Genomic DNA, 259637 nt, shown 5'->3' with positions numbered 1-259637 from the left:
ATCAAAAACTTGTGTGTATGTCTTTCGGTCTCCTTCTGTGTGCTTTTATTGACAATATTCAGAAATGTTTCTCTTGAAACACCCCAGTACGTCGCCTCGAGTACTCGATGCTAAAGATTGCCCGCCTCACAACATCCTTCATGATATACAATCATATCCCCTGTTTTACAATGCTTTGTACTGCCCACGATATCATCCCACATTAGATATCATCCATGAAGGTCTCAAAAGTTCTCGCTCAATTTCAAGCCTGGCTGAAGAAGTGGAGGTTACGCTTGCTACTTGCCAGCCTTGGGCTTCGTTCGAAGTCGGCACAAGAGGCGAACGTCCAAAAAATATATGACAAGAACGCGAATCATGAGTTTGTTTTTTTGTGCATCTCACGCAATTTTTGCTGAGTATCTACGTACGGATTATTAGTCTGCTCGACCTCACTGAGCAAATAAGCAAGGAATCATCCCGATACCCTGTCGCGCAAGGCAGCTTTGGAGATGTCTGGAAGTGCATACACAAACACCCTGAAATCACGGTAGAGGCGAGCAAATCCTTCAAGTTTTCACCTGTTAATATTCGCCCATGACTGACCGTCTCTCTGTCTACCAGGTTGCGGTAAAGTGTTTGCGACTTGAGATTCCGAACGATAGTTGCAAAACACAAATTATCGAGGTTCGGGTGGCTCTGCGCGCGGGTGCCACGTGTTTATTTGCTAATGTACGACACTTCAGAGGCTGGAACATGACTTGCAGCGGAACACTCGGCTGAAACACGCCAATCTGTTACCCTTTCTGGGAATAACTCAAGGGTTCGGTCCGCTGCCTGCTATTGTCTCCCCATGGATGCACAAAGGCTCACTCACCATGCTTCTGGAACATGATTTCCAGCAACTTACTCTCACTCTCATGTTCCAAATGGTGGGTGTTTTTTTCGTGGTATGGCTTGCATCTTAGTATTTGCTGTTACAGCTCAAAGATGTTGCTTCAGCTCTCCAGTATTGTATGGACATTGAAACGTCAGTATTCGGCGCAAAGCTAATATGAATATCAGTACACTCCAAAAACATAGTACACGGTGATCTCACCAGCGTGAGTACCACGGATACCTTCTTCATCGAAGCAATTATTGACGCGACTCAGAACAACATTCTCATTGATGAGAACGGCAACGCCTTCGTGGCTGACCATGGAATTCTGATTTTTTGTGCCGAGCTCCATGGCACGTCCTATATCAGAAGCAATGTGCGATGGGCCGCACCTGAAAACTTTCAAGTCCCGGAAGATGATGAGTCAATAAGCTCGCCCCAATTGGCATCAGACATCTATTCTTTCGGATGCATCATGTTGCAGGTTTGTGAGCGGATCTTGACACCATGCAATGTGATTATTATTCTCCTTGCAGGTCTTTACAGGAAAAGTTCCGTATTCCGAATTTCGAAGTGACCATCAAGTTACCCTGCAGATACTTAGAGGCCGGAGGCCTGCTCGACCAGTGACTCCGCCTATTGCGGATGCTCTATGGGATTTCATGCAAAAGTGCTGGCTTGATGAGCCGGACCACAGGCCTTCAGCCAATGAAGTCCTGATATTTGTACGAGGACAACTGAAAATGCCATAGGAAAGCTCTTGACTCTTATGCAACTCGTGATGCTGTGACATGGCAATTTTGTATGTTGTATTTTCGTTCTGTACGATATAATGTTTGCGATATCTCACTCCTGCTACTCCCACACAGGTTTCCTCGATAGACTCGCAGATCGTAGCTATTTTTCGCAATGAATGCAGAGCATAATATGGTACACCAGCCTTGAGCTTGAATGTAGCGCTCGCCAAAAGCCTTGACTACTGTCAAGGCAACATCTCCTTTTCTTTCCATCAGTTTCCTTCATATTCCATAAGCAAGTCCTACAGTATTTAAACGCTACGTAGAATTACTGGTAGGACAGTTGATCCTTCCCCCCCCCCCTCCCCCGAATACATTTTAGTTCGGACAGTTCATTCCTCGTTCGAATCTTAAGTCTATTCTCCCTCGAAAGTCAACTTCTCTCGTGTGAACGTTCCTAGAACGCCACATTGAATGACGCACATTGATGCCGCATCAGTATTTAGTCCTACTATAGTGTACATAGTTGTAACGTCACCGCCCATTGTTCCTGACTGCAATACATCATTTCAGCACTCTCACATGGTACTCGAAGAAGGATAGGTTCCAGCGCTGTTTCATCACAGACTGCAGCAATCAATTTTCGTGGCAAGCTCCATGCAAATACGACTGGTGTAGCTGCTACTGCGGTATGTTGGCCACTGTCAGACTGTCGTAGTCGCCCTCGGTTACAAGACTCCCTCAGCTTCGCCAATTTGCATTTTTCGATGTTCACCCTGTGAAGGACGTCCACGACCTTGCTAGCTCACCCGAGATTTTCAAAAACGCATCAGAAATCTCAACTGTCGTCCCCTCCAATGTTGGGCTGCTCACTGCGGATATTCACGGCAGTGTACACATTCTAAACAAGGAGTTCGTATCGACAACGAGTTGGGTCGCACATGTGGGAGGACGAGTAATACACATGGCAGAGAGGAAGGGTGTGTTGGTGACAATTGGGGAGGAGGATACAGTACAGGGTAGTTTACTGAAGATTTGGGATCTTAGGAAGACGGAACAGAGAAACCAACTGCTAGTGTTATTGAGATCTTCCAAGATCCAGCCTAACAATAAGCCTCATCCGGTGAGTGGTCCACTACCTTCTGCTTTCGTTCGGTGAGCTTGTAATTTAGGTCTCTTGCTTTGCACTTTCTTCTGCGCTATATTTCCTTGCCATCGGATTGGCCGACGGGACGGTGCTACTTTACAGGTACTTGGACCAGTCACTTGCTCCCGCAGCGTCCCTGACTGCACTCCCTAAGACACGCACCATTCATAAATCATCCCCTGAACCTATCACAGGCCTCGATTTCTTCCGAGTCCCACTAATGCCGATGCTAAGGACAACAACTTGCATCTTTTCATTGTGACTACAAACTCGGTATACTTGTACCATGTGTCCGGAAAAGGGACTGGAGGATCTAGCGTGTTGCCAGATGATATTGGATGTGGACTGGGATGTGCGGTGATGGATTGGCGCGCCGAGAAGATCGTGCTTGCGAAAGACGAAGCAGTATATGCGTATGGTTTACAGGGGAGAGAGCCGCCATATGCATATGAGGGTAGGTGGATTAGTACGAATCTAGGTACTGGGAAGTGATGTTCTTTCACAGGCTACAAGTCGTCGATCCACACCCACCTTAACTATGTGATAGTTGTTTCACCACCCACAACAGTTGCAACGACGCGCAAGCTTGCGGCACGAGCGGCAGGTGGAGACAGTGATGCGTCGAGGGTAACCGTGTTTGACATGGAGAATAAGGTAGTTGGATGTTTGCTGGGGGTATCAGAGAGGTGATCTCGGAGTGGGGAAATATTTACGCCTTCACAAATAATGGGCAGGTGCGTCCCAACAATGTTCAGAATTATGCCAAACCCCATATACTCCACATAATCAGAATTGCAGGAGAGTCAGTACCCATGACAGAAAAACAAAAACGTGATGCGGGAAAGCGTCGAAACCAGTTATAAAGCCACTCGGAAAATGAGGTGATGAAAACATTGAGCGCAGTATTATATCATTGCGAAGGATATCTATGATATGTATGCCCCCTGTCTCGTCTTCGTTTCGACTGTTGCATATGTAGTCCACGTCATCCAACACCATGTGAAACGCTTCAAGTCACGAGTGGGTGTTTCTACACCGAAGATACTCCGCGTCCTTTCGATGGAGGCGGTAGTACTTACGGATATTGATAGTTGAGCCTCTGAGGGGTTGACCGACTCAATTGTAATTGAACTACCTGTCCCTTCAGGTCGATCTGAGTGTCAATGTTAACTGGATAATCATAGCACGCACCTTGGTAAGTAACAGAACTACTCGTCCCAACGCATGGCAGACGGAACCCAATAGGCTCGCCCGTAGTGCTCGTCTTGAGAATCGAGCCAACAAAGGCCATCTCGAAGAAGCATATTCTCCAGAGCAGCTCGAGCACGTTCTCTTGGCCATCCTCGACGGTTCTCCAGGATTGCTTCAACGATCCGCCCTCCTTCTACTTGTGCTTCCGCAATAATGACAGCCTGATCTGCATCTAGTTCCTTGACCACGCTTCTTACCATCTTCTTTCCACCACCAACGTCAAGCACCTCGTATCCAGCGCCGAGCGGTTGGAGTGTCTTGATGCTTTTTGTGACATCTTCCTCTGTAACGACGCCACTCTCGACACCACGCAGCTTGCTGACCATACGTACGAGCTCCCCCATTTCTATCACGCCCCCGTTCCTCTCCCTCGTGCTCACGCACACGTCCACTATCTGAACTCCCAGCTCATACTGCCAATCACCCATCCCAAGCATTTCTGCCCACCAGCCGCCCTTCCTTGGTCCAGCGAGCGGGTCCACGCCGATTGACGAGCACATTTGCTGAAATGCATGACGAAACGCTGGATCGCTACGAATCGAATCTCTGTGTGTCGTTGCGAAGTGCGAAAGGGCAGTTCGGAATTGTGTTAGTTGCGACTGTAGATTATCGACCTGGGTTTTCGAGAGCTCTGAAGATAGTTCTGCAAAACGCTGTGATAGTTGTTCTTTGTCAAAAGCAGCGAGACCAACGCCGCGATGCATATTGAGTTGGTTGCTTCACTGGAGAAGGTTGGGTCCTCGTGATCACATGATGATAAGAGATAAGATAAGATAGCAACTTCTACTAATTAATGCCTTGAGCACTTGAGATCTGATACTACACAAGTCCGTTATTATTTACCGCTGTTACTCTCTTGTTCAACTTTATGATCCGGGACCTAGCACATAAGTCGTCAATATGACGTATGCCAATTCCAGGTCGACGCTGACAGCGATCTTCAAGGCGTGGCTCAGCGCTCAGCCGCGACGATCCATAACACGTACCGTTGCCGTTTTCCCACACTTCTGCTCTTCGAGGAACCAACTCACAAGGGCATTGCTGGGCTCCATGGCTGATTGAACCACACCCTGAGCGGATGTGCCGGGAATGGCGCTTCCTTCCGGTACAGCAGTAGTTTGCCATCTTTGGACCAGAGTGCTTTGTTGATACGCTCTGCGACAGTTTCGTGCCGCTTGTCCCATGCATGGGAGATATTGAACATTCAACAACTCGGTGAGGGAACTGCCCAAGGCAGACCGTACAACATAGGAAGACAGTGCGAGCCCTCTTGTTGGCACTGACCGCCCGTCTCTCCTGTCGGCGATGCTAACGCTTCCGGGCGCTGACCGACCGCGACTGTGATGCACCCAGTGAACCCGAGCCAGTGATTGCTGCTACCTGCTACGACCGCCGATAACCGAAAGATGTGCGAGGTATGCGGTAGCACACAAGTTTAGGGATGTGATGTCCGATAGAGCACAGGCACAGATATCATCGAACGTGGAGAGGGGGTTGGGGGAAATGATTTGAAGGGCAAGAAGTGTACATATACTAATCAATTCATCAGTTCTAGTGAACTGAAGTCATGAACGCACCTGTAGCGTGATCGAAACCAACTGTTCATCGAATAATTCGTCTCTGACTCAGTAAAGAACCTCCTGGTTGATTTGCGCTAGGCTCCGTCCATGAGGAGTATTGTCGTAGAAGTGCCACTTGTGCCCTTGTTGCACTTGGTATGGCAATAGTGTATGCTGCTTAAGGCCGCAAGTTGCAAGGCGCCAACGATGATTTTGCAGTGCAGACCAGAACCCGATGTGCATGTCGACGCGGCCAGTCATAAACTTTCATCGCAACAATTATGCACAGCGTTGCTTCGTTGAACTCGTCTCGAGTAAGATTCTCGTCCTTCACTACGGTGGTGGGGTCTCGAACTCCTGGCTTCTGCTGGGATAAAAGAGCAAAGTCCGTCTTTATTCGGGCCCCGGGGGCAACATGACAAGAACTTCCGAGTCAGATATAAAAACGCTGTGTGGAGTCCTCGATTGGTGAGATGGCGTAGCTCACAGTACTGTCCCAACTTCATCTTTCTTGTTGCATATTACGAAAGAATGACTGAGTTGAGCTGCCATGCCATGGATATCTTTCCCTTGCGCTCTGCCACTCTGGCTTCTCCGAGCTTGGTGGCCCAACGCGCCTTAACTGTTTTGTTCGATGTGGACCATAAGACTCGTGACCAGTCTGACGTACGTCCTTTGAGAGTGGACGTAGTCACACTCGACTTGTCCGTGGTTATATAAGCCAGGCTGGTATATATCGAGCCTAGACCATACTAGTACTTTCGTTCCTTGTCATCATGTTGACAGCTTGAAATTCTTCACACTCACTGCCATGATGTGATGATGGGCTCAGCGTGAGTCAGGGTCAGTCTTGCCCAGTCATTGACTGGTGACAGAGACACTGAAAAATTGAAGTAGTCAAGGTCGGATTCAATCCTCGTGAGGGCCGTCTTTGGTCTTTTGTGCTGACTCCGAGTGCACCGTCAGACAGTTGCCCAGCCGCAAAACCAGGATTCACGACTAGATGTTCACGACAACTGGGCTCTCCATTACGACTATTTTTGCTCGTGGCTGTTCTCAGAGCAACCGAACCTGTGGATCGCTCATGCGTGCAGTACTTATTGGAGCATGAAACTTGTTATAACGCTCAAAAGGGAGCTGCGGACTTCGCATCCTTTTTTCTTCCGCTATCAACTCGCAGGCTCGAGTCATTAATACTTCTTTTTTTCCCCAGACTGCAGGCAGTCTGTCCTTTTAATCGATATGTAAATTTGCTTTCTAGAGCGTTATGTTTGCTTCAGCTAGCCTCACGACCCTTTTGTTCCTTCTGCTATCCCAGGATGCATCGGGAACACCAACAACATCAACGGCTGTCGTTGGGCGGAGCATGCCTATCCGCAGGCTTAACCCTTCTTCACAGAACCTCACACTGGTGGCTCAGCAAGCAAAAGACCAAAGAGATGTGCTTGTTGTGAAGTACGGTGGCCAGTCGCTTCAGCAGAGGGGTACTGGGTATAACCTGTATGTAAAGTCTTTCATGTCCCAAGTGTTTTATCCTCAACGCCACACGTATAGCATCGTCAATCAGGCAGCTGATGCAGCGTGCGCAGAAGAAAGCTCTGTTATCCAGCACGCTTTTACTAATCAGACATTTTCAATAGCTACTATGGAAGCATAGCAATTGGGACGCCGCCAGTGTCCTATGATGTGATTCTTGACACCGGTTCATCGTGAGTGCGATAGTGAATTTCTCGGCGCAGATCGCTTAGAACAAGTTTCTCCAGCGATCTCTGGCTGACTGGTTCTGCTTGCGGATGCGGAGCCAGCCCTACATACGATCCTGCGAAATCGTCCACTTTCCAGAATCTCTCGACACCGTTTGAGAAATATGGCTCTGCTGCATTGGCTGGTTATGTTGCTGAGGAGACTGTTCAGATGGCTGGTTTTTCGGTGGCAAAACAAGGCTTTGGTACGTTGTCATGTACACTGAGTACTTTACATACACGTGATAGAACTTGTTAGGCGTTGTCATTGCTCCTTCGTCGGCCTTCACCACGAACCCTGTATCAGGAGTAATGGGTCTTGCCTGGAGTACGCTTTCTTCCACGAAACAGACGCCCTTCTGGCAAACTCTGGCTAGCGGTGGAAGTTGGGATTCTGCGTTATTCGGGGTGCAGCTTACACGGTATGTGGAGACTGAGTGATTTCACTATGTTTTCTGACTCGTGGCTGGTAAGCTATGACAATGTGTATAATGTAACTCAAAGCGAGCCAGGAGGAGTTATTGACATGGGTGGGTATATTCCTCCCACGTTATGCTCTCCAGTTTAACGTGACCATTTGGCAGGTTACACCAACAGCAGTCTCTACACGGGATCAATTGAATACCATAACCTTGTTGGAACACCGCAATACTGGGAGATTAACATGAACAGTAAGTAGAATTCAAAATATACATGACAGCTAGCTGACGTGTTTGATAACCTAGCATTGACTGTACAGGGAAAGTCCATCGATATCGCAGGGATCTCAACTGCTATCATCGACACCGGAACCATAAACATTGCAGGCCCCGCCAGTGCTATTGCGAGCATCTACGCACAGATCCCTGGATCACAAGCAGGAACGGGCCAATTCGAAGGATATTACGCTTTTCGTAAGTGTCATTGCTGTCATGCAGTTTGTTAGCTGATAGGACAACTTCAAACCTAGCCTGCAGCACGACGGTGATTGTACAGTTTAACTTTGGTGGTAACAATTGGTCAATGAGCCCCGTGGACTTCACGCTCTTCGAGGTCAGCACCACGGAGTGCCTTGGGGCTTTCTTCGTATCCTCAATCGGCCAAGGGGGTCCTTCATGGATTATTGGCCACGTATTCCTTGTGAGTTTCCATCACTGATTCTACGGTCTCTGGACAGCGTCTGATTGATACACAGAAAAACGTTTACTCTGTCTTCAAGTACAGCCCCGCCTCAGTTGGTTTTGCTGCGCTGTCAGAGACTGCTATCGCTCAGGATGGTATCAAAGGTGCTGTACCATCCCCGACAATCGGCGCTGTGACGTTTGCCACAAACACTGGTGCTGTATCAAGTGATGTGTCAGGTGGCGTGCCAAGTAGTCCTTTGAGTATATTGCTCTGTTTCTGGCTGGCTTCTGCATCGATAGCTATTTTGTTCTGACGATTTTGTTGATACGAACATCTAACATAATTACAGGCTGTGTTAATACGGACATTTCACATGATTATCCATTCGTTGCAAGAGAACTTATGCTGGAGTCAAGCTGTCATACTGACCAGATCAACGCGATTGCCGTGAATCTTGCTGGCACGCTTGCCGCCTCCGCATCTGGTGACAGGCATGTCCGCCTCTGGCGGTTCTAGGTCGATAAACTATTGCCATATTCGACCACTCTTACCGGGTGCAAGCTTTGCGATTGGTGGCTCGCCTTGGACGACCATTTGCTAGCGAATAGAAGAGACTCGGAATCGCTTCAGCTTATTATGATATCATTGCCCAAGTCAAGGACATGGCTTCTGTTCACGACATGATGGACGTCATGTCCCTAGAAACATTGTAGTATGCATTTTAACTTTTCAAAGAATAATCAATATGAGCCACCTTCATCTGCCCCTGATACAGAGCGTCTAGTCTAGAGACTATTTATATCTGGAGTCATACGGCGGCTATAGTTTCAAGTTCGACATACATTCCATGTCCAGTAGCAAATTGAGCCACCCAATGTAAGGATAATGCAACAAAGCCCTACGCCGGTCTCATCGCATCTATCTTGCCTTACACACCTTGTATCTTCGTCCAAACATCCTGGAGGTGGGCACTCATTTGTGCCTTAAGTTCGGCCTCACTTAACTTCACAGCTTCCTTCGCAGCTATGTCAAGCGTGACGCCAAGTTGTTCAGCGTATTATATTTCATGTTCGGCTTCGAAAGGATGTTGAAGTTGTCTGTCGACTGACTCTCGGAGTCTCCTCTGGGCGAAGTTCGCACAACACGCTAAACTTGTGTGCAATTACTACTTACTGAGGCCTAGTTACTACGCACGAGCAAAACATTAAGTACCAAATGTCAAGAAGGAAAGAAGCCACTGGTGATAGTGATACCGAAGGTGACAAGAAGCGATAAGAGATGCGAATAAGGAAAGAAAAGTCTCGGAGGTCAATAACGTTAATCCTCTGGGACAGGTAACACGCGTACGTATCGAGTCAATCGTTTCGTCGCGATGCAGGTTGGAATTCACTAGTACCTCCCCTGGCCGAGAATATCACATGATGATAGAGATAAGATAAGTAGTAGTACGGGAGAAACCGGCCCGGGGTGCTGGCCAGCGCGATATGAACGCGCACGCTCTGTAACTAGAGTCTAGAGACCTCCATCCATGGGGCACCTAATAACGTTGGCTACGTGAGTACCATGTCTGCCGTATCTTTATATTTACCCATATCTTTACAGATGGTGCGTTGTAGCGATCTCGATTTCAACTAGCATCTACTAAAGCGCTAGAAAGTTCTTTGAACCAGTGGGCATTAGATTTTCAGGTAATGTTCTTCGTTATACTTTCATCACGTATCATTAAACACGTATTAGGGAAACTATGAACGTATTATCCGGAGCATCGCGATCGCAAAGGAGCGCGGTGCTACCCTGAGAGTCGGACCAGAGCTGGAAATTCCGTCAGTATTCATCCACCGTGATAGCGCATGTAATTAAGATCCTTCACAACACAGTGGATATGGCTGCTACGACCATTTCCTTGAAGGTACCAACATACATATAAACGTAGCATCCCTAATAACCTAGCACAGGGGACACCATCCTCCATTCCTGGGAGGTACTGGCCAAGATCTTGTCCAGCGACGATACCATGGGAATTGTCTGTGATATTGGAATGTACGTTGAAACCATCATCTGCCTATTCTATAGACTTCATTCAAAATATCATAGGCCCGTGGTACACAAGAATGTGATTTACAACTGCCGTGTCATTGTACACGACAGGCAGGTCCTGCTTATTCGCCCTAAGATGTGGCTCGCCAACGATGGCAACTACCGCGAAATGCGGTACTTTACTCCTTGGATGAAGCATCGACAATGGGAAGATCATTTCCTCCCAAGGATTATTCAAACCGTCACGAACCAGGTTTGTAATTGATTTCCTTCAACCTCAGTCATGTGCAACTCTTCCTTTCCAGGTCAAAGTACCTTTTGGAGACTGTGTTATAAGCACGGTGGACACCTGCATAGGTGTCGAGCTCTGTGAAGAACTCTTCACGCCAGCAAGGTATGTGTCTTATCTTACCTGAGCACGCCCATTCATACTCTCCTTCAAGTCCGCATATTTTAATGGGACTCGACGGCGTCGAAATATTCACTAATTCCAGTGGGAGCCACCATGAGTTACGAAAACTTTACACCCGCGTTGAGCTAATCAAGGAAGCGACGCTCAAGGTAACAGACATACCCTAGTATGGATTCTACCAGCTAACTCGCCTTCCAGCTTGGTGGCGTCTATCTTTATGCAAACCAACAAGGCTGCGACGGCGATCGGCTGTATTATGATGGTTGTGCCATGATCGCCATGAATGGCCACATTGTCGCCCAAGGTTCTCAGTTCTCCTTGAATGATGTTGAAGTCGTCACAGCTACGATCGACATCGAGGACGTGCGCTCACATCGCACATCCCGTAGCCGCGGGCTCCAGGCTGCCAGTTCTGAGGTGTTTCATCGGATTGAAGTGCCGTTTGCGCTTTCAAGTGGAAAGTTTGGCGATACAGATGGGGCGATGACCCTGGGTATCCAGGCCAAACTTTCTGGAGCAAGGTTTCATACTCCAGAGGAAGAGATAGCGTAGGCCTGCTACTCATGAGCAAATTCTGATGTTGATGCTCTCCACAGACTTGGTCCAGCTTGCTGGCTCTGGGACTACCTCAGGCGCTCCCGCACACAGGGATACTTTGTCCCTCTCAGCGGAGGTATCGATTCCTGTGCCACAGCCGTGATAGTATATTCCATGTGCCGTCTCGTGGTTGAGGCTGCACGCAAGGGAGGTACTGTCATCCATCTGCTAGATTTGGTGTTTTGGCCAACATGATCACTTTAATCAGACAAGCAAGTCATTGCTGATGCAAGACGAATGGTCGGAGAGCCGGAAGACTCGGTTTATATTCCTTTGGATCCGCACGAGTTCTGCAACAAGATCTTCCACACGTGTTACATGGGCACTGAGAACTCTAGCCCAGAAACGAGAAAGAGGGCCAAGGACCTCTCAGAAGCGATTGGAAGGTATGCGAACACTACATTCCTGGAAACGCTCGACTGAAAATGAATCTAGCTACCATGTAGACCTGAACATGGACACTCTTGTCACCTCCGTCCGTAACCTGTTCGCGTTCGTTACTGGTATGCGACCTCAGTTCAGAGCCCATGGTGGATCGGGCGCGGAGAATTTGGCGCTGCAGAACATCCAGGCAAGTGCCGTGAATCGGGATCTACACGGTCACTGATGATTACTGCCAGGCACGGTTGCGGATGCTCCTTGCTTATCTCTTCGCTCAGCTACTTCCTTGGGTGCGAGGCAGACAGGGTGCGCTCCTCGTCCTTGGCAGTGCGAACGTCGATGAAAGGTATGTTAACTGACCGAAGTGATGACAATCGACTGACTTAGGATTCAGTCTCCGCGGGTATCTGACGAAATACGATTGTTCATCAGGTCAGCCTGTCTCGAAAGAAATGCTGGATGAACTAACATGAATGGCAGCTGATATCAATCCTATTGGCGGCATCAGTAAAACCGACCTCAAGAAGTTCATTGCCTACGCTCGGGATGCGTTTGAAATTCCCATCTTGAACGAGTTAGTACAGCTGGGTCAATATTAGGATTGACACTCATTCCTGATGTCCTGCAGTTTTTTGAGCGCCATACCGACCGCCGAGCTAGAGCCAATTTCAGAGACATACGTCCAAGCAGATGAGGTGAAGATTCTCTCGAAAGTGTTCTCTCAATGGTGCTGATCACTCGATAGGCGGACATGGGCATGACGTATGATGAACTGTCAGTCTTTGGCCGTTTCCGCAAAGTGGAGAAATGTGGACCATACGGCATGTTCACGAAGCTGGTGCACGAGTGGGGCTCATTCCTGTCTCCCGTTCAGGTATGTCATCGTTCAAGGTTAAGTTTAATCCGCTGATTGCGCCTTCTAGATCGCAGAGAAAGTCAAGCATTTCTTCTTTGAATATGCGCGCAACCGTCATAAGATGACAACTCTGACACCGTCATACCATGCTGTGGGTATATTTGTCTTCACAAGCTGATATGATACTGACCTTGTCGTAGGAATCCTACAGCCCAGATGACAACAGTATGTTGTGCTCAAAACTTAATATCACAAGTTGCACGGACTTACATTGTTGCACAGGATTTGATCTCCGTCCTTTCCTCTATCCCTCTAGGTTCCCGTGGCAGTTTAAGAAAATAGATGAAGTAGCTGCAATCCTGCCCGATCGCTCCAACCCGGCTGCAGATAGGACTAAGACTGACTGATTAGCATAGAGATCGATCGATCAGGTCCCAATGAAACAATACTTTGTATTCCAATATGGCGGATATCATGCGAGTACAGTACAGTGTGATGGACAGCGAAACCGAAAGGAAATAAATAATAATGTGGGTCAGATCATGTCCGCAAGAAACGTGATAGTGTGCTTTGAACCGTTATCTTCTTCATGATCGTCGGTTCCGGAGCTGAAGCGGAAGAATAAGCATCGCTGTGATTAGCACAGTTGTCAGAAGGACTTACGATCAGTTAGGCCATCATCTTTTACTTTGCGCTTGATGCTATCCATTACTTCGCTGACAGCAGAACGATCGAAATCTCCTCGAACTTTCATCAGTCCTTCCACGAACGGTATACATGGCCCGTGCACTTTCGCAAAGGCCCAAAATGACAGGAAAACCATGCTTTTAGACGCTTCCAACATCGCTAAAATCAGGTCCACCACCTCGAAGTATGGTTCGAGCTCTTTGGCGGGTTTGAACCCGCTGAAGAAGGAGAACACAGTACTGATGTCCTCTTTGATGCGCTCCGTTGCTGCCGGTATGCGTAATTTCGGGCAGTTGGCGAGTGCAGTAAGATAAGTAACCAAGAAGGCGTCAAGCAGATACTCGACAAGAAGCTCGAGGAGCGATGGGTTGATATAAGATTGATCGGCCATGTAATCCCGCATCGTAAGCACGATCTGTTCCATGACACCGTCGTACCAAGTTGGCTGGAAAAGTTGCTTAGTCGCGGGCTTCAAGTCGTTGAGGATAATATCAATAAACGTCTGAATGCATTTCTTCGCAACATCCAAGTTTCCATCAATGGCGTCATTGAGCTTCTCACTAATGGGCGTTCGGTACTTCTCTGATACAAGGGGTTCGAGTCGTCCCAAAAGCGCCTCGGTGTTGTCGGCGGACTTGATTTGGTCGTTGGCAAGTGCAATGCAATACTCTGCCAGACCCCCGACGACCTCCTCCGGTTTCTCCGTCTGCTTCTTCAGCTCTGCCTCAACGACTTTGGTCCATTGATCCTGTATGCTCCTCATTACTCGATTCACCTCACCCACCACACGAGCAAGGATAGCTCCTTGACCACTTTCTGTCGCTGCGTCGATCTGTTGGTTCACCATCTGGAACAGGATAACCGCGCCCTGCGTGCCATAGAGTCCGTCGCTGTCCACCTCGGGTGGATCCGAGCGCGTAGTGAACTCCTGAATCTCCGTCTTCATTAGGTTCGCAGACCATTCATCGAGCTTCTTGACAATCAAATTCAGGTAGTCCTCGATGAGGTTCTGCTCCTCGCCGCCGAGCAGCGGTGGATCAAGGAGCTCCGGAGCTATATTCAACTCTTTCATGCTCTTCTTGTACTCCTTGATCCAGGCATGAAGGTCGAGCATGATGCTCGCATCGGGCTCCGATTCAATGATGCGCTGAAGGGTCGCATTTAGAGTACGATGGTACTCTTTGATATAGAACGCATGTATCTCGTAGCTCGGTGGAAAGCATGGCACCACGTCGCTTTCGATCCGGATGAGGTCTTGGTATATCCAAGAAAGGCCACCAAGAAAGGCGCCAGGGTCGTGCTGATGCCGCGTATATGCGTCATCAAAATTGGCCTTGATGGAGTCAGATATGGCTTTGGTAGCTTTAGAGCGGTAGTGCTTGATGATACGGGCATTTGCCTGCATGGACTTGAATTTAGATGCTGCGTCCATCTTGGCAGCTTTTTTGACGAGCCTAATAGCAATGGCCTTACACCATATCAATTTAGTTCTGGGTGAATGATGTAGTGTGTCATACCTTTTCGTCTTCCCGTGCCTCAAGCTCCGCGATCTTTATGAGCTTTACCACAACTTCCGGATATCCTGCACGAACAAGTGGCAGCACGTTGCGGGCTAACTCCATGATGTATGCCTCGAAATCTTCAATGAGCTTGTTTAACCGCTCAAACATACGCGCAAGTTTGTGGCGCGAATTGGCAGAAGCTTTCTTTGCTTGATGCATGGTCTGATTCCGGAATGCCTCCAGACGGTTGATGTGAAAGTGGATTGGAAGGAGATTAGGAGCGGGCCCAATGATGGTTCTGCTCTCCGCTTCCAATAATTCCTCTAGTACGTCGAGCTTCGAGTTAATCTCCAGTAGATTGTTGACCATCTCCTCCGTCTGTTCGAAATTCCTGTGAACCATCGACACCTGTACAACCTCAAGCTGGCGGAATATGTGAATAATAGATAACGCACCCTGCTGATCTGGTCGAATGTTGACACGACATTTTGAGGGTCAGAGCACATCCTGTCCACAGTCTGCATCTCCTCCTTTATGACCTGAACGTTGTTTCGCGTCCCAAGCAATTTCGTGAGTCCTTCCCGAGTTGCATCAAGCTGCTCCTTGACACCACTTTTGAGTCTGGCATCAATGGAGGCCTTCTCTTTCTCCAATTTCTTCCGGAATGCTGAGATTTTCAGGAGATCGTCAGGAGACTGGAGGTACTCGCCGATGGCTTGCGCAGCAGATACCTGCGGGGCAGCCATGGGAGCTACGGGCTGGCCTCCAATATTCAAATATCACTGTTACCAGGAAATGAGTCTTATGAGTGAACGATTGAATCGAGGAATAAGCGAAAGTAACCGCAGAAATGTGACGAATGTCAACACGACTTAAGGTCTATGAGTAGCCTGAGCGTAACATTGTACATAATAGGCGCTTGTTAAGCTTTCTTGGACAGGTCACACATTCAATCTCATAAATTTACAATTTATTTCATGGCCTTCTTTGCAACGTCAAGGTCATCAGCGCGTCTAGGATGTCGACGGAGGCTGTTTCTCAGATCCTTCAGTTCTGAACATGCGAGAGATAATGACATTGTGATAGTAGGAGGGGGGCCAGCAGGATTGGCTTTGGCAGCTGCCCTTGGTGCGTCGTTTTTTTGGCCCACGTCTCACTCTTATTCGAGCATTATGCGCAGCCTCGAACCCTACCGCCAAGAATTCACTCAAGATTACGCTAATAGAAGGGGGGGACTTGTCCAAAATACAGGATTGGGGCATGCCGCCCAGTGCGTACTCAAACCGCGTCAGTTCCATCACAAACACGTCTCAACATTTCTTGAACAGTGCGTGTACCTTGTAAAGGCGCTCAATGTCATAGCTAACTGTTTTCAGGGATTGGTGTCTGGGACTATATCGAACATGCACGCACGAATCCTATTCACCAGATGCAGGTGCCGTCTCTGTAGGGTGACATCGACCTTCAGTGCTCAATTGTCTCATATTAGGTGTGGGATGGAATTTCCGGTGCTCGCATCACCTTTGACGCGTCTGAAATGCCGGAGTCGAGCGAAATGGCTCGAATGACAGAAAACTTGAACCTCCAACGCGCATTGCTAAGAAAGCTTTCGGATACCCCGAGTGTCCAGGTAATTCAAAGTGTCAAAGTCGAATCTATAAAACGAGAAGCAGGTGACCGCAACGACTGGCCCCTCGTGCATCTTTCTAATGGCGCCACCCTCCGCGCAAGACTGCTAGTCGGCGCCGACGGGTTCAACTCCCCAGTAAGGTCGTTCGCTGGGATCTCATCATACGGATGGTCATATGATACGCAAGCTGTCGTCGCGACGCTAAATCATGCGCCGCGAGGACCATTCCAAGCACCCAACGATACGGCTTACCAAAGATTCCTCCCGACGGGTCCGATTGCATTCCTGCCGCTCTCCCCTTGCACATCTTCGCTTGTATGGTCGACCAAACCTCACCTGGCAGCAGCGCTGAACAAATCATCTTCAGAAGTTCTGGGGCAATTAATAAATGCCGCTTTCCGCCTTTCCGAGCCGTCTTTGCAGTACATCTACAGACGACTCCTCGAAGGCGCTCATTCCAGCGAGGAGATCAAGGAAGAAATCGCGTTCAGGGAACGCTCGGATGGCATTTCAAGCCACTCTGCATACGCATCCGCTACGTCAATGATTTCGGATGGTGGTATTCCCCCGGACGATGCGGATGCGCTTCCTCCCCTCGTGATTTCAATCCAGCAGGGCACGGTAGCAAGTTTTCCGCTGCGTTACAACCATGCTGAATCCTATCTTGGAGAGGGTGCAGGAAGCCGCACGGTATTAGTGGGAGATGCTGCACACACCGTCCATCCGCTAGCAGGACAAGGTCTAAACCTGGGCCTGGGAGACGTCGACGCTCTATCGAGGTGCATCATACAAGCTTTGACGCATGGCGGAGACATCGGTGAGACACACCTTTCCTCATCGAGAAGAGTGCCCTTCAATCATCTCCTCAGGCTCGTATACAGCTCTGATTCCCTATGCGCGGGAACGCTATTTTGAAAACCACAAGGTGATGTCAGCAATCGACAAGATGCACAAGGTCTATTCTTCTACAGCACAACCGGTGGTGTGGGCCCGATCTGTGGGGCTTGAAGTGGTTAACGAGCTTGATTCAGTGAAAGCCGCGTTGATGATGAATGCTGGAGCGAGCTCTCGGTTGCAAAACGCAAGTGGATGGGACTTGTTTGCCAAGAGCGTCGAGAGTCTAGTGGGGGCCGCTAGTACCTCAAAAATGGTCGGCGGGATGGTTGGCGCAGGAATACAGGAGTTGACTAAGAACGCCAGCCAAAGAATTTTTGGACGCCATTGAACGTGTCTACATAACAAACTTTGCCTCGTTCTTTCTGCAGATAATTAGAGTTGACCCACACCTCGTGTTCTCATTGACACTCGAGTTCTGAGCACATTATTGATTCATTGCGAATGTTGACGCACGCGAAAAGGGCGTTCATGTGGAGATTCGCATTCCCGTTCTTCGCAACGAGAATGGGACTGGTCTGTGCGGCGTGCGCGCGCACTCAAATTGTCCTCCACTTCGAAGATTCGCGTTTTGTGTTCTCTTTCTTCTTCTTCGTCCTTCCCATTTGTGCGACGCCTTGCATTTGGCACTTTTAGCTCACCCGCCCACCTCCCAAATATTTTCATACTTCAGCGCTTTTTGGTTTGGTATTGCATTCTACTTCAGACCCAACGTCTGCTCCCGATACTAAATCAGTTAGTGCTCCGAAGGGCTGTCTTTCTCCTCCCGATCCGTGTAGATTTTTGCCTCGATGCACGCGCCTTCGGGTACTCCGAGCTTCACAGACACAGAGCCCCGAGTTTCATAGACACGGAGAAAAAATATGTCTCGGTTAATGGCATCAACACTAGCCCTTCCCACACAAAAACCAAATCCTCTAGCTCATCGCTTGAGCACACGAAAATTTGTTTATTCTCTCTTAGAATTTTCATTCACCGCCATTTCAGATATTCATTCTCGCTACCCTCTATAACATCTCTATCTCTGTCATCTCTCTCGAAGATTGATCTTGTCCCTTTCCCCGACACGTCAATCTCTTTCTCTTGCTTCACCTTAACGCTAACATACGAAGGCGATGTAGTATTTAGTTTAGCCTGCTTCGTCTTCTATTCGCAGTCTGTTCCATCACAACCGAGGTGAGTTCTAGAATCACGCCTACTTAATAGACAAGTGCTAACGGTCAGTTGTCACTTGACGTACACTAGTAACCCGAACGCTGTGTTATACTACTTCACGAATCACGACGCAAACTAGCTTCGACCATGTCTGACGGGCCCTTGGTACGCTCAAGTCGACAGTCAAAAACGCCCTACGGGGAGTGTGGCAAGCCATCCCTTCTCCGATTCGGCACCCAATGCACTTGGTACACTTTGGGAAATTTATGACAACTGACTTGAGCGGACCAAGGTTGTCGTAAATTTCCTACAGAAATTTATTCCTCTGCCGATTCGACACCCAACGCACCGGGATTCCTTGCCAGCGCATTGAAGACTCTGGGGCAAGATTGACCACAGTCTCTGTTGCAGCTAGTACTCTCCCAGGGCCGACTGACGACGACAACCAAGAGATTCGGATCACGATCGTGGTCCTGGTTTGGACTTTCCAAATCTTCTCAGAAACTATGGTACATACCTTCACTTCAAATTTATTGTAGAAACATTCATCATATTATTTACTTAGGAAATCAACGCCAGCTACCGCCAGCTGCTCTGTCGGCATCTGGAGTTGAATCGTTTTTGGCGTTAATCGAGCCGTCTTCGGGAGCAGTACCCACTTTGTGGACCAACCTTGAGAATGCAAGTCCTGTTGATTTGCGACCGCAACACGTGGTGGTACTCTAGGAGTGTGCTTACACTCCTAAAGTACCACCACATGTTACCACAAATGCAAATCATCTTCGATGATCTACTAGTACTACAGCCCGCCCTACTTAGCGTCATCAATGACACTGTTCTACTTACAGTTGGACCTGAGACGTGGCTACTCCCCGTGCCGTAGTAGGAGACCGCTCACCGCGTACCCTCTTTTCTTTTCTCTGTCTTGTACCCAAAAGGAGCTCTGTGGAAAGCCAGACGCGCTCCCTTAGTGACTTAGTCAGTGTCACGCGTCCGTAATAGGTAAGAGGACTTCGTGCATCCGAGTCATCCGAGTCATCAAATTTTGGAACATTGTTCAACCCCGGGCCATACCGTAGATCTACTTCGAGTCTCCATCATTTGATTGACGATTTTCCTATGATGACTCGCGCTCACTCGCTGTGACACGGTCAGAGCGCTGATAATCGCCACTACTACTACAAGTATGTGCGTGACCTCCTGCGTGACCATCTATGTACCGAATATTGTGGTGACTTGCTCTTCATTTTTACATAAGCGTTTGGTGGCTCCGAGACGCAACTCTGCTGCTGAACTTCTCCATGAGCCTTTTGCTCAGTCGAGCAAACGCGCGCGCGCTATCTCGAATTCCTCGCGTGCCAAACTCCCTGAGACAGACCAGACTGAATTGCAGTTATCCTGTTGTCTCGCCCCTGTTCCAATTTCCTTACTAATGCTTGTTTTCTTGAGGGGCTTTCTTGCCTTCCGTCGGCCCGGGTCTTGCTGCGGCAATCGAAAATATGTTCCGCCCCGCATCAACACAAACCAGGAGCGCACGCAAATTACACATATCAGAATGATATGGCTTGGTCTGCCACTTTCAATTCTCTCACCTACAGCTTCCGAATCATCCTCGGTCGCGTTGGAAGAGCCAACGACCGAAGGAGTGTTCATCGATGAGACTTCAGCGAGGCTGGGGAGGTTACAACATCTGCCATCTGCCTGACCGTCAGACTCACTCTGTCCTTAGCTTGCGTGCATTCTTCTGGCCTCCAGCTCCATCAATGTTTCATTTGGTGGTGAATCCCGACAGTTTTGGGTAGTCCGTCGAGAATCTAGGTTGGCACGTACACATCTCAGGGATATACCTTATGTTTCTGAGACGATCCGCACGAGGCGTGAAGGTGAATTCTATTTCATGGACAGCTATCACATAAAAAGGAGGTTTCGGCGCAATGACTGGGCCTAGTCAAGACGGAGCTCTGAGGATCTATACACTGCAAAAATGTTGTCAGCAGGTTTCGAACCGACTGCGAGAGAAACAGATTTTGATTCTGTTGTGGTAACCACTTGGTTAAGACCAGTTAAGATGAGCCTCCGAGGACTCCATCCATGAGTGAATGTCAAAGTGTGTTGATAGAAAAAAACCTTGTCCGCGGCAGGTTTCGAGCTTGCGCAAGTCCGACACAAACAGATTTCGATTCTGTGGTAGTAACCATCTCAGGCGAAGTTGAAATGAACCCGCGAGGGTGAATCTTCAAGGCGTGTTCTGAGAGAAAAAACGTCGTCAGCAGGTTTTGAACCTGCACTGGTACAGTCCAAGAGACAGATTTCGATTCTGTGTTAGTAACCACTTTGGCCCAAGGCGAAGTTGAGATGAACCTCTGAAGAACTGTCCATCAGTGAATCTTCAAGGCGTGTTCGGATAAAAAAAAACTCATTGGCAGGTTTTGAACCTGCACTGGTAGTGTCAGTCCAAGAGACAGATTTCGATTCCGTTGTAGTAACCACTTGGGCCCGGGCGAAGTTGAGATGAGCCTCTGAGGAACTGTTCATCAGCGTGTTCGGATGGAAAAAACACTCATTGGCAGGTTTTGAACCTGCATTGGTAGTGTCAGTCCAAAAGACAGATTTTGATTATGTTGCAGTAACCACTTCAGTCAGGGCGAAGTTGCTCCGAGGAATCGGGCGTGTTCCGATAGAAAAAAAAAACCCTGTTGTTCGGCAGGTTTCGAACCTGCGTAGTCCAAGAGACACGGATTTTGATTCCGTTGTGGTAACCACTTTGGCGAGGACGAAGTTGAGATGCACCTCCGAGGAACTGTCCATGAGTGAATCTTCAAGGCGTGTTCCGATAGAAAAAAACCCTGGTGTTAGGCAGGTTTCGAACCTGCGAAGTACAAGAGAAACAGATTTTGATTCTGTTGGGTTAACCACTTGGGCCAGGACGCTTGCTGGCCAAGTGTAGACGAACCTCCGAAGAACTGTCCATGTCGACAGGTTTTGAATCCGCACCACAAGAGAGCAGATTTCTAATCTGTTCTGGTGCCAGACGGTTAGCTATGACTACTCAAGATGGGCCTTGAAAAATCCATCCATGAGTGAATGTTCAAGGCGTGGTAAAAGGAAAAGATTGTTTGTCTAGCAAGACTGGTCAAGATAGACTCATCCGGCTACGAGTCGAAAAAAATCATGCATTGACAGATGATTGAATCACATGGGATTAGCAATCATTTACCAAAAATGAAATAAAAGACTAGTTTGCGTTTAATTCGATGGACACAAAACATGCCACAAATAAGCGAGTCAGGGGCTGGCGTTGGCGCCGTCACGATATGACACTGTAACTGCAGGACAAAAAGCCGGACAGCCGCGCTATGCTATGGAACCACAGCTGGTTGTCGATCGCATTAATCTCTTAAGAGGTGTACGGAGTCCTCAACTTGTGACTACCATTTTTAGCCCATGTCACGGGTGGTAACAGAGCGCGGCTTTTCGAAGTATTTGTCCTTATTGAATCCTAAGGCTGCTGACGAATCACTCCTGTCACCCAAAGACCGCGAAAATGTCAATCTAAGCAGGCGGCTCACAGATCAAGGGGGCCCGATGATGTGAGGTCATCGACTGCCGATCAGTCGTTACCTTTTCAATCTTCAATTTGAATTCAAAACACCTGAACTCAGACAAAATCGAGCTTGCTCCTCTTCGGATTTTGATACTCTGCAGACAGGCGGCCTTATCAGGATATCCGGTCGAAGCAAGCCCGCCGATTGACCAACCCGACACGGAAAGTATGACTCTTCTGCGAAAGGAGCTATGATAGGGGTTCTGGAGAAATATAAAGGGCCGTCAGGAGGGAAAACCCCTTCGTCAGAACGCCCATCACTGCACACTTAAATCGAGCACATACATATTCATCATCATGTCCCTTGTTCACTTCCACTACGACCCATTCACCGAGTTCGAGCGCCTCTTCGACGACGCTTTCAGTGCCCGGTTCCGTCCCTCTGATGTCAGCCGAGCTACCGAAAGCGGGTCTCGCGTCGGGACATTCCGCCCAAAGTATGTGCATAAAAAGGGGCATCATTGCATCGTTAACTTTGACTAGGATGGATTTGGTTGAGAGCAAAGATAGTAATGAAGTCACGGCTTTCTTTGATTTCCCTGGCATGAAGGCGGAAGATATCAAACTTGACGTGCAGCAGAACCGCCTCACCATCTCAGGGGAAACGGGTGCGGAGGATCAGCGCCAAGAAGGAGATTACGCTGTGCGTGAGCGCACATACGGAAAATTCTCTCGCACCTTGCAACTGCCTGTGGGGACAAAGGTGTGTTCAGCTTACTACCTTCGTGGGTCGAAGCTCACGTCACCCGCAGCCTGAGGAGGTCCAGGCAAAGATGGAAAATGGAGTCCTGAAGGTCACTTTCCCGAAAGTTGGAAAGGATCAAGAGCCCAAGAAGATCACTATTGCATAAGTGATCACGCCGTAAAAAATGTTCCCCAAGAAACGTTGTTACCTGCCATTGTACAATAGTGATCATCAAGCGTTGTTGAGTGTCAAAAATGGCTGAGCGTGGTTTATAAGAATGATCCTAGGACATGTCACCGTCTAAGATGCGGGAGAGTGGAGTTGTTGATACCCGCCCCTCATGAAAGCCCACCACTGCGGTCCATACATGTAATATAATGCACCAAACGCCGCACCACCAAGATGAGCATAATGATCAAACATCCTGAAAGGCATTACCAACAATGTTAGGGATGTTCTCATGCACGTATGTACGTGTACCCACCTCCAGCCGCGTACGATGCCGATCACGTCAAGTATGACGAGACCACCAACTCCCGCCTGAATCGGTATCGAAACGAAAGGAGGGAAAATGAGGCTGACTTGGGCGTCTGGGAAGGCTAATGCGCTAGCTGTCACAGCTGCGTAAATGGCCCCAGACGCGCCTAAAGATGGTAAAATCTCCCGCGGAGCAGTAGTTGCAGTCTTTACAGCTGTGCTAGATATTGCAGCTGCCGCTGGGGAGTTCTTTATGACTGCAGAAGTGGTGTACTGGTTGACAAGGCGAGGGAAGAGAACTTTGCAAGCAGCAACATGGCTGACCAAACCAGAGAACAGTCCAGCTTCGAGAGATGAATAAACCAAACAGCGGAGACTGACACAACGTCCTACCGGAGATAAAGAAAGCAAGGAAATGCCACTTAGCAGTGGCTTCTTGCTGATGTTCACCATCTTTTAGTTGCTCCAGGGTAAAATAGTGCGTGGCGGCCGAGCCTTATAAATGGAAGAAGTTAGGATGACCCTCTAAAAAGCTAACTAGCGCACCAAAGCTAGCTAGGGCCATTGAATTTGCCAACAAGTGGATGAAGGATTTATGACTAAACATGCTCGTTAGCTGAGTGTATGAGCGTCCTGACAACGGGTGGTGAGTGAAAGATCGGGTCATGAACGGCGCGAGTCGCGGTATCTTCCACACGAGATATATGGCCGTGTTGACGCCGCAAATCAACCAGCACAATCTTCTGCCCTCGGGGGCATCAAGGTATGACTGTGCAGCTTGAACGTAGACGGAGAGAATGAGGTTGCGCAATGCAAGAGGCCATTCCGCCAGCGTATCTTTGATTTGATTTACTTGCGTTTGCAGATACTGAAGATAAAATGTTTCATGGAGGACTTCGGAAAAGAGTGAAACGCACCTTGCCAAGCTCTAGGTATTGAGCCTTTCTCATCTCCTCAGTAGTTGGGGGTCGCAGAGTCCATCTGTGAGAGACAGATACGAGCTGTTTTGACCAGTACTCGGTGTCGATTTCGGTTTGACTTGCGGCTATCGAATACGCGAGTAAAGATCCACCGACAAAAAACTAAGAAACCATAAGCCAGCCAGCTAAAGCATGAACAGATGGATGATGGATGAAATTTGCTAACCAACACTTGATTCCGTATTGTCGGCCGCGGAAATCGAGAGCTGAAGGATTCTACTCCAATTGAAAGGGCAACTTGGTTACGAAAAGTCGGCAGTATGCTCTGGAATGGCTTCTCCGAAGCAAACCGCCCTATTCTTGGAAAGTTACGTGGCAAAGAGTGGACAAAAGAGCGACTCGAAGGATGAATGCATGGCCGCAAATAAAGAGACGTCTTTAGGATGTCGCCGGTAGTACGAAACATGTTACTTGCGTGTTGAGTTTGCCGACAGAAGATGTCTTCGCCAAATCGGGCGACGCGTCCGCTCGGCTGGAGTCATGCATATGATCATGTTCTGTTTTCGCTCCCTACCGTACTATGGCCTTTTATATGTAGGTCTAGTACCTGAGCAGTGAACACGTCAAAATTTTGGCAAGTCGTCTCGAGCGTCTGGCCTATGTCACAGAAATATGTTCTATTACATTTCATTCTTACGGCCACCTCCCACCCAAGCCGCCTTATCTGGCGAACCCATCCTCATCACCCCTCAAATCGCCAATGATCTACGGACAGAGTATTACACAGATGTCCAAGATATATTCTATTCGTGGTTCTTGCATTCACCCACGTCAAGCACAGTAATAACAAAGCCCATGAAGCTCACGAGCTGGAGGGCATCTACGATGTACAAGGAAATACCCGTCCCACCCCCTCGAAATGTCCGCAGTGGAGAATACTGGCGCATTGTCCTTAGCTCTGGAACATCACGAAAAGATCAGGTACTTTCCCTGAACGATGAAAATCTGGGGCACCGGCCGTTCCCCGTCATATCTGATCCTATATTTTTCTCCGCTCGCTCAAGCAAGGCTGTAAAGCAAGAGCGAATTCAGAGATCATATACGTTAACTGCGACAAATAGAGACCATCCCGTGATATTTCACATCGTTGAGCAAACCTCCTTTGACCTTGACAAGGCAAGTCAGACATCAGCTTACCTCGCTGCAGACAGTTAAAATGAAGCTCCAACAGAAAATATGGGACAGTGGTATCGGCCTTAGCTCTTGGTTAATACAACTTCACTCTGGGATGGTTGCCAACACTGCCCTGGTTTCAAAGGTGAAGGATGCACTCTCCGCCTCAAAGTGCAATGTTCTCGAGCTCGGTGAGCTCTCAGCAAGGTAGTATTCCTCGCAACGCTGAACCCTGAGTAGGCGCAGGGACAGGCATAGTCGCCATCGTTCTTGGCATTTTGCGAGGCTTGCCTAATTCTCCTGTGACGTCAGGAAAAATCTTAACCACCGATTTGCGTGAGCGGCATGTGGCAGCTTAACGAATAAATTCACTAATTGTGGGGTACAGCCTCTGCTTTGCCTCTATTACAAAGCAATATTAGTTCGAGTCAATCTCTCTACCACCCTGGAAACGCACCCGAGGGCGTTGTTCTCGACTGGGATGAACCTGACATATCCACCCAGGTGGCATCATTCGTCAGTGGCATCGATGTGATTGTGTGAGTGCGTATCAACCTGCATATGTGAATGTTTTGAGCTTTCATCTAGGATGGCAGATGTTACATATAACACTGCATCGTTCCCTGCACTCGTCGGAACACTCTCCAGGCTTATCATGTTTTCAATGGGTGTCACACCAGCAAAACCTCCACTGATCATTCTTGGTTACAAAGAGCGAGATGTGGCAGAACGTACTCTTTGGGAAATGGGAGAAAAAATCGGCATCCGTTTTGAGGAGATGGCACAAATTCCTGGAGCGGGGGGCACACCTGTTGAGGTTTGGGTGGGGACGGTGTTAGTGAATACACAGTGAGCATACGATGTCATAATCGGGAGCGACATTAGTCAGATCCGCGGCGTGTTGACTAGCTGAGGTATGAAACACTCTTGCGGACAAGTACAGGTGGCTAGAATTAACAGAGAAAAATGCAATACAAGAAATGCGAGGTATGTAGTACTGAGATAGTGTTGATGATGGATATCAGATCTGTCAAAGTGGCGGAAGGGGCCTACGACAGTGGGGACAAATATTCTAAAAAGACCGATCAATATATAGTCTCATTTGTATATGTAGACGGTTACCTTGATAGCAAGCCACTAGTAGATGGAGGAAATTAGCGTCTATAATCCGACAGGGAGCAAAAAACGTACCTTCTCCAGGCACTCCGTATGCTGCTCAACAGTATGAGCGTGCCGTTTGCACATAAATGATATCAAGAACTCACAAATAGATGTTGACAAGGAGCCAGACTGTAACTTCGCCTTGCTCCAACATTTCGCAGTAATCCACCAGTAACATGCTCTAGCTGCTTCTCATCTTCGGTATGAATAGCCTCCATGCAAATAGCACAGTCCCCAAGAGATTCGTCAGGTGCTTCTGGGTCAGCGGCAGAAAGCGGTAATGCTGGATGATAGTCGTGCACTTGCGCACGAGCAAACTGCAATACTCAGCAAAAATATCTGTATGACTGAAAAACACAACCTACTCGTTTCGGAAGGAAGAACGCCGGCCCAAAACGCTGCTGAAGCAGTATAACGGCGACTTGTAAGAAGATGAATATCGCAAGATACCATATCCAACCTAGTAAAGCATAAGTCAAGTCTGGTTGATCCACGACTCTGTACCTACGGCGGGGCTCGACGTCGAGCACATTCTTTGGACATGTCAAGAAGTCTGAAAATATAAATATGTTGGACGCTAAATTGACAATAAATGTACTGGTACTCACAAAGAGCATGGAAAAGTCGGCAGAGTGATGTGCCAATCAAGTATTCGGCAGTAAGTGCACTGCTCCTGCCTTTCTTTACCGATCGAATAATCTGTGGCAGCCAGAAAAGGGAGTACATGCTCGCCACAAATACCAGCGCTAGCGAAGGAGTCACGATGACTCGGACGATGAATGTTAGGAAGAAAAACATTCCTAGCCCTGAGGAAACGTCAGACGTGGATATGAGAACAGAACACCTGGATACCTACATATCCGTGCTTGGGGATCAGAGCGAATGTGTCGGAACAATAAACTTGAGAATGTCGGGCCAGTAGATCGAGGAGGAGCTGTTATCGGTGTGGGCACAGCTTGAGAAGGCAGTGATGATTCCTGTTGTACTGGCCGGGGAGGGGGCGGCACCACCGCATCCTCTGGAGCTTGAACCTGATTAATGAGAATGGCATGTTGCTGAAAAGCCAATTCAGTCTGCGTAGTCTATCGAGTAGTGAAGGCTCACTGACTGATTCAAAAGCAAAAAGCACGCAGGCAACGAATGCTGGAGCCACAAGCGATAAGGAAGGACGCCCATTAGCAATAATGGCAAAAGTAATATGTCCAGCAAATGAGACGGAGTCCACAATGGATTGTGTAAGGAACGTCCATACGGACACACGAGACAATCCAGCAGGAGTACGGCTTCGGTCAACTTGACGAGAGAGCAGTAGTAACTGTACCAAGTACACAAAAGCTGAGATACCAGCATCTGTCAAAAAACACGAATTAATAAACTGACCGAGTCAAGACGGAACATCCTAACATGTGGCAACCTTCCGGAAGAATAACTGAGACCTTGAGACAAACACTCAGTTACGTATCTAAACAGGAAACATTGAAGCCATACCTTAATCCTTCCGCGTCATGCAAGTTGTATAAAATGCCGCATTCTCGACTCAAAAGCACACCATTGAGCTTGAGAGGCGGACGTTTCACTGTCCATCTCCCCGTTGGTTTCTGTAATTCGTCTTCAAGGTCCTCCATATCCTCTGCGGGTATCTCGGATGGCGCAATTTGCGCGTAAACGCTGAACGCACAACCCCCTTGCGATTCCCCATCTGCAAGCACAGTTAGAAGTGTGACAGACACGGGAGGTAGCTTTGGCATACTGGTCGAGTCCTGGTCGATAACACCCGCATCAATCATATCTTTCACCTTGTTAATTCTAGACATCAATTCAGGTTCTATTGTTCGAGCAGTGTCATTCTGGAAAGCTTCTGGGACAAAGGCGGGGATGTAGCGGATGTCAATATGTCGACTAACACAACATCAGTTTCTGTCGTCTGGACGTCATGGCTAAGGACACACCCGGTGGGTTCAGCAAAGCCATATATTGACCCATTTGCGAGGAAGTGCACGCCTTCAAAATCCAGCTTCATATCATCGGAAGTGGCGGGGTGACGGACATCAATTCTGCCCTGTGGGGATTCAATTTTCATGAAATGAAGTAATGAAAGCAACTCACGTGAACCATGGCGATCTTCTCGGTAACACCTTTCACGCTGATTGGAGCTCGATCCATTATACTCCATGAAATCTTGTCCGAGCCAGTCCAATTCCAAGATCCGAAGTGACCGACGAGATCTGTCATGTTAGTGTCGCCCATGAACGTCTCAGCATGTGTTCTCCAGGGATAGGTTGCGGATTCAAGGCTGGGAGGGGTGATATTGAAGAAGTCGATCTCGCCGTGTGCAAATCCGGTCACATTCGAAAAATAAGACGCCCACTGCGAATTGAGATGAGACCCAAAAGACATGAATGACCCTACAAGAGGAGAGGCAGCGGCATTCCTGTCTGGCTGCGATTCTTCAACATTCAACAGCAGCCGGAAGCAACTGAGAACGTACCATTGTAAAGTTAGACTCTGTCCCATTCAGCCAAGCAGTGAAGTTTGACAGCTGGTAGTTGAGGGATTGAAGGGCATCCTGGTAATGATTTCGAGCGAGAAATTCATCCCCAGTGTGATTCGTGAGTATGAAGAGCATAAATATTAGGAACAGAAATGATGGAACAGAACTCCTCTGCTGTGGTATTCTCGCTGGCTGCCCATCATTTTCGTCATTGCGGTCCATAGATGTCGGTGATACACATCCAAAATTCCACGACGTATTGTAGTCACTGCCAGGTCACTGGAACCTGCGCAGCATTATTGATCACGTGCCAAATGCATTAACACGTTAGACTAAGCCGCGATGAAGACAGCACCAGACAGCAAACGGTGGACCCATTTTCACTCGGCACTACAGCTTGCCATATCGCGCTCAGCGCACAAATGGACGCGAGTATCAAGGCTGCCAATATTTACGCGTGGTTCGGACTAACGGTCGCGTAGATACGAAGATTTCCAGGAATGCTTCACGCTCTGGTGCAAGGAAGAGCCACATGGTGCAGAGGGTATCTTTAACACTGTCTCAAGGCATATGGAAGATCAAATCCACGTGAGTTTCGCTTTTAAGTGTCACAGAATGCACCATTGCTGAGACGGCCTCTCAGCAAAGTTGCGAGAATCTGTTTAAGGAGTTTAATGTGAGAGATAGTATTAACATTCTCCATGCCGTCGTCTCTGAAGCGAGAGCTCGAAAACAACGTGGAGAAATACATGGCAAGGATGTATGGAGGGAAAACCTCGCGCCGCGTGCTGCTGTTCGTGCACGTACTGTCCGGGTGATGGAATCTGAAGTAGAGCGTGCACGAGCAGAATTACAGGCTGTGAGTAGCTCTCAAATGCTGTTATTTACAAGATTTTCTGATTCTATGTCAGCTTGAGGAAGAGAATGCTGCTCTGTACGCCCGATGTGAGGATAATGACGAAAATCAGCGTGCTGCAGACGCTAAGACAGTGGAGTTATTGGATATCCTTGATGATGTGCGTGATTTTTTTCATTGGGATTGTTTGAGCATTCTAACAATTGCTAGGTTTACGCAAAGTGGAGTCAGCTCCCGCAGGATGAAATAGGTGTATGGGCTCTTGAATCAGCGGAGAACGTTGGTTTCGCACAACCACCATAGATTGATGCCGTCACACCATGATATGAGTTTAGGGCGATGGTAGCAGTCCGCGTTTTTGATTGATGATTACCGCTGTACAAACTATCGATAAATGGCAAGAGGATTGTACGCTATTGATTTGCATCTCGGAAGCTCCTCATTAATCATTGACTGCGACCACAAGCAAAATCATTCTACTCAAGTTATGCAAAGAAAGTATATGGAGTGGGACCTCGCGCGTCGAGCTAGAATGAAAAAAAAATAATGAAACTTAGCAGCAACTGGTTTCGATCCAGTGACCTCAGGGTTATGAGCCCTGCACGCTTCCACTGCGTCATGCTGCTGACGATCGATCAGTCAACTCGTAGATGTTGACATGCTTGGTTCCTTTTGGGACAAATTGCAATAGTACTTATCTTCCACTACTCTCTCCATAACACCATGAGCACCGAGCGGAAGACAGCACCTAATGCACTATGGGCATATCTTCTCCAGAAGGATCTTCCGGCGTCCAGTGACGTTGCTGCTACACCCATAATTCCTGCGATGGCACCGGTCGATAGGACCAACACCTCCATGCGAATGCTCATTCACGACATGCAAGCAACCCTCGAAAAGTTCTCCACGAGAGTGGACACTTTGCTCGTTAACGTCAAGGACGCAAAGACTGAAGTGGTAAACTCTAACCGAATATCAGAGAGTGAACGTGAACGCGTGCTCGACGAGATCTCGAATACTTGTGAGTGTGCGTTTAGATTATATGCTTTCGCAAACCATTTGAAACGCCTATAAACGAGACGGTTTATATTCTCATCACTCCTTTTAGCGCAAAAAGTGCAAATTGAGTTGAAGGCTTGCATCGGTGCACCATCGCAAGCATCATCTCTCGAATTGATCCAGAAATCACAATCTTCAGCGGAAAACAGCATACAAGCTCTAGACAAGCGCATAGATGCGATTCAAACGGTACTTCATGTTTTTGCTACTAAGCCCGCTTTGTTTCTAGTACACTCGACTGACAGGCCGTGATTGCACAGCTCATTCAATCCCAGAATCATGCCATGCGAGCCATACAGGACCAGCAACATTCAATACTAACCGCGGTACTTCCACTTCTTCCGCTTGTACAATCCTTCCCTTTGCATGTGGATCAGGTCAAAACTTCTATAGCCGATAATGTCTTGTCCAGTATCTCAAGTCTGAACCGCGACATCGACAGCATGAAGTCTACTTTATCGAATCTATCCGCTCCTCCTAACAGCATACGAAGTTTTCCAGAATCAGTAGCAGTCTCGTCCTCTCTTGCTGAGAATCGTCCCACTCGCAAGCGCACCAATTCTTGTTTAAATCAAGACGACGCACATTCAGGGCGCTCACAATCCGATCGGCCCCACTCTGTCGCCCCGGCGACGGGTAGTCCTCGCATAGATCATCATAAGAAGCCGCGATTGAATAGCGTATTACCCACTGCCTCAGCTCAGCTCAGACCTCGTACGGAGAATTCTCCGGCAAAACACGCCCCGGATTTGCGCGAATCCCTAATTGCCGACGGGTTGACTTCCCCCGCGCGTAGCTCTGTTACCAGCAATGGCTACACTACAGCTCCAAGGCCTAAACACACCACAAGGACGCCTCTCGCTGACATATTGCCTCCTCTAGTCAACCACGCCACGACACGATCTCGAAAGCCCGCTGCCGAGTCTTCTTCCGGTCCTGGAGCCAATTTTCCAACGAACATTCAAAGGATGTATGCTTCCTCTCAGTCGGGCGGATATCCACTTCCATCAGCTCGAGCGCACGAAGCGATTCCCCCAGCATCAACCACTATACCAATCAGGTCGAATGTCTCTACTACGGCTCCGCAGCCTGACAACCTTGTCCTGTTAACTGCCAACCAAAATGCAAAGAAGACGCCGGAATCAGCAGTTCCGCCCATCCCTCCGCAACCGATCTCGAAAGCTATCAAGTTGGAAGAAGTTATCCGCTCGCCCCTGAGATGTTATATTTCCATTCCGTCGTCACCGCTATCGTCTTTGTCTCCGTCTCCGACCCCTGCCCCAGCCCAGTCCGTTTTGAAAACTCAGGTTCAGCATGCTGCCGGTGGGATGGCACGGCGTCAAGTCACATTCGCTACGTCGAATCAGGCATTCACCACATCCGCCAATCCTGGCCCTTCAGTACCGTCGTTACCTACGCTTGATTCCATGTCCGCACCAATGAGTTTGCGTGATCGACGCGCGCAGATGTCTATGGTGAGTGCCAGTACATGTTCACGGACGATTGGTTCAACATGTACTTCCTAGCTTGGACGTACTGCTTCCAGTGCAAAGCGCTTCATCCCTCTAGGTTCCTCCTCCGATGAAGAAGGTTGAAAATCGCATACATCTGCACTTCCCTTGTTGCTCCTTGATCCTCGTTTTCACCGGTTGCAGATAAAGAGGCTCTACGAAAACCGGGATGATGTCCATTGATACTACAAAACTCACAATTCAAATATGCCCAACAGGGCTCATCTTCGAATCATACATCTTTGACTTGCTCGTCCAGCCAATCCCACAGCGCCTTGCCAAGTTGAGGGTCTTGGGTTTCCTGCCTAGGCGGTCTGACGCGAGCCCACGGCACAAGATACTAGATACCTTTCAGTACTGCAACAGCATACAAGTTCAATCCCGAGATTCACCTTGCCATTTAAGCTAGCAGCTTCTGGGGACGTAGCAGCATATAACTGCGTAAGGGCGCCTTGCGACACATCATACAGTAGCACCTTGATCTGGCAAGCTCATTAGCATTAAAAAATTTCCTCGGGGACTCGATGAATTACTATAATCCGCTTGGCAACACTTGGAAGTTGAGCCGTAACGTGACGCGGCAGGTCCGAATTGATATTGCCAGGATTCAGCGCCGTTGAAATAATGCCCTGGCCTCCATATCGCTTTGCCAATTCAAGGGCTAACACGACATTTCCCTATACCATGTTCAGCTTTATTCCGCAACGCTAACGGAAGTGCTTTACGAATTTGCTTTGGTTGTAAAGACTGCCCCTTGAGCATTTCTTTCGAGCCGGGCCATCTTTGAAGGTGTTAAAATCGAGACCTCCGAATAAATGGGCGCAGGAAGCGAGGTTTACAATGCGGACTTTTCCTTCGGGAATAGCTTTAGCTGTCGAGGTTAGAATGGGGAGCAGGAGCTTTGTGAAGTAATAGTGGCCTGAAAAGTATCAGCCCCAGGTCATCTCGATCTGATTGTCAGGTTTCTCACCAAGGACATTCGTTCCAAATTGGAGGTCATAGCCATCTGCAGTCACTAGCTCGATCGGGGGTGCCATAACACCACTCGTGATGTTCAGTACGACGGATCTCGTCGAGGTAAAAGAAAGTTATCTCACGCATTATTTAGAAGGATATGGAGCTGTGTTTCTTTGCTGTCGAATAGCTCAAATTGAAGCTGGTAAATACTTGAGTGGCGCACCTCTCACCTCAGGAACTCTTCAGCAGACGCCTTGATTGCCTTCAGGTCGCTAAGGTCAAGTTTCAGGAATATTGCTTCGTTTCCAGTCTCCTGCTTTAGTTGACGAATAGCTTCCTCCGAAGCGGCCTGGTTGCGAGCCGCGATGTAAACTTTCGCGCCATGTGCAAGTAGAACCTTGGAGCGCACGTCAACCATAAGCCCTCAGCTTCGTTCATGAAAAGTAATTCACCCTCGCAGTCTCCTTCCCGATGCCTGTGTTGGCACCAGTCACAATAATGACTTTTCCTGTCAGGTCTGGAATTTGGTCAACGGAGAAAGTGGCCTTTGGAGGCACTGCGTCGGTGACCCAAGATAGAAAATTGCCCATTGCTTCGATCAAGCTGCTTCTGAGAAGAAATCTCGTGGAACGGGTGTCCCACCGACAGCTATTTAAACCATCCGAAACCCTCAATGCGGGGTTGCTGCCATGGTTGTGTGCAAGCGACTTTGAGGTGGTCACTAACGAATGACGCGTTATGTATAACTACATGTGACGAATATACAAGCCCGCTTAGCTCAGTGGTAGAGCGCGTCACTTGTAACGGATCAGGAGATTCGAGAGATGATGAGGTCGGTTGTTCAATCCAGCCAGTGGGCAAATATGTTTTTTGCTCATTTCGTTGTCCTTCGAATTCCTAACTTGTCTAGATTTTGCCTTACATAGTGTGAGATGTTGACTGTCATGTTTTAAGTATATCGGGTCTGGAGACTAGTGAGTCGGTAAACACCTATGATCTAGTTACTGAAGTACTAGTACTGATCCGCAAAGCACTGGAATGCAACAGGTTTCAAGAATATTCAAGAACAATTTTTGGAAAAGTTCATCCCCACACGATGCCCACAAGAATTTTAACACTTGCAAAGTCACTAAATATTGTTATATCAAGCTACTCTTGAGCGTGCACTGCCACGGCCTCCAATTCTAGCCACGGGAGGCATGGTTGCCGACCCACACATTCCCGAAACCAATAACACTCGAGACATTTGTGTCAAGTAGCTGTATTATTAATGGGAGGTGTTAGCGCGGATGACCAGTCGCTGACTGGGTGGGATGGCATGCTCTGCTGGCACTTCCACACCACCTGCTAGAATGCCCACACGCATCATGCCAAGGAGCTACATGACGTAACATGCGAAGTAAGTTGACAGCGGGCAAGGAAGGATTAGAGTCGGTCATTAACATCATTGGATAAACAAGCAGTGCCATGTGGTACGCACGTTATGCGCTGCGTGAGAGTGAGCGTAGACACCGCCAAAGAAAGACGCCGTCATGTCTTTCCCAGAGTTTCGTGTGAGTAAAACGGGTCCTCCCGGGTGGTTTTCAAGGAACATTGACACGTCGTGGATGAAACCTGAGATGAGGAGAAGGGTCCGAGACTGAGACTCATCCTGGACTATTTGCAAGGCGCGATACAAATTGATTAGCAACAATTGAACGTGTGCCAATATGGAGTCACTCACAAGTTTTCCACGAAACCACAGGAAGTTCTTGCGGAGGTACAGGCCATTCAATTGAGTCCTGGACGTCCTTGAGAGCTTTGATTTTCATCGTGAGTGCGCCCTTTTCAATTTCGTTGCTAGGGAAAACGCGGAGATGAGAGGCAAGACCGATATAGTGACAGACACTGATGAACCACTTGGTAGGGTCGTACTGATACCATCGGAATGCATTCCTGGTGAAAAGACCACGAGTTGTGTAAATGACGTTGAGAACAGCGCAATGGATGTTAACTACTACCTGTAGTCCATGGGAAATTGGTGGTGGAAGTTATGGTACCCTTCTCCCATAGTAACAATAGCGGACAAAAGATGGTCGCGGGGAGTATGCTTGTCATCATACGGCGTAGTTCCGAGATAGTGGGCAATGGAGTTGATACAAAAAGTGCACTGGTCTCAGGTCAAGTTTTGTCTTAGAAGATGAAAAATACGGAACTCACGTGATGACACGCCGTCATACGAAATGCACCAACGAAAAAGAATCCACCCTTCCAATCTCCCCACAACAAGCCGGGAATGACCATTGGAAGCAAGTACCCGAAAATAGTCAGGATGACAAAGTACCATCGATGTTGCCATTGTACGAGAGGGTCCTTGTACAAGTCAGAGATATCAGCTGGCCCGGGTTTCAAGTCTGACTCGAAAATAATCCATCCGATGTGCGTCCAGAGGAGACCTCGTTCTGAGTTGTACGGGTCAAGGTCCGTGTCGGTATGCCTGTGATGAGAACGGTGCCGGCGTGCCCACCAATAACACGAGCCTTGCACTGCGCTCGCCCCTGCAAGGATGAGGAACACCTGCAAGGGGAACGAAGCATTATATGACCTGTGTGACCACAGCCGGTGGTACCCTGGAGCGGTACGTTCTGATGATATGCCATGAAGGTTATCGCCACCACTCACCAGCAGTTATGCCTGGTGGAGCAAATTCAGCAGTCGGAAGAAGCAACTATTGCAGAACACCTACCAAGCATAGAATAAATGTAATAGAGGGTAGTGCAAACGATAGTCTTCCGAAAGATGGGAACATAAAGCAAGCCGTATAGCGAAAGAGCTGGCGTAATGACAAGGACAGAAAGGTTGAACCATCGTATGCCAGTGATGGTCGGAAAGCCCTGCATCACATTTTTAATGAACATATTGAACTGTCTCATCACCACCAGCAACGCCAGCAGAAGAAGGTGCGACCAAGAAGAACAGAAGGACCTCGTTACCAGGAGAAAGATTATATGATTTTCTCCTGCATATTATGTACCATTGAGGCATGGCATTATGAAGGCCCGGTGTGACTGATTTGATCGGGCAGCGAAGATCAGTGGATGACATGTTGTCGTGTGTAAAAGTGTAACTCAGACTCGTGGAAGACAAAGCCACTTGTGAAACTCGAATTTCTTGGGATCGATGAGCCTGTCAATGTTAGTATTACCGACATTTGATCCGAGACAATGAACAACAGCCTTGGACACTCACGCACAGGTTTCTACCAGACAGTGTATATATTGTGCATCGAGTCCGTGTTGCCTTGAGACTCTTCAAGTGGTTTCATGGTCTCAGCGAAAACAATATCATATCTAGTCTGAGTGCCAAAGTGAAAGAATATCTGGGATAGATAGTCGACGCGGCTTACACTGATTCGTCCAACATTCGTCTCCGTCAATTGGCAAAGAACAAAAGAATGACATGAATTAATTCCACTTCGGAACTATAAGTACTTAATTAACTAGGCACCTCATGCTGTGCATTCACTAGATCCGATACATGCCGACTAAGTACCGACATTACGATCTGGTTCAGACACCACGACACGCTGTTTGACCTTATTCAAAAAGGCATTTACCTGTCAAGTTCAAGTTGAGACCGACGCTGAATCATAAGATTGGTATATTATGCACTCTGTGACAAAGGTTATCGGTGAATTTCGACGGACATCAGAAGCGGAAGTCTCAGCGACTGCGCCAAAGGAAATGGTGGTGAGTCGTTGTAATCGGTTGGACCATAACAGTCATCATCGACGCATCATCTCTTCCAGATCGTCGTCTTCGGTTAAGTACTTGGGTCGCACAACCCGTGCCATGACATACAGTATGCTCATACGTGAAGACCTTGAGGTGTTGTTTCGTTGAACCAAAGTCAAGGAGAAACAGGACTAGTAGTGTGCGCAGCCCGACTTCAAGCTATGGACCAGGTCAAGCCGGGCCAGATTGATTCGATCATTCTATATGAACAGTGTAGTAGTAAAGTCGAATGATACGGTACGCACGACACAACCGACACGTCCTCCCACCAGGGTATTCTGACGTGCAGTCGAAACCAGACGCGAAAAGGGTCATCCCCCTGCACGTCAGCGCAGAGTTCAAGTCAACAAAGTAAAAAATCTATATTTTGGGTCTTGCACCTGTCCATCATTTGTACTATTGTCGACAGCTCGATCGCGCCGTTAGAAGGGCATAATGTCCAAGTCGGCTAAGACTCCTTCAAAGTTCAAGTTGACAGATGCCGGCCGTTCATCAATCATTGACTACCTCCTGGACAGTCATACTCCATGCCAAGGAGAATGGGGATCTGGTATTGGCGCTGTATCGTGCCGCTCGCGGTTGTCATGCCCTTTTCCAAGACATTTAAACAGGTGCTGGCCAGGAGGTAGGCCCGGATATTCGACTGTTGCACCTCAGTCCTTCAATGTCCTTCAGTGCGAGTGACTCAGCCTGGCTGCCCTTAAATTTGTCAGGTTCAGCGTGACTGCCAGGCCTAGGAAAGTTCTGTCTCACGCAATTTTTTGGTTTGTACAAATGTACCTGTAGGGTTGTGAGACCCTGGCCAAGCAGGGCCAAGCCTGGCCACCAGTGCAATAGTCTATGAATGATGACAAGTTGGTTGGCTGGTAGGGTTGAAGGTTATGTAACACTTGGAGTCCCTGCTAGATGCCATCGACTGAGTGGATGAGGCTAGGATGGAAATTAATGAGGTCAGGAGTGAGTAGACATCACCCTTGCTTCAATATTTAATTCTGCGAATCGTCCACTCGCACAAACAACGGCAAATCCCGAACGAGTTTCTCTCACTGTTTTCAGCATTGCTCTTCCGAAATACACGATAATTATCCAAGCCATTTATCCTGTAATTTCTAAATCATTCAAACAATCATGTCTTTCTTCTGACGAGTTGAAAATTCTGTGATGTCACTTGTTCCGTAGTGTTACATCAACGTTAACGATCCGCCATCAATTTTCGGAGTGTTCCGCGCACACAAACACAGACAAACACCGGCAAATCCCTGCGGGTGTTCCACCAGCTAACAAATATATGTAGGAGTGTTCCGTGCCATGACTGATACTTTGACGGTTAACTTCACGCGTACGCGCTACCCACTGTCGGAAATATGAGATCGATTGAACGACAATCCCTTTGAATCTGGCAGAGGACAGGTATTTAGACTTATGGTCCGTGAAGCTGCGACCAGGACCACAAGATGAGATGCTTTCGAGCAGGAAAACGATGGGTATCCACGCGAGATGGTGACAACAATTGCAAATAAAGTAAGGTTATCGCCGGCGACGGCGCCTAGTACTTGCTCATAATGCATAAATAAATAAAATACAAACGAATCACTGACCAAGTTCATGTCTATGAATGGATGACTTTGTGGCATCTCGAAAAGATTGGATCCTGATTTGTTATAATTTTTCATGCATTATGCATTATGAGCATGTCTAGTAACTGAGTAGTACGTAGTGCTTAACTTGACGTCCTATTAATAACCCCTCCATCCAGATCAACTAGCCTGATCAATCGAATCTATTATCTTGACACCTGACTTCTACTTTGTTCAACCTCTGTCTTACTATTCTTCTATCACAACAATGGCACAGCTGAACGAATCCGAGCTCAATAAACCAGGTGGTGTTGAGGGTTCCGGCCAAGCAGGGATGCAAGGAATGGAGATGTTGGATGGCACGATTGCCGAGGCTCTCAAAGAGACCGTAGAGCGCTCCAGTCCTCAACATGCTGATAATCGCAACGATGTCACCCAGGGCATTCATGGCCATTTACATCACTTTGCGTCTGGCGGCCCTGCCCATCACTTGTGGTTGAGCAAATTCGTGCCTCAGCTGCAATCCCTTGCAGCAAAGTATCACGTCGGCAACTACGTCGCGATTAGAGGCACCAATGAACGAATCTTTGAAAGCATGCCGATCTATGCACGTTTGGGCATGCATATCTTATTTTATGGGAGGGAGCAGGTCAAGCTCTTGGAAGGAAGCAAGCGCATTGAATCACTCCTGATGGAGCAGAGCAAGCGTGAGGGGCAGATCTACGACTCGCCCGAGTCTAGAAGTCACATCCCGTCATTCATACACACCTACAACATCAACACAAGCGAGCTGCTATATCCCCCCGAAAGCCCAGCATACAAGAATTTCAATCACTTCTTCTACCGGAAACTCAAGCCTGATGCCCGCCCTGTGCAGAACCCTGATCATGAATTCTGCAGCGCCGCGGACTCCCGGCTTGTCGTATACCCTGCGGTGCACGACGCGCAGACTTTTTGGATTAAAGGGAACGAGTTCACAGTTCCTGCCCTTCTAGGACTAGACAAATCCGATCCACTCTGCCGGGCGCTTGAAGGTGGCTCTCTCGCATCATTCCGCCTTGCGCCGTCAGATTATCACCGCTTCCATTCGCTTGCGGATGCCACTGTCGTTGGTGAACCAAGGGATATTCCTGGACAGTATTTTACAGGTAAGGGGCGCCACCTGCAGCACTCAACGGATGGCAATTTACCTTCTGTAGTCAACCCGCAGGCAGTCAACGAGAAAGGTCTTGATGTGCTATCTGCCAATAAGAGATCAGTTCTCCTTCTAAACCATGACGCGACGAATAAAAAGATCGCATTTGTTGCAGTCGGTGCCTTGCTCGTTGGAAGCATCCAGTGGACCGTTTCGGTGAGTCCCCGGGATATAGTTCTCTAACATGCCAAACTCACTTCCATCAGGCGGGTTCCAAGGTTCGGCGTGGAGATGAACTTGGATTCTTCGCGTACGGAGGCAGCACTATCGTTGCTATCCTTGAGCCGGGGATGGTCGAGTGGGATTCCGATCTTGTAGCCAACTCTTCGCCTCCGAAACGGGGTCAACTTGGAATCGAGACTATGATGAAAGTTGGTTGGTCTATTGGGAAGATGCCAAAGGACAAGAAGTGAACAGAAACTGCCTGTGGAAGATCACTATTTCTTAAATGTAAGCGCGCTCTATTTACCCAATCATGTATCATCACGGCTTTGAACTATTCAAATGCGTGCATAAATAAGTGAGTTTGCAAGTTATTCACGCAAGCCCATCTCACCACGGGCCAAACTTAAGAGGAGGGCAAGCCGGAATTGGGTAAAATGTGCCTTGAGTAGGTGTGCGACGCCGCCGCCGCGGCTCGGCAACTTGGTATCTTTCAAAATGGCCTCCAAACCTCGACACTGATATGCATGGCAAAATGCGAGTTCCAACGCCATGAGATGGCTGGTCGGTTGAACATTTCTCAACTAAGTACAAAACCTACTGTTATTCTGACTGCACCCTATGTCCTCGCTCGTCGCCTGCATCATGGAATAAGCAACGTGTTCTTTCGGACCTCGAGATCTGAAGGATGCGGCAATCTACTCTGTGCCTGGTGCGTGTTTTGATATAAGATTTCATCGCTAACATCTCCAAACCCTTCACTTGCATTACGATGCTTTCGCCACACCGCTGCGCTGCTACATCACAATCTCTTCCGTCATCAATCACAACAGTACTAGTTTGAAGGGACACCGTTGGACGAAGTGCAACCTTAGACGTCCGCGGCATATCCAGAGCAATATGTCCCGCACGCCACCCAGGTGCATGTCATGGTGTTGGTAGTCTCTGCGCTGAGCATGGCTCGCCGCTCGCGCACTAAGTCAGTGCCATAAGTTGGATCCACAGCTTGGTGAGTTGACTGTTACTGCGAGCTAAAGCACAGGTGTGTTTTTTCGTTCCGTTGTTGGCCAGTTCTGGGCTCACGCACTTTATAGCTGCTGCTCATCAAAATATTAATCCCCAGTTCAAACTCAGGATTCACGCCAGGGTCATGGGCATGCGATGTGCATGTACAGAATCTAGCAAAACCCCCTGATGCATGCGGATTATTCAGTTTACCCCCGTTTAGGGCTAACGGTCGCATGATCATCAATCGGAATTGATTCAAACCCTTCAAGACTGTTTTTGCTGCTGGCATTATTGCTTGTCCGCATCACGTCAGACAGTGGGGGAGCAATTTTTCCATTCTGTCTCGATCAATATTCTACCTTACCATGTACTACTATTATACATATATGACGCACCATTTGGATCAACGTCAGGTTCTTTGACAGGATGGTAGACGCTGGTTTGTTGTGCTGCACAGTTTCTCACCGCCTCCGCTTCGAGTTCAATATCATTTACTGCTTCCGATTTTTCTGAACTATTTTCTCCGTGGCAATCGCGATCCGTTCAAGTCAGAATCGCTTGTCACTTCTCCGAGATACCTCGCGGATCCTGTTTACGCGGGCAAGATGAACGACGATCTTGAGCGCTACAACTTTGTGTATAAAAATAGTTGGCAGTACAAGAATCCTGTTTAACAAGACACGGCAATAACTCGTAGGAATGAATAACTGAAAAGTTCGAGGTATGCAAGCTGGACAAATAAAGTACTTCGGTAATCGCATCAAGCTCTGCCGTTTTGAGATCCGTTTGACTCCTTCAGTGCCTCCCTACTTGCAGTCCGAAAGGCTACAAGGGCATCCCATGCACGTCCAGACGTTATGCTATTCGTCGCTAGCGCAACCCCTTCTTTGAAGTCCGAAGCTAAACCTGCAACAACCAGAAGCGCCGATGCATTCAGCAATACAAAGTGCAAAACGGGAATCAGCGACTCCGGTATGTCATTACCCGAGTTGAGCAGTGCCCTAAATGTCCCTGCATTCTCCGTCGGTGTCCCGCCAGCAACGGATGACAGTGTATGGATGCTTAGTCCGAAAAGGTCTGGGTGCAATTTGATTTCCGTAATTTTGCCATCCTCTAATTGCCACCCGTATGTGTCGCCGGCACAGCTGATCTCATCAAGTCCCTCGGCTCCACATACCACGAGGGCGCGCTCAACGCCGCCGTCACGGAGGGACTGGGCGAACGTAGGACCGAGTTCGCGGTCAGCCACGCCCAAAACCATTCCTCGTGGACGTGCAGGGTTTATAAGTGGTCCAAGGACATTAAAAAGCGTTCTGAAGGGTAAGGATTTGCGGTATGGTGCAATCATAGCGAGTGCGGGATGGTAATGAGGCGCGAGGATGAAGGTGAATGGTACTTTAGGTATGGGAAAGGGAGTACCTGATGATGAAGGGGCAGTAAATGAACAGTCAAGGGCTTGCAAAAGATCTGCCGATCCGGATGACGATGTGGAAGCCCTGCTCCCATGCTTGTTGTTTTATTTATCAGATAAATTACTGCAGCAGATGCAGAATGATCTTACCTTGATCACTCGAGCACCTGCGCCTGCGGCAACGACGGCTGCCGTGGTACTAACGTTGAACGTGTTATGACCATCTCCTCCAGTTCCAACGATATCGACAACAAAATCTGTGTCTCCGTCTTCGATGGCTGCTTGTAATGCCCGCGCCCTTAGCACTTCAGCAGCCGCAGCGAGGGATTCTGGGCGTCTTTCCACTTTTCCTATGTGGAGGGCAGCGAGGAATGCGCCTATTTGTGCGGGAAGGGTAGCATTTGGGGTAAAAAGGTGATGAAGTGCGAGTTTAAGGTCTTCCGGAGTGAAACACTCGGGAGTCTTGATGAGCTTTCCTAGCAGGATTTTGAAGGAATCGGGAGTATATTCTGTCATGACACGTCACGGTTGGATCGTTCGAGTAATCTACATACAAAGAACACACAGTGCACCCACTTGATTAAGGCCACGTTAAAGTCTGAAACAGTAAATATAAAGCCGGGCCCGGTTTCACTCTAAAGCACATATTACAACTCCATCATAAGTCACAAGTTACAACACGCTCCGGGAACCATTTGGGTCGAATACTATGACGACGGGAACCTTCACCTAACCCTCCAAGACATCTTGGCTTGTATTTCCAGACAACAAGACAGTCTTCACGCCATTCAGTATTACAATGTGTTGCAAACAACTTTAGAGGTGCACGAGAATTTTTGCGAGCTCGGTGTTTGTACAATAATTTGTAAACATGCGTGACTTTCGGTCACTGATCATTGACACATGCTGCAAAGTCTTCGGAATAAAATTTCCACTAGATGCATTGATGGTATGGTATAACACAGATATTCGTATATGTGAGATGATAGCATAGACAGAAAAGGAGGGACTGATTGATGTAAAGTAGATTTCTGTGTTTCAAGGACCGGTCATATGGTACAATAAAAGCGAGAGCGAGATACAGGATGAGTTGCGGTATTAGTAGTTTGTCCAGCTATGACAAACTACTTGGTTTTCAAAGATAGCTTCCTCGCAACTAGGATCGCAAGGTCCTGCAGACATAACGCGTGAGAGCGAACAGGTGCTGCCAAGCAAACGTACGATGATTAGAGTTGCAAAGCTTGGATGCCTGACGTGAGGTTGGGCGCCATTCTCGGCAACTTCGATGGCTTCCTGCGGATGCTGCTCTTCAGGGAGGTCAGGCTGCATTTGAAAAATGAATAAGGCTACAAGATGACAAAAAGAAAACGCGTACAAAGTTGAGAATCACCGGTCCAGCACTGTCGTCGTCTTCAACAATGTCGCTGCTGAGATTATCATTCACAGCGTGCTTCGCGACAAGAAGTGTCAAAAATAGCGCAGAAATGTTCACGGCATCGCTCACCATGATCTCATGTTGGCTTGGTTTGACTCTCGGATAAGGGTGGAAACGAAGAAGATACGACGTCCTGTAGCTCGGCAACTTCATGTTGCTCGTCGAATACTGGCTTATCACCAAAGAAAATGAGGGAAAAGGAATGTCGTTTGTCCTGCGTGAAGGCATTTGGGGTTTAAATAGCACCGGAAATTCGATGGAAGAAAAGCGAAAATAAATAAATTGAGGTGGGCGTTAGTCTAGGTTCTACAACTCCGAACTCGCAATCCCGACAGGGCTGGGTTAGTGCCGAATGCCTTGTGGGCGCGTGTCCCAGCCTGACACTAGTGTGGATCTTCAAATTTGCAAGTGTTGGTGCGACATTTGCTTCCGTGGAACCAATTCTCTAAGCCCATCTTCATGGGCGACCTCAATCCAGAATAGCCATCGATAGCACTAAACGAGAGGCATAAGACGACGCAGGAGGGACAGCATGACCATGATTGGGCATCAGGTTGCTCCATCAAAGCTATGGATCGCCGTTGCAGGACCTCCACGATATACACCACGGACTTTAACATATTCAACCCAGTCTTACGCGCTGCCTAGAGCATGATAAGAATGCTGCGCGAACCAGACGCGTCCCTGACTAGAAAAGAAGAGTCAGTACATACGAAGCAGAAGTGCGTGGACTCTCTTATGGAGAGCTCTCTGTTGTACAGGACATGATATATCTGTGATGTGCTGATCAATCATCCTGAGCAATCGTATCCCTCGACATGCCAGAAAAAAAACCTGATGCCGAGTTACTCGCCTTCAGCGAAGACAGCGTGACAGTGTGTGACACATTACGTGACCTCAAAAGGGGCATCAAAGCTACTTTGCGCACGAGCCAGGCAAGTTTCCAGCCACCATCATGAAATATGAACACGACTCAACAGCGTGCTCTCAAGCTCTCAAGATGTGTCAAGCATTGATATGAGTCAAGATAGTCACTATGGCTGCATCAAGATCGCCCCCCAAGTCTCAACTGACGCAATCGCCTCCATCAACATTAACAAGTGGCAGCCAATGCCATTGATATGCCCCAGAAACAAAACATGGTTGGAGTGAACAAGACACTCACCAGTGACTATGAGTCGGCTCAGTGCCCCCCTACATGCACCGTAAGCTGTCTCGGATTCTCCACAAATTTCCGCACTTCAAGACGCGAAGAATGTCGAACCGAATGATCCAACCTAAGAAGAAAATGCCATCAAGCTGCATAAAACATGAAGATCCCCTGCTCTATGGCTGACGAAAAAATTGGCATTTTTCACCGTCGCGGTATGCAGTTCTTGCCTTTGCCGACGCAGTTGGTAGTGTCAAGCTGTGACCGATCTAACTTGAAGTGCGACCGAGTGTCTTGCGTGCCCTCATGAGGGGAACAATACGTCGTAGGCGACTCTAATTTGCAAGGGGTCCATGGGTGCGTCAAGTGGTATCAAAGCCGCTCGTGTCGTTCTTCAAGATCAGCAATTCAAGAAATTCGGTTACGAGAAGTCCTCTTGCGTTAGCTTGAGTGGTTGAAGCTGAGCCAAATTTTGCATTGCGGGACGCCAGTGGTTTCGTGAATGGTTCCGTGTTAGGTCCACAAGCTTTGAAATCGAAGTGGCTCTGGACCCTGGGTGGACCGTGCACACAACTCCGCTCGCCAATTCCAGTCAAAGTTTCTGCAGCCTCCCTAAAGTTGGCCGATTAATCATTACTGATCTCTAAGTATTCATTTATTTTATCGGAATTGTCGTCTGGGGCTACACCACCTGCGCATGCATGAAAGTTCTGGCAAGAGGACGACTCTGTCTGAGAACAGTTCACTACGCGATGGCTCAGCGTTGCACCTGTCAAGTCTCTGCCTTGGACAAGTTGGACCTCTTAGAGTCATACATACTTCTTCCAACAGCCTTCCTTACTGACGATGCGTCCAGCAGTTTCAGGTTGCGTCTGGGCTTGAAGCACCACTGTCCTGATCTCGCTATTGGAACTGCCGAAGCATTAGTGCTCTGATTTGTGCTGTTACCCTCCCACTGCCAATGGGCAAGTCGCTGTTCCCTCTGTACAACGCTCGCTGATTTTCTTCCAGGAATATTTTGTCCTCGAGCTTTTGGTCTATATATTCTATTGCATCGCGATTCCTACATGGTGAATTCATGCTACACATGTACTACCTACATGAGCGGTCATCGGCGACTCATCGCAAGTCACTGCCTTATCTCCTGCACAACTGAGGCAAGCAAGATTCATCGGCATCGCATTTGAATGCCAGGACAGCCTACTTGCGACCTTGTAAATTTTTGTCATCTCCCTCACTGCCTGCAGTGTCTGATCGTTTGACGTCAGGTGACTCGGGTGTTACAATTTGCGAAGTTGTACAAGTCAATGCTCCATCCATTTTTCGACAACTTTTGCTGGTGGATCGTGGGTCGCAGCAATCAGTCGCAAAACATTTAAAGATTCAATGGTGAATTCTCAAAATTTCTGATAGATGATGCAATGACTTCTCTCTAATGTTGCAGTTCTGCAGATAGTTAAAAATTCCTGGCGGGCACATATTGAGAACATACTTCTGTTAGCTCGTTATCTTAGTGCATTCACTTGAATTTTATCCGCCAAGCGCGACAGAACCTTATCACACTACTGCTGTGACGTTTGCGTGACATGTGATTACCGTTGCCTATTTGACGCTTCGTGCCTATTTGAGAACCATTTTAGACGGCCGGACATCATAGGGAGCTTCCGGGAGCATATTTAATCTCTTCTTCACCCCACAATGGCAGCCCTGCTGCAAACGAACTTGCCAGACCTTCAACTTCTTTCTAGAGGAAAGGTCCGCGACGTTTATGCAACTTCGTCGCCCGATCATCTATTGTTTGTCGCAACCGACCGGATATCTGTGTACGATGTCATCCTCAACAGTGTCCGTGGATCTCTGAACTCTTTTCTGCCTGATTCCATGTGCTTTGCTTCTAGGGTATCCCAGACAAGGGCAAACTCCTCACAAGCATCTCGCTGTTCTGGTTCGAGAAGCTGAAGCATATCATTCCTAACCACCTTGTTACCGTCAATATCGATGAGATGCCGGATGAAGTCCGGCAGTACCGCGAGCAACTCGAGGGCCGCACTATGCTTGTAAGAAAGGCCAAAATAGTGCCCATAGAAGCGATCGTCAGGGGGTACATCACTGGTGAGCTGATTCGTTATCCGGATAACCTCCTGGAACCGCCGAGATGAATTTGTGAACAGGATCAGCCTGGGCAGAGTACAAAAAGTCGCAGACTGTCTGTGGTATCCCAATACTGGAGAAGATGGAAGAATCCCAAAAGTTCCCGACACCAATCTTCACTCCGTCCACCAAGGCTGAGCAAGGCGCCCATGACGAGAATATCTCGCCTGAACAAGGTGATATTGTTGTTATACCTTGTTTAAAGTCACTCATGCCCACTTTATCAGCTGCCCAACTCATCGGTCAAGATCTATTCGACCGTATCCAGGCTGCGTCTTTGCAGCTATATACGGCTGCTGCTGAATATGCAGAATCATGCGGACTTATTCTCGCAGACACGAAGTTTGAATTCGGTCTTGTTCCCTCTACTTCTGTTGGGAAAGACGAGCTCATCCTTGTGGATGAAGTCCTTACGCCCGATTCGTCGCGATACTGGCCCCGAGACCAGTATGAACCTGGCAAAGGACAGCCAAGCTTTGACAAGCAGTATGTCAGAAATGCATTGACTGCTGCTGGATACAGAAAAGGATTAGAGAGTGGACCAAACGGAAACGGCGAGGGATGGGGAATTGATGATACTGTCATCGAGGGGACTCAAAAAAGATACAAAGAAGCCGAACAAATGCTGAAGTCACTACACTCTTAGAAAATCCGTCTAAATTATTTGTGTATCTTGGTAATGCAGAACGAGTTCAAACTGATCTCATCTTCCGCGCTTCAAAACTTCATTAATCAATAACATCACGCACACGAAATCTAATCATATATTCTTCCTCATAATAGATGTCCTCGATGGTATTCCGCGAACTTCTGCAACACGTTGCTCTGATGAGGTGCAAAAGGCAAAATGGTAATCATCTTTCTGAGCAGAGTTAGTCGGAGATCTGGAGACCTCAATGTGGATCTCTCGTTTTGTCTATATAAACCGTTGCGGCAACAGGACGAAGAACGAACGGCGCTAGGGGCTCCAATGTGATATTAAAAAACAGGTCTAATGGCGGACCCGAAAGCATCATCCCCTAGTGTTGGTAACTGATTGTGCAGGTATCCATTGAGGAATTCAAGACACTCAATCTTTCTTTGGAGCCATTGGTTTGATCACGAGCCATCAATGCGTCAAGGATGGGAAGACAGACACTAGTACTAGCGCCGGCCATGGAACTGTTACCACCCGTGACATGGGCCAAAAATGGTAGTCACAAGTTGAGGACTCCGTACACCCCTAAAGAGATTAATGCGATCCACAACCTGTAGTTGACCTGTAGGTTCCATAGTATAGCGCTGCTGTCCAGCGTTTTTTCCTGCAGTTACAGTGTCATATCGTGACGGCGCCGGCGCCAGCCCCCGACTCGCTTATTCCTGCCATGTGTTGTGGCCATCGAATTAAACGCAAACTAGTCTTTTTATTGAATTTTTGGTAAATGACTGCTAATCCCATGTGATTCTACTGTCAAACTCGTAACCGAATGATTCTATCTTGACCAGTCTTGCAGCCAAACGTGACAGGACAAACAATTTTTTTTCTTTTACTACACCTTGAACATTCACTCATAGATGGATTTTTCAAGGCCTATCTCGAGTAGTCATAGTTAACCGTTTGGCACCAGAACAGATTAGAAATCTGCTCTCTTGTGGTGCGGATTCGAAACCTGTCGACATGGACAATTTCAGAGGTTCGTCTAAACTTAAGTTGGCCAGCAAGCGTCCTGGCCCAAGTGGTTAACACAACAGAATCAAAATCTGTTTCTCTTGTACTTTGCGGGTTCGAAACCTGCCTAACAACAGGGTTTTTTCTATCGGAACACGCCTTGAAGATCCACTCATGGACAGTTCCTCGGAGGTTCATCCCAACTTCGTCCTCGCCAAAGTGGTTACCACAACGGAATCAAAATCCGTTTCTCTTGGACTACGCAGGTTCGAAACCTGCCGAACAACAGGGTTTTTTTTATATCGGAACACGTCCGATTCCTCGGAGCAACTTCGCCCTAACTGAAGTGGTTACTGCAACATAATCAAAATCTGTCTTTTGGACTGTACCAGTGCAGGTTCAAAACCTGGCAATGAGTTTTTTTCCCATCCGAACACGTCTTGAAGATTCACTGATGGACAGTCCCTCAGAGGCTCACCTTAACTTCGCCCGGGCCAAAGTGGTTACTGCAACGGAATCGAAATCCGTCTCTTGGACTAACACTCCCAGTGCAGGTTCAAAACCTGCCGAAGAGGTTTTTCCTATCTGAACACGCCTTGAAGATTCACTGATGGACAGTTCCTCAGAGGTTCATCTCAACTTTGCCTTGGCCAAACTGGTTACTATCACAGAATCGAAATCTGTCTCTTGGACTGTCACAGTGCAGGTTCAAAACCTGCCGACGATTTTTTTCTCTCTCAGAACACGCCTTGAAGATTCACTGATGGACATTTCTTCGCAGGTTCATTTCAACTTCGCCTGGCCAAAGTGGCTACTACAACATAATCGAAATATGTCTGTGTCGCACTTGCGCAAGCTCGAAACCTGCCGACGACAAGGTTTTTTTCTATCGGAACACACTTTGACATTCACTCATGGATGGATTCCTCGGAGGCTCATCTTAACTGGTGTTAACCAAGTGGTTACCACAACATAATCAAAATCTGTTTCTCTTGCAGTCGGTTCGAAACCTGCTGTCAACATTTTTGCGGTGTATAGATCCTCAGAGCTCCGTCTGAACTAGGCCCAGTCATTGCGCCGAGACCTCCTTTTTGTGTGATAGTCTGTCCATGAAATAGAATTCACCTTCACGCCTCGTGCGGATCGTCTCAGAAACACAAGGTATATCCCTGAGATGTGTACGTGCCAACCTAGATTCTCGACGGACTAACCAAAACTGTCGGGATTCACCACCAACTGAAACGTTAATGGAACTGGAGGCCAGAAGAATGCAAGTAAGTTAAGGACAGAGTGAGTCTGGCGGTCAGGCAGATGATGCAACCTCCCCAGCCTCGCTGAAGTCTCATCGATGAACACTCCTTCGGTCGTTGGCTCTTCCAAAGCGACCGAGGCTGATTCGGAAGCTAAAGGTGGGAGAATTGAAAGTGGCATACCGAGCCATATCATTCTGATATGTGTAGTTTGCGTGCGCTCCTCTTTTGTGTTGATGCGGGGCGGAACATACTTTCGATTGCCGCAGCAAGACCCGGGCAACTGGACGGAGATACCAATAGAGAGGCCAACGCGAAACGGAGCAGGCTTAGATACGATGAACACAGCATAGCCTGCAAGTTGCGATCCATTGTGACCAACAAGACAGGAGGGACCAAAGCCAATGGCGAAGACAGATACCTGTCTCTTGTAATTACAATCATAATGCATTCTTCCTACAGGATCAGGTGATTGCACATGTAATGTAGCGTGTAATGTTGTGGAATGCGTACTGTCCGGCTGCAGGAAAAGTGAACCACCTGTTCATATCTTGCTGGATATCACAGCGAGAGCTGAGCTAATACCAAACACTCCCACTGAGAGCTCTCAGCCTGGACCTCTCTCAGGATATACCAATATAGATTGAGAATAGCACGACATCCGACGGAGCAACGACTGTGATTCATATCGAAACCTTAACCGTTATATTCTCGAACTGAAAGTTGCCATTTTATATTCCTGATAGATCATAATTTCTATAGTAAAACACAGCAAAGTTGTACATAGTATCTCGGACGATTCCATGGGCAGATCCACGACCGTTATGATAGCGCTAAATATTCACGACATGGGCCATGTACTTGGAGACCTTGCTGTTGGCATCAGCTCTGGCCCGCGATCCTGAACTCTATGAGCATTGTATCTACAAGATCATAAACCTGGGTGAGTGCTAGACCAGCGGCGGCCCTGTCCACCATCATTAGTCGATCATCGAATAGATCTATAAGGAACTTACCCAATGATCTCCAGCTCTTCCAAGGTTCGTTCCTTGCTATTGAAAATGAGCCACATAGTCAAGTCTGTTTGGTACGTGTTGTGACTGCCTGCCCCGAAGTTCGGCAACATGGGTTCAGGGGCCTTGGGGATCATGAATTCAGAAATACGTCAGGCTGCACTCTGAGACTCACGACGTTCAATCCATTGGTTCCTACACTAGGTCTTTGCAATGTGTGAAAGATCACGCAATCGTCTAGCACGAGATAATGGTTTTGGAGTAAATACCACATTGAACCGCAGATAGCACTCACGGATTAGCACTCGGCTGTTTGGTCCCATTGCCTTGCGAATGTTACGGAGGATCGTCGTTGCCTCAGCGTCCGGCCAATTGTGGAGAATGTGCCTCAACTACGCAATAAGACCATCAAATTACCGGCGACGAATAGAAACGAAATTAAGCACCTACATAGTAGACATCTTTCCCAACAACAGGTGCGTCCTCGAGAAAATTAATTGGGATGAACTCCACGCGGCCGTCAAGCAATGTCTCAGGAGCATTCTTCTCCCATGCCTAATCAGATATCAACGATGTGCCCGCTGGAATACCTATGTGTACTGGATATCTGAACTCACATTTTGTGCTTGTGCCATGACTTTCGGGAGATCTTGATTGATTATTCTAAGGTGAGGGAACATTTTCGCTAGAGGAGTGGAAAATGTTCCAATGCCAGATCCGACATCCACCACACGATATATCGTTCCAAGGATAGTCTTACGACCTGCCTCTCAGACATGTTAATGATTCGAAAATTGCGATGGCTTACGGTGTAGCACTGCAGAAGCGCCCAACACCTCACTCTGGCCAAGCATGGCTTTGTGGAACACCTATAAATAGCATCATGAGCCATCACTCGAGGTCCGAGGATGACTATACACACATCACGTTTCTCTTGCTGAAATGTGTCAAGGTACCGAAGGGGTAGTGTGATGACGAAAACTCACATTATTCTCCATCGCTTCGTAGTAGGGATCCTTCATGCCCTCCTTTCTGAAGGCACATACCCGGGGCGCTTTGTCGAGCTCATGCGATCTTGAAAATTCTTCGTCGATCATAGTTTCATACACAACTCCGGCAAATTTCGGACCATCCTGGCTATGAAGTTTCGTATAACACCCAACGTTGTTCGCTGACTTGAGTATGAGGGATAGTCGGTTGTTTGCGAAAATGTCTCGCTCGACTGTTTGACGCACTACCTGTTTCAGAGACAATCCTCAACCAACAGTATGAATATAACCTTCTTTAAAGCAGCCCATGAGGGTCAAAGCTCGTAAGACGCGTGCAGTCTTGACCTTGTCGAGGTTGACCGCTTCAGCCAGCTTATCCACGCTAAGGCCTTCCGGATGTTGGTCCAGAACATCTGCAAGACGCGCTCGGAAGGCAACGCCTGTGCACGCCCAGTTGTAATTGAAAACAAGCTAAGGAAATTAACAACAGAGCGGAGATCGTTTGCACACGACACTCACATTCATCACCGTGTGCTGGGGGGGTGCTAGTATTGAGCTCAGTTGATGGTATGCACCTTCGAGCAGCCTGATCGCCTTTTTGAGGGCAAGTGTATCTGTCGTCAGGTCGAGGGGGTGGAAGGTTGTTGCATCAGCACTGGGGACCCCATGTCCGGTCTTCTTGTACTCTGCGATTGCCTGGTGCGCGGAGGAGTTGATGATGTCCGAAAGAGCTTCAAGCTTAGCCTCCGGCTCGTTGGAGTCCGTCATATTTCCAGGGGTGATGATACTACGGGGAAATAATATTTGTTATCACAATATATATACTTACACAGTTCATGGTCATTTGGATCTCAAGCTCGGTTCTTTCGAACAACTGAGCAAACAAATCCAAACCTCCGTGCTGCGAAATGACCCCAGCCTACTGAGTCAACATGTCCGCGCGATCGCTTCAGCTTGATCAAGTTGCGGCCATCCCTGGCCATCCCCGCTGTGGAGTGTACTAGTGCCATCAGTGGCTATTAATACTTCTCAGTAAGCATATTTCCCCTCGCCGCCCATCGACGAGCTACCCGAACAATACTCGATATCGACATCCTCGATTCAAATTCTGTGTGATTGATAGTAGACGGTGACTACGACTTCAAATTCTGAGGGATTGATAGTCGACGGTGATTACGTGCACGTGGCACTACCACTTCGACCGGCACAAATTAAGGTGCACGAAGTCCTCTTACCTATTACGGACGTGTGACACTGACTAAGGGAGCGCGGCTGTCTGGCTTTCCATACTTCACGTTGGCTCTCCGTGAGCTCACAGAATCCACACATATATCTACCTTATGTTTGTCGATCTTCACTCGAACAGGTTAAGAAGTATCACAACTCCATTATAACTCGCTCCAGGAACCATTCCTTCATTGCTGGGTCGAATGTGACGACGGGAACCTTCACATGACCCACTGCCGTGATGTTCATCTGCTCGCATTTCTGCCTGTGATATTCTGCAAAGGTGCCTTTGTCCACGATACGGATGGTAGGCCTTCTTGACTTGCCTTGCCAGACAACGAGGCGATAATCATCGCTTGCTGAGATGAGATTTTCAAAAATTTGCCTTGTCGCCATTCTTGCGTCTTGTCCTGTGAACATCAATCAGCACAGTCGCGTGAATGAGCTTTGAAGCAAGCACGAACTTAGTTCCCCTGCTAGCTCTACCAAGTACCCATAAGTAACAGGCTTGTCTCTATCATCCAGCACAATAGTGAAAGCTACAATCTGGCCGATCGATTGTTGAGCGGCAGAGACAACTGCGTCCATCAACTGCGACTCTGTACACGATGCTCCAAATGTCACTCCAAGCGAGTCACTTCCTCGGCGGGCATTTCAGCTGCTAAGCCTAAAACCGATGACATCACAACTCACTCTCGCCTGTGACGGTAATTGATGATAGGTAGGCCGTCATCTGGAGCAAAGCCTTTAACGGTGATAACATCAGCAATGCGGTATCTCCACAAGCCATTGTGAGTCGTCACGACGGGCTCGTAGTCCCCGCCAGTTACGAGTTCCCACTAAGGGGGGATGAGAACTTGAAGACAAAGATGAGATGCAGCCAATGATTCCTACAGAGGACAATACACGGTCTGAAGGCTCGTTGGAACGCACGTCCAGAAACTCAACGACCCCATCTCTGAACGTCAACTTGAAGTCAGTATTAGGATTGCCTTCATGGTATACCCTGGCGAGACCACATTCTGCAGTGCCATACCCATGAGACTTGATAGTAATGGAAGGTCCGAGGAGGTGAATAATCTTGGGTCACTGACTGTCAGTTGGATGGTAAACTTTCCGCAATTGACGTACCTTTGGAACAGAAAAAGCAGCCTGACCTCCAGTGATCCCAACGAACTGTTTCAAGTCAGGCCATACTCGGACTGCCCAGCCCTGGATGACAGGAGGCCCGATTTCGCGAAGTTCGGCAGCGCGAACAGGGTTGGGAGTAAGATGTCTCTGAGAGAACTTTGAGCTCAATGTAATGTAATATTCAACAAAAATACGACCTCTAAAGGTGCTCGCAGATCGCCTAGGTCTTCAATATCCGGGATGACACCCTTCTCGATGCATTCGACAAGTAAAGGCCATTCATCTTCCACGTACTGCAAAAATATGACGAACACATTGGCAAATAAGAAGCGGATGGTTGTCACTCGACAGTCCGCCAGTGCAAATAGCGCATTCAGAATAAATAAAGTGCGATAGTTTTTAACCAAAGATATCGCAAATGGATCCGTTTTTCCCGGAACTAAAAGTTGCCTAGAGATCAGCGCCCAGCTTGCTCAAGGAAATTGGCGCTACTAGCTTACCCCACAGATCGAGTCTATCCTTGTCATGCTCGAGATCCCAGTTCATTCCCATTCGCAGGATACCAATGCTCGTGGAGCAGACAGCCACTTCCTTGGAGCTCTGACCGTCCTCACAATCTATTTTTAAGACCTGCCAATGTCTTAAAGAGGATGGTGCTAAGGTGGTACCCTCTGACGGCGAATACCCCTGATATGAGAGTTGTTGGAAAAGGTGCGGGGGAGGCCGATACTTTGGGATCAACTTTGGTGCGTTCCTAGATGTCATGCTGGTCATGGCTAGGAAGTAGGGCAGTCCCGGGGCGAACATGTTCTTGACGTCGGCCTCCATGCATGGGCTCGTCAAAAACTTTGCTACAAACGGCCTATAAGGTTCGTAGTTTGTGATGGGAATGAATTCTCGGAAGCAGCGTAGGAAGTCAATATCATCCTTGGAGTCGCTCTGCGCGATGGCCTCGCGGAATCCCGCCAATTCGGGAGCACTCTGCGCAAATTGAGACCCAAAGTTCGGCCGTATGATCTCCAGCAGGACTTTATCTACATGATCCTTGACCCGCTGAGAGAGTTCAGCAGACAAAGAGTCCAAGAGATTCGGTTGACGATGAGACATTGTTGTCGTCACCCTGCGATCTTGTTCAACAAAGTCAATTGTAGTGTTGCGGGAAAAACAATTTGCAAGCAGTTCCGATGGCAGACCTAGCAGAACCTGGAGGAACTCTGTCCCGCCGACGTGGCATTGAAATGGCAGAATGAGTGAAAATATTTCAAATATACTAGAAGTAGTGTTGTTGACAATACTACGCCATTTCCCCGGCACCCTGATACCACTCTGATCCAGCAATTGCTGGCAAACCAGGAGGGTTCTGCAGCAAAACATGGCGCATCAGGCAGTAGCACTTAGTAGCAGTCTGGTTGCTGGGACTTGCCAAGTTTGCATACTCGAGCACTGTGATCAATGGCCCTTGTGTATTCAAGTTGCGATCGATTCCAACTTCAATTTGGGAAACGCATAAACTCTCACGTGTTGTTTGCTGAACAGCCTGAACTGTGTAACCTCCCTCTGTCATCATAGTAACGGTCTGCCAATCTGGGACATACCAGTGACAAAAGGCATCCCGATGGTCGACCACCGGTCCGGAATCAGGGTGCTACCACACGCCGTAGATCCATAGGATCTGGACATCACTACAATACACCAGTTCTATATAAGTAGTCATTTATATGAGGAATGAATAGATTCGCACCCGACTCTTTTGCAGCTCCTTTATGACACTCCAATAATCATTCCTTAATCGTTGGGTCGAATACGACGACGCGAACCTTCACCTGACCTTCCGAGACGTCTTGGATTGTATTGCCAAACAACAAGACAGTTATCGCGCTATTCAGTATTATACTTTCATACGAGTTAGGAGATGTTGGTATTGACTTCGCCATCTGACGAGGCAGATTGACAAAGGCCGAATTCTAGTCAACTCTGAATCACCTTCCTCGCAAACCTGAAACATGTGGGGGAGGGTGCTGAAGAGACAGGTTCATAGAGTCTGCATACATAAAGAAAACAAGCCACAAAGTGTCCGAGATGGATGATTGCCATATTTATATAAGTCATTATCAATGCTACGTCAATGATACGTAGCAAATTGGTATTGACTCGGGAGTCGGTACAGCATGATAATCCGGCCTTAATTGCAATGCTCTGATAGATCGTATTAGACGCTGCAAAATCCGCAGTACTCTGCCCCGTGTCTTCCTGACTACCACACCTGCGAGCTGCGCATCGCCCACCTTTCTCAAGCTAATGACACTATAACTGGCCTTCATGCGCACGTCTGACACTCAACACACTTCTCTATATACTACGTTTGGAGGCCGACTATCATTTACCTGGCCCGTAATTCCACCGCGACTTACATTGAGCACTCTTAGCAGAGCTTGATCTACCATGAGTCTGGACCAAAATCTCTTCACGCTCCATCTGACACCAAATACCTCTGACCCGAGTGGACTTGTGACAGACCTCACAGATCCTTCGGGAAACGTACACTACCGCAAGCGACGTATACCCGGACAAGTCTATAAAATCGAGGTGTATGGTGTGTACGTTGCCAATTGGGTTCAATCGTCAACTGATTAAGCTGTGGCAGACCCCATTTCAGAATCCTTGCTCGCCTCTGCTACTTCTCCGAGCGTGACGAGTAAACATAAAACGATAGAGCTATACAACCCCTCTAAGGTCATCGAGCTGAAATATACCGGCACCCTGACTTTCCGATGGTTCTTCAAATGGGAGGAGTGAGTCCTTGAACACAGCAGCTATCATGCAAACTCAGTTACACTATGGCAGACACGAATTTGAGTGGAAACGAGAGGAGTGTTTCATGATCAGAAAGCCCGACCCTCCTGTTATGGTTGCGGTGACCAAGGAACCTCCGGGTAGAATAAAGACAGCATCCGTTCAAATTCTAGATTACAATCTCAATAGGTGAGTTAAAGATCGAACATAGTCCCCGCGACGTGACTGATAAGTGTAAACAGGTTTGATATAGATGATCGAAAAGGGCTAGAAATCGTCATCCTGACTGCACTGCTCACCTTCCAAGACGTCAGCGATTCGTACCACGAGTCACCCAACGAAAGCAACACAACGTCACTACCTGCTGCAACTACTTCAGCTCTAAAAAGCTTTACAGAGAAGACTGCGCGAAAGGTGTCAGGCGGACCTACATGTTCTCCACCAGTCGTACCGCCAAAACCCAAGCCAAAAATAGGTGTCGAAAGGGTTGCCGAAATCCAGGCATCAAGAGGCCAAGTGAATGAAGTCACAATCATTGACGAGTGTTCCCCCAAGGATTATGCGCAATATTGTGCACGGATGCTGCGTGTGCGTTGGTCGTGCTCGTGATAACAGGGACAGAATAACGAGTTGGATTTTAGGACGAAGCGATGCTGTTTATATCCATACGCTCTTCAGATGGACTCCAGGCTCCCAAAGTGCTGCAAGTAGTTGAGGAGACGAAACGCATCCGGCACAAAGCAGGTGAGTTTCTAGGCTTATGGCCGCTCCATTTTCTCAAGCCATTTAGGTGATCAAGATCTATATCAATATGTTCTGTATGATACGGTCCAGATACCACGCAAGGGTCCGAAAACGATTAATCTGGACGATAATAAAGACAAAGCAAAGGGCAAGGATTATACCCCGCCGAGCAACATCGTAGTCCATCTGAGCAAAATCGATATGCCCGAGTTACGGCCAAGGAGCACTGTTCCCATCCACCCTGGAGAAGGACGATCGGGTGCATCAAAAGAGCGAACAAAGGATGGGAAGAGCAAAGACACCCGCAAGGACAAAGAAAAGAAAGTAAAAGAATCAAGCGACAAGGAACGGAATGAAAGGAAGAAGCGCGAGACAGAGCACGCCACTGCAGAGAGGGCAAAGCTCCGATCAAAATCTAGCGCGCCCGCACTCGCTTCTCCTCATTTCTCTTCACATCCGGCATCGACATCCCAGCGGCCTCACGTACATCCGCACCAAACGCATCTACACAAATCGTCGCCGTCGCAGCTCGGCCGCCCTGCCAACCATTCGGCTCCTCCACTGCCTCCCCGCATGCCAATGCACCGTGTGGCTCCGCCACCTAACCGGTACTCAACATACGGGACATACCCGGTGTCATACCACGTCCGGTATTCATCCAGCCCTCAACGCCTTGAACCCCCCGTTTCTCCACCATCGCCTTCACCTTCCCCAGCCACGCTGTTGGCTAGATTACTCGGGAGATGAACAAGTCGACCCTATCATTTTGTTGGACCCTTGCGCTCGATTACTGGTACAATCGGACGATAAATTGCAGCTCAGAATCTAACTTATAGAGGGTACGTACAGCTTTTCCAATCACGATTTCAAATCCACTGTATGGACGTTTTTAAACTTCGCTTGATACCTCACAGCCTCTCCCCGTATCCCACAATACGTATGCTGTATGTAACTTATACCACTGATACACCGCCGCCGACAATAGCAAACAAATACCACATTCAGTCTCCCGGTGGGACTAACGTCATGTTTCGCTTCCGCCCACCGCCTTCAGACTCAGTAAAGTGCCCGCGACACCCATGCCACCATTAATTGCTGAGAACACTAGCAGTCCGGATCATCATTGACACGCTACGTTCGACAGCTAGTCATTGAAGAGGTCCGACCGGTGGTAAACGTTTGGTACCTAGATCGCCAAGCGCATGTCAATAATGCTCACAGTCATTTTGATAGAGGTGTTTTAGATCAAACTCTGCTCTTATGCTACCCTGTCATGCTAGGTTGTGCTCATCGCTGACACGGGCATGCCTAGGCACAGCTGCTTTATTAGGCTTTATTGTGCCAGGGCGTACCGCCATCGGTTACGTCGATGACATCGATGGGGGCGCGTTATGTGTAGTGGGCGCATTCAGGGCACGCTAGTGTTGACTCTTCATGGCGTCGCTCTTCATGGCGACCCGCTGTCGGACATGCGGAATCTGGTCCCTGGCCGACCAACAAACCAACGGAGGAAAGTGGTGTGATTTAGACGCGCTCAGATTAGACTTTCCGAGGAGATGGTTATGAGCGTGGTAATGCTCCATGCATATACAGTACCGGTGTTACGTTCCGAAAGTGTGGACTTTTCACGCTGTCCTGACGTGAATCAGCGCTGCGGAGTCTCAGTTTCTGAGTTTAACACAGGTATTGTATCCCCGAATTGGTTCCGTGGTGGAACAATCGTGTCTTGACAACGATGTCGTACGTTGTTGATAATATCCGAAACATTTCATTTGTTGTAGACTTTGGCGTCGGTGACGGCAGCGATCAATGTTACCGTCTTCTCGTGGCTCAGGGCAATCGAGATGAGATTCCAAGCGTCGGTGGTGTTTCATGTTGAGTGATGTGCTAGTACTGATCTGACCATCACAACAGCAGCGTTGTCTCGCTTGGCATTGGAACGTGGTCCGAGCACAATCTATGAACTGATGGGCCCATGGCCCAGGCATGCAAGTGAATCAGATCTCAAACCAAGATAAATTACTCTTCAAGAGCCGTGAATCGACAACTGAAGTGTCAGGGCACAAACGATAGTATCAGAAAGCGAAGATATCGTGTGTGTATGGCTGATCGCTCGAGTGCATGTAATGACTAGAGTACAAGTGTTGAATAATGAACATGAAAGAAGTAACTGTTCAAGTGCGGTATACTAAAAGGCTGTGGGTATTCATAGATAATAAGTGATGGTGTAGATATACGCACGAAGACTGACGCATCCTATGTGCCTGCACCGCAAGATATAATATCGGAATAAGGTTTTTTCTAGGATATGCGCAGCCTGAGGTGTCATTTAGCATATGGGAGAGCCCTATGAGACACCGCCGATCTCGACGAAGCTCCGCCAATTCCATGATAGATCATCGTCTTTCAGATCGATGAAGCTTTTCAGAGGAAACCATGTGTCGACAGTGCTTCTTCTCTGTCGCTTCGGGGGATACGAGACTGAGACTGAACGAGGGAAAGTGGCTTGTTTTGGGGAAAGATGTTTGGGAGATGGGATGACCGCATCTCCCTCATCTTCGATATCTGCAAACGAGCCGAAATCCTCGACTTGAATGAAGGGAGTATTTCCCAGTGACGAAAGCACTTTAGCCTCATCATCTTCATCATCGCTCATGCTCATGAAATTTTTTCGTAGACTCGACCTCGGGATGCGGTTAGCAGCACGAGAGCGGCCCTCGAGACATGCCAGAGCATCCATGCGACTTCTTCGTTTCTGATGCGAAGCGATGGATGAGGAACGTGTGGATGACCCTTTCCCTGATGGGCTAATGGGTGATAACAGGGGTGTTGAAAAAGACGTGTTGGTCGCAGACCGAAATGGCTTTGACGGAGGGGAGAAGTTCGGGGCGCGATCAAGGGATGTTGGAGGTTCGGGTAAGGTAGATGATACCGGAGCAGGTTTAGGAGAAGGAATTTGCCTCAAAGATTCACGAGACGATCGGTGGAGCGCACATGCTGAAGGTAATGGTGGAAGACGTTCAAAGGCGGGTCTTTCGATTCGTCTTTAGACGTAAAAGGTGAGTACAAAAAGAAAATGAGGACAAAGGCTAAACTTACGACAAGTCATGAGGTGAGGTTATATCGGTTGTACAAGTCCAACTAGTGGACTTTGAGACATTTGACGGCTTGCGCCTGTGACCTGCAATCGAGCGATTGGAGTCTGCCAGGTCGAGGGAGAGGAATGACCGAAATTCAACGGTATCCCTTTGACCCATTTGCAAAGTGAAATAAAATGCCGAGGCATGATCATCAGCAGCAGCAGTTTGTGCCTTGTAGGATGTGCCCTTCGAGTTTGATGGGACGACCGGAAGGTTGGCGCTGTGTGCAGACGAGAGACCCGCCCGTCGTTCCGCTAGAAGACCTGAAGTGAAAAGTGGCGAATAGGAAGAGTGCATCAGAGAAAAAAAGGATAAGAAATCAAAGTGTGCACGAAGACGAAAGCACAAGGGCAATGAAACAAGAGCTCTGAAACGACCGCTCTTTATATAATGAAATGAAAATGAAAAGCAATGCGTCGTCACGAGCGATCGGATAGACGCTTCCCCTTCCTTTGTCACATGTTCACAATTGGAAGTACTGCCGGCACACGTTGCCGATGCAGGGTCAGCCGAAATTATTTTCACACGGTTTGCCATTACGTGCTTCGAGCTTGTACGTTACAAGGAGCTACACCACATTGTATTCTCTTCATGTTGGAGAAACTTTTAACAGAGTCGTTGAGAATTGTTGAGCGAGCCATGGCATCACGGAAAGGTGTAGAACACCGCCCGCATTTTGCTTCCGCGGGGCCAATAAGGGGACAAAAAAAGAAAGTCACCCCTGTAGACATGGGACACGTCTATATATCCTCCACGTTTTCGATGCCAAGCGGACAACAATGAAATGAATTTGAGTAGTCAAAGGCTCGCTAATCGCGACTGACATAATTCCTCGACTTGGTTTTCAAATTTTTGGGACAAACAGTTTGTGGGAAACGGTTGAAGAGTGTTGTGGTACACGATAGGCAGCCGCGGCGCTATGTATACACTCCATATGGACTCATGATAGTGCGCCGGGCCTGTATCAGATACTAGAATCCAAAATTGTCAAGTTCATTATTACACTGGCAGCATGTTCTGCCTGAATTGAATCACCCTGCATGCAGTCGTTATGGGGATCTGTTCGAGGCAGCTCCGATAACCTAGTATCTTACACGTGCAGGTTCATACATATCCAAGTATGTGATTTCATTATCACATAGCGGCGCCTAGCCCTGCCCTGCCCAGCCTCCCCTATGATAGCGGTCTGCGCAGCTGACATTAATTACGATTGCGTTTTCAAACACTCAATTGTAAATACTTGATAGCCACTAGCTCGTCGCCCGGCGGGTCACGGTACTCATTGTTCCACAAGTCTCCCACGCAGGCAGGCTTCGGAATGGTATCTAATTTGCACTTCCTGTATCCGCCTTCCTTGCAACCACACTTTCCAAATTCATTTCAACAAGTACATTGGGTAGCATGCGACAAACCGACCCGACAACTTCGCGAAGACTCATCCACATCTTAAATTTTGCCACGTCTCTTGATCAGTCAGAGTCACTCTTGTTGCAAATTATTTGCAAAGTGCGGCGTGCGACACTACTTTTACGCAAGTTCGAATCTGCCACTTTTATTCATTCGGCGTGTCATGGATGACAGCCTTGAGCAACGCTTCGCGAGCGTTCGTGTCTTTTGAAAATGATTGGCGATTTTCACCTACGGTGACCTACCCTTGGCACTTGCGCGCGAATCATGTAACCTCAGGAACAAATGAGCGCTGCGTGAACTGCCACGGAAGAAGTCGCCGCACCCGGTACACTACGTGGGAGGCGACATAGCAAGTCCTTCTCTTTTTTTGTTCGGCTTGGATCTCGCCCTCCCGTCTTTCGGAGATCTCTTCCTTGCGTCGGCTTTGTCGACTACCGATTTAGACTGTGGGTTTTGAACATTCTCTAATGCTTATGGCTGTTCCACCAGAATGACTCAGCTATCCTTCTGGCCAGCAAGACTATGTTATAATAACGATATCGTCGGAAATTTGTCGTTTCGTTTTCGTCGATCCAAAAACCTATCGCACACTACACGTGGGTTTAACTGTTTATGACAACTTGGATCAATCTTCTTCCAGCAGTCTATCCCTCGATTCACCGTTATCTCGGACGGTAAATTCAATCACGGTGGCTTGGCGATAACTTGCACATATGAATTACAGCATTCGGACATTGAGTTGCGACCCGAACGGAGAGTGAGATGAGGACCCTCCATGTCATACCCGACTATGCCGACAAATCGGCCGTCATGTCATGTATGTGTACCGGCGACTTGAGACTGGCTCCAACGCCAACTCCATTCAGTCCCAGTCCCCGCCTGACACGCGCATGTACCGTGTGAGTGCACTGCACACCAAGTTATTTTCAACATCAAGTCGAACTATGTACTTTGAGAGCTCCCTGCATCGCCCGAAATATCAATTTCACTCGCGTCATACCATGTCGGGAATCCGCGCGCTGTGATTTACGCACGCCTGCGCTCCTTCACTGGAGCCATCGTCCCCTCCTACACAGTAACCAGGCGATGACCGAATTTCACCTCAGGCTTATCATACTCCATGCTCTTCGTCACTGTGGTGTTCTGTTGTCTTGGTCACCGTGGCGCTCCAAGACGATGTCGAATTGTGAGTAAGTACTAATAACCGTCGTCGATGAACGTTTGAACATTTTATCAATGTCGCCTATAGTTTCCGATGCTGTATCAGCAAAAGTCAATGCAAATTTAACGGTTCACAAGTGTTCAGATAAGAGTGCCACGATCAAAGTTGCGGAACATCTTGATAGCATCTTGCCTATATCGTCCGTGGGCTGTACAGATGTCACAGCCGCTCACACCCCGCCGGGACTGTTGGTCGATCGAAAGTGCGTTATGAGGAAACTGTGAAATTATAAATAAGTGTGGTGCTCCAGGCTGCTCCAGAGGGGCCAGGGTGCTCTTTAACATGCGGGTTTAAGCAATGCCGAAGCCGAGATACTTGTGTATGCATTATTCTGTCGAATACTAGTTTCGTGAACCAGTCGCCTTGTCTGAGAAGGGAATGTGTGACAAGGCGACTGGTTCAGGAGACTAATCAAATACAGTTTTTGAAGCAAGAGTTCGAGCGAGCTCATCTTGGGTTCATACTCTTCGGTTTTTGTTTTTCAGGTGACGCGCTAATTCGGACTTGTGAGGAGAGTGGAGTGGTATTGGTCGTAATACAATCGTGATCTATTGTATGCCGAAAAAATAGTGGAGTGTACTAGGTAAGATAGCAAAAGGGAATAAACCAGGTAAACTAAAAACTATATACTTCCAGGGGTAAATATCTATTGTGAGTCCGCATGTCATAGTAAATTAGACGAGTAAAATAAAGAAGGGCATATTACCAGTGCAGAAAAGTGCGCAGTCTACTTGCCACCAGTGGTGCCTAGACCCATCGATGCCTTGAAGGTGTCGTAAATCCACCATTGGAAGCCTTGATAAACGAGGTTGGTTAGTGATTTCAAAATATTGTAAAATTCACGTACCAGTGAGAGTACCGATCATCAATACGCGGGTACCGAGACCCTTGGTTGCAAGTGTGACTAGGCCAGTTTCCGATGCGATAGTACCAATACTTTTGCCCTTGTTGGTAGGCTTGCCCATGAGGGAGACTACGGTGTCAGCTGGGTGGGAGACAACAGCGCAGACAACACCAGCGAGATAACCAGAAGCAAAAGTGATACCGAGCTGAGTGGTCTTCGAATACGTCTCTTTGGGCTCAGTGAAGACAGTGAGTGTAGAAGAGCTGGACGATCTTCTCATAGCAGCAGAACTTGGCCATGGTGTAGGGGATCTATTACGTCATGAGTAAAATGCAATCGGAACCAAAACGACGCAACTAACTTGACGAGACCATAGAGGAACAAGGGAGCCGAAGGGGGTAGCGGGTCTCAACCTTTGTCCTGCTCATCTCTGCAAGGGCAGCACCGAATGCAGTGGGAAATGTGCCAGTAGGGCTAGTTTGGATCTTGACCTTGGTCATCTCGAGAGGGCAGAGAGCGATATCAGCAAAGACCTCTGCCGATGCGGAACCAACGAGCCAGATAGCGGGCTTGTATTTGTTAGTGAGCTCTTCGCCAGCCAAGTTCATGTACTGGTCCTTGAACACTTCATAGAGACCGAACTTGAACATGCCTTGCAACGAGTAACCGACAAGGGTAGGACCGAAGCCTTTCCAGATACCAGCCTGACCTTCCTCACGAATGATCGTGGCAAGACCAGATATGGCGCCCTTGTATTTCGTAGGGTTGACCTGTTCACAAAAGCTATGAGACATGACGCAGCCAGGAAGAGCTAGATAAACTGACCTGCATGTTACACTTGGCCACATCAAGAGGTGTGAGGGCGGCGTGAGTGATACCGCATGCAAGAGCACCACCGAGCATGCACTTCGCATAGTATGTAGCGTCATGAGGTATGGGACCAATGTATCTTCAAACCAGACGAGGTCAAACCCAACCTCGACATAACGCGGAAATAAGATAAGAAAAATACCTTGCGTCCCATTTAGCAGTTGGTGCCAGATGCGACATCGTTTATTATATTTAAAAGTCTCTAGATGAGATGTCTATGATTGAAGGAACCCGTCCCAACAGGCGCGGGCTTCGGAGGTCGAAGCAAGAGAAACAGGTGTGCAAACTGCCACAGTGCCAGTGTCGGCCCAAAATTCATCAGGTTAAATTTAGCCGCAGTGAAGCCGGCTTTGCATCGGCTTTATTAGTAGTATCGTATTTGTGATGAAGAATCGCTAGCACTTGATTTCTAAGACTTCTCGCTAATTATAATTCGTCGGTCTCTTCTCCCCTTGCTCAACATGAGCGTTACAGAAAACTAGCGCTAAGCTTACGAACCGACAGCTTGCTCACATCCACGCCATTTGTTGACAGCACAGCAAATGTCAAATCGCGGGAAGTAAATTAACATATGTACCAAGGTGAATATTCCCTCTTATTATCCGATCACACAGCTGAACAGAGTATTTCACAGGTTTCTTTACTACAATGCCCACTGCCACGGTTCAAGACTCTGCCCCAGAGCACCACAGACTAGCTAAAACGAATGGAGCCCGCAATGGCTCCATTGGTCCTGCTTGGATACCTTCTCAAGTAGAAGGCGTCACACTGAGGAGGACCACTGAATTCTCCTTTGACTCAGTAGAGGAGGCGCTTAGCGCATTCGCTCGTGGTGTACCTGTTGTTGTTATGGACGACGAACGAAGAGAGAACGAGGGTGATATAATTATTTCTGCGAGTCAATGTTCCGTGGAAGCCATGGCATGGATAATCAAGCATACGAGGTATGAGTCATTTGCACCCATACATTCCGTCTTCATGTCTATTTTAGCGGGTATATCTGTATCTCTCTTCCCGAGGAGCGTCTCAATGAACTCGAAATTCCCATGATGGTGCCCGAAAACCAGGAGCGACACAAAACTGCATACACCATAACTGTAGACTACAAGCATGGTCTGTTTTTAACTATGTGAAGCCTATGCCACGACTAAAAAATTCTTCTAGGCACAACAACAGGCATTTCCGCTCATGATCGATCTCTCACCGTGCGGAAGTTGGTCGATCCCACTTCGACTGCGTCCGATTTTAGTCGGCCAGGGCATATGGTACCCTTACGAGCACAGAACCGTGGGGTTCTAGAACGCAGGGGTCATACGGAAACGGGTGTCGATTTATGTGCCCTCACCAATCAACCTCTAGGGGGAGTGTTATGCGAGCTTGTGAATGATGATGCGTTAGGCACCATGGCGCGGCGCGATGATTGCCGATCGTTTGCCGATCGATGGGGCCTGAAAATGATCAGCGTGGATATGTTGGTGCAGTACAGAATAGCGATCGAGAGCGGGGAGTACTGCGATACCATGACGGATGAAAAGAATACGTACCGATTAGTGTATACTTATAGAGCATTGTACACCGATGTGGCAACCAGACTCTAGACATCCCCTGAGTCAGGGATTCCATGGAAAAGCTGAGGGAACCTATTCAGGATCCTGAGATCGCCGTCTCCAAGATAAGAACACTATCTTTGACTATGATATCAAGATCGTAGCGACGGCTCGCCGTCAGTCCCCACCGGTCAATTATTTCGTTTGATTGCAAAGGCTTGTAGAAAACGTTCCACGATCTGTGCAAACATCGAGAGCGTGTTGACGAAGGTCTTTGGTGAAAAAGGCTCTGAGTACAAGAAACGCGCTGCGGAAGAGCAACTGCGGCGGTGTGGTGCTTATTGGTAGGTTATGAAATACCATATGTTACAAGGTTTTAACTACAAGTCAAATCGTATGGGCGTGTTAAAGAAGTATGCAGAAGCTGGTATACAAAACTAAAGCCTGCTAGTAGTACTGTGGATTGATACAGAACGCAACAAAAAGAATACTTGACTAAACAGTCACAAACTAAGTACATCACGACCCTGGCAGATGCTTAGATCAATAACAAGCAGTCAACTAAATGGTATCTGGCGTCCTACTGGTGCTCCTGCCAGTCTTGCGTAGCAAACACTGCTTGATTTATTTCCGACGTTTGAATGGGCTATTAGAGGTGTCCGATTCGAGTGCACTGTTACTATTGACCGGAAACTGATCCGAAGTTCGCTTTCTGGATGTGCCAACACTGGTATTGGGCCTCGGAGAGGGGAAGGGTGGTACAAGCTTCTGTTGTTGAGTGCCGGGAATCGGGACCGATGGCTGACAACCGTTTATTAGGCTGTGGGTTGAAGGTTCAAACTGAGGATGAGAGATAATTAAAAGAGGTTTCACGGAATGAAAAATAGTCAGACCTGAAGCAAAGCAATATCCTGTGCAAGTTTCTGCCCCTCGGATAAAATATCAAGACAAGACCGCAGTCCCTTCAAACACCACTGCCGTTCGAGCCAGGAAAGGAGGTAACGATTCCAGAAAACCTGGAATATATGGTTGAGAGTGTCGTCCCATGGATTTGGAGCACGCGACAGGCGAACAACCCAGTTTTGAGATGCATACTTGAGAGCGTTGGAAGAAGACCGACTTCGTTCCTGCGCCTCATTCGCAAAAGCTATAAGGAGATTCATAGCACGGATAATCTCCCTATCAGGAACTTCTGGCGATGCGGAGGTGAAATGATCTTGGGGTATCAAGGCCAGGAACATCGGAAACATCAAGAAATCTGGTAAGCTTTTGAGCCGCTGGACTACTTTGAAGGTTGGCAGTAAAGCCAATTGTGGGACAATGATGTAGTTGCTGATTGCTTCCAACGTACTCGAGAATTCTTCCATAGTCGCCCGTACCGATCCCGCAGGAGTGGATTGCCACGCTTGGCCATGGGGCGTCTGAAGCCAGTATTGCCCGCCCAGGGTCTGAAGCTAGTATTGCCCGCCCGGGGTCTGAAGCCGGTTTCGCCCACCCAGTGTCTGAAGCCAGTCTGACCCGCCCGCCGGGGTCTGGAGCCAGTCTAGCCCTCTCTGGGTCTGGAGCCAGTCTCGTCCTCCCTGGGTCTGGAGCCACCTTCGTCCTCCCCCGGTCTGCAACCAGTCTTGTCATCCCCCGGTCTGCAACCAGTCTCGACCTCTCCAGGTTTGCAGCCATTCTCGTCCTTCCTCGGTCTGCGGCCAGTCTCGTCCTCCCTCAGTCTGCAGCCAGTCCCGTCCTCCCTCGGTCTGTAGCCAGTCCCGTCCTCCTTCAGTCTGCAGCCACCAGTCTCGTCCTCTCCAAGTCTGCAACCACTCTCGTCCTCCCTCGGTCTGCAGCCAGTCTCGTCCTCTCCATGTCTGCAGCCAGTCTCGTCCTCCCTCGGTCTGCAGCCAGTCTCGTCCTCCCTCAGTCTGCAACCAGTCTCGTCCTCCCTCTGTCTGCAGCCACCAATCTCGTCCTCCCCAGGTCCGCAGCCATTCTCGTCCTGTCTGGGTCTGCAGCCAGTCTCGTCCTGCTTCGGTCTGCAGCCAGTCTCGTCCTGCTTCGGTCTGCAGCCACCTGTATCGTCTTCTCCAGGTCTGCAGCCACTCTCGTCCTGCCTCGGTCTGCAGATACCAATTTCGTCCTCGCTCGGTCTGCAGCCAGTCTCGTCCTGCCTCGGTCTGCAACCAGTCTCGTCCTTCCTCGGTCTGCAGCCAATCTCGTCCTTCCTCGGTCTGCAGCCACTCACGTCCTGCCTCGGTTTGCAGCCACTCTCGTCCTGCCTCGGTCTGTACCCTTTCACGTTCTCCCCAGGTATGCACCCACTGTCGTCCTGTTTGGGTCTGCAGCCACTCTCGTCCTCGCTCGGTCTGCAACCACCTTCGTCCTCCCCCGGTCTGCAACCAGTCTCGTCCACCCTCGGTCTGCAACCAGTCTTGACTTCTTAAGGTCTGCAGCCACCAGTCTCGTCCTGGCTCGGTCTGCAGCCACTCTCGTCCTTCCTCGGTCTGCAGCCACTCTCGTCCTCCCTCGGCCTGCAGCCAGTCCCGTCCTCTCCATGTCTGCAGCCAGTCTCGTCCACCCTCGGTCTGTAGCCAGTCTCGTCCTTCCTCAGTCAGCAGCCAGTCTCGACCTCCCTCGGTCAGCAGCCACTCTCGTCCTTCCTCGGTCAGCAGCCACTCTCGCCCTTCATCGGTCAGCAGCCAGTCTTGACCTCCCTCCGTCTGCAGCCAGTAATTTCGACCTCCCTCCGTCTGCAGCCAGTCTCGTCCTCCCTCGGTCTGCAGCTAGTCTCGACCTCCCTCGGTCCGCAGCCAGTCTCGACCTCCCTCAGTCTGCAGCCAGTGATTTCGTTCTCCCTCGGTTTGTAGCCAGTCTCGTCCTCCATCGGTCTGCAGCCAGTCTCGTCCTCCCTCTGCCTGCAGCCAGTTTTGTCCTCCCTCGGTCTGCAGCCAGCCTCGTCCTCCATCGGTCTGCAGCCAGTCTCGTCCTGTCTCAGTCTGCAGCCACTCTCGCCCATCCGTGGTCTGCACCCAGGCACGCCCGTCCACGGTCTCCAGCCAATATTGTAAATCTAAAGCACGATCTCCCCGAAGCCATAGCATACAGATGAGAACCGACAGTGGCTCTGGTGGCCGAACAAGGAAGGATAGCGAAAATTTTAATCGATGGGGGTCCTCAGGTTGCATAGCTTGGCTCTGTTTCATCAGTTCTGAGAGCACATCCAAGAGGGCCGTGCTTTCCGTAACCTCCGTCATCAAGCGGAGAGACGAATGTGCGAGTAGAGAGTGGGGTGATGTGATATCGCATACTTGAGGGAGGCCGCAGTTTGAGGGGTCAGAAACGTAGTCGCGAACGGATGAGTGATAGATATTCACGGGGAGAGTGCTGTCTGTAGGGATATCCATGACAGACCGTAGCTGTATCAACGTTGTCTGCACATCCCTGCCCAAACCAGGGCCAGGGAGTGACGAGATTTGCGAGATGGGAAGAGGGTCTGCGAGGGCGGCGACGATGGACAGGTGCATGTAAGCCCGCTTGGCGTCGGCACACGTGGAGAGGATACAATCGTATAACTTAAACACCTCCGTTCCTGGTAGCAGCTCGCTCGTTAGCTTAGGCATCAGCTGTAACCTATCGCGGGGATCATCGTCTTCATCGTCGACAATGAACTTCATCATTGTAGACGCCACGATAAAACGTCTGCCCGCTCGAATCGCCAGCTTCGCAAGATCATCCTTCGATGGCTGAGGGAAATCAGTATGGCGACCTGCCAGCTCTGCGAAGGAATGCTGGAAGAAAATATAGATGTCTTTGTCAACATCGGCGCCGTCGAGCGAGATGGTGGTAGCAATACCCTCCCCAGAAGTTTTCACGGGTATTTCGCACAACAACGGCTGCACCTCCTTGTTCTGAAAGGCTTTGCAGATATGTGATTCCGAGCGACTCGTGAGTGAAATGTGTGTCACAGGTAGATCAGGCTCACGAAGAGCCTGTGCAAGGGAAAGGATAAGATCGATAAGCTCGGGTTCGGATGTGCATTCATCAAGGGCATCGACAACAAACGTCAGAGGAGGACACCCGCGCAATCTGAGTTGAAGATTTCGGAGAAGTTTGAGGAAGAGAGCCTCCATCTGGTCGCAGAGAGACTTGTCCGGGTCCAGTAGAGCAGGATCGTCACGGATAGCTCTGTTCACATCCTTCCGGATACTGGGAAAATTGGTGGCAAGCTGATAGACAAGAGTCACGAAAAAATACCCAGTCGTGCAACGTTTCGTGTGCTTGCGCGAGAAAAAGAATGTTCCCCCGAGCCGCCTTTCGACATTAGTCTGCTCTTTCACTTTTAGACCTCTCATCCTCTCAGCTACAGTGAACGCAACGGCAGACTTTCCGACGCCTGCCGTGCCATGCAACCAAATAAGTCGATTCTTCTCTGGGTCGTCTAGTACTTCGTATATATAGGTGAGGAGATCCACCCGGGTCCCTTCCAAACATTTCGGGTGGGGCTGACGTTCTCGGGAGTTGTATGCAGCACCGTTAACAGCAACCTGGGACAGCCTTGCCCATGTTCCTTCAAACGATGGAAGAACTGTCAAAAAGGTCAGAAAGCGAGGGATGGACAAGAGTGAGAAAAACCGACATCTTTCCTCACTCATTCACGAAGATTGTGATATGCGTGATGAAATGGAAAATTGAGAGCACTAATCGAGTGCGGTTAGAAATCATCTAGGTGAAATTTATCTCCAGGGACGACGTACGAAGATTTAAAGGATCTGTTGGAGTCAAAGTAAGTTGTCAACTTAGGTTCCCAAAGCGCAATGGAGATGGGATGGGATAAGTGGATGTTTCAATCTATGGAAAGCTTGCAGGAGGTCACGAGGTTGCTGTGCATGCTGTACTAAATGATACGTCTCCAGATGTGTTGAAGTAGAAATACTAGGAGAGATATTCTTGTTCCAGGATCTAGAATTCTAGGTACTGGTTTAGCAAATTTAATTGTCCGTCCCACGAAAGCTGAAGCTTGATTCATCTGACGGTCTGGTCTTAGTCATCTTGCTAGTTTCTCCTTTTTTCTCCTCTGCCCCAGGCGTGATTGTAAAGTTTAAACTCGAGATCGTCTTTGCTCAACAATGCCAAATATTCCTATGTAAAGCAGTCAGCAAATATATGCGACGCTCTACAATACATTGCTTTATAAATAACTTTCTCATCTGTTCACCGGTTCACTGATGCGAATTCCGTTTCGACTCCCACGTCAGATTCTTACCAGCAATATAATATTCGTCTCTACTCGTTTCTTGTGTCCGGCTGACGGTTCCCAGAGTCATATTCAGCACCCTTTCACAGCAACCTAGACTCTAGCCTTTCCCAAGTTCCTCCAGACTGTAGACATACATGCGAACGGCCTTCCGGTCAACACTATACATTCAGTCGTAGAGTCTCATTGGCTTTATATGTCATTTCTGGTGTCCGGCCGACGGTTCCCAAAGTCGTATTCAGCACCCTTTCACAGCAACCTAAACTCCAGCTTCTCCCAAGGATATACACGGGAACGGCCTTCCGGTCAACGCTATCCATCCAGTCCTGTTCGTGTAGAATCTCATTGGCTTTAGCCCAACACCTTTTGGTATGCCACCAAGATCGCCCTGAGTTTAGTACGGGTAGTATCTTGATTCTTCTTACATTTGACCGGCCTATCCCACATTCCCTATTTACCTGCGCCGTAATATCAGTTGTCAGTCACCGGTACCCACCTCCGTGTCTTTCTTGACGTACGATGAGCAAACCAAATAGGATCAGCATTTAATGTGGCCACAAGAGACGAATGCATGTCCGAAAGAACCACGCTAGACTGATGGGGGAAAGCGCTGGAACACAGTACAATGCATGTATGATGACATCTCAAAGTGAGCACGTGAAAACAAGATGCTATCCTGTCCCAGACGTCGAATGTGGCACTCTTGACAGCTCAAGGCATGACTTGCAAGGGTCCGCTGTTACCAGCACAGAAAGTGGTTGTCGTGGCAGAAACATCGCGGTGATGCATTAGTGGCTAATACAAGGGATCATGGTATGAGGGTATTTCCTAGCAAGTGGTCCGTTATCAAGATTAAGCACGCGTGGACGGGTGCAATAACTCTTGCGCAAAAATGACGAAAAGATTGCGAGAGATCTGAGGAAGCAATGAGCAAAAAAGCGATAGCGTTAACTACAGGTGGACATTGCTTACGTAATTGGACCGTGATGATCAACCCTCCTGATTGTCAGAAGAGGGAAATCATTTCAGGCACATCAGCATACGAACCTGACAGAACCTTCCTTCGATCGTGGAGTCGCGGACACGTGCAACAACTTATACATATAAGTATCCGATGCCAAGCTTAAATCATGACGGTGTTAACACAACAGTCAACTAGTAAATCAAGGTGGAAAAAGGATGCCTGCAGGCTGTGGGTTTATCAATTTCTATAACTCACTACTACTAGTACTAACGCTGTGCGCCTCAGCCTCATGGCAGTGCTGCCAAGTACTCTGGTTGCATGCTTGACGCGCTAATGTCACGGATCAATCTTTTTGAACTCCGGGGTATATGACTAGGTCTTTGTGTCGCGCTTAGGACTTCAGCCAGCAGTCGCGTTCTGAACTTCTGTCACTAACTTCAAATTTGTCAAGGCATTTGCAGTGCACCTTTAGCACGTTCAAGTTGGCGTCCAGCCCAGCATCGATACGGGTAGCCATTCTATGGGCCTCAGCTACTGGGACAACCTCGCTACTCGTGAGAGCTGCTCTGCGATGTCATGTGTACAGCCGTTCTTACAGTCCCACAGAGTGTCCGTGCTCTTAAATATACCATTCTGTGATTCTAGGCCATTCCCACCTTGCAGCTCTTCCCCATGATCAGTATTCTTTGTATCATAATCCGGGCCTTCTCCTAGTATTCCTTTGCTCAGCTCCTCTCATGACGCCTCTGTTATTGGCCATCAGTTTTGTTGTTTTACTCTCCACCATATCGGAGGTGGTTGGAACACCTCAGGGGCATACATCATCTGCCGGACAATTCATACCTTTGACACGGAGGACCCAGCCTTCACGGAATGTCTCAGAGTGGGCGGAGTATGCGAAGAACCTGCGGGACGCCACAATTGCGAAGTACTCTTCACAACTTAGTCAAAAGCGGGGAACGGGCGAGAACTTGTATGCTGAACTATCTAACCCGAGTGCACTGAAACCCGACACTAATCTTTGATGAAAAGGATGGTCAACCAGGGGTTGGACACAAAGTCTGTCGTGTATTCCACCTCTGTCCAAGCGTGCTCAATTCCTGCAGCTTTTACGGATCCCTGGATGTGGGTACACCACCTTACCCATTTGATGTGATTTTAGACACTGGATCCTCGTGCGTCGTCGACTTACGCGGCAACAGACCTATCTAACATTCTCCCCAGAGATATGTGGATTGCCTCGTCCGCATGCCAATCTACGTGTGAAGGAACGGGCAATTTTGACTCGGCAAAGTCCTCTACGTTTCAAAATATGAATAAGAGCTTTAGTGTAACCTACGAGAAAGGTTACGCAGCAGGTACCATTGGGCAAGATGTTGTTCAATTCGCTGGTTTCACGATCTCCGACCAAACATTCGGTAAATTTAACTATCTATTGTCATACAATTTGATTGTCCAATACTGACGCGTAACAGGGGTGGTGACAACTACCGCGACGAACTTCTTGCAAAATCCTGTCACCGGGATCTTGGGTCTCGCATGGCAGTCGCTCGCAGCCTCTGGTGCCATGCCATTTTGGCAGGCGCTTGCAAGTAATGGCCAATGGAGCCAACCCTTGATGGCTTTCCAGTTGACTCGGTAATCATATCCTTGTCATGTTCATTTACCCCAGGGACATTTACGGTGAATGATCTAGTTTTTTAAATGACAGTCAAGCTGGCAAACTAGAACCTGGGGGATCTTTTACAATGGGTGCGAGAGCAACTCATGACATTCCTGGCGTGTCTTACCTTCGTTTCCAGGATATACAAACGAGAGTTTATACACCGGAACGATTGACTATCAGGATCTTCCCGATGGACAAGCCTCGTACTGGCTTCAAACAAATTACTTGTGAGCTTCACTGCAATCTTACTTTGTTCGTGTCGCTCAAGCACCTTGAAAGCGATGACTGTGCAAGGAAAACCCATATCTTTGCCAGATGGCAGTGCGTCTTATGCTGTCATTGATACCGGTACGACACTCGTGGCAGGGCCTGCGGCTGAGATCGCAGCCATTTACGCCCAGATCCCTGGATCTCAGCCTGGGACGGGCAGCTGGGAGGGATTCTACAGTTACCGTAAGTACAACATATTTCTTTGGATTAAGGGGACCGAAACTCTATGAAAAGCCTGTGACACTGCTGTTGTGGTGGAGATCTCGTTTGGAGGGCCCAATTGGTCAGTGAGCTCCGGTGACTTCGCGTTCGCATCTACAGGCACCTCGAATGAATGCTATGGGGCATTTTATGCAATACCTACATCTGGTGAAACCCCTTCCTGGATCATGGGCGACACGTTCTTGGTATGTTCTCTTAGCGCGCATATCCATTTCTGATAATTAATGCCACGAGATAGAAAAACGTTTATTCAGTTTTCCGATACGATCCCCCGTCTGTCGGATTCGCGGCACTGTCTGAAATCGCACTCGCGATGAACGGCAAAGTTGGAGGAATACCTTCCGCTACTCTCGGTGCCAACTCGGCAATGTTTACTTTAGAGCCAAGCGCGGCGCCCCCAACACGCACTTCTAGCGCAGTTGCATTTGTCATTTCCGCTTTCTTCGCCACCTTGGTGTCATTTATACAAGCATAATGCTGCGGTTGTAGACTACTTACTAGTGCATTTACAGCCCCATCTACGCACAGCCTTCTTGGACTAATATGCAGGGGACGCTGTGCTTAGATCGTGTTCTCTGCTAGTTATTTTTATTGGATATTATTATATGATGTAATTGTACTACGGGCACGCATTGATTACCACTAGCACATAATGATTTATTGTAGCTGTTCGCCAGACAGGCTCGTGTGTTTCCACCGACTGTCGGGGCTGTCGCCACTTTCACAGCCTTTGAGAATGTCTGACCCGATTCGTACGGTGTACGTAATAACTTTCTTAAAATATAGGTACGCGGCCGTTAGCAATGTGGGAAGCTGTAGGTAGCTGCGGATGCGCAGCGCTGAGTGTACCACCAACATGTATTTCAGGGCAATTGGCTGGGTGGTATCCTACACATTCGTTCTCATTCTCCACTGGCTTGTGGTATCCCGGCTTGAACCTTCTCTGGTAACTTAACACTTAAAGCTGAGGCCTGAGTCTTAGCATGATACCATTAATTTTTCTTGCATCCCTCCTGGCGCTACCTGTGGATACCTTTGGAGCACCGACGGACGTAATCCCCGTTTCTGGTCAGACCATCCCCTTGTAAGAAGGAACCAATCTCCTCGAGATGTCAGCGAATGGGCTGCTTTGGCGAAGAGTCAGAGGGACAATTTGCTAGCAAAGTATGGCAGCTCGAAAGCACAGAAAAGAAGCACTGGTTACAATCTGTGCGTAGTATTGTAGCGGGAAATGCGTTTACTGAGTGCAACTTTTCTTCAGGATCGTCGACCAGGAGTATGATTCTAGGTAGGCGTTAGATATGTTCTCCAGTGTCCATGGCGCCCTAATTGAAGCATTCCCACAGCTACTATGGTTCATTGGCTATTGGTACACCTGCGGTATCCTTCGATGTCATATTAGACACGGGGTCTTCGTAAGCTCCAGTGCAGTTGACGTGTTGACATAATTTAGTAATGCATTATCGCAGTGATCTCTGGGTCGCTAGTTCTTCTTGTGGAACTTCATGCGGGACAGTTGCTACATACAACCCATCATCTTCATCAACTTTCGAGAATCTCACTACACCATTCGAGATAACATACGGCTCGGGTGCTGCAGCTGGCTATGTTGCACAGGACACAGTGCAAATGGCGGGATTCTCCGTTTCCAGTCAAGGTTTTGGTCAGAATCTCCTCTTACTGATAGGCTCGCTGGCGTTTACTTACGTGCATTACAGCTGTTGTGGACGAAGTGTCAACAAATATGCTAACATCACCGGTTTCTGGCTTGCTTGGTTTGGCATGGCAACCCTTGGCAAGTTCGGGTCAGATGCCGTTATGGCAGACTTTGGCCTCCAGTAATTCTGGGACTCAGCTCTCTTTGCTGTTCAGCTCACTCGGTGACAAGATTTGCTCTCTGAAACGAAGTGTATCACTGACATGGAACAGGTATACAAATGATTCCAGCGCCCAGGTTCTTGAGCCCGGAGGAGTCCTTAATATGGGTATGAAACGTTTCAGACCATGAAACATCTGCTCAAACAAAACTGCTCTTAGGTTACACAAACAGTAGTTTGTACACCGGCTCAATTGATTACATCGATATTCCCGGAACTCCCTCATATTGGTATATACCATTGACTAGTAAGTGTTTTACCAACTCGATAAAAAATCGCTCATTTATTCCAATCCAGGCGTAACTGTGCAGGGCAATTCCGTCTCTATTACTTCAGGAACAACTGCTGCTATCGACACTGGCACGACCAATATAGCCGGTCCGGCCAGCTCAGTTGAAGCCATCTATGCACAGATTTCCGGCTCACAACCAGCCACGGGTGAATGGGAAGGATATTATAGCTACCGTAAGCAAACCTCTTGAGCATCGCGAGGTCCAGTGGCTCAACGCTCAAACAGCATGCTCGACGACCGTAAACGTAGAATTCTCGTTCGGTGGTGCCACGTGGTCGATGAGCCCAGCAGATTTTGCCTTCACACAAACCAGTTCAACGGAATGCATTGGCGCATTCTTTGAAGCAACTACTGGTACTGGCTCCCCCACTTGGATCATCGGCGATGCTTTCCTGGTATGTGGCAATGATAAACGGGCTTTGAGTTCGTACTGAGCTTTTTTCCCTTGTTCCATTAGAAAAATGTGTATTCTGTCTTCCGCTACAACCCCGCTTCGATTGGCTTCGCCAGTCTCTCAAGTGTGGCAATCGCTGAAAATGGCGCTGGAGGCGCCGTCCCTTCCGCGACCATTGGTGTGGTGTCTGCAGCAGTCACCAACACAAGCGATGCCCCACGTAGACATGCACTGAGCGCATCATTGTCTACTCTTCTTTTCCTAGCTTTCTCCGCAGTGCTCCTCCTTTAATCTTGATGCCATCTGCATTCGCCTTCCTAATGAAGGACTTATCTTTATTGGACTAACGAACGCTCACAAATTTGGATCACACTCACTTGTAATTCATGTATCCGTATGATTTGATGGATAGTTGTTACTGGCTAGTTCTTTATGAGTTGTAGGTAGTAACCTGTTATGGACGGTGACTACATTAATCTATATACTGCAATCAATACCACGTCATTGCACATTAGTTTCATCAGAAGTCGTCAATAATATTATGCAAGGTAGGAGAGCGGCGGTGCCAGTGGGTGCGCACGAACAGAACAACCTGGACTTTCAAAGAATCCATACAGCTCCAAGACCTCTACGGTCCTGATGTCCCTCATTTTGTGAACAGAAGCTAGGCTCGTGACCGGCCTGGCGTGTACTACCACGGATGCTCGAGTGCATGGCATCTCAAAAAACGCGCGTAGGCAGAATGGTTACGAATCTTAAGTTGAATAAACAGAAGCCACGTCTTTGACGTGTGCAATGACGACGCGATCCTCTTGTATTTTCCGATGCGTTGCTAGGATAGAAAAATGCTCCAAAAGGCCGTCCAATGTGAAGTCAGGCAGCTCGAGGAGCATGCACGGACAAGCAAGAATGTCTGCCGAACGGGCTTTGCCAGCGCAGTGTCTAGTCCGTGGCGACCCAAAGCCCATCTGCCTTGATTCCACACGTGAAATAAATGTTCGAGTCCTGGGCCGGGCTAATACGCCTCCGTTTAACTTCCGTGACACTATGACGGAAATTGGAATGCCGCAGTTTGGAGTTCACAACTTCACCTACTTTCAATTTTATAGTGATACAAATATCGCGAATGTCCAAGCGCTCTCCAAGGAGCTCAAGACCGGAAATTTTGTTTCCCCATTCTTCTAGCATGCGAACAACCAGTGATGCCAGCAACCAGATAATAATCTTGAAGAGCCTGGTTCAATTAACTCTATTTTTTTTCACACAGCAGTGCGCCTAGATGGAGGATCGAATTAGATTCTGTATGCTCACTAGTGTTGTTGGCAAAACTACCGAGTTTTGCCAACCGGTTCGGCAAAACTGGTTGTGCCCGGTCCTCGGCAGAACTCACGCGAAAGGGGGGTGGCAAAACTTGGTAGAACTCCAGGATATCCAAGACTCGTGGAGATGTAATTTAGCTCTCTGATAATATAGTTTGAATTCAAGAGAACACGCAAAACGACGTCCCTAAAGTAAGATGGTGCATGCTGGAGGGCGCCCCCTCATATCACTGATCAACGATAATTTCGAGTGCCTGGAACGAGTTGACAACAGCTCCCATTGTTACTACTGTAAATGCAAACATTGCGGCGACACTGACAACTTATCAAGAGCGCACATTCTGTGATCTCGGCACAACACGATCTGGATTCTGCACAGCGGTGTAATCTCTTAGTTGACACATTTGAAACACTCGGCAAAATTCATGCAAACCTTCGCACTCACATGCACATTCGTGAAGAGATTGTTGAGACTCCACAGGATCTTAAAGCATCCTTCGCATGGGCACCTCCGCTCTCGACTGAGCCTCGCAATGCAGATGACCTTCTCACTGATCTAGAGAGTATACTCAGTGAAGAAGTTCAGAGCATTATTGAAGTGCTCGTGGGAAATTTTGATTTCGACCGTCGAGTTGGATCAGGTCGAACAACCACAGACTGTTCTAGATGAGATTGAGGTGGTTAATTACAATTGCGAGGGTGACAGCTGGGACGAGGCAACATTGATATTGATGTCATCATATGTAGGAATGTCATACATACAGTCTACATAACCTAGCTAAGCGCCTAGAGTTTTGCCAAGTTTTGCCGGTTTTGCCGGTTATAACCGGCAAAACTAAAGCCAAGTAGTTTTGCCCCCCACACTAATGCTCACCGCGCTGGCATGAATGCTGAGTTTGAACTTAGAGATCAAATTTTTGATGAGTAGCAGATATACGTGTCACTGGATGAGCATAAAAATGGCGAACAACAGAAAAACAAACAGACCCGCGCTTTAGCTTGACACCAGTCATACACTCGCACTTTTTGACGGTAAGAGTCAACTCACCGACCGTAGATCCAACTTATGACACCGATGGTCTAGATGAACTTCTTCACAGCCATTCTCCTGGCATTAACAATTATCAGTCCTCTTGGCGTGCAAGCCACGTCTGACTCAGAGAGTATCAGATTATGCAATTGGGCTCCATGCGGGTACTTGTGCGGGGGAGTCACCCAGTACACCGAAAGTTGCACCGACTCGAACGGCAACCCTAACACCCAGCGCTGTTGTGAGAATGTGTAGTGGTGTGGGGGAAGCATTGTGATACAAGCGAGGGGTCTGGAGGTATCGGCGATAAAACGCTTTATCAGAACACGTCCTGGGAGCCAAGTAGATTGCGTCCTTCCGCCCGAGGTATCAGGGTCTGAAAGAACAAGTTATTCCATGATACAGGCAATGGCCGAGAATCAAATATACAGTCAGAACAACAGCAGGTTATGCATAAAGGTAGGAGAGGTTCGACCAACCAGCCATCTCATAGCGCTGGAACTTACTGTGATATTGGTGTCGAGACTCGAAGGCTACCTGAAAATACCGAGGTTCAGAGTCACAGCTGGGGCCTCACCCACCTACTCCAATACATTTTCACTCATTTCTAGCTTGCCCTCCTCTTCAGCTTTTCCCGTGGTGAGTTAGGCTTGCGTGAATTGTTTGCAAACTCACTTATGCACCAATTTGAATGGTTCAAAGGCCGAGGTGTGTCAAAAAAATCTCGTTGATCGTTTGCGGGTTGACTGCACAGGGTAAATTTACATTCTCTCAGTACTGGAGGTGACACCCTTACCTGTGTAATATTGTCCAGGAATATCACTTGGTTCACCAATAACAGTGGCATTCGCAACTGTGAGTGGAAACAGTAATTAACATAGAAGCGCAAGGCGGAATGAATACCGTGACGACAAGGCGACATAGCGACCCGCTGTTTGCCGACCTCTGGTATGGGTCGACAGGACAAGTTGCAGATGTAGTGTCCCAGTAATGTAAGCGCATCTGCAGTGTTTATACATATCACCCCGATGACGGCTAAGGAGGAGTTCGGAATCCTCGTCTATCAATATGAAGTTGTAAGTTAGTTACCGGAGCAGGCAAATATTTCCTAAGCACCATGTAAATGTGAAGCAGAATTCGAAGTGATTACAATCCAGTTGTAAGGCATAGTGACTGTCACTATAAAGTATGATGCACAAGGTGTGGTATATGATACAGGACGGTGGAAACAGATACTTACTGTACAAATTTATTACCATATGAAGTGTCTTGATTGTTCGTGATATACCTTCAGTCATCGAATTCATCCACGCCGAACCCGCTTAAGTCCATTGCCATCACGGCATCCGTCTCATCAAAATCCATCGCATCGCTCGCATCCGTGGGTGGCAGCTCTAGAGCGTTGGCCCCGCCGTGCATCCTCATCCAAAAACGCCAAGCACGTCTCTATGCACCCTCTCCATCGCAGCGGAACTGCTCCACCCACGTCTACACCAGCGATGTGACGCTCCCATGTGAATCGCTCGGCAGCGTGCCTCACGAAGAATCGGCCCTTGTGCTCCGGGTTTGCACACCCGCCCGAGCCCTGCGATGGCCTCCGGCCATGCTTTCGAGGTTTGGGAGGGATACTATTGGACTTGAAAACACCGGGCACGTTCTCCGTCAATACCTCGCGTACATTTTCTGGCACGTTCCAAACGTCGGAAAGAGGGACCCCATAATATTCGCTGAGCACAGTCCGAGAGTTGTCGTCTTTCAGTGAGCAGAGTAACTTTCGATAACAGATCTCAATCAGTGGAGGTACGCCCGGAAGAAACGTCGTCAAGGGAGATACTGTGATCGCTCTCGATGAATTCGCCGCCGACTCCCTGTATTGTGAGAATATGCGAGTCATGGACCGCCGCTGAGACAGGATGTCGCGAGAGGCGGAGGGGACGCGAGCAAAGGACGGCTCGGCTAAGAAGGGATTTGGGTTGAGCTGTAACTTCAAGAGTTTCATGTCTCGCATCTCTGATGGAATGTAGGACAGGCGGTTCAGCGAGATATTCAGCTCCCTCAAGTTGATCAAATGACATATCTCCGGGGGGATATATGTCAACTGGTTCCCGCCTATAACTTGGTAAATATATAATAATGGGAAACACGAAAGAAACGCACGCAGACTCAACACAGTCAGATTTTCTAACTTGAAAAGCTCAGGAGGAAGATCGTGAATGTTGTTTCCAAAGAGGTAGAGTTGAAGCATATGTCGTTCCTTGCCCGAGTCTATAATGGACTTTGTCCGCTCGAATGAACGCACTCGGGACTCGAAAGCTGGCTCGGTCTTGACGCGTGACAAACTGCGTCCGGAGAATAGACTTTGCTCAGATAATTCCGTCGTATTGAAAAAACCCGCGAGATCGGCGACCGACGCAGGAATAGTTTTCAATGATAGATTACTGTATGCAAGATAAGACGCGTCAGAAGAGTGAGTTCTATGAAGCTGGGAAATACGGCACCTCAGGTCTATGTGCCCGTTACCTGTATCGAAGGGTTTACGCAACGCGTCGTCCCATAATCGCTCATCGCGATCAACGTAACGCGACGTGCTCGAGTCTAGAGAGAAGAGACTTGACGTTTCGTCGTGCAAGTAGTCTTTTTCTCCCAGCGAGCGAGAATAGACTGAGCTGCGGGACAATGGCGTTGGAGTAAGTGCGGGAGGTGTACTCGGGGGAGTATCTGCCTTCTTTTCCCGCTGTGGAGGGCGTTTGTTGGCTTTTGCCGATGCCGCGAACGGATGAGAGAAACCTAGACGCGTCTGGGGTGGGGAGTCTAGTATATACGGCTCATGCTGTGGACTCGAGGGCGGAGATGAGTCCAAGGGTGCTAACAACGGCGACGATGCCGGGGATGAATCTCGAGATGACGATGAATTCGATTCAAAATCCATGTCATAGTCTGTCATTTTCAGGTTCGGTTGATGTGGGGAAATAGATGGTCGTGTGCAAGTTGTGTGTCACTGTCAAAGCTTGTTGATTGCGTTTACCTTTTATAGGCACGCGTTTTAGGTCGTACGTAAATCTAATGCTCTGCCCAGTCGGAACGTAAACAGAACAACTACATTCTCATTGCATTTTCCATGTGCACGTATGTATGTGTTATTGTCAACGCGGACTCTGCATTTGATCGAACCTACTGGATAAGTCTTCCAAACTTCCGCTGCAAAAAATAGCTTTTAGAAGGGTTACTAATAGACTTTTCCAGCGTGTAGCAAAGGAGTCTACAGTTGACTCTGATCAGCACTTGCCGTACCAGCAGCAGCAGAAGCTCTCACCAATGCAGCGATAAACTGTTTCGTCATCTTCAATTCGTTGTTCAACCTGACTGTGAACCAAGGTTCGTGAATGGGCAGTACAGTAACCAGTGACTTCTGTATGGCTGAATGCCTCGAATCCAGTCCATACAATTTTTTCTGTTTGCTGATCAATAGCAGAACTCTATATCGTAATTAAATGCTTACCTGCATGTCGGGCGCTTCAAAAGTTCGAGGACTCCTGAATATCAATCGGGGCAGATACGAACTCCAGGGCACACCTTGTGAACGCAATCTCAGATGGTGGAGAACACTGTTGATCTACCTGAGGATCAAGCATTCGCAGCGAACCTCTTCGTGCTCTGTCCACAGTTGACGACTACATCGGATTTTGCATCCAAAGGGTCGATAACATGCTTTGTAGTCTATGAATGCGGTCAAACAAATATCGCTGCACAACCTTGCGCGACGCCATTCGTATTGGGCAATCAGCTTGCATCCCACTGAGCTACCTCTGGGAGTCTGGAAGCGAGATTGGGGTTGTATCCGATGCACAAGTACCGTATAGCAGATGGAATGCGTGAGGTGACAGCTAGACGTATCTAAGATGTGTAGAAGAGAGGTGCACCAGTGAATAGTCAGCACTTGAAGAGCATACGCAAGATCGTTCAGACAGGTCGCATGGTCACATCCTGGAGTAGCGCTCCGACACGAGAAGCAGGACATGACTTGATGCAAGCCCAATAGGTGCCGATGCCATCCGACAGTTATCGAGCACTGACAGGTAGATCTGCAGAGATGCGACACAAAGGTTAAATTCGAAAAGAATGCGGTAAATGATTAGGTATTCGGCAACGCCGACCCTTGGTCAACCGAGCACTGATGACCGCACCCGATGCGCACGCCGCGAGTCTGTTCTCATTGACTTTTCTATTGTTGTCTTAGGTTGGTATTGTCAAATGTGACTAGTTAATAAGATCGATGACCACGGTCCATGCAAAGGCTCAAATCTTATCAGACAGTCCTAATACTCATTATTCAGTCTTCACAGGGATCTTATGAGTCGATCATAACATACCTCAGGGAGACTAGACCAATCTTTTTAGACAAAAGTACGCCTCGATCTGCAGGTCTATCTGTGCACTGCTGTGGATATGAGGCGAGGATGGTTATTAGATTCGTGACCAATAACCTATGAGGCAAGCTGGACTGGTAAAACTGGCTTTGAATTTGGAGGTCGAGCGGATTCGCAGGATAACGTGACCTTTAGCGAATGAAGCTGTTACTAGCATAGAAAAAATAAACAATATAGTTTTCAGTGTTCACTATTGAGTACTGAGTCTTGACGCGACGCAACGCAACCTACACTTGGAAAATCAACGGCTTGCCTCATACGTTAGGACTGGTCACGAGTCTAGATGGTTATTCTGAACAAACCCCTGGCCGATTGAATCCACGAGCAGAACACTCTTCATTTCATCATACCTGGGCTCTGCATCGATCATCTATCTGCGTTTTGTTTCCACCACGTTATACGCCGTACGGTGCGCGTGCGGTCATGTTTTGCTGCAGATCCAGTACTCAGCCATAAATATAAACTCTTGATCCTCTGTCACTGAACCCTACTATCACCTCCAAAGATGACGGAATTTACTCGATGGATGCACCTTTGACCAATCGTACCCACAAAGGTACAACGTAGGGCTGTGTATTAAGCACATATTCAACATTGGGCAGCTGTGAGTCACCATCAACATCTTCCGACCTCAGGCGATTGCTGCTTAAAAGCAGCTACTCCACCTGTTACCGAGATTGCAAAGCAGAGTCATCCACCCTGCTTTCTGTATTGATGTGTTGCAATGATATGTGAGCTAGTGATGCTGCAGTCCGGTTCTGAACTTCGGTTCGGACCTGAACCCTCCCGGACCGGACCGTGGGTTCGGTCCTAGGTTCGAAATAGTATAAGGACCGAACCGATTATTAAGTTCAGCGTTCGGCTGCTGCCTGAATACTGTGAACCCGTTCGAACCCGTCCGAACGTGTTCTCATATTCTTTGCATGATCCACCAATATATCTGCTCTGATCTTCTGGCAACCGGCATGTCGATCGATCTCGGGACAATCAACAGCGGATCGGACTTCGCAGCCAAAACACCCAACACATTTCCATTGGCGAGATCTGACTTCCCTGGTAATCTACTCGATGTTCTGGTAAGCCTAATGTTAAACAAATGTTAATCTTTATTCAGACTTCAATGGACTTTATTTTCAGAACATATTCTCAGGTTTCTCGTTCTGGTACTTCAAGCTTCAACACCAAGTAATTGCATGGCAACAGGATGTTCAAGGTGCGTCATTTTTTTGATCTCTTATCATAAAATTTGGAATAAATGAGCTACTTACTACAGGTTCAATCTTCACCCTCCTTGCTGCACAAATGTCGTGCGCACTTGGATCTGACGGCCAACTCAAGGATGCTAGTGCCATCGATTGGTACAATGATCCTGACGATGACACGCCCATGCTTCCTCCACCTCTGCCTCCTGCATCCAATGGCAAGCTAACTGCCTTTGTGTCTCGCTCAGGCCGAGCTGTTAAACCGACAGAAAAAATCCGCGATGCTGGCAACACGGCTCCAGCCAAATGAGTGGCTCCAGCGCCTCCCCAAGGACAGCCTGCACCCAAGCAAGTGCAACATGGGTCCTGTCTGGTCCGTCACCATGATGACGATGACGACGAACCCCCTGCGCTAGAGGATTGTTCAGATGATGAAGAAGAGGCCGAAGACAATGACAAAGAGGAAGCTTACGAGCGGACCAAGATATTTGGAGACAAGGACCATGAGGATCGCAAGCATAAGAAGAAAGAGGAGCGCAGTGGGGATTTGAAGGTAGTATTTACTCAGGAGAAGGGACGCATCAATCCGCACACCCAAGAACCCGAAGATGGCTGGTGGTGCAAGATATGCAGGTATGTTTTTACTTTTACTTTGAACGTCACACACATAACTAACTTTGTCAATTCAAGAGCCAATGATGTACCCACCAATCAGTGCTTTTTCAAAGGCAGTGTTTCGACTCGCCGCACCCATATCGCTCGAAATGCGAAGAGTCACTTTCCAATATACTGTGACCGCTGCAAAGAACGAGGTATCAAGATGCATGATCGGGCAATACCTCCTAACTGCAAAGCAACCGACGACTTGCAGAAAATGTTAGATGCCTCCCTCACGCCTAAAATTCCTGAATTCACCAAGACCGGTCTAATGGATTACATTGTTGAACTTATCGTGTCTGAGGACGAGGCGAGTTTTTTTTTTTGTAATCGTGACTTAGGATGTTCATGCCATAGATAGGCATTCCAACTCGTTGACAAGGGACCCTTTCGCCGGCTCCTTCAATACCTCCGGCCTTCCCTTTCAGACAGGGATATTCCTCACCGCACCAAGACTCGAGATGAAATTCTTGAACGGGCGCAGCTTGCCGTTCAACGTGTAAAGGAGAAACTTAAGCAAGTTGATAGCAAGATTTCGATCACGTTCGACTCATGGACCTCCGAACCTGGGGTACCTTTTCTCTCCGTCACTGCGCATTATATTGACTCCCCAGCTGGGAAACCTCATGAGTGGGAGTTGAAGACAGAGCAGCTTGCATTCACCATCATCAACGGCAATCACAGTGGGAGCAACATTGGAAGAATCCTGATTGAAACTATCAATAACTATGGCATCCGCACTAAGGTTGGATGGTTTACAGCTGACAATGCTACCAACAACGACACAGCAATTCAGACTGTCGCACTTGCTATCGACCCTTCCGGCAAGAAATGGATTGCTGGGGAACACTGTGTGTGGTAAGTGAACTATTTAATATTGTGATTTATATATATTGATGTCTACTATTCAGCTGTATGGAGCACGCCTTGCACTTAGCTGCGAAACACTTTGTTGAGGAGGTCACACCCACACCAGCAAGCGTGCTCCTCAAGAACATGGCCGATGAAGATGATGATGATGAAACAACTGATTTTGAGGTTGCTGACACTGCAGGAAAAGCCCTCGCACTTGTTACACAGATTCGGAAATCTCCCCAAGCACGCACTTTTTTTCAACAGTGTTGTGTCGAGGTCAATGAGCCGAAGCTTGAGCTTTTGAAATGGATTCGCACGCGATGGGCCTCACTCTTTGGTATGTTGGAGCGCACCCTTAAGCTACGCAAAGTAAGTTGGTTTCTATTACTGTGCCTATGCCCAATACTAACTCAATTTGATCTGCCGCAGGGGGTGAATAGATTCATACAACTGGCGGATGACAGTGACGAAGTCCCAAACTTGCAGGGCAAGTCATATGGAGCATTCAAGCTTTCAGCTGAAGAATGGAAGAAGTTGGAATTGATGCACGACGTGCTTCAGGTATGTGCGAGTGTCCAGTCGAGTCTCAAATGTTGTATTAACCTACTGTATAACCAGGAACCTGCCAATGCACAACAATTGTTTTCGGTGACTCGTGAACCTACTGTATGGCGCGCAATTCCAGTCCTCGAGTATCTCCAACAAACTTGGCAAAACATGGCTGGTTCTTTGAAGTTTGACGACTTTTCATCTGCAATCAACTCTGGCCTCGACAATATTCGCAAATGGTACCACAAGATTGACGAAACTGATGTTTATTTTGTTTGCCTCGGTATGTGTTTTATTTACTATGATGCCCTATCTAATGTACAATGTAGCGCTTGATCCTAACTATAAGGTGGCATATGCGAAGGGTAAATGGGAGCCTCACGACTTCGACGAGGGCATGAGAAGCTTGCGGAAGGTTTTTGACAAATATTATCATCACAACTCCTCGCCCGCTGCTGCAGAGCCATCTATTGCAGCTCCTGCCTCGCTTGCTCGCCATGGGTCATACGGCCATAGCTGGATGCGCGATGCTGTCAAAACTCGTGTCGCAAATGACACCACAAATCGAAGACCTCGCCAGGAGCTTGACGACTACCTTGCTGCCCCATTAGAGGATGTTGAGAATATAGTGGCATGGTGGGGCGTGAGTTTTTTCGCATCGCATTTCCTTGCAAGTTGACTCAATATGCCTTCAGCACCATTCCATTCAATATCCCACCATCTCACGCATTGCAAAGGATTACCTCGCTATTCAAGGCTCTGCCGTTGCATCTGAACGAGCCTTTTCGAGTGGCGGCATCACTGGGACTGCGCGCCGTAATCGTTTGTTGCCAACAACATTCGAGGCCCTTCAGCTATTGAAGAGTGGGTACCGTCAAGGCCACATTTCTGCAACGGTTCAAGCTGAGTTTGCTGCTGCTCACGAACACTATGCCATGGACGAAATTTAGCTACTCATTTACGGTTCATGTATTTCTTGCAATTTTTGTCAAATTATATGTAGCGTTCGAGCGTTCGAACGCGTTCTGAACTTGAACCGAACGCTTGTGAACGCGTTCATAAGGGTCCGGTCCAGTGTTTGCCCTCCTTGCCTGAACGTGACCAATGGTCCAGTTCGGCGTTCGCATTTAGAGGCCTAAGAACCGAACCGAACCGGACTTCGGCACCACTAATGTGAGCCCGAGAAGGCGGCGCGATGCTTGAGGTACAATTTTACATGCCTGCCTATATCCCAAGCATGCACACTCATGCATATCTATAACAATTTCCACGAGGAAGCTATGAACCTCCGTGATTTTGACTTAGTTCATGCATCTACCTCGCAATATTGAATTGATCTCTTTTGCCATATCTTATTGGCGTTATCGATCCATGTGCAAAAATAATCCCTTTTCACTTGGGCACACTATCAACCTCAAGCCTGTCTTCCGAAGAGTGTATCATGTAAAGAAAATCGGATTCAGATACTACGATACAAACTGTCGATATCTAATACTCGACATCGTACATATACAAAAATATGGAAACATTGTCAAGAGATAAATCATACATGGAAAAAATGATTCCATACTGTCAAAGAAACAAGGAGAAGCGCGTCTACAAGTCACAAAAGAACATCTGTCGAGCACATATCGATAAAAGGAAGATGTGTCCATAAGTCACAGGCAGTCCATTGTTTGCCAAGTACATACCGATAAGAGAAATACAAAGAAAAAGAAACAAATCGAGAGACAGAGAAAAGGGAACAAATTGGGAGGCATTTACAAGGTGACGAAGAAAAGAGAAGGGACTTAGGATAGATCATCGCATATGCGAGCCGCGGGCAGTGGCCTTCAACTCCAAGTCGTAGGGGACAGGAACTTGAAGGAGGCCGTTGCGTTTGCGGTTGTGTCGGGATTCTGTTGTAGGGGACATCCGATATTGAAGACTGCAGAGATAGGCTAGGCAGCGCGAAGAGATAGCTTGTGCGCGGCCGGTGGTTGCCTTCAACCTCGTGGGCAGTGAAGCTCCAGGTCGTAGGGGACAGCGAGGGAGGCCGTTGCAAGTCTTTGGGATTTGGTCGTAGGGGACCTTAGGAGTAGCGCTGTGCGTGAAGATGTCAGTCTTGAATGATTTCGATCGAGGTTCCTTGGTTGGGCGTCGCCGTCTGGTGTAGAAGCGATGGTCCAGGCGACAGCATAGAGGCGAGTCCAAGCTGCGCCATGGCAACTGCCCAACCGTCAACAAGAGCAGCTTGGTCAATGAGGAGCTCGTGATGGAGTTGTTCAAGATGATCTATATGAAATAAACAAGCGGAACAAACGTCAGCAGAAATCACTCACTGATCATAGTAGTGTGTTCCAATTGCTTGGCATGAGTACGCTTGATGCTGTCACGGACAGCGGCCAAGTGAGCCGATCTAGATTCGTGCTAACAAATGACGATGAGTGCGGTACTTGGTTTCACAATGAGAATGCACATACTTTGTGTCTGCCCGGGCGGAAATTCTGATGTTGTTTCATATCCAGGGGGTTTCAGCCGGGGGGTGACAATCTGAGGTGGGATGCTGCCGAGAGAGAGCCTCGTGGTCGTTTGAGTCAAAGCATCCACGAGAGGCTGAAATGTCAGTGGCTGCAGATGTCGTTCAGTATCTGTCCTTGAGGATGATTGACTGGAGCTGCGTCTGCTGAGAGGCTCCACTTGAGTCATCAATTGTTTTCATGCCTGGGAGTAGGTCACCACTGGAACAGTTGCTGTCGTCCTATAGAGATTCAACATTAAGTGATAAAGTTAATTAGACTGTGCGACTTCATACCTGAAGACCCACGGCTGAGAAGTCCTTCACGAAATCGTCGTTGTGGTTGATGAGGGTGGTGTCAGAATCGATTGAGAGGCGCTTGGCATTCCAATTTGGCGAAGTTGGCAGCAATGGTGTGCATAGTGTACATGTAGATGGTGAAGTGCAGTAGGAGTCATTTGCGATTTGATTCGATGAAATTGATGCTGTTAGAGAAACGTCACAAGGTTCGGTCGCAATTGGATTCAATGAAAGTGATTCTGTTGCAATAGGGAAATCGGACATTTGGTGCAGATGAGAGGTATGTTGAATTCGGCCAAGTTAAGCTTCGGAGGGAATTGGGCATCTTTACTGAGGAGTATCTGGGCGGTCTTGTGGGAAACTAGAGCTAGGACCGTGACAGATATGCAGAGTTCGGATATGACGAGGCCGGTGGTAACGTTCTCCGCTTCTTTGACGACCTTGGACAGTACGATCCACCACAGTTTCCTTGAAAAAGAACGCTCCGAGGCACCCAGCGACGGTGACATGGGCAGCACCATCGAAGATAGCGGAAATCATATTGTAAGATGAGTTGAAGTTGGCGAGTGAAGAATATAAGTCGTAAAGAAATGCACGTAAATAGAGGACGGGGAATGGGAGGGATATCTGGCGAGGCCCGTTGTATTTATACTCTGCGACGTGACCTAGGTGATAATTTGGCACTGCCACGAATACACGGACTCGATCGCGACGCGTATAGTCACGTGCCCGCAAAATCAGTTTATGTCAGCACCACCACGCAGAAAAGGGTTACATACCTTCACCTAGTTTCACCTTCATCTTGTATGTTCCAACAGGGAGGTGGAAAGGCCTGGCGGAGTCGGGAACTGGCGGGTCAGCGGCGCAGGGGGCGCTACGATCTGGTAATCGGGTTATGTAATATCCAGCAAGAGACTGATGGGTAGTTATTCATGTCGAACTTGAAGATAAAATTCTCAGCTCTGTCAGCAGTAGATAACGGTTCACTTTCTCTGCATCTAGCTCATTCCACGCTACATTACATGATGTGCAGTAATGGGTTTAGTAAATGCCAGGAACGAGGCGGTACTTGACTACCTTGGCCCAATTCTCCCACTCTGCTCTCGAAATTGACTTCACCGTCTCATCCTCGTGCCTAATCCTAAGTATGAGGCTTGCTACGACAATCATTCTCCCCGTCAGCACTACCACCGCAACCGCTTTCAATGCAGGGATATTTAAAACCCCTGAGCGTCTAACCAATGAAGACGGCGATTCGTGCAATATAAATTGACCGATGGTTAGCAGAGCGGCTCCCGCGTAGGATGGATGGCGAACGACCGCGTACGGTCCACTTGTGACAAGATGGTGCCCTTTGCGGACACTGAGCTTGAATGTGAAAAAACGACCAAGGGTGCGAAAACACCACCAGCGAATGAATCCCCCGAGGACAATGAGCGCGGTGCCGAAAAGGAAAGGAGAAGTGATAGAAACGTCTTGAACCGCTCGAAGTGAGCCAATTACCGCTTGTAACTCGCTGGGGAAGATGTTGGGATCTGTAGCGTGTGAGGCAGTGACAGCAAGTTCTGTAAGAGCAATAGCCCAGGAAATCGCCTGACAGTTTCGTTAGAGATGATCGTGGAAGACCAATGATAAGCTACCTTTGTAATTGGAAGTCCATAGTTAGCATCCTGAAGGAGAATCCACTCAATGAGGTTCTCGTGGACAATATCGTCACTCGTGGGGGTATGGGGGGGCGTGAACGCTACGTGCATCGCAATAGGGGGCGATAGAATGAGTGGTATTTTGAGAAGGGAGTCCATCTTCCTGAAGAACGCTCGACCTTCGCGAACACTTTTATTCGTGAACGCCACATCAAAGGTTGAAGCTCAGATAGTCGATCCACGCGCAATCCCAGGTGGCAGGTGCAAAGTGGGAATTTTTAGAGAGTCCAGAAGTGGAGAAGATGTGCACAAACTGATCATTACGTTGATGCTTGATTTTTTTTCCTGTAGCACGATACGGAGAACTAAATTTGAGTTCATGGTACCCTGTTATCACTCGGAACTTACTCGCAAACCCTGATAGGGTTTGACATGGGCGAGGCTTAGCCGCGGGCGAATGGTTGGGTCGGGTGGTACGGGTATGGGTACCTGCGATTGCCACTATTGGCTCACCCGCACGGGCAGGATGATCTGGATGACGAAGCTGCAGACAATCTAGATAACGAAGAAGAGGATCAATGAGGGTTCTGAAGTCCTACAGGCTACAGGACGAATGAACGGATGTAGTGATACTCCTGCTTTCAACAAGAAACATATGCCGATTTTCTGGTGGGGCGTCATTAAACTTGTGTGTACACCAAGATGAAATATTTTCTGATTGACAGGCCTAGGTGTCGTTATACTCCCAGTGTGTACACCAAGATAAATTTGCCGATATTCTAATGGACGGGTGCAGTTATACACCGAGAAAATTAGGCTGGTTTTCTGAAATATGGAATTAGTCAATGTGACTTTTCAACGAGTTGCTTCTGTCGTTGTATGAGACAATATTGAGTTGTGATAACGTACAATGAGTGCGTGAGAAGGTGAGATTGGCGATTTTAGAAACTCGAGGCCGGCTTCGAGGAATACGGTACTAGAGTTGTAAAGATGCCAAGGATGACTATAGGCTCCCACCCTGTCCACGGACAAGTCGAGTAGCGTATTATCCTGCAGGCTCAGGCGGGTCAATCTTGGAGAGATTTAGCAGGCGAACTTGAAGCACATTTGTGCCGGTCGAAGTACTGAGTAGTGCCACGTAGCCTAGTAGTCACTGTCGACTATCGAAGTCGAGGATGTCGATATCGAGCTCTATTGTTCGGGTAGCGGCTTGGCGATGGGCGCCGGCGCCGAGGGCGGTGAACGACAGGAAATCTGCTTACTGAGAAGTAATTTATTAATAGCCGCTGATGGCACTAGTACTAGCCTAGTACACTCCGCAGCGGGGATGGCCGCAACTTGATCAAGCTGAAGCGAACATGATGAGTCAGCTGCGGTCATTTCATTGCGAATACCGTCACGGAGGTCCGGATTTTGTTTGCTCAGTTGTTCGAAAGAACCGAGCTTAAGATCCGAATGACCATGAACTCTGTAAGTATATATATATCGTGACAATAAATATTATTTCCCCGTAGTATCATCACCCCTGGAAAGATGACCGACTTCAATGAACCGGAGGCTAAGCTTGAAGCTCTTTTGGATATCATCAACTCCTCCGCGCACCAAGCAATCGCAGAGTACAAGAAAACCGGACATGGCGTCCCCAGTGCTGATGCAACAACCTTCCACCCCCTCGACCTGACGACAGATACACTTGCCCTCAAAAAGGCGATCAGACTGCTCGAAGGCGCATACCATCAACTGAGCTCAATACTAGCGCCCCCCCAGCACACGGTGATGAATGTGAGTGTCGTGTGCAAATGATCTCTGCTCTGTCGTTAATTTCCTTAGTTTGTTTTCAATTACAACTGGGCGTGCACAGGCGTTGCCTTCCGAGCGCGTCTTGCAGATGTTCTGGACCAACATCCGGAAGGCCTTAGCGTGGATAAGCTGGCTGAAGCGGTCAACCTCGACAAGGTCAAGACTGCACGCGTCTTACGAGCTTTGACCCTCATGGGCTGCTTTAAAGAAGGTTATATTCATATTGTTGGTTGAGGATTGTCTCTGAAACAGGTTGTGCGTCAAACAGTCGAGCGAGACATTTTCGCAAACAACCGACTATCTCTCATACTCAAGTCAGCAAACAACGTTGGGTGTTATGCGCAACTTCATAGCCAGGATACTTCGAAATCTGCCGGAGTTGTGTATGAAACTATGATCGACGAAGAATTTTCAAGATCGCATGAGATCGACAAAGCACCCCGGGTATTTGCCTTCAGAAAGGAGGGCATGAAGGATCGCTACTACGAAGCGATGGAGAATGACGTGAGTTTTCGTCATCACACTACCCCTTCGGTACCTTGACACATTTTAGGAAGAGAAACGTGATGTGTGTATAGAGCGATCCTTCAAGCTTCAGACCTCGAGTGACGACTCACATGACACTATTTATAGGCGTTTCACAAAGCCATGCTTGGCCAGAGTGAGGTGTTGGGCGCTTCTGCAGTGCTACACCGTAAGCCATCGCAATTTTCGAATCATTAACATGTCTGAGAGGCAGGTTGTAAGACTATCCTTGGAACGATATATCGTCTGTGGTGGATGTCGGATCTGGCATTGGAACATTTTCCACTCCTCTGGCGAAAATGTTCCCTCACCTTAGAATAACCAATCAGGATCTCCCGAATGTCATGGCACAAGCACAAAATGTGAGTTCAGATATCCAGTACACATAGGTATTCCAGCGGGCACATCGTTGATATCTGATTAGGCATGGGAGAAGAATGCTCCTGAGACATTGCTTGACGGCCGCGTGGAGTTCATCCCAATTAATTTTCTCGAGGACGCACCTGTTGTTGGGAAAGATGTCTACTATGTAGGAGCCTAATTTCCTTTCCATTCGTCACCGGTAAATCGAACATCTCATTATGTAGTTGAGGCACATCCTCCACAATTGGCCGGACGCTGAGGCAACGTCGATCCTCCGTAACATTCGCAAGGCAATGGGACCAAACAGCCGAGTGCTAATCCGTGAGTGCTATCTGCGGTTCAATGTGATATTCACTCCAAAATCATTATCTCGTGCTAGACGATTGCGTGATGTTTCACACATTGCAAGGACCTGGTGTAGGAACTAAAGGATCGAGCGTTGTGAGTCTCGGAATGCAGCCTGACGTATTTCTGAATTCATGATCCCCAAGGCCCCTGAACCCATGTTGCCGAACTTCGGGGCAGGCAGTCACAACACGTACCAAACAGACCTGACTATGTGGTTCGCTTTCAATAGCAAGGAACGAACCTTGGAAGAGCTGGAGATCATTGGGCAAGTTCCTTATAGAACTATTCGATGATCGACTAATGATGGTGGACAGGGCCGCCGCTGGTCTAGCACTCACCCAGGTTTATGATCTTGTAGATACAATGCTCATAGAGTTCAGGATCGCTCAGAGCTGATTATAACAGCAAGATCTCCAAGTACATGGCCGGCCGTGGATTTTTAGCGCTATCATAACAGTCGCCGAGATACTATGTATAACTTTCTTGTATGCTACTATAGAAATTATGTTCTATCAGGAATATAAAATGGCAACTTTTAGTTCGAGAATATAACGGTTAAGGTTTCGATATGAATCACAGTCGTTGGTCCGTCGGATGTCGTGCTATTCTCAATCTGTATTGGTATGTCCTGAGAGAGGTCTAGGCTGAGAGCTCTCAGTGAGAATATTTGATATTAGCTCAGCTCTTGCTGTAATATCCATCAAGATATGAACAAATGGTTCACTTTTCCTGCAGCCGGACGGCACGCATTCCACAACATTACACGCCACATCACATGGCGTGCAATGGGAAGATGTGCACAAACCGATCATTACGTTGATGCGGCTTGATTTTTTCCCCTGTAGTACGACACGGAGAACTAAATTTGAGTTCATGGTACCCTGTCACTATCACTCGGCGATCCCTGATAGGGACACAGGCGAGGCTTACCCGGGTACCCACGCGGTCGAATCGTGGGTTGGGTGGTACGAGTACGGGTACGGGTACCTGTGATTGGCTGACCCGTACAGGCAGGTCGACCTGGATGTCGAAGTAGAGAAACAAATGAATATGGAGAGGGTCGGGTAGCATGGACCTATTGAGACTGAGTTGACGACTGCTTCTATACGTGGTTCAGGCTTACAATTTATTACCTGCTTCGGATGCACCTGCCACGTTCTCCATACATAGTGCAAGAAACGCGCCACAAAATCGACGTTCCTGTTTGGAATGTGCATTGCGTCACAACAGTGATTATTGTTGAACTTTATTTACATACGTACCAGATACTGACGAGGCTCCTGTAAGCAAGTGACGTGGATTAATTCACCAGATACAGCTTTCGAAGCAATGGGCATGGGTTCCCATCTACTAGTAGCGCCAAAGCTGAGTTAAAGATGGTCACTTTTTTTCGCATCAGATTGAGTCCTTTGGGGCCGTATACCCTATGTTGGACATGGTTCGTCATTTGCATCTTTTCCTTCACGTGCGTGTGGTTTGGTATAGGGCTATGGTGCTTGGATGAGTCGGACACATACTCCCCGCGCTATCTGGTGGGACGGCGCAAGTAAGCACAAAAGGAAGACTGCAACAAAAAGGTTAGTAGGGTGGATGTGATTTAGTGGAACTTGCGGGTGGGGTGTCTTGCGCGGTGTGTTCTACTGCGTCTCGATTCAATTTGAGTGTTCTACTAATCCTTCTGGGGTGTCGTCAGTGTCGCATTTGGGTGTGGCTCTCCTTTCGTCGTGGAGTATGGTGGTGTTGTACAGGGGTTTGAGTGGGGTGTTGATATGTGCGTGTCGGGCTATGTGCGGTTTGGTAGTATATTGACTTAAAGTTTACAGCTTACCAAAGGTTGTCTTGAGGCGTCCGGATGGCCACATTTAGTAGTGCCGCGGCCCAGCTATGGCCGACTCAGGCTCGGCATTTGCCGGACAGCCAGCAGTTCGGCCAAACAGGTGAGCCAAGTCAATGGTGAGCCATTCGGATTGGTTTGCAACGTTAGTCAGCCACGCAAGCTGGCTAAGAACCAAGAATGTACAAACAGTGGCTTACAGTGGCTTAAGTCAGCTCCAGCCAATAGCGCTAACAGCAGCCAACTCATAAAGTGTATGAAAACCTTTTCTTATTCCCTCAGGCCCTGGGACTCCATACTCTGGTGTTGATTAGATCATTGTGTACTATGAATAAAGTCCCCATTTGAGTCGACGGAAGATTTAGACTGGGAGATATCCTGGGATCTGGTTCATATGGTGTGTAACTATGTTGTTCTATGTTGATTCAGATTTAACATATGGATCTCATTTAGCTGATGTGTACCATGCACAAAACATCATAAATAATGATGTAGTTGCCATCAAGCTGGAACCTATCATTGACCATTCATCTTCTTTGCAGCATGAATACCACATCTTAAAACAACTTGAGGGCGGAGTTGGCATACCCCATGCACTTTGGTTTGTGTTAAGACCGCACTCAAGGGGTATTGGATCCGAAGGGCTTGGCCTCAGCTCGTGCGCTGTGCCCCTTACCCAAGTACGTGCCCTTAATTTCAGAATGAAGTCTGGATGGAATCCGACGAAGTCCAAAGGACTTCCAGAGACTGGCTACTCTGGTGGAGTGCTGAAGGACTTCCCATGGTAAGCTTCTTAGATGGAAACACATAGAGGAGGGACTGTGTGATGTTGTGTCATATACCATATTCCCGGGTACAGATCTGAAGATCTGGATCTCAGATCCGATCCAGATCCGATGGACATATCCGTCGTCCGGTCCACAGATCTGATCTGATCCTTATTTCATGTCCTGTTCATATAACTCTAACTATCGTTCATCTCCTTTCGGCATTCCTGTACACCGGTATACCGGTTATCCTTTACTTCCGTTATGCTTACTGATCCGCTACACTTACTGATCCGCTTTAGCTTATACTTCATTCCCCGGTTATGATTCATTATCCATCCGACTTACTGATATGCTGTACACATACTTTGCTTATACTTCGTACATAGCCTCGTGCCTTTGCTTATTGATCATTCCGTTAGTTATCCATAGTATATAAACCCTTGTACGTGCGCTGTAGTAGATCAGTTCGAATATCATCTAAGATTGCACTCATTCTGTCTGGACTCTAAGTCCCTCCGTTATCCGTCCGGACTCGAGTATGATACTCTTGTCAAACTCTGAGACTTAAGATTGATTCCTATAGTCTATATATCTGCCTCTGTCTTCGGACAGTCCTCACCTGTTAGTTTCTAGTTCGGATCTGATCCAGATTAGCCGTTACTATATACGTTCGATATCCGGAAGCCCTAACGGATCTGTTACGAGACTTATCCGTCTCAATAGACGCGATACTCTAACACTCTGAAATAAGGGGCAAGACTCGGGAAAGGGGCACAGCGCACGAGCTGAGGCTGAAGCCCTTCGGATCCGATACTACTTGAGTACGGTGAAGGATCTTCAACTCAGCTGAGGGTGCAGCTGATATAATTGTTGAAGGGAGGAAAATATGAGTGCGATATGTTCGTCCCTTAGGGGAAGCGGAGAAAGCAAATATCCACTGGTCAACTCTAGGGGGAATGCGCAAAGCACGTGATAAGGCGAAAGCGCGGGAACAAAGGCGCTATAGGCGCGCGAAGCGCGGGAAGGTCGCGCGTCGAAAAGCGGAACTGGGTGAAAGCGGTATGCGAGCGATAGTGAGATGTTAAGATGTGTACTGAGATGCTGATAAGACAACTGATGCGGATATGGCCACTAGAGCTAACTGCTACTAGGGCTTGCGATGATTCATTCAAAACATAATAAAAACTCGGAGATGGTGACTGTCTATGATGATGGTGGTCCCTGGTAATGTGTGTTGTGTAAAGTAAAAAATGTGTAATGAAAAATGTGTACCAAGTGAAAATAAACATGGTACGATGTTGAAATAAATGATAAATGGAGAAATGCATACCTGGGAACTTGGTTGAACATGGGAAAACACAGTGGGAAGTCAGGCGCCCTATAGCGCTTAGGCGCAGGAAAATTCGCCTAAAGCGCACGCAAGTCGCGCAAGTGTCGCCTATGTCGCGGAAGTGTCGCCTAAGTCGCGGAAGTGTCGCCTAAGTCGCGCGCGTCGCACGAACGTCGCGTTTATCGCGCTAGTGTCGCGTTGCATGCATAGTATTGTAGACTCGACCTACAGTGCAATATATGCCATTGTGAGGCTACTCAGGATCGAGTCTCTACAATGGTGTAGAGACTCGATCCTGGGTAGCCTCACAATGACACATATTGCAACATAGGTCGAGTCTACAGTATCATGCATGTACAGTGGCTCAAAAAACTGTCCGCATGTTTTGACATTTTTCACTATCTATGATATTGTGTGAGAATCAACAAATTCCTCAAGGACATACTTATACCACATTGTAGTATGGCTTCAGGGCTTTTATTTGAGCCCTACACCGTGGGAATCGGCGGAGATATGGTGGAGATATAAGGCTTATAAAATGATGACTCATGTGGACAGTTTTTTGAGTGTATATTAAAACTATATAAATCATTATTTATGACACCATAAAAATCATGCCACTATTATATAAATTATAAAGTGGTGTCATTATGTTATTTTATGACTATATCTAACTATATAAACCAGAATATCTCATGTATCATAGTCATAATCACCATGAAAGCCATCTCCTCTGCTCAAAGAGATAATATCCTCTCTCTGTCTTATGCTGGCCTCTCTGCTCGCCAAATTTCCTCTAGAACTGGAATATGCAAGTCCACTGTGGCCAAGTTCATCAAAGAAAGCCACCCAGACAAGGAAAACTCTTGTGGAGGACGTCCATCCAAGCTTACCTCTACTGACAAAAGGGCTATTATCCAACATATCACTACAGGAAAGGCTGATAATGCTGTCCAAGCCACCCATTATATCAATTCCACCATCACTACCCCTGTCTCTTCACAAACTGTGAGGAATGTTCTCAAGGCAGCTCATCTCAAGGCAGTAACAAAGAAGAAAAAGCCTCTTCTCTCCATCAAACATAGGCAGAGAAGACTAGCCTTTGCCTTAGCTCATCAACACTGGACTGTAGAGGACTGGAAGCATGTTATATGGTCAGATGAGACCAAAATCAATAGGATTGGGTCAGATGGGAAGGTGTATGTATGGAAAAAGAAGGGAGATGGCCTAACAGACAGAGAGGTTAATGGGACTGTCAAGTTTGGAGGAGGTTCTTTAATGGTATGGGGCTGTATGGGATGGAATGGTGTGGGAATGCTTGCTGAGGTTGAGGGGAAGATGAATGCTGAGCAGTATGTGGACATTTTAAATGACCACTTGCTGCCTAGCTTGGCAGAATCAGGGATTGATGAAGAAGATATCATTTTCCAACAGGATAATGATCCCAAGCACACATCCAGAAGAGCTAGGGAATGGTTTGAAGAACATAACATCAATGTTCTTGACTGGCCAGCACAGTCTCCTGATGTCAATGTCATTGAACATCTCTGGGGAACACTCAAGAAAAAGCTTCAAGCCTATGAAAACCCCCCTAAAGGAGTATGGGAGCTTTGGGAGAGAGTAGCAGTGGAATGGGGGAAGATCACAGCTGAGGATTGCCAGAAATTAATTGAGAGTATGCCTAGAAGGATAGAGGCAGTAATTAAAGCCAAGGGAGGTCATACAAAATACTAGAATACCTGGTTATTACTGTAAAATACTTGAGTCAAAAAACTGTCCGCATGAGTCACCATTTTGTGAGCCTTGTATCTCCACCATATCTCCACCGATTCCCACGGTGTAGGGCTCAAATGAAAGCCCTGAAGCCATACTACAATGTGGTATAAGCATGTTTTTGAGGCATTTGTTTGTTCTCACACAATATTATAGATAGTGAAAAATGCCAAAACATATGGACGGTTTTTTGAGCCACTGTAACACGACACTTGCGCGATAAACGCGACGTTCGCGACTTAGGCGACACTTCCGCGACATAGGCGACACTTGCGCGACTTGCGTGCGCTTTAGGCGAATTTTCCTGCGCCTAAGCGCTATAGGGCGCCTGACTTCCCACTGTGTTTTCCCATGTTCAACCAAGTTCCCAGGTATGCATTTCTCCATTTATCATTTATTTCAACATCGTACCATGTTTATTTTCACTTGGTACACATTTTTCATTACACATTTTTTACTTTACACAACACACATTACCAGGGACCACCATCATCATAGACAGTCACCATCTCCGAGTTTTTATTATGTTTTGAATGAATCATCGCAAGCCCTAGTAGCAGTTAGCTCTAGTGGCCATATCCGCATCAGTTGTCTTATCAGCATCTCAGTACACATCTTAACATCTCACTATCGCTCGCATACCGCTTTCACCCAGTTCCGCTTTTCGACGCGCGACCTTCCCGCGCTTCGCGCGCCTATAGCGCCTTTGTTCCCGTGCTTTCGCCTTATCACGCGCTTTGCGCATTCCCCCTAGAGTTGACCAGTGGATATTTGCTTTCTCCGCTTCCCCTAAGGGACGAACATATCGCACTCATATTTTCCTCCCTTCAACAATTATATCAGCTGCACCCTCAGCTGAGTTGAAGATCCTTCAACGGTCTTAACACGTTGACTATTTAGCTGTGAGGCTCGAAGACAATGGCACAATAGAGAAGAGTGTGTTCAAACAATGAAGACAGTTTCAAAGTATGAATTCTGGGGGTTCAAACAACACTAGTGTAACTCTACAACTAAGGACAGTATTTAAGGTCGGGGTATGTCCGACACTGGGCAAACATGGGAGAATGAAGTATAAGTACGAGGTCGGGTAACAGAGTGCTCAGCCGAGTGAGACAATGAGTGATCAGGGGGAATGATAAGTAAATGAGTGTAGTTAGGAGCATGACAGAAACAAGATGAGATAAATGCGGCAGATATTGGACGGGGGCTGTTGGACAGCGCCACCGTTACATCTCCCCCTCCAGGGAGAGCTCCATCTCCCTTCAACTTTTCCGGACGAGACATCAGTCCATCGCATCCATGTTTTCTTCGGCTGGAGTACTGGTAGTGGAGGACTCGGCAACTGTGTTCGCCACCTCAGGGTTAGTCGCTTTTCTGATCCTACCCAACCCCTTTTGCTGAGCTTCTGGTCCTGCTTCCGACCATAGTTCTTTTCCTTCCTCTGCCCCACATGTCTGGCGTCCATCCTCTCGTGCTGGTTGGACACGCTGAGGGCAGTATGCCACACCATTTTCTCGACCTGCGCCATGCGCGAAGAGGAGAGGGTAATCTCGACGTCATCCTCCTCGCCAATGATATCTGAGAGCACCAAGGCAGCGCCAGCGCTAACGACAATGCCGTTCTCGTCAACATAGGACACCGTGGAGGCCAGACCCTCGCTGTTGAAGGCATGTGCGAAGAAGTCGTAGCCCAGAGGGCTAGGGGGACAAGTGTCCAGGGTTTTGTTGTGTAGGGCATAGGAGTAGGCAACAAATAGTTTCAACTGGTCATGAGTGATCAGGTGAGAGTCCTCATTGTTCTCGGGATTTCCAACCAGCACATCTCACCCGTGGGCGCAGAAGTAGAGGAGCTGCGTGTCACTGGTGGTAATGGTCATGGCAAACAGGTGACAGGGGTTGGACAATGATGATGATGATGATGATGATGATGATGATGATGATGATGAACAGGATAACGTGGGTGAGGTTGGACGAGCAGATTCGGTAGAGAGTAGGTTGGGAGGGCAGGTTGGAGGAACGGGCGGGGTACTTATACCATTAGATCCTCCTAACGACACGACCCCAACATAATATTCCGGGTCATCTCGGGGAGGCATTCCTTGCCCATCTGTCAACTCAGATATGTTAGTGAAACCGAGTAAGTCCAGGTACTCACCTAAGGCATCCAAATGGGACACCTGATCATAGGTTAGCCAGGTCACATCTCCAGACTGCCATTCCACTTCGAAGACAGCATCCTCCCGAGGTCCACTGTGGGATAGGATGCGGTTCACCTGCCATTCAGGCTCGTGTTCTCCCTCGAACTCAAACAGCTGATTGTCCATCCGTCCAGGGAACAATCTATCATCATTTGGGAGATGAATCCATAAAAGTGATGAGTGGAAGACGGGATGGATGCCCTATTGGCGAAGTCTGCTGGGTAAGTCAACCAAAAATGAATTGTTACCATAGTCCTAAGTCCTTTAGCAAGTGGTAAGGTCCCATGAATTTTGGAGTGAGCTTGCATGCGAGTCCCTTAGGCAGGGAGAGGTTCTTTGTTGATATGTATGCCAGGTCATTCTCCTTGAACGGGCAGGGTTGGCGTTTCCTGTTAGCATTTTGCGTTTGTTTCACACGCACCTGCAGCATCGAATTGTGTGCTGCCATCGTGGCTTGCTTCCTCTTCTGCAAGTACACCCTTACACTTGGATATTCGTCCTTAGTGGGGTTGTTCCACACCATTGCTCTTGGGGTGCGGCTGGTGTTAGCCTCAAAGGGTGAGAGAGAGGTAGAGTCTGAACTAGCCGTATTTATGGCAAACTCAATAGCCGGTAAGCGCACCACCCAGTCTGTTTAGTTGGGGCTAATGACAGACCTCAGCAGCTGAACCATCGTTCTGTTGGCCCTCTCAGTGGCTCCATCCGACTCCAGGTGATACGCACTCGACATGTGCTGCTTTACACCGAGCAATCTGTTAAGGTCCGTCCAGAATGCGCTTGTGAAGACCACGTCCCTATCACTAATGATTGATCTAGGGAGCCCATGGTATTTGTATACCTCGTCAAACACTAATTCAGCCACTTCGCAGGCATTGTAGTTCACTCTGCTGGGCACAAGGTGAACCATAGAGGTGAGTCGGTCTATTATGACTGTTATTGTGTCATATTCACCATCTCTGTCCTTCAACATCGGTAGCAGTCCCACAAAATCTATCCCTATGGATTCCCAAGGCCTGGTAGGCACCGGTAGTGGGTGTAGCAGCCCATAAGGCTTTTGATTGGTGGGCTTCATTCTCTTGCAGGTTACACAGCTCGCACAGTATGCGTTCACATCGGCCACCATCGACTTCCACCATATGTGGTCTCTTAGGTAGGTCAAAGTCTTTTGTGCACCCAAGTGAGCTAACAGGGAGTGCGCCTGGGATATAATTATTTCCCGAATGCTTCTCCTGCTCATCTTCAGGTCTGGGACACAGAGTAGTGTTTGGTCCTTCAGTTTTATTTGTACCAGGCCGGCAGTCTCTTCAAAGTTCCGGTAATGACTTGGTGAGTCCAATATGTTTTGAAGAATGGATCCTCATGGTAATGATGCCTCATCCCCTTGATAAGCTCGTCCTCCTCTGGGTACCAAGCCAGGTTCGCAGGTAAGTCCTGTGTAGTCTCCTCAGAGACAACTGTCTCTTCTGGAGTAGGTGGCACTGACGTGCTTTTGCCAGCATCCTCCCCCTCCTTTCGTTCACGTGGGCCACGCAGGACGAAATGACCAGCCACACGCTTGGCAAACTCACCCGCTGTCTCAGGCCGACCAGTCTCAGCTGGGGTTGGCTCCTTGCAGTGTGACAATCATATTTCCGCTGGGCTTGTATGAAGCCACTATGCAATTTGCATCCATACCCCATGTTGTCCGACTCACCCCTAGTCATCCCCAATGCAACCTGACATCCCCGATGCAACCCAATGATCGGACCCGCTCAGATACCCTGCGGACTCATCCTACCTATGTCCAGTCCAGTTGCACTTTACCCCACTAGGTGTGCAGTCATTTATCTCCTTATTACTGATGCGGTAGACAGCGCTATTACATGTATTCCCACTGGCTGCAGCACCTCATGGCCTTTTACATATTTCATCGGACCCGATGATGTGCTACTACTTTCGCCTACAGTACTCCGGACCTTCATGTAGCTAGTTAAATAGGACTTAGTAGGTGATCGCACTTTACCACTCTGTAGATGGGAGAAATTCCCTGATACTAGGTCACCTCACTTAGTCCCTATCCCCTATACCTGCTGAATCTATCTGATTTCCACTCTTTACGCTCTGAACCTCAGTCACTCATTATTGCTAAACATTCCCTTGTGTTTCCTATCCTAAGCCCGCACTATTCCTTACTTCTCCCTCGCTTTCCCGTCCTCCCCGATCCCCGAAAACGTCGGACTCGGTATCCCCTATGTTGGACTCCATCTCCTATCATCGGACTCGACCTTTCTACATTAAGTTCATTCCTCATATAGTACTGACATATTTAGACTTAACTAGACAACAGGCCCCTTTAGGGTCGAACACTCTTGCTTGCAAGTGAAGCAGCTAGGCAGAGCTAAGACCTCATATACTGGCTAAGTACTTTTACAGGTATCTAATCAGGTTGTGATTTCCACACCGATACCCTTGTCAATGCTCAGCACTCTGAGGAAAATTTATCTTCATCCGAGTCTGATTCTTTTTCCCTCTCAGAGGACGAATAACATTATACAATGAATGGTAAAGACACCATCAGACAGAACCACTTGCAGCAACAAATCACCAACATTTTCGACATCCTTTTAAATGACTGTAGTAAACTTCACGAGAGTTTTCTTTTCCAAGATATTAGTGAACATTATCGCCAAATGTTATTTTTCTGGGACCGACAGCATCATGATATACTCTTACAATTGTGTCCAACTTGTGGAGTATACTTTGCATTTTTCAGACTCCTAGAGTAATGTTATCATTTAGCTGATCCAGAGAATAGATGGAGACAGAGGAGATAATCAAAGACGATTGTCAAACACATTTACAAGAGGATAATCAATGACGATTATCAGACACAATTACCTGTATGTCAACTGGGGACAGTTGCGATTTCATGTGCCCGGTGGATGTCATGCATGGTATGGAACTCATACCATGACATTGATAGACAGGAAGTAGCCACAAAGAGTACACTAAGGTGTACCTCATTGTATTATTATGATTGGTTCCATTTTGACAGATTTACTTGTATTTATATTTCCAGTATGATAGTTTTCACCTTTCCCCTTTCCTTTTGTAGTGATTACCAATTGGCTGACGCCAGAAAGTGCTGTTTCGATGCTTACCTCTACCACCATCAGCATCAATGCACTGCCAAGTCAGTCAGCACAGACCTCACCTCTATTTTGTCTCTAATTCTTTGTCGCTACCGACTTGTTTGACCCTTATTATTCTTCATCACCGTCGCCCCATTCTCAGTTCGCCGTCTCCAAATCTGTCAAGTTCCACTATCCCGCTCTCGTCAATTTGCCAATACCATACCCTTTTATATTGCCACTCACTCAATTGTTTCGTATGCTCTTCCCTTTAGTCTACTCTACCCTATCAGTGTTACGAACTAGGATAGTTCCGACAATAGCTACTCGATAAGAGTATTCGGCTAAGGTCGAGTCAAGGCTCCTGTGTATGCAAGAGTTCGTAAGACAAGGCAAGGAGAGTGTCCTTGACTTGAATCAAGTTCAGACGACTTGAGATTGGAGGTCTTAAGCAAAGGAAGTTCCAGGTAAAACCTAGTAAGATTAAAGTGAAGAAATACAATGTACAGAATGGGTTTATATAGTGAACAGTAACTGCTTTAGGGCAGGTATTAATGAATCAGAATGAGTCAGAGGTAAGAGACGAGTCAGAGATAAGAGATGAGTCATCTAGCGACGGCTTGATAGCGATCGTGATGTAATACAATGAGTCAGAGATAAGACAATAAGTCTAGCGACGGCTTTGATAGTGATTGTGACGTAATACAATGTAAGAAGAGAAAATGAAGTAGGGGCGTACTTAGACTGTAACATTACCCTGTTTTTACCGTTGAAGTCACCGATTTCAACAATCCAAGTTATAGTAAGCATCATAGTTGTCGTTGTCTCCCGCACATTGAGAGAAGAGCTTCTCATCTTCTTCGATGGATATCTGCTCTGCTTCAGCGTCTTTATCAGCTTCCCACCTAGAGAGGGACTCGTAGAATCCCGCGTCTGTCTAGACTAAGGGTATCACCAGTTCTCCTTTGAGGTCTTTACAAAAGGCCGATAAGTGTCCTGACAATAAGTTGCGGCATACTCGACAATGGTATGTGGGACAGTTCTTGTGGTGATGGCCCATAAGACCACAATTACGACAAAGGAAGTTGTTGGCAGGTTCAGTTTTCATGATGGTGATGGAGGAAGATGGTGGTGGTGGAGATGGGGTTTTGGAGCGTAAAGCTCAGTTTCGGTTGGTAGGGGATACGGAGTGTTCTCGCTTGACCTTGGAAGGTCGATGGGTAGGGTATCTGCGACGTGTGGTTGTTGTTGGGGCAGGTGTAATAGGAGCTGGTATGACAGGTACAGCAGGAGGAACGAGAATGCTAGTTGTATGCTCAACGGGAGTTGGTATCTCCACCGGAGGTGGAATGGGAATTGCAATATGGGGGGATGGGGGTCTGGCGACTGGGTGAAGTGCAATTCGTTCGGTGACGATGTGGATAGCCTCTCGAATAATCTCTTTAGTAGTAGCAGGCATGAGACACACTGCAGTATTGTGAATACGTATGTGAAGGTGGCGGAAGATGGTCTGGTGACGGGGGTCATTGATGAGTCTGGCAGTGCGACCAATGAGATTAGCGGCGCGGATAATGTTAATGAGAAGTGCGCTAGATAGAGCTCCTCATTCAGCGAGAAGACGATCTATATCGATGGCGTATTGCTCAGAGGTGAGAGCGGACTCGAACAGGGTATTGGTTTCTATATTGTCAAGGATATCAAAATAGTTGGAGTTCACCAATTCATCGGTTAGCGTGGTAGCAGAGAATGTTGGGGAAAGTACTGGGGAAGAAAGGTTTTGAGAGGCAGTGGTCATAGCAGCAGAGAGTTCTTGGACGCGTAAGAGAAGGAGTTGAAGTCGTTTGATTGAAGAAGGCATGATTTCAATGGGGTTCTTATAATTGATTGGTTTTCTTATAAGTAGCGAGGATAGTTGAGGCGTTGCCTAGGTTCTCTTCTGGGATCCATTCGTTGCTAGCAGAGGCATACCCTTTCCAAGATACGAGATAGCGTCTTTGTTTACCCAGTACCTTTGTGCGATAGGATCGCTTCAACTTCGTATTCTTCTTCGTTATCTATGACATCAGGTGGTGGATCGTGGAAATTCGGACCGTGGATTTCGGTTTCATGATAGGATGATAGTTCGGAAGCATGGAACGTGGGGTGAACTTTCCATTGTGCTGGGAGTTGGAGTGTGAATGTGATAGGGGAGAGTACGACTTTCACGGTAAAAGGTCCATATTGTTTTGGGGCAAGTTTTCGTGAAGGTAATTGTGTAATGAGGTTCTTTCCTGATAACCAAACTTTATCTCCAACTTTCCATGGTTGGTATTTCTTTCCGTATGATCATGCAGCCATTCGCTGCATTGCGAGATTATGACAAGAGATGGCTTCTTCGCGTATCTTCTGAAGAAGGCGGAGCCGTTCTTCTGCGGCCGGAACGGTGGAGTTGGGGAGCACATGAGGGAGAGCCTGTGGCTCGTATCCCATCATAAGGAAGAATGGGGATGCATTGCGAGAGTCATGTTTTCGGTGGTTGTGGATGAATTCGGACATAGGGAGATGCTCGACCCATTCTTCTGGGTTATTGCGGGCATAGATTCAGAGGTAGGTTTCTAGTTCTTGATTTAGATGTTCGGTCTGGCCATCCGTCTGCGGATGATAAGCGGTGGAAGCGGCGATGTCATATTTCAAAAGCTTAGCAAGGGCTTTAGAGAATTTGGATACGAACTGCGGTCCTCGATCTGAGATCACTTTCTTGTGGAGTCCGAAGTGGCGATAGACATATTTGAAAAACTTCTTTGCTATGCCTTCTGAGGTGATGGTTTTCATACAAGGAATGAGAATTACCCCCTTCATAAGCCCATGATCTACCACGACCATGATAGAATCAAAACCGTTGCATGGTGGTAAATCAGTGATGAGGTCGACGGATACTTGGGCAAAGGGAGTGGAGACTGAAGATGGAATGAGAACCAGCGGGGGGTGGTAGGATGAGTATCGGATTTCATTTGCTGACAAAGGGCGCAACCCTCAACATATTTTCAGATATAAGTGCCCATGGAGGGCCACCAAAAGTCACGTTTAACCAGTTCTTCGGTTTTAAAACGACCGGGATGTCCCGCCGTGGCGTGATCATGAGTACGTTCTAAAATAGCGTGTCGTCCGGCTGGTTGGACGTAGGCGCGATCTTTATAGAATAAGATGTCATCCTTAATCGTCCAATTGGAAAGAGCAGATTTCATGGGGGGAAGACAAAGGCTGTTCAGAGCATCAGAAGCGGCTTGGAAGATAGGGTCGGTGTCATCAGGGTCAGGGTTCACAAGAGTTGTCATGAGTTCTTGATCGAGATGTCGGACAAACATGGAATCAGGGAGCAGTGTCATATCTTCATTATCAACGATATCCGGCATATGATCAGGTCAGCGAGATAGGGCATCTGGTGCGGCGAGTTTGGTTCCTGGTACATGATGGAGTTTGATATCGTAGCATGAAAGAAGGAGTTGCCATCTGGCTTGATGATGGGTTAACTTCTGTGTGGTGTAGAGACTCGATCCTGGGTAGCCTCACAATGACACATATTGCAACATAGGTCGAGTCTACAGTATCATGCATGTAACACGACACTTGCGCGATAAACGCGACGTTCGCGCGACACGCGCGACTTAGGCGACACTTCCGCGACATAGGCGACACTTGCGCGACTTGCGCGCGCTTTAGGCGAATTTTCCCGCGCCTAAGCGCTATAGGGCGCCTGACTTCCCACTGTGTTTTCCCATGTCCAACCAAGTTCCCAGGTATGCATTTCTCCATTTATCATTTATTTCAACATCGTACCATGTTTATTTTCACTTGGTACACATTTTTCATTACACATTTTTTACTTTACACAACACACATTACCCAGGGACCACCATCATCATAGACAGTCACCATCTCCGAGTTTTTATTATGTTTTGAATGAATCATCGCAAGCCCTAGTAGCAGTTAGCTCTAGTGGCCATATCCGCATCAGTTGTCTTATCAGCATCTCAGTACACATCTTAACATCTCACTATCGCTCGCATACCGCTTTCACCCAGTTCCGCTTTTCGACGCGCGACTTTCCCACGCTTCGCGCGCCTATAGCGCCTTTGTTCCCGCGCTTTCGCCTTATCACACGCTTTGCGCATTCCCCCTAGAGTTGACCAGTGGATATTTGCTTTCTCCCGCTTCCCCCTAAGGGACGAACATATCGCACTCATATTTTCCTCCCTTCAACAATTATATCAGCTGCACCCTCAGCTGAGTTGAAGATCCTTCAGCGGTGCGGAAATAGAGGAGGTTCTTATGATCGGTGAATATGACAACCGGATGAGGATTTCCTTCTAGATAATGACGCCATTCTTGGAGAGTGCAGATTATGGCGAGAAGTTCCTGATCAAAGATCTGATAATTTTGTTCTGCAGGATTCAGGGATTGAGAAAGATAGCCACAAGGATGATATACGCCGTTTTCATCAGTCTGAAGTAGGACGGCGCCAGTGGCAACTAAGGAGGCATCAGTGGCGACTGCAAATTGTCGTGACGGGTCAGGATTACGGAGGACTGGTTGTTTCAGAAAACACTCTTTCAATGTTGCGAATGCATCTTGACAAGGAGTGGACCATAGGAATGTGTTATCTTTCTTTGTTAAATCGATAAGGGGTTGTGCGATGTCAGAATAATGGGGAATGAGGTTTCGATAGAAATTACAAAACCCAAGGAATGATCTAGTTTCCTTGACGGTAGTCAGAGTTGGCCAGTCGCGGATTCCATCAGTTTTGGCAACATCCATGGCGACGCAACCTGGACGAATTATCATACCAAGATATTTGACCTTGCATCAAAGGTGCATTTTTCCGGTTTCAAAAAGAGTTGTTCGTTACAGATCTTTGTTAAGATACGGTGGGTGTGGGCATGGTGTTCATCAATGTCGTTTGAGAAGATGAGGATATCGTCCATATAGATTACCAACCATCCTTCATTAATCTCTTGCTGGAAGGTGCAATTCATGTAAGCTTGGAACATGGCTGGAGAATTGCAAAGCCCAAAGAACATGATGTTTTGGTTCGTAGAGTCCAAATTCCGTGGTGAACGCGACTTTCCATCTATCATTGGGGTGAATACAGATATTGTTGTAACCGGAGCGAACATCCATCTTGGTGAAATACTTTGCTCCATGTAACTGTGCAACAAGGGATAAAGGAAGCGGTAGTGGATAAGCATTCTTGATTGTCCAATCATTGATGTATCAATAATCTTGGCAGGGTCATAGATCTCTGCTCTTCTTTCCTACAAAGAAGAAACCACTGGCTTGTGGCGACTTGGATTCTGAGATAAAACCTTTCTTTACGTTTTCATCAATGAACGCTTTGACAGTGGTTAGTTCAGCAATGGAGAGGGGATAAATTTTCGACGTCTTGGAAATGAATCCGGGTTTCGTTTCAATACGGTGGTCAATACTGGGTCGTTCAGGGGGTAGTTGGTTAAGACCGTCTTTAGTGAAGATGTCGGCGAAGTCATGTAGATAAGAGGGTATGAGTTCTTCGAAATTTTTCTTCTTTTGTTCTAAGCCCACAGCTAGAGCGAACTGTTGGGCTTTGTTACTGACTTTCGCGTATTCTGTAGGCCATGGCAGGGGTTTAACCATGGGTTTCTGTTCCGAGTGACTGGTTCCGTCGGAGGTCAATGGTATGTCCATAGTGGTGTTCGAAATTACCCGGAGTTCGGATGCATCAGAGGAATATTCTACCAAAAATTCGTCATCATCTAGATCGTACATAGAGACTTCTCGCACAGGTGCAGCAAAGTTCTCTTGTGTCCAGACGTCTTCCTTAGTATCAAAGGTTTCATCGTCATCATCAGGGATGGGGAGTAGATCAGGGATGGGAAGAGTGTGCGATGCTTCTTCGTCAATAATTTCTTCAATAGTCGCTTTTGGATAAACAACGGGGGTTTCAATAGCCGGTTCTTCTTTCCTAAGCTTGGATTGTTTCCAGGTTCGATCGATAGGTTCTTGTCGAAATAGAGGTGAAAGACCATTCCTCTTTCTCACTTTGTCGACTTCTTCTTCTACTTGGTCACTTTTCTCAGTGTGTGAGAGGATAAGTGTTTCCGCTGCCCAATCGATGATGGGGTTCATAGCGCGTAGCCAGGGAATTCCGAGGAGGATTTGATCTCTTCTCCCGAGGCGTGTGACGTTAAATTTTCCAATCATGGATCGTCCATCTATCTTGATGGTAAGAACACAATATCTGCGTATTGCTCCGCTTTTGGAGTAGCTTCCATCGGTAGTAGTAACCTTGAGAGGTTTACTGAGGGCGTGGGTTCGGATTCGATGCTGTTTGATGAAATTTTCGGAAATAAAAGTTCCGGCTTGCTCCGGAGTCAATGACTGCAGTGGTTTCAACGGTTTTCAGACGAGTTTTTGAGATGAGGGAAATTGGAACATGAAGTTCCTTACGTTTCTCCAACTTTTCATACAAGTCTTATAGGTACATCGGAAGATACTGACGTTGATCCAGTCTCCCATATCAAAAATCCTCGTTAAGACGACGGACTTCTGCTTCTTCTTCTTCATCATTGCTTTTCTACTTCTTTGCAACATATCAGGGTCTTTCCTTTCTTCTTGTCAGGACATTTGCGGGCAATGTGTCCGATCTGGCCGCAAGTGAAACACTTCCCTTTCCTGAAGTATTCGTTGCGTTCTTCTTCGTTCAGACAATCTACTTCCATGGCGTTTGGATCATGGTTCCGATTGAAGGATGGTTTTGGTACGTAGCACTGTCCAGATGGTTTAGTGATGTTACGGCAGTTGTTGCATATGGCTGCGCCTCGTTGCCAGTTACTGTCTAGCCGGATAGCTGCGGTTATGTATTTGTCGAAGGAATCAGGGATGGTTTCCATCTGGCATATGGAGTTTACGAGTCCCCCTTTCAATCCATCATTGAAGAACACAATCAAGACTTGGGATTCTTTGATGCTGGCTAGCGATGCTAGTGTCTTGAATTCAGCGATATAGGTCGTCAAGTCATTCCCTTGTTTCAAGGTTCTTAACTTGTTTATGGCGACTACCTTAGCATCGGCTGGAGCGAATGCTTCTTTGAAGTTCTTTTCGAAGTCGACGAAAGTTCCGTACTTCGGGATAGGATCGGAGTTGGCTTCCGCATAAAATGTTGTAGCCCATCCTCCTGCGCTGCCCTCAGTCATATAAGCGAGCACAGTAACAACTTTCTTTTCATTGGAGTTGTAGATCAAGGTGGTTAACAGTGAAGTATGCTTTCACTGAATATAACCATCTGAGAGCCTGGTCAGGGCTTCCGTTGTAGTGCGTAGGTGCACCTGCTTTCAGTTCTGAAGAGGTAGTAGTCGACATCCTAAAGCTAGGGTTGGCTGTTAGGTTTCGGGGTGGTTGTTCTACCGGGAACTCGTCGGATGAAGTCGAGGATTGGTTATCTGGTTCTGTGGTTACAGGGGACGGTGTGCGTCTCTCTCTGTTATCTTCTGTATCTGGACCTGTGGCCTCGTGATACTCTTCTGGGGAATCGGGTTCATTGGGATTGTGTTCCCACCAATACTTTCTGACCCAAGTGGTCGTCTTTGCTAATCAGCAATCTGGGCCTCTCGTGGTGGAGAGGTTTGAAGGGCACTTTAATCTTTTGTTATGAACTAGGATAGTTCCGACAATAGCTACTCGATAAGAGTATTCGGCTAAGGTCGAGTCAAGGCTCCTGTGTATGCAAGAGTTCGTAAGACAAGGCAAGGAGAGTGTCCTTGACTTGAATCAAGTTCAGACGACTTGAGATTGGAGGTCTTAAGCAAAGGAAGTTCCAGGTAAAACCTAGTAAGATTAAAGTGAAGAAATACAATGTACAGAATGGGTTTATATAGTGAACAGTAACTGCTTTAGGGCAGGTATTAATGAATCAGAATGAGTCAGAGGTAAGAGACGAGTCAGAGATAAGAGATGAGTCATCTAGCGACGGCTTGATAGCGATCGTGATGTAATACAATGAGTCAGAGATAAGACAATAAGTCTAGCGACGGCTTTGATAGTGATTGTGACGTAATACAATGTAAGAAGAGAAAATGAATAGGGGCATACTTAGACTGTACAGTCAGGCGCGACGCCACTCCCTTCAGCGCCCATCATCACATAATCAATTCGGTGTGGTGTTCAAGCTCAGGCTAGCCTCGCAGAACCCCATTTCGCCATAGGAGTCAAGCAGCCTAGAAGTCCACATCGCATCCATACACCACTTCCTTGCAAAAGTCTCGACTCACTCGACTCACCCATGTCGCACCGGTCTATGCCCGACTCGGCCAATATGGATCCGTGGTCTCAGTCTCTTGCAGAAGAGCCAGGGTTGTCTATACCATCCCTTGCTCGTCAGATCGGCCATCGTGCACTTCAGCTGACCATTCCGTCCCATCGGTACCAAATCCTCCCATGTCCTGCCCATGTCCACCTATCTCCATTGGTGCATTTTAAGCTTATTTTACCGTTACTGAACGAACAGCAGGTGTTATTACATGTATTCCCATGGCCGCAGCACTCGCGAGCCTTATTACATATTGACCCAGGTACCTCGCGTTTCGCTACTACTCTCACCTGTGCGATTCCGGACGTTCATGCAGTTAGATAAATAGGGCTCAAGTTCGTATTATCCCTCACTTCCCTTCCTCAGACATACCTGGTACTGTTGTAGGAGTCACCTTAGTTAGTCTTTGATTGTGCAATCAATCCCCCTTGCTTTTATCATCAGACGTGCCTTGACTGCTCTAAGTGCACTCTATCTAAGGTTTCTTTACCTAGGCCTTGTGAGATCCGGACCGCTACTGGTAGTCTTACGTCAGCAACCCATACCTAGTCATACCTAGACTCTCCTTACCTCGGCCTAGACTCACCTGCCACTCATTGGCATTAGACTCCTCACCTTGCATCAGTATCTTGCATTGGTGTCCTTCATTGGTATCTCGCATTGGTGTCCCTCATCAGCATCTCACATCGGGTGTACCATCGGTATCCCATACCATGTTGGACATTCTCGGACTCGGACCTTCAGTTGGTCAGAACATCTCAGGTCTTAGATCTTAGTTTCTTCCTTTCTCTTCCCTCGCACTATTAGAAGGAAGTGCTTCAATAGCAGTCCCCTTGGGTCGACGTACTGCACTTGCACCCATTAGGATTTAGTAAGTTAGTTGGTATATCTAGCTGACTACTATTTCTTTCACCACATTGGCATAGCTATACCCGACCCTTAGTATTTCGAAGTATAAAAGCAGCCCATGTACACTCACTACCACAGGCAATCATACCAGTCTCCCAGTCTCAGTCTCACACTCGTTATCTAAATTGTATCGCTATATCCATCATTTATCATCTTGCACTCGTCTCAATCATTATCGCATAACATTCGTTAACGCTAATCTATTTCTATAGCGTTTCAGCATCACACTAGCAGTCTCCACACCCCTTTGAACTCACAGCAAGAGCCACTTAGGTTCTTACATATTGGAGCCCACCGCGAGGGGCGTGTTTCAGATCTCTTGACTTATCCTAGCGCATCCCACTGTCCTTACTATCCACGCTGGCTCACATCAGAGACAACCACGCTCTCATTGGCTCTTCCATCCTTCCACCAGACCCAGTCACACCATCAAATCCCGTTCCCCGCCACATTCGCCCCAGAATCGACTCAGATGATGACAACACCGACAATGAAGATGAGAATCCGTTCACACTGGACAACCTTAGACCATCATATCCCACCGCTACTGCACCCCTACAACAACCCTCATTTAATTTTCAGCAACCGCAACCTTTCATCTTAAGACCCGCCATCTTCACTAATACCCAAGCTCGAGCCACAACCCAGCCGACTACTACCCGCCATGTCTCACGTGCATTGAGGCACAGGTGCCATGCCCAGCCCTAATTCTAGCAAAGCACTGATTTTTAACAGCGAGACATTGGAGCTGTTGGAGTTCTTCAAAGTGTTTGAAGATCTCGCCTCTACTTACGGTCTAACAAGTGCTGATAAGTGCAAAAGTCTAGTGTGCTATGTGGATTGTCAAATCAAGTGTTTTTGGATAACGCTTATGGGCTTCGAGAGTCGTGAATATGGCACCTTCAAGAAGAGCATTTTGAGCCAATATCCAGGTGCTAGCAAGGGACAGCGCTACACTGTTCGCGAGCTCGAACACATTGTCATTAATCAAGCGGACAGCGACATTAATACAGAGAAGGAGCTTATGCATTATTACAGTCAGTTTCGAGCCGTTGCCGTCTGGCTCATCAGTAATAACAAGATCTCTGGATGCAACTGTGACAAGTATTTTTGGCAAGGGCTACTGGTCCGTGCTCATTGTCAAATCCTTCAACGACTCGAGCTTAAGGACCCGTATTTCAACCACAACGAGCCAACCCATTTCGAGAAGGTCATAGAGGCAGGTCCTCATGTTTTCTCGGACGAAGCTTTCGACACCGAGTTCAATGATCCCATCACCCTTTGCATCCAGTCCATTAGAGATCGTTGTGCCCCTCCGACTACTACCAGCCATCGTCGAGTGCGAGAGAGTCCAGCATATGACTCAGATGATTCAGACGAGCCTCGTGATGCTCCTCGTGAAGTACGAACGAAGACCGTGCGCTTCATGCCCCCTCAAGCACCTGTTGAAGCACCGCAGAAGTCCAGGTCTCCACACCCCTTTGAACTCACAGCGAGAGCCACTTAGGTTCTTACACTTTTCATTTCTTTTGTGTGGTTTATTCAGCCACCAGTGAGCCACCAAGATGTGTTAGTAAGCATGTCATGTGATAGGCAATATTCTGCTTTGTAAGGATCCTGCATGGTTTGTCATGTGGCTTCCATTTGTTTCCATTTGTTTCTATTTGTTTCAGGCTCATTCAGCCACAGAATCCTTCAGTGAGCCACCAGATGTGTTTGTAAGCATGTCATGTGATAGGCAATAATCTGATTTGTAAGGATTTGTCATGATTGGTCATGCTTCGTCATACTTCATCATGATTTATCATGCTTTGTAATATTATGAACTTTATTTGTAAACTACTTTGTAAGCAGCTGATTCAGCACTGCCAAATGGCATGGTTAGTAAGCCAGTGACTTACTAATGCTGTGATGAGTGATGCTTAGTAAAATGGCCTCCCAAAAAGGTATAAAAGGAGCCCATTCTACACTGAGTAATAATAGCTTCCCACTTTCTGTTAAGACCGTACTCAAGTAGTATCGGATCCGAAGGGCTTCGGCCTCAGCTCGTGCGCTGTGCCCCTTTCCCGAGTCTTGCCCCTTATTTCAGAGAGCTAAAGTATCGCGTCTAGTGAGACGGATAAGTATCGTAACGGATAAGTCTTGTATTGCAACGGATAAGTATTGCAACGGATCCATTAAGACTTCCGGATATCGAATGTATAGAGTAATGGCTAATCCGGATCGGATCCGGACTAGAAACTAACAGGTGAGGACTGTCCGAAGACAGAGGCGGATATGTAGACTATAGGAATCTATCCTAAGTCTCGGAATAGACAAGAGTAGCGTACTCAAGTCTGGACGGGTAACGGAGGGACTTAGAGTCCAGACGGAATGAGTGCAATCTAAGATGATATTTGAACTGATCTACTACAGCGCATATACAAAGGTTTATATACTACGGATAGCTAACGGAATGATCAATAAGCAAAGGTGAGAGGCTATGTACGAAAGTATAAGCAAAGTCTAAGTGGAGCGTATTGGTAAGTCGGATGGATCACGAATCATGAACCGGGAATGAAGTACAAGTAAAAGCGGATTCGTAAGTGTAGCAGATCAGTAAGCAAAGCGGAAGTAAAGGATAACCGGTATACCGGTGTACAGGAATACCGAAAGGAGATGAACGATAGTTAGAGTTATATGAACAGGAAATGAAATAAGAATCAAAGCGAATCTGTGGACCGGACGACGGATATGTTCATTGGATCTGTAACCGGATATATGGTATATGACAGTATCCCCCCCTTAGGGCCGATCCCTAGAGGCACAAGAATCAGCGATCCGGAACGGATGGTATGAGTGCGAGACAATGGAGAAGCTGATGGGAGAAGTTGCTGAGTTCGGATTCTGACAGATATACGGATGCCAAAGCATCGCAGGGTGTTCCTTCCTTTCCCTACTTTTTCACTACCACTAGCTTATCTCAACCATGACTGATAATGGATCCGGCTCTAAGAAGACCGCTAAGCAGACTCTGGCGGATATCCAGGCCGCGCTGGCTGCTGCTGAGGCCGAGGTTCGGAAGGAGGAAGAGGCTGAAAAGCTGAAGCAACAAGCGGAAGAGGCGGAACGGAAACGCTTGGCAGGGATTAAGAAGATTGAACGGGCTGAGGTCCGAAGGGAAGCGGAGGAGGCTAGGCGCAGGGCTATAGTAGCGGAAATGGTGAGTTATGACTTGTTCTATCGGATCCGTCCCTTATCGGATCCGTAGTCTCGCGCTATCTCAGCGGATAAGGATGGGGCTTGTACCCGCTGCGCTAAGAAGGGTCGGGCCTGTCTGTGGTCCGATGCGGATAGCAATTCCTTGGTAAGTCGTCCTTGAATCTTCGGATCCGTGACTCTTAACGCTCGGATAGATCAAGGCTTGTAACGCGTGCCGGAAGGACAAGGTTCCTTGTCCCGGACGACCGGGAACCGTTATGGATTCCAAGTCTAAGAAGAGGCAGCGCGCGGCTGAGAACCCATCTCCGAGAGGCAAGGGTAAGAAGCGCCAGCAGAGTCCGACTCCAGATCCGGATATGAAGACGGTAGTAGCGGATGAGGTGGAAGTGGAGTATGATGATCAGGCCTGGGTCGCGGCCGCTAATAGCATTGTAGCGGAACTGGCTCGGACCAACGGATTGCTCCAGCAGAGCATCGGAGCGGCGGAAGGGAGTAGGGCTGCTATAGAGTGGATGAATACTAACTTGGAGGCATTTTTGGAGCAGCAGAGGGAGTTCCAGACCATCCTTCTTGAGGGGATCCGGAATGGAATCCGGATTACAGAGGCGGCTCGTTCTGAGGCCACTGACAAGGACGCTGATGAATCCAGATCCGGATCGGGTGGGGACATGGAGATGGATGGCTGAGGATTTTCGGATCTGCCTTCTCTGCTACTAATGTACTTGTATATCCGCTTTGTGTATTCATTGTAAAGCAATAGGACCGGGTTTGTCTGGATATGCAGTGTGGAAATCCGAGACTAGATCGGACGCGTTTCCGAGTTCCGTGGCTAGTAGCCATGAAGTCTCTTTGTCTGTTCCTTCGTATCCGGACCATCGGACGAGGTATAAGAGTTGGCATTGTCTTCTACGACGGTCCAGCTTAGAGTCTAGGATTTCGGATATCTCATATTCTGGTTCTCCGTCGACTTCGACCGGAGGTGGAGGAGGCTGGATCCGATTGGGAATTGTGTTCGGAACGGATGGTTCTAGCTGTGAGACATGGAAGACGGGGTGGACGGATTTCATGGATTCGGGAAGTCGGATGGTAAAGGAATGGGTACCCGGACGGGATATGACTTCAAATGGACCTAGATTCTTTTCCGAGAGTTTCTTAGATGGACGAGTGGACCGGAAGTACTTAGCCTTGACAAAGACTTGGTCTCCGATATTGATATCCAGAGCAGGTTTCCTTTTAGCGTCCGCAGGTCCTTGATATCTTTCTTGGGTGTGAGCCATCTCTTCTCTAAGGAATTGGTGAAGGTCGTCGAGGTCTATAGCATAGTCGCGAGCGTGGATGGAGGATAGATCGTGTTCCGGATGGACGGACATGTTCGGATGATAACCCTTATTAGCAAAGAAAGGCAATACTCCGGTAGTAGCACTTGGAGCGTTATTGTAGGCAAATTCTGCTAAGGGAAGTAGTTCCGACCAGTTGTCCTGTTGATAATTGCAATATATCCGAAGGTATTGTTCCAGGGTTTGGTTGGCACGCTCGGTTTGTCCATCCCCTTCCGGATGATATCCGGATGTGAAGTGGAGGACCATATCCAATGCTTTTCCTAAGGATCGGAAGAAGTGGGATACAAACTCTGTACCGCGATCCGAGGTGACATGGGACGGAACTCCATGCTTGGAAAACACATGAAGTAGGAATAGACGAGCGAGATCCGGAGAGGTAATGGTATCGTGAGTCGGAACAAATATTGCTTGTTTGGATAAACGATCTATGATAATGAGGATGGCTGTAAAGCCTGATGAGTCCGGAAGTTGCTCTATGAAATCCATGGATATGGAATTCCAAGGCTTTTCTGGTATGGGTAGTTGCTTGAGCAATCCGTAGGGTTTATGTCTCGGAACCTTGGCTCGGGCGCAGGTAGTGCAGGACCGGACGTAGTCCTTAACATAGGTGCGTATACCCGGCCATGTATACTCACGTCGGATGAGGTCTAGGGTTCGGTTTTGACCAAAGTGTCCGGATAAGGGGTGATCATGAGTATTACGGAGGACGCGAAGTCGAAGGTTATCGGATTCTGGGACATATATACGGTTGTCGCAACGGAGGAAACCCCTATCGTCCACTGTCCATCTCGGATCCGAAGGTACCGGAAGATGGTTGGTTGCAATAGGGTCATTAGGGAACGCTGTAGAGACTCGATCCTGAGTAGCCTCACAATGGCATATATTGCACTGTAGGTCGAGTCTACAATACTATGCATGCAACGCGACACTAGCGCGATAAACGCGATGTTCGCACGACGCGCGCGACATAGGCGACACTTTCGCGACATAGGCGACACTTGCGCGACTTGCGCGCGCTTTAGGCGAATTTTCCCGCGCCTAAGCGCTATAGGGCGCCTGACTTCCCACTGTGTTTTCCCATGTCCAACCAAGTTCCCAGGTATGCATTTCTCCATTTATCATTTATTTCAACATCGTACCATGTTTATTTTCACTTGGTACACATTTTTCATTACACATTTTTTACAACACAACACACATTACCACGGACCACCATCATCATAGACAGTCACCATCTCCGAGTTTTTATTATGTTTTGAATAAATCATCGCAAGCCCTAGTAGCAGTTAGCTCTAGTGGCCATATCCGCATCAGTTGTCTTATCAGCATCTCAGTACACATCTTAACATCTCACTATCGCTCGCATACCGCTTTCACCCAGTTCCGCTTTCGACGCGCGACTTTCCCGCGCTTCGCGCGCCTATAGCGCCTTTGTTCCCGCGCTTTCGCCTTATCACGCGCTTTGCGCATTCCCCCTAGAGTTGACCAGTGGATATTTGCTTTCTCCGCTTCCCCTAAGGGACGAACATATCGCACTCATATTTTCCTCCCTTCAACAATTATATCAGCTGCACCCTCAGCTGAGTTGAAGATCCTTCAACGCGGTCAGGATGTCTTTCTGAAGGTCATCAATATCCATTAGAACAGCTGCTCTAAGAACCAGAGTTGCTAAGGTTGAGGCTCGTAGGGACGAAGCTAACTGTTCGGACGTGAATACCGGATGGAAGTTATGAGGGTTAACTCGAGCGTAGTCCTTATCCCCCTCTTTGGGATAGACGTCCCAGCGTCTAGTAAGGGAATCCGGTTTAACTCCGAGTTTTCCAGGACGGAAGCGGATGACAAGATTGAACTGATGGAGGAATTCTGACCAGCGGGCCTGACGGCAAGAGAGGAGTTTGGTAGTGGCGAAGTACTCAAGGTTCTTGTGGTCCGTGACAACATCTACAGGCTCGGCCGAGCCTTCTAGATAATGTCGCCAGGTCCGGAAAGCTTTGTATATAGCTAGGAGTTCCTTATCGTGGGTGTCATAGTTAAGTTCCAGAGCGGTTAGCATCCGAGAGTAGAACGCTACCGGACGAAGCTCTGAGTCCGGACATACTATGGATAGTATTCCAGCTATAGCGTAGTCAGAGGCATCAATTTCCACAACTATAGGAACATCCGGCATCCAGTGCGTAAGCACCGGAGCCATAGTGAAGGCTTTCTTGAGTTCTTCGAAGGATTTCCGACATTCATCGGAAAAGTTCCATGGAGCATCCTTGCGTGTAAGCCATGTTAACGGAACCACAATATCCGAGTAGTTGAATATAAACCGTCTATAGAAATTTGCGAATCCGAGGAAGGATTGGATATCCTTGACTTTCCGAGGTTCCGGCCAGTCAGTAATAGCTTGGATCTTATCGGACGACATAGTTAAGCCGTCCGGAGATAGGAGATATCCGAGATATTCAATGGAAGTGGAATGGAATTCGCATTTTTCGGGTTTGACATAGAGACGATGTTTACGGAGTCGACGGAGTACTTCTCGGACGTGTTGCTTGTGGGACGCAAGGTCATGGGAATGGATGAGGATGTCGTCCAGATATACGATAACGCATACATCCAGCATATCAGCAAACACGCTATTGACAAAGTGCTGGAATGCTGCTGGAGCGTTAGTGAGACCTTCCGGCATCACCAACCATTCATAGGAGCCATAGCGCGTTCGGAAGGCAGTCTTCCATTCGTCCCCTTCCGCTATCCGGACGAGATGATAAGCAGATCGGAGGTCGATTTTGGTATAAACTTTAGCGCGGCTCGGAGAGTCTAATAGGTCGGCAATGAGGGGTAACGGATATCGGTCTTTCTTAGTGATCTGGTTGAGTCCACGGAAATCCACACAAAGGCGGAGGGATCCGTCCTTTTTCTTGACAAATAGGACCGGAGCTCCGTGAGGAGAGGATGAGGAGCGGAGGAGTCCAGAGGCAATATTTTCATCAAGAAACTTCCGGAGGGCTGCAAGCTCAACCGGGGATAGAGAATAGATAGTTCCGAGGGGAGGACTAGTTCCTTCTTCCAGATCTATGTTCAGATCATAAGGACGATGTGGAGGAAGCTGACCAGCCTTTCCCTTGTCGAAGACATCCGCAAACTCGTGATAGTCCGAAGGAATTTGGGATAGATCCGGAGGATCGGACGATAGAGAAGTGGATCGGAGATCGACACCGGACGGACGAAGGTATATACTGAACTGGACCGATCCTTCTAACTTGCAGGCCCGGCAAAAGGCAACTGCATTGATTAGGGATATATTAGGAACGGTGTTATCAGCGGAGGGTACGGATGTAGTCGGAGGAGGTATGGTTTCCGTCGGAGGAGGGATATCCGAGGATGGAAGTGACGTCGGAGGGGTCGATGGCATTCCATGAGATGTCGTCCAGAATTCAATGCTGCCCAAAACCCAGTCAATCAACGGATTGTGTCGGGTGAGCCAGCTATATCCAAGAACGATAAAACAAGATGAATCCAAAGGGGTAACGTAGAACGTATCAGAGGTGACTACACCGGACAGAAAGCGGACGGACAAATCTATAGCTTCGGAAATAGTATTATTACAAGTACCATCAAACAAGCGGAGCGGAATCGTAGGTATCAGATATGTAGGGATTTTATGTTTTCGGACGAATGCAGTATCTATGAAACAATGAGAAGAACCACAATCTACAAGAGCTGGAAATTCGGATACGGATGGAAGTAACGGAAGTGAAACATATGGACAGAGGGAAGTCGGATCCGAGAGCGCGACAGCATTGAGTCTTAACTCCTTTGTGCAGGCAGAGTCAACACGACCCTCTTCCTGCACGGAGCTAGGAGAGTCGCGGACTATTTTTTTGTCTCAGTAGAGACATCCGGTTTGACTTCCGGAGCGACTACTGCAGCGCGGCCTTTGGCAGCACGCGAAGTAGACTTGGTGCATTCCCGAGCTGTATGGCCGGGTCCGCCACAGAATAAGCAGAGTTTCTTGTCCATCCTTCTCTGCCGCTCTTCGGACGTTAACTTTCCGTCCTTACCCAGCTTGGAAGTAAGATCCGGAACCTTAGGAGCGGACGAGTTCGAGGACGCGGATGGCTTTGTAGACTTCTGGTTATTGGAGTTTCCGGATTTGTGATTTCCGGATCCGGATGTATTGGAGTTCGTCCGGTCAGAAGCGGATTGCTTAGGGGTAGTGGATGAAGTGGGTTTAGCTTCTCAAGAGATCTCTCCCTTCCGTTCCCAGTATCGGGCGTCGATAGTCTGAGCGAGGACTTTGTATTTGGAAAGAGTAGAGGGTTTACCCATGCGACTGATTTCATCCTTGATACGGGCCGGAAGTCCATTGTAGAATTGGCGTCGTAAGGCTCCGTCGCCCCAGCCATGGACCTGTGAAGCAAGACGCTGGAAATCCACAACGTACTTGTTGATGCGCTGTCCATCGCGCATGTGGAGCTGTTCGAGCTGCATTTCTGCATCACCGGATGGGTCATGAGGCCCGAAGTTGGCTTGGAGTTCAAGCATAAACGCGGAATAGTCATCCATCCAATCCGGATGATCGTCCGAATCATCGGACAGGAGATCCGGTTCAAACCATTCAAGGGCCATACCCTTAAGGTAGGATTGGGCGAAGTTGACTTTAGCCCTTCCGGTACAGAAAGCCTTAGGCTTGCTCTGGAAGTTAAGCTCACACTGGACAAAGAACGCACGGAGCTTCCGTGGTTCAGATCCGTCGAAGGTATCCGGTTCTTGGACCCTGACTCTAGAATCTTCGGATGCGGGCGCGCGACGATTATTGCGAGCAAGGTTATCGATGGCTTCTGAGAGTCGAAGCATAACGTGGTCTTGTGGGTTTAGGCCGTCGTTTTCATCGTCCTCAACATCCGGATCATCATCCGGATCACCACCGTTATCATCGGGTGGATTACCAGGGAAATCATCATCACCATCATCGGGATCATCATCATCTGGAGGTCCTACGGCAGGAGTGCGCGTTGGGGTTTCCGGGTGTCGACGATTAAGGAGTTCGGATATGGTTTGAGCGGTTCCGTGGGTGCTAACACGGCGCTGAGAGAAACTGGTGAAGGTGTTGACTATAGGTGTCGGATCACGATGGAGGGAGGTTAGTCCGACCGCGTGCAGAGTTGTTTGTGTCTGTCATATACCATATATCCGGTTACAGATCCGATGATCTGGATCTCAGATCCGATCCAGATCCGATGAACATATCCGTCGTCCGGTCCATAGATCCGCTTTGATTCTTATTTCATTTCCTGTTCATATAACTCGAACTATCGTTCATCTCCTTTCGGTATTCCTGTACACCGGTATACCGGTTATCCTTTACTTCCGCTTTGCTTACTGATCCGCTATGCTTACTGATCCGCTACACTTACGAATCCGCTTTTACTTGTACTTCATTCCCGGTTCATGATTCGTGATCCATCCAACTTACCAATACGCTCCACTTAGACTTTGCTTATACTTTCGTACATAGCCTCGCACCTTTGCTTATGGATCATTCCGTTAGCTATCCGTAGTATATAAACCTTTGTATATGCACTGTAGTAGATCAGTTCGAATATCATCTTAGATTGCACTCATTCCGTCTGGACTCTGAGTCCCTCCGTTATCCATCCGGACTTGAGTACGCTACTCTTGTCAACTCCGAGACTTAGGATAGATTCCTATAGTCTACATATCCGCCTCTGTCTTCGGACAGTCCTCACCCGTTAGTTTCTAGTCCGGATCCGATCCGGATTGGCCGTTACTCTATATACGCGATACTTTAGCTCTCTGAAATAAGGGGCAAGACTCGGGAAAGGGGCACAGCGCATGAGCTGAGGCCGAAGCCCTTCGGATCCGATACTACTTGAGTACGGTCTTAACAGTGTCTTGGTAGGAGGCATGATAGATGTTAAGTAACTCGGAAAGGTATGAGTTCGAATATACTGTTAAGACCGTACTCAAGTAGTATCGGATCCGAAGGGCTTCGGCCTCAGCTCGTGCGCTGTGCCCCTTTCCCGAGTCTTGCCCCTTATTTCAGAGAGCTAAAGTATCGCGTCTAGTGAGACGGATAAGTATCGTAACGGATAAGTCTTGTATTGCAACGGATAAGTATTGCAACGGATCCATTAAGACTTCCGGATATCGAATGTATAGAGTAATGGCTAATCCGGATCGGATCCGGACTAGAAACTAACAGGTGAGGACTGTCCGAAGACAGAGGCGGATATGTAGACTATAGGAATCTATCCTAAGTCTCGGAATAGACAAGAGTAGCGTACTCAAGTCTGGACGGGTAACGGAGGGACTTAGAGTCCAGACGGAATGAGTGCAATCTAAGATGATATTTGAACTGATCTACTACAGCGCATATACAAAGGTTTATATACTACGGATAGCTAACGGAATGATCAATAAGCAAAGGTGAGAGGCTATGTACGAAAGTATAAGCAAAGTCTAAGTGGAGCGTATTGGTAAGTCGGATGGATCACGAATCATGAACCGGGAATGAAGTACAAGTAAAAGCGGATTCGTAAGTGTAGCAGATCAGTAAGCAAAGCGGAAGTAAAGGATAACCGGTATACCGGTGTACAGGAATACCGAAAGGAGATGAACGATAGTTAGAGTTATATGAACAGGAAATGAAATAAGAATCAAAGCGAATCTGTGGACCGGACGACGGATATGTTCATCGGATCTGGATCGGATCTGAGATCTGGATCATCGGATCTGTAACCGGATATATGGTATATGACACTTTCACTCTTCTCTCAAACCATGAGAGTCTGTAAGACTTAAAGTGCAGGCCATGAGTGCCTTGAAGTAAGATAAACATTGTATCAGAGATTAGTTGTATACTACCTTACAGGGGTCGCTTATATAACAATCTATTTATATACTACTTGTTGTGTGCTACCTTTCAGGGGCTGAGTATACAACACCAGAACAGCTTTCATACTAGGCTTTACATATTTAAGACAGACTCTCTCTTTTTCAGGAAGGGAGACACGAGAACACGACAAAGTTGAGACAGACTTTCATAGGTTGAGACATGACCAACGAGATTGAAACAGATCTTACCATCAGAACATTAGGGAATCTACGAGTATTCCACCAGGGAACAACAAGAAGAGGACACATCAGTAAACCCTCCCAAGAACTCACACATTATCTACCACGAAAACTAGAAAAGTCGTAGACCGTGTACTTAAGGACTGGCAAGCAGTCTTATCCTGTATAGTTGTGTTGTCACTATACACGCATTGTACATAAGACCCTTAAGTAGCAAGACAGCGGTCGGGATTCTGAACGCATGAAGTTCATAGCAAAGGTGGATAAACTTCCTCCTGACCAGTCGCTGTCATATCCAGTGCATCTGACCATCTCCACAGCCTGCTGTGAACTGAACTGTGCCTCATTCATAGTCATCTTCATGGGGTCTATATACTCTTGAGACTGGTGAAGTAGTGATGTCACTTGTCCACTTTCAATTGCAACATACAGGTACCACGGCCACTACTTCAAAGAAGAATCTTATTTCATTGGTGGAAAGACGACTGGAGCTTGCCTTCAACTGCAGGCTGATTCGTTGTCCAGTTGTACATTCTCAGATCGGGGTGTTTCCCTTTTTTTGAATGCTTGTTTATTGTCCGGTGGGGCGAAGCCCTGTGCTGGACAGTACATACATGTGTTTATTCTAACTATGTGTATTGTGTACAGATATTACTGAAGTGATGGTCCCGGCGTGTGCGGGGACGTGAAATGCCTTCTTAAGGCATTTGGGATGTGGTGGGCGGGGGTGGGGCTGGCCTTTGGTTATCTGGCTTCTCTGCGGTCTGCAGGTGGGGTGATGTCTCTGAACGTGGATGCAAAGTGTTTGGTTTGGGCAATGATGGTAAGCAGCTGTTTGGCATGTTTTTGCTCATTGAGTAGGTTCGTGAGAGTGCAGGCGCGCGTGTCTAAGGATGCTCGCATAGCATTGCAGGGACAAGTGTGTGCTGGGTATTCTAGTATGAAATGGTATACCAATGTGAAAGAGTAATAGCGACTAGGCTGGTTAGAAACTAGCGCTATTTATCCAAACAGGCGCGAGTGTAATATTCGACCCAAGAGGACTGCTATTGAAGCAACTCCCTTCAAATATGCAAGGGTAGCGATGATGCGAAGGGCTAAATAACCTATAGCGACCTAAGACCAAAAACCAATGAGTAGCGCTGTAGCGATCAGCGACTAGTGGCAAGTGAGTTCTGACAGAGAAACATGCAGAAGTGTTTAGCGCTATGCAAGTTGTCCTATGCGATAGCGCTATGCGACGTCCGACTAGCGACAGCGAGAAGAAATCAAAAGAAGGGAAAGCGAGGGATAAGGTATGATAGTGCAAGTAGAATGCCCGATAGCGACTAGATTATAGCTCGACTACTGATAGTGATCCCGACGTTGCGAAAATCAAACTTATGAGGCAACTTTAGCGACGCGCACTTAAAGCAAGTCAAGCAACACGCGATCAGAGAGATTGGCAAGAGCGGAATCAATTGGACCAAAACTAAGATATAGCGACTAAAGTGACTCCGACACCAGCAAAGGTCCGGTGTGACAATCATACCGGCGCTAGGCGCGTATGAATGTCATAGGCATATTTTGACTTGCCTAGAAGAAAAGAGTAAGACGCTAGTCACCAGCGCTATTCAGCTCCCAAGCTATCCGCTTTGGTACCACCTTTCCCCATAGCGCGCTACCCCGGTCCGACGTCTAGGTGTGCCGCCCTCCCATGTCCTGCCTATGTCCACCTACCTCCGCTGGTGCGTTATATTTCCTTAAATGTCGCTACTCATCAGTCGCAGGTCTTATTACATTTGTCCTCATGTTCCGCAGCGCTGCATGTTCTATTACCTGTTGCTACATCGTGCCCTCACCAGTGTCGCCACTATACTCGCCTACGCATCCCGAACCCCTATGCAGTATGATAAAATGACCCATCCTACATACAGTACAGTACTTCCCTTCCCCAGTGTGAAAGAGTAATAGCGACTAGGCTGGTTAGAAACTAGCGCTATTTATCCAAACAGGCGCGAGTGTAATATTCGACCCAAGAGGACTGCTATTGAAGCAACTCCCTTCAAATATGCAAGGGTAGCGATGATGCGAAGGGCTGATAACCTATAGCGACCTAAGACCAAAAACCAATGAGTAGCGCTGTAGCGATCAGTGACTAGTGGCAAGTGAGTTCTGACAGAGAAACATGCAGAAGTGTTTAGCGCTATGCAAGTTGTCCTATGCGATAGCGCTATGTGACGTCCGACTAGCGACAGCGAGAAGAAATCAAAAGAAGGGAAAGCGAGGGATAAGGTATGATAGTGCAAGTGGAATGCCTGATAGCGACTAGATTATAGCTCGACTACCGACAGCGATCCCGACGTTGCGAAGATCAAACTTATGAAGGAACTTTAGCGACGCGCACTCGAAGCAAGTCAAGCGACACACGATCAGAGAGATTGGCAAGAGCAGAATCGATTGCACCAAAACTAGGATATAGCGACTAAAGTGACTCCGATACCAGCAAAGGTCCGGGGAAGGGAAGTACTGTACTGTATGTAGGATGGGTCATTTTATCATACTGCATAGGGGTTCGGGATGCGTAGGCGAGTATAGTGGCGACACTGGTGAGGGCACGATGTAGCAACAGGTAATAGAACATGCAGCGCTGCGGAACATGAGGACAAATGTAATAAGACCTGCGACTGATGAGTAGCGACATTTAAGGAAATATAACGCACCAGCGGAGGTAGGTGGACATAGGCAGGACATGGGAGGGCGGCACACCTAGACGTCGGACCGGGGTAGCGCGCTATGGGGAAAGGTGGTACCAAAGCGGATAGCTTGGGAGCTGAATAGCGCTGGTGACTAGCGTCTTACTCTTTTCTTCTAGGCAAGTCAAAATATGCCTATGACATTCATACGCGCCTAGCGCCAGTATGATTGTCACACCGATTCGTTCTTTTGATGGCAGGTGTTTTTTGAGTGGTATGTGGCCTGTTCTGAGCTGGAACAGTAGCGAGCTGTGTCTGTGCAGATTGGGGTGTATCACCATAGGCACATCTTCGTTCGAGGAGCTAACCGAGGCATATGTATGTCTATCTATCCACAGTGGCCAACATCCTTCCTAGCTAACGTCCATGCTAACCAGCTTCTGTTTCCAATGCCCACCATCGTTTCTCTTAAGGTCATGAACAAGATGACAATAGGTAAGCTCGCAGATTATCAGTAGCCAAATGTTGTACTCACCAATTCATGCGGCAAGGTTCGACCAATGTGTCCCGCCTCGATTCCTCCGCTTAAAGAACCTCAAGACCTTCCTCCAAAACCCCAACGGCACCTCTGCTTCTGATCTCGTTGCCTCTGGCACAGTTGCCAACTCTGGGGGAGGCCATTCGCATGCTCATGAGTATATCTGTTGGGGCTTTTGTTTGTGGCTCGCAATGCACACTAATATCTACAGATCTTTAGTGATTGCTGGATACTGCACAACAAGTACTTACAGGATCCACTGGGTCCATCTTCAATCTTCAACTTGAAGAGTGTATCAGTGGTTGTAGATCTTTTTCGATCACACAAGGGTTAAGAATATTGGATGTTGCAGGAGCGTGTGAGAACATGTGATAGTCACAGTAACACAGTGTATGCAAACTTTGCATGCACTTTGCGCAGACTTTGCGTGAATTCTGCATTCCTGTCCTTAACACTTAAAGTTTCCTCAATAGTAGCACCCAAGTGACTTTGCCTTCAGCCGCAACTTGAATATCTTCTCAATGTAAGTTTTGTAAACAATACTCAGACTGACTCAGGACCAGGTGCATATATGCGCAATCATTGCTAGCTTTCTAGTAGTCCGGTGGGTCAGGCAATTGAATACAGGTGAGTTTTTGTGATATCTGCAGCATCAGCGGTGGTACTGACTCAGATTTTCTCTCACAGGCATCTATAGGCTACAACTTGACATATCACCACAGCTTGCTATTATTTGACCATCTGGTGATACCATCAATGCCTGGGTTGTCCAATCATTGCTTCGTCTATGCATCAAGCTCATCCAACATATCCAACCACTCCTACTACTACTAGTCAATGCACAAAGCCCTCGACGCTTCAAGTTCAATCTTGTCATCACAGACTGAGCATCTCCCACCTTGCGGCTGTGCTACTAGTCGCATACTAGGCTTTTCCGCTCTCTTCGCTATATGCACATGACTTGTGGCTATGGACACCATCTGCAGGTAGGAGCAACATCCATTCTGCACCGTTATCACCTTTTACGCGTCTGAGTCATCGTCAGCCCTGCCACTCACAGCACTCCTCACATTCCCTGTTGGTATCACAGTTCCCCGCGTCGTCTGGCACATACTCAACATCTCGAAATCGGACTCTGGTCTCGCTGCAACGTTTATCCTGCTGTTGTTCACACCATCTTTGATCGCTGGTATGATGTTCTGGATGCTCAAATGGATAGACTCTGCGCAGGTGGGAGATACTATGGGTGATGTTTTGAGGGTGATGAGGATGGTGCTGGCAAGGAAGTCCCTGCTGCTGTTATGTTGATTGGGGGTTTGTCAGTCTGGTGGACGGTCACCTGTTTGCCTTGCAAATTCAAAATGCTAAGCAAGCAAGGGAGCTACACAGACTCGGAGAAAGACTAAAGTCACTCTGTTACTAGTAGGCTTTGCCAGCATATTCGGCTCTCCCTATCTCATGTTCTGATTTATCTTGCCATACACTTTGAACACGAGACCATTGTGGCTGGGGAGGTCGCTGCTTCAGCCTTGTCATTAACACCATAAGTGTAGACAAAGTGACCAAGTCCGATCTCGAACTTTCGAAATGCATATGATAAGCGCGCATCATTCTTATGTAATCAACTGACCTTCTGCTCACATGTCTTCACACTGCAAGAAGTCATACCACTCATCCATCACAACCAAGAAAATGTGGTCCCTGAGGGACCTTCCTACTCCTCCTACTCCTCCTTCTCCTCACAACAGCCCTTGCCTTCAAACCATCTGACTTCAAAAACATGCTCCCAGTCTGGTTTCTGTCACAGAGCACACGCCCCAGATGCAAAAAGGTATATCCCACATTCACTGGCACCATCAATACTGAGACTACGACCTCCGATGCACACAGGCCCCGAATCTCTCTCCCTCAACATAACCTTCCCAAATCACGCCCACATCTACGGAATCCTCCAACATGCCACGAACCTTTTGATACTAGCTCGTATCAATTCTGGTCAGTATCAGCGTGTTTGGTGAGCATAATTATCAGATTGATAAAACCTTGTAGTACCTCTGGAATCACTGAATGTGATCATTGACTTGGTGGACACACTGACATTTGACCTCGGATCTACACCAAAAGCTTATAAGTTCATTCAGACACTTTTCAGGCTAGTCACAACGTGTTCTGGTGTGTTTACAGCACGATTGGTGTCCATGTACCTGCTTATCTTTCTCAAGTACCTTTGATCCTCGCATTACACCTCCAGCCCGGCCCTCTTCTCGAACTACTGACTCAAATTTCCCTACCACTGATGCTTATGCATCTGACTGTGCATCCTCCACCAGCTGGTCCAGCAGAGAAATTCTGGGGTGTCTCCATCCCCTTCCCTGAGTGTACACATGAAAATGAATGCCTGGTTTATGACCTTGACGGAAATGGGACGAGTGCTGGTGTGTGGGTGAGCAAGGGCATGAAGGAATTCGTCGTGGGGGTCCTCATAAGGGGTGGGAGTTAGCGCGGTGTAGAAAGGACTGTCGAGGGCTGGAAAGCAGATGTCCCGTGCAAGCTGCGAGCTCTTGAAAACCTGAAAAGTATTTGGATCAGGAAAAAATCGGAGGATGTGAGCGCGAACGCTACCTTATCATGAAATCTTATACCTGACCAAACTATAGGCTCGACCAGATCCAATGCAGAATGTATCGTTCAATATAAAGCTCATGCCGTTGCAGGAAAAATTGCAAGCTCAAGTCCCCCTACCTTATGTACCCAAAGGTGGTACTCCATTTATCTATGTTTCCGAACATCATTTTAATCTTGACTTCAGGCAACCCTGTTACATCAGCTGGGGCGATTCTATGTGATCCTGATTCTGCCGATGATATCAATGATTCAGATGATCCGGATGAGGGCTTGGATATATAGCAGATCTCCATACGCGTACTACACAACATTCATGACAATGCCAGAACTGTTGTCCTGATGCAATAGTGCTTCCATGACGTCAAGAAGAAACAGAGGGAAACCGCCATGGGTCCTGTTAGCAATGCATAGTAATCCAGTCTCCTTTTTATTTCCTCTCTCGTATAAGTTAGCCTGTGACATGTCTGGCTCTCTCACTGCTGGTCTGGCCTGACCAGCACCAGTTGACCATCATGGATCGCATGACATACAATGAACTAGATGCGGATGAATTTCGGTTGTATTTTGATCCCCTGCTTTACAACCACCAAAACACTCAGTTTGACTGGAACTGCATCAAGGCCACATTCATCAGTGAACCACTACGGGATCCTCCAGTTTGTCAAATACCGCCAGGGTATTCTAGTCTAGTTACATTTGGCATAGAGCACTCGTGGGACAACCTTATATATTGAAATATAATGACCGTCATATATTTCTGTTATGTCAGCTTGAGGAGACTGGTACATGAGTACCAACCATCCTTTACTAGCTGTGGTTGTGCAGTGTGATAAATTTTGCATGAACTCCCTCATCGCAGTCTACATTTGCAGGCATTCATGGCTATATGCAGACAGCTCAAATTGTTGTAATGTAAATAGTCTGGTAGTTCAAAGCATTTGTAATGGTAAATGAGACTGCAGAAAGAGAATGAGACTACTCAACAAAGTGGGACACAATTACGCTGATGATGCGATATCTCAATCTTGCTGTAAACTCCTATGCTTATTTAGACTCAATGAATGGTGCTAATGCCACTTTCCACGACAAAGTCTTTGATAGCCCTGTAACTCAAAACACTAATAACAGAAAATGAGAATATCCAACAAGGTTAACGTAAGTACTCACTATCCCTAGCCGGGCATGATGGTCCAATGTCGTGATCTTGTCACAAACTCTTCATTGTAGTCTACATTCACAAGCATCCATGGCCATGTACCAACGACTCAAATTTCTCGCAGTATAAATAGTTATATTTAGCAGGAGCAGAATTGTATTCTTCTATAGTTCACATGGCTACAATCTCAAGGACTCGTGAATTCACTGATGATATAGGGGACAATGATAATAGATATTATCAGAACTAATACGCCTTACCATGTTATTGTTGCCTTGACCCGGTGTTTCCCGGATGAGCTGGCAACTCTCACGGGTGAGTCACATGATACGAATTTCGAATTCTGAATTTTGTATCTTGCTGTCCAAACAGGACCTTAGAATTGAGCAGCACTATTGCGAATGCCGTCACGGAGGTCGGGATTTTGTCACGGTTTGCTCAGTTGTTCGAAGGAACCGGTAGTGTTGTTGGCAGATTACTGCCGTTCTGCCATTCGCCGTGGCAGAACTTGGCAGAAGTACAAAAGGTACCGGAGGATGCGTGAGGACGAATGTATGATAAACTGTATAGTTGTCAATGCAACAACAATGCAAATCCTTTCTGTATCTACCAGTAAATGAACATTACTACCACTACATGTTTTCCATGGCTAAGTCTGGAGGGCGCCCTCTTTCCCAAGGTTGTCGAAGACAATTTTGACCGCCTCGAAGATGTCCCCAACTCATCTAATAGATCTTATTTCAAGTGTAAACACTGTCCGCTTAATTCCCCTGGCACTCATATCGAGAACCGCGACAACAACCTGCCGAAACACCTTACCGACGCCGCACAATGCCCTAACTGTCCGCCTGGAGAGCACGAAGCCGCACGTAATTTCTGCACACCCGAGATGAGCCTGATATCGACCTTGATACAGCACGTAACCTCGAAAATACATTTGCATTCGAGCCACCACTTACAATCCAAAGTAACAACATCGACGACCTGCCTGCTGGCCCGGAAGACATTTCAGTTGACGCGATTGATGCAGAATTTGATGCACTCGAGAAGCAGGATGTCGTTGAGAGTTTTGAAGATGTTGATATTGATGGACTCGAGATATTGGAAGGTAATGTGTATAACTTCGACGAACTCGCACGAGTTGAGGCCGGTATGGTGCCAAAATCTATTGATGAAGAGTTCTCGGTGATTGATCATGGTGCAAGGGCGGTTGGGGTGTTGCATCATTAATGTCAACCAATGGTTTCTTGTAGTAGTCGACAAATAATTTACCTTTGCCTAGTTTTGCCATGGCAGAACTAGGGTTCTGCCATGTTTCTGCCGGTTCTGCCAGCAGAACTGCCCGCAAATAGTTCTGCCCACAACACTAGGAACCGGGCTTAGGATCCGAATGACCATGAACTCTGTAAGTATATATATTGTGATAACAAATATTATTTCACCATAGTATCGTCACCCCCGGAAAGATGACAGACTTCAATGAGCCGGAGGCTAAGCTTGAAGCTCTTTTGGACATCATCAACTCCTCCGCGCACCAAGCAATCGCAGAGTACAAGAAAACCGGACATGGCGTCCCCAGTGCTGATGCAACAACCTTCCACTCCCTCGACCTGACGACAGATACACTTGCCCTCAAAAAGGCGATCAGACTGCTCGAAGGCGCATACCATCAACTGAGCTCAATACTAGCGCCCCCCCAGCACACGGTGATGAATGTGAGTGTCGTGTGCAAATGATCTCTGCTCTCAGGCTGTTGTTAATTTCCTTAGCTTGTTTTCAATTACAACTGGGCGTGCACAGGCGTTGCCTTCCGAGCGCGTCTTGCAGATGTTCTGCACCAACATCCGGAAGGCCTTAGCGTGGATAAGCTGGCTGAAGCGGTCAACCTCGACAAGGTCAAGACTGCACGCGTCTTACGAGCTTTGACCCTCATGGGCTGCTTTAAAGAAGGTTATATTCATACTGTTGGTTGAGGATTGTCTCTGAAACAGGTAGTGCGTCAAACAGTCGAGCGAGACATTTTCGCAAACAACCGACTATCCCTCATACTCAAGTCAGCGAACAACGTTGGGTGTTATACGAAACTTCATAGCCAGGATGGTCCGAAATTTGCCGAAGTTGTGTATGAAACTATGATCGACGAAGAATTTTCAAGATCGCATGAGCTCGACAAAGCGCCCCGGGTATGTGCCTTCAGAAAGGAGGGCATGAAGGATCCCTACTACGAAGCGATGGAGAATAATGTGAGTTTTCGTCATCACACTACCCCTTCGGTACCTTGACACATTTCAGCAAGAGAAACGTGATGTGTGTATAGTCATCCTCGGACCTCGAGTGATGGCTCATGATGCTATTTATAGGTGTTCCACAAAGCCATGCTTGGCCAGAGTGAGGTGTTGGGCGCTTCTGCAGTGCTACACCGTAAGCCATCGCAATTTTCGAATCATTAACATGTCTGAGAGGCAGGTCGTAAGACTATCCTTGGAACGATATATCGTCTGTGATGGATGTCGGATCTGGCATTGGAACATTTTCCACTCCTCTAGCGAAAATGTTCCCTCACCTTAGAATAATCAATCAAGATCTCCCGAAAGTCATGGCACAAGCACAAAATGTGAGTTCAGATATCCAGTACACATAGGTATTCCAGCGGGCACATCGTTGATATCTGATTAGGCATGGGAGAAGAATGCTCCTGAGACATTGCTTGACGGCCGCGTGGAGTTCATCCCAATTAATTTTCTCGAGGACGCACCTGTTGTTGGGAAAGATGTCTACTATGTAGGTGCCTAATTTCGTTTCTATTCGTCGCCGGTAATTTGATGGTCTTATTGCGTAGTTGAGGCACATTCTCCACAATTGGCCGGACGCTGAGGCAACGACGATCCTCCGTAACATTCGCAAGGCAATGGGACCAAACAGCCGAGTGCTAATCCGTGAGTGCTATCTGCGGTTCAATGTGATATTTACTCCAAAACCATTATGTCGTGCTAGACGATTGCGTGATGTTTCACACATTGCAAAGACCTGGTGTAGGAACTAAAGGATCGAGCGTTGTGAGTCTCGGAATGCAGCCTGACGTATTTCTGAATTCATGATCCCCAAGGCCCCTGAACCCATGTTGCCGAACTTCGGGGCAGGCAGTCACAACACGTACCAAACAGACCTGACTATGTGGTTCGCTTTCAATAGCAAGGAACGAACCTTGGAAGAGCTGGAGATCATTGGGCAAGTTCCTGATAGATCTATTCGATGATTGGCTAATGGTGGTGGACAGGGCCGCCGCTGGTCTAGCACTCACCCAGGTTTATGATCTTGTAGATACTATGCTCATAGAGTTCAGGATCGCGGGCCAGAGCTGATGCCAACAGCAAGATCTCCAAGTACATGGCCCATGTCGTGAATATCTAATCCCATCATAACAGTCGTGGATCTGCTCATGGAGTCGTCCGAGATACTATGTACAACTTTGCTGTATTACTATAGAAATTATGATCTATCAGGAATATAAAATGGCAAAATTTCATCTCGAGAATATAACGGTTAAGGTCTCAATATGAATCACAGTCATTGGTCCGTCGGATGTTGTGCTATTCTCAATCTGTATTAGTATGTCCTGAGAGAGGCCCAGGCTGAGAGCTCTCAGTGAGAATATTTGATATTAGCTCAGCTCTTGCTGTAATATCCAGCAACATATGAACAGGTGGTTCACTCTTCCTGCAGCCGGATAGCAAGCATTCCACAACATTACACGCTGGATCACATGGCGTGCAATGGGAAGATGTGCACAAACCGATCATTACGTTGATGCTTGATTTTTTTTCCCTGTAGCACGACACGGAAAACTAAATTTGAGTTCATGGTACCATGTTACTATCACTCGGCAATCCCTGATAGGGACACAGGCGAGGCTTACCCGGGTACCCACGCGGTCGAATCGTGGGTTGGGTGGTACGGGTACGGGTACGGGTACCTGTGATTGGCTGACCCGTACAGGCAGGACAACCTGCATGTCGAAGTAGAGAAACAAATGAATATGGAGAGGGTCGGGTAGCATGGACCTATTGAGACTGAGTTGATGACTGCTTCTATACGTGGTTCGGGCTTACAATTTAATGCACCTGCCGCGTTCTCCATACATAGTGCAAGAAACGCGCCGCAAAATCGACGTTCCTCTTTGGAATGCGCCACAACGGTGATTTTTGTTGAATTTTATTTACATACGTACCAGATACCCATGAGGTTCCTGTAAGCAAGTGACGTGGCTTGATACCATTTTGTTTCACCAGATACAGCTTTCGAAGCGATGGGCATGAGTTCCTATCTAGTAGCGCCAAAGCTGAGTTAACGATGGTCACATATCGATACGTACGGGCATGGCTGTCTATTCAATATGAGATTGAATATCATCCCATTTGAAAACAAGAGAAGTCGGCTCCCGCCAATGCAATATCAGCTACCTTCTAAGCGAACGAAAAGGAATGAGAGCAACACTCACGTACATCGCAAGAACGAGGAGACTAGAGTCGGTGTTTGGAGACGCCGCCCCCCCCCCCCCCCCAAAAAAAAAAAAAAAAAAAAGAAGAAAAAAAGAAAAGGAGAAGGAAAACGAGCTAGCCGGTTCGAAGGAAGCAACCACCCCTTACCATATTCGGCGTCCTACTTGAAGAAGGCCTCACAGTTCTCGCGCAGGCGAGAACCACTGTAGAACACAGACATCAAATTACGAACGAGGAACGCATAATGTAGCATCACATAGCACGTAGCGTCCAACATAGGGCATCGCCCCAACGGACAATAAACAAGGATTCAAAAAAAAACTCATTTGAAGATATTAGAACTTCGGAACTACAGTTGTCTATCCCATAACGTATAACGTCGAGGACCCACCTCACACCTATACATTATCAAAGTTATACAGAAGGACCGATGTCACACATTGTGACTAAACGTGACGAACACATGTGACACCGTTCAACAGCGTCGAAATTCAAAGGTGCTAGAGTACATATCTACTTAAAAAACGAATCTAACGTCGTCTGCCTCGCATGGAATAGCTCCTCGCGTTGTAATTGGGCACGGAAACGACGGATTTGCTTTAACAAATCAAGTGTGTGTGTTGAGTCCTGAGAATGTCCATGCTGAAGGCATGCTCCCTCGAGCCGCTGACATAGCGCTAGTGCTTCTACACGGGAAACCTCTGGGGCCGCATCATGATCTTCTTCCGAGTCGTCATCAGAATCAGCTTCAATCACCTCACCCTGGTTCTCAGCGATCTCTCGACTGACTGCAACAACAATGGCCATGTCCTCACCATTCAAGTCGAACCCAAGGGAATCCCCGATTTGTTTTTCCTCAGCCGGCTCGAGCAGCTCGTCTAAGGATAGTGGTTTACCAAAAATGTATACATGGGGTTTTCATATGATGTGTGGACAATAGCTGGCACTGACAATGGTCCCCACCTCCAAAAGTGCCGTCTGATAATGTATAATAGGCATGCGAGGTCAATACATTATACAATATACATTATGCATCGATTTTCTCACTGTCCCACAGTGGGACCATTGAAAACTCGATACAGTATTGAAAATATACACTAAGGGCATATACATTATGGCATAGACAACTGTATTGGAATCACGCTCCTAAGAGACCGCCTGTTAGGACTGAGGCGCTGGAGGCTTGCCCGCGGTCTAATTGTGGTCGGGTAGTAAGTATGGGTACGGGTACCTGCGATTGGCTCACCCCATCGGTAGGACAATCTGGATGACAAAAAAAAGGGACAAATAAATATGGAGGAGGCTTCCGAAGTGGACGTACTGCGTATCTCCGCAGACCTCCGCAGACTCGTGAGTTGATTGGGCCGGGTAGGATGGACCTATTGAGACTTAGTGCAGGCAATGCATAGGGAGAGTTGCCGTGTTTGAGTGAGTGACACTGTGTTGTCGCAAATTCCTAATTTGGATTTCAGGGCCTTGCAACGTCTAAAGTGGGAGCGGTAAGTAAACTTTAGCGCTCACTCCCTTGACCTCGTGTCCATATGAATTAATATTTATATTCAACTTGTCACCTGCGTGGTCACCTGATATTACACGCCTGCTTTCACTCCACTGTCGATCTCATCGTACGAGAATGATCACGATCAACCTGGCAGCATGTCGGTAATCTATGGACTGGTAAAGTTGCCGCGAAACTGATCTGCATCAAGCGCCCACCATTGCATCCGTTCAGCTGTTGTCCCGAACGCTTCCGTCAAATGGGCAACTTCAGATCATCCCCGCCAGTTGATACGTTCCAGCTGTATGATCTCCGTGTCGAGGTTATATGCCCGCCAGGGGAACGTATACTATGTGGAGCGAAAGAGGGTGATCATTTTATCCTCGAAGGAGAGATGCTTCATCTCCCACCTGGACAAGCATTTTCAATTTACTCGCTCAGTAAGTATCCTGATTGTTACTTCTTTCAGTTTCATTACCATTACTCACCAGAGTGTAATTAGGTGCTGTTTCTACCGCTTCTAGCAGCTAAGCAGCGCGTCACCCACCCAAATGATTGGATGAGCACGGATGCCGAAGTTGCTTGTCCCGACCCAAATTGCAAGTCTAGGTTGAGAATCTCGAGGACTGGAGTTAGGACATTCAGCCATGCTGAAGTTACAGTTCTTCCCCTCACACCCCAGGGCTACGGTCAGGCTAGCGCTGAGCCAGCGCTAGTAGCGGCCTGATGAAAGACGAAGAAAGTTCAAGAAACGGCTAGATAGCTGCACCTTTTTTGTAGGTTTATCACTGATCAGAGTTGGCTGTGGACCCTTTGCAAGTAATTGATATACACTGGGCACTAATGCGCAGGCCTGAGGATTTGCCTTGAATATTTAGATCGCTACTTTGTGCCTATGAGCTGTGTCTTTGTGACAGTCACGCGTAGACATAGATGAACATGCCACGAGTCTCCTCAAAGTCTCTCGTGCCATATCTCCAAGAAATGTAGGTCGTTACTGCTTCGAATTTGTGGGATATCTCAAGTAGTAATTGCACACTAATTTGGTGTTGTCGCGGACAAGTTTAGCGTGTTTGTGCAAACTGACAGACAACTTCAATATCCTTTCGAAGCCGAACATGAAATACGCTGAACAACTTGGCGTCACGCTTAAGTGACATAGTTGCGAAGCCTGAGGAGGCTGTGAAGTTAAGTGAGGCCGAACTTAGGGCATCAATGAGTGCCCACTCCAGAATGTTTGGACGAAGATTCAAGGTATGCAGGACGAGATAGATGAGATAAGACCGGCATAGGGCTTTGTTGCATTATCCTTACATTGGGTGGCTCAATTTGCTACTAGACATGGAATGTATGTCGAACTTGAAACCTATAGCCGCCATAAGAGAAATCCTGACAGTGGAAGACTCCAGATATAAATACTCTCTAGACGCTCTGTATCAGGGGAAGATGGAGGGAATGTCACCGAGATGCGGGGGATCGTGACTCATTAACATTCATTATTCTTGAAAAGTTGAAATGCATACTACAATGTCTCTAGGGTCATGACGTCCATCATGTCGTGAACAAAAGCCTTTTTTTGTCCTTGTTTATTGTCCTTTGGGGAACAAAAGCCCTGTCCTTGACTTGGGCAATGATATCATCATGATCCGAAGCGATTCCGATTATCTTCTAAAAACGCGCCGAATGGTCGTCTAAGGCGAGCTACCAATCGCGGAGCTTGCACCCGGTAAGAGTGATCGAATATGGCAATGGTTTATCGACCTGGGAGTCGCCAGAGGCGGGCATGCTGTCACCAGATGCGGCGGCGGCGGCAAGCGTGCCAGTAAGGTTCACGGCACTCGCGTTGATCTGGTCAGTATGACTCCAGCATAAGTTCTCTTGCAACGAATGGATAATCATGTAAAATGTCCGTATTAACACAACCTGTAATTATGTCAGATGTCCGTATCAACAAAATCACCAGGACAAAAAAGCTATCGATGCAGAGGCTAGCCAGAAACATAGCAATATACTCAAAGAACCACTTGGCACGGCTCCTGACACAGTACTTGACGCAGCACCAGTGTTTGTGGCAACCGTCACAGCGCCGATTGTCGGGGATGGTACAGCACCTTTGATACCATCCTGAGCGATAGCAGTCTCTGACAGCGCAGCAAAACCAACAGAGGCGGGACTGTACTTGAAGACAGAGTAAACGTTTTTCTGTGTATCAATCAGACGCTGTCCAGAGAACGTAGAACCAGTGATGGAAACTCACAAGGAATGCGTCGCCAATAATCCATGAAGGGCCTCCTTGGCCGATTGAGGATACGAAGAAAGCCCCAAGGCACTCCGTGGTGCTGGCCTGGGAGTGCGTGAAGTCCGCGGAGCTCATTGACCAATCGTTGCCACCAAAATTGAACTGTACATTCACCGTCGTACTGCAGGCTAGTTTTGAAGTTGTCCTGTCAACTAACAAACTGCATGACAGTTTTGACGCTTACGATAAGTGTAATATCCTTCCAATTGGCCCGTTCCTGCTTGTGATCCAGGGATCTGTGCGTAGATACTCGCAATAGCACTGGCGGGGCCTGCAATGTTGGTGGTTCCAGTGTCGATGATAGCAGTCGAGATCCCTGCGATATCAATGGACTTTCCCTGTACAGTCAATGCTAGGTTATCAAACACGTCAGTTAGCTGTAATATATATTTTGAATTCTACTTACTGTTCATGTTAATCTCCCAGTATTGCGGTGTTCCGACAAGGTTATGGTATTCAATTGATCCCGTGTAGAGACTGCTGTTGGTGTAACCTGTCAAATGGTCACGTTAGACTGGAGAGCATAACGTGGGAGGAATGTACCCACCCATGTCAATAACTCCTCCTGGCTCGTTTTGAGCTGCACCAGACACATTGCCATAGCTTACCAGCTACGAGTCAGGGAAACATAGTGAAATTAGTCAGTCTCCACATACCGTGTGAGCTGTACCCCGAATAACGCAGAATCCCAACTTCCACCGCTAGCTAGAGTTTGCCAGAAGGGCGTCTGTTGCGTGGAAGAAAGTGTACTCCAGGCAAGACCCATTATTCCTGATACAGGGTTCGTGTTGAAGGCTGACGAAAGAGCATTGACAACGCCTAACAAGTTCTGTCACATGTATGTCAAGCACTCGGTGTGCATGGCAACGTACCAAAGCCTTGTTTTGCCACCGAGAAACCAGCCATCTGAACAGTTTCCTCAGCAACATAACCAGCCACTGCGCCAGAGCCATATTGAATCTCAAATGGTGTCGAGAGATTTTGGAAAGTAGACGATTTCGCAGGATCATACGTAGGGCTAGTTCCGCAGCCTGCTCCGCAAGTAGAGCTAGTCAGCCAGAGATCGCTGGAGAAACTTGTTCTAAGCGATTTGCGCCGAGAAATTCACTATTGTACTCACGACGAACCGGTGTCGAGAATCACATCATAGGACACTGGCGGCGTCCCAATTGCTATGGTTCCGTAGTAGCTATTGAAAATGTCTGATTACAAAAGCGTGCTGGATGACAGAGCTTTCTGCGCACCCGGTATCAATTCCCTGATTGACGATGCTATACGCGTGGCGTTGAGGATGAAACACTTGGGACATGAAAGATTTTACACACAGGTTATACCCAGTACCCCTCTGCTGAAGCGACTGGCCACTATACTTCACAACAAGCACATCTCTTTGGTCTTTTGCTTGCTGAGCCACCAGTGTGAAGTTCTGTGAAGAAGGGTTAAGCCTGCGGATAGGCATGCTCCGCCCTACGACAGCCGTTGATGTTGTTGGTGCTCCCGATGCATCCTGGGATAGCAGAAGGAACAAAAGGGTCGTGAGGCTAACTGAAGCAAACATAACGCTCTAGAAAGCAAATTTACAAATCAATTAAAAAGACAGACTGCCTGCAGTCTGGGGGAGAAAAGAAGTATTAATGACTCGAGCCCGCGAGTTGATAGCGGAAGAAAAAAGGATGGGAAGCAGTGGACCTATGCAGCTCCCTTTTGAGCATTATAACAAGTTTCATGCTCCAATCAGTACTGCGCGCATGAGCGATCCACAGGTTCGGTTGCTCTGAGAACAGCCACGAGCAAAAATAGTCGTAATGGAAAGCCCAATTGTCGTGAACATCTAGTCGTGAATCCTGGTTATGCTGGGCAACTGTCTGACGGTGCACTGGGAGTCAGCACAAAAGACCAAAGACGGCCCTCACGAGGATTGAATCCGACCTTGACTACTTCAATTCTTCAGTATCTGTCACCAGTCAATGACTGGGCAAGACTGGCCCTGACTCAGGCTGGGCCCATCATCACATCATGGCAGTGAGTGTGAATAATTTCAAGCTGTCAATATGTTGTCAATGTGACAACATGATGGCAAGGAACGAAAGCAGTCCTTCGGCTACTAAGGCGATATGGTGTGTAATGGCAAAAATGTGACATCATTGATTATCATGCTAGTCTGGCATCCCGCATGCACTAGGCCCTAGGCCTTGCGATTTCTTCCTTCGAAGACGGTCTGATAGGCTCACAACAAAACAATCAGAGCCTAATGCAATAAAAATATCACAGTAGTAGAACTGTTGGATCTAATTTGCAAGAAGCGCCTCCCTCCATTTAGAGCCCCTCTTAGTGTCAGAGAAGATGGGAATCCCCTTGGCCCGCTTATCTGCCAGTTCCTCTTTCACGTCCTCAACTTCTCGCAGCATTCTTGAACGACTCCTGGCGACTGCCTTCAGAATCTTATCCCTCCGCAGATGACCAGTGAAGCGCCAGTTCTTGCTCCCCGACAAGGACGTTCGCACCAGTTCATGCCTCCTCCATCTCTTCAATGCATCTAATGCAAACTTCTCGTTCAACCATTCCATTCGTTTCTTTCTGTCCTCTGCAGCCATGTCTTCCATTGCTTCAGGATAGTAGAATGGGTCTACAAGACCGACGATGGCACGCTTGTATGTCCGGTATGATCTCGTCGCCTTTGCCCCATTATATTTGCGATATAATGGCGAGAAGTAGTTGGCAGTTCGGATGTAGGTAGTTTTAACGCCATATACGGCAGATAGATATGAGCGTACGTCGGTTTTCGTGACAGACATTGGAACTCGGAAAGTGGCTTCGTAGGGGTTATAGGGTTTTCCAGTGGGTGTGTGGTTGCGCACCATGCGGAATATAATGTTCGGGAGATAAATTCTCTGACCGACCACCTGCAATTCTTTCTCTCCATTATTGTCTGTGACCTTCAGACCGCGAAGACGCGTCCGCCGTTCGTTGAGGGCGTCAAGCCATTGAGCTTCCGTCATGTCTCTCCCTTGCTGATCCATCAGCTCGCCTTTGGCAAGGGCTCTTCTGTAGCCCGAGTATTCTGACGGGGTGAGGTCGCTGTCGGTGGGAGGTTTAAGGTAGGCCCGTTTGCGTTCGCGACGTTCACGAACGGCCATTGGAGCTGAGGCATCTCTGGCAGCGGCTGCAAGCTTTGGCAAGGCGCTGGCAGCCCTTTCTGGTGGTTGCGTCGAGTAGAGACGACGAGCTACACGACACAGAGCCTGCATTCGCGAAAAATATTGGAATGAACGGAAAAGAAACCTTCTGAGGAAACCCCCGTAATAATTTGTAGCCTAACCCCAATTATTTGCTCGATTTGGATATGTGACCCCTCATTTCCTACATTGAACACGCAGGCTCTCAGTACGACCGCTCCTGGTCAGCACCTTCATATAGGTAATTTGTTCACTAATTCTTTTAAATCCATTGACCGTGGTCGCTCACTTATCTAGAACTTGACGGGCCACAATGGCTCCGTTTTTATCTCGCGTTGGCCGATCTATGAGGGGCATATTGCTCCCCACAGCAGCTGTCATTGGCTTCTCATGCCTCCTGACATATTTCTTCGTATTATACCAGCCCACCGTCGGACCTGGGATTGCCCAGCGTCTAGGCTGGCAAGCTTGGGATGCCGTTGCCACCGTCGACTACTTCGATAAGGAACCTTCTACACCAGTAGTCACTGGTGATCCAGAGGGGGCCCAACCAATTCCGGGCAACGATGACGAGACAGACTGGTGGGAAATCGCATCCAATCAGCCCTGGGATGCTACCGATGATATAGAGAGTTACCCCCTTGACGTATGGGCTCCGCTGTTACCTCACGATACCGGTCGTACGTGTGCTTGCCAATTTTGTCAGGAACTTAATTCAATTTTATGTATAGTGTCTGAAATTGCCATCACGCGTTGTATGATGCCACCGAGTCTTGTCGGGGACCTCTGCACACCCACCACAACCGTCGAGCAGGATGCCATCAAGGGTAACTGGGTTCGAGTGGACCGGGATCTTAACAAGCAAGCTGGACTCTGGACTCTGGTATGCACGCACCACTATTTCATGTTACATATTCCGTGACTCACCAAATTTACTTCAGAACATCTACTACAGGCGGACGCGCCGTCTTGATATACCTCTCATTACCGACTTGCGCCTGCTTCCTGCCAATGAAATCCCCGAACCTCTCACAGATCCCTGGGTAAAAGTAGAACATTCCATACGTGATGGAATTATGCGTGCGGAACCATTGTACCTCTGGTACCTCCCGGGTAAAACGATGAATGAAATGAATACGGAAGAGAAAGCCAATCTCATTACCGAGGTCGACGTACTCTTCGGGGAGGACAGACCTTGGTACGGATTTGAGAAACTAGAGCCTCCCGTAACTCCGGAGAAGGAGGGGCGACTAGAGAGCGTGTATGTGATGTACCGGCGCGGCGTGCAGCGTGAGCATGAACAGCCTTTATGCCAATACTGGACTGAGTTTGGTCTGCAGCGGTCCCTCGCGCACATCCTTTACACTTCTCGCGGGACGGAAAATTCAAGGTTTTGCAAGTCGCAGACCTGCATTTCTCTGTGTCCAGGGGCGTTTGTCGGGAAACTGACCTTGATCCCTGCGTCAACTCCGATAATCTCACCAATACACTTCTCGGACACGTTCTGGACGAAGAAAAGCCAGACCTTATTGTCTTCTCCGGTGACCAGCTTAATGGGCAAGGAACGTCTTGGGATCCCAAATCTGTTCTAGCAAAGTTTGCGGTGGCAGCTACAGATCGAAAGATACCTTGGGCAGCTATCTTCGGCAATCATGACGAGGAGAACGGCGATGTGAAGCAGGAGCAATTGCGTATGATGGAGGCCCTTCCGTATTCCATGGTGCAGAGGGGTCCGAAAGATATTCACGGTGTTGGAAATTACGTTCTCAACGTCAAGAGTGCCGATGCGTGAGTAGTCCTGGTTGACGGTGTCAGAGTACAAGCTGAGCCCCTTTGATAGCTCCATGACATCACTATTGACACTGTACTTCCTGGACTCTGGATCCTACGCGAGCGGTTACTTGGACTGGCTCGGGTACTTCTTCCCAACAGAGTACGACTGGATACACGAGGTCGGTGTCCCTTGATACCATTATGTCAATTGCGCTCATATTTTTCAAGGACCAAATTAACTGGTTTTTGCAAGAATCTTCCAAGATCCAACCCATAGAGCGTCCGTTCACTCCGGATACCAGCAAGGACTTTGGTTCCATATGGACCAGACAGGCCGATCAGATCACGCCCACGACGCGCAAATTAGCCAAGCCCAATGCTATTATGTTCTTCCACATTCCTTTGTGGGTTCATTGTTACGCCGTTTTTGTCACTTGTAACATTACTTTTTCCCTAGGCAAGAGTCGTACGGTACAGCAGACAGGGACGTGCGTACTGGCCAACTGCTAGACATCGGTGTGCACGATCTGGAAGAATCCGGTGCTGCGAAGAAGAGTGATGGAATGTTCGACAAGGGTTTAAAGACAGCACTGGAGAGTGGGCACGTTACGAGTGGAGGCATACCCGAAGTGAAGGTGGTTGCAAATGGACACTGCCACGGTAAGTTTCAGCATAGTCTCCCTGATCTTGGATCTGATGTAGTGCCCTAGTCACGGAGGACTGCAAACGTGTCAATGATATATGGCTATGTTTTGGAGGTGGAGGGTAAGTGGTGCACCGTGTCTTTATCTGTCGTTGTGTTCATTTTATGACGCAGGTCGTACTCTGGGTATGGGCGGGTCGGGTGGGTTGAATATCTATGTGTCTGCGTCTTCATTTGGCTTACTCTACTCTCAGGTTTGACCGGCGGTTCCGAATATACGAAGTCTCCGATTATGGAGAAACTATCCGGACGTACAAACGCACAGAGAAAGACGAGATCCTCAATAGCTATATCCTAGCTGGACCAGGGGCACCATTATTCAACCCACGATCGTAGAATTATTGGGCAAAGGGCATGTACGATGTAAGCTATAATTAGTGGCCTGGCCATGTTCTCGTGTTCGCCACGGGTATGTACATTTGGTATGATCTTGTTCACATTTATAGCTCTTGGATTCTAAAGAACTCATACGGTGATCGGGCGTAAGAATCAGCGACTTTTAAGATAACTTGTCTTGTTCTATGTAACACCGCTCTACGCAATGAAATTTCTTTACATAAAGTATCCGTTCTCAGATCTCAGCTCAATGTTCCAGCCGTGCACCACTAGCACCACTGCATTGATCATTGATGGCGACTGAGTGGCTTAATTTGGAAATATGTTCTCATGGCAGAAAAGGGTAGCGAAAGACCTGACCTGAATACTCCTGGCTGCTTGGCATAAAGCGCCTACCTGCGCACTGACCTCCTTTGTGCTCCTAAATGTCCTCAATGAGGTCAACGCCGCCACCACAGCCCTATGCAGGGCATAGCTCACGGCGTGACCACCAGTCAGTAGCCTCTACTCATTCTTCAGGTTCATCCTCTTCACGTAGCAGTCGTTCGCACGCACATGTAAGCGCACTTATCTGCAATGTAATAAGTGTCTTACCCAGGTTGTAGCCCGCAGTCGAGTCTGCTGTCACACGCCTTCTCGTGGCTATCAAACAGCTTCTTGAATCCCTCACCCAATGGAGCACCGGCAAAATGGATGAGATCCAGGTGAGCGACGTCTACGTCCGCCTCGGGAATGACTTCAACGCCGCTGTGGCTGCGTTTGCTGCATTTAATATCGATATGTCGTGCGTGCCTTTGCCTGCAGGTATACATGACCCTCAACTGCTAAGTATAACCCAATAGAGACCTAATGTCCGTGCCCGAAGACCTACGAGAGGTCCTCGAAACCTGCCTAGCAGAGGAGGCCACACCAGACAACCTCAACGTGTATCTGCCCACAGTGCGCAAGATTATCACCAACCTCCTTCAGGGTCTCCGCGGTAAGCAGTCCATGTACCGTCGGATCGTGTCAGAGCACCAGAGCCGACATCGCTCATCCCACTCGCGGACGGACAGTCGCTCATCAAAGTCTGACAAAGCTTCACGGCGTGATGACGATTCGAGACATCGGTCGCAGCTTTCGCGTAGCGTATTGGAGGAGGAAGGAGAGGGGGATAGGGACAGTTTGACAAGACAGTCAACAAGATCGTCAGCAAGACGACAAGACCCGAGGACGCAGACGCCCCCGCCAGCATCCCCGCCACCCATATTCCGCGAACCTGACGATGAAACACCGCCTAATGAAAAGACGATCACGAACAGTGTCAATGGGCATACCAATCGAAGCTCAGCACAGCCTCAAGCACGACAATCACAAAACACGTACAAGTCCGATGGGCCTTCGCGCGACTCATCAGAAACCTTGGTCGCGCCTTCTTTAGCAGCAACTCCACATCATGTCCCGCCTAGCGAGTCGGACAAGAATTTGCCACAAACACCTCCTCAGAGTATCCCCGTGCCTGCCTCCGTCAAACGTTATTCGCTCGTCGACAGACCAGTTTCCTTGTCACCTCCGCCACTCCCTGCAGTGCTGATAGATGAGGCTCCTCCCGCTCCTGCCGAAATCCCCTCACCACAAACTCCTCCTATCGATAGTCTGCAAGCACCTGCAGTTGCCAGCTCCCTGGCTGCATTGAAGAAGAGTGACGTGCTCGAGCGGCGCGCGTCGAAGCGCTTTTCGACGTACAATATCACGAAAATGACAGGTTCACGGGAGCGGTCAGGTAACCGGCGGTCTATGGCAGCAGGGCCATTGCTGACGCCAGGGGACTTGGCGGTTCTAACAGAAGTGGATGAACAGGACGTCCAGCGTACCGGCAGCGCGCGGTCTAACAGATCGATCGCGCGAACACCCTCGCCCATAGCCGAGGTGGAGACAGCCCCTCCTGTTCCTCCACTGCCTCCACTAACAGAATCCGCACGCTCTCAACGAGCTCGTACGCTGTCTAAAGCAGACAACATGACAGACCAGCCAACGATCTTTGAAGAAATACCTGGATCTACTTCGCCGATCACGTTCTCAGTTTTCTTACAAGTCGGACGAGAAGTCAAGAAGGTCACCATCGAACCTGGTTTGTCCTTTTCGTCGTTGCGGATGTTATTCGTGGACAAGTTCTCGTATAATCCGGGCCTGGAGAATTTTCCTGCGATATACATACGCGACCCCTCTAGCGGCGTGCAGTATGAATTGGAGGATATCGAGGAGGTGAAGGAGAAATGCCTACTATCTCTCAACATCGAACGTGAGCGCGGTTTCATTTTTATGCTTTCATTCTGATATATTGTATTCAGCGCTCGATCAAATCAAGCAACACATCGACACTCAGATATCAACATTGTCTAATGATCTCAAAGAACTTCGCACCGCAATTTCAAACGACCGTCGATCGTCCCACGTGAATCCTATCATTGCCCATGACTTCGTCGAGAGCACACCTAGGGCAGATCGACCATCCGAAAGGCAACTACATAATGTCGCACGTAGGCTATCACGCATCGTGGGTGACGTGAGTTCGGGCGGCAGTCCATTCATGCTGCCTCAGATGACTGGACAGTCCCTTCAACTACAGCCACAAATGACGGGGGCCTCGGTGATGTCCGAGTACTCCAATCGAGTGGTGGATGATTTGAAGACGCAATTCGACGAGGTACAGAACCTACGACGTGATCTAGGAATCATGAGGCAGCTGTACACGGAGTTCATGAAATCGACAAAGGATTCATTGGGCGCTTTGCGGACACAGACACAGTCCGTGAAGCAGTTAGCCTCTATCAAAGTTGGCGGCGCACGGGGCTTCATAGATCAGGGGAAGACGAAGTTGGACTCTCGGAGTCAGAACGTGCTGACAAAGGTAGAGGAGTTGCAGGACACGGTGGAGGCACTGCGGGATGACGTTCTCAAGCGCCACATGACACCCAAGCCTCAACTAGTGAAGCAGATTCAAGAGGACATCGCTTCCACTGCTACAGAGCTGGCGAGTCTCAAAGAGCACATCGACACTGTTAGACCAATGTGGAAGAAGACGTGGGAAGAGGAGCTGCAGAACATTGTAGAAGAACAGGGCTTCCTCGGTCATCAAGAAGAATTCTTGACCGATCTTCTGGAAGACCACAAAGCTTTGGTGGACGTGTTTGGGCATGTTGATAAGGTCATTTCTATCCGCGGCGCCACTCCCGGACGCAATATCAGAGGCCGCGGATTCAAGCCTCTTCCAGCGGAGGAGGGGCATACTGGCCTGAATACTGTGATGATGGAGATTCGGGGCGCCGCGGTTGACCCGGAGCGACGGATGAAAGCAATCGAGGCCAACCAGAAAAACCGGGAACGAGAACTCGCGAGCCGGTCTGACGAATTTCAGGAGGAGCTGACAGGATTTGTGGGTGGCAAGAAACTGCGAATGACAGGCGGAGCGGAAGAGGTGGATAGAGTGCGGCAGAGAAGGAACGAGTTGGCGCTAAAAGCGATGTTCAACAGTGCATCCGCATCCGTTGACAACTTATCAGGTTTCCCAACTACTCCAAGCCCTAGTTGATGGCTAACACTACTAGATCAGCACTTTGACGCAGACATTTGGTAGTCGCTGACCTTGTGGAACCTGTATTCTATGCTTACTGGGACTTGATTTTTCCGTTGTTACACTTTGACTACATTAATCTTTTGGAGAGTTCACTGACATTGCATTTTGTTCCCGTCATAATATTTATGTTGATTTGATACTACATACTATCTCTTCCACTATTGACACAGCGACCCCTGTTATACACATAATTCTCATCCAAGATATCAGGTTCTGCAAAATCTAACAATACATGACTGATAGCACTCCAGATTTATCCGAAGCCCATCAGGGCGCCCAAATAGCGGGATCTCATTCATTATTCTCCAACGACCTTCTTATTGCTGAGAGGTGATTATTCCAAGGGGAAGGAATATCAGCACTAAATGTGGACGAAGCTATTCAAATTCTGTGACAAGCCAATAACACTCGGAGTCGCTCACAAATTTATAGAGCTCTGGCGCCTGACCGGCTTGATCTCTCCTGGGATCTTAATATGCCGGGGTGTCCAAAAGAAATACGACAACTTATATGTCATAGTGATGAATTCGAACGGCTCTACCAGGAGCGTTGTTAAACAGCAAGGCGTAGAATGCAACGGGCCTCGAGGACCGCCAGGCCAGAGGCGCGGTTGTGAAGAAAAGAGGGTGATTACTATGGTGCGTAAAGAAGTTGAACTTATCTGTTCATTACCTTGTATATACCGTGAATTGACCGGCTACAATGGTATGCCCGAGGGCTATGCGACGTTTAATGGTTGCTCCTAAGAACTCTCCGGGCACAGCCCACGGAGCGGATAATGACAGCTGTACAAAAGGAGATAAATCGGAAAAGGCGATTGATGTTGTCGACCTGATGCACAAGTGTATGAGATGACAAGCCGCCATGTACTTGGCGACAGAAAGAGAACTTTGAGACAATGATACTTGGTATGAGAAATACAAGTGAGACACTGCTTACCACTGAAACAAGCCTACTTGAATTCGCCGCCCATACGTAAGGGCAATAAGAAATGATTAATGAATCATAGACAGACGAAAGTACTTTATAAGTACTGACAGTATTGGAAATTGTGTTATCATCGAGAACATGTTCTAAATTTAGGCGGTTGTATCCATTCAGCCTCAACATTACTTGACAGTTTGCTACTAGGGATCCAACGGAATAACATAAGCATCCCATTGGAATCCGGCAAATCATTGACTTGCCTTCAATTTGCCTCCGAGTCTGATCAAGTCAATGTCGACGTTTCTGGTATGTCTTGGTAGCGGACTTCGCGGTAGGTTAGGAAATTCAAAAAAAAAAAAAAAACAACTTTGCAGTAACATGCTACTTCATGATCAGCCGTGTCCTGACATTCGTGTGAATAAGGAATGGGCATCAGTTACACGCTGCATGTGTTTTGATCATACGTGGAAGGAGGATCCTCTAGGCCGCAACGACGCGTACGTCCACTAAGTGTTCCGCAGCTCCTACCGCATATGACTGTCTTGGCGCGTGGGAAGTGGCCTGACGCCGTCGGCTGCCGGGAACCGCAATGACCTAGATAAACGCATGGGTTCCTTGCAGCTGTCGGCCCAAACTGCTCTAGAACATGACTGCAGAATCCGCCCCACTTGCACCACCTACCTTGGAGGGCCTTCCCGACGAGAAGAATCCTGCCATTTCAAACGAGCTCGCAACCCCAGAACACGTCGCTCTGGAAATGAAGAAAAATTCTAAAGGCATCCGAGCGTATCTCCCCTGGCCAAAGAAAGAACCCAAGACAATGGAGAGCGAAGCTGAAAACGCAAATACAGCGGACACAGTCGTCCCTGTGTCTTTCTTATCGCTATTTCGGTTAGATCATCCCACTTTTCCGACTTTGCGTGGTAGTTCATCGAAACAGGTATTCAACTCGCTTTGAAATAATATTGGACATTTGTGGTGTAATATGTGCTGTTGCTGCTGGCGCTTCGCAGGTGAGTTTTCAGATTTGCAAGCTACATCTTCTAATGTTCTATTTTAGCCTCTCATGACTTTGATATTCGGCAGACTGACTGAAGATTTCGTTACATTTGGTTTAGCAGAGAACGAGTACTATCAATCCCTACAGTCTCAAGATCCGAACGTCATTGAGCAGGCGCAGGCTGCATTGGATGCTGCTGCATCCGGCTTCCGTCAAAGCGCTAGCCAGGATGCTTCCTATCTCGTTTATATTGGTAAGTTCTTGATTCGATAAGAATGAGCCCCAGTCCACCTCAACACGTACCAGGTATCGCAATGTTTGTTACCACGTATCTGTACATGTACACCTGGGTTTATACTTCAGAGCTTAATGGGAAAAGAATACGAGAGAGGTATCTTCAGGCCATCCTTAGACAAGAAATCGCCTATTTTGATGATGTCGGCGCTGGAGAGGTTGCGACGCGAATCCAATCCGACACTCGTAAGTCGTACTGGACTTTTCAAACGTGGATGGTTGACATCACCTTGCTCTGAAATAGATTTGGTACAACTAGGCATATCCGAAAAAGTCACCCTTGCAGTCACTTTCATCAGCGCATTCGCCGTTGGTTTTATCCTTGCATATGCCCGGTCATGGCGTCTCGCTCTTGCATTGTCGTCCATCCTTCCGTGCATCATGATTATAGCCGGTGTCATGAAATCGTTTGTGTCCAAATACACGCAGTGAGTGTACTTGTTGTTGAGCTCATCCTGAAGCTCTGATCTTCCTTCAATACCAGATTGTCCTTGAAGCATGTTGCTGAGGCAGGTAGTCTTGCAGAAGAGGTCATATCCACGGTTCGCACCGCGCAGGCTTTCGGGACACAGAAAGTTTTGTCTGGAATTTACGATAAGAATATCGATGTAACTCGCGTCGTCGACTCCAAAGCGAGTATTTGGCACGGTGCTGGGTTAGGCGGCCTCTTCTTCGTGATCTACGCTGCATATGCACTGGCGTTCGATTTTGGAACTACCCTCATAAATGAGGGCGAGGGTTCGTTCATGTTTCTGTATCGTGGAACCACATTTGACATCAGTTGGCAGCTAACGCCGGACAGGTTGTGAATGTCTTCATGTCCATCTTAATCGGATCTTTCTCTCTCGCCCTCCTTGCGCCTGAATTGCAAGGTAATCTTGGACCCACTTTTGATTCGGAACCCTCATCAATCTTTTGTTTAAGCCATTACACGTGGTTGTGGTGCTGCCGCAAAAATATTCGCTACGATCGAGCGTGTTCCTGATATCGACTCTGAAAACTCAGGAGGATTAAAGCCTGCAAAAATTACTGGCGAGATTACGTTTGAGGACGTCAAATTCAACTATCCATCTCGCGCAGATGTCCCAATTCTCAAAGGTATCAACATCACCTTCCCAGCTGGCAAGACCACTGCTCTCGTCGGCGCATCTGGATCTGGTAAATCTACGATCGTATCTCTTACGGAACGCTTCTACGATCCACTCGCTGGCTCTGTTTTGCTTGACGGAACTGACCTGCGGGAGCTGAACATCAAATGGTTACGCTCTCAGATTGGTCTAGTCTCACAAGAGCCCGTACTTTTCGCGACAACCATCAGAGGCAACGTCGCACATGGTCTCATTGGCACACCATACGAGGATGCATCTGATGAGGAAAAGTTCCAGCTCATCAAAGCAGCCTGCATCAAGTCTAATGCAGATAGCTTTGTCAGCCTCTTACCACAAGGATATGACACTATGGTTGGTGAGCGAGGTTTTCTGTTATCAGGAGGGCAGAAACAGCGCATCGCCATTGCACGAGCTATCGTGTCGGATCCGCGGATTTTGCTTCTTGACGAAGCAACGAGCGCCCTTGATACTCGCTCGGAAGGGATTGTACAAGATGCTCTGGACAAGGCAGCTGCTGGTCGAACTACCATTACCATTGCTCATCGCTTGTCAACGATCAAAGATGCTGACTGCATCCTTGTAATGGGCGAGGGACTCGTACTGGAGCGAGGAACTCATGCGGAACTCCTAGCGGACGAGAACGGCGCATACTTTCGTCTCGTCACAGCTCAAACTCTCCGCGAGGGTCATGAAGCTCTGGATGCAGTGATGTCAAGTGACGAGACAGATTTGGAGAACCCTATGCCAGAAGACCTCGATATCAAGAGCACCACTCGCTCCATCAGAAGCGAAGTTGTCAGTCAATCAAAGGAGAAAGCAGGGGACCAGGCTCCAGCGGAAACTTACGGTCTATTCTATTTGATGGGACGAATTGCTGGTCTTTACCGCGAAGGGCTTCACCGATACTTCATCGGATCTTTGTTTGCCATATGTAAGTTCGCGAAGCACATATTATCAGCTGCGCTCATACGTTTCCGCAGGCAATGGTGCCGCTTATCCTGCTTCCGGTATAATCTATGGTAAGTCCTGTTGCCAAATAAACGGATGCCATTTATCCTGGTAGGTAGGACAAGCGATCTCCGGCTTTTCCGCCACCACAAATTCTGAGCGCCGCTACCAAGGTGACCGGAATGCTCTCTGGTTGAGTTTACATATTCTCTAGGAATCGTGCTGGTGCTTATCTCGAGCCAGGTTTTTCATTCTTGCCATTCTGTACGGCATATGTACTGGTTTTCAGAACTACTTTTTTGCCTCTGCTGCTGCTGTCTTGACTGCCAAGCTTCGTTCAATGAGCTTCAAAGCCATCCTCCGACAAGACAGTGAGTGCCTTGATTGCCAATTTTATTTTTTCGCTCATGGAACTAGTCGAGTACTTTGACGACGAGAAGAACAGCGTGAGTCCTACAACTCTGCAGCTCGTGCAGAACCCTCATCGGACTCTGTAAGACTGGCGCTCTGACGTCACGCTTGGGCGAAAACCCCCAGAAGATCAATGGTCTTGCTGGTGTAACTCTGGGGACGTGAGTATCACGAGTCCTCCTGAAGCAACGACATTACTGACTTTGGCTAGAATTGTCCAATCTATCACAACTATACTTGCTGGTTTGGCCGTTGGCTATGCATATGCTTGGAAGCTGGCTCTCGTTGGCATGGGTGCGTCCTATTTCCCGATTTCGTGCCTCCCTCTTATAAATTTCGTCGGTATTTAGCATGTCTCCCTGTCTCGGTGTCCACCGGCTTTATACGTTTGGTACGTGACTTGCATAATATGCTCCCGTTGTGCTAAACGTTTTCTAGCAAGTCGTTGTTCTGAAAGATCGAAAGAACAAGTTAGCGCATGAAAACTCCGCTCAGATCGCCTGCGAAGCTGCTGCGGCTATTCGCACTGTTGCGTCATTGACCCGAGAGGAACACTGCCTTCATCTTTACAGACAGAGCTTGGAAGGACCCGTTAGAAAATCCATCAGGACAGCGCTCTGGAGTAACATGCTGTTCGCACTCTCTCAAGCCATGGGGTTCTGGGTAATTGCTCTAGTTTTCTGGTATGGCGCGGATCTCGTTTCGCGGCTGGAAGTTTCCACGGAATCATTCTTCATTGCTTTGATGGTATAGTCATTTTGTCAACCTCCGGATATCCTTGAAGTGAACAAAACTTTGACAGAGTACGGTATTTGGCGCTATGCAGGCTGGTAACGTCTTTGCCTTTGTGCCTGATGTCTCACTGGCCAAAGGGGCGGCCGACGCAATCATCAGGCTCCTTGATTCAACTCCTGCGATTGATGCAGAGTCAACTGAAGGCAAAAGTGTTCCGAGCGAAACTATCAAGGGCCGCATACAGCTGGAGAACATTCATTTCAGTTATCCTACTCGCCCCGGATTCCGGGTTCTTCGTGGCCTCTCGCTTACCGTCGAACCTGGGACTTATGTTGCCCTAGTCGGCTCTAGCGGCTGCGGTAAAAGCACAGTGCAAGTCTCACCATTGTACCGTATTCGAATAGGCATCTGAAAGTTCATTTAGTGTCCAGTTACTAGAGCGTTTCTACGATCCACTTTCCGGACGGATCTCGCTCGATGGAGAGATTATCGACGAATTTAACGTCCAGGCATATCGACAGCAGTTTTCACTTGTGTCGCAAGAACCTGTGAATACGCTTGTGGTGTTAATCTTTTGGTGGAGAGCTGACTACTTGTCTTGCAGACTTTATACGCGGGACTGTCCGCTTCAATATCTTGCTCGGTGCCTCCAAACCAGAATCTGAGGTCACACAAGAAGAGATCGAGGCTGCCTGCCGTGATGCCAATATACTAGATTTTATTCAATCACTTCCAGAGTGAGACCTCAATTCTACGCACACTCGAGGCTTACTGACATTATAACAACAGTGGGTTCAATACCGAAGTCGGTGGGAAGGGATCCCAACTTTCGGGGGGGTCAAAAACGTGGGCATCATTCATTGAAGATGCTTTTCTTTGTGCTGAAATCACGATCCAGAACGTATAGCAATCGCTCGCGCACTGCTTCGGAATCCAAAGGTTCTTCTGCTCGACGAAGCTACATCAGCTCTTGATTCAAACTCGGAGAAGGTCGTGCAAGAAGCTCTTGACAAAGCTGCTAGAGGTCGTACCACCATTGCTATCGCCCACCGCCTTTCGACCATCCAGAACGCTGATCGCATGTGAGTTAATCGAGAGCTGGCACACGTGATTATTTTCTCATTACTTTTCAGATATTTCATCAAGGAAGGCAGAGTGAGCGAATCTGGAACCCACGATGAGCTTCTTGCGCGGAGAGGAGATTATTACGAGTTCGTACAGCTGCAAGCACTCAGCAAGAAGTAGTGGAAATTTAATAACGCCCGATGCCCCCACTTATTAATTAATTACGATCTCATACGAATCCCCTTCTAGAGCGAATAAATCATTCCAGCTTTCTGGAGCCTTGAAAAAGACACAGGACCTAGAGTTCAGTACTGTGAGTCTGGCGGTTCATCGACTATACAATCATGCTTGCCACAGACTCGAATGTTTGAGCGCCCGCGTCGTCATCCTATAATTCAAACACCAACTCTTGTGCCCAGAAGCTGTGTGCCTGTGCATCAGGTGACAGGTCTGAGTGATTTAACCGACCTCACTTTCCCAATGAGTAAGGGAACCTGAAAGTTCGAAAGTTCTGTCCCACCCGTCCGGCCCGTCCCGTCTGTCCCGTCCGTTCCGTCCGTCCCATCTGAATTATTCTGTCCGCATCATCCGGCAAACGATGACCACGTTGAAATGTGCCGCTGATTGTCTCGAGTTGCAGGTATCCTTGACCTAACATTAAAAGTCACATTTGAGTCAGAGCCACTGAAGTCGAGTAGAGTAAGGCTGCCTGTAAGTTGAGCGGCACCCAAAGGAATTCATATAAACTAGCAGTGAGCGAGGGAGTGCCGCCTTGGAGCTAACCATGCCTCCGGGCCTGTTGCCAGCATAGGGTAGAGCAGAAAGTCCGTTAGCATAAACAACGCCAAGTAACAACGAGCAACGAGCAAGGCGTGATACGCAACCGGCAAAGCGACACCCAATTTCCAAAGCCCAACTTCCAACGGAGAATATATTCCGAGATTTCGGAGGCGTCCCGGATAACCAAATTTAGGGTGGGACGGATGGGACGGTACGGACGGATGGGACGGATGGGACAGGACGGACGGACATTTCCAATTTTCCGGTATATTGTCGGAAATTCCTAATTTTGGTTGGCATATCTTAAAATAGCGTGCAAGGTCCCAATTTGTCAGTGGCATTGCGGTCCGGTTGCAAGGGATCCCGAAAATTATGGAAGCTGCTTGCAAGCGATACAGACATTCTTCCAAGACGGTCCCAAGACCATTCCAACGCAAGGTCACAATTTTGAAAACAACTGAAAACACCCCTCATTGGAAGGTCATTGCAAGTCACATGATATCATTCCAAGCATTTCGAGGACTTGTAAGGACGGTCTGATTCTTTTAAGGTAGCGATTTGAATTACAAGTTGTACAAATTACTAAATACCGATTTTCTGATGTTTCATACCTTCTACTGGGGCATTGCACCAGGTCAAAACCTTCAAAAGCGGCTCTAAATCCTGCAGAAGAATCATGTCAAGTACAATAAATGTGAATAGATAGACAAGCTCACCTCTAATAGACCGACATGAGACACGGGGCATTCATGGCGAGAGTGATATGCACCGTTTCAGCGTCAAGTACATAAACGGAATCGGTACCGGCTATTGATAGGACTCCCCAGTCATCCTGGTGCCGTTTGTTCGAGGAAATGGGAGTGGCAGTGGCGGAGGATGTAGATGAGAGACATCTGATGGTGAATAGTGATTCATTGCTTTGTTGATGGGCCAATGAGGCAAGCTATCAATATGCATAATGTCAGTACTAAGCTTGGCTGAAGAGTTCAACAATTCAAACGCACCTCAATGTCAGGTTCAGATGTCATGCTGATTGTTGGGTGGCTAGGGTGTCGCTACCACTGAGGAGTTTTATTAAATTGGAGAGAAGCTAGAGAGATTCTGGAGATGGAATTCTAAGACAAACGAGAGATGATTGTGGTTGAAGCGAAGTGTTGCAAGCCTAAGCGAAGACAAACTTCAACATTTGTTTGGCCTTGTATTAATATATCCATTAATGGAAGTTCCTTCTGTCATCAGACACATCGTTGAAATCACATTTGAAGTCCATACACAGTCGACAAAAGCATGTAGTTTGATAGAAAGTCTGTACTAATGTAAGCTAATTTTGGTGATAGAGCGGTGAGGATGCTTCATTTGCCCTTCCGGCCTGACCGCCTTACAACAACAGCTTCATCTTCACCCTCCGCAGTTGTCTTGCCTTTGCGCTGTGCCTTCGGTTTTGCGCATGCTTTAGTTGGAGCAGGAAGGTCAGATTCAGCAAGATCCTGATGCCTAAGATTGAGTTCATCCATTGCAGTAGTGATAGATTCTGAACTTCGAGCCATATTGATGACAGGAGGAGCTGTTACTACAGGGGGAGCTGCAATAGGGGGAGCTGCAACAGCTTGAGGGGGAGCCGAAATTGAGGGAGCTGGAATTGAGGGAGCTGAAGTATGGTGAGACACAGGTAGTAGCTCATTGACTTGGACATTACCGCTATTAGTATTGTCATTAGCATGTCGTGACGGGATTGGTGGTGTGCCGTCATCAACAACCGGTTCTTCTAGTTCATCTTCTATTGCGCGATTGAAGTCTTCTTCCCATGTGTGACCCAGTCCGTCATCATTGAGAGCAGTAGAAGGGGGAACATAAGACGAAGTTCCTGAGAAAAGGGCATCATTGAAGAATGTGATGACCTGGTGCGCCCAGGCACCTCCAGTCAGTAAACGCTGACGGTAGAAGTTGTGGTATTCGCGGTACGGAATCTTCGTAGTGTCACCAATTTCAGTGAGTTCTGCATCACCAGAGAGTAGGAAGATTGCCTTGTATGAGAATAAGTCACGACTCTAACAACCACACAAAACTGATTTGGACTCACCACGACAGCAGCAGCAGCAATCATACCTGGCGTTATAGCTCGCAATTTCCAGATCTTGGCTTTTGTCCTAGAAGACGCAGCGCCTGTAGGTGCCAATGACGACTTGCTGAAGAGCGATACTTTCAAGACCTATAATCATATATGAGTGTGTTAGCCCGTATTGAAGTATCGAGCAAAAAGAGATGTACCTGCACGAGCTTTGCAGTTTTCAACAACTGATGTGGTACTGGATTATCAGGTCTAGGAAAAAGCACAGGTGCGAACTTTGTGTACTCTCCATGGGGACTCAGTAGAAGAGGGCGACAGTTAGGGTCTTCATTTCGTTTGTAGCCTTGTATGAAGATGCTTGCGTTGAGACCAAAGATTGCACTTGCACATGATTTGACGTCAGATGCCATTTTGGAATGAGCGTTGCTGACGCCCCTACCAAACTATTACATTGATTGTCATTAAATGATTGGAATGTAAGAATGGATAGGCATACCTGAGATCCGAAGTTTTGATAGCTCATCAATTCACGTTCTTCTTCAGGAATGAACTTGAAGAGCTCGGCCCTCACACCATCCTCCATCGAGACTCCTGTAAGCCAATGCTCCTTGCTATTGAGGTCGATGTCTGGACAGGTGCGAGCTGACAGCGGGAAAAGTTCGATGTTGATCCAAAGGCAGTGGGTTATCGAGTATTTCCTCCCAAGAGCTCGTATGGTGTCTTCCTTGGCCGCCATCGCAAGATCATTCGAAGTAAGGTTACGACGCTTGCGGCCTTTAGGTACTGCAGCCTCAAGGAGTGCATTCTTCTTTATAGCCTCACGGCATTTACCACACAAGTCGAGCAATAGTCTCTGCGAGATCTCGAGGGCCTAGTAGTAATAATCTGTGGTAAGAAATGTGAACTTTCTAGCAATACAATGACTTACCTTGCGCAGCTCTTGAGATGTCGCATCTGGAGGTGCAGGAGCAAGTGCAGCGCGGACCTGGATGAGCTCTGCGTCCGAGTCGTCTGAATCAGAATCCGACGAGAACTCTGGATCAGTGCCCAAGCTCGACTCTATAGTTGCTGCGCAATGGTGTGCTGATGGCATGATGGCAGACAACTTCGAGTTGAACTCAGGATAGAGCTGGGAGACTAGGATTATTAGTGTCAGTGATACATTGTGATTATATCAGTCAAAATTCGCTTACCACTGATACAGACATTTAGGCCTTGAGGGTACCGCATGTTGCAACACGTACAAAACCTGAACATGAGTAATATTAGCTGTGGCATTAGAATGGACCTACTACTTAATGGGGACGCACCATGTATACGAAGCATGCGACGTCGACAGGGCATCCTTATTACGTCGAAGATGGTAATACAATTGGAGTTTGGTCAGTATATGAGTTGCGGAGGCGAACAAAAAACAGAATCCAAGGCACAATAATAGAGTCCTAGGGTATAGTAAGATGAGAAAGCCGTTGGATAGAGGTGAAGGTGAAATTAATGATACAGATGGGATGGGAGTCTCAGAGCGCCGTGTGTGATAGAGGTGAAGGTGAAATGGATGATACGGAGGAGATGGAGAGTCCAGTGACAAGATGAGCTATGTAGAGTGCTCTTGGTAGAGGTGAAGGTGAAATGGATGATACAGAGAAGATGGAGAGTCCAGTGACGAGACGAGCTATGTAGAGCGCTCTTGGTAGAGGTGAAGGTGAAATGGATGATACAGATGGGACGGGGGGAGCGCTGTATGTTAGAGGTGAAGGTGAAATGGATGATGCAGATAGATGGGAGAGCGCTGTGAGATAGAGGTGAAGGTGAAATGGATGATGCAGATGAGATGGGAAGTCCAGTAACGAGCTATGGAGAGCGGTCTTGGTAGATGTGAAGGTGAAATGGATGATGCGGATGGGATGGGAGAGTGCTGTGTGATAGAGGTGAAGGTGAAATGGGTGATACAGGTGAGATACAAAGGAGAGTGCTGCTCATATCCTGGCTTGTTATTGCAATAGTCATAAATGTAAATGTTGAACATACCATTAATTAGAACATATATCTCTGTGAACGAAGGAACATGTCGGAGTCCACATAATCAACGAGAAAAAAGTCGCCCCTTGTACTAGCGAAGTCTGGAACAAGTAATGCACCACGAATAACCGAGTGAAGCGTAATAAACTCCGTCGAAGCAAGTGGTCAGGCACGAAGACGTCTCAGTCGCAAATCTTGATCTGTAGCGTGTTGTGGGCCTGTCGGAGCATCCATAGGTTGAACTAGGGCGAGATCCAATGTTTGACTGCCAATTGATTGCTTGAACATGAATAAAATGCGAACAAAAATGTTCTTATTATTCCCATCTTTGTCCTGGGTGCGAACAAGGGCACAGTCACGTCGTTCACGGCCATGAAAGCTCGGGTTGCAGCGCAGGTGGTCGGTAGTAAGCTTCCAGTCCACAACAGACTTGTAATTGACTTTGAGATATCGGTGTTCTTGAACCTGGAGACATGTTTGTGAACAACGGTGACTCGTGGGAGTGAAATATGGAGTTACTGACCGTATCTTGTGCTGAAAGCGTCAGCCACGTTTTGCCATCAGGTAATGGTATATTGTATGCAGGTAGAGCGTGATTAAGGAAGGTCGAGAGCTTTTTGCGGAACTGCCCAAAGGCACAGTTGGACACATTGTCATTTTCAAGCTGTGCAAAGGTTATTGCGGACTGAGGAGCGCCAAGGTGAATATGTCCGCCAAAAGACCGATCATCCAGGTCCTCTGTCTCAAGCTCTCTCTCCGAAAGTATGGCCTTGCGTTGTTCATCATCGAAATGATCGATGCGGTTGCGGAGGACTACAGAGACGAAGGTTGTGTGGTCAAGCCTGAGTATCTAGATAGCAGGGGTAGTCAACGAGTCAGTTAATGTGAAGTGTGATCAAACATACCTGGTTTGCGATATCTTTGCCATTTGTTTGCAGTTTATAGGCCCTCTTGATCGGCCCATGATGCTTCTCGTTTGGCCGCGTACTAAAGTTTCGCGCAGCTCCTTTTGCCCTAATGTCAGAAAATATGTGCCTCATTGAGTGCGCCTTCGGAAAATTCCAGTTTTTTGTTGCTTCATCACCGAGAACTTCAATATATTGCTGTTTGAAGTATTAGTGTCAAGTAGCGCATAAGTTGGTCTAGATACTAGGACTTACATCTAAGCACTTCTGGAAAACGAGAATCTCGGCCTCCCCAGCTGCAATAGTGCTTTCTGTGTGAACGTCAAATGTTATATACATGTAGGCATGGAGATAGCTGGCTATGCACTTTAGAAGTGCATACCAGCTTCGTCATCTTTGCGTGTGAGCACGTTCTGTGTTGTATACAATATTTGCTATCAAAACCACAAGAAATATGTCAGTTATAGCTTCAATATGATATAGCGCTCGAAAACGTACCTTAGATATATCCAGGAACTTGTTGCCATCGGAAAAACTGATGTTTGTAATGTGGTCAAAGTGGTTTAGGTTTCGCCATCGCGGAAACGCAGCGAACCTATAGAATGAACAAAATACAAGACGAGGATGAAATAAGGATGTAAAGAGACTCACTGGTCATCAGTCGTCTTCTCAGCAGTACGTCCCAGTGTTTTCAGGTGGGCCTTGACTTCCTCGAACATGTGATCGCCAAACAAACCACTGTCGTAAGCGTGCAAGGTATCTTGCGAGAGTGCGTCATGCGGGCTGGACCGTTCAACAATCCACAAAGAGTTCTGACGGTTATGAGACCATTTAGTTTTGAGAGTGAGAAAGTTGAATGAATCACTCACATCGACAGGCCTTAGACTCTGCTTTTTTAGTGCCGCCTCACCAGCGGTACGGTCCATGTTCCACAATCGGACACAAGCTTGTGCATCATCAATGACGTGGGTAGGGTATATCGTAGAATGGTCGGTGAGCTTGTCCTTCGGGACAAGGCAAATAGGGCAAGGACATGCAGAGTTGAACCCTCGTATCAGGGCCATCACACACCTGATAACGTAGTGAGTAACAGAAACAATGTGAAACTACTAATCACGTACTGCTCTTCGTAATCGGCCGATAAAATCAGTATTAGTGGAAATAACCAGCGTAGAATTCCATCATAGCATTGGTGCGCGAAGCCAGTTTTGGAGATGAGACTGAGGGTTTCGAGGAGAATCGTGAATGATTTGTGCCATACAACCTTCTTTAAATTTGTATAGGACAGCTTGCCATCCTCGTCTGAGTCTGCAGGAACCTGCCACAAGGGCAAAATGATTAAGTGTGAATTGATGTCTTCAAGTATCAGCAAAGACTTACTATTGGCAACCAACCCACTAAGTGTCCTCCTCCAGGACCATCAACATTCCTGATTTCAAAAGGCAGATTCCCGCAGTGTGCGATTACTGGGTATGCCTTGACAGCACCGGCCGACGAAAGGTGCGTTTTGTCAGCATACAGTATAAATGCGAATGGCGCACCATTATGGGGCAAAGATGTCTTGATTGTACACTTTAATTAGTCACAACATCATAAGAAAAATGAAAAGCTCACTTGTAAGTCCCACCAGTGGTCTCCTGTCCATGGCTCATGGAAGAAGCGTTCAAAATCAGTTCCGTCATGTTTGTACAGTCGCTGGGCATCCCAAACAAACTGCGGTGCTAGCAAGGGGTTATCCAAGAGGTCCAATGCCTAGTCCCATAGTGGTTGTGAATATACTTCATACTTGATGTTTTCCTTCTTATACTCAACAGGTACAACATGTCTTTCAAACTGTTACAATATGGTCATATATATATGCAAATGTGACATTATGCTATCGCTCTTACAGGAGTCAGTTGGCTGGATGCCCTCGTCCATGCAGCTGACACATCATTGTGAGTTTTGAAAGTAAAGTTCGTGTGACCATCCGCAACTCTCCAGATGAACTTGAGTAGTTCATTAGTTTGGTCTTTGCTCAAGGCAGCTCGGTGGGCGAGTTCAGCAAACTCGAAGTCTGCACAACAGCTGAAAGGCTGCCATGGCTCGTCATCGATGACAGGTGATTGTGTGGTCTCCGGCTTATTGAAATGGAAAAGCTCTCGACGATCGGAGCGCGACCACTGTGAGGGTGATATTCAGTCTTGAATGTGTTGAGACGATCTGAGGTAGTTGCTGTGGCTACCGAAATTGGAGTGGGAATGTTATTACCCATGCTGATATCAGAATCAGAACCTGAATCATGTTGAGATAGAGTCAAAACAAAACAGAAAGAATATTACATACGTAGCCGTGTGTCTTTCCCGACACTTTGCACATCATCAAGGCCTTCAAAACCTGCGTCATCATAATGGTAATGTGAATCCGCTGCGGATGGAGAATCAGCTGCTGAACCAGCCTCTTGAATGACTAGCGTGGTAATCTCGGGCAGCCTCATGAGTGCGCCCTTTATTGCTGCGATGTTCTGATGAATCAAAGTTGATGATTTTGAATATAATCAGTGATTGAAGGTAATTTAGACGACATTGAGACGTACTGTGTTTTCCTTCCTTCAAAATTGACCTGGCTGCGGCCCGTGAAAACTCTCTATCCTCTTTCTTCTTTTCCTTCCGTCGCAAGCAGCTTTGTTCGTGTGATTTGAGGCCTCGGGATGTGTACAGTTCATTACAATACTGACAAGCAACCTTGAGAGATGATACCGAAGAGCAGGTGTATTTGCGCCCTCCTGTGGATCTTTGGGGAGCCATTGATGGTAAATAGAAACAGTATAGACAGATGAAATAAGCAAAGGTATCGTTCAGGAAGAAATCATCGATGGATGGAAGATAGGTGGTATGAGATTGAAATCTGACCTTGATAGTGTAAGCCGCTTGCAAGACACAGTTGTTTCCCTGGCAAGTTACCAAAAGAAGGTCACTTTCCTTCCAATATGCTATGAATAGGTCACTTCGCTTTCAATACGCTTTCAATAGGTCACGCTTCCTTGGAAAAGTCTTCCATCACGGATGCAATGCAGTTAAATGACGTCTCAATTTAGAAGCCTTGCAAGGCACCTATGGGAATTTCCGACAACGGGTCACGCTTGAGAATAGTCAGAACCGCACCGTCTACGGTAAACAGGGCGAAGACCTCTAAAGAAATTGTTACCTGTACTTCATGCATAGCGTTCTTTTTATTAAGCATCGAGAGTCATCGGACTGTTTAGTTGAACGTCCTGTGTCCAGCACACATGCTAGACGGGAACAGTGGAAATTATCTTTTGTTCAAGTTCTCCGCAAATCCCGGATTTAGTACAATCACTGTCAGTATGTTTCATGTGAGGTTCTGGCAATTGCCTTGAATGCTGCTACGGTACCGACACAGTTCCACTCCAGCATCGTCCCAAATTATTGCACAATCAAGTGACCATGACGATTATAAGAGCAAACAGTCCACATATTTTCTTCCGAGTAAGGTCACCGCTTGTCATATATAAGTACATTGTTAACGTCCTGTCGGCGTTAGGCTAGTCTACTATAGTGATTTCGTTACAAAACAATAAGGCGAGTTATACCCGTGCAACTGCAACTTGTCCAAGTCATGATGGGCTGGAGTAAAACGCAGTTATGTCTAGTTATTCCTCCGATGCATCAAATGAACTTCAGATATATGCCGCCACACGCAGGAGCGGTTCATGACGTTAATTGAGGGATCACCTTTCTTGTGATAATCGCAGTGTTCCCATCGGCATTTGATCTTCACACCTGGGTATGCGGGAAGATGACTCTCATGCCAATGCTGTTTTAAATCCTCCAAGGTTCCTTCATATTCACATTGTGCGTTGTTATGTACCCACCGGCAGAGGAGGGGAGATGGCTGGCTCATCGGCAGTCCCGACTGGGCCGGAGGGAGCTGAAAACTGGCGCTTATGCCTCCTAGATCATGAAGATGATATCGCACACTTTGCGAAGGGTCATGTGAGACAGCAGTCCTGAGATTGCCTGGTGTCCACGAGACAGCACTGCTCGTGTTGTCAGATTCAAGTCAGGCAGATAGGGAGCATAATACTTACTTTGGATTTGCCATCATGGGAACAGCAGAATGCATATCCGAGGCGGTCATACCGCGTTGCGAGGACGCGAGCAAAGTGTGGCCGATCGGTCTCAGGCTGTGTATGAGTGTGAGGGCACATATGAGAAAATAAGTGTGATGGCAGACCTGGTACCTTCTAGATCGTGGAGATATGGCACACTTTGCGAGGGGCCATGTGAGACAGCAGGCCCGGGATTGTCTGGCGTCCACAAGGCAGCGCTACTCGTGTTGTATGACTTGTGTAAGGAAGACAAGGAGCGCACTAACGTGGGGTTTGCCATCATAGGTACGACGGAATACGCATCCGAGGTGGTCATGCCGCATTGCGAGGACCCGGGCGAAGTGTGGCCGATTGGTCTCGGCCTGTGCATGAGTGTGAGGGCGAATATGAACAAACAAGTGACAGAAGGCATACATTGGGGATGCATGCGGAGACAAGTAGACCCTTCCCGTAGCTGCGTAACCGGAGGTTGGTGAAGTATGCGGGGAACCATGCGGGACAGCATTTCTGCTCGATGGGCTGTCTGACATCCATGGGACGGCACCACTGATGTCGTTATATTTATGTAAGGACGACATGGAGTGTACTAACTTGGGATTTGCCATCTGAGCAGGGATGACGGCATGCACATCCGATGTGGTCGCAATGTGTTGCGAGGACACAGATGAACTGTGGGTGTTTGGATCCAGCCTGTGTATGAGGTTCATTATATGAAAAATAAACGGTGACAGAGGGCATACATTCGAAATGCGCTTGTCAACGCCGAAGGACTGAAGCTGCTGACACCTCTATTATGCTGGTTACTTTGGGGGATTGGTGGATTATGCGCAAAGTCATAGTTGTCAAGTGTAGTTGAATTTTGTGGTGTTGAAGCAGACATCTTCAAGTTGTGGAATAGGAAAGGCAAACTTGTCCTAGGGGAGAGAATGGGTTTCCCCCGTGTTTTTATACCATGCCCCACCACAGCAAATGAAAGATGTCCAACAACGATATCTCTGAAAACATTATCATGAAATAATCGAAGGAGAATGTCCGCGGTCTTACGTCGCCTGGAGAAATAGTTAATCTGACATAGTTGAACGGTGAACGAAACCAATTGGGATGGTTGCCATTCTTGTGAAATCAACCATACCATTACATATTAAACAACAGTCGAGCATACCATGACAGTGGTAACTTCGCTTGCCACATGATGAGAATCAGCGAGCGCCTGTCGATGGACCTGCTGTTTAGTAGCTGGTGTTATGTTGCATCGCCAGATAGTCACGGTGATCATCCATACTTAATCACTTACTCTAGACTGTGCTGTGTTAACTGCGGCCATCTTTCGAGTACAGTAACTGAAGTACTGACACCTTGATTGCCAACGATGAAATCGACGGAACGACATTCCGGAATCGCGCCAATTTTGATATGATCTTGGAATTTTACATCTATGGCATGTTCCTGCGGATAATGATAGACCCACAGGGACAGTCCTATGCTGCGCGTCACTTAGTCACCGCTACTTTTGTGCAAGCAACCCCCCAGGAAAAGCCCGGATTTTTTATCCCTCTAGTAGAAATGATCCTTTCCCCAAATGGAACCTTTTCTCCAGAGGGATTTTTATTTGAGTCAAAACTGAGATATAGGGTATTTTGTACCGGGGTAAAAGTAATCAATCTGGCCAGCGGTGAAAAATGGATTTTATGCTAAAACGACATCTTTCTGAGTTCTGTATCTATCTTCAAGAGGGATATCTTATCTTCCATAGTTTTGTCATCCCAGCCGTTAACCGGGCCAAGAAGCTTCAGATTTCGGCCTTTTCAGAATTTGAACCATCAATTTGGCCTCTGCACAAAAGTAGTGGTGACTAAGTGACGCGCACCATGATATGAAGGTTTATGCAGGTCAAATTTCTGCTGGGGAGGGTTCCCATTCGGAATCAGCAGAGAATTCACAAGGAGTTTCAATGTACGATCTTGCGCCACCACGGCGCCAGCCTTTAACTTCAGTAAGTATATTATATTAATAACATAAACGCTGAGTCACCCTATGTCATAATGGAAGCTTTGGATCACTTGCACGTGGGACCGCCTCGCTGTATAGGACGCAAATCGTAATTACGTTCTTCCGCGACCCTAAGTATAAGGGTACTAGTACTGGTCTGGGTGTAAAATAGTGAAACACCGATCATCGATCATCCCGGACTCTTTATCTTTTGTTTGTTGTTCTTTGTCATCTCAGTCACCGTTATCGAACGTTGATCGAGATCCCCTGTTCTTACGCTTCTTTTGCAGATTCATTTATTCGCGTTATGGCTACCAGTTCCTTTCCAACATGTCCTCCTGCCGATTCCTTGGTCTGTCCTGTCGCCCAAGAGTTACTCATCGTACTCAAATTTAGAAAAATGTGACATAAATGTTACAGTGTACGACGGATTACCGTCTGAGGAAGGTCACGGTGACGCCCGGCTAAGAAAGGAAGCGTCACCCATCCAGTACACAGCGTGTCACCAGGACATACATGTTAAACGGCTGGAGGCGGTTGTTTTTTTCACTACAAAACTAAACAAAAGTGCCGAGTTTGTAAAGTGGAATCTGGCTTATCGATTTGGAATAGTTGCAGATCTGCTCGCATTACATCACATCACCGTGGCGTTACTTTCCTCACTCAGCTCAACAGGAAGTGGCTAAACGCGATTATCAAGAAGATTCAAAGTAGATTTGATGGAACGGGCAGTTAACGTGAACCGGTATGTGTAGACTATGGCAAGCACCAATCAGCTGATTCTCCACCAGCGCAATGTGCATCCTGAGATAACCACTTGGACCACTAGTGGTCAACTACAGCCCTGGATGTATCAAAATAACGTTATGGGCTGGTCGAATTGTTTGGTCCAATGATAATTCTGTTTATCGGGGATTTGGCAGGGCGGTACCTGTCTCATTGCAGATGTGGCTATGCGGACACGCATTTTTGCTGTTGGTTTGCATTCATGGCGGCCCCCCTGCAACAGCCTCAACCATGTATATTTAAATTTATAAGTTCTGATGTCGACAGCACACAGATAGGCACGCCTTCAATAGGTGAATAACAAAACAAATTATACCTAGATCCCCGTTGTGTGTGAGAGAAAGACGTTTTCCAATGATGTCGTGCATTGCATCCTTACACCTCCTAATGAATGTAATGTAAAGCTAAGCAATTGACTCGACGAGATGAAACTGAATTCGTAAAAAGCGTAGCTCGTACTGTTAAGGCGACTATCGTCTTTCTGCAGGGCCTGCAAAGCTTCAAATTAATACCATTTGAATCTCGTCCACTCATGATTCATGAACTCAGCGATTTTGTTCTAGACTGCAGGATTTAAATTTAAATTCGTCTGAACATGTCTGCGTGGTGCATGTCGTGCGCATGCTTCTCTAGAAAAGTGATATTCTCTGTAGGATGGCATCAATGGTCCTGCTTTGTTTGATAGCGCTGGCTATGCCGACTGTTTTGACTGCGCCTGCGGAGCCCGGGGGTGTCAGCACAACTGCCCAGCTGGCCCCTGCGATTATATCTCCCTCCGTTAGCCAGTCTTTCCATAGTCCCGCTTCAACGACCATCACTGTCGGCACAACCGACCTGTCGATCCCTTCACAAGCTGCCGTCACAACAATCGTAGTCACCGACGTCGTGACACCTACGATTGCAATCACTCCCACGGCTACGACTACAGTCGTCGAAGGTGTAACTGCAACAACAACCGTGACCACCACCAGCACATTGTGGGGCGGTCGGACAGCATGGGCGGCTCCTGCACACGTGAAAGACTCATCCGCGTTTAACGTCACTCACTTCCCCAGCGGGAAGCAGAATATCGCCATCATCGACAGTATCCCTGCACTCGCCATTGTACCAGGAGGATCTCTGTATGCACAGGATATAATCGAGTCACAGAACACAATCAATACACCGAACGTTACGGGCTTCACCGCTGCCTTACAGCTTGTTTACCCGGCAAACTCCGTCAACCCTGCCAGCAAATCCCCAGGTGGGGCGGAGTTTTATGCATCACCATTGAATGGAATATAGCGTGTATTTTCCTGCGGATTTTGACTGGGTGATACCGAAAGATTAAAACCACCAGCAACCCCAGAACCGCAGACATCACGAGCCACATCCCCGTTCTTGACACTGGTCCAATAGATACCGCCTCTTCCAAAACTTCCTCGAGGGACTTCGCCATCGCCTCCATTCCAAACATCATCTGGGCACGATCCCAATTTCTCTGTGAGAGCACCTTCCTATCTGTCTCTGAGAGATTACAGATTTCCTTCAATGCTTCAGCCCACACCGATGGCTGGGGACGGCAGAGCCATCCGGTCCTTTGATCTGCTGGCTGGTCAACGATACTCTCCGTGGGTCCACCGCTGTCGCAGGCAAGTACTGGCAGGCCACATATCATGCCTTCCTAGGGTATAGCACGGGTATACCCGCGGGTCGGGAGATTAACATTGTACCCGTACTAACCCACGGTATAGCAGCTTACCCGCGGTGTTGCATTTACCCGCGGGTACACATACAAGAAATAGTCCAATAACCTCACCCAACACTCTCGTCCTTTCGTTTTCTTTTCTTCAGAGACTTCATGATCTTAGTAAGGTCCTCGGGTGCTACCAGATCACAGCGGAGCCACGAGCCAAGACAGAAATGCACGCGTCGATGACGGAGACAAGCGGTTTTGAGTGAAGTGTAGAAGGTGCCGGCCTTGCGAAAATACACGTTCGACTGCAGTCGAAGTAGCTATGGTGTGTAACACATAAGCTGTGATGCTACATAGCGAGAGTGATGGTGCACAACCTACCAGGAATACTAAGGTAATCAAGTGCCATCTGGTGCAAATCCGGATACGTCTATTGATTATGGACCCACCATTTCAGTGGGACTTATCGTGTGCATTCGATAAGTATGATGGACAGGTTGTTGTCCTTTTCGTGCAAAAACAGAGAAAACTGATCCGCTCGGATCAACTGGAAGCGGACACCTCTGGAAGGGAGTTTGCACTTGTGTGCCCCGCAAGGGAAGAAATGAACTAGACGTCCACCGTGATACTGGACAGTCACAGCGTCAAGCTTAAAAAAACGAATAGACTGCTGACCGCCAAATTTTCTTGAGTGCGTCTGTGAGTGAAAATTAATCAAGGTGCAAACGTGAGCAATAAGTTCACGTACCATCTGAACGTGTTGAGGTAGACTCAGCGAGCGAGGCCGTGTCATTGGCAGTAGACTGATTAACCATAAAGATGGAATAGTCTGCATACTTCACTTTATACTGTTGAATCACCGAGTTGTAATCAGTAATAGTAATGTGTCTCCGAGACGGAAGAATATAAATATTGAAGGAGCGAGAAATACTAGTAGGATCGAAGCAGCAGGTCACTGTTGCAGTCAACGACCCTCCGAAACATATGGATTGTAGTGAGTGGCGAATCGTTGTCATGTCCGACATATAACACCGCGGAGAAAATTCGGAGATAGCGCGGCTACCCGTGAACATACCCGTATACCGTGCAAACGGGTGTGGTATGACCACGGGTAGCACATCTCTACACCGTACCCGTACCCGCCATACCCGTGACCCCCATACCCGTGCTATACCCTATGCCTTCCACTGGTCCAATTCCGAAGTGTTCGTTAGCTGGGGTATATAATAGAGCGAGTGTAGATTGAGCCTGCAGTAGACCTGAACGCTGCGCGGTGGTAAAGTTAAGAGGAACAATATATCCGGCTCATTCAGGGTTATCTCCGGGAACGACGGTACTGACACGCGGGACTGTAACGAGGTGATGACGTTGTAAGTTAGATCATTGGACTGCGCCAGCTCAATGAGAGATTTCAGGGTGCGTATATTATCCTCTAGGCGGGGATCATAGCCACCCGGAAGAAAGTCAGCGACGAACTCGTGTAATGACTGTTATCCAACCGACCAGCAAGAACCAGCCTCACGTCTGATGTACTCGGATCCTTGTTCCGCAGTATCGCAAACGCTTCTATTGCCAAAGCAGCATTCTTCTTCATTTCAAACCGGTTGAGGGACAATAATGTTCGCCGTTGTCTTCACCGAGTGTTTGAATAATCGATGCATGAAAGAAACAAAAAATACACTCACGAGGCGACCTGACGGATATCGGGATCTGATGGGTCGGTTGGTGAAATATAGGCTGCTGATATTAATACCAGGATAGACGACTTTCAGCTGGTGTCTAAGGGAAGAGAAGTGCGACTTGGTTACTCGTGCAGTGAACTTTGAGTTGGCGAGAATCAGGTCAGCCTGTGCTAGATCTGTGTTAAATGTGAATTCTGTGCAAGCGGTGGTACACATACTCGTAGTCGCCTCCTCTAGCCAATCCATTGGGAAACGATAGATGTATTTCAGGATACTGACATTCTTCCCCCGCTGATCCTCTACGTAGGCACCGTTCGCAAGAAGCTTGTCCGGAAATGGCAGTAGAAAACAACGCGTTTCCCACAAAACATTCGGAGGAAGGGTATGCAAGTAGAGAGTTGATCAACGAAGAGGACGTCATATTGACGCGCTGATGTGCACATGAGGTGTATTGTGAGATGTAGCTGCCTTGCATGTGCAAATATGATATGAAACTTTCCCTGTATGGACCGAGGTAGCGGTGGAATTACATGATGGACGGACAATCTTCCTGTAAAGGAGAGCTGTATAATGATGACGTGGTCACTGAACAAGGATTTCCTGACGTACCGTCTCTTGTCTCGTCAAAGCAGTGGTGCTGGTCACGATGAGAGGTGTATATATCCACAGAGTGACCCAGGGATTGTAAACCCAATGCAGCATCTACAACCAGCCTTTCGGCTCCTCCTACGTGTCATAATGTGAGTTGGGCTCTATATTCGAATTCATTATGACATACACACCGATTCCCAAGTCAGGGTGGATAAAAGCAATGCGCAACTTTGAGCTCTTCACCATCGTTCAAATTAACGGACAGTGGCTCGTATGTGTTGCGTCCAACGAATTGTGACCCGTTACGTAGTGGTGACCGTCTGTCACGCTCGAGAATTTAATACCAGAACCTGTTCAAACTTCACGCCGCACCGTATTAAAGACCTCTACCTCCGATCAAGAAGTTGTTACCTGTACTTCATACATAGTGTTCTTTTTATTGCTTTAGGCATCGAGAGTCATCGGACTGTTTCGTTGAACATCCTGTATCTAGCACATGCTAGACGGGAACAGTGAACTTGAAAATTATCTTTGTTCTCCGGAAATCCTGGATTTACAATCACTGTCAGTATGTTTCATGTGAGGTTCTGCCAATTGCCTTGAATGCTACGACGGTACCGACACAGCTCCACACGTGGTCCACCATCGTCCACACAATCAAGTGACCATGCCACATGGCCATAATAAGAGCAAACAGTCCACATATAGTAAAGTTTCTTCCGAGTTCCACACCCCACACCCGGCGTGACGTGACATTATCCGCGTGATTTCGACGCGAGACGCGCCTGCTTCCATCGTTCACCTTAGGCTTGACCTAGTACTACTACATATGCATATACTGAACAGCAAGCATGTCACGAACCCCAGCAAAAAGGTCCGTACTTGTATCTGCACAATCAATGTTGCTGACTTGCCATGTTTCTTTTAGTGTTCGTATGAGCTTCACAGCAGACGAGGACACCCTTCTCATGAAATACATTGCAACATATAATCCTGCTAAGCAAAACAGAAGCGGAAATGTCTTGTACAAGCGCCTTGAGGCAAACGCGAGTTTCTCTCATGTTTCTCTTGTGAAACAAGTTCTAACGCTGATATAGGTCGACAACAAATGGAACTGGTCCAAGACACACCCGTGGCAGTCCTGGCAGTGCCGATACAGGAAAAATATGGATGAATTTGATAGGAGGATATTGAAGTATCAGAAGAAGAAAGGAATCAACCCGAAGAAGCAATCGGGGACGGAGCCTCAGTTTCCGTCTTCTGATGAAGAAGAAGCTGCGGGGGACCATTCGAAAGAGGCACGCAAAGGAAAAAAGCGGGCTGGTGACCAAGACAGTTCTGAGCAGCGGAAAGTAAAGCGAGCGAGACTGGAGAGAGACCAGCCAGATGCTGGGAGTAGTCCCTCCCCCTTGGTGAAGACCAATGGGACACGCCAAATTCCCGCCGTTGGACCAAGTGCCCAAGCTCGTAGTTCTCACCCTTACCAGGGGCCATCAGACATTATGTCCGACGAGCCTCCGCCTTCCCCGAAATCAGCAAGCACGTTCAATATTCCTTCGCTCCCTTCTCGCTCAGATACCTTGCCAGTCCCATCTTCCCAACCCAATTCTCCTGTCAGGATCCTGCCACCAATCTCGTCCCAGCTCCCACCAAGTTCTCAGCCTCTTGCATCATCTTCACAGCAGGTAGTCACCCCAAAGCCGCCGTCACGGCCCAAACGAGTCTTGAAGCACAAGTCCGTTTCTCCCATCTTCGGCTCCCTCTCGCCAACATGTGATCGTTCTACCCCTTTTAAGACGAAAATCCTCCCCAAAATGGTGGAAGGGCACTTTACAACGTCACTCACTGATCGGCTGGGTCGTGTGCGACTAGGTGGTCGCTCTGAGGAGAAACAGACAGTGGCTTGGCCTCCCGTTCGGGGCAAGAAGGGCAAAGAGAAAGAGGTAGCGCAAGTACCAACTGTGTTAACTTCTCCAACAGTTCAGGAACGTGAACGCCATCCCGTCAACGGATCCGAGTCTCAGACATCACCAGCTGCAGTGCCTCTAAAGCGCGAATCAGAATCTCAGCGACCTCCAGCTCCTCTTCCACTACATCATATGGAGTCTGAACATCACCCCTTCAGCCAAGTCCCACTTCCTCCCCTTCCCCCTCCTCATCCTCCACGTAATCCCAATGGTGCAGATGAAGCTGAATCTCCTCTGAAGCATCGCTCGACGAACGGGGTAGGCCACCTCGTTAAGAATCTGTGGGACAGAAACCGAGACAACGTTATGAGCCCAGCATCGGTTATAGCCCAACCTGTGGCCGGGCCGTCAAAACTAACCACTGCTGCCGGGCCTTCGGGTCTCACATCCTCTGCTGAACTACCGTATGGACAGCCAGCCGTTGTGCCTTCTGCCACACCAACGAGCAAGGAAAGGGCACGCTTACCGAACGCACCGTCGTTAGCTCAAATTTCCACTGAATCTACTTCGAGTACGATAGCTACCGTCCAACAGACACAGGTTCCATCGAGGGAAGACTTTGCTCCCATCTTAGATGCTCACTCAATTGTCCTACCACAAGAAAGGAATTCACATTCGCCTGGTTCAGTCCCTCATAGATCAAATATGCAGCCACTTCCCACACCGGGTTCACCATTCCTACTTTCCAATACAGACAAGGGCAAAGGGAAAGGGAAACAGCACGATGCCGAGCCTCCGGTGACACATGCTCAGCGTCTACTCAATCGTACTCAAAAGCGACACCGGAGAAAGACAGTCGGTGGCTGTGACCTGCCACGCATGGACCTTCGCACTCTATCAGCAGTGTCGGCTTCCCGAATCTCTCGCTCTAGAGGTAGTAGCTCAGCATCTCGCTTACCTCACCGCCCCTCCCTCCCTGTCCATTCCACACCATCGGCCATCCCAGCTGACCTCTCCAGCTACCTTATCACGCCTGGACCTGCGATTCCATCAGTTCCACTTGAGCTCATAACGCCTGTTGACTTACCCCTGTCCGCCTCTGTCGGATTCAGATCCATAATATCACGTATCGCTGCCGCGCATGGATACTCACCAGACGTCGTGCTCGAGGTTTACAAGCGCGTCGAAAGCTTGGAGGAGACTGAGAAGTGTATAAGGGGCATGCGCGACGCTTCTGAGAGCTGGATTGAAGCGGCACTCGAGCAGAGAGAGAGGGAAGCGCGTAGAGCCAGGAGAGCCTCGAATGGCGGGGCAAATGACAGGGAGAGCAGAGAGAGCGATAATAGCGACGACAAACCGCCTCGTGGCTCTCGTCATCGGCCATCCTTGCAGCAAGCTCTACCAGAGCAGCGGTTGCCGAATGGGCTGCGGGTACGGCATGAACCTGGTTTGTATGAGTTGGAATATAAGCCTCTACCTACGAAACAGGCAGCGCTGAAGAAGCGAGCGTCGATGGATGAAGGCGCCAGTATGGGTACCAGCTGGAGGGCGGTTACAGGGCATTACAGAACTAATCAGGTAGAGGATGAGGCGGTAGAGAATACTGTCGACACTGGTAGTGAAGGGGGCGATGATGAAGCCGCCTCAGGAGAGGAAGATGAAGAAAGCACCGACGATGTCAAACAAGCAGAAGAGGAGAATGTTGTGGAGAAGCTCGTTTCTGAATCTTCATTGGAGGACCTTCAGGATCAGGATGATCCCGAGTATGACACCGAAAATGAACCCGAGCTTGCGCCCGATGATGCAGAGCAGCTTGATGAGGATGACCGGCATCACGATTTCTCACTCCGAGAACGTCCTCGTGCCATACGTATCAAGCACGAAAGCCTGACACCACCCTCACTTTACGGGTCGCATGGGGATTCCGCCCAGAATGGGAAAGAGGTATTGAATGGTGCTTCGTCGGACGTTCGCCGCACACGTTCAGTATCTCCGCCCTGGAACGCGGATGAGGGTATAATCCCCCTTTCGGGGAATGCTCGGATGCACCAGATGCTTGAGAGGCGATTGGGAAAACATGGCATGAAAAAAAGGGTTGCGCAACTGCTGCGATAGCATTGGAGTTCAGAACGTTCAGTATCTAAGCATGTACGCAGTGTTTCTTTTTTTTGTAACGAAACAATGCTGGAATTTACCAATGTAATTAACTATAGTAAAGTGAGTTCAGACCTTTAATGTTAGTATGGCTCACTGTTGAACGTTGAGCGGTGGAAGTGGTTAATTGCCGCGACTTTTCTATATGTCAGGTGTTCGTCTATGAATCCATTGATCAGATCTATTGCGGGAGTACATGATACAAATGAAGGTAAGTATTGAAAGAAAGATTGTATACATGAAGAGAGACGATCTAGGGCCGGAAAACTCCTTCAAGAACATTGATTCGACCACGAGTTGTACATTTCACTGCAACATCCATGTATCAAAATCGTATAGCAAGATTTCGGCCAATGGGTTGGCCACAGTCACGGTATTCATGATCATGATATATAGTCTCCTTCGGCTTGCGTTTACAGTCACGCCAAAGTTCGCGTTTCGCGTGCTGTGCAGTGTGCACTGTGCACGGTACCACTTGCCACTACTTGTCTGGAACCCAAACCGGCTGATACTATATATTCACAAGTCCTCCTTGTCACAGTCTTTGCCCTCAAGGGACTGTGATCAAATGTGGTAAGACACAGTCTACGTTTTATGAGAAGTTAACATAACAGAATGTCAAGCCGCGAGAGGCCTGGTTTCCTAGTAATAAGCCGTCAAGATATCTACGAACTACTGGCCGATACGCGGACAACCAAGCGAAACACCTAACGCCAACAGGAACAACGGTATGTGGCAAGGCGCCATCACGAACTCATCAAGTATGCGTATGATGGTGCGACAGTGAGAAAAAGGTAAAGGAGCTTGAAGACTTTAGGAGAAACTGACAAATAAAACAATTTCAAGACCCTCTTCTCCCTCTACCCACTGCTTTGCTCTATTTCACTCACAGCAATGCGTTCTTTATTGCTATCCTCGATCGCTGCCTTACAGGCATTGGTCGTTGGTTTACCACAGCCACAGCCTCTTTCAATACCATTAATGAAAAAATCTACTCTCAAGATCGCTGACGGATATGTTGATCTTGCTTCAATCAGGGCTCATATTTCCAGTAAAGAGGCGTACGCGACTCTGATTATTCAGTGTTATCCCCCATTTATCAGATATTTAGTAGGTTACAGCGGGGCGCTGCTGCATTCGAAAGAAACACTGGTGTAGCATCGCTAACCAAGCGTGTGGGAACTTTAAGGTCTGACCCCCTAATTGATGACGCAAACAACAGTTGGTATGGAACGATCCAAGTCGGTACTCCGCCACAGACGTTTTCCGGTTTGTGTTCCTCCATATCGAGTCATTAGGATGCATTAATGCGAGCCTAGTTGTGTTTGACACTGGTTCCTCGGACCTCTTTCTACCTGGATCAAGTTGCGATGCCAGTTGCAGCGGACATAAACTATACAATCCTAATAGTAGTTCTTCCTCTGAGTCTCTTGGAAAGGCGTTCAAAACGACGTATGCCGATAATGCCACGGTTACAGGCAATCTATATAAGGATACTGTTTCGCTTGCTGGCTTCAAGGTGCGTCGTTTTCTCGCAATCCTTCGTCTCAATTCGTGAAGTCTGTCATAGGCCACTGCACAAACACTTGGTGTGGCCTCAAATACATCCAGCAGTTTCTCAGAGGACAAATCTGACGGGCTAATGGGAATGGGTCTCAGGTCGAATTCCGATTTTTATGCAGACTCTGTTTTCGAGACGCTGGTTGCACAAAAAGCTGTCCCAGAACCAGTGTTTGCTTTTAAACTTGCATCCTCTGGTTCTGAGCTTCGCATTGGTGGCGTGAGCTCTGCGTTATATGAAGGTGAGTTCACTTATACTCCAGTAACCAACAAGGTGAGCCTTCAATCGTAAGCTTAAGTGGCGCTTCTCAAACATCACTCACGTATTTATCAGGGGTTCTGGCAGATTTCTGGGGATGCCATTAAGATCAATGGGATAGAAATTGTCACGGGATTCTCCGCCATTGTCGACACTGGGACCACAGTGATCTTGGGCAATTTCACCTACGTCAGTCAGTTGTATGCAGCTATTAATGCGACAGAAGTTGATAAAGGTGTATACGCGTGTAAGCAGCTCGATCGCTTCATTGACATTATGGTTTCTAAACAATGTTACAAGTACCGTGTAACGCCATGCCAAACGTGACCATCACTCTTGGGGGCAAGTCGTTTCCGCTTTCCGCGGAGACCTTCAATATGGGCCCCACTGATTCATCAGGAAAAATGTGCTTTGGTGGTATTGTAGGTTATGACCTTGGAGACATAACTTCAGGTCAATTTCAATGGATTCTTGGAGACGTCTTCATGAGAAACGTGTACACTGCCTTTGATGTCGGACAGTCCAGAATTGGTTTTGCGGAGCTTGCATGACCTTCGGTTTAGTCTGCCTGACTGCATGGAAGTCACACTAGAGCGGTTCTTCGATTGTCCAGCTACTTAACCTGGAGTCCTTCGTCTGATCCTTGATGCATCATGACTTCTCAGTTTGTTTTTACCCTGTTTTGTCATCTTACTTTTGTATTACTTTACGCGTAACTCTTCCTCTCTGGAATACATGATAAAATGCTTGTGAATCAAATAGCATGCGTGCTGCAGGCCCTCCAATTTGGATTTCCAGTATAGTAGTATTTGGTTATAGATATTCGCAATATGACCTAACGGCGCCAATCATAGCCAGCGATGGGTATGTGGTTGCAATCAGGATGATGGAGAGCTCATCTAGACAGATTAATGTGATACCATGCTCAATGTACACAGGACGGTACGAGCTGAGTGTGAAACGATGCAAAAACGCCCAAATGACTGAGAGCGTTTCAGTAAGTTATGGCTCACACTGTTGAGCGGTGGAAGTGGGTAATTTCCGTCTATATGCCAAGTATTCGTCTGCAAATTCTTCAGATCTATATTGCAGGAGTACACAACACATATGAAGGTATTGAAAGAAAGATTGCGTAGGAACTCTTTCTTGGGTCAAGACCAAAGTCAACTTTATTAAAGAGTGAATTGCTAAGCCATACGTACTCGCTGAGCCACAACCTTCAATATTTCTGGCCATCATCGTTCAGATATCTCACAACCACAGCAAGAACGTCGCTGATCTTTGGACGTGAACTTGGCTGTTGAGCCCAGCACCGTTCAATCAAGCTCCAATATCGGGTATCAATAGTGCCAGGATTAGAAGGCCTATCACCGTCCTTTACACGACGCACAATGCGCCATTCAGGCTTAACCCCGTCATTTTCCACAAGTGGTATCCGGTAAAAATCTGAGGAAAATGAGAACTAAAGCAAGACTAGTGGTGGGTGGGTCTCGTACCAGATACATTAGGCATGCGAAAGAGTACACGTCGCTTGATGGGCTTGGATTCGGCCCCTTACCATCAGGGGGGTCGAACAATAACTCCGGGGCCGCCCAGGCTTGTGCTCCTATCTTTGTATCGCTGTATGTGACCGACAAATTGGTAAAGCCGCCTAATATAACGGAGAGGCCAAAATCAGTCAGTACGGCCCTTTCGTCATCGTCGATCAGAACATTCAACTTTGGGGGAAAAATTAATATATTTTTCTGTATGAATAAACGAGGCTTACTGGGGTGAGGTCCCCGTGGACTATAGGATGCTTATGAACTATCGATATTTTAGAGATTTTTGAAGATAAGCGGGAACTCAGACATACGATATTTCAGCCCTTCAGCAATGTCTTTCACCTGTTAAACATAGTAAAAGAGACGCTGTAAGAGATGAGAAAAACTTACCCAAAGAAGACGCCGTGATAGAGGTACATCACTCCTGTTACCCATGTACCCATGGAGTGATCCATTCTTCATCCACAGGGAAACCAAGCCAACCATGCCTTCGAGATGACCGAAGCCTGTCGTAGTGCCTAACAAATAAGCTATATTCGGGTGAGACAGCCTTCTCCAAGCTGCAAGTTCACGCTTCAAATTCTGTGGACAGACACAGTTAACCGCGTGGATATCTGCCAGTATCGGACTTTTACGATTACCTTCTTTACTTCGTCTATTCGCGAGGAATCCTCGATATGCATGACCTTAACAGCGACCCTACTCATCATCAGCCACCGACATGTGCAAATACATACAAAGTAACCTTGACTTGGCCCCCAGTCTTTCTGTTCCAGATGGATTCATAGACAGACCCACACCCTCCGCGAGCATCGGCATAATCCCTCTGCCTTTTGATCTGTTCGGTAAGGTCGGGAGGGCCGATAAAAACGAGATAATTTTTGATCTTTTTCAAAATATGCGATGCGGAAGGCCGATCTTGTGGAAGAAGTGACAAACACGGACCTATAAGCGCCCATTGCTTGTCATCGACTATCGAACCCTTGGGTCGCGACGGCGTTACGCGCTTCCGAAGCTGATTATAAATTTCCACGGATGTTGCATCATGCCAGGGCATGCGTACTGTAAAAACCTGGAGGAAGAAGTTGTTGACTCAACACTGAAAAACGGTATTCGATCTTACGTAAAACATGATACAGCCGAGGGAGTATGTGTCGCTTTTAAAAAGAGTCTTGGGAAGATGTTGAAATATTGCATCGTCTCTCCGAACGCACCATTCCGGACCAGCGAACTGGATTGCGGGCTTGCGCGGCATCTGAGACTGGGGGCATGCGGCATCCCTTGAGGAAAGCCTCACTGACTGGCGGAAGCCAGAAAGACAAGCGCTCTGTCGCTCAGTAATGAGTACGTTGTCCTGTAAGGAAGATTGAGCATATGTTCCCAAACCACTGGCAATTAAAATCATACACTCTCTAGGTTTCCATGAACCACGAAGTTTAGATGAACTTTGCACCTGGCTGCTCGCTTCAGTTGTTTGATAGCTTAAAAGACAACGTACGGTGTTCGAGGCCAGAGGAAATGTCGTCCAACTGAAGAGCAGGATTTTAGAGTACGACTCCGCCGTCTATAAGCAACTCACAAGAGTTGCCTTGGCAGCTGTTCCGAGGGCTGCTCTATGAGTACAAATGAATGAAGTGAGAGTGCCGTCTGGCATCCACGGCATGACCAGAGAATGAGATAGCCCATCCTTCTTAAAGCCCAGGAATGGAACCACGTTGTTGTGATGAAGAAGGTATGATGACAATAAATGTAATTCCGGATGAATTTTCTTAATGATGAGGGCAATCGTATTGAGTCTCTCGGACATATGCCAGTAGTTAGTACACTGACTTCTGAGTATTTTTGGCGTGGATCGCCGGACATGGACTTGTACGACTTGACTGCAACCTGAAACACAAATTAACGAAGTGACACACGAGACGAACCTAACCTACTAGTTTCCTGCCATCTTTGAGATCGCATCGGTTCACCTCAGTATATGTTCCAGAAATACATGGTCCTTCGGGGGGCAATATTCGACTTGAAATGTTATAAGTCTCAGAGCTAAGAGCAATTGTAATCAGCGACTTTTTTGCAAGTCAAAAAATGGACGCAAGGGGCGCCCAGGATTTGGACGAACATGGTGGTATTCCTATAGATCAGATAAGTAAGTCAGTGGTTCATCCATACTTTAATCAGGGTTACTCACATTTCCTGGCGTGCGGATATGAGTGAGTATTTAATTCTGAAAGATAGACTGGTCTGATGCAATGCGAAAAACACAAAGGAATACGGAAGAACACGAAGAATTTATACCACATCCATAACACGCACTTCTGAGTCCCACGCACTGGAAGGGCAGGCTGTATCAGAATTTTCACCTGAAAATAACTGAGGTCGTACGCCACACACGAAGATCCGAACAAGAATCTGAGCGCTTGGTGGAGCAGGGTGCTGAGCCTTTGACAAAGGCGGTGTGTGAAATAAAATCAGGCCATGCTTGCTGTGGTACTGGTTATGGTACATTGGGTCAATCCAGTGGCATTGGCAATATTGATTCGTACGCATCCTACACATTATAAGTTATCCTGCACTTTATTCCCAACGCTACAATCAAGACTCACCAACAGTGCCGTCGCCTCACTTTCGTCTCTTTGTGAGTCCCACCTGGGCCATTTACGAATGTGCATGATAATCGGCGTATCAGCTAACGCAAATTGCTCGCTAGCACGGGCCGTGCGCCCCGACCGAATCCAACAGCTCCCTGACATTCGAATTGAATGTCTTCTCTTGCCAACAAGCCTGTGCTAGAAAAAGTCACCGAGGTCAATCGCGACAAGCAAAGGGTGCTGGCTATTGCATTTCTCTTCGGGGACCGACACATCATCGCCTGTTCTCACGGTTGTCTCCAAGTCATAGAGGCAAAAAGTGGTAAATTTGTTGGTGATCCGTGGCAGGATAAAGAGAGAAGCCAAATTTGTGCAGTCGACGTATCACCAGATGGTGAGCGCGTCGCGACTGGCAGCAAAGATGGCAAAATACAGGTGTGGAAGTGGAATGGAAAAACTGCGGAGATAATCGCCCAATCAGAGAAGCACAGTGCTGCAGCAAATTGTGTATGCTGGAGTAGACATGATGGTGGCGCTCACATCGCTAGTGGCTTTGATGACGGCAGGGTAGCCGTCTGGCCGGTAGCATCGGGCCTCAAGAACCCCATGAGTACCGACGATACCCGCCTCCGATACATACACACGATAAACTATTCACATGACGGCACACAACTCCTCGTGAGCGGTTACGACCGCGAAATTTCGAGATTGACAATCGACGAGAAAGCGCAGGAAGTCGAGGTAGATGAAGTCATCAAAATTTGCAACAATCCTGAACACGTATCAAGCGCGACATGGGCCGTGACTACAGATAGGCATGCAATTGTCACTGGCTTAACAGACGGGAAGATCAAGATACTTGAACTCCCGGAAGGTCGGCTGCTAGAGCTTGAGGGACCGGGTCACTCCGACCTCGTCTGCGCCGTCGTTCTGCTTCCAGACAAACGTGTACTTGCAAGCGCCTCTTATGACCGTAGCCTCCGCTTTTGGGATCTCGGTGCCAAACGACCAATTGGTCAACCACTCCCGCACTCTGCGGATCCGACCTGTGTAGCATTCGCAACCAATGGAAACTCAGTAGCTACCGGTACTTGCGATGGCGAGGTCTACCTTTGGGATATAGCAGATTTTCTCTCTAGTGCAATGCCAACGGAGGATGTGAATGTGGGTACTCACATAAGATCCTATCCACCTATCATGTGCTGACACCGTGTCACTATCAGGGTCATGACGGAGACGCGACTGTTACTATTAGGCCTCCCTTTAACGTATGTGATGCTTGCGTGTATGGTTCATGAGTGCTAGCTCACAAATCTACAGCCTGACTCGCCAATCCCTACTCGCCAACGTAAAACCCAACGACTACACGGTGACCCGAGCTTCCCAGGACGGCCTCTCAACACTCGTAGACCACCGATATCATACGGTCGGGATTTCTTTGTAAGCAGCGCAGTCACTTGCTGTTTCTGGTCATAAATAACGTCTGAACTGCAGGATGACGTGCGCGCTCCAGTCGTAGAAGTTCCCAGTACTGCCACTCCAAGTGTTAGCAAGCGATTTTCCTTATCTCGGACTGTCAAAGTTGTCGCTGTGTCACTTATGCAACAGGTTCGCCATGCTATCCCATCCCCGCTAAATTCACCATCGAACTGAATCGATTTGTAGGTATTGAGGGTACCCCAAACACAACCTGACACACCGATTGAAATGCTGCTAACGACGACCGCGTCCTCAGGTAGGGTTCAAGAAAGTCGACAAAACCATAGGCAGTATCAAGTAGTCAGTAGCGCTCCGCGTGTCGCATTCGACCAGCAATCAGGAGCGACAAATGAACCGACCACACAGGCAGCTGTCCTTGTGCGACGTACTCGCTGGGTCAACGCCTTGTTGCGCATGGGGTGCATACCTCAGTACCCCGAGCAGATGGACTGACGTGAAGGGTAAGTACTTTGCACTGTGTACCGAGTGTGGCTTCCGTGTTGAATGCTTTTAGTTTAGGGTCCTATTAGAGATAGTCGTACCACATTATGGCAGAAGGGTATAAGCCCAGCCTATTTGCGGAAGATTGCGCTGCTACAGCTTATGATCATTATTTGGGACATTTTCCTTCACAGGGCTGTGGAGAGCCGAGACGGCACCGCCGGGTTAGGTATGAATTCACCTCATATTTATAAAGTACAGCCTACGCACAGGAGAAAGGGAGCATGTAATTATGTCACAAGGATTCAGAAAGATGTGGACCTATTGCGATCATGAATTCAAGTTCCTTTCGCAGAAATCCACAAGCTTCTTCGGCAGATGGGCGAGAAGAAGTTCCGTCATCAGAATTAAATGGTTCCCAGCACCGTTGGCTGAATTTCCAATGCTCCTGAGATACATCATTGCCTCGGATTGTGTAGGGTGCCTTTCCTTTATGAAAGGCGGCAAACACTGCTGGTTCATGTGCAAAGGGAAGTTCACCAGAGATGACCTAAAAAGGTGTGATCAATATCAAACGACTCCAGACATCACAACTGACATAGAACATACGTAATTCATGATGGAGCCAAAGGAATACATATCGCTGTGTCTAGAGGGAGAAAAGAGGTGAGGTCTATCCATAGACGACGTGAGACTGCTCTTACATAGACGGTTTGAACGCTTGCACTAGTTCTGGCGCCATCCACTGCGCAGCCCCAGTGACGGGGTAACTCCCAGTGAGTTCCGATATTTGGAAAGACAGGCCAAAATCAGCGACCACTGCGCGTCCATTAACATCCACGAGAATGTTGTTCTGTCCGCCCATTAGTCCGAGACGTCGACATAAAGCGTTACACACACATTTGTCAAATCTCCATGTACAACGTGTTGGGAATGAACTGCAATTTTTTGCAATCAAAATGAGGCAAATGATAAATCTATAGCACGCACGATAACGAAGGCCAGTGGCGACATCGCAGAGCTGTAACTCGATTAAAACGTCGATTTCTGCAGTTGCTATTCGCCTAAAACATACCAATTTTAACTTCTGTCGCAGTTCCATAGTCGGATGCCCGCTGAGGTACTTTGCGAGTGTGCCATTCTCCATCCAGGGGCAAACCAATGCATCGCAGCCAGAAACCGAGTAAAGATTTCGCGCAACTCCAAGTAGAGGTACGATGTTTTCTTGCATAAGTCTTGCCCAGATCTTGAGTTCACGCAAGTATCCCTGACGCAAGGCACCATGAGTTGGCTCAAAGCACGAGGATGGAATGCCGAACCTCGCACAGTTTCTGAGCTGGGACATCGCCTTGGGGTCGAATCGATTTGACAGCTACCTGGGTATGGATCATTCATATATCCTTTTATTTTTACAGAGAATCGGCCGACCTGCGTGGTTCTCCCGTCCCTCTTCAGCATGCACCTTCGTATGTCTGCAAAACCTCCCGAGACAGTGGGATTGGGAGGGATATTGCAGAGCATCTTTGTCAGGTTATCTGGAGAGATATTAATCTTACTAGGCTTGTACTGATGTTCGAAGAATTCGAGGATCTGTGTTGCGGATGGTCGGTCGCGCGGTGTAAAGGAGCAGCAGCGTGTGATGAAGTTCCACAGGAAGTCATCAATACCGCCACCCCCTGGACGTGACGGCATACGACGCTGTCGAAGTTCGTTGATGATGTCACTCGATTTTGAATCATGCCATGGCAAACATCCGGAGAAAACCTGAAGGCAAGCTTCAGAGTAGTCACGATATGCAAGTACAGACTCACGTGGAATAAGACACAGCCCATTGAGTATATATCACTGTTGATGATAGGCAAGGAATTGTTCCTTTCCTCGTCAACGAAGCATTCAGGAGCAGCAAATCGCACTCCACCGGGCTCGGGTGTTCCTAAGATTTGACTGGTATCAAGGTCGGTTGATAAGGAGAAACCAGTCAGATATGCCCGATTTTCTGGGCCTATGAGAACATTTTTCTGAAAATATGTTGAGAAATTTTGTATGGCTGAGGGATGTAGAGAACGAACACTCTCTAGGTTACCATGAACCACATGCAACTTGTGGACTGCGAGCATTCAGGCAGTTAGTGTGAGGCCTATTTCGATGGAATAAGACTGACGATAAGTGACTCCAGATGCAATGTCGCGAACCTGGGGAAGCATGTTATCACTTGACAAGTCAATTATCTACTTGATCTACCAGGGACAACTTGATTGACGTCTCGATTCCCGCTCCGTGGTACGCGATGTAGCAATGTAGGTCTCCACTTGGCATCCAAGGGAACACAAACGAAGGGAAACTGCCACCTCGGAATTCTCTAGTGGTACCTAACAACCGAATGATATTTGTGTGATCAAGTTTCATGCGCAAGTTGATCTCTCTCAAGATTCGCTGAGGCGTCATTAGAATTTAGAAATCAGCAGCTACTAGTAGTGGGGGATTAGAAAATACCGACATCATAGTATTTTTTATGCTTGCCAAATCGGACGAACTTCACTGCGACCTGCAAAGCGAGGTTAGATTGAAGCTGAGCTCATCCCACAGTGAAATCAACCACAAACGAGAGTGCTTTCGCGGCCGGTCGTCAGTGTGCACTTGTATACGTCACTGTAGTCACCAGATGCGCTTAATATTGGATTGATGAGATGAGCAGCGCTGAGTTAGTTGTAAGTCAGGAAATTCACACCAAAGCTGTCTGGGATGCTAACAGTATGTTTGGTTCGGGATGCACTGGATTCCTTCAAAGAACTATGAGGGCGCTGTTCAACGTATGTCATGTACCTCTCACTCACATTTCATGCAAAGCTACGATAATCGTGGTTGTGGTTGTATGCGCGGAAGGGAGATGATGAGGGGCTATTGGGCAGCCTAGCGGGCAGCAATGCTGAGTTGTACGGGTGGTATCAGTATCGATTTTCGACCGACCTGGGTCTGGCGGCGGCGGTGCCCGCCATGCAAATTAGTATACAGCATGGCTGTAAGTAGACTAGCGCAGTTACCCCAGTTTAGCTTCATGCCCCAAGAGGTCCTCATTACGATATATTAATGTTTATTTGTAACTTATTGGTAAATTACGTTAATCTTATCGTTCAGGCACAGCTAGCGGCTGAGTCTCCTCGAGAGTCGAAATACATACGTCTTTCATGTTTTCTTATCAGCATGTTATTCAATGTTTCCGTCCGTCAAGGTGAGTTCTAATCATTTCTGAAATATTGCTTCGCCATAATGCATAGGAGGCGCCAGTATGGACAAGAAACAAAAAATAGCTGATTTGAATTTGCTGGTAGGCGCTGCATGACAAGCACAGCCTGGACTTGACATGGACATTCCTGGAATGTCTTCGATACCTGAGATAGAGAAGCCCGCCTCCGAATGGGCTACGGTGTCTGCAGTAGCCGCGATGAGGCTGGGGCAGCAGTGCGCGCAACTTGGACAAGTCAAACCAGCCCCTCTTGTGGTACACAGCCAGGCCCGGGCGGCTGCTGTGCAACTCAGGAACTACATAAGTGTTGCACGCAAGGTCCTATTGTATCCATCCCTTCACTTTTCTACCTGCAGACCTCATCAGTGGCAGTAGCCTATCCAGAGAATCTGCAGTACTTGGGATCTCGTACTATTTCAAGTCGATCGTGCTTCTCTAGCTCGAATCGCGTTCCCTAATTTAGTGAGTAGTAATAGTCCCTCAAGTCAAATCGTAATAAGCCGATACATAGTTTCTAGTCGAACCGACAGCTACGGAATCTGTTAATTCCCCTGGCCTTGGACTTACCTTGTCGTAGCGAATATTTATTTCTGTGACATCATTCTACCATGCTCTCTACTTCGGCCAAATCTTATACACAGAAACCAATATGTCTCGATGGCCGGGGAACTCACTCCGACGCAATCTCATGCCTCGACTTTCTAGACGAAGATCGACGCATCATCACCTGCTCCGAAGACGGTTCTATCCAAGTTCGGGAGGTGGACACAGGTCAAGTAGTGAGTGGCCCCTGGACAGATGCAGGAAGTGGGGCTGTCCACGCCATGGCAGTGTCGCCAAATCACATGGAAATCGTGACTGGCAGCCAGGATGGCAGGATACGCCTGTGGACGGTGGCCACCGGGAAAATGACCGGAAAATGGAAGCAAGCTCACAGCCTCGCAATCTTGTCTGTCTGCTGGAGTCCAGATGAGTTACACATCGCCAGTGGGTCTGAAGACGGAACGGCGATCATCTGGGATACCAAGCAAAGCGATATCGTGGGACATCCCATCAGAACTGCCCACCCACATGTATATGCAGTACACTATTCATCCGACGGTACAACGCTCGTCACAAGCGGATATAACAACACAATCACTTTTTGGGACGTCAAGACAAGAGAGGCGCTCCGCTTTGTAGAACCATGTCATGCATCGCAGCAGGTCCACTGCGTCATCTGGACCTCATATGATAGAATTTTCCTGGGATGTAGTAATGGAATCGTACAGACAAGAGCTAATGCTCAAGGGAAAGTCGCCCGTCTAGGCGAACGTACTAGTCCTATCTGTGCCATGGTCTTGTCTCAAGACGAGCTTTTATTGGCGACCGCTTCTCTCGATAATACCATCTCCCTATGGGATCCAAAAACCAACCAGTCAGTTGGTCGGCCTTTGGACCATCCTAGTGGCTTGAGGTGCGCAGCTTTCGCAAGAAACAGCAGACTGCTCGCCACTAGTGGTGTCGACAAGAACGTGTATATCTGGAATCTTCAGGCGTTGTTTAAAGATGTCAATGTAAGCTTCCAAGCTACAATATCTCCCAAAGCGATCATTGACACCATAACTCGTGTTCACTAGGCTACGGTCAGCGAGTCAGGACCATCACCGGGAACGTCTATAGCTGGTCGCTCACTGATCAATGTACGTGACACACCAATGGTCCTCTCTTGCGCTAAACAAGGGTTGGCCACAGATTGATGCAAGTACTTGTCCCGCCAGTAATAACAGACGAAAGGATCCACGGCACAGCGATACCGATGTGGTGTGCCTTGCTTCTCCATCCAATCTGACACCTCACATCCAGCTCAGCCCGATAGCACGCATAGACTACCAGGCCCTTTTGATGCGGCAACAAACATTCGTGTGCGTCACAATCATCTCCATTGGCCTATTTGTGTTTTGACATTATCACTTGTTGCATGTAGAACCCGTCGCCTCCCAATCCAAGACCATGGGATGAGCGTAGCATCGCGCAGTCGAATTCCTCAACCAGAACTGTCTGCCAAGTCGCTGGGGAGGTCTGTCGCACACTTCATCTGATAATTTAGTCGAGTTGTGACACACCTTGCCACTAGGCATTCAGTCGTCCGAGATCATTTTCACGCACACGTGCCGTTGGAGTGGGGCACGGTCACAGTGCTCGAGAAAACTCTTCGCATGGCCGTCAAAGTCGTCCGCCTGGCCAGCAGGAAAGTGCAGTGCACAAGCCCGTCAGGGTGAAAGACAATGTTTGGTCTCGTTTTTGGCTGTGTGTTGGTTGCTTGTCCCCCGCCGGTGTGGACGATTAGATGTTTTCGCTTTGGTTTATCCTATTTCATTCTATATCCCCTAACTACTAGTAGATACTATTTGTTCTTATTTCTACTTATTTCTTCCGACGGTTTCGGGGTGCAGGGTAGCACAATCAATTATGATACGTTCTTAGTACCTTGGTTTTGTGTACGGGATATATCGTGTACATTCTCTAGATTTCTTATTTCCGGTGCTCTAGACCACCACTATTTGACTGCTTCAGATCCGGCAAGATAGATTGCGTTTGAAGTGATCATCGTCCAACTTCGCGGCTCGTGCCTGATGGATGTGGGCGATTTGCAGTCAGATTAATGAATGTCTCAGTTTTCTGCATTGAAGATGGTAGTTGCATGCTGTATGATCTACATCACTTGCTAATCAGTCTTAGTGTAATCTACGGCCTCCGTCGAAGAAGTGTCACAAATCTCAGGACGGCTGTTCATCAGCTGTTCAAGCCTAAGAAAATTAGTCATTCGTCATATGTATGTATAAGTTTCTCTCATGTCATAGCTTCTATCATCCAGAGATTAACTCTTGCCCTGAAAGCTCCCAAACTCCCAGTTGAAGCAATCCTGGCACCCCAATTAACGCTAGTGGTAAAACAAAAATTAAAACAGACTTACAACACAATCCTCATCATCCGCCTTCGCCTCAGGCACCGTCCTGCCTTCCTGTCCTTCCTGAGTCCAATCCTCATTCAACAACCTATCAATGATTTGAACGATCGAGTGCGTCCGTACATCAACAGACCACCGGAGGTGTGTGACGGTATCATAGCGGATGACCTTGCCCAAATGGCAGCGTGTCTCCATGGCATAGCCTGCGATGCCACAAGACGAGGTAACACCGGTACAGGTGCCCATTGGGATAGGATCAGCTGTATGGAAGACGTGGGTGATGTGTTGTGTCGAGGGCTGCATGTCGTCCGAGGGATCAGTACTTGAAAATGATTGCAATAAAGACTTAGACTCACTGGAGAAGGCAGGTGCAAACGCGTCGCAGCTAATTTCTCAGAGGGCGCTTCAAATGCGACGACAGGTGCTCCAAATGTCACACCGATAAGTGAGGCGAGGGAGCCACCGAGGGAATGCCCTTGTGGATGATGAGAAGTACTCAGAAGATATAGCGCTTAAACACACCTATGAGCCAGATATTGGCATTGGGATATAAATATGTGACGTTATTATATAAATTCTGTAGCGGAATCAGATCGGAAAAATTAAGCTTTGAATTTGCACATACCACTCCAACAGAATAATATAAGCTCTCCTCCATCAAACTCTTCTCCAGACATTCTTGGTCACATCGAGAGCTACCCTGGTGGCAATCGCAGACCGTTGACCAAGTTGGACCAACTCTTGCACAACAGCAAGAAAATAAAAGGTTATCGTTTAGCTTATCCTTTCGTACAGTCGGGCCGCCACCACCTGTAATCCAGCCAGCGGAAGTACCCTTGATTGAAAGCACTACTGTTGAGTTGTCGTCCGAGACAAAGATATGCCCTCGAATGCCATCTGCGTCAGGTTCCCAGCCAAACGGTGTGGTCTGTTATTTGTTAACATATTGTAAAATGTATCATCATCAAGGTAGATGAACGTACCTTATTCCAGCCGTCCTGCGTGTACCAATCTGATGCAGTGGGTGATGTATATGCATTAGCGGTCATCTTCGCAAGTGCGAGTAACGTCTCTCTCTCTTCCACGTTCGGCCCGAGGACATCGGTTGTATCCCACAATACCTGTTCGCTCTGATCATGTCTAATAGAGCGTAGTCGAGCGCTATGAAATGCCTTCGCCGACTGAGGTCTGTACGTTTGAATGGTCGATGTGCTCGTGACATACGAGTCTGCGGAAAATGATGGAACCGCGTTGGAGAAGATCACCCGAGAGTCATTAGTTATAGCATGCTTGTGCCGCAGCTGGAAGGACAACGGGGTGCGGGCTGGCAGGACAGCAGGTGGTTGAGAGAAGTCGAACCAAAGTAGTGAGCCCAGCAGGAAGCGAAGAGTAGTGGGCAGTAAATTAAGCATTTCTGGTTGAATCTAAGGGTATCTATGCATGAGACGTGGAGTAGATCGTCGTTCTATCACAACCGAGCCTTGAGGCCTGAGGAGACACATCTGCGTGTGCTAAATTGGGAAGGTTGTGCTGGAGGTTATGATTATGTCAGCTTTGATCCATTTTTCTGAATGCTAACTACTCAACACTCGTCGAGACCGTGACGTTGGAGTTTGGACCGCCTAAGTTGAGTTGCCTGGTTTTGCTCATCGATCATACTCTTCGATGACGGACATGAAAGTTTGCCTAGACCACATGGACTTATGATATACACAGACTGTGGGAGCTCGTACAAGCGCCCATTGATGGGCCTGGGTCTAGACTCTAGCCCACCGCTTTCACCCAAGGATCCCACTTCTGATCCCTGGGTCCCCTTAAGGCGGAAGTGATCATTATAAAACTAAGTGGCGTCTTGCTAATGCTAGTATATTTTCTATCTATAACCACCTCATGGAACTTTGCCTGCGACACAATGACCCCACGCAAACCCTGCTCATGACCCCGGACGGCATAGTCATGTACCAGGTCAACACGGCACTAGGACAAACTACCACGATAAGCCGTCTTGAAAGTCACCCTCGACTTTTGAGCACTGGGCGGGTATCTTGCGTCGTTGGCGAAGTCGATAGTGGCCGATTAAAGTTGCTCGATGGCGAGAGCCCGATAGAAATTGTGATGGTTTCGGGCGCGGAGGAGACCGAAAATGTCGACAGGTAAGGCACTAGATTTAATGCATTGACGTTAGTTTGAGATTGTAAAGACCTTGGACCTTTAATGGACCAGACGACAAGCCGTACACATGGCAAATTATGTTCCGTTCTCCGGTGGTAAGTCATTGATCAATCGATGTCCGCGCTATCTCTGACCATAATCCAGCTGTTTGTGTCTGGTAACGCACCCATCCCTCTAGCACGATATAGACAAGCAAAACTTGGTATCATATCACGATCAAGACGAGCTTTCCTCGAAATATTCCCCGCTGGAATAAATGTCATTGATTTCATTGTTGTTACATTTGTCTCTTATGCGAAGCATCATTGGCTGGATGTGCCCCACCATGAGTCCAGTTCATCGGCAACTTAGTCCTACAAGTGAGAAGGCTGTTGAAGGTAGGCATGCTCAATAACATTGTTAAATTGTTGTTGTTGATTATCTTGACTCGTCTTCGTAACCGTTGGTTTCACTTTTCAGCTGGATATAGTACGCGAAGGATTGGATTATGCTCCCCTGACTAGGAGTGGGTTTTTGTAAATCATACCTGAGCTAGTGGGATACTCCGAATAGCATTCTGGTCAACTCCAAGCACTCGCTTCTGAGAGCTGAGCGTGAAGCATCCGTGATCTTGTCATAGGTGGTTCATGTGCTCTGATCATAAGAGTGTAAACTTTCACATGACTGGTATTCTCACCGGCCAATTTCAAACGCGTTCCCAGAATCAAGCACGGTAATTTTGTAAATACTGTGGGTTACTATCGATATCATATACTGACTGCATGGAACCGCTCAATGCGCAAGCTCAGTGTCCGTGTCCCTGCACTTGAATCTTGCCTTACACCGTATCACTGTCAGGCGGCCTTCATCCCAACTTGAACATGTGAGTTGGTATATTACATTTCACATTGGACCGGCCAACTTTGTCCGAGATAGTAACTTACGTCTCCATCACTCCACAGTGCTTGTCTAAGCGGTGACCATCAGTTCCTAGATACTTCGAGGCTCGCGGTTTTCGCCGCCACAACAACATCATGATGTCAACCAACCAACTACATCCGGTGCCCATCGATTTGGCTTTGACGTTATCCGATGCATCACCTTTCTTCGCCGATCCCGCACGCCTCCCAAGTGTACATCCCGAGCTGCAAGGCCTCACCTACGTTAAAGCTGTGGGCACCGGATTGATGTCAAACGAACATGTATATAGACTGGAAGACGGAGAACGAGCTGCAGCTGTACTGGACATTTTGAAGAAAGAGGGAGGGGTGTCTAATGTGGTTTTGCTTGAGAAGAAGCAACGGGTCAAGAGAGATGAGTTTTGATTTGTGAGCATCGCTCCATATATTAAACATTTCTCGGAACAAGTTTTGATTCAAATAGAGCAGCTGATATCGATATCATGGAGAAAGCATACAATCCTAGGATCTAAGCATAAGGTACGTAACTGCATAATATTTTCAAGAAAACAAGCGTTTGTGGGGTAACAATACATAACTAGAAAGACATGCGCAGCTAGTGCGCCATAAATAAAAAGACCAATGCAAGATCAATGTGTAAAAAGATGATGTCGTGTAATTCCATGATCTCAGAGTAACTGCCTGCAATTACTACGGTGGTAATGCACTTTGAACATAACTCAGAACGTGGTCAATCGTTGGTCTGTCAGAAGATCTTGACCAGCATTCTTGAAGAAAGGGTACGTGGCGCCTGTCAACTGAACTGTCTACTGCCATGGGTTGCATGCCCTTGTGTCTAGCAGCTATGATGTGAAGTGGGTCTTCCAGCCAATGATAAGGGAGCTTTCCGGATAGCACCTGGATTGGGACTCAAAATGCAGGTACTGCAGGCAAAATAAGGAGCGGCGTACCTGAAGTATTACGGAACCGAGTGAGTAAACGTCGGAGCAGGTAGTCGGCTTTCCAGCTTCTTCGTCTGTAAGATGTACCAATTCAGGCGCAGCCCAGCGTATAGATCCTGGGTAGTAGGCTTCGCACGACAAGCTATCGCATTCCGCAAGGATCAACGACAGTCCAAAGTCTGTTACGTAGGCGTTTCCTCTGGAATCAATCAATATGTTGTGCTGTACTCGTTTAGCTTGTCAAAACACGTCCAGAACTGCAACCTTACCCCATTGAGGTTCCCATGAATGACATGTTTGTCATGAACTGTGGGAATTGTCAAAGCTGCTTGTGAAAAAAGGCATGAACTAGCACAAACGGTACTGAATAGCTTTCGTAATCTGTTCAAGCTGCAGGGAGTAGTTGTCAAGACGATTAGCTCGAGTCACTTGGCAGTAGTAGGACCCACGAGTATGAGCTTGTCTCTATCCAATAGATTAAGAAACTCGAGAGACAGATAGTTCGTCAATGATCCACGCTCCATCCAAGGAGTTACGAATGCGGGGAGCGGTCCAAATCCTGAGATCGTCCCAAAAAAGCGAAGGATATTCTTATGATGCAACATTTCCCACACACGCACTTCGCCATAGATCCTCTGAGACATTGTGAGCATGAATATTGAGCGAGTTGTCGCCATCTACCTTACGCAATGCCCTTATCGCTTCTTCACTCGAATCAAGGATCCTCAAGGATTTGATGGCCACCTGTTGTGAACATCGTTGGCGGTGACGAATGAAAGAAGGAGGAGGTACCTCTATTTTTCCATGGGACTTTAAAACCATGGTACATCGGTAGACATCGCTCAAATCTCCGATGAAATGAGGAAAACTATCATATCTGGAAACACATGACCGAGGAATCTCTGTTGATTTAACCTGGATCATGTCGGACCTATACAGTGCCTTCTTTAGACCAACAGACCAACATGACAAGACGTTTTGTTTTACAGAGAATGCCATAGTGTTTGCAGTCCAGTGATCCCACCAGTCTGATGGAATGAAAGGTTTGTTTCGTGATCAGAAACGTTGAGAAACATCGATTTGCTGGCTTGGATGTATGCTCACCTTCAGACAAAAGATATGTAACATCGCTGTGCACCTCTCGATGCTGCGGGTTACAAAGTCAGACAGACTGTTGGGATGTGATATGGGCGAGATAAGCAAGCGCTGGAAATGGATCCAAGGGCCTGGTTTTCCAGAAGACGACTAAATAAGGATGAGCGCTTGCCCGTCTACGTGTCATGGAGTCACATCGACTAGGCATTGGGTGAATGCTGTGAACAGAAGCCTGCCAAGCGCCTGAGCACCAGTATACTTATATTGTTTATATGCTGTGTAAAACCAAATGCTATAAATAAGTTGGTTTCGAGCATCCGATCGGGTACTATTTCGTACCGATTGTACGTTTTTGAAACAAATATTAATGTTCACCCTGAGGCCTGAGGCCTGATGCTGTAGAGGGCCGGTAGAGCGCTGCGATTATCAAATAGCAGAGGGAGACATACAATTATGTAATACAAATAGATGTTAGTACTATGGGTGCCGAAAGATTCTCGAATCATACACATCTACGAAAAACATTGTGTAACTGATAAAATGTGACATGTATGATATCCAGAATAATGGGGCCCCGTGCTGTCAGAGAAACAACGCCGGTGGCCATGACCCCATGAAGTCCATAGTAATGAGAATTTAGAGACGAGTGTATGAATCACAAGCAAAAGGATAAACAAGTGGACATGAGTTCCTCACATAGGCCTATGTGATGAGAAGTTCGACTTCCGTTTGAGAAAAGCGTAGCACTTCAGCGGCAGAAGGGCGGTTTTCTGGGACGGACCAACATCTTTGCATGAATAGCCAGTGATGATCAGCAATATGAGTATCATGCGATCGCGAGGGTCTATTTCCGTTTAATATTTCGATAGAAACCTTGGATCTGCTTTTGACCTCATAATAGGGCTGACGGCTAGTAAGGATCTGCAAGATTTTACAGCAACGCGTATAATATCAGAGGCGTAACGGACCTGATATATGATACTTCCAAGAGAGTAGACATCACTCTTGGTCGTGGGTGCAACCACATTTTGGCTGTCAAAGCGCTCTGGCGCCGCCCATCTCACAGATGGGGGAATATGTTGCCCTCGGTGTGTTGCAGTAATGTCGTAATCTGCAAGATATGCAACACCCATAGCATCAATTAAGACGTTATTCTAAATGCATCGTAATAAGATACAGAATTACAGTAACAAATAAAGGTGGCTCACTCCATGTAGATTGCCATGAACGACATTCTTGTGATGCACTACATGTAATTTTCAGAAACCCGAGTCAGGATGTATGTCAGAAGTGGAATTATATAGTGCTCACGGTAACAGAGTCCAGACGCTATTTGCTTGATCTACTTTACCAAATTAGACGTATTCAAACAGAAAGAGTGGACAAGACTTGCCAGGTAAAACCTTTGCAGAACACTTAGACTGTCAGAGTTTTCTTCGAGGTATGAGGTCAATGTCCCGCCAGGCATCCAATCGTATACAATCGACGGAAGGGGTCCAAATCCATCAGCAAATCCTATAGGAACAAGAATATTATCGTGTTGCAAAGTCATCCAGGCATTAGCTCGGATTAATAACTCCTAGAAAAATATCAACGTAAATGATCTATCACTGAAATTACCTTGAGACATTACAAACCTCGCCTTCGGATTGCCCCCTGTTTCCGAAAATTTCTATCCTCAACGATTTCACAGCAATCTGTTTTTCATAAGGACATACTCTAGATGGGGTAAAGTGTCCAGCACAAACCTGTTTAGAGGTTGTAGCGGTAGAATATACAGCCTCATATACATTTGCCGACGAAGTTCCGCCAATCCATCTTAATTTTCGAATTTTCGAAGTAAGGTTGCGCAAATGCGAATGCGAAGCATTTCTTGACAATATTAAGTGATCTATAGGATCGAGAAGGCAGTGGCTTACAAATGATCATTCCTCTGAATGTTGGTCCCAAAACTTGTTAGTAAGCTTTGCCAAACGCGTAAAAGAACATGGAGTAGCGGCATCTGAGATCTGAAGTTCTGGGAGTCGCAGGAGACCTATGTGGACTCCTCCAGATCCCGGGGGATTTGGTAGCAGACGCGATCGTCAGGTGTTCATCGACATCCAGCGTAGAGATAACATTATTTGTCGATGTTTGGCTTATTACCGTTACTTACTAATTCGTTTGATCAGGTTAGATTTTTCCCCTTCAGTTCTTAGTTCGGAAATGCTGTGGAAAATTACGCGGTCCAGCGTGGTGCCCCACACCAAAATATTGCAAGATCACAGCGATTTTGTTTTCTGCTTCGCGGAGTATAGAGTTTAGTGTCACTGAAAATTTAACTCGGCAAGTCGCTCAAATCCATGTTCATCTTCCACTGGGGCCTGGCTGCGCCTGCCAGTGGCCAGTGGTGAGACTCCGAGTCGTAACCAGTCCGAGTCTGCCTACGCGCGCTTTTTGAGATGTTCAGCTGAAGACTTGTATGGCTACCCACTCGAGCATCCGTAACAGTATGTCACGAGCCTACTGGCTAGTATTAAATGAGATCCCTATAGCATAGCATCTACGCAACTCTGCTAGCCAATTCTAAACTCAAGTTATGTCATCCCTTACCAAACCTATAGACATCTTTCTGGCCAGTGGATTGGATTTCCCCTCCGTTTTTCACACTCTCTGTTAGTGGGCAATGGCAGATCCCCGTCTGAAATCAAAGTGGGGCGTACCAACACAGACGGCTAGCAAGGCAGGTCTGTGAAACCATAAACATCGAGAACGCTGAGGCAACACCAGGTATAGCTCCCTTCGAGATTCGTAATCCAGTGAACACGAGGTGTGTAACATCTATTTTCAAACTGCCTTACGGGAATTATAGAACCAGGTTTGGTGTGTATCTTGACACTGGACCTTTCAACCCCCATACTCATCAAATCCCCCACACTAGTAATGTACATGTCCAAGCAGTCGACAAGCGATCTTGTCGACCTCACAGATCGTATCACACGTACCAGTCCTTTTTGTTCAGCTGGAGGAGGATTTGGTGATATCTGGCGATGCGCGCTACAAACTGGTGCAACGCAGGATGTGGTACGATTGCTCACATTGACAACCAGCATACATCTCAGATATTTCCAGGTTGCAGTCAAAGCGATCAGGTTTCAATCTGGAGAGGTCAGTGCATCACACGAAAAGGTAATTTGCAACGTCACATTGCCGACTTATTCACTCATCGGATTCAAAGGCACTGCGACGTGAACTTGAAATGTGGAAGATACTTGTCCATATAAATATCTTGCCACTATTAGGCATTGCCCGAAATTTTAGCCCTTCTATATCTATGGTCTCGCCTTGGTGCGAAAATGGCTCACTGGCAGCTTATCTCCAGCAACACAAGGGTATTACTGTGTTTGATCGCCTCCACCTAGTGAGCTTTTCTGCTTGATAACGCACACACCTATTTTACTGATGGTTTGATAATTAGCTTCAAGATGTTACATCTGGTCTCCATTATTGTGTGTATTCGATACCTCAGTCTGAATCTTGCTCATATATATATTCATACGCACGTTTGGCGCAGTGCATGGTATCCCAATGGTTCACGGTGACTTAACCCCGGTAAGATGGGTCATCTTGGAGATTTGTCAGTATCTCATCATCTCACACTCGCAGAACAACGTGCTCCTGAATAACGACAAAAGGGCCGTCCTCACAGACTTTGGCTTGTCGTCCATGCTTGGGGATATCACGGGCTTCTCATATGTTGAACGGTCTTGTGCCCAACCAGGAGCAATTCGCTACAGCGCTCCCGAGCTTCTGATTTTGACGGACTCTGACACATCTATCCAACCAGACATTCGAAGTGATGTCTACTCATTTGGCTGTCTCGCGCTTAAAGTGTGACTTCAATGTGTGTGTAACTGTTCGAAGTGCTGATATCCACAATTTATCATCATAGGTCCTTTCGGGAAATGAGCCCTGGGCTGATGTCAAACATTGGAGATTTATCATTATCAAAGTGACAGATGGACATACACAACAGAGGCCTACCCATAGTCCGGTTTTAGATGAACACTGGCGACTAATACAACGATGTTTCTTACAACCTGATGCTCGACCGTCCACACGTGACATTCTGAAGTTTCTTGAAGCAGAATTACAGTCGGAAGGTATTTATTAAAGTGTGTCCTCAACAGTCAGCTAACGCAATTCTGGAGATCAAAAATTGTCGGCTGTGAATCAAACGACCAAATTCGCCAATCGAAATGAAGCTATATCTTTCGGGTACAAAGTATGTATTCTGTGTCCAAGTTCCTAAGGAAATGCTTACTCCTGGTCATTCAGACTACGGTCAACACATCTCATCTGACACATGGTTCCGGGACAAGTCCCATTATTGCTGCAAATCAACACATAGCATCCACGTCGTCCAGCTTTATACCTGATATTCCTGACAAAGGGCAAGGCTCTGCGCGCAAGTTTAGTTTAAATGTTTTCCGCCGTAACAACGCACAGTCGGTAAGGATTGTATTATGTACTCCATAATGCAAAACACGAATAAAATATTCGAAACAGATTAAAACACGAGGCGCAAACATCGAACAAGAAACTACCGGCCATTTGTGGGTTTTCTGTCAGTGTCCCCTACACATGCACGACTTACAGTATCCTTTCAAAACCTAGCGCTATTATTGAGGCCTGTTCGCTGAAAATAGTGGAAGACTTTGCCGTAGCTCCGGGGGGCCTTGGGAATACTTTTCAGTGCATCTTGCAGAAGAAGGCGTTCAAAAAGGAGAAGGTAATCAAGTAAATTTATATTTATATTTTTTGTAGTACTGATATTTTCCCAGGTTGCTGTCAAGTCCATCAAGGTACGAGATGACAACGAAGGGAGCATTAAGGAGGCCCACAAAGTCAGCCTCAGCAATCCCGAAAAACGTTTCAATGCTAATCCTTAGACATCAGATCATCATGGCGAAAGTGCAAAGCTGGATGTCTCTCCGGCACGAAAATATATTGCCTGTCTACGGTACTACTACTGGGTTTGGTTCTAGCCTCCCCTGTTTGGTCTCGCCTTGGATGGAGAATGGATCCTTGACCAGCTATCTAAGCGCCATGGATCAAACTCTCACAAGCGCTGCGAAATTCTCGCTTGTGCGTTTCTCAGCTCGTAAAATAAAAGCGTTTCTTACTTCTCAACTCGCATCCAGCTATTTAATGTCGCAGCTGGGCTCCGCTTTCGTAAGTGCAGAGATATCCCTCCAATAAAATAAACTTCATCGACTTCATCAACAGTTCATAGCAATGAGATAATCCACGGCAATCTCAGTAGCGTCAGTCTATTCTAAGTCATTCCGTTGGAGTCCACTAACAGCTGAAGCAGGACAATGTTCTCATTGATAATCGCCATACCGTCCGTCTCGCGGACTATGGTCTGTCTTCAGTCGTATCCATGTGTGGCGAACTCTTTCAGTCCTATCATTGTGGTGCTTTGCGCTGGACGGCCCCGGAAATGATCAGCAACGATGATCAAGAGCTCGATAACGAGTCAAGATATTGCATCGATATCTATTCTTTCGGATGCATCATGCTTCATGTATGCTAAGTTGATGTATTACTCTTACTTCATCAGCTGATGCCTCTTAGGTGCTCTCTGGAAAGTTACCATACTGGTGGCTGGACGATGTTCTGCGCGTAGTTTCTGCACGACACAATGGCGTGAGTCCAGTTCGTTGCGGGACGGAGATGCATGAGGGACATGTGGAATTCGTCCAGCATTGCTTGTCAGTTTCTCCAACGGACCGTCCAACAATAGATAAGATCGACGCTTTCATTGCAAGATCTACGCGGCCCATTGTAAAGTAGAGCCGTATCCCACCCAGGTTGATAGTCACGTACAACTAGATGCCAATAAGAAATATACAATATCTAATCAGTACAAGGTCCATTAGAGAGCTGCACCAGCAGAATAACCTGGGTCCCACGACCGAGATCTTGCTTGCTCTCTCTCTCGCCACCGATTCTCGAAGTAAATAAAAGTGACAACAATATCATCCAAGATATGTACAGCCTCTGGTGGTATAAGAAGCGCAGCAGACTCCTTGCGTCTGAACAGTGCCTGCGTGAACGTGGTGACAAAAGTGGCAATGTATGTCTGTGAGCGAGCAACCTTTAATGGCACGAGCTATTCATTTGCAATTGATCAGTAATCAACCAATGTTCGCATGCCGCATATGAACATAGACACTCACTTGCGCTCGACACTCATGAATTTGCCACTCATACCACTCGCCGCGAATGCCTTGAAACTTCTCCGGACTGCTTGGGAATCCGTCAACGCTGAACTTTTATTTTCACCAAGTAAGCTTCTTACGATGTATATAGTCCCGTCTTTGTCATCTCGATTCTCCTAGACCCCACCATCACTGCGGGCCGGTCATTGGGGTTGGCAGGCCAATCAATGATGCCCACGTGAAGAGATTGTCCAACAACATTTTTCCGAACCGTTGTGGTAGCTTTGCTTCCACAGAAGGGTCGATCACGTGTGACTGTGTCGGAGGTGTAGTGTATGGCATGCTCTGGGCAAGAGAAAGTGGTCTGGAGTGGATCGTTTTTTCGCCAAGGATAGCCGAAAAGTCATATCACCAGTGGATTTGGCGCTTGTGGTTGGCTCTAGTTTTACGTACCGTTACTCCTGTAGGTAGTCTAGAACCCTCCTAAGGACTTGGAGGCATCAAAAGATGGAGTGACTCACCGCTGATTGCCCCACAATTTCAATTTCGGGACTTCGAGGCAACTGGAGCACAGAGCAACGCCAGCGCTTTAACTATGACCATATGATAAGTAAGCGCTAACGAAAATACCCACCCCCACAGTGCTAGGTACAATGTTATGATAACCGTCTGACAGTGCCTGCCACTGGATATGCATGTCCGACGCAGGTATTGCGGCGAAGCGTTCATCTATTATTATGTAATATGAACTACAGCATTCGCTGAGTTTGAAATCGTATTACTGCTTAGTCGCACTCTTCAGGCCGCGGAACAGTATAAATCAAAAAATCCATGTAAATACCAAATGCAACAAAGGCCTTTGTTCTTGAACCAAGACTCTCACTATGGCGATCAACCCAGAGTCCAAGAAACAATCTGTGTCTTTCGGCAAGTCGTCAGGTCCTAAAGGCCTACCTCCAACTTTTCCTCCGTTTCCGGCAGTACCGCACGGTGTCACCATAATTCCTTTCAAAGATTTCACGCCGTACGGCTACAAACGCCTTAAAACAGAGACTGGAGAAGAAATCGAAGTTGATGCTTTTGGTGGCTTGCCTACGGTGAAGGTTCTCTCCGAGGAAGAGGTCGTTCAGAGAAATAAAGACAGAAAACGGCGCAGAAATGCGGGACAGAGCGCGGATGCCACAGGAAGAATTGTGCCTTGGTGGGAGGAATGGGAAGAGGGTGAAAATTCGCGTACCACGAGCGAACCAACAGAGCTGTACTTGTCTTCTCTTTGTTCACATGTGAAACAACTAATTTTCGAACATCCAGGCAAAAAAGCCTCATCGATCGGGTTCACCAAGCTGCGGATGATTTCCGGATTGGTCGTACTTGGCCGCCGATATCTTCCGGAGTTAGAACATTATGGGATCATGTACAGAATTTTCAGTGTTGTTTGAGTGTTCTGATTGATTTCTGCAGTTCCGTCTGTACATTGGCCTTCTGTCTAGCTTGCCGATCTACCGCAAAGCCAAGAAATCTAAGGGCAATACAGACATGACTTGTGAAGGGGGCGGTGACGATTCGGATAACGATGATACTCCAAAAGCCAAACAAGTAAACGTCAATATCATTCAAGATCCACTGGAACAGATCGCCCATCCGGGCAAACAGCTAGAGCCAAATGAAGGGGAAGTGGATATCATGGCTCGTTTACTTGAAACTTTCCTTGAAGACATGGAAAAGTCTATCAAGGTTTTCATGTCTTCATACATGCGAGATAAAGGTTTGATCTGGCAAGTTTGTCTACTTCCTTACCTGTTGTCTGGCATTCATGAGTCACGCAGGTCGGAACGCAATCTTTTCATTGCACCCACAGTACTCCACTTTTTCCTTCGCTTCATGCAGCGCAACGAGGTTTTTGTTGGATTCGAGACTCACACCGAAAACTTAAACCGTGCAGTAGCTGTCACCGAGCTCGCTCTCAGGGAACTTCCTTTGACGGCTAGGGTTGCACGAGTTTTACCAGGCATGTTCGATGCTGCGTGCAAGGAGTGCTGGGGATACAAAGGAAGCCTCAGCATGTACATATCCACCACTCTTGACTCCGAGGATGGTTGCACTAGCACTGATACGCCCGCTTCATCGGCGGTTGGCACATTTGAGGAGGCGCTCAAAGCTGATCACGCTGAAATCGTATCCTCAGATGTTGTCCTTGACTCGTTGATGGCGAAGGAGGTTTTGGATGACACCTTCGGCGTTGATGATGGCGTGAATGTTTCCCCTGCTCCAGTGGATGACCCTTGGGCTGCAGCTATTACTGCAGGGCAGAACACTACGGTATCGTGGACTGATGTCAAAGTTGACTCACTGCTTACCTTCCTCGGCCCAACTCAATTACCTTTGACGCATACTGCTGGTGTTGTCGAGTTCTCTACGCGCAAAGTGAAAGAAATAATGCTGCCAGAAGCTACCAACTCAATTCCGGATACTCCCTCCGCCGCAATTGAGCAGGAGCTAGGAAGTCGCTTCGCTCGTGTCGTGTTGGAACCTTGGGTTCGCACCTCAACAGACGAACTTCTTGATATCGTAAGACCTATCATCACGTCTTCCAGTCGCGGACCCGTTATCAAGGACCCGTTCGCGGACATCATTGATGTGTCTGATGCCCAATCCCCTTCTGATGCATACAACCCCTGCCGCGACGACCTGACCATACTCATCAACCCATCGTCCGTAGATTGTTTACATGTCGGCCTTGGCTTGTGCGGCACATGGGTACAAATGGCTCGCTGCGAAGATGTGGAGAATTCCATCACTTCTATTGATCAAGGTACTCCACGCGTCAGCAAGCATCCCCGCGATTGCTTCTGGTATCTGGAGGACGTTGTATCTATCTTCCCCAGTTTCTACACGGAGTCGGAGGTGGAGATTGATCTCGGCCAGACAACCGACAATGATGACCTCTAGGTCATAAATCTGCAGCTTTTTGGTACCCTGGCTTATAGCCATTGTATGTTTCATTACGACCATGGACATCTCGCATTACGATTAATAAGCACTACTTCACCTCTTGATTTTGTTTGACACGTCGATAGCCGTTGACGACAGAACTTTCATACATACAAGAATTATCGAAGTTCGCGTCATACGCTATGTATATCCAGCCTCGTCGCTTCGTCAAGAAAATACCTGTAGCAATAACACGAGTAGAAATCAGACGGAGACAACCTTGACATCAAGTACTTGGCAGTTCAAATCAGCACGATTGAGGGATTTCACACATGATCTGGCACACTTATTGAGCGTGGATGGTGGCCGTCTAGTGTATTGCGACTGAGATGCGTGAGAGTGTTTGAGTCGACGGTCATGAAGCTTTGCCTCTGCTTTCCTATGAAGCCTGAGGTACTTTGATAAACACTTCCTTCGGAGTGTCCCCGCCAGTGTAATGGGGACCTTCCCATTGACGCGCAAGAGCGATCTGGGTTTGGCAGAATGAGACGGCCGAGCTGAATGAAGGATTAACGTGATATACAGATGAAACACATCGTGAACGATATGTAAACACTATGCATAGTTGAGTGAATGAGGTGAGTGCGAATAACAAATTCAATGGTATAAGAGTGAGAGTCTGATACGGACATTTGCCTGATCACTCCGGACTCCGGAGGACTCTTCGCTTCGGTCTTCCAGATTTGAAGTCCGGTACATCATGCTTACGACAATCAAATACTTCCAAATGCATGTTCGCTGTTGCACACTGCCCATACGACAGCCGCCTATATATTGTACGTGCCATCCACCACCCTTTCAGTCCTCGTTGCACCTTGTCAGACTGAATACCGGCCCAGACTCATAACTCGGCCGTTTTTTCAAACCTCGATGAATCAAGATAATCCTCCTAGGAAAAAGCGCTGGGGGTGGCTGAAAAAAAGTCGTTCAGACCCTCATTTGGCGCGGCCTGAGAGGGTTGCGAGAAAAGCTAGTCAAAGTAATGTATGGACTATCGCCTTTACAACTAATCGTTATTTCTAAACATGTAGTTTCAGCCGTCCTCTCTTTCATCTTCGCCGACTGAATCTCGTAGACGATCTTCTGGGTTAATTCGCGAGTTGTGGGGTAGAATTTTCAAGAGTCGTTCGGCTCGCAGCGTTAGGCGTACCGTTAACCCTGAACCTGCAGCTGTAAGTGCCAGCGCACGGGATATCTTGCATCCTCAAACGAGCCAAGTATGTCTAACTCTTGGCATATTTTGTATGTGATCTAACAGCCGCAGGTTCCTTCACCACTCACCACTCCCGCCCCCGTACAAAATCCTGACCAGTCTTCCAATTTGAGCGTTGCGAAGGTTAGTTTGATCATCGCCGTTCGGATCATCTTTATCTATCTCTTTCGATAATGTACTAAGTTTCATTATTAGGTCGAACAATTAGATCCAACAATTGTGAACGAAAGAATCGCTGATGCTACCAAAGGTCTTGCAGGCATCGGGCACGTCTCGGGAATTGTCCAAAGTACTTATACAGCAACCAACGACCTACAATCTGTTTCCGATGCGATAGACACACTTTCCCCACTTATTGGCCCCTTAAAAGTGTTCAACTCTGTTGTTAGCGGGCTTGCAGATGTACGTGTTTCTCTCTCTGTTTTGTATGTGGCTTACCTTCGTGCGTAGCTCCATCCGTATGCGAAAGTAGCTTTGAGTATCTTCACTTGCGCATCCAAGGTGGGCTTCTTTCAATATCGTCGCCTTCACAGGTTAACAAGGTCTCGTTGACAGATGATTCTCGATCAGGCAGACCGTGATGTCGCTATTTCCCGTCTGCTCTCGAAGATTTCTCAAGTCTATACTTTCATTACGGAAAAGGAAGAATTAGCTAAGATTGAATCCATGCTAGCGGTATATGGGATGATAGCTCAGCAGACGTTGGATTGTGCTGATTTTATCGCCCATTATTCTGAGACGAAGAGCGCCTGTGAGTTGATCACACCACTTCGTCCCCTGAGACTCAATGTTGTCTCTTTGCATAGGGATAAGACTTGGAAAGCATGTCATCGATGAAACAGATTCCACGATTCAGAGCTACAGTGTGGCTCTCGACGGTCTCATGCAGCAATTCCGAGATCAAGCGACTCGTGATGCTGTGATCATCCTTCATCGTGCCGGTGAGAATTGACTTCAGATTCACTCTGAAGTTATGCTGATGTTCGACGACGCGCGGCCTAGGCGAGGATCTGGATTTCAATGGCATGGCGTATTCGGATGGTGCCGGTTTTGATACATCTAGGCGTTGTCTCCCAGGCACTCGGGAAGTCATTCTGTCCGAGATCAAGTCCTGGATCTTTAGCACGGGGGAGGACGTGCAACGCGTCTTATGGTTGTCTGGGACTGCAGGAAAGGGGAAATCGGCTATTGCTCACACAATAGCCAATTGGTCTAACGAGCAAGGTGGTCTGGGAGCCTGTTTCTGCTTCGATCGCACGCATGGAGCGGACCGTCGCTACGAGAAGATTTTCACTACAATCGCACGCGACTTGGCTGATTGCTATCCGACCATGCGGCGAGCTTTGGCACGTGCGGTTCATGATCGTAACGAGCTTAGGCACACCATAGACATCTCCAGACAGTGGCAAGAGTTAATAGTAAAACCAATCAGCGAGGCCTCGAAAGCCATCACTGCACCCGTCCTCATAGTCATTGATGCGTTGGATGAGAGTGGTGACTCAAAATCCCGGGAACGCATTCTCCGTCTGCTTTCTGGCAATCCGAACGCTTCTTCCTCCCAACCATCCCAACTTCCTGCAAACTTCCGTATCATCATCACTTCCCGTCCACTCGAAGATATCGAGGATGCCCTGCACAACGTGTCGTATGTTCGTCGTATTTCCATGGATGACATTCCGGTCGAGTCCACGGAACTTGATATCCAGCTCTACATCTCCACCAAGCTTAAAGAAAGCCCACGCAATCCATTTGATGACGGACATTTCAAGACGCTTGCTCGAAAGGCTGACGGCCTATTTGAATGGGCTCGTCTTGCCTGCGAATACATCCAGGGGACCAACACGGTGCGGCGGAATCCTATGAGCCGTTTCGAAGCCGTGGTTGCTACAACATCTGCAAAAGGAACGCATCTGTTAGATGATATGTATGTGCGCATATTAGCAGACAGCATGCCCGAGAAGGGACGCGGGGAAGCTATGCCCATGTTTTACTCTGTGATGGGGCAAATCCTTGCATCGTCAGAACCACTTTCCATGGCTGCGTTAACTGCAATGCGACTTAATTTTCCACGCGCCGATGACCGTTACGATGTGGAAGATGTCATTAGGTCCCTAGGCTCGCTCGTCACCGGTACCACGGATCCTCAGACTCCCATACGTCCCCTCCACACATCATTCTACGACTTTCTCACAGACAAATCACGCAGCTGTGACTTCTTCGTTGATGTGTCATCAGTACAAAGCGACCTTGCTTTTGCCTCGCTTCGGGTCATGGAGTGCGAACTTCGCTTCAACATTTGCTCCTTAGAGAGTTCTTACTTACCCAATTCTGCTGTCTCTGACTTGGAGAAACGAGTGAAACAGTCGATTCCGGCTGAGCTATCGTATGCATGTCGTTTCTGGGGGACTCATGTAGCAGCTACATCCTTCGAACCATCGCTCGCTAAGGGATTTGAAGCTTTTTTTGACGGAGAGCGCCTCCTTTGGTGGTTGGAAGCACTGTCTCTTATGAAAAGCCTCAGCGGTTCGGTAGGGACCCTCTCGTCCATCGCAAGTTGGGTTACGGTGCGTGGCTCGAACTCATTCTTAAGCTCAATGGATTCTTACAAGTGGTGGGGTGCTCATAGGGCCATAACGAATATACGCATATCAGTGACGCTGCCAGGGACATCCAGCGCTTCGTTCGAACTTTTGGGGCCATCATTTTACACAGCACTCCACACTTATATTTGTCTGCTCTGCCGTTTTCTCCAACACAGTCGATAGTATCCAAACAGCTCGCCGAAAAATTTCCTCGCATCCCCCGCATCGCTGCTGGCCACGTTGTAAAGTGGCCTCAGATGGAAAAGATACTCCACCTGCGTTCCGAGGTTTACTCACTTGCAATGTCGCAAGACGGGAAACGTATCGCGTGTGGTCTAGAAGACGGAACGATCCAGCTGTGGGATATGGAAACTGGCGAGGTATCTGGCGCCCCTCTCGAAGGTCACACTGAATGCGTTAATTCTCTCGTATTCTCGCCGGATGGACATCGCATTGTGTCAGGTTCAGATGATAAGACAGTCCGGGTGTGGGATACGAGGACCGGCAAGGCATTGGGTGCTCCTCTCCAAGGCCATACTGAGAGTGTTAACTCTGTTGCAATCTCGCCGGATGGGAAACGCCTCGTGTCTGGCTCAGATGATAACACGATCCGGGTGTGGGATGTGAAGAGTGGCGAGGCAATAGGTTCCCCTCTTCAAGGGCACACTGACGGCGTTTGGTCTGTTGCTATGTCACAGGATGGTAAATTCATCGTGTCTGGTTCATCCGATACGACTGTCCGGGTGTGGGATGTGGCGAGTGGCGAGGCATTGGGTGCCCCTCTTCAAGGGCACACTGACGGGGTAGAGTCTGTTGCAATCTCAAGTGATGGAAAATACATCGTGTCTGGTTCGGAAGACAACACGATCCGGGTGTGGGATCTGAAAACTGGCGAGGCATTAGTTGCCCCTCTCCAGGGTCACACTGGCCCTGTTCTATCGGTCACAATCTCGTCGGATGGAAATCACATCGTGTCTAGTTCATTTGACCAGACAATCCGAGTGTGGGATACGAAGACTGGCAAGACATTAGGACCCCCTCTCCAGGGCCACACTGACACCGTGGTGTCTGTTGCAATCTCACCGGATGGAAACCGCATAGTGTCTGGTTCGTATGACACGACGATTCGGGTGTGGGATGTTAACACTACTACGAGCGAGGCATTGAGTGCCGCTCTCCAAGGCCACGTTGGCTCCGTTAACTCTGTTGCAATCTCGCCGAATGGACTATCGCATCGTGTCTGGCTCAGGTGACCAGACCGTCCGGGTGTGGGACATGAAGACTGGCGAGGCACAGGGTGTCCCTCTGCAAGGACACACTGACTGGGTTCGGGCCGTCGCAATTTCGCCGGATGGAAATCGCATAGTGTCTGGCTCAGATGACACCACAATTCAGGTGTGGGATATGGAGATGGGAAAGGCGTTGGGTGACCCTCTCAAAGGACATTCTGACGCTGTTCGTGCTCTCGCAATCTCGCCGGATGGAAATCACATAGTGTCCGGTTCGGATGACAAGACGATTCAGGTGTGGGATATGGGTACGGGAAAAGCACTGGATGCCCCTCTCTCAGGGCACACTGATTGTGTTCAGTCTGTCGCAATCTCGCCGGACGGAAATCATATAGTATCTGGTTCGGATGACAAGACAATTCAGGTGTGGGATATGGGAACGAGCACGGCAATGGTTGCCCCCCTCCAGCACTCTGATTTTGTTTACTCCATCGCAATCTCGCCAGACGGAAATCGCATAGTGTCTGGTTCAGACGACAAGACAATTCAAATGTGGGATATGATGACGGGCAAGGCATTGGGTGTTCCTCTCCAAGGGCATACTGAGAGTGTTAACTCCGTTGTAATCTCGCCGGATGGGAAACACCTCGTGTCTGGCTCAGATGACAACACGATCCGGGTGTGGGATATAGGGACTGGTGAGGCAGTCGGTGCCCCTTTCCGAGGACACACTGGACCTGTTTATTCCGTTTCAATCTCGCCTGATGGAAAATACATCGTGTCTGGTTCAGACGACAATTCCATTCGGGTGTGGGATCTAGAGGATTTTCTTAACCAGGACCAAACCTTCGAAGCACCTGCAATATGTTTCTCATCCAACCCAAATCATGCCCTTCATTCCGCCTCCTCCTTTCTTCAAGGTTCAAACGCCCCAGCCCCTTCAGGCCCAACTGAGGAGGGATGGGTTGTAGGTCCCGAAGGACGGCTTCTCCTCTGGATCCCACCCACTCTCCACCCGGCGACGTATGCCCGAGACAACGCGTTGGTGATACCCAACAATGCCTTGCAGCTGGACTTGAGCTGTGTCGCTCATGGCACGGCGTGGCCTGAATGTAAGGACCAGCCCGAGAAGGCTGTCCTTTGATACCATACGTCTTTTTTACTTTTCCTTACAGTGATTTTTTGTATGCCCTATATACGTTGGATACTCGTGTACTTTTTTTTTTTTTTAAAAAAAAAATCCTATTTAATGTCTTCTTAGGGCAAAGCCCGATGTAGACATTACATGCTATATACTACGGCGTTCTATTGGTTTTTCTGGCGTTGGTGTAATTGAGGACCATTGGCTCGCACCCCGTACGGGGGTTTGGGGTGGTGGAGCATCGAAAGCCAACCTAAGGCTAACGGAGGGGTGGGGTACTCGTGTACTTTGTCTATCTTAGTTGACATTTAGTTTGTCAAGTCGTTACATTGAAAATCCACAGTTGGTGGAGCGTGAGACAGCATGTATGTGAATAACGGTGATCCACCACATGGAAAATGAGCATATATCACCACAAGTTTGCCGCGGTGAGCAGTGATCATGTTTGTCCACCACAGACGACGTCAGACCATACTGGTGATGAAAAAGACAAAGCAACAAGTTCGAACGCCACTCGATAGTAGACTCGTAACCAGTCTGACTATGCGTCAATTTGAGATGGTGACCACTCGAGTATCCGTGGTAGTATACGCCAGGCTGGTCACGAGCCTATGACCACCGTCGGTCACGGCAGCAGGGTTAGGTATAGGTTAGGTTATAACCCTAACCACAATGCGGGGTTACGAATTTCGAGCTCAGCTTGTTGATTTATGCACTTTCGGGTAATGCTTTGCTTCCTTTGAATCCTTTCTACCATCATGCCTTCCGCGGATGCTGCGCGACGAAGCCGGTCTGCTACAGCCAACACTGAAGATGTCATATTTGTGAAAGACAGATATCCTGTGGCCTTCTTTTTTCATCAGAGTGTCAGGGAAGGACGCGATATACTCGAACAGGAGATCACGGTATGCGACCAACTTATCTTGTTTAATGTGGAAGCCTCCAATTGCTGATCTAATTCGTTTCTTGTAGAGATATGGAGGTGATGTATGTGACGATGAGCAACAAGCCAACGTGATTTTGGTCGATGAAGAAGCCGACATTGAGCATATCCGCCGGCGCTACTACCGCTCAAATGTCCTCTGGCAGCAGCGCGTCTATATTGAGCGTAGGGATTTTATCCGTCGATGTATTACAGCTGGAAAATATGAACATCACCCTCCGCCAAGGAAGGGTATGCCCGGTGCTTCGGTTGGGCGCACGTATGACATTTCCCGTCCACTCCTACGTCTCGTTTGCTAATGCACCCATCAGGCGCGTACCCTTTACAGCAGAAGATGATGCAAATCTCGCGTTTTACATTGCGACTGTATATCCTGATCCTTCTGATGGGGGACGCACTGGGAATTTGGTGTACGAGCAGTTGACACAGCAGCTGGTACGTGATTAAATCATGAGCATATGCGTATTAATTCACAAGAATACTCTTCCAAGGCTGATGAGCCGGAATATAGAGCGTGGGCGAAAAGGCACACGTGGCAATCCTGGCGCGAGCGCTACAGGAAGAATCGCGTGCGTTTTGATCCTATAATTGCAGGGTATGCGGCGCACCTTAAGAATGTGTCCCATGGTTTCGGTAACGATCCGCGCTCGCGTCGCTATAGACGCGGAAGGAGTGCACAGCGGGAGGAAGAGGAGGAGGAGAGCGATCGGGAACTAGAACAACAAGCAGAGGGTGGCGCTGGACCTGATGACTTGGATCACCGGGTGCCCGACGGCGTTCTACAAGCCCGCAACCAGGTTCAAGACAACATTTCCGATGATGAACCCGGTCCTGCACAGGTTCAATTGCGTAGGCGGCGTCGCGATGATCCTGATACGTCTCAGCGTGCAAGTTTCCAAGAGGAGTCGCCTCAGAAGCGACAGCGTGTGGCAAGTCCGGCTACACCACCAGGACCTCTAGAGAAGGGACGGCGGAGAAGTGGTCATGGCAGTCCTGGTCGAATTTCGAATGAGACCGATGGAGGATCACCGGAAGAAAGAAATGATGAGCCTTTCGCGCGGGGGGCGCTAGATGGTGCGATTAGTTTCGATATCGATCAAATACCCCAGTAAGTTTATTTTTGTGTGATGTATCACGACTGTTTGACTAGTTATTTCGCTCTATTTATTCTGGGCAGATTCGATGTGTTACCAGTTCCGCGATCACCTGAGCATGACGTTACAGGAGGTCAATCCGATGAACCACTGGCTACGCAGCAAACCTTAGTCAATTCACCCATTGACGTACGATCAAGACGGGCCCCAAATGCTCGAGCTACTGCTATAGCTGTTCAAGCGACGTCGATGAGTTCACAGGCTATTTCAGTTGCACGACCCCTACGAGCTGCGCGAAGGCCACCTTCACGCCGTGGGCGAGCTCAGCGAGAACAGAGCCTCGCTGCCGAAGTGCGCACCCCTGCTGCCGGCACTGAAAGTCACTCACAAGTTAAACGTGTACGGACGTCGAGCAAATCTCGCAGTCATCAACCTGCTGTGGCCGCTTCTGACGCGCCATATCGCCACACTCGGGCAAGATCGCAATCAGTTGACCTGCCTCCACAACCTACGCCGGCATCGAAGCGCCGGAGAGTAGTTTCGGCGAAGGGGAAAGCGAGAGAGCTGGAGCTGGAAGAGCTTCCTGAGGAAGATGCCGAACGGAATGTAGTCGAAGGCGGTGACTCTCAAGCTCACATTTATGAGGGTGTCGAGTTGGAAAGTCGAGCTGTTTCTGGACCGTCTCGAGCGAAGTGGGGGCTAGAATTGGCTGAAAATGAAGGGCATTCAGCCGAGCAGGGCGAGCCATCGAGGCGAGGACCACAGATTCCAAATCGCCGCCCGGAGACCGAGACATTGCAAGAGCAGCAGGACGTGGAAGACTACTTTCTGAAAGAAAGGAGTAGTCTCTTGATGATCGACGTTGAACAATCTAACGAGCCTTCTCCCGGACAACAAGAATTCACAGTGGACTCCTCATCTGAAGATCCTTCCGACTCTGATGATGCAGCGACCCATAAGAGTCTCCAACATAGTACTAGTGGACAACGGCTCAATAGGATGGCAGCTGCTGGCTTCCGTACTCGTCTTCCGAGTACCTCAAACAAGGTGACCACCAGATCATCTGCAGTTCGAGTCACACGCCACGCGGCCCAAGCTCGTCCCTTCCCTTCTCCAGGCACCAAGGCAAATATTGCTAGATTGCGAGAGAGGAGAGGGAATTAATATTAATCAACGTTGTCTATATATCACTTATCACACTAATCAATTGATGCTATGCGCACGGACCATCCGGAGTTACTGGATCCGGAGTGCCTGATTGGCTGTTTGTTGCTCTCCACATTCCTCGACAGCAAGCACGACGACAAGCTCGTTCCTTTTTCTGTCTCACTTTCACATCCTTCCCAACGTTTTCTTGTTGATCGTGCGGTGTCCCGTAAACCCAATTACTTTCGAAGAAGATGACTAACGCATCCGCAGGATCAAAGCGGTCTTGGGAGGGTCACGCAGCCGAATCCCACTCGCACAAGAGACACAGAGACGAACCTAGAGACTGGCGGGATGTACACCTAAAGTCTCCCACAGATAAGCGTAGCAAATCTAACAGTAGCAGACGAGACAGTATCGATAAGCGGGAGCCTGGACGGTCCAGAGAAGACCCAAGGAGGCCTAGCGACCATTCTCGAGACTGGGACAGAGACAAAGACAGACGCGACGGCCGTGATCGGGATCGTGACCGTGAACGAGACCGTGATCGCGACAGAGAACATCGCCGTAGAGAAGACGATCGAAAAGATGAACATCGTCGTCGAACTCCACCTCGGAATCGCCGTTCACCTGCACCATCCAATGGACATTCTCATCAAGCTAAAGACTACTCGGACAAAGAAGAAGGCGAGTGAGTATCAACGCATCCAAGTGTATGAATACCCTTTCACATTGTTTTCTTCTGTCAAGAATTTCTCCTGCGCGCAGCGCCCGTGCAGCATCTCTGACTCCATCCACACGAGCTCCATCAGAGGCTACTCATATTCAGAAGCCGGCACAACCTACTGCTTCCTCCACAACCTGATCCGGAACTTGATCTCGAGATCGACACGGCCGCTGCAGAGGCAGCTGCTCGAGCCGCTCGTCGTGCAAGGCGTCAAGCCATTTTAGCCAGACACTCCGGGATAGCCAGTGCTAATAAGAGCGTCAGCCCCAGCCCTGGGCCTAGTAGTGCGGTCCAACCGCAACCTGTTGCATCTGTGTCTGATACACCTCAGCCCCACAGTGCTGTCGATACTTCCGCAAGTTCAACAGCCGACATCTCCAAAGCGAGGCATGATTCAATAAGTAAGCTTCTCTCCAAAAAAACGTCTCGCGTGGATTGATGTATTATATCATGCAGGCAAACGAGACTCTGCATCTCCACAACCGGATGACAGTATCTTTGAACTTGCTAAGGACGAGGACGATGAAGATGTCCGTGCGAAGATGCAAGATGGTGCACCGGATCAGATATCTGCTGCAGATTATGATCCCAGCCTAGATCGCCGAGAGGACGAACAAAGGCGAGTCCTTAAAGACGAACCCATGAATGTAGAAACTATTGAGGAGGAAGAGGAGGAGGAAGAGGAAGAAGAAGACGATGTCGATGACATGTTCGCAGCAGCTGTAACCGAGAAGAAGCGAAAGAAAGTCAAGAAAGTCGTTGTATGCCCTTACTATGTTGTCCGTCAACGATGTCTGACCCTGTATGCAGAAAAAAGCAGCACCCGCCCTTATCACGACGACATTAGACTCTGCCTCAGATCATGAGGGCTATTACCAAGTTATCCTTGGTGAGCAACTTGATGGTGGTCGATACCAGGTCTTCTCTTCGCTTGGAAAGGGAATGTTTGCCAATGTTGTCCGGGCACGCGTTCTTCAAGATGCAGAAATCAACAAAGAGGTGGCCATCAAAATCATCAGGAGTCAGGAATCTATGTTCGTACACTTTCTCCATGTGATACTTCTGAGAATGCTCAAGCAACACTAGGCATCGTGCCGGTCTGAAGGAAGTGCAGATATTGAACAAGCTAAAGCAGGCTGACCCAGAAGACAAGAAGCACATCGTCAGGCTAGAGAGAACTTTTGAACACCGCGGACACCTTTGTCTCGTGTTTGAGTCCATGAGGTTGGAGGTTGTTTAATTCCACTCCTGGGTATTTGACAAAAATTCCTCTAGCATGAACCTTCGGGATGTTGTGAAGCGCTTTGGAAAGGATGTCGGTCTGAATATCAAGGCCGTCAGAGCTTATGCACACCAACTTTTCCTTGCATTGAGTCTTCTCAAGAAAGTCAACATCATGCATGCGGACATCAAGCCTGACAACATATTGGTGAAATTCAATTTAGCTCTGGCAGCTGTCGATTCACTAACGACAAATTCAGGTTAATGAACAGAAGACGTTATTGAAGCTATGCGACTTAGGCTCAGCATCGGACGCGTCAGAAAATGACATCACCCCCTATCTTGTTAGTCGATTTTATCGCGCACCTGAGATTAGTACGTTGCTTATACTACTGTCGAAGTTAAAAACTAACGTCATTTTATTTAGTCCTCGGAGTCCCGTATGATCCAGCGCTCGATATCTGGTCCATTGGGTGCACGCTGTATGAACTATACACGGGGAAAATCCTTTTCCCTGGCCGGTCGAACAATCAAATGCTTCTACTCATGATGGAACTCAAGGGAAGGTTCAACACTAAAATGATCAAAAAGGCGAAGTTCGGAGAAATGTATTTCGATGAAATGGGCGGGTTCGAAAGCGTAGAGACGGACCGTGTCACCGGTGCCGTGAGTCAATGTGATCTCTTATCAATAATCTTCCGTGTCAGCTGATTGTTCTACCAGAATGTTGTCCGCAAAGTTCACATCTCCAAACCTAGTCGTGACCTCCGAGCCCGTCTCATGCCACCTGCATCAGTCAAGATGAAGGACGACGAGATGAAGTTGCTCACCTCATTCATCGATCTGTTGGACAAGTGCATGGCACTTGATCCAGCAAGGCGGATCACTCCCAAGGAAGCGTTAATTCATCCATTCATCAGGGGATAGGATTACCATGAGCATCCTATCTCGGGTCTGTACTACGTTGTTCCCGTGACGTGTATTTATATTCTTCCTGTTCTCATCAGTATAAATTGCACCTCTGATACGTCTGCTGGTCCAGGTGTGACAAGGTACGACGATAAGGGAACCTCATTACTCCACGCGTAAATGAGGGGTATATATACTTACCGATGTGTAGATACTTCTCCAATCACGCGGTAACAGTCATGGCATCTCGTTTGAAACGTATGTTCTCTCAGAAGGGTGGAGAGAGATGAGGTGATCGCTAATGCTGAGTCTGCGGATAGTCGGAGTGCTCCCGACATTCGATGAACTGCCAAGTTTTCATGATTTCAAGGGATGCGCGTGGGACGTATGGGGCAAGGATGATGAGCTAGGCACGATTAACCTGCTCACTCCCGAGGTAGTAGCACGAGCTGCTCAGGAGGAGATTCGGTGCGTTTATCTCAAAAGAGACAAAATGAATGATAACCAATAATGTGTTTTGTTGTCAACGATAGTCTAGGGCGCACAGTTTCATTGAATTGGTGCGAGCAATATGGCTCCCGCGTAAAGACTGAAATGTTTAGTGCCTTACAATACTACTAACCAGGCCAATTCACTTCCCCTCGAGGGTAAGCGGATCTGTGATCGCCGCGTTTTCATTCAGTGTTCATTGATCTTCGCTTGTCAGCCCGTTTTCGGGCGTAAGATTCCATCCATTACTACCTTCGGGAAGTACGGCCCCACCATACCTGTCCGTGATGACATTATCCATATCGTATGTGCCCTTTAAGCCCGTCTGACGGATGGCACTTCACTTAACTAAATTTGCAGAACACACAATCAGGTTCCCAGTGGGACGGTTTGAAGCACTATGGGTTAACCGAACACAATGTGTTCTACAACAAGTATATTGATTTCGTACATTGAGAGTTTCGATAGCACTCACCGCGGACCTTGTTAGCACTCCCGCGGAAACCCTCTCTGAAGGCGAAATGGAATTGCATGATCCGAGTGAGATCGATTATTCGAAAGTCAAACTTGGGATGCACAGTAAGTCTACAAGCCGCTACCCCGTATACTGTGACTGAGTATTGCCTCTAGACTGGGCTAATCATGGCATATGCGGCCGCGGCGTTCTCCTGGATGTGGTAAGGTACTACACGGCCAATGGCGAGGCCTTACCGTACGATCCCTGGACGAGTCATCCAATTACTGTTGCCGAACTAGAGGCTATCGCGAAGAAGCAAGGGGTTGAGTTCCGACAAGGCGACATCCTCCTCCTGCGCGTCGGGTTTACTCAAAGATACTACGCGAGCACTAATGAAGCAAAGGCCGATTTGAGAGGCGGCTCAGAAAAGGAAACATTGTATGCAACCCCATCCGTATCCTGACGCCCCTTTTGCTTAGCGAAGCAAAATATCATTAGCGCTGGAATAGAACAAAGTGAAGATATGAAGCGCTTCCTCTGGTATGTTATTCTCAGATGTTACCAAATGATGGCCTGATTGTGCCTGCAGGAATAATCACTTTGCTGCTATCGCATCTGATCAGCCATCTTTGGAGGTGTGTACCCCGCGGGTGTCATCGTAAGTCTGACCAGTTAATTGCGTGATAGCGCTGGCCCACGCCAAAGGGAACGCAGCTCCATCAGGTTAGTCTAAGTCTCAGCCATTAGCATTATCGCTGAATTCTTGCGGTCTTGCAGACAATTCTTGGGTAAGTTTCGGCCCTTCCCAAAATATTTTCACCCCTGACAATGAATGCGGATGCAAGCCTTTATGGAATGCCTATTGGTCTGTACCTCATAACAATCTTATGCGTCAAAATCCAATTCTTATTTCTGCCAAACAGGCGAATTCTTTGATCTTGAGGCTCTCTCAGAACTGTGCCAGGAGACGAGTCGCTACACGTTCTTTTTCACATCTTGGCCTTTGAACATGTCAGCCGGTTTCCCTTCTGTATGGAATTGTATCGCTTAAATCAGTGTCTTTTTCCTTGTTCAGTCTTGGCGGCGCCGCGAGCCCTCCCAACGCTGCCGTGAGTACTGTACCCGTCATAAATATGCCCTGTCACGTTAATGATTGTTTATAGGCATATTTCTGAGCTGTCTTTACTTGACACGAGTTCCTGGTAGCTCATGTGAGTCGGCTGAGGTGTAAGTTTGTGAAAATTGAGACGTGTCAAACAAACATAGTTGTGGTTATATGAATCGTAACTGTCACTAAACAACAAAGGGTTGCGATTGACCCTATGCAATGTATCTTTGTAAATGTTACCCTGCTGATTCAATCACTGTCCACGAAACCTAAATCTTCTCAATCCTCAGGAACGTAGAATTACAGAAAAATATGTGGTATTTGTATGATAGTGGGCATGCCTGCTCGTTTGTACTTCAGAGTGTTTCATATCGTCATGATCAATAGTATACTTAGAATAATCCTACGCGGAAGGGTGCCATGAATAGAACCAAGGGTATACCGCACCAGCCAGAACCAAATCACACGGCCAGGCTATGCCGTCTGCCGTCATCAGCTTCAAGTGCACGACGGACGGCACTATGATGTGCACTCCGTCGACGCCCCTCAACGTTGACCCAACCATTGATGTTTCCGTATTCGGCATCAGCTTGGGCGCCTTCGCTTTCGTCGTCGTCTACTTCGACGTGAGGGCGTGACTTCTTCCTTTTCACAGCAGTATTTGTGGTAGCTGAGGATGACGAACTCGTCGTGCCGGACGAAGAACGAGCAACAGGGATTGAAGTCTTAGACTGTGAAGAGCCTTCTGAGGACGGTCTGCGCTCAGGATCATCATTTTGAACACTAGTTGTGGACGATCTCTTCTTCAGCCCTAGAGCAGCTGTAGGCTGCATCGGTGGACCATCAGGTTTCCGCATTTTCCTAGTGGTTGAACCGTCAGTCATAACGAAATCATGCAAGGGATGGGGCTCACGTGTTGAGCTTGGGCTCAGCGTAGTTGACACTTTTCCGTGTACGACGTTCGCGCCCTCCCACAGGGGCTTCTTCAGAAGTAGAAGCACATGGCGGAGGGACTGGACTAGAAGATGTTCGAGGTGTCGGTAACTGCGAGATCTGAGATATCGTTGGAGGAGGGGTGGTGGCTGGCGTAGACAAAAAGCTCCGGGTTGTTGCCAACGAGGTGACTGCGGATATTGGCGTTGTTCCATCCGTATCAGGCGTGTGCTGTCGATCCCGATCTGCGAATCGATCAGTCAGAGAAGATACGATCGCATGCATCCGCATTGCGCGTTGCCCAAACGTGCGCCGTACCTGATGCATTAGTATCTAACGGTGGTAACATAGCACGGCTTCTCGGTGAGTTTGTGACATCCTTGAGGCCCGAGTGGTCCTCGTGTCTTCGTCGTTTCCTCTCCTGCACTCGTGAGGAAGTAGTGGCCTCACCCTCTTCTGATGGTAGCTCTCGTTCAATCTGCTTCATCTTTTTCTCCCTCTCTTTCTTTGTTGGTGGTATGTAGTCCAAATCATCATCCTGAGCCGGTGGTAGTCTCGATTTCCTGACAGCTTCTCGTTCCTCGTCGTCCTCAGCTAAACCAGCCTCCCTACGAGCAGGAGACCCGAAGGCGGGACTAGCAGCTCTCGGCGGAGTTATCCCATCACCACCATCCGTACTTACATTTAGAAGCCCGCTCTCCCTCCTCCCTGTTTTCCTCTTGCTTGACGACCCTCGTTCCTCTGCAGGAGCTTGCGGTGGCGTTGGTAGTGGCGGAGGCGAGGAAACCCGGGCAGGTAATGGCAGGCGGGATGCTGCAAGTCTTGACTTGGTTTTTCGCCGAATAGTAGGACTAGGTATATGTTCTGCCTCCTCTTCATCTCCTTCCGGAGAAGAGGTAAATTCTTCGTCTTCGTATATGCCTGGTACGTTGGGCGCACGCGAAAGCTTGGGCATTTGTGGCGACGCATTGGGATCTACGAACGGTCGACGAGCTCTAGTTGCTGGTCTGGCTTCTTTGGCGGGAGAAGCTACCCCGGGAGCAATACCAAATGACTGCCGCAAAAAAGTCAGATGTTTGACCAAATTAGCAGTCTAGCTGAATCTCAGCGACGGCAGGTGGGTCTTCGGGGTATGAAACACTCACCGCAGCATCAGCATCAGCCATTATTTTCCTCGACTTTTCCTGCTCTTTCTTCAGTTGTGCCGCGAGCGCAATCTCGGATGCTCGTAATCGGAGGTTCTCGACGTATAGGGTGGATATTTGAGCGTTAAGCTCTTCGATACGGACGCTGAGAGTCGAATTAAGTCTGGTATCATACAGTGAGATGTTTCTGAATTAGGTTAAACTTGACAGAGCAACATACTTGGTGATGTGCTTATTGGCAAGCAGGAATTTCTTCTTAACTGAATGCCACAGACGTCAGTCGGACCCAGGGCGACATGAATGACATACAATTTTCAAATTCACTGAGAGCATCGTTCTGACGGACATTAAGGGAAAGGCGTGAGTCTCGCCTGCTCATCGTGGGCGGCGACGAGGACAAGCTCTGTGGCTGTCCCGGTCGTGGTCGTGGTTGGGTCCAACACGCGCTGTTATCGAACAATACCGCATCCACGTGATCAAGACGCGTCCCCAATATGGAAGTTCGGTATCTCAGTTTGCCTCGAGGCAATGATGGGTGCATTCTTCCCTTCAACCTTCCTTCTAGGGCCCAGACTCGATTTGAAACTATGATTTTATTCCTAGTAAAGCAACAAGTCGGGACTAAAATAAACAAGAGTGGAGTACGACTAGTCAGCAGCTTGCACGTTCGCGGGTATTGCCTGAGGCTATGTTGTGATAATCATTGTTCCTGACTGGCTTCCAGTTCTTCCACTGACGGCACATCGCGCAACCATCCACCAAAATCGACGTCCTTCTCTAATAATTCGCTAACACGGTCAACATGTCTTTCCACGTCAAACTGGGAGCGATAGCCCCCTCCAAAGACGCCACTACTTTTCCCGTTGTGACACGAACCTCCAGCCTGGGTGGAGGTAAACTGCGGGAGAAATGCGTCTGGATTTTGGGCGAATGACCGCATTGGACTGACAGGCGAGTGAAGAAGGAGGTTATGATTGGACGTAGGGGAATCAGACGGCCCCGAACCCGGGGTTGAGAAGTAAGACTTTGCAGGCGAAGGGTTTTCCTTGGTGGCATGTGGTGAAGGCTCACTCTCGGCACGAAGTATATTTTCCAAAGGAGGCCTTTGGCGTGTCTTCGGTTGAGGGGTGGCTGCCAGCAACTCAGTGAGAGTAGGAAGTCTGCCTTCAGCGCGAGGGGAGGCTGGCATAACTGCACGTTTCGACGTTACCTCTGGCACATTTGCCGATTGGGTCGGTGGTCGAGAGCGGAAGGCTGATTTTTCTCCAGGGGGGGACCGTAACCGTTGCTTCTTGGAAGTGGAAGACACTATATCATGCAGAGAAGACGGTGATTGAGAGCGTTTGTTTGTTTGTCGCCCGTCGGAATGTAGCGGAAGCGAAGGGGATATATCAACAGTATAAGGATCTTCACCGATATGATTATGATCGCCATTTCTGGGAGTTGACGGATGTGGAATAGATGATGATGGACATACAGGGTAAATCGGCGGGGGCTTTGTCCGGACAGGCACCGCGACGTCATGCCGTGGTTGTGGAGTTGAAGTTTCAAGCTCTGATGGGAAGGATGGAGGAATATACGGCTAAAGACAACGTAAAACAGAGGCTGATGAGTTCGATAAGAACAAAATATCCGACTTTCGCACTCACCGTTTCTGGAAAGTCTGTAATCTTGGGCAAATCCCCATGCAAGGACCTCACCGGGGTCTTGGAGCTAGCTTTTTCCGGCTCATTACCGCTAGGTGCCGCTGGTAATTTGGAGCCGCTTGGAGTATGGTCACCTTTTGGATCTCCGTGGACCCGAAAATTAGGGGGAGCATGTCTATCCGAGCGTCCCTTATTACTCTTCTTACCAGTCACGGTTGCAACATTGCGCTTTACGACCGGGAAACTAAGCGACGAGGATTGGCTTTTATCTTTCGGCAATGTTGTTAGCTTCATTCCTGACTTGGAGGCACTCCTGAGCGCTGGGGTAGTGGATACGTTCTTTTCGGTAACCGACGCGCCTTCAGGTGTGGAGATCGTTGCTTGCCAATTTGCTACCTTCTCCTTGACATTCTGCATGGTTTTGGGCGAGACCGTTGCTAGCGCTTCTACTGGCGGCTGATTGGCAGCGAGATCTGATCCACGGAATGGCGCGATTGTTGCAGTCGACACTTTGTCGGGATGACGAGATTGCTTGGCATTTCCTTTCGCCTCTGCCCTCTCTTTCTCTAGCTTCAACCATGCTTCCTCGTCATCTGGTAGTATCCATTCTGCGTTCTCAGCTGGATGCCAACGTTGGTTTAGCCCAGTCATACGATATCGTCCCCTGACACAACCCATCTTCAACTTCGCGCTGACCTGGGTCCATTTTCTGTCCCCTGCGTCTCCTCTCGCAGCATCAACTGCCTCGAGGACAGAGTGTTTCAACTTTTCAACTTTTTCGTCGAAAGAGGGAGAGCTGGATCTTGAAGAGGGTGCAAGTACCTCAGGTTTGGTGGCAAGAAAAAGATGAATGTCACGTAGAATCTCGGTAGTGGACAGCTGATTGTGTTTATTGGATGAGGACGCGCCTTTGCGCCCTGTTGATCTGCGCTCGAGAGACGGTGGGAATACTGGTGTATAAAGCGACATTGCTACTATAAAGCACCGTCAAACTGAGTGTTCTGATTAATGTTAGTGAGACTGATTCGGTCCGGTAGTAAAAGTATCACAAACTAAGGAGTGCGCCTAGACTAGAAACATTCAGAAGGGGACTAGACTGATTTTTCCCTTAAATCTTTCCCTGTCGGCGTTGCGTCGTCGTATTTGCTCGGTGTGTCTCAGCTAGCAAGTTTGAAGACAAGTTGGAGGCGGCAAGCGCAAGGTGAACCACACATCTGGAAGCATCCGACCCAGCGGACTTTGAAAATCCACACCATAGAGCCACAAGTCCGCCACAGTCATGCCGCAGCATTCCTTCATCAGGATCAAGGCCGCATCAGCACAGACAAGCACCATGATATCTGCCCGTGAACACTGCTCAGGGTGAGCACGTCTCACCGCCCAATATACTCACGGATGTATTCTTGCATCACCAGCGTTGCCTCATGATGTTTGTGCACAGTGCCACATATAACCCTTTATGATTCATTGTGAGCCTTGCAGCTCTCACACCTTACCGCCTCATTATACTGGAACAAACATGTCAGTATGAAACACAACTTCCAATCAATACTCATGATTCCTCCAATGTGTCCCCGAGTGATTGTTCAAGGATGGTTAATTGACGCCGCCGCCACGGTGGCGCACCGATCAATGCGAGTCCCGCGACTCATCTTAGTTTATCCTATACGGCCCACAGGTAGGTTACCCTTGGCAGCGTGTCCAAGAGCTCAATATATCGACTTCTCCGAGGTCGCGATTTCTCGCACTGAACCCTGACCCAACCTGTCTACCTTAGCGGAGCTCGTTATCTACGAGATAACTCGCTGATCATCGCCCCGATTCTCTCCAGCGCATGTCCTAGAGTCTCTGAGTCAGAATTTATCCAAAACAATGGAAGTTCTGGAACGGACACTGACAGTGAGTGACAGCCTGATATTGGTGTGTGTAGGTGCCTGAGTTGTGGAGTTAGGTTTCTGTAACTCTCCACCACCCACCAAGGGATAACTGTTGTTAGGTAAGACTACCTGTAAGTTGGCGCCGGAATTGTACCTCGAATATGCCTACATACGCCCATTCCCGGTTCTCCCTCGGGGCTCGAACTCAGCTCAAATATCTAATTTTTACAGTCTGGGTAAATTCAGGATTTAAAAACATCTCCCCCGGTTCTAGACGTGCACCAGAATAGAGTCCTGAAGGCCATTCCCAACGAAGATGTGTGAAGTTGGAACAAGGTTGCACAGTTTCGCAGCGCACAGTCAACATTGATGTTCAGTAGGGTCTCGGCTTGTCCATATTCTAGCATTAATATTATCCCGTGTTCTCGCTCTCACTTAAACTTAGACAACCACTTCAGTTTAACTAAAGGCGGCATTTATGTTTACATCGATCGCGATAAATATAGCGGTCCTGAACGCCATGACCCATAACCATATTCACCGGTTATAGAAGCGATACAGGAGACATTTAAGTCTAACAAGCATCGGCTCCTTGATGGCGCCAGCCACACACCGAATACAACCTTTTTTTATCAGCGGTACCAATCCATATTGCTAACGAGCGGCGACGGCAAGACACTTCGGGCTGATTGTCACTGCACTTGATTGATCGAGAAAAATGTAAAATATACGTCAAAGCCTAAGCAAAGGACACCCTCTTACGAGGCGCACGATCCTGTGCGTTACTTGACGGGCTTGACTTTTGATGGACCGCGGGCACCGGACGCTCCTTGCGCTTTTTTATTTTCTCCCTTTTCAGCCGAGCCCGCTGGTTCGCAATGGTAGCTTTTACCTCCTCCTGGAAACCGTGTAAAATTAATTGCACTCCACGCACAGTCTTTGATGATTTACCAATTTCTTTTTTGTCCTGCTTTTTTGATGTGTACGCTCGGATCGGGGCTGACCAGCCTAAGAATCGGAATGATTTATGATGAGAGAGGGATGTATCGGGGAATTTGCAGGCTGCGAATGTGATGTACCCACCTGCGGTTGATGATGTCTCTCAGCCTTAAGCAACGCTTTATCCTCCTGTGTCTTGCCGATTGACACCGCTAGCTCCAAAGAATCCTAACCGTAAAGACTTTCATGAGATAATCTCTGGCCGAAGATCGAATAATGGAAGCGTTATGTCAGAACGAGCGCCCTACCTTGCCGTGTTCATAGAAAACTTTCCTCTTCTTCTGCTTCAATGTTGATAATGGGGGTGTCACGACAGGCGGTCCTGATTCCGTCATAACATGGGTTTCCCGTGTCAACGAAGGCGCGGAACAAGGAGGCGTTCAAGTCCACCGTGACGGAGCCGATGACTCAGCAGAAAGATAGTAACGTCACAACCTTTCTCGCAATCAATCGCCTTTGAAGCACCGGGTACCAGCTATTAATTTTATCCTTTGTCAGTGTCTATTCATCATACGAAGTAACAGGGGATTGGCGCAAAGCAACTAATATCACCGGTAGGCAACCGGTAGACAACCATATTCCAATGGAAACGATTCATAGGATTATGTGACTATTTTTCCAGCATCTATTTATCTGTGGTCCCGTTACAGTCAAATGCAGGGGACAGCCTGAGTGCATCCTCAATGAATGCCGGCAATAGAGGGTCGCCAACAGTACGACAGCTTCCTAATTCATGCTTGCAGCTCAAGATTTCTCTTCAATTGTTATACCAGGGTAGTCATTCCCGCAAATCAACTTGAAGTAGTTTAACTTTCTTCAGGTATTGACAGTACGCAATCTAGCCTTATATATGGTGTCACCAACTTTACTTACTTCATGCCGCAGGTGTGACCGAATCTGGAGTTGATCCCCGGGTTCAAATTTGTCCCCGTCTGGGCCTTGTTCCTCATACGATTAGTCGTTCTCGAGAAAAGGTCCTGCGAAAACGCTATCAAATGACGCACGGCAACACCTCTCGTTTTGGATGGCTGGGCAACCTGTTCAAGTTCTCCTTATGCACAGATGTGCCACCAAATTCAAAAATGCATAATCCGCTTTAGCGCCCTGAGCAGACACGCTACGTTCGTTTCATTGCCGTGTTTGCTACATAGCCTATTGGGGGATGGATAAAAGGGCAGACGAATCTTTGTCAAGGATCACCCACCATCGACTAGATCACTTCTACAACACTCTTCTATTCACCAACCAACCACTATCAACCACTATCAAACATGTGCTGCTGGCGCCAGTATGTGCAGTCGCAAAATCACCTTGGGTTTTACTGACCCTCTCGTCAGTGTCCGCAACGTTTACCTCCGCTGTGGACATGCTTTCAACCTGGTAAGCATCACACAAATGATTCTCAGCAACGGGGCTAACACCAGCGACTTTCCTACGTCAGCCGGACGAATTGGTGAGACATCTCACCACAACAATACAAGCAACGTCTAAAAGCTTTTACAGATCGTCTGCGACAGTTCCAGGTGCCGATTCAGCCCCAACCACCCTGCCAGCTGCCTTCCGCCCACTTGCAAGCAGACGTGCTCGCAATAGTGCGTACGCACGACTCATTTGCGATTACGATAACTGACTTGCATGATGATGAAACTTTCTTACTCCCGCTCCACTCACATTTCGGACATCACCGCTACTCTGATGACTCGTCTGATCATTAGTCGTCAGTACCCTCAGCAGTACTGTAAGCTCGTGATTACTATCCCTCGCCGTTGTGTCTGACAGCAGAAATGATAGCACCCAACATCAATAGATTCTGCCCTGGATGCGAGCAGGCTGGGCACCGCTGAGCGCCGAATATAACTGTAAATATCTTATTCCGCGCCTTTAATTCTTAGAGCCAAGGCCAAAGAGCCGTTTCGTTAATTATTCCATGTGTCATATTATTTATAGTGTATCACCTAACATCGGGATCGGCTACATACGTGTACAATTCGCTTTCTTGTAACTGAATATCGATTGATCTGGAATTTGTCAAAGTTTGTCCGATCGAGAAACATTGTATGGAGCCCAGATATTAACTCAATGAGACGGGGTATGCCGCAGCTCGCCGAGTCAACAAATGAAACCTAAGAGCAAAAATAAAATTCAGGCCACTTACATACAGGATGATCACCATGGTCCCTTAACCAAATATAATGATCCATGAGTCAATTCATCGTGGCGCACGATGGTCGAATGGAAAGTAGCTTTTTTTCAAGGTCGCAACCGCAGTTTGATCATTCTTCAGCCGGTCGTCAGATTAAGTTCGTACAGTGCCATGTGGTATTTTATCGGTGAAGTAATGCTGTTCCCGCAGTTTATCCCGGGTACTTTGCTCCCCCCTTGAAAATTGTCGTAAATTGATTAGTCCACGTCGGCGGCCGTCGTGTGGTCAGGGCACGTGGTAGACTGTATTTGGGCATGGCAGGTTGATTAGTCTTTGCATCGGTGGGACTGACGTTAAGGTGCGGCCGCCAGTTTATCTTGATCTAGGGTTTGCATGAAGTGCTTCACCAGCACGAGACTCGCTTGACAGGTTAGTATCAATAAAGGAAACGCTGGCACGAACTCTGTAGGCGCCGAGCCTTATCCTGAGGGTCCGTATCCGTAAACCTACTCAACATTCAATGTTTCCATTCACATACACATCTCAGGACGTCCGTGAACTGCCGGCTAGCCGAGCTGACAGCAGATAGCCATTAATGGGGTCTCCGTTACTTTGGCTGATTCAGTTGAGTAATCGCCTGGACTGCGCCAGTAATTTTGAGCAAAGCCTGACAGAGCCTGACAGGTTCTGATAAGTAGTTATGATTGTGTTGCAAACCTTCACTACTAAGTGTCGTGCTGTAATTGCACAGCCGCGGAGACTGAAGTTGTAGCAACTCAGAACCGGTACCATGGAGAGAGCCTGTACTTAGATACAACAAACGGCATGATGATTTACGTACCTTTTTAGGCAGCCCTGAACGCGGCCTCAGGAGGATGGATACACCTGGACGCACTAGAATAAGAGGTTATGAATTCGATAGCCTCCATGAGATTCCTACCCTCGATCTCGACTGCAGCCTCTAACCCTACGTTGGAAAAGTGCAAGGCAATATTATTAATAATGCGACTATCCGGCGAGACGGAAGTGTCGGACAGACTGACATTGCCCTTCTATTATTAATTCTCCGCACATCGCCAACCGACAATATCGCATCAGAACAGAACAGACAGCTGAACAGCTGAGGCTTACGTCTCAATGTCGCGCTACTGTTTTCGACTGAATTGAAGGCGTCCACTGCTCCCGTAAGATATGATGCTAAGTGTCAATTATATTGCCGAGATCCAGCTGAAGCCCGCGCCTCCAGTTGCACTGGTCCATTTTGTTTGAAATGGAAGACAAGGAAGGACTTTGCCGATAGTTCATCAGGTGATATACACATGGCCCAGACTTGTACGCATAAGTAATAGTAGGTTAGCCAATCATTCAGTCAAAGGCGCTCCGCTCTTCAACTTCAATTGAATTATTACCTGTGCGTCCCAACGTCACTGACGTACAGCGCCAGAATTGTGGCGAGCGGGCGCTGCTTGCAGGAATAGTTAACCTTGTTTAACTTATGACATTATCAGGTATTGTAGCATTTGTTTCGGGAGTGGTGGTATGCAGCGTACAGCAAATTAGGTAGATTGGCGATACGATGACAGTATATCTGCAAAAATAAAATCGTCAGCTACAGACGCAGTGATGGAGCAGTAGGCGTACAAGAGATGTGAGTTGCATAAATACGTCCATCATATGCCTGTAACATCTTTGCTTGGTAAACTGTGTTCCGTCCCATACAAGTTTAATCTTTCATCTCCCAGCTAATCCCGCAGCCGCATCCACCCTTCGCCTGCGGGTTCGCCGCAATGCGAAACGAGCTCCCTATGAGCTCAGTAGCGAAATCTATTGTAGAGCCGTTGAGAAGTCCGAGTGAGACAGCATCAATATAGATATTTGATGGAATTATGGCGGGATGTGTGAAGTGGCTGATGATACCAATTAGAAATCACGCAATTATTATATTTTTAACGCACTAGTCTTCTGCATTTCGTTCAGAAGCAAGCTCCATTGTATACTGGTAGCCGTGACATCCTCCCGACTCCACTGCAATGCGTAGGCCTGCATTGGGACAGTGCTCCCGCGTAGCTATAGATTTCAGTTGCTTCGGTTCCATTACAGTTCAGAAGACGTTAAGAGTTGATGAGAAGCGCATAACACACCTCGGCAGCTCGGTCTGTAAGTTCTAGCTTGACATCCTCTTCGGGTATTATGTCTAAATCAAGCTCCTGTGATTTTAGTTCATCTGAAGTTGGAGCAAAAGATACTGATGCAGTGGATTTTGGAACATGGGTGGGTGTCGGCGGGGCTGCATGCGCGATTGAGGAGGATGCGAACGACCTCGTCTTGTGCAGGGCAGAGCCAATCTTCAGACTCGCTATCGGCGTTGAGACTATGCCAGAGCGCATATAACTGTCTGCGGCATGTCTCATACATGTCGACGCCCTAGCGAGCACCGAAAGTGCAAATCTTGGTGTGCTCATCGTCGTTTGTTACTCAGAGGTCGCTGTCAGCGATGATGACCAATGAAACTGACCTCACGTGATCAATTATTTAGCCTTACGAAACCATGTAATATATTTCAAGTTCATACATCGTTAGATTACAGCAGTCTGATGACGATAATCTTTTAATGGGCATTATAAGGCATTTGTGAAGGCCCTTTAAACGGCCTAACGTTGAACGTAGTCCACCACGGCACCAAATTTGTAGTCTTTCGATGCCTTGCATGTAAGGTAAGGTCTTGTGAGCACTTTGAAGGAGCTAGTCTGAGCTAGCCAAACTTGTAATCCGGCGGCATCATATTTAATGACCCTTGTAGTTTTTGACAATTGTGTCTAAATGCCGTTGCGTTCGAATTCCACGGACTCCCTGCTCCGAGTCGGAAACAAGTCCGATCTCTAAGAAGGCTCCAAAGTGGAATTGGTTCCGTGGCACTCTTGACTTCCGACCCCAACTACATACGCACGAAATGGCGACTGAAAGAGATCCCCTAATCGTGAATGGAAGCAATCTAATACAAGATCATCGCCCACCTGGCCCTCGAGACATTTCAAGGTCGACGCGTTACGGGATTTTAGTTGGTCTGTGGTCTGCGACTTTCCTTTCGGTGAGTTGTTTCATCCGACAATTTTTCTGGATTTTCTGATTGCTTGTTAGTCTTTGAACAGTACGTTGAACAAAGTTTTCATTCCGACTGATGAGTCGTGACTCTTACCAAAACACATCTAGCAACCCTAGTCGCCACCCGTACGGCGTTCTGGCTGTCGCATTTATCCGAATACTGATCTGACAGTTCTGTCACAGTGTTGCCATCCATCTCCTCTGACTTTAACAAGTCACATGAAGCTAGCTGGCTTGGTACATCGTAAATATCGGATTCTTCGGCTCGAAGTTCTATTTTGAACTTTTTCTTAGGTATTTGCTTGCTGTCTGTACCTTTACACCTTTATATGGGCGATTATGCAATATTATGGGGAGACGGGGTGCAAACCAGTTGGCGGTCTGTATTACCGCACTGGGTACCCTGTGGTGTGGCTTCTCTACGAGCATGTGGATGTTGGTTGCTGCGCGATTTGTACGTTCCTTCATCAATTTCATTTCACTCCTTTGTGACATATTCCTACAGCTATCTGGCATGGGAGGTGGTGGTATTCTTACGACCTGCACGTGAGACCAATATCAGCTAAACCATTCAGTTCATTACTAAACGTGGCCATGACAAATTCAGGATCACTACGAGTGACATGTATTCCATGCGGGTACGTTCTACTCCGTCGCCTTCACCATTATCATTATCTCAAAAAAATCTATAGTCCAGAGGGCTTGCACAAGGGGTACAAAGTGTGTTTAATGGCGTCCGTTTGGTTCCACCTCTTTTTGAACCTGGAAACTTATCACTTATATTTAGCTTGGCATGGGTCTAGGAGGTCCCATAGGAGGTCTTATAAGTGACCGGTAAGCGCACGCACCTTATCTTGTTGCCCCTGTCTACCATACATTCTAGGTTTGGTTGGAGATGGGCGTTCTTGATTCAAATGCCCTTATTTGTATTGTCGCTCGCTCTTACGACCTACAACTTGCGATACGTCACCCCCGTGAGCGCTTGAAAAATAACCTAAAGTTGTCACCTACTCATATGATGTTAGGGTAAAAGCAGAAACACCAGGGACGTTCTGAAGAGAATTGATTATGGCGGTAGTTTTTCCCTTTTACTCTCTGTGAGTCGATACTATCATGTGTAGAATGTTCTTGATTCCTTGCAGGTTGGATCATGCTTGGTATTCTTGAGTATGAAATACAATGAGGATCTTCCAGTGAGTGATCATTCACATGAAATGTCTAGTTGGTTGACCCTTGGCCAGTGGTCGAACCCATGGGTACACGTACCGCTAGCTCTCGCTTGCACTTCCTCTGTAGTTTTTATCTTGGTAGAGTTGTTGGTTTCCCCAGAGCCTATCATGGCACCATTCCTCTTGAAACAGAAGGTCCCTGTTCTCGTTGGAGCCAACAACTTCCTTGTAGCATTGTGCAACTTCAGCGTGATGTATTTCTTTCCGATGTGGTTTCAGACAGTGGCCCTCACAAGTGCATCAACTGCGGGTATGTTGATGTTGATCTGTTTCAATATAGCATTAACCGCAACCTGGATTATGGATAGGCTTGCATCTGATGCCGAACAGTGTGTGCATGTCCGCTGGGTCTTTGTTTGCCGGGTTAGTCGATGCGTCGTCGTCATTTCGTTTATTCACATCAGCGCTAGATGGATGATGCACCGCACCGGGAAGTATAAACTTATCAACCTTATTTTTGGTTTTTTCCCATTCATCGGGATCACTCTCATCACTTTGATGCGGGAGGACTCCGGGCCATTGCAAATGTGGCTGAGCATTGTGAGCGCTATCTTGTATTTTTCAATTGATGTATGAATTATAATATCATATCAGGTCCCACTCGGATTTGGCAACGCCGTCGTTTTACAGACAAATCTTGGTGTGTAGGATGTCGGTAATCAGCTGTGTTTTAGATGGTTAATCATGTCACACACCAATAATCAGTTGCCCTGCTCGCACATCTCCCTGGTACGTAATTATAGCTCCTGTGCTAAAGTTTCTAATGATGCAACATATCCCAGAGAGCGCGATGGCCGTTGGCACTGGTTTTGGCCAGGTTTTCAGAGGCATGGGTAAGTCGCTCTTACGGCTCCTTGTCGCCAATGCTGACTGCTACCGCAGGTCAAGTAGGGGGCGTTGCCATTTCATCGGCGCTATTCCAGTACAAACTTGACTACGAGCTTCGATCAAGAATACACGGTGATGGCGCAGCAGAGGTGAATTGTTACCCTTTAAGCAGTACATCTCAGTGCTTCATTTTCCTCATCTAGATCGTGAATCAGATCAGGCATTCAACTACCCTCGTGGGCAGGTTGCCGCCGGACTTGCAACGCGCAGCAAGAGAGTCATATGCGATCAGTCTCCGCGCTGTGTTCACGCTTGCTGCATGCTCCACGCTGCTAGCGTATCTCGTCCGATTGCCTGTACGTTTCCAGCCTGTTGTATTTTTCGGTTATCTATTGATGGCATCGCGATTTAGATTCCTGAGAAGGATTTAGACGGTCGGCCTAAGGAGACCGATACCCGACCCAAGTCCATTAGTCCCCGAGTTGAATCAAGAGCTCTGCCTCCTGCCAATGGTCACCATGCCATGGATAATGAGGGGAATGAGAACACTCGGCCGTTGCTTTCTAAACGCGAGCGGAGATTCTCCACCCTCGAGCCAACAGAAGGTACACAGGACTTAGAAAGCGCCTCGATCGGAGGCTCAGCCAGACAGCGATAACTTTGCATCAATATCAATAGCGTTATCCTTTATTCCAAGCATAGAGTAGGAGGACATCCAGTTTATGTCATCTTACACCCACACATACTAAGCTAGCTGATTCCTGTGGCTTCGCCACTTAGCTGTACTCCGTATTTTTCAAGAAGTACAACGAACCTCGGAATTTCAATGTTGGTGCTGTACCCCATACTCGTCTCGGGCAGAAACTGAGAAAAATCAGGCTTTCGTCCCATCGTGATTGTCTGATCAGGTATGCAGCTATTGCAAATTAACATATGTAATACAACAACAATATTCAAATGATGGAAGAGGAAGCAGGCAAAAAACAAGGGGTCAGATAAGACACAACAAGCGCGCCGGCGGTCCACAGGCTAGTGCGAGAAGGCAGCCCAAAATATCTCTTCGTTCGTCCCGACAGTCGGACCCGTGGCAGAAGTAGAGAAGCGTTCTTAAGAAAACAACCCACTAAACAAGATGCTCCGTTGATTAAGTTTCGATATTCTGTTGTCTCGACTCGTGACACCCAGGCTTCCGATATCCACAAGTAAGGAACCCATCAATAACCACGGCTCCGCCCCATATAATCGCTCTCAAAATAGCCAAGGCCACCAAAACGCCCACAAGTAGTACAAAGACGCCCAAACTCAGTGACACAGCGCTTGGGGAAGGCATCATATCCTTTCGGAGAGCCGTGGCGGCGGACGCTAAGACGCATGCAAATGTAAAGAATGGAGCGCTGAATCGGAAGATGTTGGTCTGGGTGAAATCAGAGTCTCGTCGGAGGCGTTGGAACGTTGCTTGTGTTTCTTCTAGGAGGGGTAGTGCGTTGTGTAACGGTGTTTCTTGTTCTGTATTTGATTCTGCTTGTAGCGTTAGTTGGGAATCGGGTTGTTTACAACAACACCAGTAGGGAATGGAAGTGGCTCACGCTCTTTGTCACGGTTCTGGGAGGTGGATAGGAGGCGGGAGTATTCATCAGATGCGTTGAACCGCTTGATAAGGGGCATGATCAGTAAGATATCGAGTGGCGCGGATTTAGATTTGGAAAACAACGATAGTGCGCTGCTACAGCGAGGAGGGCTGCTTCTGGTTGTCAAGAGTTCAGAGAACAAACAGTCTGATCCCGATGGTCCAGATCGGAATGAAGGTCGAAAAGTACTCTGGACACAAATATCTAGTATAACAGAAGAAAAACAGTGATCATAAGACCAGAAGTAGGAACTTACGAGTTGGTTGTTTTGCTTCCGGTCGCCAACAGTTCAGGTAACAAACAGTCTGATTCTCGATGGTCCAGATCGAAATGGTACACACGAATGTTCCTTATAGATAAACTATCTATAGTCCAATGATAAAAAATCAGTGATCATGAGACCAGAAGTAGGAAACTTGGGTTTCGCACATTCGCGTTAGTAACTAGGTGGGCGTGTGCACCGTGTAGGACGCAGCAAGGGACCCACTCACAGTAAGAGGTAGACCAGCTGGGTGGATCGGAAAGCGGGCGTTGACTCGTTTGACAAGGAACATGATATTGAGTGGCACGAATCTTAACATCCGTGAGCAAGTATCCCGCAAAATAACTAGTACGCAGCGCTGAGAGTATTCCCGCCGCGTGGGCGTCCAGGAGATAACCAGGAGTCTGGACCCGTCGGTCCAAATCGACGAAAAGCTACATGTGGATGTTTATGTAAAAAAAAGTGCTCTGTGAACTTTATCTATAGTACGATTATAAAGAAAATCAAGACCAACTTACGAGTTGCAATTGGTTGCCTTGCCGACTCGTACATTCAAGCTGACGTTAGTAATCGGGCAGGCTTGTGTATACGATGTTAGTGGGGATTAAATCAGTTCATGCTTTTTATTCTGGGAGGTGGGCCTAGTTTCCTACTAGCGGTATAGTCGTTCATGTGGACCAGGATATATAAAGGGGTATGTATGGGATATCCCAGTGAACAAGTACGCAACAATATGGGATTGCAGCTCGATATAGTCCCCAAGAGCGGCAAACATGAACAGGTATTTATACTAGGCAAAGGTAAGTACCCGCACGTGGGTCCATATCAAAATGATACATGTGAATGTCCAAATAACTAGATCTATAAAAGTATCTAGACCGACAATAAACCGAAGGTATAATCTCAGGAATCAGCGAAAGAAACAACACGGAAAAGAGGAAAAAAGAAAAGAAAGAGCGTGCATATATGCATATATGAACCATGACTGCGTCCAATGAATGAATGAAAGCTAGACGTAGCATGGAAATACCAGAAAATAACAAAAAATGAAAATGAAACGATCGGAAGTGTACGTTTGAAGGTTTGAAATTCCTCCGCATGACATCATCTTAGACTTTTCCTCATCGCGTGTCGTCGTTCGCCTTCGACGCAGACGAAGCTCAGGATGACGTCTCCGGTGATGGTTAGACCATGCGGGGTTATATGTAGTAGCCCAGGATTTGATCTCGTTGCTGGTGTGTAGGTAGCAACTGGGGCTTGTCTGCTGTCGTTGCTCGCCATCTTTAAGAGTAAGATCAGTAACAGCAAGGTACCTGCTGTAGTGACTCTCACCAATGCTGATCCTTCATTGAACGTCCATTTATACGATTGCCCATTTAGTGCTGTAAATGTTCTTGACCTAGACGAAAGGGAAAAATAAGACAACTGGGGCAGGATTAAAACGAAGAAAAAAAGATCTTACGAGCTGAAAAAACTACTCTTGTTGACATATATCTCGTGTCCATGGACCACAGCCGTTCCAGGTCTACCAGATTGCCACACTACTCTCCCAATTTCCACTTCACTCTGCCCACCACCGACCTTTTTAACAGTAGTCGTGGATGAGCTGAGATATGTATCAATGCGATACACAGCACGACCCTCTGGGGACAACAAGGTAGTGTTAAACGGGCTGTCCGTAGCTAATGAATAGTTCATGTTTGGGACAGTACTACGGTGAGGACAGCCGGTTCAGTTTTGGCGCTGTATGAGTTAGACTTATCGGTGTGTGCACAGTCTGAAGAGCGTGTGCCGAGAGAAGCCCAGATTCTGCCACGGTGGGCGCCAGCTGTCTCCGTGCGCACGGGCGCGACATGTAGCGTTGAATTTTTAGGATTTTCATTCATGAGAGCTGAGGAACGATGTCATGGTCGACATGGGTGCTTAGAACAACGTTGATCAACCCATCAAGTCCACATCTACTCGTGTTGCGACGCGTGCAAAGGCAGTGTGCTAGTGACACTCTGATTGGATGGAATCCCTTGGGAATCGATCATGCTTCCATTCGGTTAGGTTCGGCTCTTTTGTTTCCGGGGTTTACCGAGGATTTTAATCCAACTGTTCTAGTGTGTTCTAGGCTTTCAAACGCTTCAATACGCTCGAAGGTCGGTGCTCAGCGCTCAGTTCAAGTTCAAGTTCAGTCTAACAAGTATGTTCAGCCGTGCATTGATTCTTGTCATAGATTGTTTCCCGAGTCCCAGTTGTCCATTAAAATTTTGTTATACAACACATAAAACATATGTTTAAAAATCCAGCCCCACAAATCAATATCTTCCGGTGACCAGTCAAACACTCAACTGACAAGGACAAGACTCCATGTAAGCGCTAATAATAACAAGAGGGTGCGAATCCACATACCAGACATCTTCCGCAGTAGTAGTCATTGATAGTCTGCTCCGTTTATATGCTCTCGGCGCTTCCGTACTTGGAGGCAGCCGGCGCATAGGCTTCCCCACAGCATGCACCCTGTTCAGCAAAATACCTGCGACAACCCTGCATCGGGTTTCGCGCTCCTGTGCGGCTCGCTGTGCAGTTCGCTGACGAACGAGGACGTCAATTGGGTTTGAGCCGGGGAGTCTGACGGTGTATGATTGTGAGGCGAGGTGCGTGCGCTGGGGAATGGGTCGCTGTGGTATGGGTGCGACGCATGCATTTGAGTCATTAAATGGGTTTTCCGAGGGGAAGGGGATAGTCTGTGGTGCGATAGCGCGAGGTGGTGGTGGTGGTGGGACACGACGAGCTATAGGGAAGGATGGGAGACGACGAGAGGTGCTAGGGGGTGATACGGGCGCTGAGCGCCATGCAACTCTGGCAAGGCCTGGAGGAATTTTATCCATTGGAGAGCCTTCAATTACGACGCCAGCGTTCGATGAGAATGTAGTGTAGGGGGATACGCCTGCGAAAGTGCCGTGGATTGAATGAATACTGTGAGTTGGGACAGACATCGTTCAAGGCAGTTATCGTGGACTAGGAGAGATATACTTGTAAGAGGGACGCCAGCTGAGGATCCGGACAGAGCCCGGGGAGAGGAATTTATAAACGTTTGAACGTGATCAAACGATTTCTCACAAGTTACAGCCTCCTAAGGTTGTCCAAATGAAGAACACAATGGTTTGGCGGCTGCAACCAATTTCAGCTCATCCTCTTTGTTTTCTCATTCCTTTTGTTCGTCGCTCGAGCTCGCATCTACAATTATCAATAACTAATTATTCAAAGGGACTCTTGTGTCTCTTCATCGTTGTCAATGGGCAGTACGCTTCTTACGACGGACCCGGGGCTGTGCACCATCATACGCCAATCCAGAATCTTATCGGCAGTGCACTCACGAGACTTGCATATACGTATATGGTCCAGTTCATCAACTTCCATCAAATGAATCTAGATTGGTTCCTGTATAATATGCAAAATTGACACATGCCGCGTGTGCCGTAGCTTCAAATGGGCACTAAGTTGTTCGGGAGAAGCTTACCTTGCTTTCGGGGAGAGCAGTATATGTGTGAGCCTATCTATGTCCCTCCAGTGAGTTCTAGCGAGGTTCCAATGCTCCAACGTTCTTGATAGCAGGCAATTTCCAGTTCGATCATCGGACAACAGTACCTTATCCCCCATAAGGTCAGATAGCACTGTTGTTTGGTTCCTTCTTCCTTGAGCTGAGCAGATGTTTTTCTATTCCCGAGACTCGAGTGGTGATTCCCTTCGCCGGGGCTTGAGCTTGAGTATGCGGAGGACAAAGTGACGTACGTCTGAGCACGTCTCTTGATAACACATATGGCCCCGGCCACCGATAAGAGTGCGTTTTGGTCTATATTGCATGTGGCTTACTCCACGTTGAGGTAACACCTCAGTTAATCCGCGAGTAGAAGCCCTTTATCTTGCAGACCGCGCAGGGTCCTCCGTTGATTCTCCAACGCGTTCTTGATGGTAACAACTATCGTATTATCGAGCATGACAACTACTACTATGAATGGAATTTTGCAGGAATCTCATACTTGTCTGCAGCTGAAGGTAGGTGATGTACATTTGATCAACAGCACGCAAGTCTGACCGTAATTAAGGCCTAGGCATTAATGAAGAAAAGCCACGATGATATCTGCCAGTCGCAGCTGTCCTTCTATACAACGTGGGTTTCACGCGGATCCGTCGTTGAAATTGAAACGTTGGGATGCAAATCAGGCCTAGGCCTTGACAAGCGCTCACGTGGAGATTCGCCATCCCTGATGCTTCTTCCGCGCGCGCCTCATAAAACCAGCAAATTGAAAAACAGTCTCTATCTTTCCGCTCCCCTCTTCTCAGCGCTCTTCTCCGCGTGCGACGCGACGCACGTAGGTACGTTTTTTTTCGGCCCACTCGCCATCTCACCTTCATATCAGTGTGTTTTGTGCTTAGCTTCAGCCCCGAGGTCTGCGCAAAATCCTATCAGTAATGTCATGCTTTATCTGTCAGGTACTATCTCTTGCTCAGGATGATTGTAGACCAGGTGCCTTACTGCATCGCCCTGGCGCTCTGAACCTGGCATAGATGACAGGCTGTTGGCAGCTGCACACGCCAAACTCAAACCTTTACGCATATGGGGACGCTGTGAATATATGCAGTCTCAGATCTCATGCACCATGGCACATCGATTCGTCTCATTTGAAGAGAACAAATATGTATTCGCAGTCTATTCTACGTAATCCTCGACTTTCAATATATCTGGTTTGCGATCCCTTCCAATCAGAACTGATCTTCATTTCAGCTCCCGTGCCTCCACGATCGGCCCTATGGAAGGCCAAGACTTCCTTTCTCACAAAGTGTGTCTCGTTCTCATCAAAATCAACAAATTGAACTAACGTGCCCTTCAGTATTGGTTGCATTCCCTTGGCACAACCGCCTCCTCGCTCCCTCCGCATATTAGTGCAGCCCACCTCGTCGCGCCTCCAAAGATTCACACTCAAGGCTAAACTCCTTCAGCGTCTTGATGAGTCCATCTGTCTCTTCCGATTCAAAGTGACTTATTCTTCGGCGCGGACCTAGAACCTCCACATGCATCTGATACCGTGGGCACCATGTGCGAGAAGCTTGGATTGTAAGACCTAGGTCCTCACATATGACGACAATAACCAGAAAGTACTGGCGGTCAGGTAAGTCATCTGCCCATCCTTCGACTATACAATACTGACGTCATCTTCTTAGATCTTCGTATATCCTACTACAAGGTATGTATCAAGAATCACCAGCTATTACGATTGAATATGGAATTCTTTAGACCCGGAGACATAACATACGGATATGCAGATCCTATGGTTTATCCTACAAGCTGCTGATGTTCTTTGTCCAAAGGCGGAGAGGCGAGTCTTCTGCCCATCCGTCAACTACCACTGACTATATACTTTTACTATACCAGGTATGTAGTGAGCTATTTCCTTGGAGCATGGGATCTCCACTACGGGATTGTCTCTCTCTCCCGCTGTGTAGATCCTATGTTCACATGTACAAGCTGCCAGTGTTCTTTCTCCTCCTGCTGGAAGTGCAACTACCTTAGGTCTTCACGCATTTCCAAGGTACGTAGTGACATTCAACAATTATTCCCATTGAACACAAGATCTATGCAGCCGAGAGTTCCAGCACACCGTTAATTTGATTACATGGATCCCATGCCCACATTTACAAGCCGCTGGTGTTCTTTCTCCTCCAGCTGGAAACAGAAATCGTGGGGAAGCTCTTGCATGTTTTGACCTCCTCTTCTCGTCGGTGAGCTTTTTCTCCGCTTTTCCCTGTCAACTTTAACCCATATCCGTCCTCCAAGATCGTCAACTCTCAACTCCAAATCGACGGGTACAAAGGTGCTGGCGGATTTTCTGCCGTATCCTCAACTGATTTTGGTTATCCTCTTACATAGGTAATTTTCCATACCCATTCGGAGTGGGTATGCAGAACGACCTATGTAACGAGAACCACCAGCTATTCTATTCTCCGTTTGCGGTGATATGACGAGCGAGAGGAACGAGGAGTCTAAAGGACAAGTACAATCTCAGTCTCTTGAAAGAACTGAGATGCCCGGGCGCTACAACTGGCGCTTTTAAGGTAAGTAGCTTGACTACGGTTAGATATGAAAGCGAAACATAAAATATTCTAGGACGCGAGCCGACGTCAATACGTCGCTCGCCTTTGTCCGTTTTGGCTTGTGCTCGTACCTCTCACTCATCCTCTGTTCCTATCTCGGATCCGTCGGTCTTCCTCGTCTCGGATCTCTCGGATTCCACCACCGTTCTGTCTTGAGTCTTCGTAGATGTAGGGGATATATTTCTGCCCATATGTGTCGATCCCACACTGTTCAGTACAAGCTGTCGATGTTTATTGTTCTCCTGCTGGAACAGTGGAAACGCGACCTTGTAAGGGTTCTCACGCACTTCGTCCGTCAGCGGTCGCAATTACTTAATCAGGATCGTTATCCAAGGTCGTCCATTCCAAGCCACGGCATCGTTCTCCTCTAACTACTTGATTTGTAGATCTTGTTCTCACTTTGGCAACGAATCTGCGACTCCCCGACAGCGATAATGACCAAGCTTTCTGATAAAAGTAAAGTTTGGTCTTTATCGTTATTGGGGAACTAGTCATTGATCGCTGATTCCACCGTTTCACTCGATGGTGTTTGACTTGGCCGTCATTCATACTTTGGAACCGGGACGTGCTCATTCTGAAATCGCTGACGAGCTGGAATACATATGGAGGGCTGCCCAACCTCAAATCTACATTCGCTTCAGTACCCTCTTGTTCATGTTGTCAATCGACTCGTTATCGAAATTGACAATACGGCGTCGGCGTTCCTGAAATCTTTCCGTCACGGCTCATTTGATTTTGCGTTCTTTGATTTCATGCGAAGAAGCTGTAGATTTCAAACAGCATCTTCCACGGCACTGTTACCTACCAAATCGTCAACTGCGCACCTCAGTGCACGCGCCCATCTATCTAAAAGGAAAAAACCTCTATTTTGGTGTCTGGCATCACTCCATCTCAACATCTCATGGACTCCCAGGTAACTCTCGTCGACAGCAATTCCGAATCCGAACTCGCTGCTCCAGATTCAGCATTCGATACAACAACAATACTAGACTTCGACCGCGATGACATGATATCGACGAATGCCACAGTGCGTGGACAGACTCACATACGATACTCTGTCAGGACCGTCAAGGATGGTCTGGCAGGAATGAACCCCAAGACCGTTTTTAGTCAGGGTGAGGGGATCCTGGCAACGGTGCAGCGCAGGAATATGATCCCGGATTTGCTCACGCTAGGCGGTGAAACTATGAGCCTGCGCAGCTGGCTCAAGACACCTATGTTCTCATCGTTGTATGTTGGATTCGATAAGCTTTGCAAGTGGGATTTTTTACAAGGTCTGATCATCTAGTCCTGCGTCGTTCAGCGAGGGGAGAGAGACGTACCTCTGGAAGGAAGGCCAGGACGGTGGAATTGATGTGGGTTCATGATCTGCAGCAAATATGAACGAGTTTTGACGATCTTCTAACAGTTGTACAAAGGAAGCGACGCTAGTACCAGTACAATCGCTCGCTTCTACCCCTCCGGTTTCGTTATGACGCACGATCGGAGAAGGATAACGCATCATGCTCACCTGGACTTACAAGCTGAAGCTGATCTCATACGCGAAAAGGTGTTCATATCATGTGTGTTAATTGTGCAGAAGACGAGGAGGAAGGTGAAGAGGAGGAGGAAGGCAAGGGAGCGGAACTTGATGTCTAGTCAAGAATTCACGTTCACCGTGACCTCCATGGCTGCTGCAGGCGGCATGTTCCCTATGTGCTAATTGTGCAAAAGATAAGGAAGAAGGCGAAAGCGAAAGCGAAGGAACGGGACTTGGTGTCAGCTAGTCAAGGACTCATGTTTCATGTTCTCCTACATGACTGCTATCATCGGCAGGTTTCGAATTCGCGCAGTGTGGTTACTGCAACGGAATCGAAATCTGTCTCTTGGACTGTCACTACCAGCGCAGGTTCAAAACTTGCCGGCGAGATTTTTTCTATCCGAACACGCCTTGAAGATTCGCTGATGGACAGTTCCTCAGAGGTTCATCTCAACTTCGCCTTGGCCAAAGTGGTTGCTATCACAGAATCGAAATCTGTCTCGTGGACTGTACCAGTGCAGGTTCAAAACCTGCCGACGAGGTTTTTTCTCTCAGAACACGCCTTGAAGATTCACTGATGGACATTTCCTCGCAGGGCCATTTCAACTTCGCCTGGCCAAAGTGGTTACTACATCTGTCGGACTTGCGCAAGCTCGAAACCTGCCGACCATAAGCTTTTTTTTGTACCCGAACACACTTTGACATTCACTCATGGATGGATTCCTCGGCAGCTCATCTTAACTGGTCTTAACCAAGTGGTTACACAACAGAATCAAAATCTGTTTCTCTTGCAGACGGTTCGAAACCTGCTGACAACATTTTTGCAGTGTATAGAACCTCAGAGCCCCGTCTTAACTAGTAGGCCCAGTCATTGCGCCGAAACCTCCTTTTTATGTGATAGTCTGTCCATGAAATCGAATTCACCTTCACGCCTCGTGCGGATCGTCTCAGAAATATAAGGTGTATCCCTTAGATGTGTACGTGCCAACCTAGATTCTCGACGGACTAACAAAAACTATCAGGATTCACCCCCAAATGAAACATTGATGGAGCTGGAGGCCAGAGTGTGTCTGGCGGTCAGACAGATGATGTAACCTCCCCAGCCTCGCTGAAGTCTCATCGATAAACACTCCTTCGGTCGTTAGCTCTTCCAAAGCGACCAAAGATGATTCGAAAGCTAAAGGTAGGAGAATTGAGAGTGGCAGACCTGCGCTCCTGTTTTGTGTTGATGCGGGGCGGAACATACCCTCGATTACCGCAGCAACACCCGGGCAACTGGACGGAGATATCAATAGAGAGGTCAACGCGAAACTCGTTCATGCGAAGCAGGCTTAGATACGACGGACACAGCATCGCCTGCAAGTTGTTGATCCATTGTGACCAACAAGACAGGAGGGACCAAAGCCAATGGCGAAGACAGAGCAGAAGACGAGGACGCGGCTATGTGATGAGGTGAACAACGACGGAAGGCAAGAACGCCCCTCAAGAAGCATTAGTAAGGAAATTGGAACAAGGGCTGAGACAACTAGGAACAACTGCAACTTCAGTCTGGTCTGTCTAGACGGAGAGTTTGGCACGCGAGGAATTCGAGACTAGCGCACACGCATTTGCTCGACTGAGTAAAAGGCTCATGGAGAAGTTCAGTAGCAAAGTTATTGTGTAGAAATGAAAAGCAAGTCACCACAATATTCGGTACATAGATGGACACGCAGGAGGTCACGCACATACTAGTAGTAGTAGTGGCGATTATCAGCGTTCTGACCGACAGCGAATGAGCGTGAGTCATCATAGGAAAATCATCAATCAAATGATGGAGACTCGAAGAGATCTACAGTATGGGTTGAACAATGTTCCGAACCCTAGAATAATGGAAAAAATATGCTGACTCGGATGACTCGAAGGTGCATGAAGTCCTCTTACCTATTACGGATGCGTGACACTGACCAAGGGAGCGCGGCTGTCTGGCTTTCCATAGTATTAGTTCAGCTTCAGAGTCAATATCGAGATTCACAATATCGACTGCAATCTGCAGCGTATGCAGGTGTGGACATAGAGGAGCACTGCGGACAATCAGGGGAAGGTAACGGAAGGATGAAGATACGAGTCCATTCGGATCCAGGTTGCGGGTGTGCGACCAACTTGACACGGCTTCCAAGAGAAAGCCATGATCAAGGTAGATGAAGTGATCTTTACAATTGAGCCGCAGATCTCGGAGCTGAGTGAAGCAAAGGAGATGTGGAATCGCTGTGGCAGAGCTGCCTGAAGGCTCCTGAGTCTTGGGATGAGAAAAATAACTGCAACCTTAGTCAACATGAGCAGTTATAACGAAAACGACAGGCATGAACGAACACTAACAAATGAAGTAACTCCAGGATGTTTCTCGAACAGGAATATACGCCAGGCTCAGGTCTCCTGTTACATGCAAGCAGCAGCTTTCAAAGATATGAGCCACTTATTGACTTCATTCCAATCGTCCGAATCATCCGGAGACCCGAAGACATAGTTCATGCAAGGTAACCAAGTGAATATGGTGCGAGCAACAGCTTCAGGATGTGCTATTAAAAACTCGGATGGCTCCAACCGCAAAATTTCCACGGAGCTATGTTGTATTGGCTCAACATTAGTACCAATATCAATATTCACAGTACTTATTGCAACTCGCAGCGAATGCAACTGTGGATGTAGACAGAAGCGCTGTCCAGAGTGCGGATGTACGACTGCGGCCAAGTTAATATGGCTTCTAACAGAAGGTCATCGTCAAGGTACCGCCACAGGTGAGCCTAAGAGTTCGGAGTTGTGTGAAGCAAAGGAAATGTGGAATCGTTGTCAAAGAGTTGACCGGGGTGCCTCGTATTTGTCGTTCAAAGTAACGGAGGGTTTTCACTGAGGGTCTGGCTTGCTTTGCAATGGCCCGACAGCGCACGAAAAGGTTGCTCGGCCTCTGCCGAAGACGGAGTGTTGAGATTAAATATTGATTGTGAATCAGATTTTGACTCATAGCAGTCTATTAGGATATGCAGATTCCGTGGTCTCATTTACGACTCGGAGCTGCTGGTGTTTTTTCTCCGAAAGTACTGGCGGTACCGGTCACTGGTCAGGCAAGTGCATCTGACCATTTTTCGGCTATACAATACTGAAGTCATCATGATCTTCTTAGATCTTCGTATATACTATTACAAGGTATGTAACGAGAATCATCAGCTATTACGATTGAATATGGGATTCTTTAGACCGAGCATTCTGTCGTATCTTTGAATTTGCGTTGAACTGACTCTGGCCGTCTCCTTAGGTCTTCACGCATTTCAAAGGTACGTAGTAATAATCAACAACTGTTCCAACTGAACACGGGATCTATGCATCCGAGAATTCTAGAACACCGTCAATTTGACTACATAGTACATAGATCCCATGCCCACATTTACAAGCCGTTTGTGTTCTTTCTCCTGCCAGAATCACAAACCGTGTAGAAGCTCTCGCATGTTTCGACCTCTGCTTGTCGGTGAGCTTTTCTCCGCTTGTCCTCAACTTTAACCCATATCTGCCCTCCAAGATCGTCAACTCTAAACCGACCGGTCCAAAGGTGCTGGCGAATTCTGTTGTATCCTTGAACTGAAACTGGTTATCCTCCTAGGTCTTTGTGCATACCTATTCGCAGGTATGTAACGAGGACCACAGTCATTTTTTTCTCCATTCGATCTTGGATCTTCATAGATGTCGGGGATACATTTCTGCCCATCTGTGTAATTCCAACACTCCCGTTCAATACAAGCTGTTGATGCTTATTCTTCTCCTGCGGGAAACGCAACCTTGTAAAGGCTCTTCGATTGCTTAATAAAGATCGGTATCCAAGCCATTCCGAGCCATGGCACCGTTCTCTTCTAACCATTTCATTCGTAGATTTGGCAGTGAATCTTCTGCGGTTGCCATATCCACCAAGTAAGGCACGCAGCAGATCTGCGACTCCCCAATAGCGATAATGACCAAGCTTTCTGATAAAAGTAGAGTTTGGTCTTCATCGTTATTGAGGAGCTAGTAATTGGTCACTGATTCCACCGCAGTGTTCGACTTGGCTGTCATTCATACTTGGGAACAGGGACGTGTTCATTCTGACAGGGATGACGAGCTGGACGAATACATACGGAGCCCAAGTTCAATTCTACATTCGCTTTGCGCAGTACTGTACCTTGTTCAAGTTGTCAGTTGACCTCAGTTGACTCGTTATCGAAGTTTTAATACGGTGTTCCTGAAATCTTCCCGTCACGACCGGCTGTGTTCTTTCCATTTTACGCGAAGAAGGCTGTGCATATTTCAAACGGCATCTCCCGCGTAGAACACAGTTACATACTAAGTTGTCAACCGCACACCCTCAGCGCACGCGCCCATCTATCTAAAAGGTGAGATCTCTATTTGATAGTGTCTAGTACCACTCCATCTGACCACCCCATGGACTCCCAGGAAACTCTCGTCGACAGCAATTACGATCCCGAAGATCTTGAGCTCGCCACTCCAGATCCAGCATTCGGTGCAACAACAATACTAGACTTCGACCGCGATGACATGATATCGACGAATGCCACAGTGCGTGGACAGAGTCAAATACGATACTCTGTCAGGACTGTCAAGGCTGGTCTGGCAGGAATGAACCTCAAGACCATTTTTAGCCAGGGGGAGGGGATACTGGCAACGGTGCAACGCAGGGATATGATCCCAGATTTGCTCACGCTAGGGGGTGAAACTATAAGCCTTCGCAGCTGGCTCAAGACACCTATGTTCTCATCGTTGTATGTTGGATTCAATAAGCTTTTGCATGCAGTATTTTTTACAAGATTTGATCATCTAGTCCTGCGTTGTTTAGCGAGGGGAGAGAGACGTACCTCTGGAAGGAAGGCCGGGACGGTGGAATTAAAGTGGGTTCATCACGATCTGCAGCAAATGTGAACGAGTTTTGACGATCTTCTAACAGTTGTACAAAGGAAGCGGCTCTAGTACCAGTACAATCGCTCGCTTCTACCCTTCCGATTTCGTTGTGACGCACGATCGGGGAAGGATAACATATCGTGCTCATCTGGATTTACGAGCTGAAGCTGATCTCATACGCGAAGAGGTGTTCATATCATGTGTGCTAATTATGCAGAAGACAAGGAAAAAGGCGATGGCGAAGGAGCGGAACTTGGTGTCTAGTCAAGGACTCTTGTTCGCTTCCATGACGGCTACAGGCGGTGGGTTCCCTATGTGCTAATTGTACAGAAGATGAGGAAAAAGGCGAAGGAACGGGACTTCATGTCTGCTAGTTAAGAACTCATGTTTCATGTTCTCCTACATGACTGCTACAGGCGGTGGATTCCCTGTGTGCTAATTGTGCAGAAGATGAAGAAGGTTGAGGCTGAGGCTGAGGAACGGGACTTAGTGTCGGCTAGTTAAGGACTCGTCTTCTCCTCCATGGCTGCTCCAGGGGGTGGGTTCTAACTTGACGTAGTAGTCATCAACGAACCTCCGACGAAACCATCCATGAGTAAATTGTCAAGGAAGGGAACCAAGTGAAAATGGTGCGAGCAAACACTTCAGGATGTGCTATTAAAACTTGGATGGCTCCATCCGCAAAATTTCCAGGAAGCGATGTTGCATTGGCTCATCTATTTCCAGAGTGCGGATGTGACTGCGGCCAAGTTGATATGGCTTCTAACAGAAAGGTCATCGTCAAGGTATCGCCACAAGTGAGCCTAAGAGTTCGGAGCTGTGTGAAGCAAATGAGATGTGGAATCGTTGTCAAAGAGTTGACTGGGGGTGCCTGGTATTTGTCGAAGTAACTTGAAGCTTGAAGTTGAAGGGTTTTCCAGGGTCTGGCATGGTTTGCAATGGGACAACGGCGTGAGAAAGGGAAAAGAAAAAGGCAGGTAGAGTCGGGACTGGAGTACGTCACTGGGCGGGGACACTGTCGAGTCTGCCTCCAATTACTATGTTCCCAAGGTCACCTGCATGACATCTAGCTCTTCGGTACATCAATCAATTTTTATGTCTTTTTTGTTTGGTTCTCAGGTCCTTGTTGACTGGAATTGGACCATTGGTAGACCGAACGGACTCTGGTTCGGTCCATGTTCTGCTTGTTGGGAAAACCTCAGCCAGACCCATCCATCACAGGCTGTCACTGATTCACTTCCATTTTCCAAGTGTTCTTCGTCATGTGGCCATGCCGCCTGACTTGGTGAAGTCCCAACCATCCGATATAATCTTTGCGTGGTATTCGTAACCTTTATATCCCATCTACCCCTCGTCGTATTGGTACCTGGTCTCAGGATTATTTTATCGGCGACGTGAGTATTGCCGTCTAATCTCTCGTGCCCTACTACCATCTACTTAGTATCTTTTCTAGTGTAATACACGAACATAGACAACTTTCGTTATTTGGGTGTATTGAATGACAGGTCAGTTGAGTCTTAACGCGTTTGACGACTTCCAATAGATCGCTAGCTTACCTTGTTCAACTAAGTTTGAGTTTTTGCCGACTCTTGGCAATTTATACCATGTTCAAAATGATGCTCGATCTGACTCATAGACGTCAAGTTCAATAGAGCTCCTGTCAGAAATACAGGGCAGGCACGTAGCAGGGGCGGTGGTATCGCTGACCGTCGCTGCTCTAAAGGAGTCGTTGAAAGAAGCCCCACAAACTATCGAGGAACTGGAGAAATAGAGTGGGGTATTTGTGACACGGATGGTGAAGGACGGTCAGCTGCGAATGATATTTTGAGACCAAATCAAACTGGGAGTGGGGGCGAACTAATTGAGGAAGGTGAGTTCTAGCAGGCAGCCAGCTCTAGCCATGTCATAGGCCCCCCACCGATCATTTCACATTCTTCGACTTATTACATTCGCTTAAGATGCTACACGACGTTGACCTGCTCAAAGCGACTCCATCGTGCTATCAGATTGCGGAGTCAAATCCATGGCATTGCAGTGGCTGCTAATCACTCCAGTGAGCTCTTTCTGATCGCCGTGAGAAGTTGTGCTGACGATACCAGGCTCTACGATGCAGCACATTGCCAAAAGTGCAGTCACCCTGTCATTCGTCTTCTCCAGTCGGACAATGCCCCCTCGAACTTGGTAATCCTCTCGAGCGCTCGCCTCGCACAACATTCATTTCAGATCATCGCTCTGGATGGATCCATGTCTGGAACAGTGCACACCCACAGTCAATTCTTCGTCGCACAGGAACGGACCTGGTCGACGCTGCTTCGCCATGACATCCGGTCAGCTGTTCTTTACATTTAACTTTAGATCGAGGATATTCCATCGAATTACCCTCCGTGAGAAGAGAAGATCATCAAGAGATCAATCTAGCAAGGAAGCAATACAGCTTCTCAGCAGTGAAGAAGACAGGGCATAGAATCCTAAACCTATAGCAACATTCTACCCACGTAAGCCCCGCGTCATATGTATGGGTCTCCCCGTAGCCTTTGTGAGTTTGCCACCATTTGAGGTTATAATCATTGGTTTCGAAGTTCCGCGTGGAGAGAAAATCGTTACAGCACATACTGGTCCTGGCTGAGAACTGTTCAACCGTTCATGGTTGTGACCCTTTGGCACCACACTGGTAAGTGACCGAGATCGCGGGAGATATCTACATTAAAAACTTGCAGATCAGAGTTTGTGGCTGGCCGTCATCCATAAAGGATTTTGAAGAGATGTTGTAGCGTGACACATAGACTCGTCACTGGCAGCAAAACTGTCCATTGCGGGTTAATTAGACGGAGCGAGTATCTTCCGTAGGTCTTCATATACATTCGTGTGTAGTGACAAGTGGTGTTTCATTTGTGACAAGCTCCAGCGATGGCACTATAGGCACGATCATCTTCATTCGTCTATGGTCTGTCTAGATAGGACACTCAAGAGACCACGCTGGTACTGAAATCTAGTACATCCAGCACACTGAGTCATAATGCTCATATTGAGGCGCATAACAGCCTCTCGGACTACTGTACAACCAGGAGTTCTACACCCATTCTTGATCTTGCGACTGTCCTTTGGTAATCGAATTACCACTGAACGGACTAATGTTCTCCAGGACACACACGCCTCCACGGACATTAAAGAATCATTGGTGATTTACCAACGCTGAACGTTGCCTTGATTTAGTTGTCGGTGTAGTTTCTTTTAATGTCTAGTTTTATGTCCAGTTGGGGTAATCTACCCCATGTTGGACAGGCACTATCTAGTCTAAAAAGCGCTTGTGCCCTGCGCCATATCACTGAATTCGCAAATGCCTCACTGTAGGGTGTAAACACCCTCCGGAGGTCGGCCCATCGCTCCAGTTTCAACATCAAGAACAACATAAATTCAACGCGGTCGAGTTGCAACAGCCTCAGAAACGAACACCTCGTTTGCAGTGAGTAGCTCTCTTGCGCTACAGTATCGGCATATCACTGAAACCGACATAGAGCTCTTCTAATACCTGCCATAGCAACTTTGCGTACCTCACACCACAAAACTTTTGTTGGTGGGCAGTTTCCCAGTACCCGCCGCTGCCACTAAAGGTTATGACAGGTACCATGAAGCCTATTCAATTCGCCTGCCTCGCCATCCTTGCCGCTGTTGCCGGGGTGAACGCAGTTGATGACATCCGAACCTGCATGGATCCCTGCGCCGAATCCCCTATTGTCTGCCCATATGGGTCGACAGCTACCCTTGTGAGCCCCCAATGCTGGACCTGCTGCACTGAAGATGATCCGCCTTCCAATTGAATTTGCAAAGAGTGACGTGTATGAAACGTACCACCTGTAACTGTTTTGAAATCGAACCGAAATTGTTATCATTGAATATTCCTTCTACGGGCGATTCTAGTTGGGCTGAATATTGGTGGCCTGTCTAAATTCGGTGTATCTTTGAGTATGCTTTCGATGTTGCGTTGATTTTTGTTGGCAGTTTGACCTGGACGTGAGTCATTTGTTTGACAGAGTATTTCTACGTCACCAGCTGGCCAGCGTGCATTTAGTACCGGGCCGCCCGCAGCTCAACAAAACAATAGCTTTGCCATGAACACTAGTACTGTACCGTAGCGATAAATCGTATATATAATGTATTCGAGCTGATTTCCTGAGGAACGGTCATGAAATTCGCGCGCCTAAAGATGCGATAAATACAGTATCCTACTATATGTATTGGGTAGTTTTTCCTCGAGGAGAGTAGACATTAGAGTCTTTTGTCCTACCGGGGTGATCATACCCGAACACGCGTTATCTGGGAGTCACTCCAGCTCGACAATATTGTACAAAATACGTGCATTGGCAACTTGGTTTGACTCATTATACATACTGAAGTACAGTAATTGAGTAACTATGAATGAATATAGAGTATGTACAACGCATAAAACGCATAATATAAGTGAAATGTAAAGAAAACACCGAGACAAAATCAAAATTTCATGACAGCAGGTCTAAATGGGAAGGTCATCTACAACGGGGACTTAGTGAGCGCAACATCCGCAGAGGTAACGTTCCCGGGCTCCGAGGGGTCGCCATCATTTGGGTGAGCTGGCTACTCGACAGGCATAGTAACAAGGTCTGCCTTGGCACGAGCACGGCCCCTTCGCTCCTCGACACCTTTATCAAGTTCTTCAAGCGCTTGGTCCACGCGAGTCACAACTGTGCGCCTTGTGTTCCTAACTACATCTGACCCAAAGCTGGGAATGTTGTCCAAGTCTGCGAAGAGCAATGAAAGTGCATGTTCCTGAGCGCGAACAGGCGCGTTGGCTGGGGTGTAGGTCAGTGCAAATACATCAGCGGTGCCGAGAGCTGGAGAGAAATCAAGCTCAGCAGGGAACTGGAAGGCAGCGAGGAGGGTCTCGAGACGAGCGGTCACGGAAGAGATCTGGGAGAGGGAAGAGGCGACCTGGGCTGGCGAGGCAGAAGGCTCTTCTTGGGTGTCGGAGTCAGCGATCTCCTTGACATTTCCTTCACCCTCTTGTGAAGGTGCGGGTCCCTCCTCGAATTGACATCGCCTGACGCAGAGGTGGCAGCCGGGGATGTTACGGGATCGGGTTGAAGTTCGGTAGGAGCTTTGATCGTAGTGCCTTTCAGAGAGACGGGCAAGGATCGCCTGGAGCGTATCGCGCACTTCAGACCGGTGCTGTCATAAGGTGCTGTCCATAAGATGGGAAGAGATCATGTCCTTTAGCGAGGGCTCGTCTTGGACAGGGACCTTGGATTGTGGTAAGTCGCACGGAGCAGAGTGACCGAACAAGTGAGAACATACAAGGATCGACGGTTCCCCTGAGAAAGTTCTCAGCATCTAAACGGCGGCGAGCAAAGAGTCGTTGCTCCTCGAGGTGAGCCTGGAAAGCAGCCGAATTTTGCCACTCTCGGGTGGCCTCGTGGTGACGAACGTCCTGATCGCGGATGGCACGGTTGGCCCGTTTGATTTCAGCCTGCTTGCGGGCCATGTCGCCGTCGAACGGGAACTGGGTGTCGAAATCTTCATCCTCTGACATACGGGTACGTAGGACATCTCGCATCATGCGGGTCTGGTTGGGAGACTCATTGTACTCTTGTGCATGGAGAGCATTCGGGGTAGGCTGACCCCCAGGCTGCTGCTGTGGATACAGGGCCAGTGCGCGCTCACGTCGCTCTCTGTTATACTGGGGAGCATAAGGATCAAGAGCGAAGGGGAGCGGTCGGTAGTGGGAATAGGGATAAGCCATTGGGACAGGTGTAGTGAAGGACATTGTGAATTTGGTATTTGGGTGAGTTGATGAGAGATTGCATGTTGAGCACTGAATTTATATGTCTGGATGGTGTGGACTTTGGACTATCAATCCCTTTGTGAGCAGACGCGTCTACTAAACTTTGCGATACCTTGGCGATACCGTAACTTTGTTTTCTCGGGTCACATAATAATAGTCACGTTACTGTCACACAATATTTGCGAGACCCCTTTGACCAGGACCATCCAGCCACTCACCAGTCAGGCTACCGGCCTTCTCCACCAGCACTACAACGGTAAACAATAATATCATGCTTTGACCAGTGTGCTGTGCTCACCTTCGACATACTTTTTTCCTCTGTCAAGAGAGCCATTCCGAAGAAACCAAGACGGCCGTGAACCGTTTATGGCCAGCCTTTCGAGTGGACACGAGTACTATAATAGCCTAGAGCGACCCTCAGCTAACGAACCCCTTTGCCAAGCAGTTCTTCTCACCACGTAGCGTCATACTTCTCCCGCGTGTCAAAGATCAAGATCTAGGTGCGACCATGTAGCAGTATGTCGTACTACTCCAAAAAAGTCCAGTTTTATGTCCAGTTGGGGTAATTTACCCTATGTCGGTCAGTACTATCTAGTCTAAAGGGTACTGATGCATTGTGTCATGTCTGATTGTAGGGTGCAAAACTCCCTCTGGAGGTCCGCCCCGTCGCACCAGCACAAACCTCAAGAATAATATAAATTTAACGCGGTTGAGCTTCAACAGCCTCAGAAACGAACACCTCGTTTCAAGTGAGTGGCTCTCTTGCGCTACAGTATCCGCATATCACTGAAACCGGCATAGAACTCTTCTAATACCTGCCATAGCAACTTTGCGTACCTCGCACGACAAGACTTTTGTTGGTGGGTATTTTCCTAGTACTGAGCGCCATCACTAAAGCATGTTTATGACAAGTACCATGAAGCCTATTCGGTTCGTCTACCTCGCCGTTCTTGCCGCTTTCGCTGGGGTTGAACGCAATTCCCGCCAATGATGCTCAGACCTGCTTGGAGGTTTGCGCTAATACCCCTCTTTCCTGCAAAAAGGGGATGCAGTCTGTCTACCGGCCGTCGAGATATGTGGAAGAGGTGCACCTTGCAACAGTGTACGTTTGCAGCTGTAGGAATGTGACATGTGATTCTACTGTCAATGCATGATGTCTTCGACTCGTAACCGAGGACAAACAATCTTCCCTTTACCACGCCTTGAACATTCACTGGTGGATGGATTTTTCGAGGCCTATCTTGAGTAGTCATAGCTAACCGTTTGGCACCAGAACAGATTAGGAATGTGCTCTCTTGTGGTGCGGATTCGAAACCTGCGGACATGGACAGTTCTTCGGAGGTTCGTCTAAACTTGGCCAAGAAGCGTCCTGGTCCAAGTGGTTAACACAACAGAATCAAAATTTGTTTCTCTTGTACTTCGCAGGTTCGAAACCTGCCTAATAACAAGGTTTTTTTCTATCGGAACACACCTTGAAGATTCACTCATCTTCGGAGGTTCATCTCAACTTCGTCCTCGCCAAAGTGGTTACCACAACGGAATCAAAATCCGTTTCTCTTGGACCACACAGGTTGGCAACCTGCCGAATAACAGGGTTTTTTTTTTCTATCGAACACGCCCAATTCCTCGGAGGTGCATCTCAACTTAGCCCTGACCGAGGTGGTTACTACAACATAATCAAAATCTGTCTCTTCGACTGTACCAGTGCAGGTTCAAAACCTTCCAATGAATTTTTTTTTTATCCGAACACGCCTTGAAGATTCACTGATGGACAGTCCTCAGAGGCTCATCTCAACTTCGCCCTGGTCAAAGTGGTTACTACAACGGACTCGAAATCTGTCTTTTGGACTGTCACTACCAGTGCAGGTCTCAAAACCTGCCGACGAGGTTTTTTCTATCCGAACGCGCCTTGAAGATTCGCTGATGGACAGTTCCTCAGAGGTTCATCTCAACTTCGCCTTAGCCAAAGTGATTACTCCAATAGAATCGAAATCTATCTCTTGGACTGCATCTGCGCAAGGTTCAAAACCTGCCGACGAGGTTTTTTTCTCTCAGAACACGCCTTGAAGATTCACCGATGGACACTTCGTCGGAGGTTCATTTCAACTTCGCCTGGCTAAAGTGGTTACTATAACAGAATCGAAATATGTTTCTGTCGGATTTGCGCAGCTCGAAGCCTGCCAACCACAAGGTTTTTTTTATCGGAACACACTTTGACATTCACCATGGATGGATTCCTCGGAGGCCCATCTTAACTGATCTTAACCGAGTGGTTACCCCAACAGAATCCAAATCTGTTTCTCTTGCAGTTGGTTCGAAACATGCTGACAACATTTTTGCAGTGTATAGATCCTCAGAACCTCGAGCTCCGTCTTAACTAGGCCCAGTCATTGCGCCGAAACCTCCTTTTTAGTGATAGTCTGTCCATGAAATAGAATTCACCTTCACGCCTCGTGCGGATCTCAGAAACATAAGGTATATCCCTGAGATGTGTACGTGCCAACCTAGATTCTCGACGGACTAACCAAGGTCCAAAACTGTCGGGATTCACCACCAAATGAAACATTGATGGAGCTGGAGGCCAGAAGAATGCACGCAAATTAAGGACAAAGTGAGTCTGATGGTCGGGCAGATGATGTAACCTCCTCAGCCTCGCTAAGTCTCACCGATGAACACTCCTTCGGTCGTTGGCTCTTCCAAAGCGACCGAGGATGATTCGAAAGCTAAAGGTAGGAGAGTTGAAAGTGGCAGACCGAGCCATATCATTCTGATATGTGTAGTTTGCGTGCGCTCCTATTATTTTGTGTTGATGCCGGGGCGGAACATACTTTCGATAGCCGCAGCAAGCCCCGGGCAACTGGACGGAGATATCAATAGAGAGGTCAACGCGAAACTCGTTCATGCGAAGCAGGCTTAGATACAACAGACACAGCATCGCCTGCGAGTTGCTGATCCATTGTGACAAACAAGACAGAGGGACCAAAGCCAATGTGGAAGACAGAGCAGAAGACGGACCTATCGAAGATAGTCGTTCTTTATGATCAATCTATTCAATCGAAGGTGACTGCGAAAACACTAGAACAATCGTGAGTGATTCGAAGTTCAACATAATCAACTTGAAGAAGCCGAAGAACTTGAACATACCTCAGGAAGAGATATGAATGCGAAGTTGAAGCGGGTTGAGTTACGACAGTGTCATCGTTGGTCTGGTATACTATAGCAGTGTGATGGTAAAGTCAATGATCCACGACACCACATTTTGCACGAAATGTGCTGTCCTGAGTCGTTTCCCTTGAAAGAGTACTCAACGGTGTCTAATATGCAAGGAC

At 47.9% G+C, this 259637-nt stretch overlaps 75 protein-coding genes and 2 non-coding genes across 77 annotated transcripts in view; 39 read left to right on the top strand and 38 right to left on the bottom strand.

Annotated features, from left to right (window-relative positions):
- DFJ58DRAFT_787783 (kinase-like domain-containing protein) overlaps positions 1 to 1991 on the top strand; it is a 2092-nt gene extending 101 nt beyond the window's left edge. The window contains exons 1-10 of the mRNA XM_041390121.1: positions 1 to 15; positions 63 to 86; positions 207 to 361; positions 421 to 535; positions 604 to 666; positions 726 to 911; positions 963 to 993; positions 1045 to 1082; positions 1134 to 1343; positions 1396 to 1991. The exon at positions 1 to 15 is cut by the window's left edge and continues 101 nt beyond it. Coding sequence (XP_041244105.1) covers positions 216 to 361; positions 421 to 535; positions 604 to 666; positions 726 to 911; positions 963 to 993; positions 1045 to 1082; positions 1134 to 1343; positions 1396 to 1611 — 1005 coding nt within the window. The 5' untranslated portion in view covers positions 1 to 15; positions 63 to 86; positions 207 to 215 and the 3' untranslated portion in view covers positions 1612 to 1991. The remainder of the gene's footprint in view (positions 16 to 62; positions 87 to 206; positions 362 to 420; positions 536 to 603; positions 667 to 725; positions 912 to 962; positions 994 to 1044; positions 1083 to 1133; positions 1344 to 1395) is intronic.
- A 1717-nt stretch (positions 1992 to 3708) lies between these two features.
- DFJ58DRAFT_377326 (EAP30/Vps36 family-domain-containing protein) lies at positions 3709 to 4722 on the bottom strand. Its single transcript, XM_041380108.1, has 2 exons — positions 3935 to 4722; positions 3709 to 3884 (listed from the first exon to the last, which is right to left on the bottom strand). Exon 1 carries the CDS (start codon positions 4696 to 4698, stop codon positions 3952 to 3954), a length of 747 nt encoding a protein of 248 aa, XP_041244104.1. The 5' UTR covers positions 4699 to 4722; the 3' UTR covers positions 3709 to 3884; positions 3935 to 3951.
- A 2098-nt stretch (positions 4723 to 6820) lies between these two features.
- Positions 6821 to 8812, top strand: DFJ58DRAFT_882542 (aspartic peptidase domain-containing protein; the record flags this gene model as incomplete). Its single annotated transcript, XM_041394574.1, has 9 exons — positions 6821 to 7080; positions 7194 to 7262; positions 7317 to 7501; positions 7555 to 7717; positions 7770 to 7825; positions 7880 to 7966; positions 8021 to 8188; positions 8245 to 8414; positions 8470 to 8812. The coding sequence occupies 9 exons, from the start codon at positions 6821 to 6823 to the stop codon at positions 8710 to 8712; spliced, it is 1401 nt and encodes a 466-aa protein (XP_041244103.1). The 3' UTR covers positions 8713 to 8812.
- Positions 8813 to 9927: 1115 nt separating this feature from the next.
- Positions 9928 to 13290, top strand: DFJ58DRAFT_882538 (uncharacterized protein; the record flags this gene model as incomplete). Its single annotated transcript, XM_041394573.1, has 20 exons — positions 9928 to 9953; positions 10057 to 10087; positions 10137 to 10222; positions 10277 to 10308; positions 10355 to 10439; positions 10494 to 10689; positions 10742 to 10830; positions 10880 to 10997; positions 11047 to 11396; positions 11445 to 11596; positions 11654 to 11831; positions 11881 to 12016; positions 12066 to 12172; positions 12221 to 12258; positions 12307 to 12400; positions 12455 to 12521; positions 12572 to 12700; positions 12750 to 12833; positions 12883 to 12907; positions 12965 to 13290. The coding sequence occupies 20 exons, from the start codon at positions 9928 to 9930 to the stop codon at positions 13087 to 13089; spliced, it is 2148 nt and encodes a 715-aa protein (XP_041244102.1). The 3' UTR covers positions 13090 to 13290.
- DFJ58DRAFT_727829 (exocyst complex component Sec6-domain-containing protein) lies at positions 13223 to 15617 on the bottom strand (the record flags this gene model as incomplete). The annotated part of the gene is made up of 4 exons (XM_041385521.1): positions 13223 to 13290; positions 13346 to 14837; positions 14887 to 15294; positions 15327 to 15617. The coding sequence occupies 4 exons, from the start codon at positions 15615 to 15617 to the stop codon at positions 13223 to 13225; spliced, it is 2259 nt and encodes a 752-aa protein (XP_041244101.1).
- Positions 15618 to 15811: 194 nt separating this feature from the next.
- Positions 15812 to 17964, top strand: DFJ58DRAFT_787750 (uncharacterized protein). Its single transcript, XM_041390120.1, has 5 exons — positions 15812 to 15999; positions 16052 to 16198; positions 16248 to 16306; positions 16361 to 17318; positions 17371 to 17964. Exons 1-5 carry the CDS (start codon positions 15849 to 15851, stop codon positions 17724 to 17726), a joined length of 1671 nt encoding a protein of 556 aa, XP_041244100.1. The 5' UTR covers positions 15812 to 15848; the 3' UTR covers positions 17727 to 17964.
- Positions 17965 to 22451: 4487 nt separating this feature from the next.
- DFJ58DRAFT_703145 (small heat shock protein) lies at positions 22452 to 23005 on the top strand (the record flags this gene model as incomplete). Its single annotated transcript, XM_041383650.1, has 3 exons — positions 22452 to 22591; positions 22638 to 22857; positions 22907 to 23005. The coding sequence occupies 3 exons, from the start codon at positions 22452 to 22454 to the stop codon at positions 23003 to 23005; spliced, it is 459 nt and encodes a 152-aa protein (XP_041244099.1).
- A 134-nt stretch (positions 23006 to 23139) lies between these two features.
- DFJ58DRAFT_660259 (uncharacterized protein) lies at positions 23140 to 24702 on the bottom strand (the record flags this gene model as incomplete). The annotated part of the gene is made up of 6 exons (XM_041382140.1): positions 23140 to 23263; positions 23324 to 23660; positions 23710 to 23811; positions 23839 to 24184; positions 24234 to 24398; positions 24463 to 24702. The coding sequence occupies 6 exons, from the start codon at positions 24700 to 24702 to the stop codon at positions 23140 to 23142; spliced, it is 1314 nt and encodes a 437-aa protein (XP_041244098.1).
- A 97-nt stretch (positions 24703 to 24799) lies between these two features.
- On the top strand, positions 24800 to 26462 carry DFJ58DRAFT_376980 (putative methyltransferase-domain-containing protein). Its single transcript, XM_041380107.1, has 5 exons — positions 24800 to 25412; positions 25468 to 25600; positions 25650 to 25745; positions 25798 to 25948; positions 25998 to 26462. The coding sequence occupies exons 1-5, from the start codon at positions 24909 to 24911 to the stop codon at positions 26260 to 26262; spliced, it is 1149 nt and encodes a 382-aa protein (XP_041244097.1). The 5' UTR covers positions 24800 to 24908; the 3' UTR covers positions 26263 to 26462.
- Positions 26440 to 29283, bottom strand: DFJ58DRAFT_660241 (uncharacterized protein; the record flags this gene model as incomplete). The annotated part of the gene is made up of 15 exons (XM_041382139.1): positions 26440 to 26481; positions 26532 to 26546; positions 26601 to 26621; positions 26675 to 26887; positions 26936 to 27030; positions 27079 to 27123; positions 27179 to 27376; positions 27427 to 27625; positions 27679 to 27920; positions 27975 to 28006; positions 28059 to 28269; positions 28321 to 28469; positions 28520 to 28629; positions 28677 to 29009; positions 29059 to 29283. 15 exons carry the CDS (start codon positions 29281 to 29283, stop codon positions 26440 to 26442), a joined length of 2130 nt encoding a protein of 709 aa, XP_041244096.1.
- Positions 29284 to 29374: 91 nt separating this feature from the next.
- DFJ58DRAFT_913997 (uncharacterized protein) lies at positions 29375 to 30380 on the top strand. The gene is made up of 5 exons (XM_041395356.1): positions 29375 to 29489; positions 29544 to 29649; positions 29705 to 29920; positions 29973 to 30077; positions 30128 to 30380. Exons 1-5 carry the CDS (start codon positions 29404 to 29406, stop codon positions 30218 to 30220), a joined length of 606 nt encoding a protein of 201 aa, XP_041244095.1. The 5' UTR covers positions 29375 to 29403; the 3' UTR covers positions 30221 to 30380.
- A 91-nt stretch (positions 30381 to 30471) lies between these two features.
- Positions 30472 to 30543, bottom strand: DFJ58DRAFT_t92. Its single transcript has one exon. It is a non-coding gene; the product is annotated as a tRNA-Met (tRNA).
- A 97-nt stretch (positions 30544 to 30640) lies between these two features.
- Positions 30641 to 31248, top strand: DFJ58DRAFT_703136 (uncharacterized protein; the record flags this gene model as incomplete). Its single annotated transcript, XM_041383649.1, has 2 exons — positions 30641 to 30938; positions 31026 to 31248. The coding sequence occupies 2 exons, from the start codon at positions 30641 to 30643 to the stop codon at positions 31226 to 31228; spliced, it is 501 nt and encodes a 166-aa protein (XP_041244094.1). The 3' UTR covers positions 31229 to 31248.
- A 30-nt stretch (positions 31249 to 31278) lies between these two features.
- DFJ58DRAFT_376928 (uncharacterized protein) lies at positions 31279 to 32718 on the top strand. The gene has a single exon (XM_041380106.1). The coding sequence runs from the start codon at positions 31420 to 31422 to the stop codon at positions 32500 to 32502; it is 1083 nt and encodes a 360-aa protein (XP_041244093.1). The 5' UTR covers positions 31279 to 31419; the 3' UTR covers positions 32503 to 32718.
- On the bottom strand, positions 32611 to 34162 carry DFJ58DRAFT_376912 (uncharacterized protein). Its single transcript, XM_041380105.1, has 8 exons — positions 33897 to 34162; positions 33675 to 33841; positions 33585 to 33620; positions 33458 to 33531; positions 33213 to 33406; positions 33021 to 33164; positions 32880 to 32969; positions 32611 to 32827 (listed from the first exon to the last, which is right to left on the bottom strand). Exons 1-8 carry the CDS (start codon positions 34032 to 34034, stop codon positions 32720 to 32722), a joined length of 951 nt encoding a protein of 316 aa, XP_041244092.1. The 5' UTR covers positions 34035 to 34162; the 3' UTR covers positions 32611 to 32719.
- Positions 34163 to 34211: 49 nt separating this feature from the next.
- Positions 34212 to 34304, top strand: DFJ58DRAFT_t93. Its single transcript has one exon. It is a non-coding gene; the product is annotated as a tRNA-Thr (tRNA).
- Positions 34305 to 34657: 353 nt separating this feature from the next.
- DFJ58DRAFT_376876 (uncharacterized protein) lies at positions 34658 to 36533 on the bottom strand. Its single transcript, XM_041380104.1, has 7 exons — positions 36170 to 36533; positions 36106 to 36117; positions 35644 to 36053; positions 35445 to 35593; positions 35168 to 35379; positions 34925 to 35100; positions 34658 to 34822 (listed from the first exon to the last, which is right to left on the bottom strand). The coding sequence occupies exons 1-7, from the start codon at positions 36354 to 36356 to the stop codon at positions 34712 to 34714; spliced, it is 1257 nt and encodes a 418-aa protein (XP_041244091.1). The 5' UTR covers positions 36357 to 36533; the 3' UTR covers positions 34658 to 34711.
- A 2403-nt stretch (positions 36534 to 38936) lies between these two features.
- Positions 38937 to 40505, top strand: DFJ58DRAFT_703130 (phosphatidylserine decarboxylase-domain-containing protein). The gene is made up of 3 exons (XM_041383648.1): positions 38937 to 39942; positions 39994 to 40145; positions 40196 to 40505. Exons 1-3 carry the CDS (start codon positions 39063 to 39065, stop codon positions 40400 to 40402), a joined length of 1239 nt encoding a protein of 412 aa, XP_041244090.1. The 5' UTR covers positions 38937 to 39062; the 3' UTR covers positions 40403 to 40505.
- A 1241-nt stretch (positions 40506 to 41746) lies between these two features.
- Positions 41747 to 43168, bottom strand: DFJ58DRAFT_683872 (glycosyl transferase family, a/b domain-containing protein). The gene is made up of 2 exons (XM_041383265.1): positions 42721 to 43168; positions 41747 to 42666 (listed from the first exon to the last, which is right to left on the bottom strand). The coding sequence occupies exons 1-2, from the start codon at positions 43084 to 43086 to the stop codon at positions 41920 to 41922; spliced, it is 1113 nt and encodes a 370-aa protein (XP_041244089.1). The 5' UTR covers positions 43087 to 43168; the 3' UTR covers positions 41747 to 41919.
- Positions 43169 to 43694: 526 nt separating this feature from the next.
- Positions 43695 to 44158, bottom strand: DFJ58DRAFT_841318 (uncharacterized protein; the record flags this gene model as incomplete). Its single annotated transcript, XM_041392699.1, has 4 exons — positions 43695 to 43742; positions 43792 to 43893; positions 43946 to 44020; positions 44075 to 44158. 4 exons carry the CDS (start codon positions 44156 to 44158, stop codon positions 43695 to 43697), a joined length of 309 nt encoding a protein of 102 aa, XP_041244088.1.
- A 2641-nt stretch (positions 44159 to 46799) lies between these two features.
- DFJ58DRAFT_787707 (phosphoribosylaminoimidazole-succinocarboxamide synthase) lies at positions 46800 to 48060 on the top strand. Its single transcript, XM_041390119.1, has 4 exons — positions 46800 to 47000; positions 47054 to 47267; positions 47327 to 47482; positions 47534 to 48060. Exons 1-4 carry the CDS (start codon positions 46854 to 46856, stop codon positions 47950 to 47952), a joined length of 936 nt encoding a protein of 311 aa, XP_041244087.1. The 5' UTR covers positions 46800 to 46853; the 3' UTR covers positions 47953 to 48060.
- A 3026-nt stretch (positions 48061 to 51086) lies between these two features.
- Positions 51087 to 52974, bottom strand: DFJ58DRAFT_727815 (O-methyltransferase-domain-containing protein; the record flags this gene model as incomplete). The annotated part of the gene is made up of 11 exons (XM_041385520.1): positions 51087 to 51171; positions 51221 to 51342; positions 51393 to 51454; positions 51513 to 51609; positions 51668 to 51772; positions 51835 to 51980; positions 52026 to 52086; positions 52140 to 52154; positions 52204 to 52451; positions 52497 to 52677; positions 52726 to 52974. The coding sequence occupies 11 exons, from the start codon at positions 52972 to 52974 to the stop codon at positions 51087 to 51089; spliced, it is 1371 nt and encodes a 456-aa protein (XP_041244086.1).
- Positions 52975 to 53513: 539 nt separating this feature from the next.
- DFJ58DRAFT_882486 (GH3 auxin-responsive promoter) lies at positions 53514 to 55671 on the bottom strand (the record flags this gene model as incomplete). Its single annotated transcript, XM_041394572.1, has 7 exons — positions 53514 to 53843; positions 53898 to 54070; positions 54127 to 54272; positions 54328 to 54513; positions 54565 to 54711; positions 54759 to 55003; positions 55065 to 55671. 7 exons carry the CDS (start codon positions 55669 to 55671, stop codon positions 53584 to 53586), a joined length of 1764 nt encoding a protein of 587 aa, XP_041244085.1. The 3' UTR covers positions 53514 to 53583.
- A 1335-nt stretch (positions 55672 to 57006) lies between these two features.
- On the top strand, positions 57007 to 58848 carry DFJ58DRAFT_660192 (uncharacterized protein; the record flags this gene model as incomplete). The annotated part of the gene is made up of 6 exons (XM_041382136.1): positions 57007 to 57157; positions 57209 to 57356; positions 57409 to 57546; positions 57600 to 57945; positions 57999 to 58105; positions 58140 to 58848. 6 exons carry the CDS (start codon positions 57007 to 57009, stop codon positions 58846 to 58848), a joined length of 1599 nt encoding a protein of 532 aa, XP_041244084.1.
- A 1250-nt stretch (positions 58849 to 60098) lies between these two features.
- On the bottom strand, positions 60099 to 61661 carry DFJ58DRAFT_787686 (uncharacterized protein). Its single transcript, XM_041390118.1, has 2 exons — positions 61201 to 61661; positions 60099 to 61145 (listed from the first exon to the last, which is right to left on the bottom strand). The coding sequence occupies exons 1-2, from the start codon at positions 61536 to 61538 to the stop codon at positions 60449 to 60451; spliced, it is 1035 nt and encodes a 344-aa protein (XP_041244083.1). The 5' UTR covers positions 61539 to 61661; the 3' UTR covers positions 60099 to 60448.
- Positions 61662 to 63516: 1855 nt separating this feature from the next.
- Positions 63517 to 64325, top strand: DFJ58DRAFT_787682 (uncharacterized protein). The gene is made up of 2 exons (XM_041390117.1): positions 63517 to 63841; positions 63901 to 64325. Exons 1-2 carry the CDS (start codon positions 63772 to 63774, stop codon positions 64095 to 64097), a joined length of 267 nt encoding a protein of 88 aa, XP_041244082.1. The 5' UTR covers positions 63517 to 63771; the 3' UTR covers positions 64098 to 64325.
- Positions 64326 to 64377: 52 nt separating this feature from the next.
- Positions 64378 to 65873, bottom strand: DFJ58DRAFT_787679 (mitochondrial carrier protein). The gene is made up of 7 exons (XM_041390116.1): positions 65730 to 65873; positions 65543 to 65666; positions 65131 to 65487; positions 64987 to 65028; positions 64721 to 64952; positions 64576 to 64668; positions 64378 to 64519 (listed from the first exon to the last, which is right to left on the bottom strand). Exons 1-6 carry the CDS (start codon positions 65765 to 65767, stop codon positions 64601 to 64603), a joined length of 861 nt encoding a protein of 286 aa, XP_041244081.1. The 5' UTR covers positions 65768 to 65873; the 3' UTR covers positions 64378 to 64519; positions 64576 to 64600.
- On the top strand, positions 65821 to 67214 carry DFJ58DRAFT_703110 (GTP cyclohydrolase II). Its single transcript, XM_041383647.1, has 5 exons — positions 65821 to 65864; positions 65921 to 66168; positions 66222 to 66531; positions 66579 to 66700; positions 66752 to 67214. The coding sequence occupies exons 2-5, from the start codon at positions 66159 to 66161 to the stop codon at positions 67183 to 67185; spliced, it is 876 nt and encodes a 291-aa protein (XP_041244080.1). The 5' UTR covers positions 65821 to 65864; positions 65921 to 66158; the 3' UTR covers positions 67186 to 67214.
- A 6863-nt stretch (positions 67215 to 74077) lies between these two features.
- On the top strand, positions 74078 to 75973 carry DFJ58DRAFT_727808 (acid protease; the record flags this gene model as incomplete). The annotated part of the gene is made up of 9 exons (XM_041385519.1): positions 74078 to 74313; positions 74373 to 74399; positions 74447 to 74515; positions 74565 to 74758; positions 74816 to 74978; positions 75052 to 75233; positions 75286 to 75459; positions 75511 to 75683; positions 75737 to 75973. 9 exons carry the CDS (start codon positions 74078 to 74080, stop codon positions 75971 to 75973), a joined length of 1455 nt encoding a protein of 484 aa, XP_041244079.1.
- A 339-nt stretch (positions 75974 to 76312) lies between these two features.
- On the top strand, positions 76313 to 78575 carry DFJ58DRAFT_787651 (aspartic peptidase domain-containing protein). Its single transcript, XM_041390115.1, has 11 exons — positions 76313 to 76559; positions 76637 to 76707; positions 76760 to 76786; positions 76845 to 76913; positions 76968 to 77161; positions 77217 to 77364; positions 77428 to 77483; positions 77536 to 77622; positions 77673 to 77840; positions 77893 to 78062; positions 78125 to 78575. The coding sequence occupies exons 1-11, from the start codon at positions 76482 to 76484 to the stop codon at positions 78350 to 78352; spliced, it is 1296 nt and encodes a 431-aa protein (XP_041244078.1). The 5' UTR covers positions 76313 to 76481; the 3' UTR covers positions 78353 to 78575.
- Positions 78576 to 81588: 3013 nt separating this feature from the next.
- DFJ58DRAFT_376500 (uncharacterized protein) lies at positions 81589 to 83403 on the bottom strand. Its single transcript, XM_041380103.1, has 3 exons — positions 82909 to 83403; positions 82568 to 82848; positions 81589 to 82519 (listed from the first exon to the last, which is right to left on the bottom strand). The coding sequence occupies exons 1-3, from the start codon at positions 83352 to 83354 to the stop codon at positions 81765 to 81767; spliced, it is 1482 nt and encodes a 493-aa protein (XP_041244077.1). The 5' UTR covers positions 83355 to 83403; the 3' UTR covers positions 81589 to 81764.
- A 6795-nt stretch (positions 83404 to 90198) lies between these two features.
- DFJ58DRAFT_841308 (uncharacterized protein) lies at positions 90199 to 91406 on the bottom strand (the record flags this gene model as incomplete). Its single annotated transcript, XM_041392698.1, has 6 exons — positions 90199 to 90374; positions 90422 to 90498; positions 90563 to 90586; positions 90752 to 90840; positions 90895 to 91082; positions 91160 to 91406. The coding sequence occupies 6 exons, from the start codon at positions 91404 to 91406 to the stop codon at positions 90199 to 90201; spliced, it is 801 nt and encodes a 266-aa protein (XP_041244076.1).
- Positions 91407 to 91938: 532 nt separating this feature from the next.
- Positions 91939 to 92699, bottom strand: DFJ58DRAFT_727802 (uncharacterized protein; the record flags this gene model as incomplete). Its single annotated transcript, XM_041385518.1, has 2 exons — positions 91939 to 92490; positions 92538 to 92699. The coding sequence occupies 2 exons, from the start codon at positions 92697 to 92699 to the stop codon at positions 91939 to 91941; spliced, it is 714 nt and encodes a 237-aa protein (XP_041244075.1).
- Positions 92700 to 94060: 1361 nt separating this feature from the next.
- Positions 94061 to 96071, top strand: DFJ58DRAFT_906148 (S-adenosyl-L-methionine-dependent methyltransferase). Its single transcript, XM_041394996.1, has 11 exons — positions 94061 to 94322; positions 94371 to 94551; positions 94609 to 94844; positions 94894 to 94908; positions 94974 to 95034; positions 95088 to 95227; positions 95290 to 95394; positions 95453 to 95549; positions 95608 to 95669; positions 95720 to 95841; positions 95891 to 96071. Exons 1-11 carry the CDS (start codon positions 94074 to 94076, stop codon positions 95970 to 95972), a joined length of 1350 nt encoding a protein of 449 aa, XP_041244074.1. The 5' UTR covers positions 94061 to 94073; the 3' UTR covers positions 95973 to 96071.
- A 36468-nt stretch (positions 96072 to 132539) lies between these two features.
- DFJ58DRAFT_882432 (uncharacterized protein) lies at positions 132540 to 133566 on the top strand (the record flags this gene model as incomplete). The annotated part of the gene is made up of 6 exons (XM_041394571.1): positions 132540 to 132654; positions 132709 to 132831; positions 132882 to 133102; positions 133160 to 133264; positions 133317 to 133419; positions 133469 to 133566. 6 exons carry the CDS (start codon positions 132540 to 132542, stop codon positions 133564 to 133566), a joined length of 765 nt encoding a protein of 254 aa, XP_041244073.1.
- A 2327-nt stretch (positions 133567 to 135893) lies between these two features.
- DFJ58DRAFT_745638 (O-methyltransferase-domain-containing protein) lies at positions 135894 to 137918 on the top strand. The gene is made up of 13 exons (XM_041387408.1): positions 135894 to 136155; positions 136210 to 136390; positions 136448 to 136683; positions 136733 to 136747; positions 136801 to 136861; positions 136915 to 137054; positions 137117 to 137221; positions 137280 to 137376; positions 137435 to 137496; positions 137547 to 137668; positions 137718 to 137833; positions 137856 to 137868; positions 137890 to 137918. Exons 1-11 carry the CDS (start codon positions 135907 to 135909, stop codon positions 137800 to 137802), a joined length of 1353 nt encoding a protein of 450 aa, XP_041244072.1. The 5' UTR covers positions 135894 to 135906; the 3' UTR covers positions 137803 to 137833; positions 137856 to 137868; positions 137890 to 137918.
- Positions 137919 to 139452: 1534 nt separating this feature from the next.
- DFJ58DRAFT_745637 (uncharacterized protein) lies at positions 139453 to 140425 on the bottom strand (the record flags this gene model as incomplete). The annotated part of the gene is made up of 3 exons (XM_041387407.1): positions 139987 to 140425; positions 139891 to 139917; positions 139453 to 139817 (listed from the first exon to the last, which is right to left on the bottom strand). The coding sequence occupies exons 1-3, from the start codon at positions 140003 to 140005 to the stop codon at positions 139453 to 139455; spliced, it is 411 nt and encodes a 136-aa protein (XP_041244071.1). The 5' UTR covers positions 140006 to 140425.
- Positions 140426 to 140452: 27 nt separating this feature from the next.
- Positions 140453 to 141419, top strand: DFJ58DRAFT_787610 (uncharacterized protein). The gene is made up of 3 exons (XM_041390114.1): positions 140453 to 140597; positions 140649 to 140877; positions 140962 to 141419. The coding sequence occupies exons 2-3, from the start codon at positions 140697 to 140699 to the stop codon at positions 141162 to 141164; spliced, it is 384 nt and encodes a 127-aa protein (XP_041244070.1). The 5' UTR covers positions 140453 to 140597; positions 140649 to 140696; the 3' UTR covers positions 141165 to 141419.
- A 497-nt stretch (positions 141420 to 141916) lies between these two features.
- Positions 141917 to 144294, bottom strand: DFJ58DRAFT_882415 (aspartic peptidase domain-containing protein; the record flags this gene model as incomplete). Its single annotated transcript, XM_041394570.1, has 9 exons — positions 141917 to 142639; positions 142695 to 142864; positions 142921 to 143088; positions 143143 to 143229; positions 143284 to 143339; positions 143393 to 143555; positions 143609 to 143802; positions 143857 to 143925; positions 144035 to 144294. 9 exons carry the CDS (start codon positions 144292 to 144294, stop codon positions 142394 to 142396), a joined length of 1413 nt encoding a protein of 470 aa, XP_041244069.1. The 3' UTR covers positions 141917 to 142393.
- A 290-nt stretch (positions 144295 to 144584) lies between these two features.
- Positions 144585 to 146086, bottom strand: DFJ58DRAFT_787600 (uncharacterized protein). Its single transcript, XM_041390113.1, has 2 exons — positions 144666 to 146086; positions 144585 to 144601 (listed from the first exon to the last, which is right to left on the bottom strand). The coding sequence occupies exon 1, from the start codon at positions 145982 to 145984 to the stop codon at positions 145025 to 145027; it is 960 nt and encodes a 319-aa protein (XP_041244068.1). The 5' UTR covers positions 145985 to 146086; the 3' UTR covers positions 144585 to 144601; positions 144666 to 145024.
- Positions 146087 to 146143: 57 nt separating this feature from the next.
- DFJ58DRAFT_376185 (Metallo-dependent phosphatase-like protein) lies at positions 146144 to 148952 on the top strand. The gene is made up of 10 exons (XM_041380102.1): positions 146144 to 146592; positions 146644 to 146795; positions 146854 to 147202; positions 147253 to 147700; positions 147753 to 147864; positions 147914 to 148089; positions 148143 to 148345; positions 148396 to 148450; positions 148503 to 148529; positions 148583 to 148952. The coding sequence occupies exons 1-10, from the start codon at positions 146226 to 146228 to the stop codon at positions 148722 to 148724; spliced, it is 2031 nt and encodes a 676-aa protein (XP_041244067.1). The 5' UTR covers positions 146144 to 146225; the 3' UTR covers positions 148725 to 148952.
- A 3-nt stretch (positions 148953 to 148955) lies between these two features.
- On the top strand, positions 148956 to 152500 carry DFJ58DRAFT_376155 (actin interacting protein 3-domain-containing protein). Its single transcript, XM_041380101.1, has 4 exons — positions 148956 to 149281; positions 149330 to 149508; positions 149567 to 151005; positions 151055 to 152500. The coding sequence occupies exons 1-4, from the start codon at positions 149150 to 149152 to the stop codon at positions 152293 to 152295; spliced, it is 2991 nt and encodes a 996-aa protein (XP_041244066.1). The 5' UTR covers positions 148956 to 149149; the 3' UTR covers positions 152296 to 152500.
- Positions 152501 to 153913: 1413 nt separating this feature from the next.
- On the top strand, positions 153914 to 159009 carry DFJ58DRAFT_716301 (P-loop containing nucleoside triphosphate hydrolase protein; the record flags this gene model as incomplete). The annotated part of the gene is made up of 21 exons (XM_041384209.1): positions 153914 to 154158; positions 154208 to 154280; positions 154328 to 154520; positions 154574 to 154747; positions 154806 to 154989; positions 155046 to 155299; positions 155350 to 155433; positions 155486 to 156601; positions 156651 to 156689; positions 156738 to 156810; positions 156862 to 156993; positions 157095 to 157190; positions 157241 to 157323; positions 157380 to 157420; positions 157468 to 157776; positions 157832 to 158134; positions 158196 to 158312; positions 158350 to 158501; positions 158554 to 158573; positions 158663 to 158846; positions 158898 to 159009. The coding sequence occupies 21 exons, from the start codon at positions 153914 to 153916 to the stop codon at positions 159007 to 159009; spliced, it is 3984 nt and encodes a 1327-aa protein (XP_041244065.1).
- Positions 159010 to 160327: 1318 nt separating this feature from the next.
- Positions 160328 to 160637, bottom strand: DFJ58DRAFT_727778 (uncharacterized protein; the record flags this gene model as incomplete). The annotated part of the gene is made up of 2 exons (XM_041385517.1): positions 160328 to 160552; positions 160614 to 160637. The coding sequence occupies 2 exons, from the start codon at positions 160635 to 160637 to the stop codon at positions 160328 to 160330; spliced, it is 249 nt and encodes an 82-aa protein (XP_041244064.1).
- A 324-nt stretch (positions 160638 to 160961) lies between these two features.
- On the bottom strand, positions 160962 to 162885 carry DFJ58DRAFT_727777 (uncharacterized protein; the record flags this gene model as incomplete). Its single annotated transcript, XM_041385516.1, has 7 exons — positions 160962 to 161257; positions 161306 to 161633; positions 161690 to 161818; positions 161878 to 162120; positions 162174 to 162548; positions 162606 to 162806; positions 162871 to 162885. 7 exons carry the CDS (start codon positions 162883 to 162885, stop codon positions 160962 to 160964), a joined length of 1587 nt encoding a protein of 528 aa, XP_041244063.1.
- A 976-nt stretch (positions 162886 to 163861) lies between these two features.
- On the bottom strand, positions 163862 to 167387 carry DFJ58DRAFT_841293 (uncharacterized protein; the record flags this gene model as incomplete). The annotated part of the gene is made up of 16 exons (XM_041392697.1): positions 163862 to 164161; positions 164220 to 164546; positions 164602 to 164799; positions 164857 to 164912; positions 164984 to 165035; positions 165100 to 165196; positions 165253 to 165413; positions 165471 to 165672; positions 165723 to 165919; positions 165982 to 166173; positions 166216 to 166353; positions 166381 to 166434; positions 166491 to 166763; positions 166826 to 166875; positions 166927 to 167094; positions 167177 to 167387. The coding sequence occupies 16 exons, from the start codon at positions 167385 to 167387 to the stop codon at positions 163862 to 163864; spliced, it is 2676 nt and encodes an 891-aa protein (XP_041244062.1).
- Positions 167388 to 168406: 1019 nt separating this feature from the next.
- DFJ58DRAFT_841292 (uncharacterized protein) lies at positions 168407 to 169592 on the bottom strand (the record flags this gene model as incomplete). Its single annotated transcript, XM_041392696.1, has 8 exons — positions 168407 to 168440; positions 168476 to 168640; positions 168692 to 168787; positions 168838 to 168947; positions 168979 to 169074; positions 169127 to 169235; positions 169304 to 169402; positions 169453 to 169592. The coding sequence occupies 8 exons, from the start codon at positions 169590 to 169592 to the stop codon at positions 168407 to 168409; spliced, it is 849 nt and encodes a 282-aa protein (XP_041244061.1).
- Positions 169593 to 172530: 2938 nt separating this feature from the next.
- DFJ58DRAFT_906142 (mannosyltransferase) lies at positions 172531 to 175865 on the bottom strand (the record flags this gene model as incomplete). The annotated part of the gene is made up of 12 exons (XM_041394995.1): positions 175847 to 175865; positions 175627 to 175794; positions 175454 to 175570; positions 175195 to 175394; positions 175063 to 175168; positions 174916 to 175014; positions 174848 to 174872; positions 174666 to 174793; positions 174500 to 174594; positions 174344 to 174428; positions 172873 to 173146; positions 172531 to 172606 (listed from the first exon to the last, which is right to left on the bottom strand). The coding sequence occupies exons 2-12, from the start codon at positions 175679 to 175681 to the stop codon at positions 172531 to 172533; spliced, it is 1260 nt and encodes a 419-aa protein (XP_041244060.1). The 5' UTR covers positions 175682 to 175794; positions 175847 to 175865.
- Positions 175866 to 176230: 365 nt separating this feature from the next.
- DFJ58DRAFT_787574 (uncharacterized protein) lies at positions 176231 to 179537 on the top strand. The gene is made up of 3 exons (XM_041390112.1): positions 176231 to 176309; positions 176364 to 176481; positions 176533 to 179537. Exons 1-3 carry the CDS (start codon positions 176287 to 176289, stop codon positions 179455 to 179457), a joined length of 3066 nt encoding a protein of 1021 aa, XP_041244059.1. The 5' UTR covers positions 176231 to 176286; the 3' UTR covers positions 179458 to 179537.
- An 853-nt stretch (positions 179538 to 180390) lies between these two features.
- Positions 180391 to 181866, top strand: DFJ58DRAFT_660184 (aspartic peptidase domain-containing protein; the record flags this gene model as incomplete). Its single annotated transcript, XM_041382134.1, has 6 exons — positions 180391 to 180557; positions 180608 to 180765; positions 180816 to 181015; positions 181067 to 181330; positions 181391 to 181562; positions 181616 to 181866. The coding sequence occupies 6 exons, from the start codon at positions 180391 to 180393 to the stop codon at positions 181864 to 181866; spliced, it is 1212 nt and encodes a 403-aa protein (XP_041244058.1).
- Positions 181867 to 182534: 668 nt separating this feature from the next.
- DFJ58DRAFT_660209 (kinase-like domain-containing protein) lies at positions 182535 to 183432 on the bottom strand (the record flags this gene model as incomplete). Its single annotated transcript, XM_041382137.1, has 5 exons — positions 182535 to 182777; positions 182812 to 183033; positions 183084 to 183121; positions 183171 to 183201; positions 183250 to 183432. Coding segments are annotated over 5 exons (717 nt in total), but the record flags the coding sequence as incomplete, so codon positions are not given.
- A 2186-nt stretch (positions 183433 to 185618) lies between these two features.
- Positions 185619 to 187379, top strand: DFJ58DRAFT_727770 (WD40-repeat-containing domain protein; the record flags this gene model as incomplete). Its single annotated transcript, XM_041385515.1, has 5 exons — positions 185619 to 186611; positions 186671 to 186715; positions 186768 to 186887; positions 186942 to 187055; positions 187113 to 187379. The coding sequence occupies 5 exons, from the start codon at positions 185619 to 185621 to the stop codon at positions 187377 to 187379; spliced, it is 1539 nt and encodes a 512-aa protein (XP_041244056.1).
- A 283-nt stretch (positions 187380 to 187662) lies between these two features.
- DFJ58DRAFT_841286 (kinase-like domain-containing protein) lies at positions 187663 to 189812 on the bottom strand (the record flags this gene model as incomplete). The annotated part of the gene is made up of 12 exons (XM_041392695.1): positions 187663 to 187917; positions 187977 to 188016; positions 188072 to 188220; positions 188268 to 188305; positions 188358 to 188388; positions 188443 to 188634; positions 188687 to 188743; positions 188796 to 189131; positions 189179 to 189385; positions 189437 to 189474; positions 189529 to 189559; positions 189600 to 189812. 12 exons carry the CDS (start codon positions 189810 to 189812, stop codon positions 187663 to 187665), a joined length of 1587 nt encoding a protein of 528 aa, XP_041244055.1.
- Positions 189813 to 191131: 1319 nt separating this feature from the next.
- Positions 191132 to 192789, top strand: DFJ58DRAFT_375749 (WD40-repeat-containing domain protein). Its single transcript, XM_041380099.1, has 5 exons — positions 191132 to 192167; positions 192231 to 192293; positions 192346 to 192414; positions 192462 to 192515; positions 192578 to 192789. The coding sequence occupies exons 1-5, from the start codon at positions 191220 to 191222 to the stop codon at positions 192698 to 192700; spliced, it is 1257 nt and encodes a 418-aa protein (XP_041244054.1). The 5' UTR covers positions 191132 to 191219; the 3' UTR covers positions 192701 to 192789.
- A 467-nt stretch (positions 192790 to 193256) lies between these two features.
- Positions 193257 to 195141, bottom strand: DFJ58DRAFT_787530 (Alpha/Beta hydrolase protein). Its single transcript, XM_041390111.1, has 6 exons — positions 194545 to 195141; positions 194187 to 194489; positions 194084 to 194138; positions 193918 to 194036; positions 193568 to 193858; positions 193257 to 193516 (listed from the first exon to the last, which is right to left on the bottom strand). The coding sequence occupies exons 1-6, from the start codon at positions 194971 to 194973 to the stop codon at positions 193472 to 193474; spliced, it is 1242 nt and encodes a 413-aa protein (XP_041244053.1). The 5' UTR covers positions 194974 to 195141; the 3' UTR covers positions 193257 to 193471.
- Positions 195142 to 195496: 355 nt separating this feature from the next.
- On the top strand, positions 195497 to 196412 carry DFJ58DRAFT_703072 (uncharacterized protein; the record flags this gene model as incomplete). Its single annotated transcript, XM_041383646.1, has 4 exons — positions 195497 to 195714; positions 195762 to 195828; positions 195878 to 196110; positions 196193 to 196412. 3 exons carry the CDS (start codon positions 195497 to 195499, stop codon positions 196082 to 196084), a joined length of 492 nt encoding a protein of 163 aa, XP_041244052.1. The 3' UTR covers positions 196085 to 196110; positions 196193 to 196412.
- Positions 196413 to 197152: 740 nt separating this feature from the next.
- Positions 197153 to 198581, bottom strand: DFJ58DRAFT_787522 (kinase-like domain-containing protein). The gene is made up of 7 exons (XM_041390110.1): positions 198366 to 198581; positions 198255 to 198317; positions 198023 to 198208; positions 197933 to 197963; positions 197843 to 197880; positions 197583 to 197795; positions 197153 to 197529 (listed from the first exon to the last, which is right to left on the bottom strand). The coding sequence occupies exons 1-7, from the start codon at positions 198570 to 198572 to the stop codon at positions 197323 to 197325; spliced, it is 945 nt and encodes a 314-aa protein (XP_041244051.1). The 5' UTR covers positions 198573 to 198581; the 3' UTR covers positions 197153 to 197322.
- Positions 198582 to 199067: 486 nt separating this feature from the next.
- DFJ58DRAFT_787502 (kinase-like domain-containing protein) lies at positions 199068 to 200847 on the bottom strand. The gene is made up of 8 exons (XM_041390109.1): positions 200588 to 200847; positions 200417 to 200540; positions 200306 to 200365; positions 200062 to 200247; positions 199980 to 200010; positions 199877 to 199914; positions 199637 to 199822; positions 199068 to 199589 (listed from the first exon to the last, which is right to left on the bottom strand). Exons 1-8 carry the CDS (start codon positions 200668 to 200670, stop codon positions 199371 to 199373), a joined length of 927 nt encoding a protein of 308 aa, XP_041244050.1. The 5' UTR covers positions 200671 to 200847; the 3' UTR covers positions 199068 to 199370.
- Positions 200848 to 201272: 425 nt separating this feature from the next.
- On the top strand, positions 201273 to 204506 carry DFJ58DRAFT_745622 (kinase-like domain-containing protein; the record flags this gene model as incomplete). The annotated part of the gene is made up of 18 exons (XM_041387406.1): positions 201273 to 201530; positions 201589 to 201731; positions 201780 to 201836; positions 201886 to 202068; positions 202126 to 202156; positions 202222 to 202259; positions 202314 to 202538; positions 202600 to 202810; positions 202859 to 202932; positions 202986 to 203159; positions 203217 to 203263; positions 203325 to 203439; positions 203492 to 203554; positions 203607 to 203795; positions 203852 to 203882; positions 203937 to 203974; positions 204025 to 204237; positions 204288 to 204506. The coding sequence occupies exons 2-18, from the start codon at positions 201591 to 201593 to the stop codon at positions 204504 to 204506; spliced, it is 2049 nt and encodes a 682-aa protein (XP_041244049.1). The 5' UTR covers positions 201273 to 201530; positions 201589 to 201590.
- DFJ58DRAFT_787493 (uncharacterized protein) lies at positions 204453 to 205578 on the bottom strand. Its single transcript, XM_041390108.1, has 4 exons — positions 205509 to 205578; positions 205015 to 205238; positions 204893 to 204959; positions 204453 to 204825 (listed from the first exon to the last, which is right to left on the bottom strand). Exons 1-4 carry the CDS (start codon positions 205569 to 205571, stop codon positions 204589 to 204591), a joined length of 591 nt encoding a protein of 196 aa, XP_041244048.1. The 5' UTR covers positions 205572 to 205578; the 3' UTR covers positions 204453 to 204588.
- DFJ58DRAFT_787490 (uncharacterized protein) lies at positions 205557 to 208098 on the top strand. Its single transcript, XM_041390107.1, has 4 exons — positions 205557 to 206132; positions 206186 to 206288; positions 206336 to 206649; positions 206701 to 208098. Exons 1-4 carry the CDS (start codon positions 205759 to 205761, stop codon positions 207821 to 207823), a joined length of 1914 nt encoding a protein of 637 aa, XP_041244047.1. The 5' UTR covers positions 205557 to 205758; the 3' UTR covers positions 207824 to 208098.
- Positions 208099 to 214780: 6682 nt separating this feature from the next.
- DFJ58DRAFT_683805 (uncharacterized protein) lies at positions 214781 to 217293 on the top strand. The gene is made up of 5 exons (XM_041383264.1): positions 214781 to 214935; positions 215003 to 215232; positions 215285 to 215408; positions 215465 to 216081; positions 216151 to 217293. The coding sequence occupies exons 1-5, from the start codon at positions 214789 to 214791 to the stop codon at positions 217229 to 217231; spliced, it is 2199 nt and encodes a 732-aa protein (XP_041244046.1). The 5' UTR covers positions 214781 to 214788; the 3' UTR covers positions 217232 to 217293.
- Positions 217294 to 217467: 174 nt separating this feature from the next.
- Positions 217468 to 220088, top strand: DFJ58DRAFT_660232 (kinase-like domain-containing protein; the record flags this gene model as incomplete). Its single annotated transcript, XM_041382138.1, has 9 exons — positions 217468 to 217904; positions 218028 to 218341; positions 218397 to 218701; positions 218751 to 218974; positions 219027 to 219164; positions 219216 to 219369; positions 219422 to 219536; positions 219589 to 219827; positions 219885 to 220088. 9 exons carry the CDS (start codon positions 217468 to 217470, stop codon positions 220086 to 220088), a joined length of 2130 nt encoding a protein of 709 aa, XP_041244045.1.
- Positions 219970 to 222387, top strand: DFJ58DRAFT_375296 (uncharacterized protein). The gene is made up of 16 exons (XM_041380098.1): positions 219970 to 220328; positions 220391 to 220538; positions 220604 to 220630; positions 220696 to 220717; positions 220777 to 220863; positions 220920 to 220993; positions 221050 to 221138; positions 221190 to 221454; positions 221515 to 221556; positions 221606 to 221651; positions 221704 to 221739; positions 221794 to 221804; positions 221862 to 221881; positions 221940 to 222027; positions 222092 to 222125; positions 222180 to 222387. The coding sequence occupies exons 1-16, from the start codon at positions 220274 to 220276 to the stop codon at positions 222189 to 222191; spliced, it is 1056 nt and encodes a 351-aa protein (XP_041244044.1). The 5' UTR covers positions 219970 to 220273; the 3' UTR covers positions 222192 to 222387.
- A 198-nt stretch (positions 222388 to 222585) lies between these two features.
- On the bottom strand, positions 222586 to 224581 carry DFJ58DRAFT_716293 (uncharacterized protein; the record flags this gene model as incomplete). The annotated part of the gene is made up of 6 exons (XM_041384208.1): positions 222586 to 222985; positions 223038 to 223302; positions 223376 to 224150; positions 224203 to 224365; positions 224423 to 224457; positions 224489 to 224581. 6 exons carry the CDS (start codon positions 224579 to 224581, stop codon positions 222586 to 222588), a joined length of 1731 nt encoding a protein of 576 aa, XP_041244043.1.
- Positions 224582 to 224778: 197 nt separating this feature from the next.
- DFJ58DRAFT_703050 (uncharacterized protein) lies at positions 224779 to 227066 on the bottom strand. Its single transcript, XM_041383645.1, has 2 exons — positions 225852 to 227066; positions 224779 to 225784 (listed from the first exon to the last, which is right to left on the bottom strand). Exons 1-2 carry the CDS (start codon positions 226815 to 226817, stop codon positions 224903 to 224905), a joined length of 1848 nt encoding a protein of 615 aa, XP_041244042.1. The 5' UTR covers positions 226818 to 227066; the 3' UTR covers positions 224779 to 224902.
- Positions 227067 to 228194: 1128 nt separating this feature from the next.
- On the bottom strand, positions 228195 to 229160 carry DFJ58DRAFT_787460 (uncharacterized protein). The gene is made up of 4 exons (XM_041390106.1): positions 228973 to 229160; positions 228809 to 228892; positions 228677 to 228733; positions 228195 to 228623 (listed from the first exon to the last, which is right to left on the bottom strand). The coding sequence occupies exons 1-4, from the start codon at positions 229057 to 229059 to the stop codon at positions 228465 to 228467; spliced, it is 387 nt and encodes a 128-aa protein (XP_041244041.1). The 5' UTR covers positions 229060 to 229160; the 3' UTR covers positions 228195 to 228464.
- A 2959-nt stretch (positions 229161 to 232119) lies between these two features.
- Positions 232120 to 233410, bottom strand: DFJ58DRAFT_787451 (uncharacterized protein). The gene is made up of 4 exons (XM_041390105.1): positions 233009 to 233410; positions 232823 to 232950; positions 232509 to 232774; positions 232120 to 232455 (listed from the first exon to the last, which is right to left on the bottom strand). Exons 1-3 carry the CDS (start codon positions 233327 to 233329, stop codon positions 232591 to 232593), a joined length of 633 nt encoding a protein of 210 aa, XP_041244040.1. The 5' UTR covers positions 233330 to 233410; the 3' UTR covers positions 232120 to 232455; positions 232509 to 232590.
- Positions 233411 to 233528: 118 nt separating this feature from the next.
- Positions 233529 to 236873, top strand: DFJ58DRAFT_787424 (major facilitator superfamily domain-containing protein). The gene is made up of 22 exons (XM_041390104.1): positions 233529 to 233581; positions 233668 to 233955; positions 234006 to 234015; positions 234078 to 234095; positions 234153 to 234213; positions 234264 to 234423; positions 234475 to 234515; positions 234577 to 234607; positions 234662 to 234703; positions 234757 to 234803; positions 234853 to 234943; positions 234995 to 235066; positions 235112 to 235162; positions 235211 to 235448; positions 235507 to 235561; positions 235609 to 235738; positions 235793 to 235838; positions 235904 to 235927; positions 235981 to 236031; positions 236081 to 236175; positions 236230 to 236382; positions 236439 to 236873. The coding sequence occupies exons 2-22, from the start codon at positions 233818 to 233820 to the stop codon at positions 236682 to 236684; spliced, it is 1800 nt and encodes a 599-aa protein (XP_041244039.1). The 5' UTR covers positions 233529 to 233581; positions 233668 to 233817; the 3' UTR covers positions 236685 to 236873.
- A 191-nt stretch (positions 236874 to 237064) lies between these two features.
- DFJ58DRAFT_375132 (uncharacterized protein) lies at positions 237065 to 237860 on the bottom strand. Its single transcript, XM_041380097.1, has 2 exons — positions 237613 to 237860; positions 237065 to 237544 (listed from the first exon to the last, which is right to left on the bottom strand). The coding sequence occupies exons 1-2, from the start codon at positions 237689 to 237691 to the stop codon at positions 237171 to 237173; spliced, it is 453 nt and encodes a 150-aa protein (XP_041244038.1). The 5' UTR covers positions 237692 to 237860; the 3' UTR covers positions 237065 to 237170.
- A 1037-nt stretch (positions 237861 to 238897) lies between these two features.
- Positions 238898 to 239715, bottom strand: DFJ58DRAFT_374823 (uncharacterized protein). Its single transcript, XM_041380094.1, has 3 exons — positions 239379 to 239715; positions 239249 to 239315; positions 238898 to 239197 (listed from the first exon to the last, which is right to left on the bottom strand). The coding sequence occupies exons 1-3, from the start codon at positions 239612 to 239614 to the stop codon at positions 239021 to 239023; spliced, it is 480 nt and encodes a 159-aa protein (XP_041244037.1). The 5' UTR covers positions 239615 to 239715; the 3' UTR covers positions 238898 to 239020.
- Positions 239716 to 240053: 338 nt separating this feature from the next.
- Positions 240054 to 241089, bottom strand: DFJ58DRAFT_787395 (uncharacterized protein). Its single transcript, XM_041390103.1, has 2 exons — positions 240314 to 241089; positions 240054 to 240252 (listed from the first exon to the last, which is right to left on the bottom strand). Exons 1-2 carry the CDS (start codon positions 240898 to 240900, stop codon positions 240249 to 240251), a joined length of 591 nt encoding a protein of 196 aa, XP_041244036.1. The 5' UTR covers positions 240901 to 241089; the 3' UTR covers positions 240054 to 240248.
- Positions 241090 to 241915: 826 nt separating this feature from the next.
- DFJ58DRAFT_882257 (uncharacterized protein) lies at positions 241916 to 244299 on the top strand (the record flags this gene model as incomplete). The annotated part of the gene is made up of 11 exons (XM_041394569.1): positions 241916 to 241960; positions 242017 to 242281; positions 242691 to 242745; positions 242797 to 242906; positions 242969 to 243002; positions 243059 to 243075; positions 243128 to 243150; positions 243201 to 243338; positions 243410 to 243495; positions 243547 to 243685; positions 243741 to 244299. 11 exons carry the CDS (start codon positions 241916 to 241918, stop codon positions 243831 to 243833), a joined length of 1005 nt encoding a protein of 334 aa, XP_041244035.1. The 3' UTR covers positions 243834 to 244299.
- Positions 244300 to 244958: 659 nt separating this feature from the next.
- Positions 244959 to 245932, top strand: DFJ58DRAFT_703039 (uncharacterized protein; the record flags this gene model as incomplete). Its single annotated transcript, XM_041383644.1, has 3 exons — positions 244959 to 245287; positions 245346 to 245412; positions 245466 to 245932. The coding sequence occupies 3 exons, from the start codon at positions 244959 to 244961 to the stop codon at positions 245757 to 245759; spliced, it is 690 nt and encodes a 229-aa protein (XP_041244034.1). The 3' UTR covers positions 245760 to 245932.
- Positions 245933 to 248309: 2377 nt separating this feature from the next.
- DFJ58DRAFT_841271 (uncharacterized protein) lies at positions 248310 to 249320 on the top strand (the record flags this gene model as incomplete). The annotated part of the gene is made up of 7 exons (XM_041392694.1): positions 248310 to 248350; positions 248597 to 248669; positions 248734 to 248756; positions 248866 to 248884; positions 248980 to 249075; positions 249208 to 249231; positions 249288 to 249320. 7 exons carry the CDS (start codon positions 248310 to 248312, stop codon positions 249318 to 249320), a joined length of 309 nt encoding a protein of 102 aa, XP_041244033.1.
- Positions 249321 to 250019: 699 nt separating this feature from the next.
- On the top strand, positions 250020 to 250815 carry DFJ58DRAFT_660187 (uncharacterized protein; the record flags this gene model as incomplete). Its single annotated transcript, XM_041382135.1, has 3 exons — positions 250020 to 250357; positions 250417 to 250483; positions 250540 to 250815. 3 exons carry the CDS (start codon positions 250020 to 250022, stop codon positions 250813 to 250815), a joined length of 681 nt encoding a protein of 226 aa, XP_041244032.1.
- Positions 250816 to 254970: 4155 nt separating this feature from the next.
- On the bottom strand, positions 254971 to 256436 carry DFJ58DRAFT_787343 (uncharacterized protein). The gene is given in 3 exon segments (XM_041390102.1): positions 254971 to 255699; positions 255712 to 255767; positions 255823 to 256436. The coding sequence occupies 3 exon segments, from the start codon at positions 256288 to 256290 to the stop codon at positions 255105 to 255107; spliced, it is 1119 nt and encodes a 372-aa protein (XP_041244031.1). The 5' UTR covers positions 256291 to 256436; the 3' UTR covers positions 254971 to 255104.
- Between the last annotated feature and the right edge of the window lie 3201 nt (positions 256437 to 259637).

Source organism: Suillus subalutaceus, assembly GCF_016647625.1.
Source record: "Suillus subalutaceus strain FC151 chromosome Unknown DFJ58scaffold_51, whole genome shotgun sequence".
Taxonomy (NCBI): Eukaryota; Fungi; Basidiomycota; class Agaricomycetes; order Boletales; family Suillaceae; genus Suillus; species Suillus subalutaceus.
This window is presented reverse-complemented; position numbering and strand designations above follow the sequence as displayed.

Coding starts and splice junctions, on each gene's coding strand:
- DFJ58DRAFT_377326 (XM_041380108.1), bottom strand. CDS start 4,698: ATGCATCGCGGCGTTGGTCTCGCTGCTTTTGACAAAGAACAACTATCA.
- DFJ58DRAFT_787750 (XM_041390120.1), top strand. CDS start 15,849: ATGGCCTTCTTTGCAACGTCAAGGTCATCAGCGCGTCTAGGATGTCGA. Junction 16,199..16,247: donor GTCTCAACATTTCTTGAACA/GTGCGTGTACCT, acceptor AACTGTTTTCAG/GGATTGGTGTCTGGGACTAT. Junction 17,319..17,370: donor GACGCATGGCGGAGACATCG/GTGAGACACACC, acceptor TCATCTCCTCAG/GCTCGTATACAGCTCTGATT.
- DFJ58DRAFT_376980 (XM_041380107.1), top strand. CDS start 24,909: ATGTTCTATTACATTTCATTCTTACGGCCACCTCCCACCCAAGCCGCC. Junction 25,601..25,649: donor GTGCAATGTTCTCGAGCTCG/GTGAGCTCTCAG, acceptor AACCCTGAGTAG/GCGCAGGGACAGGCATAGTC. Junction 25,746..25,797: donor AATCTTAACCACCGATTTGC/GTGAGCGGCATG, acceptor TGTGGGGTACAG/CCTCTGCTTTGCCTCTATTA.
- DFJ58DRAFT_913997 (XM_041395356.1), top strand. CDS start 29,404: ATGAAGACAGCACCAGACAGCAAACGGTGGACCCATTTTCACTCGGCA. Junction 29,650..29,704: donor ATATGGAAGATCAAATCCAC/GTGAGTTTCGCT, acceptor ACGGCCTCTCAG/CAAAGTTGCGAGAATCTGTT. Junction 29,921..29,972: donor CACGAGCAGAATTACAGGCT/GTGAGTAGCTCT, acceptor ATTCTATGTCAG/CTTGAGGAAGAGAATGCTGC.
- DFJ58DRAFT_376928 (XM_041380106.1), top strand. CDS start 31,420: ATGAAGTCTACTTTATCGAATCTATCCGCTCCTCCTAACAGCATACGA.
- DFJ58DRAFT_376912 (XM_041380105.1), bottom strand. CDS start 34,034: ATGGGCAATTTTCTATCTTGGGTCACCGACGCAGTGCCTCCAAAGGCC. Junction 33,532..33,584: donor CATATCCTTCTAAATAATGC/GTGAGATAACTT, acceptor GAACATCACGAG/TGGTGTTATGGCACCCCCGA. Junction 33,407..33,457: donor ATTTGGAACGAATGTCCTTG/GTGAGAAACCTG, acceptor GATACTTTTCAG/GCCACTATTACTTCACAAAG.
- DFJ58DRAFT_376876 (XM_041380104.1), bottom strand. CDS start 36,356: ATGAGACAGTTCAATATGTTCATTAAAAATGTGATGCAGGGCTTTCCG. Junction 35,380..35,444: donor CAATTTCCCATGGACTACAG/GTAGTAGTTAAC, acceptor TCTTTTCACCAG/GAATGCATTCCGATGGTATC. Junction 35,101..35,167: donor TGTGGTTTCGTGGAAAACTT/GTGAGTGACTCC, acceptor CCTTGCAAATAG/TCCAGGATGAGTCTCAGTCT.
- DFJ58DRAFT_703130 (XM_041383648.1), top strand. CDS start 39,063: ATGGCACAGCTGAACGAATCCGAGCTCAATAAACCAGGTGGTGTTGAG. Junction 39,943..39,993: donor TCCTGGACAGTATTTTACAG/GTAAGGGGCGCC, acceptor TACCTTCTGTAG/TCAACCCGCAGGCAGTCAAC. Junction 40,146..40,195: donor GCATCCAGTGGACCGTTTCG/GTGAGTCCCCGG, acceptor CACTTCCATCAG/GCGGGTTCCAAGGTTCGGCG.
- DFJ58DRAFT_683872 (XM_041383265.1), bottom strand. CDS start 43,086: ATGACAGAATATACTCCCGATTCCTTCAAAATCCTGCTAGGAAAGCTC. Junction 42,667..42,720: donor CAGGTGCTCGAGTGATCAAG/GTAAGATCATTC, acceptor TAAAACAACAAG/CATGGGAGCAGGGCTTCCAC.
- DFJ58DRAFT_787707 (XM_041390119.1), top strand. CDS start 46,854: ATGGCAGCCCTGCTGCAAACGAACTTGCCAGACCTTCAACTTCTTTCT. Junction 47,268..47,326: donor CGTCAGGGGGTACATCACTG/GTGAGCTGATTC, acceptor ATTTGTGAACAG/GATCAGCCTGGGCAGAGTAC. Junction 47,483..47,533: donor GAATATCTCGCCTGAACAAG/GTGATATTGTTG, acceptor CCACTTTATCAG/CTGCCCAACTCATCGGTCAA.
- DFJ58DRAFT_787686 (XM_041390118.1), bottom strand. CDS start 61,538: ATGCACTCTTCCTATTCGCCACTTTTCACTTCAGGTCTTCTAGCGGAA. Junction 61,146..61,200: donor ACCTCACCTCATGACTTGTC/GTAAGTTTAGCC, acceptor TTACGTCTAAAG/ACGAATCGAAAGACCCGCCT.
- DFJ58DRAFT_787682 (XM_041390117.1), top strand. CDS start 63,772: ATGCTCTTCGTCACTGTGGTGTTCTGTTGTCTTGGTCACCGTGGCGCT. Junction 63,842..63,900: donor AAGACGATGTCGAATTGTGA/GTAAGTACTAAT, acceptor TGTCGCCTATAG/TTTCCGATGCTGTATCAGCA.
- DFJ58DRAFT_787679 (XM_041390116.1), bottom strand. CDS start 65,767: ATGTCGCATCTGGCACCAACTGCTAAATGGGACGCAAG. Junction 65,488..65,542: donor TGGCCAAGTGTAACATGCAG/GTCAGTTTATCT, acceptor TTTTGTGAACAG/GTCAACCCTACGAAATACAA. Junction 64,669..64,720: donor GATGATCGGTACTCTCACTG/GTACGTGAATTT, acceptor TCGTTTATCAAG/GCTTCCAATGGTGGATTTAC.
- DFJ58DRAFT_703110 (XM_041383647.1), top strand. Junction 66,532..66,578: donor TGGATAATCAAGCATACGAG/GTATGAGTCATT, acceptor TGTCTATTTTAG/CGGGTATATCTGTATCTCTC. Junction 66,701..66,751: donor AACTGTAGACTACAAGCATG/GTCTGTTTTTAA, acceptor AAATTCTTCTAG/GCACAACAACAGGCATTTCC.
- DFJ58DRAFT_787651 (XM_041390115.1), top strand. CDS start 76,482: ATGATACCATTAATTTTTCTTGCATCCCTCCTGGCGCTACCTGTGGAT. Junction 77,162..77,216: donor CGTTTCCAGTCAAGGTTTTG/GTCAGAATCTCC, acceptor CGTGCATTACAG/CTGTTGTGGACGAAGTGTCA. Junction 77,841..77,892: donor GGAAGGATATTATAGCTACC/GTAAGCAAACCT, acceptor ACGCTCAAACAG/CATGCTCGACGACCGTAAAC.
- DFJ58DRAFT_376500 (XM_041380103.1), bottom strand. CDS start 83,354: ATGACAGACTATGACATGGATTTTGAATCGAATTCATCGTCATCTCGA. Junction 82,849..82,908: donor AACGGGCACATAGACCTGAG/GTGCCGTATTTC, acceptor TCTTGCATACAG/TAATCTATCATTGAAAACTA. Junction 82,520..82,567: donor TCTGACTGTGTTGAGTCTGC/GTGCGTTTCTTT, acceptor ACCAAGTTATAG/GCGGGAACCAGTTGACATAT.
- DFJ58DRAFT_906148 (XM_041394996.1), top strand. CDS start 94,074: ATGACCGACTTCAATGAACCGGAGGCTAAGCTTGAAGCTCTTTTGGAT. Junction 95,035..95,087: donor CGCTTCTGCAGTGCTACACC/GTAAGCCATCGC, acceptor GCAGGTTGTAAG/ACTATCCTTGGAACGATATA. Junction 95,842..95,890: donor GAAGAGCTGGAGATCATTGG/GCAAGTTCCTTA, acceptor GATGGTGGACAG/GGCCGCCGCTGGTCTAGCAC.
- DFJ58DRAFT_745638 (XM_041387408.1), top strand. CDS start 135,907: ATGACAGACTTCAATGAGCCGGAGGCTAAGCTTGAAGCTCTTTTGGAC. Junction 137,222..137,279: donor TTGGGAAAGATGTCTACTAT/GTAGGTGCCTAA, acceptor CTTATTGCGTAG/TTGAGGCACATTCTCCACAA. Junction 137,497..137,546: donor GAACTAAAGGATCGAGCGTT/GTGAGTCTCGGA, acceptor ATGATCCCCAAG/GCCCCTGAACCCATGTTGCC.
- DFJ58DRAFT_787610 (XM_041390114.1), top strand. CDS start 140,697: ATGGGCAACTTCAGATCATCCCCGCCAGTTGATACGTTCCAGCTGTAT. Junction 140,878..140,961: donor ATTTTCAATTTACTCGCTCA/GTAAGTATCCTG, acceptor TACCGCTTCTAG/CAGCTAAGCAGCGCGTCACC.
- DFJ58DRAFT_787600 (XM_041390113.1), bottom strand. CDS start 145,984: ATGCAGGCTCTGTGTCGTGTAGCTCGTCGTCTCTACTCGACGCAACCA.
- DFJ58DRAFT_376185 (XM_041380102.1), top strand. CDS start 146,226: ATGGCTCCGTTTTTATCTCGCGTTGGCCGATCTATGAGGGGCATATTG. Junction 147,701..147,752: donor AACGTCAAGAGTGCCGATGC/GTGAGTAGTCCT, acceptor CCCCTTTGATAG/CTCCATGACATCACTATTGA. Junction 148,451..148,502: donor CTATGTTTTGGAGGTGGAGG/GTAAGTGGTGCA, acceptor TTTATGACGCAG/GTCGTACTCTGGGTATGGGC.
- DFJ58DRAFT_376155 (XM_041380101.1), top strand. CDS start 149,150: ATGTCCTCAATGAGGTCAACGCCGCCACCACAGCCCTATGCAGGGCAT. Junction 149,282..149,329: donor GCAGTCGTTCGCACGCACAT/GTAAGCGCACTT, acceptor CCCAGGTTGTAG/CCCGCAGTCGAGTCTGCTGT. Junction 151,006..151,054: donor ACTATCTCTCAACATCGAAC/GTGAGCGCGGTT, acceptor TATTGTATTCAG/CGCTCGATCAAATCAAGCAA.
- DFJ58DRAFT_787574 (XM_041390112.1), top strand. CDS start 176,287: ATGTCACGAACCCCAGCAAAAAG. Junction 176,310..176,363: donor TCACGAACCCCAGCAAAAAG/GTCCGTACTTGT, acceptor TGTTTCTTTTAG/TGTTCGTATGAGCTTCACAG. Junction 176,482..176,532: donor ACAAGCGCCTTGAGGCAAAC/GCGAGTTTCTCT, acceptor ACGCTGATATAG/GTCGACAACAAATGGAACTG.
- DFJ58DRAFT_375749 (XM_041380099.1), top strand. CDS start 191,220: ATGCTCTCTACTTCGGCCAAATCTTATACACAGAAACCAATATGTCTC. Junction 192,168..192,230: donor CGTTGTTTAAAGATGTCAAT/GTAAGCTTCCAA, acceptor CGTGTTCACTAG/GCTACGGTCAGCGAGTCAGG. Junction 192,516..192,577: donor ATGCGGCAACAAACATTCGT/GTGCGTCACAAT, acceptor TGTTGCATGTAG/AACCCGTCGCCTCCCAATCC.
- DFJ58DRAFT_787530 (XM_041390111.1), bottom strand. CDS start 194,973: ATGCTTAATTTACTGCCCACTACTCTTCGCTTCCTGCTGGGCTCACTA. Junction 194,037..194,083: donor TGCCAATATCTGGCTCATAG/GTGTGTTTAAGC, acceptor ATCATCCACAAG/GGCATTCCCTCGGTGGCTCC. Junction 193,859..193,917: donor GTTTGCACCTGCCTTCTCCA/GTGAGTCTAAGT, acceptor GACGACATGCAG/CCCTCGACACAACACATCAC.
- DFJ58DRAFT_787522 (XM_041390110.1), bottom strand. CDS start 198,572: ATGGCATTCTCTGTAAAACAAAACGTCTTGTCATGTTGGTCTGTTGGT. Junction 197,881..197,932: donor TACGAAAGCTATTCAGTACC/GTTTGTGCTAGT, acceptor CAATTCCCACAG/TTCATGACAAACATGTCATT. Junction 197,530..197,582: donor TCGGTTCCGTAATACTTCAG/GTACGCCGCTCC, acceptor GTCCCAATCCAG/GTGCTATCCGGAAAGCTCCC.
- DFJ58DRAFT_787502 (XM_041390109.1), bottom strand. CDS start 200,670: ATGCCGCTACTCCATGTTCTTTTACGCGTTTGGCAAAGCTTACTAACA. Junction 200,541..200,587: donor ATTCAGAGGAATGATCATTT/GTAAGCCACTGC, acceptor AATATTGTCAAG/AAATGCTTCGCATTCGCATT. Junction 199,823..199,876: donor TTCATGGCAATCTACATGGA/GTGAGCCACCTT, acceptor CGATGCATTTAG/AATAACGTCTTAATTGATGC.
- DFJ58DRAFT_787493 (XM_041390108.1), bottom strand. CDS start 205,571: ATGCATATCCAGTGGCAGGCACTGTCAGACGGTTATCATAACATTGTA. Junction 205,239..205,508: donor TTGTACCTAGCACTGTGGGG/GTGGGTATTTTC, acceptor GATCCACTCCAG/ACCACTTTCTCTTGCCCAGA. Junction 204,826..204,892: donor TTCATGAGTGTCGAGCGCAA/GTGAGTGTCTAT, acceptor GCAAATGAATAG/CTCGTGCCATTAAAGGTTGC.
- DFJ58DRAFT_787490 (XM_041390107.1), top strand. CDS start 205,759: ATGGCGATCAACCCAGAGTCCAAGAAACAATCTGTGTCTTTCGGCAAG. Junction 206,289..206,335: donor TTAGAACATTATGGGATCAT/GTACAGAATTTT, acceptor TGATTTCTGCAG/TTCCGTCTGTACATTGGCCT. Junction 206,650..206,700: donor CGAGATAAAGGTTTGATCTG/GCAAGTTTGTCT, acceptor TGAGTCACGCAG/GTCGGAACGCAATCTTTTCA.
- DFJ58DRAFT_683805 (XM_041383264.1), top strand. CDS start 214,789: ATGCCTTCCGCGGATGCTGCGCGACGAAGCCGGTCTGCTACAGCCAAC. Junction 214,936..215,002: donor TACTCGAACAGGAGATCACG/GTATGCGACCAA, acceptor CGTTTCTTGTAG/AGATATGGAGGTGATGTATG. Junction 215,233..215,284: donor GGTGCTTCGGTTGGGCGCAC/GTATGACATTTC, acceptor TGCACCCATCAG/GCGCGTACCCTTTACAGCAG.
- DFJ58DRAFT_375296 (XM_041380098.1), top strand. CDS start 220,274: ATGTGTAGATACTTCTCCAATCACGCGGTAACAGTCATGGCATCTCGT. Junction 221,455..221,514: donor GGCTCAGAAAAGGAAACATT/GTATGCAACCCC, acceptor AAATATCATTAG/CGCTGGAATAGAACAAAGTG. Junction 221,557..221,605: donor GATATGAAGCGCTTCCTCTG/GTATGTTATTCT, acceptor TTGTGCCTGCAG/GAATAATCACTTTGCTGCTA.
- DFJ58DRAFT_703050 (XM_041383645.1), bottom strand. CDS start 226,817: ATGTCGCTTTATACACCAGTATTCCCACCGTCTCTCGAGCGCAGATCA. Junction 225,785..225,851: donor TTACAGACTTTCCAGAAACG/GTGAGTGCGAAA, acceptor CGTTGTCTTTAG/CCGTATATTCCTCCATCCTT.
- DFJ58DRAFT_787460 (XM_041390106.1), bottom strand. CDS start 229,059: ATGACGGAATCAGGACCGCCTGTCGTGACACCCCCATTATCAACATTG. Junction 228,734..228,808: donor AGAGACATCATCAACCGCAG/GTGGGTACATCA, acceptor TCCGATTCTTAG/GCTGGTCAGCCCCGATCCGA. Junction 228,624..228,676: donor GCAGGACAAAAAAGAAATTG/GTAAATCATCAA, acceptor CACGGTTTCCAG/GAGGAGGTAAAAGCTACCAT.
- DFJ58DRAFT_787451 (XM_041390105.1), bottom strand. CDS start 233,329: ATGAGCACACCAAGATTTGCACTTTCGGTGCTCGCTAGGGCGTCGACA. Junction 232,951..233,008: donor TTACAGACCGAGCTGCCGAG/GTGTGTTATGCG, acceptor ATGGAACCGAAG/CAACTGAAATCTATAGCTAC. Junction 232,775..232,822: donor GAACGAAATGCAGAAGACTA/GTGCGTTAAAAA, acceptor TGGTATCATCAG/CCACTTCACACATCCCGCCA.
- DFJ58DRAFT_787424 (XM_041390104.1), top strand. CDS start 233,818: ATGGCGACTGAAAGAGATCCCCTAATCGTGAATGGAAGCAATCTAATA. Junction 234,944..234,994: donor ACTTGCGATACGTCACCCCC/GTGAGCGCTTGA, acceptor ATATGATGTTAG/GGTAAAAGCAGAAACACCAG. Junction 236,032..236,080: donor CCAGGTTTTCAGAGGCATGG/GTAAGTCGCTCT, acceptor CTGCTACCGCAG/GTCAAGTAGGGGGCGTTGCC.
- DFJ58DRAFT_375132 (XM_041380097.1), bottom strand. CDS start 237,691: ATGCCCCTTATCAAGCGGTTCAACGCATCTGATGAATACTCCCGCCTC. Junction 237,545..237,612: donor CCAGAACCGTGACAAAGAGC/GTGAGCCACTTC, acceptor CGCTACAAGCAG/AATCAAATACAGAACAAGAA.
- DFJ58DRAFT_374823 (XM_041380094.1), bottom strand. CDS start 239,614: ATGAACTATTCATTAGCTACGGACAGCCCGTTTAACACTACCTTGTTG. Junction 239,316..239,378: donor AAGAGTAGTTTTTTCAGCTC/GTAAGATCTTTT, acceptor CCTTTCGTCTAG/GTCAAGAACATTTACAGCAC. Junction 239,198..239,248: donor TCAATGAAGGATCAGCATTG/GTGAGAGTCACT, acceptor TTACTCTTAAAG/ATGGCGAGCAACGACAGCAG.
- DFJ58DRAFT_787395 (XM_041390103.1), bottom strand. CDS start 240,900: ATGTCTGTCCCAACTCACAGTATTCATTCAATCCACGGCACTTTCGCA.
- DFJ58DRAFT_787343 (XM_041390102.1), bottom strand. CDS start 256,290: ATGTCCTTCACTACACCTGTCCCAATGGCTTATCCCTATTCCCACTAC. Junction 255,768..255,822: donor TCAGGGGAACCGTCGATCCT/TGTATGTTCTCA, acceptor CCACAATCCAAG/GTCCCTGTCCAAGACGAGCC.